The sequence below is a fragment of the Rhinolophus sinicus genome, chromosome 3 (genome assembly GCF_057876585.1).
Source record: "Rhinolophus sinicus isolate RSI-liver-muscle chromosome 3, RSI-T2T, whole genome shotgun sequence".
In the NCBI taxonomy this organism is placed as follows: domain Eukaryota; kingdom Metazoa; phylum Chordata; class Mammalia; order Chiroptera; family Rhinolophidae; genus Rhinolophus; species Rhinolophus sinicus.
Window position 1 is genome coordinate 158805896 of NC_142503.1, and position 216894 is coordinate 159022789.

The window sequence follows — 216894 nt, forward strand, 5'->3', positions numbered from 1 at the left end:
AATTACCAATTTATGCTTTCTAATCCCCTCCCCTTCTTCCCTATCCCCACCCCCCTCCCATCTAGGCATCTTACCCTTTGCAACGATATGGATGGACCTAGAGAACATTATGCTAAGTGAAATAAGTCGGATGGAGAAAGACAAATACCATATGATCTCACTTATATGTGGAATCTAAAGAATAGAATAAATGAGCAAAGTAAACAGAAATAGTCTCAGAGATATAGAGAAAAAAACTGATGTTATATAATTCTTAAAGTGGGAGATAGGCCCATGGATATTTATGCTTCATAACTTACATACACGTTACATATATTCTTTTATAAGTATCAAATACTTAAATATTAAATTAATATATTTAAAATATATTTAAGAATATATTTTAGTATATTTTTAAAAGAACATACGCCACTTTGTTTATAGTGGTGTGTCTGGGGACTGAGTTTATGGGAAACTTTCTCTTTCATATTTGATTTTTTTAAATCTTTCATGATGCATATGCAAATGTTTGTATTGGGAAGAAAACTGTAAAGAAAGAAACACAGAACAAATATATTAGAGTCCTTTCATTCACAAAAGCCATGTTTCAAAACTCAGGTATACCTAAATCCAACTACCACCATAAGTCATCAAATCTAAGATACCATCAATCATAAGACATGCCATCATTTTATGTGTCACTAAGAATGAAAAAAAATGCTGCCAAATAAACTCTGACACAATACTTTCTTATCACTTAGACTTTTTATATTATACTTATTGAAAGAGCTCTCTCAGACTCATTTAGACATATGCTTTTATTACATATCACTCATACGTAAAAAGGAAAATATAGATGAAAAATTGGGTAAGGTAGTCCTAAAGTATCTTTGCATTCCAACACCAGCTCACCTAGTAGATCACTCTTCAACTGAGAGTAATTGATGTCTGTGTTTTCCACTCAGCTGCCAAGAGCATTAAGCATGCAGCATTCTGTCAAAGAATGCTCTGTGACTGTCTCCGGGATTTTCCTCTCAAGCCCCACTGCCTCCCATTCTGTTAGTTGATCTTCCCAGAAGGTGTCAACAGAGGTTTTCAAACAACAAGTAGGATTCATGTTCCTACCTCAAATGGTTCTTAAATGGTTTGTTGATGGAAACATTGATGGTTTGCAGCAGTCTGGTGACACCACGGGAAATAATAACCGACTTCACACGTTCCCGAGCAACACCACCTGCACCATGACCATTACCTGGCTAATGATAATTATAAGAAGCCGCTGACTGCAATAGAGCTCTCAATTGCAGAGAGGTTATAAAGTGAAAGTGATGTACAATCAGAATTGATGAATTATGAAAAGAAGATATTATCTCCTCCAAATGCATTTGTTAATATAAGTAAAAAATAATCAAGTAAAAATGAGGTAAAGAGCAAATGATTGCAGACAGGTCACAGGACTTCCGGGTCTCTTAAAAACAGTGGTATACCAAGAACCAGTGTTGGGAGCAGTACCTGCTAGGTACGGGCAATAGAGGGGTGGATTATCTCTCAAGAATTTAAACACAAACAAACAAACAACTTTCTAAGAATCTCTTTGCTTTTTATTATCACAACGTGCTGACAGTTCTAAACAAGTTGGTAATAACACAGACCTCTCTGTAAAAATGTTTTGTTGGTCTAAGTTCTAAATAATCGCAGTAGTTTACTGTCAAGTTTTTGTTATAAATAAATAAGTACTTAAAATTGACATTATGATTACATATGCCTTAATAAACATTGTATTCTACACGGAAGCTAATTCAGAGAACTAGTTCTACAGTTGCCCCCATCGCACACATAAGCAGACATGGCTACATGTGTTCAGTTCAAAATCCATCTTGAGCCCACTCTGGACCCAATGCATGTCTCTAACTCTTGTGGTACTACATATTCCTGCATTTAAACAGTACATTTGCAATAAGTAATGATAGCACATGATCGTAAGAACTTGAGTTACTTCAGTTCTGTCATTCTACATGACCATGTGGAGTATTTTTATCTATGCTTAAAATTTTAAATATTGAAGCAAAGTAAGAACTTTGAGATGGAATATTTTTATTTAGTAAGTAGAAATTGAGTTCACACATGAAATATTTTAATGATTTTGAATGATATACAGCATTTGTAATTTATTCATCTTTTAAAATTGTTGATTGTTTAAAGACTAAAGAAAAATAAAGAAAACAGGAACAACAATGATATTATTCATCACTACAACCAATTAATAAGTAGATATGTTTTTCTTTTTAAAACAAGATATATTAATGTAATCAAGACGCATAATGTAATGCTCATTAGTTTTTCCTTTTTTGTATGGTAGTATTTATTTTTTCCTTGACAATATATATGAAGTTCAGTAAAAGAAAGTTTTTACTGACTGCCTTTTTTTCTGGCTATTAATATTTGTTTTATTTAATTATTGTTGAGAAGACTTTTGTCATGTAGAGGAAGGGAGTGTTAAAAAATGATCAGAATTGTCACAACTCAGAGGAGCCTAAGGAGACATGACAACTAAATGCAATGTGGTACCTTGGAACAGAAAAAAGATAGATGAAAACTAAGGAAATCTGAACTAAGTAGAGACTTTAATAATAATGGTCAATATTGATTCCTTTATTATACTAGTATAATAGTTTATTATTATACTAGTATAATAGTTATATTAGTATATCATACTAATGTATAATGTTAATAATAGGAAAAACTGGGTGTGGAGTACATTGGAACGCTCAATGTCTGTAGTTCGAAAATGAAAAGTTTAACAAAAAAATAAAAAGATCAGCTACTGGGTAAATATGCTGGGTACATCATTGCTTAAGAGAACCAAAACCTTAGTTTTGAAATGTGCTAACCCTAGGGGTCTTCTATAGTCCCTTCCTGTTTTCATGCCTCCCATGTAGTTCTCCACAATCCCTCCTCTAGGCCATCAGCCATTGAGTTATGACTTACTTTGTTTTCTCAATTTCTTTCCTCTAATCTAGCTGCAACAAAATGTGGTTCGTGGACCCCTGTTGATCCCCACTACCGTTCTAGGAGGTCATTCAAAGTAATTTTCATAATAATACCAGATGTTGTAATAGGATAAAATAATCAGTCTTTCTGACTCCATCTTGCTCGAGCCTGACCAGTTCCCATAACAAATTGGTTAGCAACTTTTGCTTAGTTTTGCACATACTAGATATGCTATCACTAAAGGAATGTAACCTGTAGCCTAGGGATTACTGAAGCAATCTCCCCAAGGAGATAAGGAAGGTATGTACAAAAATAATGATTGTTTATCAAAAGATTATAGGAATCTCATGACAGAGACCACAGCAGCCAGAGTTTGTTGACCAATAGCAAAGAAGTGTCACCAGCCCCCTTGGGCCCTTGCTGACATGCACATGACTGTGGTCATCAATCACCTACTGACCTCAAAGCCCTTCCATTCCCTCCTTCCCCCGACATAAAAGAAGCCTGAATTCTGTACTTTCTCAGGATGGTTCTGCAGGACACTGGTCCGCCATCTTCTCAGTTTGCTGGTTTTCAGAGGAAAGTTGATTTCCTTGCCCCAGCTCCTTGTCACTCACTTATTGGCTGTTGTGCAGTGAGCAGTTTGAGTTTTCACTCGATTACAATGTTATTTGCTTTTCCCCCAGGTTGACTTTTGCACTAATGGTGCAGTGAGGGGAAAAACTGCTGGCACATCAGCATGAGTTACGGCAGTGGCAGCGCGTCGTACTGGTAGTCTCTGCACTATTCACCACTAGGCACGCTCAGTCAAAAAACAAAACAAAAAAACAGCTAGATTCACTTAAGAATGTTCTTCAGAAGGCAGTAAAAGTATTAATTTTATTAAATCTTGACCTTTGAGTACATGTCTTTTTAATACTATTCTGTATGATGAAATGGAAAGTATGAGGAAAGCCCTTCTAAATGCTGAAGGACAATGGTTGCCTTGAGGGGAAGTATTTGTGCAATTGTTCTGAATTGCAAACTGAATTCCCTGCTTTTTTCCTGAAACAACATTTTTACATGAAAGAACTCAAGACTGACAAAGTGTGGTTATTTAGACTTGGGTGTTTGGCAGACATTCTCTTATACATAAACAAAGTAAGCCAGTCACTTTCAGGAAAACAACTGGTAGCATTGGTTGCCAATTATAAAACTTGAGTTTTTAATTGAAACCTAGAAGTTTGGAAAACCTGAATTTGCCATTGAAACTTTGAAAACTAAAGACTTTTCTGATGAGATTAGTGGTGATATTAACCAATGTGGTTTTTAAAATATTATATAATGAACTATGTCAGCATTTGGAAGATGTGTATAACTCAGTGAGCCAATATTTTCCAAATGACCAAAGCATCATGTTATAAAATCATGTGTGAGTAAGATGATCTATTCAAAGTACATGGAATTTAATGCAACAGAGTGGGAAAAGTCTATGCATGTGGTTTCATAATCCACATCGCAACTAACTTTTAAAAAACTATCACTTAATGAGTTTTAGAGTGATAGCAAAGAGAAAGATCCACAATTATCTGAAAAGGCTATTAAAATACTCCTCCCTTGCCCTCTACATATCTGTGTAAAGCTGGATTTTCCGCACGTACTTCAACCAAAACAGCATATCGCAACAGATTGAATGCAGAAGTAGATATGAGAACCTAGCTAACTTCTGTTAGCCAGACATCAAAGATATTTGAAAAAATCTAAAACAATGCCACTCCTCTCGCTACTTTTTCGTGTAGAAAATATAGTTATTTTTCACAAACTATGTTACTTATGTGAACATGTAACGTTTGTTGTTATTTTGAAATGATTAAATGTTTTTAAATGTTCTCAGTTTTAACTTGTAATACTGTATATGTCAATCAATTTAGCCCACATAACACAAGTTCTTAGGATTCTTGATGATGTTTAAGAGTGTAAAGGGCTCCTGAGACCAAACAGTTTGAGAACAGTTGCCCTCATCTAAGATAGATCTATTTCCTTAATCTCCTGGCCCCTTTTGGTCTCTGGAAGAGTTCCATTTATTGAGCACCTACTATGGGAAAACACTCAGTTCCTTCTCATTTATAAGCAGAATGAAACAGTTATGAAATTCCTGTGACTTGGCATTTCAGTCTTTGACTCCTGGTCTCTACTTTCAGCAAATGTCTGAGTGGATTTTCTCCAAGTTATTTTCTTCCTCCTCCTTTCTTTGTATCTACTCATCATTTAATAAACACTTTAGGACACCTCTTAATAATAAATAAAATTAGTTGACATTTATCAAATACTTTTCTGACCTAGACACTATATATGAGTTAGTTATCTCATTTAATCTCTTAACAACCCCATGAGGCAGGTATTATTCCACTTTACAAGTAAAAAAACTGAAGGTTAAGTGACTGAAGTGACTTGCTCAGGTCATGCAGGAAGGCAGTGATGGAGTCAAGATGTGACACTAGGCCTAATGGGCTACAGACCTGGTAATTTAGTCTGTATTTTGTACACACATACAATTTCGCTCGGAAGAGATATGAATAAATTGATAAGATATATTCTGTGTTGTTTACAAGCTTATAGGCTAGTAGAAAAGATTAAACAGTTTTGCAAATATTTGCTATTTTTAAATTTATTTCTATTCTGTCTTGCTCAAGAAAAAAATAATAATTAAGAGCTTTAGTTCTTTGTATTCACTGTCTGATTCTCCCAAGGGTTTGGGAACATTAATAATCATTCAGTGAGGATTGACCATGTACTGAGCAGAGCACTGGTGTGGGGGGAGGCAAGCTGGGGGGGAGCAGAAATAGGCCTTTCAGTCCAAGAGCTTACTGATTAATGTGTATGCATGGGGTCCAGGGAGAGTGGAAAGGCTCACAAATAGCTACAAAATTGTGGGGAATGAGGCTATTTCAATAAAAGAGGCACATCATCTAAGGTGGTGATAGAGATTACCAGATGGAGAAAACACAGCTAATTGGGGGCAAGTAGGAAAGGCTTCTTAGAAGAGGTGGCATCTGAAGGGTAAGATGAATGAGGCAGGAAGAGATGACAGGAGACAGAAAATCTAGGTGGGCAGAAGGATATGTGTAATTGCCGAAGCTTGGCTTCTGTGGAAGCAGACATTGAGACAGAGTGTATTAAAGATCAACATCTATGAAATAGAGGAAGCAGAGATGGACAGATGAAGAAGTGGAATAGCAATGCAGGCTTGACAAAGCCTCAGCCAACCAGGGAGGGAGTTCAGGGAGTAACGCTTGGCAGAGCTCTCTCCAGTCAGTCGCCAGGGCCAGGCCTTTATATCCCCATCTCACTTGGTCTCACTTTAGAGAACTATAGGCTGCCCTGGGGCAGAAGGACAGATGAGGTGACTGTATCTAAGGTCGAATTGCTAAATGAAAGTGACTTGATCACAGGTCTCCTTTGGGGAGGAGAACCTTGTGGTGTCTTGTGGAACAGATTCAAGGCCGAAGGTGTAAGTTCATTGATGGATTGTTTGTCCAACTGCTCTTTTCTGAGAATGGCCCTGCCCCTTCCATATAACAATGATGCTTGATCATGAACAATCTTGGGCAACAGTGGGACCCAGAACACAGTTGAGTGGTCCAAGAGTGGGGGCCTGACCTGGCTGGACCAGTCAGAGTCTCTCTTTTTTTTCTTTTTTCTTTTTAAGATTTTATTGGGGAAGGAGAACAGGACTTTATTGGGGAACAGTGTGTACTTCCAGGACTTTTTCTTTCCAAGTCAAGTTGTTGACCTTTTAATCTTAGTTCAGCTTCAAGTTGTTGTCCTTTCAGTCCTAGTTGTGGAGGGCGCACCTCAGCTCCAGGTCCAGTTGCCATTTTCTAGTTGCAGGGGGCGCAGCCCACCATCCCTTGCGGGAGTCGAATTGGCACTTGTGGTTGAGAGGACATGCTCCAACCAACTGAGCCATCCGGGAGCTCAGCGGCAGCTCAGCTCAAGGTGCCGTGTTCAATCTTAGTTGCAGGGAGCAGAGCCCACCATCCCTTGCGGGACTTGAGGAATCAAACTGGCAACCTTGTGGTTGAGAGCCCACTGGCCCATGTGGGAATCGAACTGGCAGCCTTCGGAGTTAACAGCATGGAGCTCTAACCGCCTGAGCCGCCGGGCTGGCCCCAGTCAGAGTCTCTTGCATGGGAATTTGGAACTGAGCCTGGGAGATTCTAATCAGATCTCGTGTAAAACTTCGGCGGTGGGTCAATGGCCATGATTTCCACCATGATGTCTGAGGAACAGGAGGGGAAAGATGAATAGACTAAAATCACCCAGAAGTGCATGGAAAGAAGCACCAAAAGAGCTTTGGTGACTTTTCTTGCCCCTGACTCTAGCATCTTTTTTGAGATTTCATAGGTCATTCCTGTAATCTCTCAATGAATCTTCCCTTCCAGCCCTTTTTCTTTTTAATAAGTTGGTTTGTTTCGTTATTGGCTCCATTTCCCAAAATGTCCTTACTAGGAGGAGACCAATTAGAGGAGACCAGCAATGGGAATGGAAAAAGGATTAATTTCAGAAACATTTAGTTTGGCAGTAAACTGAATGTGGATCGGGCAAAAAAGAGAGAAAAGAGGAAGACTTTTATGGTGTCTTTGTGACTCGGAGGACATTGGCCCCAGGAACCTGAGGAAAGAGTGAAGAACTAAAATGAAGATACCAAATTATTAATATCAAGTAGGCTGAGGCAGGAGGAAATGATCCAATTCTTGCTTTAACAAGGCTGAGAACTTAAACTTTTGAACTTTCCAGTCCTGTGTCAATACCTGGATACACATAAGACCTCCAGATAACCCTCCCATTACCCCCCGAAGGACTCACATATCCAGACTACCGGACTTGACCAGAACTCCTGGCACCCATCAGCCAGACCACCTGACATCTGACTGATAACCATCCTGGACCAATCCCAGGGCTAAGAATGTAGGACTGATTATTCTCAAGAATGCATTTTTCACTATAAGTACTCTTAACTGTTCTTTCTTCTTCAGAACACTTCTGGGGTTTTGCCTAGTTGTGTTTCCAGTTTGCAAACTCTTAAGACCCTTGAATAAATCTTTAATATTTATTTCTAGCCAAACCCTCCAGATTTTTTTTTTTTTTTTTTTTTTTTGAGTTCACTCAACACTGGGAGAACAGAAGCCCCAGAAACTACATCAGGGACGTCAAGAAGAAGAGTTGGCCTGGAAGTGGGCAGGGCATGGAGATTTCAGTGTGGCTTATGCTGCAGGCGCTCCACGAGCACCTCGTTTCAGTCTGGCCTTCCTCCTGTCTGAACATACTCCTAAATAACTTTCCTCCCTCTAGGACAAGCACATGCTCTCCCTCTCCCACCTCCCAATTTTCATAATTCTATTCTTGTACACCTAACCATCTAGCCCAAGGAAAGATCCTATAGCCCTTGCAACCTGAGTCTTCAATTCCATTCATTCATTTATTTAATCATTTACTCCTATAATATTCAAAAAGAATTTGTACAATAACCACTGTGTGCTAGATACTGGGATCCAAAGATGATGAAGAAAGTGTCCCTGGATCAGAATCTAACAGGACAAATATACCAGCTATGGTAGAGTAATGCACAAAGACAGAAAAGCATGCAAATCATAAATGCACAGCTGGATGGATTTTCATAAACTGAACACATCCATGTAACTAAAGACACAGAATAAGTTCAGAAGCCCCTTTTTGTCACCACCGCTTCCCAAAAACACAGAGGAATTTACAAAAGCCCACTCGAGCAGCAGCTGGAAAGATGGTTAGGAGGTGTTGAAACTAAAGACAGAGAAATTTGTTAGGAGGCAATAGCAATCAATGATCTGTTGAAGAGATAATGAGGCCGGATCCAAGGTGGTGATGGCAGAAAAGGAGAGGAAATGTTGGATTCAAAGATGGGATCAACTGACAATATCCCCTCTGTAGGAATTCACAATATGCATTTACTGCTCAAGGTAATTGTGATCTGACCCTAAGAATTTCCAGTGGTTTCCCTTATAATTTAAAAGTACCCCATATCTGATAAGTATAAGAAAATGTCCCCATCTTCAAAAGGACTTGTATCTCAATGCACTGTAGAAGGAAAGGAGTGCTTTGGTCAGCTTCCTGGATTACCTAAAAACAACAACAAAACCAAACTGGACCTTGTAATAAGAGACTACAGACACTTCCTGAGGATTTTCAGCTTGGAGGAGTCTTTTTGCAGCTCAAAATTGCTCACTGAGGCACACTGGCAGAGCTACGTAGCACCAACGCAAGTCTGTTAATTTCACAAACACCCACACAATATTATAGGGGAAAATTTTTTTAAAGCAATAAAAAAAAAGGCCTGGATAATTGCTATACATGTTGCTGCAATCCTGACACAGTAATAACTTGCCTGTAAACACTTTCCTTGAAGAATTGATTAATAGAATGTATAATACATGGCCAAAGAAATTGTTTATCCCACAAAGATTTTAAAAATGGTACTTCTAGTGAGCCTGTGATGATTTTAGAAGACTGGAGAGAATAAAGCGACAAGTTTCTAAAAATGTTGGGTGGAAGAGATTTTTGTGAAACATAAATTTCCTCTGGCCGTGGCTGTATCATTAGCCAAATGACGACTTGGGTGAGACTGTGGGTTTTCGAATTTGACCTGTGGAGGTGGGTCATTTGACCTCATTTGACACCTGCTTCAACTAGAGCTTCTCTGCTCTCACCATTTAAATATTGGGTTTTCATGTACAATTTGGTTTGAAAAAAGGGATTGCAGAACTAAAATAGAATTTGAAAACCACTGGATTAGATGACCTCCAAGATCCCTTATAGCTCTAAAATTCTAGAATCCGTCTAACATATGCCTGACTTGTGAAAGATGCTGAAGATACAAAGATTTTTAAGAACACAATTCCTATCCATAAGAAATTCACCACTGTGGTAGTCCCTGTCTTATCCACGGTTTTGCTTTCCGTGGTTTCAGTTATCCATGGTCAACCACAGTCTGGAAATACTAAATGGAAAATTCCAGAAACAATTCATAAGTTTTAAATTGCACACAGATGTGAGAAGTGTGATGAAATCTCAAGCAGCCCCACACTGTCCTGTGAATGCCCCCGACCCCCTTCCCCATAAGTCACTTAGTAGCCTCCTCGATTATCAGATTGACTATCACAGTATTGCAGCACTTGTGTTCAAGTAACCTTTAATTTACTTAATAATGGTCCCAAAGCAAAAGAGTGGTGATGCTGGCAATTCAGACACGCCAAAGATTAGCCGTAAACTTTATCATAGGTAGGTAGGTATAGGAAAAAAAACAGAGTATATATAGGGTTTAGTAGTATCCACAGTTTCAGACATCCACTGGGGGTTTAGTAGTATCCACAGTTTCAGACATCCACTGGGGGTCTTGAAATGTGACCCCACAGATAAGGAGTGCATGTGAATATGGGAGTGAATATGGGGGGTGCATGAAACAACATGTATCATGTTAATGATACTATAGTAACATGATACGGCCTAAAATGCAGGTAGGAATCAAGTATTTGGGAAATGATTTTGGAAGTGTTTTAGAGAAGGTGATATTTATATGAATATTAAATGAGAAAATGAGCTCTCCAGGTATAGAAAGGGGGAGGAGGTATTAGAAATAGAGATATTAGCATGAGCAAAGTTATGGAGGCCACAAGAGGGTATGTGGTTGGGGAACCACAGGTAGTTCATGTTCCCTGCATACCTAGGGAAAGTGGCTAGATGTGGCCAAGAGGGATGCTGAGGGACCAGCTGAGTAGACGAGAGACACTCTCCCAAACACCCACCCCTGGGAGCTCTTTTTGGGCTGATGCTGGATTTGGCAAGTATGTGACCAACTAACAATAATACAATGTTTAATCATTGACACACCACTCCTTCCTTCTGTTATTTTGCAACTCTGCAGGGTTAAGTAAAAGAGGAATGTGTTGATAAGACGGTGGGTGAGTCTACAACAAAAGCTAGAAAAGGGAGAATAATAGCTACCTGCATTGGCAGTGTGCGCCTCATGCTCTATCTGAGGAAAAGGGAGTCCCGGCCCAGGGATGTGACCTACTCAGACCAGGCCAGGGTCAGGATTCTCCTCCATGCCAAACAGATTGCTTCAGGCTGTCAGGGGCCCTTCAGGGAACAGGACTGGGTGTTGAACTCTGAAACTGGTTCCTCTGGGAGAAGGAAATCTTCCAGTATTGAGGAGGGAGTCATTTCCCCCATGACAGGGAAGGGACTGAGTGCTCAGGGGTAGGAGACCCATCAGTGGTGAACGCCTGGGCACCCACTGGCACACAGTGCCCCAGATTGAGGGTGGCTGTATGCTGGGCCCAGAGAAGCCAGACCCCAGACACTTTAGCATGGAAGTCTAGGTGAAAGACCTTTGTAACCTGCTTGAATCGGAGGGAATGGAGCTGCCTCACAAGTTGGGTAAAGAACACCTCAGTTGTGACAACGATGGACCCAAAAGGCGTTTCCTCATACTTTCTGGCCTTTTTACCCTCCTAGGATTCTTGTACCACTCTAAGAAAGAAAACCCTTGATCATAAGCCACTCTCCTGGAAATGGATGCTCAAAGTCAATTTAATTTGATTTAGAGAGATAATGAGATGCCGTATTTTTGGCATCCAAATACTGCGGTGCAAATGCTTGCCACTATAATGGCTTTTCAGTGGGTGTTAAGACATGACCAGACCTGTGTTTTGGAATGATCACTCTGGTAATTGTAAGAGGATGTACGAGACGAGGAGAGACTAATCAAGAAGCCATTATGGTATTCCAGGTGAGGGGGTGATGGAGCCAGGACAGGAGGAATGGAGGTCTGCAGTGAGTTTGAGAGAAGTCTTGGAGACAGAATTAACTGGTCTGTGGCAGCCAATTAAAAATAATAAATGTTAAGGATGACACTAAAGCAGTGGTTCGCAGCTTGGCTATACATCAGCATCACTTGAGAATCTTTTAAGTGTCCCCTCCTGCCATACCCAGGCCACACCTCAGACCAATTAAGTCTGAATCCTTGCTGTTGTACTCTACCCAAGCGCAGATATTTTTCAATGTAGCCAAAGTTGACAATCACTGCACTAAGAGTTCCAACTTGGTAAACAGCGTGAATTGGGGTGGTATTAAATGAGATAGGGAACAAATAGTTCTTTGTGGTTAGGCTGTAAAATAGGTGGAGGAGGGGAGGAAGAGCAAGTTCAGGCAGCAAATAATGAGTTTGGGTTGGGATGCGCTGACTGCAAGTAATGGCCTGATGTCCCGGAGGAAAAGGCTGAGAGCAGGATCCTGTGGGTGGGGTGGGTGAGCCTTGGAAAAGGTGGGGCATCACTTCTTCTGAAAGAAGGGTGGGTAAAGATTTAGAACAGCTTCCATGGGGAATGAGAAGTGTCTGAGTGAGGAAGAACAACCAAAAAATGTATGCGTCAAGCACTAGCACTGGGGGCTTAGATGAGATTATTCTGAATTAGCTATAATATTAATCTGGTATTAAACTTGTGTTTAAATTTGATCAACATTCACCTCCATCAGTGGTGTGCTGAAGCCATCTTGTACCAGTTTGCAAAAGCAAATGGTTGAATTTACAGGAAATTTACCAGTCAGTTATTAAACACAGCCAATATTAAAATTAAAACGCATAAATTTGAATATATTGAATGCACTATGCTTAAAACAAAAGTAATAAATACTTATTCAATAATCATCACTATCTAATTATTTTACTATGTAATTACTATTATTGGTGCCCTTAAGGTAATTTATGTCTATTGCATGTGGATGTATGTAGAAATATTATATGATAGTGTGTTACTTGTGCATCTTTTCCTAACTGCGTTTGCTGACTTCAGATGGAGTCTTTACACCTTGTGAATTGGCAGATGCTACATGTTAGGGTTCTTACCCCCAACACAGACACACAAAGCCAGTTGTTAAACACTTACCAGCATTTCATTGATCTTAATGCATTCCACACATACGTACTTCTTGGCAATGTCCTGGCATCATGGCATCCTCTGGATAAAAAAACAGAACAAAACAAAACAAAAAAGCAGTAAAAATTAAATGTAGAAATTAAATTGGAAAGTCACCAAGCTGCAAACCTTTAGGCCCAGCTCCACCTCGGCTCTGGCACTAACCAGCGCTGTCAGTAATGTCTCCTCTCCCCAACCCCATCTCAATTTAGATTTACCACAATATGGCCTGTGTGTTAGTTATGAATCTTTTGACAAACAAATTAAACCAAATTGGTAGTAGAATAAATGCAATTGGTAATTACAAGTTGGTAAGAGAAGCCAATTTGTGCTAACTTAAGCAAAAGGGGGAATTTATTATGCGGACACAGAGGCGTCTCATGGAATCGCAATAAGTAGCCAAGTCTCAGCAAAGAACTGGAATGTTGTCAGAACTTTCTTTCTTATTTTCCAGCCTCTCCATCTTTCCTTTTTTCTAACTGAACTCTGGATTTCTTTCCTCCACAGACCCTGGGGCAGAAATCACCACTCCCAGATCCCGAGTTTACAAATCCTGTCCTTAAACCAGTCACACTGACAATGGAGTCTCTTAGTCTTGGTTCTAGATTCCCAGGGAAGGAGCTTATTGGCTCAGGTTACTCCAGAGGCCCAGCCCTGGACCCACCAGTCAGTTTCTTCTTCCATAAAATAAAGCTGAGGGAGACATGGAAGCCAGGTAGAAAAAAATGTCTACATGTCTATGTCCCTTTTTTCCTTAGGGGGAAATGCGTCTTTTCTGAGTATTGTAAAAGATGACAGTTGTGTTCTGAGACCAGCAATCCAAAACTTCATAGAAGCCCTCATTGTTCTTATTCCCGCCTGAGATAAAATCAAGATATCACATATCTGTGTCACCTCTGGCAGAGAGATGAACAACTCCAGAGAGCATCAAGCAAATAAAATGCATCAGCCTAAGTGGCAATTTGTAATTTTAATGGCCCAACTGCTTGTCATGGTATTGTGGGAGATATTTTAATCTTGTACTGTTTGCTGTAAGACTGAATTTCCCGCCATTATTCATTGTGGAATGTCTGTGGCTGGTCAGTATAGTCCATGTCAAGGGCTTTGTTGACTTCTTAGTTCATTAATTTCTCATTGACCAGCTTGAGGTACATACAGAAGGAGAGCAGAGCACAAATCTGTGGACTTGAGTAGAAGCCAAAGTTAAGATTGGGGATGGTGCACTGTTTATTATCTTCCAGTATGAGACTATAAACAACGGACGGCAGGGCTGTCTAGAATCTAGACTCCAGATTATCTCAGCCATCCCATAGTTCCTGGCATCAGGCCTCATGTGAACTGGACCTTGAAATTTTTTTAAGAGGACAAGCTCTGTTCCAATTTCAATACTTTATGAAATACCCCTTAGTTCTGAGTCATGGTAAACAATAAGAAGTTTTGCAGTTAATTCTGTCCCACACTGGTCAAGGAAAGGTGTATTACGTTTACCAATTACTCAGCAAATGTTTCTCGAGATCTTTCTTAAGCACAATGAGGCAAGCCAAAGAATTATCAAGCCCTTTAAGGAGGAATTTGTGATCTGCTTGTGGGTGGTTGGTGACTAGATTTGTTATATCTAAGCTGTATTTGGATTCCCACTTTTCAGGAAATTCAATTATAATAAGACATACTTGGCACTGAAATTGTTGGGACCATGAATCTGCCTTTGATGACTCAGAGTGTCTATTTGTATCTACCTTCATTTAACAGATATTCAAATATTGAGTGTCTGTTATATATGTGAGGCCCTGTTCTAGGCCTCAGAAATACAATGATAAACAAGATACAGTCCCCACTCTCTAGGAGCTTGCTAGATTAGTTGGAGGGGGCGGGGGCTGTCTGGGAAGAGGAGTGGGGTAATGGGCTGGTGGATGGTGGGTTTCAGTGCTAAAAGGGCAGCGCATGCATGGTGGGTCTGCCCAGAGAAGGGGTGTGCCACCTAGAGGTTTGGGTGGGGTGTAGTCCAGCAAGTTCCTCCAGAGGAGGTGATGGACATCTTATATTGAGACCAGAAGATCAACAGGAGTTTGCAAAGGGAAAGTAGGGAGGGCAGAACAAGATGTTCCAGGAAAGGGGAGCAGGCTGTACACAACTGAAACACCAGAGCTCAGCCTCCAGGAACAGAACTGCTCTTAAAAGTCCATCAGAGCCTCGGGGCTGGTTATTACATGTGAAAGTCTAGTTGTTGTTGTTTCTGAGATTACTCATAAACCCAGACATGTGTATATTACTGTTTATTCTGTCTCCCTTCTCTTATCTCATACTCACCAGGAATTCTATGAGGTAAGTGTTGCAGCTCCATTTCACAGATGAGGAGCCTGAGGCCGCGCATTGTCACATAGCTCAGCTTAGGGAATCTAGGCAGTGCTAGCTCAGTTCCTTCACTCCCACGCTACCTCAGGAGAAGGGTCCCTTGAAAGGCTGTCTGATATACGTACCCTCACACCTATCAATTTCTTCTCAGGAAACTGATAGAGGTATTAGGCACTGAATTTCTGTAATCTTGCAGAGGAATTGAGCACGCAGGTGCTAAAGCTGACAGACCTGGCCCCAAATGCCAGCTCTGTCACGTGTTAGCAGCTGTACGTGAACCTGGACAAGTTACTTAACTGACTCCAAGGCCATCCTGCTGAGACTTGACCTGAGTTCCTCCAGCTTCCCTAGCAGGGGTGGTGCCTCACAGCTCAAGTCTCATCCAGTGCCAAGATGGGGGTGGGAAGCAGTGTCTCTTCATCAGACACATAGTACCGTGAGACAACCATTGGCCCTGCCCACCTGGTCCCTTTAGGCCCAACAATTCTCTACTACCTTGTATCACACTGAGGATTTGGGCATCTTTCTTGAGTCAGCTTATAGTCACCCAGCCTAGATTCAGCCAGCAGCCATTCCTCTCTGAGGATTTACTACCTCCCAGGAACTCTATATCTGCCCCTAAGCATTAGCTATACCTGAAAACAGATTCCTTCCCTTCTTTCTTTTGCAAACCCTCTAATTTTCCCTCAAACTTCTTGGGTTTTGGGGAAACAAAAGCCAGAAAGCTTTGCCAGCTTCTGCTTTCTGGTCTGCCTGAGACCTTTCTGAAGGTTTCGTAGTCTGAAGTAGCACTATGACCCAGGTCCATTAAACAATGTCATCAGTAGTTGTCATTGTATGTTGACCTTCAGCTACCTGCAAGTATATTAGTTGATTCATCATCCATAAATTGCATTCACTCAACTGAACACAGTAGAAATAAATATGTACATTTGAGATGGATTAGCCTGGATAATGGGTACATGAGGTTTCATCATATGATTTCTTTTGTGTATGTTTAAAATTTTGCATTTTGACATTTTTTAACAAATAAGTAAATCTATTTTAAAAGCAACTTTTATCAATCCATCAACTTTTATACTATAACAAGAAATATTTGAACTAATATTTCACACTCAATGTGAACACTTTTTCTACTAGTTAGATATACTCTGTAACCCTTAGTTCCGATGTCATACATTTGTGAAACTTGAGAAGGTCTCTTGTTAAAGAATAAAGTATAGAGACCAAGAGAACAAAAAATAACGGAGAAAAACCTAAAATTGTAAGGAGTCATGTCTGTGTTTTCTTAGAGGTGAAACTAAAGCCAAAAGGAAAAGGAGATTTTTAGAACTTGAGTGTACTTGGCTGTACCCTTCAGCATCATGGATTAATGGGGAGAGAAGAGGAGCCATAGCCTGAGGGGTTGGAGCTAGAGAAAATGACCCTGCCATCAGACTAGCCCCCAGGGGAGTGGCAGTAGTCTAGGACAATATCCAAAGGGACTTGCAGAACTCAGAGTCAGACAGGCGGAAGCATCTTTGTTCTGGGTCATCACTTGATTTAGAACAAGACTGCAGCCAGAACACTGGCCAGACTGACAAATGTGGGCAGAGTGTTCCGATCACCTGGTTCTAGGATCAAGGCAGGAAGTGGGAAGACAATAAAGACACCACAGGCAGTTGCCCACCTGAGGCTCTTTCTGGTTGGAAGAGGGCAGACAACTCAGGTTACTTCAACAGATTTTAAGGATGAATTGAGAAAGTGATTTGACCTCTCTCTGCTTTTCTTCAATTTAATTGTAACTCCTGACTTCTGAATGATTTCTGTGAGATGATGGGGGTCTGCTACCTCATACCGTTTGTTCACTGTCTTCTCTGACGGTCTCTAAGCTTCTGTCCCACTGTCTGCTTCTCTCTCTGTCTTAGAATGTCTTCCAGAGGAAAAAGACTCCCCAGTAATGCCAGCAGCAGGGCGAATGAGCACCTCAGTCCTGAAGGGAGATGTGGGGGGCACATCACAGCATCCACTACATCTTCTTTCTGTCCCTTAAAGAGCAGTTCTGGTGGGTCCACCGGTCACTCTGTAGTAGAGAAGGTGCCTGTCGGTCAGTGTTCTCGTGCCTGGAACCCCATAGACCTCCTCATTTGCAGTCTAAAATGATGGCTGCCACTGACTTGGGCCTGATCCTCCGCCTCATCTGTTGGGAGATGCGTTGCAGAGCTACCTGACTCAGAGCAAGACAGCTTTCTTAGAAGGGCCTGTAAGAATGTCGTCACATGCTACCAGTAAGACAGGTGTTGGGGAAATGTGTAACTCATGCCTAGAGGTCCCAAAAAGGTTGCAGAACCTCACTGAATCCTCCCAAACCCACCTGCTTGAAGGAACTGTGGTTGCTAATACTCTCAATACGGACCTAGAACCTGTGTGGCGTTGAGGCCACACACAGAGAGCTGGATGATCTGTAGGAGAGAGGGTCTTAGAAAGCATTCTAACTCCACAATTTACTCATTTTAGGCAGGTCATTTGCCCAAATTTAGCACCTTATGTGCCAGGAACTGTGCCTAGCGTTGATGAGTCCCTCTCTGGGCCTCATGTTCTTTTTTGTTAAATAAGAGTGTTAGAGTAGATGATGTAAATGGATTTAAATGGTGGCCATATTTTCAGAAACAAAAATCGAAGCTACACTGTCTGCCAATGTCAGAATATTTGATATTAAGCAGGACCCCAGAAAACCCAGGGTGTATGATCTCACTGCACACCTACAGATGGACTCCGTCTCCCCAGACCCCCATCTTTGTTTCCCCCAGACATGACATATAAGATTACTTGATTAGAACCAGGAATGGAGGCTATATAAATTACATAGTCTCCTATCTTGCTAATCTTTAAAATCATTTAAGTATTTAGCCTGACTTTTTGATTTTTGGGGAATTTTTTGGAAGTCTGAGTTAACATAGTCCTGAACACATTCTTTGAACACTCTTATTTAAACAAAGCCCCACCATGGTGATTGTACAGCCAGGTTTTTTCCAACCTCTGGAGACTTTATAACAATTTTATCTTAGGGCCAAGCCTCCCTACCTCCTAAGTGTTTTGCATTTGAATAGTTTGCAGAGATTGGCGCCAGAGCAAATTCTCAACAGAACTCTGTAGTCCCTGGCAGTTCAGGTAGCTCTGGTAAGGTGGGGCCACCAGCATCGCCTTAATCACCTGCACGGTCCCCCTGGTCACAGAGCAAGCCGTGCCGATTGTTGGGGGGGTGGAGAAGGATGAGGATCAGAGGCCCAGTATTTGGCTAACGGTTGTAAACAGTACTCCGAGTAATAATGGGGGGGCCGTATAGTACATGTAAGGCACTGTCATAAGTAAGAAATATAAAGGAAGGGAAGGAATATTAAAATTTATTAAGTGCATGTTTTACATTAGGCACTTGAATACATACTAACATTCAATTAATAATAATAATAATGATGATAATGTGCTTTCCAGCACTTACTGTGGGCTAGGCACTGTGCTTAATGCTTTATGTTTTCTTTTCTTTTATTTCATTCACTCATTCAACACATTTGTTTTAGCATCTACTAGGTAGTAAGTGCTAGGAGACATCAGTGGACAAAAATCCCTGCCCTAAAGGCAATTTCATTCTGACGGGAAAGACAGGCCCAGAGATATAATAAATAAGTCAATTATGTGGAGTGTTAGAAGATGACAATTACTGTGGAAAAGAATAGAGCTGGATGAAGTGGATCAGGGCGCCCACAGTAAGGAGGCACAAAGGGGGCTTAGATATTAAATAGGTGGTCCAGGTAGTTCTCCCTAGGAAGGTGACATCGGAGCCAAGATTCAGTTGAAGGAGGAGAAGGAGTGAGCTATACGGATAGATGGCAAAGAGCACTCTAGGGTGAAGGAACAGCTAGGGCAAAGGCTGAATGGCAGAAGGCTGTATCGATTACACTCACTCAGGAACCCAGGCTGATGGAGGCTATGTCTCAAGACGTGTTTCTGTCGTCACCAAGACCGGGGGGAGAAGAGGAAGAGAAAATGATGAGTAAGCACTGGCTCTTAAAGCTTCTCCCCAAAAGTGACTCACATGATTTCCTTTCACATTTTATTGACCAAATTCAGTTGCATGGTCAGGATTAATTTCAAATGGAACAAGGAAATATAATCCTAGCATGTGTTTAGGAGAAGAGAATCAACATATTGGTGAACAGCCATACGTCTACGACAAGCCACACTTCTGGTCACCAAATGCCTTTCCCTCAGCCAAAATACCCTCACTCACCCTTTCCCAAAGAAGTCGATCCCAAAGTCCCATTCTTGAACCTTTAATCCTCATGCCTTAATCCATCCAGAGATTTTAAAATGTGGATGTGAGAGCAAAGCCTTGATTATATCCTTGTAGAGTTTTCATTGTTTTATCTTTCACCTAATTTGTACTGAGCAGCAGTCTGTCTTCCAACTCTATAATTCTCTGAATTTCTGGACACCTGCTTTTTATTCCTACTTGCAAACCAGTTCTTTTCTGTCTCTCTCTGTTCTCATTCTCTCTCTCTCTTCCCTTTATCTCTCTCCATCTCTCTGTCTCTCTTTCTCTGTCTCTCTCTAATACCTTGTTAAATATCCCTAACATTATGTTTCCTTATTGCTCCTTGTAGGGCTGCAAATTCATTGTGTACATAATCTGCCTTCCAAGTAATTTCAAGCAACAGCTTTTCTAAATGTTTCACCGCTATGTAACATGGCTCACCATCCTCTTCACTGCCACCTCATCACAAAGCCAAAGACACTTTTTTTAGGTTTTTGTTCTGGCAGCATCTCATATTGGGGATTGGTCAAGATAAGATAGGTTATGCTACATAGCAAACCTCCAAATCTCAGCCACTTAAAACAATAAAAGTTTATTTCTTGCCTGTGCCAAGTGTTCCAGGTGGGGCAGCAGGAGCATCCGCTCATTGTAGTCACTCAAAACCCTTGACTGATGGAAGCTCCTCTTTAACATAGGCTTCCATACTCATCACAGCAAGGAGAGGGACATGGCACAGACACCTCGAAGAGATACAACTTCCTTCTCCTAATACTTTCTTATTCAAAGCAAATCACATGAATAGACCTCATTTCAAAAGGTGTGGGAAAATGTTCATCTTATCATGTTCACAGAAAAGGAACACGTGGGTGTTTGTGAACAAATTTAATGACTATCACAGGTTTTTTTGTTTTGAGGGTTTATTACAGTGAAACAGACTATAAGTAACAATAATAACTTTTCATTATCCATATCCCTGGGTCTAGATTTTTAATTCCAAGTAATGCTTCTGTTACTCTATTTTTATTGTTCTGAGGGTGAGTCGCCATATTCTGAGCCCATCTTCAAATAAAATTTAATTTTGCTTTAAAGCTGAATAAAAATACCGAATCTTTGAGATTGAGTTCCTTCCACTAAGTGCACTCCCCCAAAATATGTTAAAATTGGGATATTTCCTTATTCTGTCCTCCCTTACCTGATATTTCATTCTGCAATTCTATTAAAGACTGAAAATCACAGTCAATAATGTGTTTTTTCAAGGGGGTTGTTTTTATTAAAAATAAAAGTTTTCTTTTTGTTTTTTTCAAAATAAGGAATAGTTTAATTTAGTTCACTAAAAAAATGGCCATTCTTATAATTATGATTATCTACTTTGTTGAATGACAGTATGTTAGTGAGACAGAAAATTTGACTTTCTTTTCGGAACTAAAAGGTAATATAAATATCTGGGCATATTTGAAAACTAGCAACATGAGGCAGCTTTCTAATCTTTCATCCTTATATTAGATCCTAGGCCTATCCTGAAGCTAGGCTCACAAGTTAAATATTTAAGTGAAGACGGCTGCTTAAAAACCCTTTGTGAAGAAACAGACAAGACAGGAAGGTAGTAAGCAAAAGAGGTATTCATTCATTCATTCATTCATTCATTCATTCAACTAGTATTTATTGAGTTCCTATTATATGTCAGGCCCTGTTCTAAGTGCAGGGGAAAAAGTGGAAAACAAGACAGATGTGAACCCTGACCTCCTAGAGCTTATTCTTAGGTCTGGGTCAGCACCAAGTAGACAAACAATAAATGAATAAAATAATTGTACACTGTGTGATAAGTCCAATGAAAAAAAAATGAAGAAGAAAATGCTGCATAGTCTGGATTCTTGATTGCATGCGAAGAAATCCACTCAAGTAAAACAGAAAAGATAACTTATTGGAAGACAATTGGGGGTTTCTGAGGATCAAAGGGCGTTTGGAAGAGTGGACTTGGAAAGTGAACTAGAACCCTGAGAGAGCCAGAGACTGGAAAGCACGTCAAGCTGCAGAAAGCTGTGTTTGCTGGGTCAGCAGTGAGGTGTTACTTGACTGGGCTTGGTTCACACACCTGTCCCTTTAGTTGAACCACGAAGCTGTTTTCCTTCAGCTTCTGGCCTCCATGTTGGGTGGCTGGCTCTGGGCACTCCCCTCCCAGCAAAACTCCTACAATGGGGGCTTTCCTCTGTGAGGTCTATTACAATGGAGGTGGCTTAGATGTGAGTCAGCCAAAAACAGGGCAAATGTTGACTCTAGGTGAAATGAACTCTACCAGGTACTGTCTTTAGATAAGAAGGCATCTCAGAGAATTTTACATGTAAACTGAGCCAAGCTTGTTCCTTTCTTTCTTCCAAATTTGCCACCCTGTTGTTTTAATGAGTGTTTCCTCGATGACTAATGAAGTTGAGCATCTCTTCATACAGAAGTTGCCAAAAAAAAGTATACACATTTTAAGAAAGAAAAAACTGTATTAAAATTGTAATACTCAATATATACCAATTACAAAAGATGAATACAAGTCATGTGTATACATTTCTTTGGCACCCCCGGTATAGCTATTTGTCATTTAGAGTATGCTCTTTAGTAAAGTGTCAATTCAAGTCTTTTGTCTATTTATTCTATTGGGTTGTCTGCTTCTCATTTTGTTAAATTGATTTGAAAGAGTTTGAATAATATCTCATAATATTCTAGATGATCTCCTTTACTGGATATATGTACTTCAAATACCTTCCCCCACTATTGGCTTGCCTTTTCTCTTTTCTTAACAGTGTCTTATAATGAAGAAAAGTTTAAAATTTTAACATGCTCCAACTTACTAATGTTTTCCTTTGTGGTTGGCACTTTTTGTGTCCTAGTTAAGAAATTTCGATCTAACTTAATTAAGGTCATGAAAATATTCTTCTGTGTTAACTGACAGAAGATTGATTGATTGATTTTACATTTCATATTTAGATTTATGATCTATCTGGAATTGCTTTTATGGTTTGAAGAAGGGGTCCAGATTGATTTTTTTGCGAAATGATATCTGATTGACCTGTATCAGTTATTGAAAAGATCATGCATTTCCCAATTGTGTCTGAGCTATTTCTTGTGTTCCTTGGTCTATTTATCTATCTTTGTGCCAATATTACAATGACTTAATCACTCCAGATTTATAATGTCTTGATATCTGGTAGTGTGAGGCCTTCATTTAGGTTGTTCCCTTTGAGATTGCATTTGCTATTCCTGAATCATTGCATATCTATGAATATCACAATCAGATTATTAGTATTTACAGCAAATGTACAAAGATTTTCATTGCAATTACATTGAATGTGTTCCAACTAAATACAGAGGTTGCCAAAAAATGTATACACATTTTAAGAAAGAAAAAAACTGTGTTAAAATTGTAATACTCAATATATACCGATAACAAAAGATGAATACAAGTCACGTGTATACATTTTTTTTGGCACCCCCAGTACATATCAATTTAGGGAGAACTGACATCTTTACAATACTGAGTATTCAAATCTATAAAAAGAATATAATCCCTTTATCTAACTAGGTCTTCTCTAATTTCAGTGAAAGTTTAATAGTTTTCAGTGTAAAGACCACTTTTTTAAAGATGTGTCCTAAGATATTTTTTGTTATTTTAAAAATGTAATTGTAATTGGCATCTTTTTATGAATTACATTTTCTATTTGTTTACTGCTGATATATAGAAACACAATTGATTTTCTTATCTTACCTTGTATACAATGAACTTATTAATTCTAATATCTAATCATTTTTCTGAGAATTCTTTTAGGTTTTCTCCATGCACAATCATGTTTCCTGTGAATGACAATTTTATTACTTTCTTTCTAATACTGATATTTTCTTCAAATTACCTTATCATTTTTGGCTCATTGCCTTTATCAAAAGGAATACTTTCAATATTTTACTATTAACTACGTTTTCTGTGGGTTTTTGGTAGATGTTTGTGCTTATACAAAGGAGTTCCCTTCTATTACTAGTTCACTAAAGTTAATATCATGAGTAGGTATTAAATTTTCATTAAATGCTTTTTCTGCATCTATCAATACAGTCATATGATTTTTCCCTTTTTGTTTCTATTAATGTGATGAATTAGAATGGTTAATTTTCAAACATTAAACGATTTTTTATGTTCCTGGAATAAGTGCCTCTTGGTTATATTCTATTATACTTTTATATATTGCTGGATTCAAATTGCTAATATTTTGGTTAAGATTTTTGCCTTCATGGGAATGAGAGAGAATGTCTATACTTTTCCTTTCTTGTAATATCCTTGTCAGGTTTTGGTTTTAAGGTCCTGGCCTCATAAAGAGTTAAGTTATATCTTTTCTTATTCTTGGGAAGACTTTGCGTAAGATTGGTCATCATTTCTTCCTTCGTTATCTGGAAAATTCACTGGTGAAATCGTATGTGTCTGGAGTTTTCTTTGCAACAAGGTTTTAAATAATGGATTCAATTTCTTTAGTAGATGCAGGACTATTCTCATTTTTTGTTTCTTTTTTAGTACGTTTTGGTAAATTATATGATGTATACAATTTGTTCATTTCATTAAACCATCAGTTGTATTGGAATCAGGATGTTCACAGTACCTTTTATTAACTATTTTAATGTCTATAGGGTCTATAGTGATCCTTGGTTCATTCGTGATTATGATAATTTTTTTCTTTTTTTCTTGATCAGTTTATTAGAGGGTAACCAATTACATTAAAGTTTCAAAAACTTTTGGCTCTATTGGTCTTTTCTATTTTGTATTTGTTTCAAATTTTATTTCTCCTCTCGTTTTCACTATTTCCTTACTGCTAGTTTGAGTTTGATTTGCTGTTCTCCTAATATCTTCCTGAGATAGAAACTCGTATAATTGATTTTCAACCTTTTAATTTTCCAATATAGACATATATGGCTATAAATTTCCTTCTAAGTTTGTTTGTTTAACTATTTTTTTATTATGGTAAATTACATAATACAAAGGTTGCCACTTAAGAGTTAAACAAATTCAGCAAAGGTGTGAAATACAAAGTCAACACATGAAAATTAGTTGTATTTCTATACACTAGCAATGAACAATTAAAAGAAAATTAAGAAAATGATTTCATTTATAACAATATCAAAAAGAATGAATTTCTTAGGAATAAATTTAACCAAAGGATATTGGTCTGTAGTTTTCTTGAGTGTTTTTGTCTGGCTTCAGTATCAGGCTAATACTTGTCTTATAGAATGAGTTAGGAAATATTTTTTACTAGAGTTTGATGAGGATTTGTGTTAATTCTTATTTAAATGTTTGGTAGAAGTCACCAGTGAAGTCTTGTGGTCCTGAGATTTCTTTATTGGAGGATTTATATTTTTTACTACTGATTCAATCTCCTTACTTGTTATAGGTCTGTTCAGATTTTCTGTTTCTTCATGAGTCAGTTTGGTAGATTGTGTGTTTCTAGGAATTTGTTCCTTTTTTCTAGGTTATACAGTTTGTTGGAGTACCATTTTATTCTCTTTATAATCCTGCTTATTTCTGTGAACTTGATAGTAATGTCCACCCTTTCATTTCTGATTTTAGTAATTTGTGTCTTCTCTCCTTTTTTCCTTAGTCAGTCTAAATAAAGATTGGTCAATTCTATTGATCTTCTCAAGGAGCCCACTTTTGATTTTGTTGATTTTCTGTGTTGTTTTTCTACTCCCTATTTCATTTACCTCCACTCTAATCTTTATTATTTCCTTCCTTCAGCTATCTTTGGTTTACTTTTCTTTTTTTTTCCTAGTTCCTTAAGGTATAAAATTAGATTATTGATTTGAAATCTTTCTCCTTTTTAAATGTAGGACTTTACAACAATAAATTTCCATACGAACATTGCTTTCATTATACCCTGTAAGTTTTGGTATGTTGTGTTTTGTTTACATTTGTCACAAGGTATTTTCTAATGTCCCTAGTGGTTTCTTCTTTGATTCATTGGCTGTTTATGAGTGTGTTGGTTAATTTCCATATATTTGTGCATTTTTCAGTTTTCCTTCTGTTATTGATTTCTAGTTTCATTCCATTGCGGTTGGAAAAGATATTTTGTATGATTTTAGTATTTTTGAATTTATTAAGACTTATTTTGTGGCCTAATATATAATCTGTCCTGGAGAATATTTAATGTGCACTTGCTTCATATATCTTGGCTCATATATAGGTACATATATGTTTGTATATGTTATATCTTCTTTATGAATTAAACCTTTTATTAATATAAACGTAAATGAATTAAACTCTCCAATTAAAAGACAAAGATTGGCAGAATGGATTTTAAAAAACTTTTTATCAATATATGATATTCTTCTTTGTTTCTTATAGTCCTTTTTGTTTTAAATCTATTTTGTCTGATAATGATATAACCACCCAAATTTTGGTTACTATTTACATGGAATATATTCTCCATTCTTTTACTTTCAACCTCTTTGTGTCTTTTTATCTAATGAATGTCTCTTATAGATAGCATATAAATGGATCAGGTTTTTAAAATCCATTCTGATATTTCTGTCTTTTAATTGGAGAATTTAATCCATTACACTTAAAGGAATTACTGGTAAGAAAGGATTTTTTTTCTGCCACTTAACTATTTATCTATTTATTTTCTGTATGATTTATATACTTTTCATTCCTCACTTCCTCCACTATTGCCTTTTTTAAAAAATCCGGTTTATTTTTGTCTGTTTTCTTTTTGTAGTGTTCTCTTTTGATTACTTCCCGTCTTCTTTCCTTTTCTGTACATATTTCAGTGATTCTCCAACCCAATATGAATAATACCAACTAAATTTCAATAATATACACTCTGCTCTTATACATGTCTGTCCCTCCCCCTTTATACTGTTATTATCACAGATTGTATCCTTATACATTATGTGCCCAGTAACATAGATTTATAGTTAATATTTTGTGCATTTGTCTCATATAAGGGAAAAAAAGAAGAGTTACAAGCCAAAAGTACAATAATACTGACTTTTATGTTTACCTATGTAGCTACTTTTAACAGTGTTCTTTTTTTCTTCACATGACTTTGAGTTACTAGTTACTATCCTTTCATTTCAGTGGAAAAAATCCCCTTTAGTATTTTTTCTAGGGCAGGCTTATTAGTAACACACTCTCTTAGCTTTTATTTATCTTGTAATGTCTTATATTCGCCTTCATTTTTGAAGGATAATTTTGCTGGATATAGAATTCTTATTTGGCAGTATTTTTTCTTTTTGAACTTAAATATGTTATCCCATTACTTTCTAGCCTCTGTTTTCTGATGACAAATCAGCTGTTAGTCTGATTGAGGATACTTCTATGTGATAAGTTGTTTTTCTTTTGCTGCTTTCAAGATTCTGTCTTTAACTTTTGACAATTTGACTATACGTCTCATGGATCAATTTGAGTTTATCCTACTTGGAGTTTACTGAGCTCCTTAGATGTGTAGATTTGTATAGCTTATTAAATTTGGAAAGTTTCTGCCTATTATTTTTCAAGTATTCTCTTTTTCTCTTTTCCTTCTGGAATTCCCACAGTATGTATGTTGGTCTACTTGATGGTACACCTTCAGGATCTGTTCACTTTTCTTTATTCTTTCTGCTCCTCAGATTGGATCATTTCAATTGTCTTATTTTCATGTTTATTGATTCTTTCTTCTGACTGCTCAAATCTGCTCTTAAACCCCTCTAGTGAATTTTTCATTTTAGTTATCATACACTTTAGCTGCAGAATTTCTACTCGGTTCATTTTAATAATTTTGATCTCTTTATTGATATTCTCATTTTGTTCATGTATCTTTTTCCTTGTTTTCTTTAACTCTCTGAGACTATTTAAGACAGTGGCTCTAAAGTCTTTGTATAATAAGTCCAATGTCTGAACTTCCTTCTGTAGGGATAGTTTCTGTCAGTTATTGTTTCACTGAATGGGTCATATTTTCCAGTTTCTTATATCTTTTGTGATTTATTTTTTGTTGTCAAAAACTGACATTTGAACACTATAATGTGTTGTCTCTGGAAATCAAATTCTCTCCCTTCCTCAGGGTTTTCTGTTCTTGATTGTTGAAAACTTAGCTTGTGTTCACCCAGTGTTTTTACTGAGAGTTCCTTGAACATGGGGAACTTGAAAACAAAAAACGAAAAACAAAACAAAACTTTCCCATTTTTTCAGTTGGGCTCTGGGTAGGGATATTCCTTTAACACTTAGCTAGGCCATTTGAAATTCTTCTTCAGCCTTCTCTTCCTTGTTGCACTGAATGTATGTATCAGCCAGTGGTGTGATCTACAGATCTCAGATCTTTCCTGAGCAAGCATCTTGTCCCAGGCATGGAGTGGCTTTCTAAATGTCCCTGTGTTCATGAGTACTGTTGAATTTGAATGCCCTAATTTCCCAGTGAATTTCTGTCCCCAGCTTTAGAGGGTTTATTGTATGTACCAACTATAATCTTTGGCCTCAGGCAGTTGCAGGTTGTTTGTTTACCTTACCATGTTTTCAAGCAATGTCCACTTATTTTCTGTTGTGGATTCTAGGTTAGGAAAAGTAGAGATGAATGCCTTGAATTAGTCCTTCAGCTAACCCCAGACAGATTAGAACAAACACAATGATTGCCAGTGACCAGGGTTCCACCTTCAGAGGGTGAGCTGCTGTTTTCAAGTACAGGGGCAAGTAAAAATGTCATAGCATTTTCTTATAATTTTAAAGATGTTTTACCATTTGCCTTTTAAAAAAATTTTATTAAACATTTGCTTGGTTGCTGTAAACCTTTAACTGTTTTCTAAAGTTCTAACAAAGTTGGTCTGACTGTTTGGGTAGTTTTTTCAATGTTTCTGCGGAGGTATGGGAGTTTGGAACTGCCTACTCTGCCATTTTACTGATGTCCCTCTTTCCACAGATTTTGATATATTGCATCTTACACATACACACACACATTTTTCAGATATACATATATATCTAAAAACACATATGCACTTTTATATTGAAGTAATTGTAGATTCACAAGAGATTGGGAAGAAATGTAGGGAAGTCACATGCATCCTTCCGTCCAGTCTTGCCCAAAGTTAACATCTATTGAACTGTAGTACAATATCAAAACCAATAAATTGACATTGGTAAGAACCATCCTCTCCCTCCATTTCTAACCCCTTGGCAACCACTAGTGTGTTTTCATTTCTATAAGTATGTTATTTCATTAATGTTACATAAATAGAATTACGCAATAAGCCTCCTTTTGGGTTTGTTTTTTTTCCACTCAGCATAATTTCCATGAGGTTTATTAAAGTTGTTGTGTATATCAATAGTTTGTTCTTTTTTTAAATTGCTGAGTAATATTCCATGGTACAGATATATCATAGTTTGTTTAGCTATTTACCCATTAAAGGAGATTTAGATGGTTTCCAGTTCGGGGTACTTATGAAGCTGCTATGAACATTCTTGTACAACCACCTGCATGAAAATAAATCTTCAGTTCTCTGGGATAAATGCCCAAGGATGCAATTGTTGAGTTGTATGGTAAGTACATTTTTAGTTTTCAAAGGAACTGCCAAACTATTTTCCAAAGTGGCTATACCATTGCTACTAACAATGTATGTGTGATCCATATCTAAGAAAGCTATGCCTAATCCAAGTTCATAGAAATTTACTCCTAACTTTTCTTCTAAGAGTTTTATACTTTTAACTCATATTTAGGTCTATGATTCATTTTAAGTTAAGTTTTTGTGTTGTATGAGGACCACAAATAATTTTAGGGTCCCACAAAAATGTTTTAAATTTTTAAAATAAAATAAAAAAATAGTATACTTGGATTACATTAGTCTTTATACCAACGTAGTTGTAAAATATAATTTTTGATTTTTTTTTTTTTTTTTTTTTTTTTTAAGGAAGAAAGGGCCTCTGAGGTTTTCTGACACCAAATACTTGGTGTCTTTACACACCAGTTCTCCAACACCAACTGGGTATCCAACAATTCAATTTTGACACTTACTCCAGAAGTAAGCTCAGAGCCCACAGGTTAAGGCTGAGTTCCACAAGAGTGCCCCTACTTCAGATACCAGTCACCAGTCCTATGGGCCACTTGTACTTCTGATTGATCAAATTTGAGGATTCTTACAATCCCCTTCTCAAGTTTGATAATTCACTAAAACAATTCACAGAACTCAGGAAAACACTTTACTTAACATTTACCGGTTTATTATTAAGGAAATAACTCAGGAACAGCCAATGGAAGAGACGCATTGGGTGAGGTATTGGGGGAGGAGATACAGAGCTTCCATGCTCTCTCCTGGCGCCCTAACTCCCAGTGCTTCCACATATTCACTACCCTCCCTCTAATCATGTGTTTGGTCTTTCTAGTGACAACTCCCATCCAGAAGTGACCTACCATGTTTCCCCGAAAATAAGACCTAGCCAGACAATCAGCTCTAATGCATCTTTTGGAGCAAAAATTAATGTAAGACCTGGTCTTATTTTACTATAATATAAGACCGGGTCTTATATAGTATAATATAGTATAGTATAGTATAGTATAGTATAGTATAGTATAGTATAGTATAGTATAACATAATATAATACAATACAATATAATACCAGGTCTTATATTAATTTTTGCTCCAAAAGATGCATTAGAACTGATTGTCTGGCTAGTTCTTATTTTTGGGGAAACAGGATAGGAGACCCACTCTTAGTCACCTCATCAGCATACACTTAGGTGTGTTGGAAAGGGACTAATTATGAATAACAAAAGATGATCCTACCAGGAAATTTCAAGTGTTTTAGGAGTTCTGTGTCTGGAACCAGGAACAAAGTTGATTAGATTTTTTATTATGCCACAATCTCTAGAAGGCAAAAGGGCCTAAGGCCACAGAAATCTTAATGTGGTCCCGTCATTTGAGTAGCCTTCCCAGCAGTTCATTTGTGCAATTATGGCAGTTTGGAGTAGGTGGTGATAGTGGAGATCCAGTGAAGTGGAAAGGCTTGGAATGTATTTTAGAGGCACAGTCATCTGGACTGGCTAATGGATTGGATGTGAGAAGTGAATGAAAGAGAGGAACCAAGGATGATTTCCAGATTTTTGGTTTGAACAACTGGGTGAATGATGGTGCCATCAACTTAGAATACTGGGAAAGAAGCAGGGTTGGGGATAAAATCAAGGCTGTCTTTGACATGAGTTTGAGATGACTGTGAGTCATGAAGTAGATATATTAAGTAGCTAGTTGGATTTGTGAATCTGGGTTTTGTTGGCGAGGTCTGGGCTGGACAGCAATTTGAAAATCATTAGTTTATAGACTTAAAGTCAAGGAGTTGGATGACATCACCTGGGGAGAGTAAAATAGAGAAAAGAAGGACTGAGCCCTGGAACACAGCCTTAACATTTAAAGATTAATCTTAATCTTACCATTTAAAGATTAAGCCAAAGGGAAGAAATCAAAGGATTTTGGAAAGAAGTCCCATTGAGGTAACAGGAAAATCTCGATGGTGAGATATTGAGGGAAGTTCAGGGGAAAAGGTGTTTCAAAAGAAAGAAAGCTTAGTTTGTTTGTTTAGTCTATTCTTTAGATTCCACATGTAAGTGAAATCATGTGGTATTTGTCTTTCTCCTTCTGATTTATTTCACTTAGTAAAATGTTCTCTAGGTCCATGCATATCGTTGCAAATGGTAAAATTTCATTCTTATCACTTTGTGAGGGTGTAAATGTCTAATTATTACATTGTTTTGCATACCTGAAACTAATTAAATAAATATATAAATAATAAAAATAAAAATAAATAAACAAAAAAGAAACTTGTCACTTGTTTGCAATTCTGCTGAGAGGTCAATTTAGATAAGAATAGAGAATTGGCTGTTGGCTTTGGAAACATGGAGATCATTAGTAATCTAGATAAGTGATCTTGAGGGAAGTCAAAACTGGATCAGAGTAGGCTGAGGAGTGAATGTGAAGTGAGGAAGTGGAAACAGCACAGTAAAGAGAGCTTGAAAAACTTTTCTGAGAATTTATGCAGTGAAGAGAGCAGAGAAATAGGGCAGTTCTGGAGGCAACTTTGGAGTCGAGAGGTTTGTTTTAGATGGGAGGTACTTCAGTATGTTTATATACTGATAGGAGTAATCTAACAGAGAGGGGGGAAATAATGATGCTGGAGGGTGAGGTAATTGGAGGAATAAAATCTTTAGGAATGTGGGAGTGAAAGGAATCCAGGTCACTGGTAGATGGACTGGCCTTCACAGGCACAGGAACACTTCATTCATGGTAACCCAAATGTTACCAATGCCTATAAGAGTAGTTTCTATGGTGAAAAGATAAGGGAGTTTTTTTCTTTCTTTTTTTGCTGAGATGTGAGGCAAAGTTGAGCAGCAAAAAGTGAGGGTTGGGGAGGAGGTATAGGAAGTTTTCAGTAGAGAGGAAAAGGTGTGAAATATTCTTTCATCATGTCTACTTAAATGTTAATTTAGTGGGGGAAGCCCTTTCAGGATTAAATACAGCTCCTCCCGACCCCTTTTCCTCTCACTGGACCATTTACTCTTTTCTGGTACTCATCACCAGTCGTAATTGTATCTTTATTGGTTGTCTGTTCCCTGATTTGAAAACTACAGGGGGGCAGGGACTCTTGTATTTAATTTCCCAATGTATATATAGACTTTAGAAACTGGGCCGGAACATGGTCACTAATTAAGGACTTGCTGACACAAAGAAGTTAATGAATTAACATCTTCAGAATTTTGTCTTAGGCCACCCCAGTTAAGTGCTTGCTTGGGCAGGTCACTTTTCTTCTCTGAGCTCTCATTTCTGAATATGTATCACGGGAATTGTAAACTCTTCCCTGCCTACCTTACTGGATTGTCGTGAGGATCTGAGCTAATAAACCTGGAAATGCCTTCACCGAGTGATCTTTAAATGTAAGGGATTGTAATTTTTAGTCTACACGTAGTCTCGTAGGTAGCAGGTGCTGGAAAGGACTTGCTGATTGGGGGAGGGGGACATTATTGTTTCATGTGACAGTAGCCATCGAAGCTTTGCTGAAGGGATCCTCAGGCTGCGGAGGGGCGGGGCTCAGGCCAGCAGCCCTCTGGTTACGGCCTTTCTCTTGGAGGCGCTAGCCAGGCTAGGATGGGGGTTGGGGAAGCCGAGGGGGGAGTAACTGTCAAATCTCCCTGCTTGGCGCCATTATTTAAATAGTACGTGTCCGTTTCGCAGCTGTACGTGCCAGGGGCGGGGCTCTGAACTCCAGAAGCGAGGAGGAGACCGGGGGCGGGCCGGGGAGGTGGAGGGGCGAGAGGGGACGGGCCGAGGCGGGGCCAGGCTGGCTAGATGGGCGGGTCTAGCGACGGCCCCTGGCGAGGTTCAATGCGCTTGCGCTGACAGACGCAAGATGGCGGACAGTGCGGAACTAAAGGTAAAGCGCAGCTCGAATTCACTTCTAATATTTGGCCGCGGAGACGGCGCCGCTGGTGCCAGGGGGGATGGGTCCGACCCTGGGGGGCCGCTTGAGCCTGACTCCACCCGGGTCTGGAGTTGTAGGGAGGAGCGGCGCACCAGGCCTCAGCTGAGGGAGCCCGGCAGCGGCGGGCCGCGGGCCCCGGGTGCCTCGGGGGCGCTGACGGGTCGTCCCCGGCGTGTTATTGTTGTGGGCGCCTCTGGTGGGGGTGGCGAGGGAAGAGATCCGGAGTCGGGAGGTGGGGGCTGCGGCTACCGCTGGGGCTCGGCTTCCTCCGCGTCCAGTCAGCCTCCCCGCCCCCCATGGGGAGCGGGGGCTAGGACAGGGTGTACATGTAGGGGGGATTGGGAAAGCTCCCCGCCGCCGCTTCCTCTTCCTCCTTTGCACTCCCGGGCTCCTGTCAGGCGCTCTTCCTCAGACCCCCGGGAACTTGGCTCCGGCCGCCCCGCCCCTCCATTGCTCCCTGCCGCCCCCGCCCGGGACTTGGCTTTCCCCAGCTGCCCGCCTGTCAGGAGGCGCCCGAGGTGGCCCGCTGGTGGGCAGCGCGATCCTGGGGCGATGGGGTGGGGATGTGGGGAGAAGCTCCAGTAAAGTTTAGTGAGCTCCGGGCCGGTGTTGGGGTTCAGCTGAGGGATAGCGGGGGAGTCTGCCTGGGCGGGACGTTACTCTCTCTCTGATTTTGGGCAACCCGGGGGAGAAATCCCCTATTTGGAAGCAGTAGTGGGTGGTGGGAAGTACCTCTCTCTTCTTTATCCTCTCTTCCTTTGGCTGGTGTGGAGGGTGAGAGGGGCCTTTGGGGGTCTCTGCACACACCATGATGGCGATGCTATAGCTGATGGAGGTGAATGGTTCGTGTTTATATCCCCCCGTTGCCTTTTGTTTGTAGGGACATCTTGCTGGCCATATTGATTTGAACGAAATTCTTCCCTCATCCTACTTCAACCCCCAATAAATAGAACGTTCCTCCGTTCCTCTCAACTGTACCAATTACTCACGCCTCGCGAAATTGGATGAAAGGGTGCCCCCCTTTTCCCCGCTCTTTCTCCCACCCCAATCTTCTTTACCTGATGATGGCTTCTTTACCGAAGCAAGTATACCACTACACAAGCAGTTGGGGGAGGGGGTGGAACCCTTATGATTGGATTGTGACAAATGGGGCTCCGCTTGAATAATTTTGGTTTAGTAGCAAGCAGTTTTTAACTAACGTATTATTTCAAGGATCTGAACGCGATCTTCCTTCTCTGTGGCTTCCTTGTGTGTGAACCAAGCAGCTGGTTATACCCTGACCCAGAGAACTGACATTTCTATCAGTGGAGATTGGGATATACAGTTGTAAATCTTTGAGGGGTCCTCTTTTTATAATTAATAAAAATCATTTAAACAATTTTCTCCCGTTATAATGTAACGACAACTTCTAGAGCAACCAAACACCAGGCTTGTTTCTGCAGAGTTTTTCTGTGGAGAGCTTCGCTGAAAGATCGTTTCCCCCAATGTGAACATTTATGTTAACGTTCCAAAATTTGTATATTAAGGCATTATCTTTGGCTGCTATTCTTTTTTCATTTACTGCTAATTACAAATTAATTTGAGCGAGAGCAGATTTAGAATGGTTAGTTTTCGTTTTTTTCCATTTTCAAACTATTGGCTGAAGTGAAAAAGCCTCAGGAATTAGAATATTTGGAGGTAATTAACTCTTGAAATAAAGAGTACACAACTTTAAGATACATGTTTTCTATAGTTTTACTCTTAAAAAGAGTCACTGTGTGATCTTTGCCTGCTAATATTTATTTTGTTGAAATCCTTTCGAATTGTAGCTAATCAATTCTGGTATACATGGACCACACAGTAAAGCTGAAAAGCTTGTGCTGGCTATGTTGTCATTCTTGATGCTGTCCACAGAAACTGGTATGGAAAGCACATGCTGGGAGATTTCCTCCTTTGTTCTTTCTCATTTTAAGAAACTGCCTTTGGGGATAGATCAGATCCCTGGTGTGAGTCTTGTTAGGTAAAGTTTCTCTTTACAAAAATGAGCCTGTATCAGATAAACGCTAAACAGTTGGGGGAAACATTTTTCTAAAATTGTTCTCCTTTTTTGCTCTCTCCAAAATCTACTTGATTTTTTCCAGAGGAGTTGTTTTCTACTTTTATGTTCCCGTTGTACAGTTTTTTCAAATTATATAACTGTTTTGACGTCCTGGTCTGTCATTGCATGTGCCCAATTCTTTGAGGAGCTGTGATAAATTGCTTAGCTAGTGAGCTGTATTAAAATTTTTGTTACTACTTGATTGTGGATAGATTTGCTATTCTTATTTTTGTAGGGTGAGATGATCTTAAGAACGCCTACCATAGTTATTTTAGAATGTGTGTATATAATTTGCTGTACAGTAAGCTTTGGAAGATACTCTTTTTGGAAATTATATTTTCTGATGGTTTTTTATTAGTGGTTTTTGGAGGTGAATAGCATTTATTCCTACCGTGTTTCCCCGAAAATAAGACCTAGCCGGACAATCAGCTCTAATGCGTCTTTTGGAGCAAAAATTAATATAAGACCCAGTCTTGTTTTACTATTAGACCGAGTCTTTATAATATAATATAACATAATAAATACAATACCGGGTCTTGTATTAATTTTTGCTCCAAAAGACTCATTAGAGCTGATTGTCCAGCTAGGTCTTATTTTCAGGGAAACACAGTTAATAAGACAGGAGAAGTCAGAGTACGAGTTAAGAAAAATCCAGATTTTTCAAAGTTTCAGATGAAAATACAGTACTTCCAATGGATTTCCAACTAGAAGGCTTTGAATAAATGCAGTGACTTTTTTGTTACCTTAATTCACAACCTACGTTTCATTTCACTGTGGATTGTATTCGTAATTATTTTCCTTATGGTCCATTTTAGTGAGTTCCTTTTAAATCTATAACAAATCTGCAAAGATCAGATGGGAAAAGTGGATAGATCTGTATCTTCTGTAGGAATAGTGCAAGCTGCAACACTTAAAGATATTGTCAATAAAAATTAGATTGTGAATCACACATCAAAATGAGTTCTCTGTGCACATTTGTTTATGAAAGGTTTAATTTTTCATTAGGGGACTACCCATAAATGACATTTGTGAGAATGTAGAGTGAGCAATTTATTACCTTTAGGAACTTAAAAGCAGGAGGGTGTGATGGCCTGATGATCTTGGAAGTTAATAATCTGACAGTTTCAGGTAGATCCTCTTAAAATACTTTTTTCCCCCATTACAAATGTTGTTTGAATTACAACTCGTATCAAGTTATATTGCCATTTTAGCTAATGGGAGGAACAGTGGGAAGGAAGTTGTTCATCGTTTTAGTGGAGTAAATAATGGAATTCAATAGATAGAGAAACCATACTTTTAAAACCATACTTTTAAAAGTATCAATAAGCATACCAGTAAATTCTGTTGTCATATTCTGCCTCTTTATTTTCAAGAAATAGCCACTCAATTGTGATCTTTGGGGTATAATTTGTCTGTTATTTTATTTCAGATAGAAGCAAATAAATATGACAATTTATTCATGGATTTGATTTGAATCTCCGTAACTTGCTTTTGTCAAGTGCCGCCTTTAGAGGGCTTTTGTTTTAAGTCACCATTTTTATGAACATTTTAAAACAGTTGATAAAACACTTTAGTTTTTAAGGATTTCATATAATTGTTTTGAAATAGTGCCTTTTCCTGGGTGATTGTATTGTCTTTCTCTTCAGAGGCTCGTGTAATCCCTGTTGATTGCTGTAGTGCTTAGTCGTGAGTCCATAGCTGATTAACCTTGGGTGTCTTCTGGTGAACTCCATCAACATGCTGTTGCTGAGGCTTTTGCGTTTAGTATAATTCGTACCCTTTCTTGCTGGTAGGTAGGGATAAAAATATTAAATAGTTGTTGTGGTTGGAACTGGGAAGAAGTATCTAAGTTCCTGAAAAACTGGGAGTTTACAATGAGATGTAGCTTTTAAAAATAAACAAAATCTGTTTCATTATTTCATAGAATTAGTTGTTGTGTTTTCTGAAGTATTCTGCTCTGGTATTAAGCGCCCCCCCCCACCCCTTTTTTAACTATTTGAATACTGTCTTATATATAGTACTTCGCAGTTCATAATGTATCATATTGTCTCATTTGATCTTTCCAACAGTTCTTTGAGGTAGGAAAGGCAGGTAAATCTCCCTTTTATCTCTGAAGAGAGCCCAGAAAGGGTAAGCGACTAGCACAAGGTCATGCAAATAAAGGTGGCAGGAACTTCACCCCAGGTCTTGTGATTTCAAAGTCCTGTGGTACTGTATAGGCTGCCTTAGCGGTGCCCTGTTAGTTCTGGATCCTTTTCCAGCGCCTTACTCACTAAGAATTCTAGTGATATTGTTGCTAATATAACTTGGATTTTTTTACAAGGAAGATTTCGGAGTTTGTTGGGATCATAGACATTAATTCTGGCAAATATCATTTTGCTTGGGAAAAATTTCAAAATACTGAAAAGTATGTAGAAAAATAAACAGCACCTGTAATCTCAGCACTTAGAAATATCATGGTTAACATCTGGGTTTCTATCCATTTAGACTTTCTCTCTGTGAACATAAGGGTTTGTATATTCATCACAAAAAGAGATCACACTAGTCTTCATTTGTAATCTATTTTCATGGCTCTTTCCAGGTTAGTAAACATAGGTCTATACGATCATTTCAAAGGTAACATTATATTTTATTCCGCTAGTCCCTTATCATTGGACAATTAAGATTATTTCCACTTTTTTTGCTATTTTAAACAATGTCTTGACAACAGCCTGATCTAAAAGTTTTCAAATATTTAATTCTAACTAAATATATTAATATGACAGACCTTTTGGTATTTTAGGAAGCAATGCAGTGGTATTTTGGTTAGATGGAGTGTGAGTGAAATAAGTGATTCCTGATTTGATATCAAGTAATTCTTGATATCGTCTATACCTTTATTGTTTGTTTTCATAAACCTGTCAGTATTATTATTTTATGACAGAGATAGATTTTATAAAATGTAAGTAAACATTGCTTCTGAGTCAGAACATTTGATAAGTATGAAATAGATTATGAAATAGCATGTATAATTTATTTCAAGTGTTTGATTATGGAAATTATATCACAATCAAATATTGCAAGATTATGTACCTTGTTTAGATGCTCATCTGTTTTTAACTGGCATTAAAAAACAGCTCTGCTAAGCATTAATATAGAGAAAGTGGAAATGAAAATTTGCCTTACTTGTAATTTTAATCTCACAGAGAAGTGTTGTCATAGTATTAGATTGGTAAGTAGCATTGCTTCCAGGAGACTGTTACAGAAAGGATGTTATGTAGGCAATGAAAACATTTTTCTGTTTTAAAAAGGAAACTTTATAGGTTAAATCAATTAATAAATGCATATGTGAATTGAGTCAAGAATATTATTCGTGCAACATCTGAAAAATATTGCATTATAGAAGGGACAGTTGGTAAAATTAAAGGTGTGAAATTGATCATACTATAAATTGGATATGTCATATTTGGTCCCCACCTAAACCTGCATTTATGTAATAAATTGTATCATTAGAATTTTTTTTAAATAGGTGATAGAGAAATTTAAAGGTACTTAGTTATCCTTTACTATCAAATTTATCAGCAGTGCTAATTGCCATACACGTTGTGCTCCTCGAACTACAAAATATTTGTTATTATAATTCCCCTTCCATGTTAAAAAGTGTGGAACTCCCATTGCTTTTGATTCCCTCAACCCTTGGCTTCATTGGTATCCCATGAAAAGATAACTCCCCCAGTCCTTCCTCCCTCAGAATTTTCTGGTAAACATTTTTGCCATGCATTTCTAAAATTCATCAAAGTGAAGAAACCACCTTTTAAAATTTTCTGCTTCACCTTAGATCGAGCAAACAAAACAAACATAAACTCTGAACATTACTACGTAGTAACTTTGAAATATCACTAACACTCAGAGGACTGTTGCATATATTCCTATTTTTTAAAACTTCATCTCTTTCTTACCTTTCCTACTGTTCTCTGCTTTCAATTTCCTCCCTTTGGTTGCCAGGTTAATTTTCCCCAGCACTGCTTTCATCCTGTCACTCCAATGGCTTTCCATTGAAAACAGGATAAAGTTTTAACTCTTGGTTTGGTACTCAAGATTTTCTGTAGTCTGACCCCAGGCCCCTCTGTGTGTGTGTGTTTGTGTGTGTGTGTGTGTGTGTGTGTGTGTGTGTGTGTGTGTGTGTGTTTGTGTTGTCACCTCCATTATATTGCAAAAGTCCTTAACTTGAAGCCAGAGCTGTTAGGTTGCTTCTTTTCATTGACTAGTGTTCTGCTTTGTACACCACTCCATTCTCCCCCATCCCTTCCCTGTGGACACAATAGGTACTTAAGATTTGTCAAATGAACAAATTATGTTCCAGATTTCTGTTAGTGAGGGGCCTGATGCACACATCTGTTTGTCAGTCTAAATTGTAAATGTTCTGAGATAGGGTCATATCTTCACAATTTATTTTTTTTATGGCTACTTCTTAGAGGAACCTGAGCAACATTAAATCCGCAATAATTTATGAAAGACTGTTTTAGGTTTATTTACATTTCTTTACCTTATATAAATAATAAATACAGTTTTCATTGCAATGATATGGCAGTAAAATAGTGTGAAATTTTAACAGCCTTCATTATCTTCACCCCTCTCCTCCTGCAACTATTTTAGTATCCTTTTTTTTTTTTGTGGGGACAGCATAACAGCTTTATTGAAATATAATTTACATACTATGCAGTTCATCCATTTAAAGTGCACAATTAAATGGTTTTTAATATATTCACAAGTTGTGCAACCATCACCACAACCAATTTTAGAATATTTTTCTTATCCCCGAAAGAAATCGTGCACCCTTCAGCTATCACCCCTATTGCCCCCAACTCACCTCATCCTTAGGCAACCGCTAATCTACTTTCTGTCTGTAGATTTGCCTGTTTTGGAAGTTTCATATAAATGGAATCATATATATAGCCTTTTGTGTCTGAGCTATTAATTTTTCTTTGTGGGCATTTAATTATGTGTGTCTATAATATTTGTAATTTATTGTATGCGTATGTATCTAGATGCAGAACAAACTAGGCACATAGAAGGAACTCAGTATTTACTAAATGAATGTACATGTACATAAATATATTTTCTAAAAACCTAAATGGGATCATACTATATATAGTATCCTTTGACTTGCCTTTTTCACTTAACACATATTGAAGATCTTTTCTTGACATGTTCCAAAATGAGATAGGCTCATTATTCTTAGCAGTAAATATTTCATATGTATGTTTACATAGGTTTACCTCTTGAACTTATCAATGTATAGGTCTAAAAATTCTTGACTTATTTTGATGGTTTTGCTGCACTGTTCTTTTAAAAAATAATTGCCATATTTAATGTAACCTCTATAGTATTAATTTTGGGGTTCCACTCAAAAAAAGAAATGAAAACTATAACAGGTAATGCTTAAGGAAAAATGGAATGTAGGGTCTTATGGGGTTTTGACAAGACATAGCCAAAGCAGTTCATTTTTTTTTTAATTTTTTATTGGGGAATATTGGGGAACAGTGTGTTTTTTCCAGGACCTATCAGCTCCAGATCAAGTCATTGTTTTCAGTCTAGTTGTGGAGGGCACAGCTCAGCTCAATGGCCCATATGGGAATCGAACCGGCAACCTTGGTGTTAGGAGCAATGCACTCTAACCAACTGAGCCAACCAGCCGCCCCCAAAGCAGTTCATTTTGTTTTTGGGTTTCTGAATGTGAGCATGTCTGTTTTTAGCTTCATGCATGGCATAGTGCTTAAAATAGAATTTAACATGCAGTCTTGTGCTTTGGTGAATTTTAAGACTTTTTCTTGTAGTCATGTAGGTCTAACCTTAAAAAAAAAAAAAAGATCTGAAAGATTTCAGGATAAATATTTTTCTCACTTTAAAAATCATCATTCTGGTCTATGGGCTTCTGTAAGTTACCCAAGAAAGGCAATGTAGAGGCACCTAGCTCAGATTCTAGCTTATGATGGATACTTGGTAATTGTTATTTATTCAAGAAGTATCTATCATACTCTGTCATTCGCTATCTGTTTAAATTCTAACAGTATGTGTGGTACCAGGCTACCAGTGGTTTGAGTATATCACCAAGTATGTGTGTATTTAAGCACTCTTGTTATAATGGAATATTTACTAAAAATTATCTTTTGTTATCATACAAGTAATTCATCATCTATTACAGTGGCTCTCAAAGTCTATTTCCCAGTTCCATGGTGGTTCTCCAGACTCTTTCTGAGGGGTCCTCCAGGTCAAAGCTATTTTCCTAATAATAATAAGGCATTATTTGCACTTGCAAACTAAACAGTGGGTAAAATTGCTGTTGCTTTAGCAGGAATTAAGGCAGTGGCACTAAACTGTACAAGTTTAGTACATCACCTTGCACTTGAAATTAAAATATAAATGCCAGTTACACTTATTGTCCTTGATGAAACAATACAACTTAATAATTTTATTATGTCTCATTCCTTGAATACATTTAAAAATGTATTTTGTGTGATGAAATGAAAAGTACCTGTAAAGCACTTCACTGCATACCAAATCCAGTGGTTAACTCAAGGAAAAGAACTTGTGCACTTGTTGGAAATGTGCACTGAACTAGCTGCTTTTTAAATGGAATACCATTTTTATTTGACATTGTATATATGAAGTTCAATAAAAGAAAGTTTTTACTGACTGCCTTTTTTTCCTGGCCATATTTGTTTTATTTAGTTATTATTAGTGAAAAGAATTTTGTCACATGGAGGAGAGGAGTGTTGAAAAATGATCAGAACTGTCACAGCACAGAGGAGCCTAAGGAGACATGACCACTAAGTGCAATGTGGTACCTTGGATGGGATCTTGGAACAGAAAAAAAAAGATGTTAGATGAACACTAAGGAAATCTGAATAAAGTAGACTTTAATAATAATGTGTTAATATTGGTTCATCGTGTGTAACATGGATGCAATGCTAATAATGGGGAAACTGCGTGTGGCGTATAAGGGAACTCTCAATGTCTGTAAATCTAAAACAGTTTTAAAATGAAAAGTTTAAAAACAAAAAGATCAGCTACTGGGTAGATATGCTGGGTACATCATTGCTTAAGAGAACCAAAGCCTCTGTTTGGAAATGTGCTAATAACCCTAGGGGTCTTCTATAGTCCCTTCCTGTTTTCATGCCTCCCATGTAGTTCTCCACAATCCCTCCTCTAGGCCATCAGCCATTGAGTTATGACTGTCTTCTCAATTTCTTTCCTCTAATCCAGCTGTTACAAAGTTTGGTCTGTGGACCCCTGTTAATCACCAAAACCATTTCAGAGGGTCTGTCAAAACTGCTTTCAGCATAATACCAGGACATGATTTGCTTTTCCCCTAGGTTGACATTTGCACTGATGGTGCAGTGAGGGGGAAAACTGCTGGCACATCAGCATGAGTTACGGCAGTGGCAGCGCGTCGTACTGGTAGTCACTGCACTATTCACCACTAGGCATGCTCAAGTCAAAAAAAAAAAAAACAAAACACCAGCCAGATTCACTTAAGAATGTCCTTTATGAAGCAGTAAAAGTTTTAATTTTATTAAATCTTGACCCTTGAGTACATGTCTTTTTAATACTATTGTGTATGATGAAATGGAAAGTATGAGGAAAGCCCTTCTAAATGCTGAAGAACAGTCGTCTTGAGGAGAAGCATTTGTGCATTTGTTTTGGGTTGCAAACTGAAACCCCCACTTTTTTCATGAACATTTTTACATGAAAGAGCTCAATACTGACGAAGTGTGATTATTTAGACTTGGGTATTCAGCAGACATTTTCTCAAAAGTAAACAAAGTGATCCTGTCACTGCAAGAAAAACAACTGACTATTTTTGTTGCTAATGATAAAATTCAAGCCAAAATAGAATTTTGAAGACTTATATTTGCTACTGTGAGCTTGACAGTTTCTCAGTACTTGACGTTTTTAAAAAAATACAATCAGTGGTAGTTATGACTGTGATATATTGAAGTTGTGTAGTGCAAGTGTCAACATTTGAAAGAACCATGTAACTCAGTGAACCAGTATTTTCTAAATAACCAATGCTTAGTGTTACAAAATTATGCATGGGTGAAAAAGAGCCATTTGAAATGGAAGATAGACCAATGGATTTCAATATATCAGAGTAGGAAATGTTCATAGATAGGGTTTTAGATTCCATATTGTAACACCCTTTAAGAAACTGCCACTGTTTAGTTTTGGTGAGGGATCAAAGAATATCCACAGTTGTGTGAAAAGGCTATTGAAATACTTAATCTTTTTCCAGCTACATATCTGCGGGAGTCTGAATTTTCTTCATATAGTACTTTAGTCAAAACAACCTAATGTAGCAGATTGAATGTAAAAGCGGATATGAGAATCAGGCTCTCTTTATTAAGTCAAACATTTAAGAGATTTGCAAAAATGTAAAACACTGACAGTCTTCTCAATAAATTTTTGGTTGTTTTGGAATACAATTTTAAAAAATTTAATACATGATTTATGCTAACAAATAATGACTATTTTTAAGTGATACTAAATGTTTAAAAAATTTCTGTTTTAATTTCTAATGCAGTAAATATGAACAGATTTAATCAACGTTTTTTTGGGTAGTTACTCCATTTTCAAGACTATAAAAGAGTCCGAGAACCTGAACACTGTTGAGAACTGAACACTCTTTTTACAAGATTCATAGTACAGGAGTCTATTTTAAAATAGGAATATCTTTTTCACTTTTTCACCCATGATATTTCTTATAATTTAAAAGAAAAAATAGTTTGCTTATAGATAATAGTGATCCATTTACAAGGCAAGTTTGCTAAGCAGAAACTGCTTAATTGTATCTTTATAGAAAACACTAAGCAGTAATGGCTTGCATTGCATTCAATGAATGTGCTCCAAATACTTTAAATTAGTAACGGTGTGGGAATGGTATAACTTTTTATTTTCTCACTGTTATGCTTCAATCCTTGATTGCCGTTTTTTCTGAGGTAGGAGATGGAAATAGCTTGGATAAATGAAAACTCCGTACAGATGCCCCCTAACCTAATTTTAGCCAATGATTTCCTCTTCAGATCTTATTAGCTCTTACCAAATATCTAAGTTGATTGATTTGCATTGGACCTATTTTGTTTTCTTTCTTTCCCTCTTGTGGAATTAATGTAGGATATAGAAATTACAGGATCTAGCAATTATAAGACTGAATGCTTTTCAGTTTCTTTCTACCTTTCCTTAGAGTTGTATTTGAAAAACTTCAGCCTCTGTATTCCTCAAGCCTCTTTCCTTAGAGTGTCAAAGTAAGACTGGGAAAGGAAGATTTTTTGTTGCAAAAGTTATTCTAATATGTGATTTCAAAGTAAAGTAACATCTTAAAGGTGAAAGATCTTTTTTAAAAAAGTATGATATTTTGTGTCTAATTGAATCCTAATTAGGGAAGAGAACATAAATTTAAGATAGCCATTAGTTTTCACTCCTGAATTTAGGTAGTAATCCCAGGAATAGTTCAGACTAATAGGAAGGATGAACAGTGAAAATTAATAACCCTTAATTCCAGACTATTTTTAAAAAGTTACTTCTTGGTATATGTGGCAACTATTTAAAAAAAGTTTTTCCAAGTGGCAACTCTGCTGTGCCTAATAGAATGTTAGAGAAGATGCATTTGTAATTAGCAGCAGCATCTGCATGTAAACAAAATGTGCTTATAAGTATTGAATAGATTGTTCTATTCAGTAGGTTCAACTTTGCTACCTATAGTTTGGTTGATGATTGTTTAGAACATACTTGATTGTAGGTAAATACTTCATACTCCACTGAGTTATTAGTTTTCTGAATCTGCTGATCTTAACAGGTGATTCTATTGAATGTGGAGGATGGTAATGAACATTTTGTTTTGCAAATATTTCAGTTTTATTTGTAACTTTAGTAAAAGTGGCCCTTCTTTTGTTGTATAAACATCTGTCATCCTAACTGCATAATTCATTTGAAGGAATGGAGTCTGAGGATGATTATATTTGTGTCTGTATGGGGGGAGGGGAGAAGGGGAGGTGGTGGTGAGCGTGCTGTGAGTGCTGTTGGAATTCAGAGGGTTTGTCCTCCATCCAAGATGATTTTACAGATAAAGTTAACCAAGGGAAAAAGTGATATCTATGTGAAGTGCAAATAGTTCAACTCAAACTCTTAGTAATTAGCTGTGCATTTAGGGTATTTGATTGAAGAAGTAAATAATACCTTATGAATATGAAATAAATTTTTTCATTTGATTTAAAAATTATTTGATTCTTTAGTATTTTTCCTTTATGAGCTGTAGTCTTAGCTCATTAAAAATGTGGTATTAAAGGGAACTTGTTTTGGGGTGACCAGTTAGCTCAGTTGGAGCATGGTGCTAATAACACCAAGGTTGCCCGTTCGATCCCCCCTTGGGCCACTATGAGCTGCGCCCTCCTTAAAAATAAAAGAGAGAGAGAGAACTTGTTTTAATTTCTATATAGTTAGGCCTTCTCATGCACTTATTTATTCAGTAAATATTTGAGTGTATACTGTGTCTGGTACTGTGCTAGTCGTCAGTATACAAAGATAATTAAACCACAATTCCTGATGGAAAGCAATCCAATCTGGTAGACAGACAGATAGATACTATCTTTCATCATAATTATGTTGATTTGTATAATTTTTGCTTAACTTTGAATCTCTACATTCCTGAATTATTTAAGAAAATTAACTGTTTTTCCTCATCCACATATGAATGTTTTAGATTGCTAAAAATTAGTTACCATAACTCATTCTTTTGAAAAACTTATATAAAGTCTCTTGTTCTGAGATTCCTGTGTCTTTCCTGTCCAGCTACCTGCCCTCTGTACCCCATCCCCGCCCCATGGTTTTAAAGTGTTCATTTTTAGGTTAGTTATTTTGCCGAGCTAAATTAAAGTAACCAGAAAGTCTTAGGAGTAAAATAAGTTTAAATAGAGTCAACATTGAACTTTAATAATGGTCTTACTCAAAGTTACTCAGTTTTTGACAAATCTTAACTTTCAGAAAATTTTTCTAGTCATTTTATCTCTTGAGTGAAACTCTAGACAGTTTGAAATATGATATAATTTTGAACAGTTAGTATAGACATTTTCTTTACTCTTGCTTTTTTGTAACAAACTGAAGATGATTTCCACATTGTACAGGGTACATTTCAGATCCTTTTTTTTTATTAGTTTCAGGTGTACAAAACAATGTAATAGACATTTACACCCCTCTCAAAATGATAACCCCCCGCCCCCAATGTACTACCCTTCTGGCATAGCTGTTACAATTCCATTGACTCTACTTCCTATGCTGCACTCCACATCCCGTGACTATATATATATTCAATTATAGTTGACATTCAGTATTATTCAGCTTCAGCTTCAGGGGTGCATCTCAGTTTTTGAACCTTTGCATGTGACCTGTCTGGAGGATTTAGGAATCTATATTCATGGTGTGCTCAATCTTCATGATGAAATGCATTAATGTGGATATTTTTCGGTCACTATGCTAAGGTACTTGATTGGTGGCCCAGTCTAGAGACACATATCCTTCATTTCTTGGAAATTTCCCTGTATTAATCCTTTAGTAACTTAGTAATTTTCCCCCTTTCATTTTCTGTTTTGTTTGAGGACTGGACCTCTGCCTTTACCTTTTTTCTTTTAATCAATCAGTTTGTCTTTTGCTCTTTGTCCTTGTGAATTAACTTTCTCCCTTTACTGTCTTTTTGTTTCCTTTTAGGGAGGGAATGTGGTAGATATTTGTGTTTGGTCAGTTTATATGTAACTGGTGGACATTGTAAACTTTCTGTGAAGCTCATAATACAAACTATATTAATATATGATAACCATTCTTAAGTAGTTGCCAATGTTGAAGTAAGATTTATATTGAGTGATAATATAAATTGTGTTCTGAGACAAAGCTAGGTTGCTTTAAAAAAATAAATGTATAGTATATACAATATAATCTGTATAACTTTGTAGAAGAATGTGTAACTTATAGAAGACTAATAAAACAAACACCAAACTTAACAGAGTATCTCAAAACTTTGAGGCCTGTTTTTGTGCACCCTCCTCCTCTCTCTTCCCCACTTCTTCCCAGGTAACTGCTATTGATATGTTACTTGAAAAATCAAAACTGGTAGTGAAATACTAGGTTTGTATATTATTTACTTGTAAGGTTGTTTTAATGCCATTACTTCTAATTAAACCATTTAATTATATCATTGTCTTATAAATCACCAAATTTCATATAGTATTCTTTGAAGAGGAGGAATTTGTAGGTGGAGGTGGAGAGGAAAGTTTTGGAGACCTCATTTTGAAAATATGCATAACTATGGCAAATCTACATGCCCACAGAATCTAGCAATTATGCTTAATGATGTTTGGGGAATAAGAAGGGACTTACGTTAATTACCGCAGTGATCCACAGTTGCTTAAGTCTTGAAAAGTGCTTAGATTTATACACACATGTGTCCCTGCTGTAATCCAAGAAGTAGAATCAGAGTTAAGACAAAAGTCTAGCTTTTTGGTGGAAGCATAAACCATTAAAATCTGTTACACTTTATATATTTTTCTCCATTATTTTGTTTGATACATTTAAAAAAGTTTTATGTAAAGTAAAAAGAATTATTCCTTTACTGGGCTATATATATTCTGGGCTAAATCTTGAAAACATCCACTGGCTTCCCCGTTTGCCTATTTCATGTTTGGCTTTTCATATCACAATTGTTTAAAGTGGGGTTCTTAGTCATTCCAAAATTAGGACTGATTTATGTACTAGATACTGTTAGATACACAGTAGTCAGTTGGGAATGAAATAGATTGAGTCTATGCCCTTGTGAAACTTACATTCTAGTATTCTGATAGGTATATGAAAAATAGTTTGGTTCTCTTCACCCATCTGTATCTGAATAGTTTTAAAGAGCACATGTTTTTATGATTAGCAAAAAATGCTGTTTTTTTTTATTTTGGACTTTTTTTTGAATATCAAATTATAGTATTGAATGCATTGTTAAAGAAAGTTGAATAGTCATTTGTTTTATGCACGCTTTCTAAAGGTAGTTTTTGGAGGAAGCAAGGAAAAGATCTGAAATAATAATTGTGGGAATTGCTGGCTTATTGGAAAATCCAGTGGGATGCCTGTGCTCATTGAGATGAATGATTATGGATTTGTAGTAACATCTGTTTGCCTGTGTGCATTCATTCTTCTCTGTCCAGAGTTGTAAAGTTAGAACCATTTGAGTGTGCCAGGCATAGAAGGGGAAGGGAATTTTGCAAAGGAATGTTTAATGATGTACCATGGAATCTTACTAAGCTGAACCTGAGGGGCCTGATGGCTAGTGATAGCATCAATGAATTAGAGCTGTCTGTGAAGTTGAATTGTTGCAGTAGAGGTTCTTATGCAAGTAAAAATAGGAGGTGGTAGTTGGAGAATAGAGTGTATGAATTAGTGATTTTGGAGATGGTGCAGGTTCTGCTGGAAAGGTCCAAAATGTGGCCATGGAAGTGAGTGGCTGAGGATGGAGAGTAATAAGGAGTTAAGAAATACAGCCCAGGGTATGGGATTGGAGCCTGGGTAATTGAAGCAGGTGCTAAAACCTTCAGTGAATGACAGGAATATTTTTCAAGTCTGCACTGTTCAATACTGTAGCCACTAATTAGATGTAGGTATTGAGCTTTTGACATGTGGCTAGTTGGAATTGAGATTTGCTGTAAGTTTAAAATATACGCTGGATTTCAAAGACAGAGTATTAAAAAAATGGAAAGTATCTCAACAATTGTTTAATATTGATTATATGTTGGAATGGTAATATTTTGAATAGATTTGGTTAAGTAAAATATATTGTTAACTTATTTAAAAAATGTAGCTAGTAGAAAATTTGACATTACGTGTGTGGCTCGCATTTGCAGCTTACATTATATTTCTTTTGGACATTGGTTTTCTAGAAATAGTATCACCAGTAAGTCTTGTGAGGATTAGGACGGAAGACCTCTGTAGGTAGAACCCAGTATAAGAATTCTTTGGGAGAGGGCGTGGACATCTCTTAGACTTATTTCCATTGAGTTCTCTGGTACTTTATCTCCTACTGTTCTTTGTGCTTGGAATTCCCTTCTATTCACAACATTCACAACTTCTGTTCCCGCTGCCCCTTAGCTGACCTCGAGGAGTATGCATCATTCTTGTGGAGGAGAGAAATGTTTAGAGCAAGTATAATAGAAAGCATTATAAAAGGAATAACCATGTAAATAAAAGTATTCCTAAGAGAAAAAAAATAGTCACTTCTGGTTACTCTGATTTCAAACTGGCTCTTAAGAGAGAAGACTTTTGATACTGATTCCAGGGAGGTTATGTCAAGCAGAGGGAACAGCATGAACAAAGGTAATGAGGAAAGAAAACATTACAGTATGTTTATGGAACACCCAGTAGATCCATCTGTAGAGATCTACATAAGAGAGTGATGCAGATTCTGGAAAGTTGAGAACAGATTATTAGCAGAACGTTTCACATTGAAATTGTGAGTCTGAAACTGTGTTTAAGTTCTATAAAGGAAAAGGACAACATTCTGTAAGCACATATAACAAGGAGACTTCATTTAGTTTGGGCGCTTAAGGAAGGCTTCCCTATTTCTGAACCATTTGAACTACGAACTTTGTCCACATCCAAATCTTGTTAAATCTTTCTTAATGTTACGTCTCTCTGAACTACCACCCTCATTATTTCAGACTCCCATAGTTTCATATTGCTATTAACCAGCAACCTTTAAATTCATCTCGTCTTAATTTCCCTTTCCAATTTATTTATTCTTCAGTGAGATTGACTTTTTTTATGTCAGCCTCTTATCCATCCCTACATTTCCTGCAATTTGAAAAGTTTTTGTAACTTTCTATTCTTTGTAGGATTAAGAATAAAATTCTGTAATTTAGCTGTCCAAGCTAAGTAAATTATTGTTTGGATACTGGTAACATGCTGAGCTGGCACTGGGCTGAATTATATAATGTCTTTATTTGTGGGAGAGAATATGTATAATTCCTGCTAGGTTTGCCCTACCAGTATGGTTCATAACACTTAAAAGAGAAGCCATACCATCATTACTCAGATTCATTGATAGTGAATAAGACAGTCTGTATAGACAGAACTTATAGTTTGGTAGAAAACAAGGAAACAGGGCTTCTCTAACATATAGCATAAGGGCTTGGGTTAAACTGGGGAGCACATAAGTAAAATAAGACCGGGTCTTATATTAATTTTTGCTCCAAAAGACGCATTAGAGCTGATTGTCCGGTTAGATCTTATTTTCGGGGAAACACGGTATTTTCGAAAGCCCACTAGTATGGAGAATGACTTGGGTGGGCTAATACTGGTGACAAGGAGAACAGGTAGTTGAGTCTTGCAGACGTGGGGAAGAGGCCACGAGAGACTGCACGATGGTGGTGTGGGTGGGGACTGAGACATTGTCAGGCAGGAGGAGTGACATGGCTCGGTGGGAGTGAAGGAGAAAGTGGGGTAGGAGTTTCTGTCTCTGAAAACTGGTTAGGTAGATGGAAGATGTGAGATTTTTTTTGGGGGGGTTGAGAGAAATTTGATGTGTTGGTTTGGATATGTTGCAAACTTCTGGGACAAGTGCATTTGTAATTCAGGAGACAAAGGCACGGCTGGAAATAAAGATTTGGGAATCATTAACTTAGAAATGACATTTTGAAGTCATGAGATGGATCAGGTCACCCAGGAAGATTGGGGTAAGTGAAAAATGGCAAGAATTTGGGGGCACTCTCACAATTAAGGCCTGGAATAATTTTTTAAAATATGTTTTAACTTGAAACATCTTTTGTGGACTACTTGAATGGGTTTAAGAGTTGTCCTTTCCTTACAATGGGCTCTTTTAAATTATGCAATTACAGATACTTTTCGCTATCTACATCTGTTTCGTTCGTGAGTTTAGTCAGCAAGAATTCAGTAGTTCAGAGTATTTTGAAAATATATGTAGTATTGCTAGTGAAAAATTCTTTCAGAAGTTTGGGAAAACAGATGAAGATTAATCATCTACATAACATTTTAACTGTAGCAGTAACATGGCCGTGTTCATTTGACATTTGGTAAAGGTAGTTCACATGTTTCACAGCATGTGTTTTGTTAATTTATCATCCAAATTGGGACATGTAAGAGTGGAAGGAGGTGCTTTTAACAATTTTGTCAGAACAACAGGCATAAAATGGAACCCCTGGAAAACTTGAAGATCTTGGAGTTTTTTCCAGAATTCTTCTTTTATGAAGTGCTAAGAAATGAGATGATGATAGATTAAACAATGATAATAATAGAGAAGGGTTTTGTGGCCAAGTAAATTTGCAAAATATTAGATGTAAAATTAACATATTTCTTTCTGCTGGACTTCTTGGATCTTTAAGTGTGTTAATATGATTTGAGAAGGGAGGGCCTGGTGGCGAATTAAAGAATTTTGAATTTCCTGAACTTGTTTTGCCACAGAACCCTATTTCTCTGAGTATCTATTAACACTGTGAACCTAGTTTGGGAAATGCTGATTTAGAGTATCCGATCATTTAAATTGGAGCTCTTTAATGTGAAGTGCAGTCAGATTGCATCTTAGTTGTAAGTTTTATTTTGGGAGTTTGGTGTTATCTAGGCAGCTAACTGTATTAAAATAGGTAAAATTTGAAGTTTAAAAAATATAACTTCAATTACATTTTCCTGAAAAATACTGCATTTTTGTTATTAGAGGAACTTTGAGAATTGAATACTAATTTGTTGAACAGATTTTTAAAGGCATTTTCGGTGTTATTTCTTCCAAACTAGGCAATATGCTTGCATTTGTTTCTTTTTAGCATTTTAGACTTAGGATGCAGTGATAGATATTATTTCTCCTCTGTTACAGAGTCTGTCTTTATGTTTTGATCCTCAAATGGAAAAGTATGCCTTCTAGATTTAGGAAATAAAGAATTGAATTTCTACCTTAAAGAACATTGGATGCTTTGAGTATTTGGAGAAATGCCGTGGAATTTGATTAGTTATATATTTAAGAAAAGGCATTAAGCGTAGGTTTCTACTTATTGTTCTTTTTAAATGATTATGATAAGCTTATATTTCACTTTCTAATGGCAACAAAAGCTAAACTACTCTTTTAGCATAACCATAGTAATTTCTTTCTTTTGTTGGCTAGTTTATAAATTGTCCTTTACACATAATAGTTAAACATTTTTTTTCCTATTTCCCTGCTTTAAAAAATGAGTCCTTTCTTGTCAGTAATTTTGGCATTGCTTTTTTTGTTTGTTTGTTAGTATTCTGCATATGTTAAAATGGATGCTGTTAGAGTATCAGAGGTTTGTGAGTAGCTCATCTTCCCTCCTCCATAAATTTCAGGAAGAGTATTAGTATGTTTTCATGGTCCTCACCTTGAAATATATTTTTATGTACATTAATTGAATTTTTCCAAAGAGAATATGCATATATTCTTAAACTTGCTTTCACTACTATAAAAACTTTGCATGTAAATATTAATCATAACGATCTGTCCTGAAGATTATGATCTGTGTAAGTTTTGTAGTAGTTTAAAAATTTTACTTTATGTAGAATAAAGGACATTTTTGTTGTGAAGTTGTTTCTCTTATTTATAACTAGTCGAATAATTGGGTGAAAGTGTTCTGTTTTGTGTAGAAAAGGAAGGAGTATTTCATTAATAGATTTCTGATGGGATTTAAAAGAATACTTAGGCAAGCTGTCATTGCAAGACTTCAAGAACTTTCTCCTGCAGCCTCTTTTTGTCTTTTTAATATTTCTCTGTAGTTTGTGAGGAATCATTCCTAGGACTTTTTAGAACATTCGTGTACATCTTTTTCTAAACTTGTTTTTCTCTGAAATCCTCAAATCAAGACTGAAATGTGATAACTTTAATTATTTTTCTTGTGCACCCTGTACAGTGTTTATTGACTATCTTAAGATTGGGGAATCCTGGGGAAAAATAGTTATCCGAATCCTAAGTAATTGAATAATCTTATTTGTAACCTTAAATTTTATTGTTACCTGGAGGGAAATCGCTTACCGTGTTCCACAGGGCTGTATAGTATTGACCCTGTTATAGCCCGTTTTTTTTTTTTTTTTTTTTAAAGTTTTTATTGGGGAAGGGGAACAGGACTTTATTGGGGAACAGTATGTACTTCCACGACTTTTTCCAAGTCAAGTTGTTGTCTTTTCAGTATTAGTTGTGGAGGGCGCAGCTCAGCTCCAGGTCCAGTTGCCGTTGCTAGTTGCAGGGGGCACAGCCCACCATCCCTTGCGGGAGTCGAACTGGCAACCTTGTGGTTGAGAGGACGCGCTCCAACCAACTGAGCCATCTGGCAATGGCCCATGTGGGAATCGAACCGGCAGCCTTCAGCGTTAGGAGCACGGAGCTCCAACCGCCTGAGCCACCGGGCCGGCCCCCAAGTTTTAAGAATGACAAAATTGGCAGAATTCTCAGATTTTATAGATGGCACAAAACTGGGAAAAATGACTATGTTAGATGACAGAATCAAGGGGAGTTAGTTTGTCATCGTCATCTCTTGGGCATTTAGTAGGTGTCATGTACTGTACTTAGCATAAGTGATACAGAGATAAGCGCTTGTCCTTCAAACACTCACAGTCCAGGGGGAGGACATAGACTAGAAAATCAACAATTTACACTGTGTGACAAGTGCTGCAATAGAAGATGTAGGGTGCAGTTCTTCAAAAGAGTTATGAAAGGCTGGAATGAATGATGAATGAAAACTAAAAAGGTTTAACAGCACTAAATATAAAGTTCTACTTTTAAATTAAAAATAATTATATTAGAGGATGAGGAGGTTTAACTTAATAGCAGTGCATGTGTAAAAAGATTGAATAGAGGTTTTAGTTAACTTTAAGGTTATTATGAACAACAATGTGTGGATCATTACTTCCTCTCCGTGCTGAAACAAAAGCATAATACCACATCCTTCCCCTTGCCCAAATAAAATAAACCAATCACCCTAAAATGGGAATGCCTTATTAGTTACATAGATAGAAATAGTGGGTTCATAATAAGAGAGGTAGTAATACTGCTCTATGCAGGATTAGTCAGACCACTATCTGGATTATTTCCATTCACTTTGAGTAGGATGGATGGGAGAATGCTCAGAGGACAGTGATCATGGTGGGAAGGGTCTAGAATGCAGAGCATTGAAGGAAAAGAGCCCTCTTAACACATTTGAAAAATAGACTCTGTGCTATACCAACCAGGACAAACTTTTAGAATCATTGGGTAGAAATTAAAGGAAAATTTCGATTCATAGACTTTTCAGTAATGTAGACTGCTATAAAATTAGATGGTGAATTCTTAGAAGTGTTTAAGCAAAGGCTGGGAAACCATGAATTGAGGTTACAGATAGAGAGTTGGACATAATTTATAAAGTTCTATTTTATGTTATGATCCTATGATTCTCCTATTTCCAAAAAAATATTTCAAATTATCTAGTAGTAGTGTCCGTCATGGTCAGTACTCTGCAGCATTGCGTGGACTCGGACTTTTGAGTCTGAGCTCCGCTACTTGCTAGCTCTAACCTTGAGTAGGTACACCTGTTACTCTGAAATAGTTCTCTTGACGCTTTTCTCTCTATGCTTTTCCTTAAATATTTTTTTGGGACTCAGATTTGGGCTATGATTTAAGGAATGTTTAGTTACACAATGCATTTTTCCTCACACTTTTTGTTTTATTATTTGTCTCTTTCTCCTTGTAAGTTTCTTTCTCTAGTATACTATTTCTTTCATTGCTTCTTGTCTTGTCTGACACTTAAATTAGATGAGATGGTATCCTTAATTGCAAATGTAATGTTTTGTTTGTTTTTAGTTGGGGGATTTGGGAAAGAATGCTCAATCTTTTATAATTTGATAGAGTTAAAATTTCTTAAAGCCCTGCTCATTATTTTTTAATTCTAGATTTTATGTGAAAAGTGACCTATGGGTTTTCTTATCCATAGGTCAGTTTTGCTTTTTTTTTTTAAATCCATACAATGGGAATAATAATAATCTGTTTCTGGGGTTCATGTGAGGTTTAAATAAGATAATCATGTTTACCGTAATTAGTATGTAATTGGCATATTGTAAGCATGTAACATATATTAAGTTTATCATTATTTGTACTCTATCAGCCCAAGTAAATGACACTTAAATTTTTGATTGAAAACATTGCTAATCTAGAAAGATTTCATTATTTGGATTGTTTGTATTTTACAGAAGAGTAGAAAAATAAGAAGAAAGATTTCATTTTCAATAGAGTTAATAGCATTATAGAATTTAAAAATTTTAAGGAACTGTTGAGAATCTTTACTTAATCTCTCATTTTTTGAAGTAAGAAAACAGACCCTGAAAGATTGTTATTTAGTAAATTAATGGCTGTCAGTACTAAAATCCAAATTTTATGTATGCTAATGTATTGTACATGTGCCTAGCACATAGTAACTTTTGAGTGTTTAATTAATATAATTGTATGTGTCGTCTCTGAAGACTAGCGTATATCTCTGTTAATTGTTTGTTCCTATGTTCCATCTTTCTGCATATTCATTTAGGACCTATGCAATGGTCCATAAAACATTTATTGAACATCTGTTTGCAGAGCAGCTTTTTCCATAAATAAAAGTCATAGTTTTCTACCTCTGTGCAAGAAATTTGGCAATGTATTAGAATTTGAACTCTAAATTTTTAAGTTAAGGGTAAACTTTATTAGAAAAAACATTTTATCCAAATTTTAGAAAGTTAGTTGGGTTTGTTAATTTTAGCACTCAAATTATCTAGAAGGAGCTTTTTGAAGGCTATACCCATATGTTTCATCAGATGTGATAGTACATAAATGGGGATGATATTTAAGTTATCTATCAAAAATTGAAGCCATGGTGCACCATTTCAAGAGAGTGTTAGGTTTATACTCTGCTTGAGGGAGAATGGGATCTCTGTGTTGTGTCATTATGTGGGAGCTAAATGCAGCCAATAGGATGGACTAGAATAGGAGAGGAGGAAGATGACCAGCTAGAGGAGTAGGAACTACAGGTCATTTTTCAGTCATATTGAGAAAAAAATAAAAGAAGAAATTGGGTGGAACAAGATTATGGAGAAGTATATAACCAGCCTGATTTGCTGCTTTAGTAGAAACTGGCCAACTAGGTGTTTTGGTTGAACTGGGGCATTGTTGACAAATTGCTAATCTAACAGCTGCTTATTAACTGTTTCAAATGCAGAGGATTAGAAATGATCCAGAAGTCAGTTTCACTGAATGAAGAATCTGACTTTGAAAATTATGACTAAGATATTTTTGTTGTACTATAGTACACATTGTACTGAATGCAATTACAGAATTTTTTATGATTTCTTTGTGGATAGAAAAAGTATAAATGAAATATTATGACATTTTTAAAGGCCTGTTTTGTTTATCTTTAAATTAATTTGGTTTACAATTGATTATAAATTGATACCAGAAAAAGATTAAGAATATAGAGTCTACTTATGACTAATCTTTTAAACTATGGCAGCGGGATGTGTGAATGAGAATAATTATGTTGTGTAACAGGAAGTACCTAATTCTCATTCACAACTTAGATATGACCTTTAATGATGTGCGGTCATAGCTAATGAGACAATAAAACTGGCACTTTCTATTTAATCGCAAAAAGCTCCGTCTGCAATACTTATTGATATTGCTTGAATATTGACTTGTTCACATATTTATCTTTCTCAGAATGTGGTTTCTGCCTCTGTAGTTAGAATAGTGTTCTCGTGTGTGTGTGTGTATGTGTGTGTGTGTGTTTGTAAAATTTGACATAGCTGGAAAAGAGATTAAGTATCTTACTGAATTGTGAGCTCTTCCCCTTCCTGGCCCCATATTCCCCTACTCTGCCGTGAGAACACTGGAAGCCAACCTTATACTGCCAGAGAAGGAGATCGGAGGATTCTTCTCTATCAAAAGTGACCAGACAGGCGGCCGGATGGCTCAGTTAGTTAGAGCGCAAGCTCACAACAAGGTTGCCAGTTCAATTCCCGCATGGGATGGTGGGCTGCGCCCCCTACAACTAAGGTTGAAAACAGCGACTGGATTTAGAGCTGAGCTGTGCCCTCCACAACTAGATTAAAGGACAACGACTTGGAGCTGATGGGCCCTGGAGAAACACACTGTTCCCCAATATTCCCCAATTAAAAAAAACAATTATTAAATAAAAAAAGTGACCAGACAGAAGGAATCCTCAAAATAGCCAGGTTCTTGCCTGATTATTCTAGAATGAAGTACCCTGGTCTGCTCACTCACACAAATCTTCTAATCATTTTTTCAGTATCTTAGATATAAATGTACAGCCAAGGATTTTCTCTAATTTGAGGAAAATGTCAAGCATGAAAGGCAGAGACCAAAGCAAACAGCGAAAAAGAACTCAGGGTTACAGAGACAGTGCAAGGAGCAGAAGAAAACAACAACAATGTCAAACACCCAATTTATTTATATCCTCAAAGAGAAAAGAAGTTACTGCATTCATGGAAAAATAAGAACAAGATGTAGGGGAAAGAGAAAAAAAAGAAATATGCAGCAAACAGAAAAGAACTCATGGAAATTAAAATTTTAATAGAAGAGTTAGAAGATAAAGTTGAGATCTCCCAGAAAATAGAGCTGAAAGACAAGAGATATAAAATGCAAGAGGATAAAGAAAATAGAGTAAAGGAAATTTAGAGAATCAATCTAGGAAGACCAGTGTCTAAATACAGATGGTTCCTGACTTAGCATGGTTTGACTTATGATTTTTCAACTTATGATGGTGCCAAAGGTGTACACATTGATCTTTTCTCAGGCTGGTGACACGCAGTTAAGGTGCTTTCTCCTGATCCCGGGTGGCGGCTTGAGCTACAGCTCCCAGTCAGGCCTGTGGCCACCAGGTCAAATAGTCGACACTCTACAGGGCACTGTGTTGCCAGCCTTTTTTGGATGTTGTGTTCTGAGTATGTTTAAGGTAGGCTAGGCTGTGATGGCCAGCAGATTAGGCATATTAAATGCATATTCGACTTAGAATATTTTCAGTTTATGATGGGCTTATTGGGAGGTAAATCAAGGAGCATCTGTAATAGGCACCGGAGAAAGAGAACAGAAAAAAGTCTAAGGAAGCTTATTTTAAGAAAACTTCCCAGAACTGAAGGACATATATCTGAATTTTAAAAGACTCAGCAATTATCACTTCAAACCATTGAAAAGCAAAAACAACGACAAAAAAACCAACTCATTCCCAAGACACATTATAGAATTTCAGAGCACATAAAGAGAAGCTTCTATAAGCTTCCTGCAGGGAATATAAAAGTGACCATGAAAAATCGAGGCTCAGAATGGTGCCAGGCTTCTTAACAGCAACACTGCAACCCAGAAGACAATAGGAAAGGCCTTCAAAATTTGGACAGAACGTGTGTTTCTGTCTAGAATTATCTACTGAGTCAATTTCAGTTATTAAATATGGGTAAGTGAAGATATTTTTACACAGTGTAAGGAATAAAAAGTATACTTCATGCCCCATTCTCAGAAAACTGATGATGGAAATGCCCTACTAAAAAGAGAAGACCAATGAAGAGGAAAAAGTCCTTCTACAGAACATAAGGTTTTGGGATTTCATTTGCATTTATGTTACATTTATTTGTATAACTTATCATTCTAGATTCCACTCCCACTTTTTCTTCTTCTGGTGTGCCTTTCTTATTTGTTTGTCTCTGTCTCTCTGTCTCTGTCTGTCTCTCTCTCCAGTCATTTGAAGAGTGTCTGCCATTGTCAGGCCCTAGTGTTAGATGCTGAGCGCAACATGACCTTGTGCCCTAGAGGACCTCAGTCTGGTCATGGAATCACTTGTATAAACAGAAAAATTATAATACAGCAAGATAAATGCTAAAATAAAGATAGGAAAAATGGTCAGTAAAAGTAGTGAGGAAAGGCATAATGGGCAAAAGCTGCACTTTGAGGAAATAAAGCATTTTCCAGGCCAGAGAATTAGAAGGGCTCGTATTTCTTTGATTAACCAGCTTTATTGCCTATAAAGCTCGTTATATACCTTTTCCCCCCTCACTATTTTATTTTTTTCTTTAATTGTTTTGCAATCTGTAAAGAACTTCTAGAAGATTGGCTGGGGGAGGTTGTCATCTCAGGGAGTGGTGGGGAATTAGGGAAGGCAATTTAGCTTTTGTGTATTGGTATTTGGTATGAGGTGAGGGGAGAAAACAGTTGGGGAAATAGCAAATGGTAAGCTTACATGTGTCTTCTATTCTAACACCTCCCCTCATCACTGGTGGTAAGTCAGGATTCTGCTGTTAGTAGATGTATGATCTTGGTAAGCCATTTCTTCTCTATGGATTCCATTTTCCTCCACTTTAAAATGAGAAGATTGCTATAGATGGACATTGCCTATTGGTAGTCTCTTAATAGTTGCGTAAAAAGGCGAAACAGTGACCCAATAAGTTTGGGAACACAGGGTGAAACAAAGTTAAGTAGATTTCTTTACTATAGCCTTACGTACTTTATGGCATGTGGATTGAATTCCTACACTCTTAGCCTGGCTTTCCCAGTAATATGTTTCCAGCTCCGTCTTTTTCCTTATGCTTTCGTGGAAGGAAAGAGCCAGGGCTTCAGAATCATACATATCTGGGTTTGAATTCTGACTGCTACTTAGTAGCAGCTCTGTGGCCTTAGGTAAATTATTTAACTTAACTATTAGGTTGGTGCAAAAGTAATTGCAGTTTTTGCAATTTAACCTTTTAAACTGCAATTATTTTTGCACCAACCTAATAGTTTCTACATATGTAAAGCGAGGATAACACTTTGTGGAGTTGTAAAGATTTGGTGACAACTCATGTGAATGTATAGAATGTATCTGGCATATAATGGGTTAAAAAAGGTATAGTTTAAGTACAACAAATTCCAGAGTTAGTATAGAATGTAATACTTGATAATATGTTATTTATATTCTACATACATCTGGTATTTGAGGTGGGCTGTTTATGTGTTTCATATATACTTACATACTTTTACCCCAAGAAAACAAATGTTTTTGAGGGCTTATTATCTTTTGCCATCCACATATAGCACCCAGCATTCTCCTGGAGACTCAAGTAAGTGCTTGATAAATACCTGACAATTTCATCAAAACAGTGGAATGAGGTGAGATGTGGTTATCTTACATCTTTCATCACCCTGGGGAGAAGTCCGTGAATTTAGGAATATTAATTTTCTTTGATTACTTACGTTAAATGATTAAACTTTAAGTTTAAAAGAACTACAATTGACTGTAAATGAATTGTCCTTTAAGCAAACAATAAGGATTATAATAAAGTACTATTTAATATTATAAAGTATATTGTCGGAATACTAATGTTTTACATTTTGTTTTGTCTCTAAGCAAATGGTTATGAGCCTTAGAGTTTCTGAACTTCAAGTACTGTTGGGCTACGCTGGGAGAAACAAGCACGGACGCAAACACGAACTTCTCACAAAAGCCCTGCATTTGCTAAAGGCTGGCTGCAGTCCTGCTGTACAAATGAAAATTAAAGAACTCTATAGGCGGAGGTTCCCGCAGAAAATCATGACGCCCGCGGACTTGTCCATCCCCAACGTACATTCAGGTCCTATGCCAGCAGCTTTGTCTCCATCTACCATTCCACAGCTCACTTACGATGGTCACCCTGCATCCTCATCGTTACTCCCTGTTTCTCTTCTGGGACCTAAACATGAACTGGAACTCCCACATCTTACGTCAGCTCTTCACCCAGTCCATCCGGATATAAAACTTCAAAAATTACCATTTTATGATTTACTGGATGAACTGATAAAACCCACCAGTCTAGGTAAGATTATTCTATAATGGTTCTTTGGTTACTTTGCGGGGATACATTTTCATTTTAGAGTACTTGAACCAGTTTGTTGTTCATAATGAAATTTACATTTGGTAATAGCATCCAGATGATAATAATCTTTCAATTTTAGACAGAATCAGATATATGAAAGCAGCTATCTTTTAGACAAAAAGTATAGTCAAGTTTCCAGTGATGGTTGCTCACCCAGTAAATATTAAAAAGTTTCCAAGAATATAAACTTTTATACTTTAATATTTTAAATTATTGGTTAATATTTTATGATAACTTACAAATTAAAAAATTAAAACCCAGTAATTATTACCAGTCTCTGAATTCAGTTCTTAATTTCTAAGTGTTGATTATGTCTGAAACAAATGACTAACTAGTTTTGATTATTTAAATGAGTCAATGGTTTTATTATTATAAAAGGAGATTTGAACTTTGATGTGTGGTATTTCAATTTCAGCTGATTTTTTAAAGTGGATATGTGTGCTTTATAGGTGCACACATGATCATGGTTATATAATACGAATATTTGAAATTTCATTTACTGTGTTTTCCCATCATTTGATTAATGTCTAGCGTATTCATAGAATTTCATGTGCTATTCAACTTGTGATTTTAATTGCTATAGTGCAACCTTATTTAATGAAGAATAAAACTGACCTATTGTGATCTCTGATGCCTTTGGTGTAATTTATTTAAAATCTAAGAATTCCAGGTGCTGGTTTGTTGTTATAAATCAGTGGTTGGCAAACTATGGCCAGCAATGCAAATCTAGCCTGTGTCGTGTTTTTTGTGCTAAGAATTTTTAAAAGAAATATTTCTAAAGGGTTGTTAAAAGAGAAAAAAAAACAAAAAGAAAACCAAGAATATGCAACAGAGACCACATATGTCTGCAAAATCTAAAATATTTACTGTTTGGCCCTTACAAAAAATAGTTTGCCTACCCCTGTTACAAATAATTAAACATTTCAGTTTGGGGGATTGTTGAATGTTGAATTTTGAGACCATTTACTAAAATTCTTTGAACTGGTAAATGTTTGTTTTTGCAGAATTTACCTGAATAAATTAAGGTTATAGGAGTCATTTTCTTTTTTTAAATAACTGTTTTATTTATTTGAAGCACAGTTTAAAAAAAAGGTATACTTTGGATATTCAGTGGCATAGGAGTCATTTTCAAACAACATGAATTTTATTTTACATTATTTTATTTTTAAAATAACCATAACAAGAAAACTTAACACTTGTTGAGAACCCACTGTATACTTACGAAACATGCTCATTATAAAAAATGAAAGTGCCAAAGTTCCTTCCTCATTAGCAACTTAGTATGTATGTATCATATTATACATGTGTTCTGTGGCTTGGCTTTTCCCCTTACTCATACATTATAGGCATCTCTCCTTGTCTGATATAGATAGATAGATAGATAGATAGATAGATAGATAGATAGATAGATAGATACACACACTTTTAATTGAAGGCTGTATACATACACATACACACACATTTATATATGGTGTGTTATGTGTACACATGTCAGTATGTATATGTATATTCTAGCTCATTTCTTGTTAGACTGTATATTATTGCGTGATTTAGATAAGTCCTGTATTAAAAGACAAAATTTTCTAGTTTTCTGCAGAAAACATGCTGCAGTGAACATCATCTGAGATTTAAAAGGAAAAAATGTTTGTGGCTTTTATTTGATTTGATTCCCAGCTCTCAAATTTTCTTAGTGTTAATTAATATATCTTGTTGTTTTCATTTTCACTAATATGAATTTCAAGTACCAGTGTGAATAGATGTTGTTATATATGTATCTAAATTTTGTTATGAAGAGTAGAAATGCAGATTGGACACACATTATGGTTATGTTGGGTAATATTTTAAATTAAATTTAAATTGAAAAAAATTTAAAGTTTTTTACTAAGGTATTTTTGCTTGACTATATGTTTATTTCTAATGTCTACACGAATTGTCTTTTCATGCCTTTGTAGCTTAACTTAATATATCATAATTTATATCTTACATCTTGTTGCTTTAATACATCTATCCAAATGACCCTTTTAATGTGTAATAGTAATGGGTAAACAGCTGATTTATCCCTAAAAAGATATTAGAAGCAGATAGTTCATAAGAAATTATGGTGTTAAAGCTGCAGAGTTTTTGATATCTTTCTATAGTATTTTCCCCTAATGATTGTTTTTTTGTTTGTTTTTTTTTTAAAGATTTTATTGGGGAAGGGGAACAGGACTTTATTGGGGAACAATGTGCACTTTCAGGACTTTTCTCCAAGTCAAGTTGTTGTCCTTTTCAATCTTAGTTGTGGAGGGTTCTGTTCAGCTTCAAGTTGTTGTTCTTTCAGTCTTAGTTGTGGAGGGCGCAGCTCAGCTCCAGGTCCAGTTGCTGTTGCTAGTTGCAGGGGGCACAACCCACCATCCCTTGCGGGAGTCGAACCGGCAACCTTGTGGTTGAGAGGACACGCTCCAACCAACCGAGCCATCCGGGAGCTCAGCGGCAGCTCAGCTCAAGGTGCCATGTTCAATTTTAGTTGCAGGGGGCGCTGCCCACCATCCCTTCCGGGAGTCGAGGAATTGAACTGGCAACCTTGTGGTTGAGAGCCCGCGCTCCAACCAACATCTGAGCCATCCGGGAGGCAGCTCAGCTCAAGGTGCCGTGTTCAATCTTAGTTGCAGGGGGCAGTGCCCACCATCCCTTGCGGGACTCGAGGAATTGAACTGGCAACCTTGTGGTTGGGAGCCCACTGGCCCATGTGGGAATTGAACCGGCAACCTTTGGAGTTAGAAGCACGGAGCTCTAACCGCCTGAGCCACCGGGCCGGCCCCTAATGATTGTTTTTTAACACGTTGCGTACGGCGGGGTTTAAATCCCTCATACCCCTCTGTTCCGGCAGGTTTTTAAAGGAAACTACTTTAAAATGCACTCTTCTCTTTAAAGCGTAAATGCTTCTATGTCATTTATTATTTTTCTATAAATAATAGATTCTACAAATAAATTATTCTATAAATTATTCTATAAATAATTATTCTACAAATAATTCAATAAAATATGCAAAGTAAAAAGAGTCAACAGTAAAACGAGAATTCTCGTTATCCGTCCTTAACGCATGGCTCAGAAAAAAACGAAGATTCTCGTGATCCGTACACAACGTGTTAAAGAATAGGCAATAAATTTTAAATAATTTTCCATGTTTACTCTTCATCTGAAAATTTATAGAATGCTTCAGTGCAGTGTTTTAGTGTGACAATTTAAAAACAGTGTCATAAAGTTTTGCCCATTCTTGATATCCAATAAGTAAACCCTTGCACTTACAAAATTGACGGCTTGAAGTACTAAAATATTTCCCATGAGACATATTTAATTGGGCTTTCTTTGTACTGTCAGTCCTCATTATTTGCACATTCTGTATTTCTGAATATCTGCCATCTCAAATTTATTTGTAATTCCAAAATCAATACAACAATTTCACGGTCATTTAAATACATGCGCAAAGCAATGAAAAGTTTGTCAGCTGACAACTCCCATTTTCCCACCTGTGATTGAGCAAGGTCTTGACTTTTGCCTTCTTGTTTTCTTGCTACTTTAAACAAGTGTCCTCTTTGCATTCTATTTAATGCCACGTTTTTGTGCTTTCTGGTGTTTTCACAGTTTCAAAAGTCCCCCAAGCATAATGCTGGAGTTCGGTCTAGTGTTCATGAGTTCCAGAAGGCTGTGATGTGCTTTATGGAGAAAATACATGTGTTATATCAGTTTTGATTAGGCTGTTGGCTATGAGATCGATGGTAACAAATCATCAATATATATTAAATAAGGTGTCTTTAAACAGAAACACACATAAAACAAGGTTATGTATTGATCAATTGATGAAAATGTTGCGGCCAGATGCTTACCGGAACCTAACCCTATATTTCCTCTAGAAGCAGTGGTTCATTATTCACTAATTCATCGTTTGTGGTGACTTTATACAATACAACTACCACAAGTAATAAAAATTGACTATATATTTAAAGTATAATTTGATCTAATACCAGTTTTCATAAATAAATCCATTGTTTGTGGCACACATAAACGTGAATAGGTGGTATATAATTGCTTGGTGGCATGTAAATAGATTTCTAATTTCTCATTGTTATTATAGAATGAAAATAAAGCAAACATTATGGTTATGTATAAAAAGGTCTTACCAGAAAACAATTTATGGAAGGTCAGTGATTCAGTAAATATTTGGGGTAGGAGAATGCTCAATGAATCTGAAAAAGTTACTGAAAGAAGATTCTGAGTAATCTTTAGAGTTTAGGATGAATGTATTTTAAAGTCCTCTCTGCTTTATAAAAAACAATAAAGAACCTATAAGATTCTTGAATATTATTAAAAGACTATCTCTGTATTTTATTAATAGAAGTGACTACTTCATCACAGTATTCAGTTTTCTAACGGATTAGTTTTGCCAGTAGATTGTTTGTTTTGAATCTAGCAAACAATATTTTCTAAAAATATTAAATGGCTTCCAGCATCCTCTTTCTTTCTAAAACATGCATACATTTAAAATCATTACAAGCTCTTAAGAGTTCAGTTTTTCCTGTATAGTTCATCACAATTATCACTTGAGTCCAGAATGTGACAGTAAATTTAATTTTTCATTTTTTCCCCTTTTTGGCTTTAAACACTAGATTTAAATAGATTTTATGTTCTGATGTAAGCTGAATATTTTTATGTGTGGTTCATGTTTCTAAAAAATCAAAATAATTTTTCTGTGATTCCCTATTTTATTAGATAATCCTTATCCATTCTTAAAATCATTTTATTTCTTTAACAGTAAGTAATTTTAAGATCTTTATTCATTTTGGAACCATATATTAAAGAGAATTCTTTTCATTGTCCATAGTTAACTAGAAGAATTGGGAGATGAAATAAAGGTTGTTGTAAAATGCTTGATTTGTTGTATATTTTTGCCTGTTGGTATTAAAATCCTGTTTGTTCTGTGAGGCCTGTTTCAAATGCTTTTTAAAACCTTTTCCATTAATCTTTCCAAGATTCCCCACTAATACCTGTATATTCCTTCCCCATCCAGAGTCGATTTCGCCTTCCTGCATGCTCATACATTTTGTTGCTCGTTCCTCAAAATGTAGGAGCTCTGCTGTATTCACCTGTGTATTCCTATAATGGCTAGCTGTGAGCCTCTTACATGGCAGTTGTTCAGTAAACATTTATTACTTCTCCAATTCATTTAAATACAGTAGTCTTTCACTTTAATTCAATGAATGTTAACCATTTTATCATCCAAACACAATGGAGGCATGCCTCATATCATAAACAATGACTTATAATAGGGATGGGAAATAGAGTAGGGAGAAAAGGGGTATCCTTCCCTTTATTGTTCCCACCCCCATTCTGAGTAATTGATGACTTGGATATTTAATATACTCTCATTTAAAAAAAAATTCCCTAATTACAAAGATACCACATGTTTAATGTAGACTCCATAGACGATACTTTAGAGAGAAAAAATATTTCTGTTGTGTTCTTCTAGTTAGTCATCTGTGTGTGTGTGTGTGTGTGTGTGTGTGTGTGTGTGTGTGTTTCTGCTTTTGTTTTAATGAAGAGGAGAATCTCAAATACTGACAACCCAGCAGGATTAGCCACATGTATTATTGATCCATATAAATAAAGGGGCACAGAAAAATTTTAATCTTTTTTGGTATATTGAGTACCACGTGTAGAGTGTACTTCATTTTAAATCTTATTTACATAGTGTACCACTACTGGTGTTGATGAGCTATGGAATTTACATAATTAAAAAAGATAAAGGACAAATAATCTTGGATTAAAATGTTTTGTAATGTCCTTTGAGAGGAAAGATATTTCCCTTCTTTAATATTATTTTATTTAGAATCGTTGTTTAGAATATTATTTACATTTATTGTTTAAGTAGACTCGAGTTAGAGCATAATGGCAAAAGCAAAATATTTTCGTAGTGACTGAAAAAGTAATTCTTTAGGATGCAGTACTTGATTCAGAATTGAATAAACAGATCCATTAATACTCAGCTTTATATTTGTTACTAATTTAATTATTTTAGTCTAACATGTAGAGAACAGCTTTGCGTTCATTTGGAGTAGTCATGTGAAAGTTTGGTGAGTTATCTCAAAGTTTGCTTTATATCAAATTTAAACCAAATTATACCTTCTCAAGAGATATCTTACTTTTCAGATTTTTAAAGATCTTAGCTAGTACCTCTGAATAAGTTCACATCATGTGTCCATGGATTAGATAGTTCTCATAGACTGGTATGAGGAATAATAATTGTTGATGTTGAGTGTTACTTCTAATGTTCTAAAGTCAGTGTTCCTCTAGTGGATTACTGAAGGATACAGTATCCCCTCTTATCCCAATTGGAAGCAATAGTTAATTGATAAAAGTAATGAGTGATTAAAACAATACGTAATAAGTTACACATCTCTAAACCATATTAATCTATCTTTACTTGCCAATATTTTGATGTGGGTGAAGGACTTTCTTTTGAGACTGCTGAATTCCCAATTTTAGATTGTCAAGCAGAGAGAGAATTTAAAGACTTGTGAAGTAACTTGAGTCCAGAATGTGTTACAACTGGGGTAAAAAATCTTTTATACTTATGCCACTCACCTAATTCCGTTGTATTTTTTTTAAAGCAACTTGCTTTTATTGTGTCTTTGCAGAGCATTCAACTTAATTTTCATAAAAACTTTTCCTTTGTACTTCTGGTTCATTGATTTTGTAATTACAAGTGCAACTGGCATAACCAAGTTTGAGAATAAACACCTGTTGTTCTTTGTAAGCACATCAAGTGGTGTGAGCAGAAGTGCACAAAAGCACTGAGAGTTGCCTGCTGGCACAAGCAGTCAGCTTGCTAGAGCATCCGTTAGGATGTTTTATACAAGAGGCAGTGGAGAACACCAGTTAATCCAGTTAAGAGGAGGTCAGCTAAGAGGGCTTGTACTGATTTTCTTTTGCGCCATTCTTAACTCTCCAAAGACAATGGAATTAGAAGTTTATGTGTTGTCTTGCTTGAGAATAATTTAAATGGTTTTTTTCTCTGGAGGAACAATATGGATCATAATTTTTATGGTTGTGGTTTTTTTCTTTTAAGAAATTTACTTTTAGCTCCCTGTCACCCCTTTGGGAGAGTTGTAATGGCGGGAAGGATTGGAAGAAGTAGGGAAGTAAGCAAGTTAAATTTTTATTGTACAGTTTTATGTTTATAGTCTTTTAGAACTCATTGTAGTTTAATCCTTTTTTCATTGAGGACAGTGACAGTAAATAACAAAGATAAAATGAAACAATTCATAGGCATCAGTTAATTTTTTTTTACTAAAAATTATCATAACAAATTAAAAAGTATTAGTATGTGTGAAGGTGATCTCTCCTTGTTCCTCCTAATTCTAAATGTGTCCTAATATTTTTTGGGAAGTATTTGGATGCTACAGACTGAAGAATCTGAAGCACTGAAATATACTTTAAGTGATCATATGGGTGCCATTCTTCAATTTGTAATTAAACAAGTCACTTATTTTATCTTTCTCTTTTTTAAGTCTTGGAATGTGGCTTCTATTTAAGTTTAATGTTTCTCAAACAATCTTTTCCATAAAACACCATGAATATCTGTTGCCTGAGTTATTTATAGTATTTGGATTCCTGAGCTCTGTTACGAGTAGTTCTTTTTTATTTTATTTTATTTTTTTATTGGGGAAGGGAAACAGGACTTTATTAGGGAACAGAATGTACTTCCGGGACTTTTCCAAGTCAAATTGTTGTCCTTTCAGTCTTAGTTGTGGAGGGCGCAGCTCAGCTCCAGGTCCAGTTGCCTTTGTTAGTTGCAGGGGGCACAGCCCACCATCCCTTGCGGGACTTGAGGAGTCAAACCAGCAACCTTGTGATTGAGAGCCCGCACTCCAACCAACTGAGCCATCTGGCACTGGCCCATGTGGGAATCGAACCGGTAGCCTTTGGTGTTAGGAGCACGGAGCTCCAAGTGCCTGAGCCACTGGCCGGCCCACAGGTAGTTCTAACTTGATGTGGAACAATATAGCGATACTTCTAGGGAAAACCAACCAACAACCTAGGTGTACTGGGTTTATAGTCTCAGTAATTTAGAAAGTTAGGTTGATCACTTTCCTTTTTAGAGTATTTCTATGAAGAGAATTACAATTATTTTAGGCTTGGGAGATGTATGAATAATTTATAGGAAAGGTTTGAAATTTATATATATAAACATAAATTTATATATAAACTTGGGTTTTGCCTTACGGAAAAAAAGTGCAGATGCTTCAGCGCTCCTAAATAGTTAAAATGATCCATCTTGTTTTGTGCAGTATGTGTAGGGTTTCTGCTACATCTTAATAACATTGGTTCCCAGTGTTTTCTGCCAAGGGCTCCTTTAGCATTGGATTATATTTCACAGTTTCCTTCTCTCATTTTTTATAATTGAATTTGCCTTCCTCCACTTGCCTAATAGCTAGTGCTTAGAGATCAGGTGATGCAAATTCAAGGACGCAGGCTCTGATGAATATTGGTAAGGGCATTCAAAGGTTTTATGATTCACTCTACTCTACTTTTAGAAAATTTGCCTTCTAACAATTCAACACAAGCTGTGCTCTTCTGTACTTTAATTTTGGGAAGTCAAAAGCACTAATTTTTTCTGTAGGTGGGTTTCTTCCCTAGAAACTTTTCTTTCTAATTTGGCAGCACTGGTTTCTAACTTCAAAACAAAATCTAAGATATACATTTCTTTGTAGATAATATTCTTTTTATCTGGTGAATTTAATAATTTTATTACTATTTATATAGAGATTCCTTACAAAGTAATCTAGTGTGTTTTTAATAATGGATGTCTTTATTCTTATTATCTTGAGAACTAAGAATGATACGACATTTTGGTTGGAAAGGAATCTTGACAATCAGAATCAGTAAAAAACCCCTCTGTACACTTGTACATATGAAATTTAAAAAATTTAATTGTGAGATTAATGAGCCATCCGTTTAGGTTCAGAAGCAAGTAAGTACAGTTTAACAAAGAAATCCAACATATAAAATATTACTGGGATGGAATTTAAAGATCAAGTCTGTAGTATATATAGTGCTTGAAATACAGCATTTCAGAATTTGCCAGTAAGCTCTACATCACGTTGGCCCAGTCTCCGCATCAAAATTGAGTCACCATGCTAATTGCAGACCAGCCAGCTGCAGGATTTGGTTGTGGTAATCATGGGGCAGGTAGGATGGTGGAACAAAGGGAGAACTCAGTTTTTGCAATCCATTGCTTTCCTTTAAGAAATTTTCTTCGTAGATATCTGCGTAATTGGAAGAATATTTTAAGCCTTTCTCTTTTTTGAGCCATACTATTACAGTGCTGGCAGTACTTGCAGGTGACCCAATAGTTTTGTGCGAAGATTAGTCATTCTAATTCTTTGGTACTGCTGCCGATAAATTATTAAAGCTAAAATGTAAATAAGCTTTAGATATGCCAAAGATGGGGCTATTGCAGTGCCAAAGTAGCTGGATGTTGAATATAGTATTAGAATTAAATCACTTTACGGTAGGTAAAAATAAAAAGGCTGAGTTGCTTTTGAAAAAACAAATTCAATTTATCAGCTCTCCGTGTTCTCTGCAGTGCGTAGAATTTTGTTTCAATGTTTATTTTGGAGCTATATTTTTGAATGTTTTGTTTCTGCTCTTAAAGTTTATTTTAATTTTAAAATTAATGATTTTATTATATAAGATGTAGATTAGACGGGAAAATCACTTATGTATAATATAAATACTTCAAAGCATTTTGTGCTTTTCACCACCTCCCCATGTGAAGTTTAAATATAAAGTTAGCAATTTATATATAATTTAAGAAATCATAAAGGAAATGATGGATACAGTAGATTACATAAATATGTCAAATTTCTATGCATTAGGGTTTTTTTTTCACATCATTAAAAAAAAAAATCCCAAGTATAAAAGTAAAGTTGTACAGTGAAGAAGGCTGCTAGGAAAAAACTTGATTCATTTGACATCCGACGTTGGAGGAGGGTTCTACAGATAGCTTGGACTGCAAGAAAAGATGAACAAGTGGGGCCTAGAGCAAATTAAGCCTGAAATATTGTGGAGGAAAAATGACAAAACTGAAGCTGTCTGACTTCGGGCACATCATGAGAAGGCAGGGTTCTTTGGAAAAGACAATAATGGGAGAAACAGAAGGTAGCATGGAAAGAGGAAGACCAAATATGAGACGGATTGACTCCGTAAAAGAAGCGCTAGGCATGAGTCCACAGGAGCAGAGCAGGGCTGTTGACAGGACATTGTGGACGTGACACATTCACAGGGTCACCAGGAGTCCATGTAGACTCAATGGCATGTATACACATGTAACAGTATTTCAAATAGAAAAATACTTGAATCAAACATAAGACTAAACGAAAGGACTCACAAATCAGTATGGGGGAGAGTACTAAGACACGATTAGGCAAAATGTATAACTAGGTAAGTTACTAAAGGGGAAATGCAACTAGGAAATGTAAAAAGATACTTTTACTAGTTCTAAAAGACAATTCAAAGTAAGACAATGAGGTGTTAAATCTTGTCTTAACTATTAGATTTAAATAATATATATTTCTATTCAATATTGATGACATATTAAAGTGTATGTTTACTGCTGGTACCAATACAGTAGAGCTCTTTGAAAGAACAGTTTGGCAATAGGTAGCAAGAGCTTAGAAATACCTTTTGATTTATGGCACCTTTGGAAACCCAAAGCCTAAGAACATTCATTGCAACATTATGTCTGGTATAAAAATGAGAAAGAACCTAAATATCCAATATTAACAGAAGAATAATTAACCTGTGATCTATGTACTATGTGGAATAGTTTAAGGCTCAGTTAAAAGTGATTACCATGAAGTCTAATACATGAATTGGGGAAAGAATAGGAAGCATAACTAAAAATTATTGGGCATCTGTTCTGACAAGCAGTAAGTTAGGCGCTTTATAGATGATATCTCATTTAAACCTCTAAACTTTGAAATTTAAAAAATGTAATTGTAAATAGCCTAAAGGTTATGAAAGAGGTAGCTGAGACCTGAAGAAAGTAATTCACAAAACTTAAGTGAAGGGGTCAGGGTTTTAAACCCAAGTAAGTTTGCTTCCAAAGCCAGTGCTATTATATAACAAGATATCAAAAATAAATAAGGAGATTTAAAAATCATTCTTTAAAGTAGTTTATTTAGCTATTTATAACATTGTTTGCTTCTTTAAAATAGTTTAGCAATTTATAACATTGTTTGCTCTCATTTTTATTTAGAAAAATCTTGAATATTTTCAGTAGAATTTATTGCATCTACAAATGGGATGACTGTATTGAAATTTACTTTATAGAAAACTGCAAAGGTCTTTTGTATTCCATACATATATTGAAAGAGGGTTTGAGATTTTAATTTTACATGATAATCTTTACCAGTACATACTGTAAATAAAGAGTTTTATTTCAACAGATCAGTCTAGACCTGTGTGAGATTCACAGTACATATGAAGAATTCTGATGTGTTACTTCTAGATGTTAGTCTCTAGGTTTAAAAAAAGTGTGTTATGTTAAAATTATAGACCTTTCACAAAACAATACTTAAATATTTTAAAGAAAAACTCAGTTTTTTTCAGTCTAGTCTAGATTTCAGGTTTTTGCTAAGATTCATTCTGTTGAAATGACATATATATGTAGTTAATGTCAAAATCTCCCTGATGATTTTCTAATATTTGGGGGAAGCAAAACCATTTTTGCCTTAAAGAAAATAATTTATAGTACTTTCTAAGATGTAGAGAGACCTTAAAAATAAGGTGAAGATTATAAGCCTCCTCAAAAACAAGGGAAAAAATTAAGTAAAATTTTGAAGTTCTTCTAAAATTACTTGAATAAAAGAGAAACATAAAATGGGTTTATAGAGGATTCATCACTTATTGGTTATTTTCTTCCTTCATTTATTCCCTTTTTTGCTGATTTTTATCCTTTCCATATGGATCAAGCCACTATAAAACATTGCAAATGAACAAAAATCTTAATAAAGCATGTTTTCATTTTTACGTAAATACCCATGGTCATGGAAGTAGAATCTTCCTTATTCCTTCCTCCCAAGAGATTTGTGACTTTTTAAACAAATAAATATAAAAATAACTTGGTTTTTATATTCTAAAAGTTCATTCACCTAATATATATAAAGTGCCCTTTTGTGCCAAGCACCATTCTAGTTGCTGGGAAAGAGTAAGATACTCAAGGAGTTCATGATCTAGTGGAGGAGTCAAACATACATTAGTTCGTCTTAGAAAACACAAGGCAAAATAAACTAAAAGGTCATAACCTAGAGATAAAAATCGAAGAGACTGTATTTCCCAGATGAATTTAACATTTTTGTCTTGTGGAGTAGTCAAATCAGAATTACTGAGGGTGCTTATTAAAAATAGAGATTTTCCACACCCCAGATCTTCTGAATTGTATTTACATTGTAGAGTATTATGCACACCTTCCCACGCAGATCACTTCATTTCTTTGAACTCCTGCAGAATGTATCACAGTATGATCATAAACTTAAATTTTCTCCTTTCCATGAACATATAGGTTGTTTCTATTTTTTGCTACTATACCAGTGAGCATCCTTATATATAAAAATATATATTTTTGTACTTATCTATTTCTTTAAATCCAAAGTATTTTTGCTTGGTCAGAGGATGTGCATACTTCTAATTTGCTATTAAATTGCATCCCCCCCCCAACAAAGTTTACACTCCTACCAACATTTTTATGAGAGTGCCTATTAACCACAGTTTTATCAAAAATTTAAAACTTTTATAAACTGATAAAATGAAAATGTCTTATTTTCATTTACATACGTTTGCTTGCTGCTGAAGTTGAACATTTTTATGCTTATTAACCATTTGTAGTCGTTGAATTGCTTGTTCATATTCTTTGCTCATTTTTAGTCTGTTTTGTTTCTTCTTCGTGCTTTGTATGTGATGCATAATAGCCAACCCTCTATTATATGTTGTAAATGTTTTATCTTCGCCTGTCACTCATCTTACTATGTAATTTATTATATCTTTCATTGCACAGAAGTGGAAAACAATTAAGTTGTCAAATCTGTTCGTTTACATTTGGATTTTTTAAAACAACAGCTTCATTGAGCTGTAATTCACATACTTTAAAATTCATCCTGTTGAAGTGTACAGTTCAGTGGTTTTTTTAGTATATTCATGGAGTCGTGTATCCATCACCACTACATATTTAATTCACATATTTTCATCATCCCAAAAGGAAACACTGTACTGATTAGCATCACTCCCATTCCCCCCTCCCCCCAACCCCTAAAAACTACTAGTTATCTTTCTGTTTCTATGGACTTGCCTATTCTGGATGTTATAGAAATGGAATCATATAATATATGGCCTTTTGTAACTGGCTTTTTTCACTTAGCATAATGTTTTCAGGATTCAGTCATGTTATAGCATGCATCAGTGCTTCGTTCTTTTTGGGGGGGAATATATAATTATATTTAATGGGATGTGTCTAATTTCCTTACTTAAAGTTTTAAATTGTGTAAAAAAAAAATTTACCCTCTAAATCATTTGTAAGTGTACAGTTCAATAGTGTTAAGTATATTGACATTGTTGCGCAAACAACCTAGAACTTTTTTATCTTGTAAAACCGAAACTTAACAATTAAATAACTCCTTATTTCTTCATCCCCACCCCTCAGCCCCAACCCCTGGTAACCACCATTGCACTTTCTGTTTCTAACAATTTCACTATTTTAGGTATGTCATGTAAGTGGAATCATACAGTACTTATTTTGTGCCTGGCTCGTTTCTCTTAACACAGTGCCCTCAAGGTTTATCCATATTGTAGCCTGAGACAGGATTTCATTTTTTCCTAAGGCTAGTTGATATTCCATTATATGTATATACCACATTTGGTTAACCATTCATCTATAGATAGACTTTTAGGATTTTTACATTTCCCAGCTATTGTGAGATCCTGCTTTCAGTTCGTTTGGATATATATCCAAAAGTGGGAGTGCTGGGTCATGTGGTAATTTTATTCTTAATTTTTTGAGGAACCACTATACTGTTGTTTGCAAAGCGTCTACACCATTTTACATTCCCACTAACAGTGCACAGGGGTTCCAGCTTCTCTGCAGCCTCACACCACTTACTTTCTGGTGTTTCGATAGTGGCCATCCTAATGGGGCTGAGGTGTCATATCTCATTGTGGTACTGACTTGCATTTCTCTAGCGATTTGTGATGCTGAGCATCTATTTATGTGCTTGTGGGCCATTTGTATGTCTTCTTTGTGAAATGTCTCTTCAAATCCTTTGCCTATTTTTGTGTTATTTTTCATTGTTGAATTATAGGAGTTCTTTATTCTGAATGTTAACCCCTGATTAGATACATGATTTCCAAATATTTTCTGTCATTTGGTAGGTTTCACTCAGTTTCCTTTGATGCATAGAAATGTTTTAATTTGGTTTAGTCACAAGTGTCTATTTTTGCTTTGGTTACCTGTGCTGTTGATGTCATATCTAAGAAATCATTGCCAAATCCAGTATCATGATGCATCTACCCTATGTTTTCTTATGGAAGTTTTATAGTTTCAAGTCTTTAATCAGTTTTTGTACATGCTCTAAGGGAAGGGTCCAGCTTCACTGTTTTGTATGTGGATAACTTGTTTTCCCTGCCATTTGTTCAAACAACTGTTCTTTCCTCATTGTGTGGTCTTGGCACCCTGGTCAAAGATTATTTGACCTTATATGTGAGGGTTTATTTCTGGGCTCTTCTCTGTTCCATTGGTCTATATCTCTGTCTTTATGCAAATACCACCCTGTTTTGATTACTATAGCTTTTGTTATGTGTTTTGACATTAGGAAACAGGCCTCTGACTTTGTTCTTTTTCAAGCTTGTTTTGGCTCCTCCAAGTGCCTTGAAATTCCATATGAATTTTAAGATGATTTTTTAAAATTTTTGCAGAAAGTGATAGTGAGATTTTGTTAGGGATTGCATTGAATCTGTAGATCACTTTGGTTAATATGGACATTTTAACAATATTAAATCTTCTAATCAATGAGCACTAGATGTGTTTCCATTTATTTGTGTTAATTTCTTTCAGCAATGCTGTGTAATTTTCAGCAAATAAGTCTTTTGCCTCTTTCGTTAAGTATTCCTAAGTATTTCATCCTTTTTGATGTTACAGAAAATGAGACTGTTTTCTTAATTTCCTTTTCAGATTTGTCATTGTTAGTGTATAGAAATGTAACTGACTTTTGTGTATTGATTTTGTATCCTGCAACTTCCCTGAATTTCTTCTAATATATTTTTAATAGGGTTTTCTACATATAAGTCATGTGATCTGTGAACAGAGATAATTTTACATCCTTTCGAATTAAGATGTCTTATTTCTTTTTCTTAACTGATTGCTCTAGCTAGAATCTAGCATGATGTTGAATAGAAAGTTGCCTTGTTCCTGATCTTAGAGGAAAAGCTTTTAGTCTTTTACCATTGAGTATGATGTTAGCGGTGGGTTTTTCATATATGGCCTTTAGTATGTTGAGATAATTTCCTTCCAGGCCTAATTTACTGAGTGTTTTTTATCATGAAAGGATGTTGAATTTGTCTAATGCCTTTTCTGTATTAATTGGGTGATCATGTGGTTTTTTTTCTTTTCATTCTGTTAATGTGGTGTATTATTACATTGATTAATTTTCATATTTTTAACCATCCTTGCATTCCACAAATAAACCCTACTTGGTCATGTTGTATATAATCCTTTTCATGTGCTGTTGACCTTGAAGAGGGGGGACATTCTTTAGAGGGAAAGCATCTAGTCTTTTGCCATTGAGTATGATGTTAGCTGTGGATTTTTTTCATACCTTTTTGTAGAATTTTTTTAAATCATGAAAGTGTTTTAGAATTTAATTAAATGCTTTTTCTCCATCTATTGAGATGATACTGTGTTTTTTTTCTCTTTATTAATATGGTCTAGTGCATTGATTGCTTTTCATCTATTAAAGAGTGGCTTTTGGATTTTGTCTGAGTTTTGATGACCTCATCCTGTCTCCAAGATTAATAAATTAAAAGTCCCCTACATTTTCTATTTCTGACATTTGTAGGTTTTTAAACATCAATTTTGGATTTTACTTTTGTTTATCTGAGAGTAAGGCTCTTATTTCTCAATCTTTTTTTGGATGAACTTTTTTTGACCTTATTCTGTTTTGCTGATCTGTTTGTATATTTCTCCACTAACATGGAATTATTGTATTTAATTTTTGGTTATCTTAAAAATTTTTGAGTAAGCAGTACATTTATTTCGTTTGCTGAAAAGATCAAGTTGCAAAAGGGTTTATAATGGAAAGGAAGTTCTTTTTCTACCTTTATCTCTCCCACAGGTGTTGCTTTCAGTTCCTTTTTTGTCTTTCCAGAGAGTTCTCTGTACACACAAACTTCTGTCTCATTCTTTTTTTAGCATCTACTTAGTATGCAATTGATTGGACTGCGCTTTATTAAATATTCTCCTATTGGTTGACATTTAGGTACTTTCCTGCTATTGAAAACAGCACTACTGATAATGTTCTATGATATGTATCACTAGACACATGTCTAAATATATCCAATATTTTATAAGGTAAATTTCTAGAAGTAGAATGTGCATTTAAAATTTTGATAGATGTTCCCAAATTTCTCTCCAGAGAAGATTTGTGCTAATTTATAATCCTACTGGCTATACAGAGTGTTTTATTCCCTATGCCTTCAGCAATACTGTGTGTTATTAAACTTTTTGATCATTTCAAATTAATAGATGAATATTTATAGATCATTATAGTTTTAACTTGCATTTCCCTTAAGTGTGAGAGTTTGTTTTATATGTTTAAGATGACATTTGTTTTATATGTTTAAGATGATTGTGTTTATTTTTCTTTGAACCGTTCATGAACTGTGCCCATTTAAAAACTGAATTATTGGGCTTTTCCTTCTGATTTGTAGAATTAAGGAATTTAGCACTTTGTGATTTAAATTTCAACTATTTTTTCAAGTGTGATATCTTTTGACTTTATGATTGGTGTTGGAATTTGCCATCCATTTCTTTTTATTGCTAAGTAGTATTTCATGATATGGCTGTGTCACACTTTCTCTGTCTTTTTACCTATTGAAGTGTATTTTGGCTCTTTTGTCTATCACAAATAACGTTATTATAAGCATTTATGTACAGGTGTTTGTGTGGACATAAGTTTCCTTTTTTCTGGATACATACCCAGGAGTGAGATTGCTGAGTCATATAAATGTTTAGTTTCTTGAGGCAATACCAAACTATTTTCCAAGTGTCTGTATCATTTTGTATTTCCATTGGCAGTGTCTGAGAGATCCAGGTTTTCTGAATTCTTGCCAGCATATTTGTTTTCAATTTTTTATTTTAGGTGTTTAAATAGATATGTACGGATATCTCCTTGTGTTCTTAATTTACATTTCCCTGATGGCTGATGCTGTTGAATGTCTTTTCATGTGCTTATTGGCCATCTCTGTCGCCTTGGCGAAATGCCTGTGCACATCTTTCACATTTTTAAATTACGTTGTTTTTTTTTTCACTGTCAAATATTGAGAATTGCTTTCTACATTCTAGATACTAGTCCTTAGTCAGATATGTTGCTTGCAAATATTTTCTTCCAGCCCGTAGCTTGCTTCTTGTTTTTAAACTTTTGATTTTGAAATAATTACAGATTTATAGGAAGTTACAAAGAAGTATACAGGAAGGCATGACCTGTGTACTCTTCACCTAGTCTCCCCCATTGTTAGCATCTTTCCTAACTATAGGAAATACCAAAACTAGGAAATAGACTTTGGTACAATTCACAGAAATTATTTGAATGTTACCAGTTATTTATGCACTTATTTGTGTGTGTGTAGCTCTGCAATTTTATCACATCTGTAGCTTCATGTAACCACCACCACAATCAAGGTATTTAACTTGACTACCATTGACGAACTTGCTACCTTTTCATAGCCTCACTCACCCTCTTTTCCTATCCCTCGTTCCTGGCAACCACTAATCAGTTCTCTTGCTCTCAATTATGTTATTTCACCAGTGTTATATAAAAGTTAGCATGCTTTGAAGATTGGCTTTTTTCACTAGCATAATTTCTTTGAGGTTCATCCAAGTTGTGTATATCAGTAGTTTGTTCTTCTTTATTGCTGGAAAGTATTCCATTGCATGGTATGTACTACCATTTGTTTAACCATTGTACCCACTGAAGGACATTTGAATAGTTTTCAGTGTTTGGCTATTACGAGTGAAGTTGCTATGACCATTCATGTACAAGTTTCTGTGTGGAAACAAGTTTTCATTTCTCTGGGATAAATGCCCAAGAGTTCAATTGCTGGGTCATATAGTAAGTTCATTTTTAGTTTTAAAAGGAACTGCGAAATTATTTTTCCACCATGACTATGCCATTTTACATTCCTACCAGCCATGTATCAGTGGTCCAGTTATTCTGCATCATTGGCCAGCATTTGGTGTTATTACTACATTTTATTTTAGTCAACTGATAGATTTGTAGTAATATCTCGTTGTTTTAATGGCTAAATGATGTTGAACATCTTTTAATTTGCTTATTTTCCATCTGGATATCATCTTCAGTGAAATTTAATCTTTTGTCCATTTTCTAATTGGAGTGTTTGTTATTTTTACTATTGAGTTTTCAAAATTCTTTGTATATTTTAGATACTAGTCCTTTATTGAATTTGTTGTTTGCAAATATTTTCTCCTACATTGCAATTTTTTATCCTCTTAGTAGAGTCTTATGCAAAGACAAATTAAAACTTTTTTTATATAATAGATTGTGCTTTTGAAATAGATTGTGCTCTAAGAATAAGAATTTTTTGCCTAACCCTAGATCTGAAAGATTTTTCTCCTATGATTTTTTAAACGTTTTATATTTTTATGTTTTACATTTAAATTTATGGCCCATTTCTTGTTATTTTTTTAATATAAAATGAGTTTTAGGTTGAGGTTCATTTATGGATGTCTGATTGTTCAGTACCCGTTGTTTTATCCTTCCTCCATTGAATTGCTTTTGTACCTTTGTCAAAAACCATTTGTCCATACTTTTGTGGGTCTATTTCTAGGTCCTTTGTTTTGTACCACTGATCTGTGTGTCTGTCTCCTACCTATATCACATAATCTTGATTACTATAGCTATATAAGAAGTCATAAAATTGGGTAGAATAGTTTCTCTAACTTTATTCTTTTGTTTAAAAGGTTTTTTTGCTATTCTAGTTCCTTTGCCTTTCCACACAAATTTTGGAATTATCTTGTCTAATGTCTACAAAAAAGAAAAATCTTATTGGAATTTTGATAGGAATTGCATTAAATCTGCATATCAATTTAGGGATAATTAACAGTTTTGTATATTGAGTCTTCTAATATGTGAATATGTATGGTATGTCTCTCCAGGTATTTAGATCTTTGATTTTGTTCAGCATTTTGTAGTTTTCAGTATACAAGTCCTGCACTTGTTTATTGGAGCCATATACCTAAATATTTTATTTTTTGAATGATTACAGATGTATTGTATTTTAAATTTTGATTTTCATGTGTTCAATGCTAGTGTGTAGATGTATAATTGATTTTTGTTGTTGATTTTGTATTTTGTGACCTCAGTGAACTCACTTCTTAGTTCTAGGAAGTTTTTTGTAAAACTTGGGATTTTCTAAATAGGCTGCTATGTCATCTGCAACACATCGGGACAGTTTTATTTCTTCTTTTACTGTCTATATGCTTTTCATTTACGTAACCTTGTTTCATTGCAGTCGTTGGGATTCCAGTACAGTATTGAGTAATAGTGGTGAGAATGAACATCCTTTCTTTGTTTTCAATGTTACCGGGAATGCCTCAAGATAAACTGATTTCCTTTCCTGTTTTCTGACTTTCCCTTGAAGTCTCCCTTGTTGTTGTTGTTGTTGTTTTTAAGCTTCTTTTTTGTTAGCATTTGCCTGATAGAAAATTTGTTCTTTATTTTTTCAACCTTTTATGGCATTTTTAAAGAGCGTCCTTTGTGTTTTAAATAATAGCTTTATTGAGATATAATTCATATACCATAAAATTCACTCTTTTAGAGTATACAACTCACTGGTTTTAGTATATTCATGGAGTTGTGCAACCATCACCATTATCAATTTTAGAACATTTTCATCAGCCCAGAAAGAGACCCTGTACCCATTATCAATCACTCCCATTCCTACCTTCTCCAGCTGCTAGAACTACTAATGTAGTTTCTGTCTCTATGGAGTCGCCTATTCTGGACATTTCATATAAGTTGTGTCATACAATATGTGACCTTTTGTGACTGGCTTCTATGACTTAACATGTTTTCAAGGTTCATCCATGTATGGATATGCACATTTTATTTATCCATTCATCAATTGATACGTATTTGGGTTGTTTATACTTTTGGGCTACTATGAATAATACTATGACATTTGTGTACAGGGTTTTGCATGGATATATGTTTTTGTTTATGTTGGGTATATACATAGGAGTGGAATTGCTGGGTCATATGGTAACTCGGTATTTAACATTTGAGGAACTGCCAGCCTGTTTTCCACAGGAGCTGCACCATTTTCATTCTCATCAGTAATGTATGAGTGTTCCCCTTTCTCCACATTTGTTATTGTATGTCTTTTTTATTATAGCCAACCCAGTGGATGTGAAGTGGTATCTCATTGTGGCAGGTTTCTCTCTTATAAATAGCAACCACGTAGCTTTCTTTTAAAATACTCAGTCTAGAAATGTAATTTATTCTCCTTTTTATGTAATCACTGTTATATTTGGTCTTTGTTCTGCCATCTTTTTCTTTTGTCATTTATTTTTCTTTCCTGACCTCAGTGAGATTAATTATGCTTTCTTTGTTTCCCTTTCATTTTCTAGTGGTTTGGGAATTCTCCCTTCTATTTTTATTCAACAAGTATTAGGTTGGTGCAAAAGTAATTGCGGTTTTTGCAGTCTTTTTTTAACCTTTTAAACCACAATTACTTTTGCACCAATCTAATAGTTACTATTTAAAATTTACCAAACACTTTTAAACCTAAATATTCCTACCAACATCAATAACTTTTCAGTGTAATCAATGTGTCTTGCCTCTCTTTCCCCCTGATTAATTTATTCATTGATTTATTTTATCAGGAAAGTGTTGACGGCTAGTTCCTCAAAATTTATATTAATAAGTAATGTTTTCATAAGAGTCATTGACAGAGGAAGCAGTTACCCTCATTGCATGTTGAGGGTCAAAAATCTAAACAGATTAATAATTATGGTTATGAAAGAATTGCTGTCAAATGGAGAAATGGACATTCATCTTTAGCACTTCAGGATGTTTTGAGAAGACTCTAGTGAGTAGAATCCAAAAGCTTTTAAGACGCAATCATTCAACTCAAGGTGGGTGGGGTAGGGATAAGAAAGTCTGATGAATACATTGAGAATTTAGTTAAAGCTCAACTAGGAGAGTGGAGGTATAATATAACAATATTTAAAATGTCAAATTGCAGTTTTATCCATCTAGCAGATTAGGAAATTCAGATTTTCAAATTCACTCAGGATGTGAATTAACTTCCTCTTTAGTAGCTACACTATTGTTGAACCGATAGCCTTGATACTATAACTTATGTTTTTACTTAGGGTTGAAGTGTCTCTAGAATTCATCTCATGGTTACTTTTAGATAAAGAAAAATCAGGCCATATATTAATTCTCACCTCATCTTAAGATCTAGATTTGCTAAATCAGAAGAATATTTGGAGGAGAATGACACTTAGTGTGACCGGAATAAAAAGGCTGGAGCTTTTACCTGCAGCTTACTTTTACTTTGCTCTCCAGTGTAGCATTTTACCTCTCGTTTTGCCCCTGTAAGCTTTTAATGTAACTTTTGAAATGTGCTTTAATATTATATCAAATGAAATTACAGTTAGCAATGTTAGTAGTTTGTTATATACTCGTATCTTATTGCCTTACGTAAATTAGACTTTCTGTAAAACTGGAGGATAAGCACTACTTTTTTAATATATCTATGAAATCGCCTCACACTTTAACATTTTATCATTTAAAAATGATAATTACCAGTCTAATTCAGTTCTTCAACTGAGGGTCGTTACAGAGTATACTTCTTTTTCCATATGGCAAACTACCATTTAGATACTTAATCAATGAAAGGTGATATTTCCTTGTCCAGTTGATTTTTGTGTACTTTATAGTTTGTGTATACATGCATTTGCATTCATGAATATGTGTGTAAGACATAGAGTATATTCATTTTCACCTGAGTTGGACAAAGAGAAATGAGAGTGTATATGTTAGAACCACTCAACTATTTGTACTCCCCTTCCTTTCCTATCAAGGCTGAAAATGATGGTTAAACACCTGTCTCTCTGTTCATAAAGTAACTTTTGCTTCTAGACTTTCTAGATTCTTTGAATGGAGGGTTTTGTGATGCAGGAAAGTGAACTTTAGGAGCAGAAAGAAAATATTCTTTTACCTGTGTGCAAAACTGGCCCAGGCTAAATTTTACTGGGAAGTTGTCTTTGGCATCTTCCCATTTGTCTATCCATGCTTCTCCCACCGCTGGCCCCTTTCTTTGGCATCTAATGTCTTTAGTTCCTCATGTGGCCTTTTCCCCAGGCCTGCAGATGTACCTCTTATTAATCCCCACAAAACGCCTCCATTTTCCTTCTGATACTATCTATAAAATAGAAGAAAATAATCTTATCTATGCAGTGAGTGAAGGGAGTTGGTTCTGAAAGTCAATATATTAGCCTGACTGCTGAAAATTCCTGAAATTGTCCATCACAATAGTGTACCATATTAAATAGATAATACAACACAGTAAGCTTTCCTCCAGTATTGAGTCAGGTTGCTGTTTCATTGGCTGAACACAGAGGAAGTTGGCTTATATGCATGGGGCGTGTTGTGTGAAAAAATCATCACTGGCTCTTTAAAAGACTAGCATCATACTCAGTGTGGCGAGATTGCTCTTGTTAGGAAAGGTACAGAGAGGAACAGACCGGCTAAGGGAACTATACTCTTCTCACCTGAGGACTGTAGTCCAACAGAATGTCTGTCATTATTAATGGTTATTTGGCACCATAGATGAAAGATGGTTTTGAGCAATGAGCTAAATCTGAGCCCACATCTGTTTGTGCATTCTTCTGGTTCAGCTCCATGAAATTAATCTTGATAGTCATAACATTTCTACTTTTGAACCTACAGGTTCTCTACTTAGGGTTGGGAGTCCAGGATAGTAGTAGCTATTTATACATGTTTGCTTATTTGTAACTTAGGTGTTTGTCAAAGATTATCCATTAAATCCAGCTATTCTCTCTGATCACACTGTTCATAGCAGTCTACGTGGGCATGGGCTCACTTGCCACCACCTTCAGTCACCTCATAAATCCTCTTAATCCTTATCAGAAGGAAATTCCATTTCTTCCTGGGGGAGTGTAAACATACTAGTTTGTAAGGTTGAGTTCTCTTAACCAGTGTATCTTAGAAGTATAACTCAGTATTTACTCAAATGCCTGGAATGTCTAGTTTGTCTATTGTAAATATAAAATTAGTTACGGGCAAATGTTATTAAATGCCTAATATTTACACTAGATAATTATAGTCTTTGGAGCCTTCTCTGGGTTCATGATTTTAAGCAGCTACTCAAATTTTAATATTTTACCCTGATACTTGATTCAAGAAAGAAGGGACAGTGTAGAATGGATTTGAAAATGGCTATTAAATGATACCAAACAAAATGCAGTTATACAACTGGTAGTAATGTATGATGAAAGATAAAGTGGCCAACATTTGTAAACAAAAAAAATCGATGGTAAATGCATAATGTTTATACTTACAGCTACAGAAAATACAGAGTTAAGGAAAAACTAAGTGTACAGTTATTTCGTTGTATTCTGTACTGCTAGTTAGGTAGTGAAACATTTAAAATAACCTTTCCAGTCTAGAGTTGTAGTATAGCAAAAACTTCCAGCTGTTTTTATACTACAGCTCTTGTACAAGGAAACTAGAAAACTAACTCTGAGGAACTGGTTAGAACTAAGGCTTCAGCATGAGAGCTAATTAAAAGTTAATGTTGAAAAAATCAGTATTCTTTTTACTGCAAATGATAGAAAATCCACCTGAAACTGGCATAAACATAAAAGCTAATCCATTAGTTTATATAAGCGAAGAACGAAGGGCTTGACGCTGAGCAGCACAATGGGCATTATTACCAAGATCCTTTTTCTGACCCCTCACCCCCGACTTCCCTGCCAGCTGCTACCGCATTGCTTTGCTCCACATTGTGGTGAAATTCCATGAGCAAGTCTTATGTAGTCTCTGTCTCCCATTCCTCACCTTCCATTCTCCTGTAAGTGCCCTCCAGTCAGTCTTTTGCTCCGTTCACTGCACTGAAACCTCCCGTGTCAAGAAGATCTGTGATGCTGGAGCCAGTGGTTCCTGCTCAGTCGCCAGCTTACCCGACCTGTTAGCATTTGACACGGTTAATAATCAGGCTCTCCTGCTTGTGTCACGTCCAGGGCACTTCTCTCTCTCTCTCTCTCTCTCTGTCTCTCTGTCTCTCTCTCTCTGTCTCTCTGTCTCTCTCTCTCTGTCTCTCTCTCTCTCTCTCTCTCTGTCTCTCTCTCTCTCTCGATGATTGTCCTTCCATCTCACTGGTCATTTCTTCTTACACTTCTTTGCTTATTCCTCTTCATCTCCCAGGCCTCTTTTCTGTCTGTACTTCCTTGGTGATTTTATCCAGTCTCAAGGCTTTACATAGTAATTAAACATTGATGCCCCTAAATTTTTATCTGCAGCTAAGACCTCACTCATGAGTTCCAGAGTCTCATCCAACTGCCTATATAAAATCACCATTCAGATGTGCATCTCAAACTTAATATATCCAGAAGTGAAGATTGTTCTTTCTTCCAAAACAAAGTCTACCCACAGTCTTCTCTTGGCTTAAGCATCTCTTCATTTTTCTAGTTGGTCAGGCTAAAATCTTTAGTTATCCTGGATTTTTCTCTTTTATTATGTCCCAATCCAATTAATTAGGAAATCCTATTGGCTCTACCTTTAAAGTATATCCAGAATCTGACCACTTCTCATAACCTTCACAGTTGTTACTCTGACCTGAGCCACCATTATTTCTCACCTGGAGTATTACATTTATCTCTGCTTCTATCTTTGCCCCCTTCTACAATATTCTCAATTTAGCAGCCAGAGTGATTCTTTTAATAGTAAGCTAATTATGTTACTTCTCTGTTTAAAATTCAAATGGCCTTCCAGGTGACTCACAGTAAAATCCAAAATTCTTATGATCTAGCCCACTCTTCATTACCTGTCTGATACCATCATCTACCAGTATTCTCTTTCTTCACTTGGCGGTAACCACACTGGCTTTCTTGCTGTTCCTCAAATGCACTGTATGCTCTTAGGGCCTTGGCATGGGTATTTGCTTTACCTGGAATGTCCTTCCCACAGATAGTCACATGGCTGTCTCCTTTAATTCCTTTAACTCAAGATATTAATATTTTTTATGAGACTTACCCAGACTAGCCCGTTTAAAGTTCTGTCTCATTCTTTCGAGTCCCCATTACCCTGCCCTATTTTTTCTATAATGTTTATCACTTTCTAACATTATTTATTATGATATTGTTTATTATCTTTGTTTTCCCGTTAGAATGTAAGTGCCATAAGGGCAGAGGTTTTGATTTCTTATTCATTGACTATCCCAAGCACCTAGAATAATATCTTATACATACTAGATGCTCAGTAAATATTTGTTGAATGCATGTTTGTGTAACAAATTTGTTTATGTTCTCTATTTTATGGCTCTGCTTCCTTGATGTTGGTCCCAGTTTTTAGGCATTATGTAGTTCCCGGCAGTTCCTGGAATCCTTCCAGATTAAAATCTAGCCGAAAAGAGGAAAAGTCTTTGTCCCGACATTTCCAAGAAAAGTCCTGACATTCACTATGATTGAACTACTTTAAATGCCATGTCCAGCCCTTGACCAATCAATCCTGATGGGGGAATGCAGTGTACTTTTCAGCCTAGACTTTGGTCATATGTTCCATTCTGAGACTGGAAATAAAGCCAGAAACAACAATGTCTATTGGGGGAATAGAAACTACTGAATAAGTATACGAGAAATGTCTGCTAGCTTATAGACCACTGTTTTACAAAAGGTTATCCTTGGGTACTGGTTCTGTGGGATCCCAATAGGTGTTCTCCGACCGTGTCCCATTAAGTTAGGGTACTTAAATAAGTTTTGTTACTGCAGAATTTCTTAGGGTTTTAAATACGATGATGTGCTCTATGAATCTCTGAGTAAGAGATGGTTTGTGCAACAACTTCCCAAAATTCTTTGAGCATGGAATCCTTTTTCCTTTAGATCATCTCAAGGTATTTTCTCATGGACGCACTCTGAGAAATATTGGTATGTTTGCTAAGAATTAGTTAGAAAATTGAAGAAAAATCTCGTGTAACAATAACAAAAAAATACAAAAGAATACTCGTTAAGACTTATTTATAGAAAATAAATATTTACAGACCCCCAAAACTTTAATATATAGAAAGACATAGTCCTTTGAAAGATGTCTGTTTGCAATAAATTTAGTGTAGTTGTAATTAAAAACCCAATTAAATGGAGAGGGAAGTGAAGGGAAGAGTAGGAGAGCTTTATCAAATTCTAAAATTCTTGTGTTGTAGGCTTTTTTCATTGTAAGGAAGAGTAATACCTCAGCTCATCTAAGAAAAGTTTATTGTAAGAATACATGGAAATTAAGACCAGAATCAGAAAGCTATGATTCCATACTCTCTCTGGTTATGTGCATTCTCTCCCTCTGTGGCACCTGTGTGTCTTTCTAAGCATCTATTTTGTTTGTCTCTGGCTACGAAGAGCTCTTGAAGATACTCTGTGTTCCACACTCCAGATCCTGGAAGAAGCTAGTTTGAATTGATTTTAGTTAATGTGTTTCTAATGGATGGATCCCTTCAGGCCTAGTCACTTAATGGTTGCCCAGAAGTCAGTGGATAGGCCACCCTTGGGGAAATTATGCCCCTGGCCTTATTAATGGCTGTTCAGTGTTGAAAACAGCCTAAACCTGATAGGAGGTGTGGGCTGGAAAGGTTCAACTAGAGGGGAATTTGGATGTGGTGTGTACCATAACGAAAATGTCCAGTATAATCTAGAAGAAAAAATGAAGATAGACAGAGGAATTCTGAAAAAGGGTGTATGCCAGAACACATAAAATATACAATATATGGCAAAGGTATAGTAATTGAAACTGTGGACTTTTGGTGCCTGAATAAGCAGTTAATGAAGTAGAAATACTTCATTTGAAAATAACATAAAAGTGAAATTTCTAATTAGTGGCATGAATTGAGTATTAAATTGTTCAGGATTACCTAATTAACCATGATAAAATAAGATTCCTCCCTTGTAACTTATCAGAATAATATAAAAATTGTTTAAAGATTTCAATGCTTAAAATGAAACTATCAGGAAATACAGATTTCATTTATATAAATGCCTAAATAATCATCAAAGTGCATAAATAATATTGGTGAGGAAGGAATTTTCCCTAAGGAAGGAAAACAATACGATTTCATTGTGAGGACTCAAAAAACTTTATTACATTAAATGGCAAAATAACTAAACCAAGGGAAAATACTTACAATATATGACCATATTATATATCTTTAATACATGAAAGGCTGTGGGAGATTTGTGTGTGAGCTTAACCCTCCCGAGCCATCAGATAGTGTCACCCGGGTTCATTCCCACTCACTTTGCTAAAGGACCATTGCACATCTTATTGTCACTGGACACACTATTCCCTCACGGACAACTATTCTTTCACTCTCTTTGGTAATGACTTTGCTTCTTATTTCTTCTTCACCAAGAAAGTGGTACCAATCAAAAGTTAACTTCTAAAAGTTCCCACCGTCAAAAGTTCTTTATACCCATCGACTTACATCTCTGACAATACGCTATATTCGTTCTCTTCGTGACTCGGGATGAACTCTTTGGTCTCTGGGCTAAAGCCAATCCTTACACTCGTGCATCAGATCCTATTCATCTGCTTATTCAAGGACATTGCTTAGTAATTCTTTGCTCGCTCTCTCCTACGTCATCATTTTTTTTTTGCGTCTTTAATAGATATTTTCCATTAATACATATACAGCTTTATGTTAACTTTCTCATTTTAGCAAACTACTTTTCTCCTAATTTCCCTCCAGTTATACCTCCATTTTCTTTATATTCACCACAGAATTTCTTGCCAGGGGTGTGCTGATTCACTGTTTCTGATTTCTTTCCTTCCTTTCTCTTGTGAACCTTTTCCAGGTAGGTGTTCACCTACCCCATACCAAAGAAAGTGCTGTTATTTAGGTAGAAATTGTCACTAAAAAGCGGTAGTCACTTGTCAATTTTGAAGCATCAAAAGAAAAAAGTGATTCACAACACAAAGCCAATAAGGGTATGAAAAGTAGTCGGTTTATAAAGTAGCCAGAGAAATGCAAATGTAAGACGATGTTTTTTATCTATTGTCCAGCGTTGGCAAGGAAATCTAGAACTCTCATATACCACTTAGCTATGCAAGTGAACAACATTCTGGAAACAATTTGGCAACTTGTATAAAAGCTTTAAAAATATGTATATCTTTTGACCCACCCATTCCTTTTCTAAGGAGGATGTCCTAAGGAAGTAAAGATCATACAAAAATACACACCCACACCCACACACCCAGGGATGGAGGAAAAGATTCATTAAGGCATCGGTTCTAGAAGGAAAATTTGAAAATAACCTAAATGTCCAGCAACAGGAGATTGCTTAAATTGTAGCATATCTATATAATAGAACGCGCTGTAGCCACTTAAAATGGTGACAAAGATATGTTTATTGACCTGGAAAGATTTTTATTATATGTTTTTAAGTCAGAAAAATATTCAGTGCAATTTTTGTGGGAAGCAAGAGTATATTACACTCATGATGTATGCCTGTCTGTCTGTCTGTCTGTCTGTATATATGTATGTATGTATAGGAAAATGCCTGGAGAATAAATACCAAAATTTTGTTTAGCTGCTATCATTAAGTAGCAGAATTTTACATTTTTTTCTAACTTGAAGTAGTTGTATTACCAACCACAAAAAATGAAAATGAAAAGACATTTTTGCAGGAGAGAGAGAGAGAAAACTAACTTCCCAATTATAGTCTGCTTCCTTTTTCTATTTTTGCATTTAAACATTGATCATCTGACATGGTTCATAGATGGCTGGCTTGGTTTGACCCGGTCCTGTTTCTTAACCCCACTGGACTCAAAATAGCCTGATAGCCTGCCAGCTGTGAGAGAATAGATGGGCCAGATAAAATATTTACCATATTTTTAGCTTTAGAGTTGCCAAGGAGTCTATATTCGATTAAGTCTGTCAGGATATCAGCTAATTATTCAGTAAACAGAAATAATATAAAGACAAAGTAAATAGGACAGGTAGTTAAACTCCAGAGGAGAAAGATGACAAAAAGCAATAGGCAAGTTTACTGAAAATGAGTTTATTAAATAACCTGCAATTAAGTTGTGATGAAATGAAATCAAATGGTTTTATAGAGCTACAGTCTAATATTTCATGTGACAATTGTTTCCTGTTTCTTGGTGTTGGTAATTTTTATTCTGTATGAGTGGAAACATTCATGTATAACTTGTTGTACCTCAAAAACTGTAGCCAAGTTCTGTGAAATATTTGCCAACATGAAAATTCTTAAAATCTAGCAATAGAACATCACAGCTGTATATTTAATGTGTGTGTGATATTACATTGGTTTTTTATAAGATACATGAAACAAAGACTTATTATAATATAAAAGCAGTACATGCTCAATGTGAAGAATTTTAAAAGTTACAAGGAAATCAGTTTTTTGTTGCCTCTTATTGATCTTTTAATGCATATATAAATGTGCTTATGCTGTATATTTCAAGTTTATATCTTGCCCCTTTTCCCCTTACTATTTTATGACTATTCTCAAGTCATTAAATATTGTTTGCTTAAAAAAACTTCCCAATTTTACAGATAAAGTTGTTAGGTGCTGTGAATATGCTGATAATTCAAATTTTATTAAAGAAAACAAATTTTCTGTTGCCTTCTGTCTGACTGGTTTTTAGTAGTCTAATTGATCAAACTATATCATTTCAGCTGTGTTTTAAAAAATTCCATAGTTGTCCAGGTTTTTGTTTGTTTGTGTGAATAAACCAGAGAGCTCATTAAAGTTTTTAAAGCTGACATTTATAGATAGGTACTTTAGCTTCACTTTCTCTAAGACAGCAAGAAATATTCTATAACAGAAAGATGACTATTTTTAGCTTTTCTTTCTGCTGGTGAGGTGGAATAGCGAATATTTTTAGAGCAGTTGAAAGTACAGCCACTTAGATTAGCTCAGTATTTCTATCATCAGAATCTCAATAACTGTTTATTTTATGTATCTAGGTTTTACCTTCCAATGTTTTGAATTTATGTAAATTGTAACATGATTCCTCTTTCTCTTGTTAGTCTAGTTCATCTCTCTGGAACAATATGTAAAAAAAGATTTCTAAAACTGTATCTTTCTCTCTGCATATTATGATTTTTAATTATAATTATATCCTGACTATTATGGGCAATGCTTTTCTTTCTTACAAAGGAAACATTAGTAATTAATACTTATGAGGGGATGGTTGAAAATGTCCTCCCATGAGCAAAACAAGCCCTTAATATTCACAGGAGATTATCCCCCATGATCTTTGTAAGTATCCTTAATTGTGAACACCACTAGAACATTTTATCTTTTCTCTAAATTGGAGCAGAAAATGTGACATCTCTTTGGATCCTCAGTGAGAGACACTGACAAGTATACAACAATTCAGGTCCTATTGAGAGGCTGAGGTTCTGCCTGAGGGACATTCATCCTACGTCCCCAAAACAGCCAATATTCAAATTCCTCCTATCTTAGCAAAAATTTCAAATTACTGTACATTATAGAACTTTGGATACCTTCAAGATTGGTTACAGTGATACAAAATCGTATGGTAATTCAGAAATCTGAGATATTAGTATAATTTCTTATTGCAGGTAGGAAAACAAAGATCTCATATTTAAGTATTAAAATCAGTGACTTAATAAACTATTCATACCTGAACTCATCACAGTCTGGATTTTGCTCCTGCCGTGCCACTGAAACAGGTCCAGCTAAGATCGGCTGTGACTTGCTTGTTGTTAAATCCAGTTCTCAATTCTTATCTTAACTGACTTCTGAGCATTTAACACTGTCCACACTTGCTATGAAATTCTCTCTTCCCTTGGTATCAAGGATACCATTGCCCTCTTCTTTTCTTTATGAATTTTTAGCTATTTCTTCCTTGACTTGAGCCTTAAATTTTGGTACCAGTTCCCCAGCCTACTGTTGTTCATCCACCCGCCCCCTCTGCCTTTTTTTTTTTCCATTTTGCTTTAGTCAGCTATTTTTTTAAACATCTTTATCGAAATATCCTTGACATACCATAAACTGCACATGTTTAGAGTGTACAAATAATACATTTTGATGATGGGACCTCAGTACCACAATCAAGATAATGAACATCTGGATCACTCCCCAAAGTTTCCTCATCCCGTTGGTAATCCCTCCCTGCTACACTTTCCATTCCCACTCAGTCCCTAGATTGAATGTGCTTTCTGTCAATATAGATTAGTCTGTATTTTGTAAAATTTTATATATGGAATCATGGAGTGTATACTCTTTGAGGGTGGAGGGAGATCTAGTTTCTCGAGATTATAAGATTTATGTTGTGTATATCAGAAGTTCATTTCTTCTTACTGCTGAGTAGCATTTCATTGTATAAGATATAACACTATTGATTCATTCACCTATTGATAGACATTTGGGTTGTTTTCAGTTTGGGACTTTTGAAAACAAAGCTGCTGTGACAGTTTGGGCCCAAACCTTTGTATGGTTATATGCTTATGGTTTTCTTGGGTAAATTATTTAGAAATGGAATAAGTGCATCACATTATAGATGCAGTTATAACTTTTTAAGCAACTGCTAAAATGTTTTTGCCAGTGTTAAGCCATTTTACATTCCTACTACCAGTCTATGAGCTTTCCGGCAGCTCTCCATCCTTGTCAGCACTTGACACTGTTGCTTTAAAATGTTTAGACATTCTAAAAGATATGTATCTCATTGTGGATTTAATTTGCATAACCCAGACTAAGGATGTGGAACATCTTTTAATGTGCTTTCTGGCCATCCATGTATTTACGTTCTTTGGTGAGGTACCTGTTCAGCTCTGTTGTCCATTTTAAATATTGTTAGGTTGTTTGCTTTTTTGTTAGTGACTTGTAAGAGTTCTTTATATATTCTGGCTACAAGTCCTTTAATGGATATGTGATTTGTAAATATTTTCTCCCAGTCTGTGGCTTCTTTTCATTCTTTTAACAGTATATTTCCAAGAGCATAAGTTCTTAATTTTGTTGAAGTCCAATTTATCCATTTAAAAAATGGATTGTACTTTTGGTATCATATCTTAAGAAATCTTTGAGTAACCCAGTGTCACAAAGATATTTTTTATGTGTTCTTCTAGAAGTTTTATAGTTTTAGGTTTTACCTTTATTAATCTTTTTATTGTAGTTATATGTAATATAAACAAAATTTGCCATTTTATCATTTTAAGTGTCTAATTCAGTGTGTTAATTGCATTCACAATATGGTGCAACCATTACCACTATTTCTAAACAGTTTACTATTTCTGAAAAGTTAATCCCAAACAATAACTTTGTATTCATTGAGCAATAACTCCCCATTCCTGCTGCCCCCCGGCCCCTAGTAACCCCTACACTACTCTGTGTCTCTGTGAATTTGCCTATTGTAGAAATTTCGTGTGAGTGGAATTGTATAATATTTGCCCTTTTCTGTCTGTCTAATTTCATTAACATAATGTTTTCAAGGTTTATCCATGTTGCAGCACATATCAGAACTTAATTCCTTTTTATGGCTGACAAATATATTCCATTGTATGGATATACATTTTGTGTATCTATTCATATATTGATGGGCAGTTGGGTTTTTCCACCGTTTGACTATTGTGAATAAAGTTGCTGCGAACATTGGCATACAAGTACCTACTTGAGTTCCTGCTTTCAATTCTTTGGGGGAGGTAGGTACATAGGAGTGGAATGGCTGGGTCTTACAATTCTGTGTTTAACTTTTTGGGGAAATGCCAAATTGTTTTCCACGCCATCCGCACCATTTTTTAATATTCCCACCATCAAGATATGAGAAGGCGTTCCAATTTCTCCATATCTTCACTAACACTTGTTATTTTGTTTTGTTTTTAATTATAGCCATTCTAGTCCATGTGAAGTGGTATCTGGTTTTGGGTATGTGGTATATGATTCTGATTTGCGTTTCTGGAAAGACTAATAATGTTGATCATCTTTAATGTGCTTGTTGGCCTTTTGTGTCTATTCTTTAGGGAGATATCTATTCAGCTTTGCCTGTTTTTAAGTTGGGTTGTTTGTCTTTTTGCTGTTGAGTTGTAGGAGTTCTTTATATATTCTAGACATTAAACCCTTATCATATGATTTCAGGTGTTTTCTTCCGTTCTGTGAGTTGTCTTTTTCCTCTTTTTAGTTCGTGTCCTTTTTGGCACAGACGTTTTTAATTTTAGTAAAGTCTCGTTTACCTATTATTTCTTTTGCCTGTGCCTTTGGTGTCATTTTGAAGAAACCATTGCAAAATCCAATGTCATGAAGATTATTTCCTTCTAAGATTTTTATATTTTAGCTCTTAAATTAGTTTTTTGATCCATACTGAGTTAACTTTTGTATATGATATAAGGTAAGGGTCTAACTTCATTCTTTTGCTTGTGGATATCCAGTTTTTCTAGTATCATTTGTTGAAGGGACTCTGCTTTCTGAATAGAATGGTCTTACCATGCCTGTCGAAAATCAATTGACTGTAGATGTGAGGGTTTATTTTTGGGCTCTCACATGTTTTCCATTGGTCTGTATGTCTCTCCTTACAATTTTTTGTTGAGAACTGGCTGATTTGAGTATTTTACTCTGCTAACTGTGGAAATAAGAGTCTCCTCAAGGATTGCTTTTATTAATTGTTGAAGGTTGCAGGTATCCATTTGTACAATGACTTTTCCACACCTTTTTTCAGTATCTATTCCTTGTGTGTGGTCTGTGAAGTTTCTCTTCCAGTGTCTCTTCAGTCAGCCTTTGACTTGACCGATTTCCCCAAACTTCTGGATCCAAAAAAAAGTGTGTATTCCTTTTTAAATCTTTTGATAGCTGCTGTTGGGGAAGCTGCTGAAGGCAATCTTGAAACAAAGGGAAATAGTTGCTGTGGTCCCTCAGGGCACCACCACTCCAAACAAAATGCACAGCCCCCAAATTTTGGAGGACAAATCCTTACTGTCCATACTGGCACAGCCAGCCCCTCTAGGAACTCGGGCACGGTGAGGCTAAGGACTGGGGAATGGTTTGCTAGGTCACTCACACAGCTCTCTTAACAAATTTCAGCAGTCTCTCTTCATCAGGCCCTCCTTTGCTTGCTGTGTCTGATCAGGTCCCAGAGTTCTGAAATCATTGATTCTGATTGTTTTTTTCTAGCTTAATTGTAGTTTTGGAGGTGGGACTAACTCCTGGAGCTTCCTCTTCTACCACTTTCTATGATATCACTTATGAACTATTTTGAGTTAATTTTTGTGTATGATGTAGTATATGATTCGAAGCTCTTTTTTGTTTGTCTTTCATATAGGTATCCAGTTGTTCCAGCACCGTTCATTGAAAAGACTTCACTTGAAATATATATAATGTTATAAACCAATGTTACCTTAAAAAAACAAAGAAGAAAGAAAAGACTGTTCTTTTCAACTAAATTACCTTTGCACCTTTGTGAAAAATCAGTTATTCGTGTATGTGTGGGCATATTTCAAGACGTTCTGTTCTGTTCCATAGAGCTGTTTTTCTATCTCGACACCAACATTTCTATCTGTAATATCAAGATAGTCTGTCTTGTTGGTGTCTTATTTACTGTAGCTTTATTGTAAGTCTTGAAATCAACTAGTGTTAGCCCTACAGCTTTGTTCTTTTTCAAAGTTGTTTTGACTCTTCTAGGTTCTTTGCATTTTCACGTGACTTTTAGAAGCACCCTGTCTATTTCTAATCGCCCCCCACCCCAAAAAAAAACCTCGCTAGGATTTTTTTTTTTTTTTTTTAAGATTTTATTGGGGAAGGGGCACAGTGTGTACTTCCAGGATTTTTTACAAGTCAAGTTGTCCTTTCAATCGTAGTTGTGGAGGATGCAGTTCAGCTCCAGGTCCAGTCGTCACCATTAGTTACAGGGGGCACAGCCCACCATCCCTTGCGGGAGTTGAGTCCAACCGGCAACCTTGTGGTTGAGAGGACACGCTCCAACCAACTGAGCCATCCGGCAGCTCAGCGGCAGCTCAGCTCTTGGTGCCGTGTTCAATCTCAGCTGCAGGAGGTGGAACGGGCAACCCAAGAGCCCACTGGCCCATGTGGGAACCAAACCGGCAGCCTTCGGCTTTAGGAGCACGGAGCTCCAACCTCCTAAGCCATCGGCCCGGCCCCTCGCTAGGATTTTGATTGGATTACATTGAACCTGAAGATCAGTTTGGAAACAGCTGGTGTCTTCACAGCGTTGACTATTTTGATCCATGAATACTGTATATCTCTTCGTTTATTTGGGTTCTTAATTTCTCTGAGTAGTGTAGCATTTTTCAGTGTATAAGCCTTGCACCTCTTTTGTCAGATTTATCCCTAAGTATTTCATTTTGAGGGGACGCTATTGTGTTTTTTAAATTTCAATTTCTGATTTTTGTATGTCATCTTTACCTTGGTAAATTCGCTTTTTATAATAGCTTTTTGTATATTCTATTAGATATTCTACATAGATCGTATTGTCTGTGGATAGAGTTTTACTTGTTTTCTAATCCTAATGCTTTTTCTTTTTCTTGCCTTGTTGAACTGGTGAGAATGTCCAGTACATTCTTGTATAGAAGTGATGAGAGTGGCTGTCATTACCATGTTCTTATTTTTTAGGGAAAGCATTTAGTCTTTCACCTTTAAGTACAGTGTTGGCTGAAAGTTTTTCATAGCAATCCATTATTGGGTTGAGGAAGTTCACTTCTATTCCTGGTTTGCTGAGAGTACTTTTTAAAATCAGGAATGGATATTAAATTTTTGTTGTGTATTTTCTACACGTTGAAATGACAGTGTGGTTCTTTTTTAGTTTGTTACCTGGTGACTTGAATGTTGAAGCAACTCTGCATTCCTGCGATAAACCTCCCTCGGTTATGGTGTATTATCCTTTATATAGTTGGATCTAATTTGCTAAAGTTTTGTTACAAATACTTTTGTTTATGTTCATGAGAGGTAATGGTTGGTAATTTTCTTTTCTTAAAATGTTTTTGTCTTGTTTTTTGGTACTGGAGTAATACTGAATTCATAGAATGAGTTGAGTATTCCCTCCATTTAGATTTATTTTTGGAAGAGTTTGTCTAGAATTTATATTCTTTCTTATATGTTTGATGGAATACTTCAGTTTTTAAAACAATTTTTGTAGAATTGGTATTTGTTTTTTCTTAAATATTTGGTAGACTTCCCCTGAGAAGATATCTGGGCCTAGAGTTTTCTTTCTGGAAACATTTTAACTACAAATTAAATTTCTTTACTAGATATAGGACTATTCAGGTTATCTTATTTCTTCTTGAGTACACTTTGGTAGTTTTTGTTTTTTTAAGAAATTTGTTTTCTCTGAGTTGTCAAAAATTTTGGTATACAGGTATTCATAATATTTATTCTCTTATTTGCTTTTAATTATCTGTAGACTCTATAGTGATGTCTCCTCTTATTCCTGATATTGGTCATTTGTGTCTTTTCTTAGTCTTACTAGAGGTTTACCAATTTTATTGATCTTCAAAAAGAAACTAGCTTTTGGTGTAACTGATTTTTCTCTATTTTTTTTTGGTTGTAGTGTATTCCATTATATGAATATTTATTCAGTCATTTAATTGATTAATATTTGGCATAAGAATAGTCTTAATGGGAAATGTATAACTAATCTATATGATGAAAATGACAAAACCTTGACAATAGGAATGAATGGACACAGGTACAGTACTCTAAGATGGGAAGATTAAAGATATAAAGATGTCAGCTCGTAATAATTCATAGGTTTGCTATAATTGTACTCAAAATACCATTGGGCTTTAAAAATCGTAGCAAAAGAATTCAGAAGTTCATCTAGATGAATAAATGTTTGAGTCAATGTTAAAAGTTCTGAAAAAAGAAGAATGGATGGAGAGAAACCTAACTGTAAGATATTAAAACATAATGAAGCTCTAAGAATGAAAAAATAGAGTTCCAGCACCAGGATAAAAAGGCCAGTGGGAAAATAGCCCAGACACAGAACATGATGGATGGAAGGATCTAATATATGATAAAGGAAGCACATACATCCATCAATAGGGAAGGGAAGGATTATTTAACAAACAATGTGTTAGTATAGCTGTAAGCAATTTGTAATAGCAGAAATTTAGATTTTTAAAAATATCACATACTAAAATAAGTTCCGGATGACTTAATAATTACATAGAAACAACAGGAAAAACAAACAAAAACAAAACAAAACCAAAAAAGTGAATTGTGTATTGATTGAACCTGAGAAGGGGAACAACTAGAATTTACAAAGATGGTTGATAGATTAGACTATGTAAAAAGTTAACTTTTATATCACCCAAAAATGTAGCAAAAATGAAAAAATGTAGCAGCTGGGAAAATATTTTTAGCAAATTTCCAAGGGTTAATATATATGAAACACTTATACAAATATAAAAATGGGTGTAGGACAAGATAGAACAATTAACTGAAAAGGACATTAAACAAAAAACGGGAAATTTCTTAATGCAGATAAACTACTAAGGCGTTACCAGGATCCACCCATTAAATTAACAACAACTCCCATACAGGCCAGAGTAGGGTGCAATTAGTAGATGCATATATTGCTAATGGTATTATATAAAGTGTTACAACCATTTGAAAATAAGTTTCATGATGTGTCAAGATTTGTAAAAATCTCCATACTTTTTGACCCAGAAATTCCACATCTGGGAATTGACCCCAAGAAAATTGTAAGTAGCCCTGCCCCATTCCAAAAAACACACATATAAACCCAAAGATGTTAGAGTTGTTTCAAATAATGAAAAATTAGAAACAATGTAAAGGACTTTTCAAGGGAATAATTAAAATTTTAATATACCCTATAGATAGAATACAATACAATAATTAAAATATGGTAATAGAGATTGTAATTGAAACACTTAATTGTGATAAGGGTAATTTTTTACAAAGCAAGCTTTCAAATTGTACATACAATTTGATATAAAAATGACTGGAAGGAAATGTGTAAAAATGATAAGTAGTTATGATGAGGGGATAGTGGGTAATTCTTTTTCGATTTTCTGTGATCCAGTATAATGCGAGGCTACATTAATAGAAGTACAGCACCTACCTAGGTCAGGGGAGCTAATAGACCTATGTTATGAGAAGAGCATGGGCTTTGGAGATGTGTAGGCCTGAGGTCCAATTCTGGTTCTGCTTACCTAGTACGAGGCCTTGACAGTTACATAACTACTTGAACCTCAATTTCTAAATCTGAAAAAGGAGAGGATACCTTTTCTTCATGATTGTTGTGTGGATTAACTATTAGATGGTAGTTTTGATTAAAAAATACTGTTGTAGTCACATCATATCCAGAATTATGTATCAAGCAACCAAATCTCAATGGCAAACAACTGAGATTTACTTCTCACTTATGTTATGGCTGTGGGTCTGCTCTGTGTTTTCTTCACTCTAGAATCAAAGCAGACTGGAAAGAAAGATGGTTAATCCGAAAGATAGCTCTTGTAAAGGTCTGCATGGAGGTCGTACTCTTCTCATTTTTCATTTGCCAAGGCTAATGGCAGTGGCACTGGAGTTATAATCCTCCCGTGGGGACATAGAGGCCAATACAAAGGGGCCACAAATATTTCGAACAAACAATAAACGCTGTGACAGAGTGTTCAGTGTGGCTGTCACTTTAAGGGTGTGACCACCCAGGGTGTGTCCATAGGAGAAAGATCAGGATGGTGAGTAATTCTGAAATCTCGCCTGAGATACAGTGGGTAGAGTCAATAGAGAGAGAGAAGCACATTAATACTGTCTAAAATATTTGAAGAATGGCTGTCGCTGGATATGCTACGTGACCAGTGGGTAGCAGTTACAGCATTATGTATTTTGATTCAGTATAAGGGTGTAAGGAGGAAAGGGGACAGGGAAGGAAATTGTTGGTTTTTTTAAATACCTCACCTCACTTACATTCTTCGAAATAACCCTATTAGGATTTGTGTGTATGTGTGTGTTTATGTTTATATATTGAAGGAAACAGACTCAGAGGATCAGTACCTGAGGTCATAAGGCAAATATGTGGCAAAACCAGTTTGGAATCTAGGTCTGTGTGATCTCATCTCTTTCCACTAAACTTTGCTGCTCTCTATAGGGCTGTAAGCTTTCTTACAGTTAAACTGTTCATTACCAGCCATCTTCTGCCTGAAAAGGTAATGGCCGCTCTTTCCATCTCTAAAAGTGTTCCAAGTATGATTGGAGGGATTGAAAGGAAAGGAAGGTTGAGCCCTAGATCAACGGTCTACAAAGTTACTTGGTCACATGCACCTCTCCGCAAAATAATTTAGCATTTCATATATATATATATATATATATATATATATATAAACATATACATATATATATGAATCATATATATATGAATCATATATATGTGAAATGCTAAATTATTTAACTATATATATATATAGCTATGTAATATATATAAACAAACGTTATAAAACAAAAAAACAAGTTAAAAAAGTTAAGATTTTATATAAAATTTTAGATACTTTTATAATTTAGATTTCAGATTTTATGTAAAAATCTCAACTTTTTAAAGCTCCTTTTTTGCAGGCAAATAATTTTTTCCTGTATCCCTATGGATTGTCTTGTGTACTCACAGAGATGCATACCCCCAACATCGGAGGTGATTGTTTTAGATGATTTCTAAGACTCTTTTTTCAGTATGAATGTTCTATGATTATATTTGGCCTGAATTTTTCTTAAAAGGGTAATGATAGCTTAATTCACTGTTAGAAAAGTTTTTAGATAGTCTGTTATTCAAGACCTAAACTATAAATTCGTCACTGGCGTTCATAGTAGAAATTAAGCCTGAAAATCATGTAGTATAAAATGATGCTTTTGCAGATAAATAATAACTTTATGAGCATTATAACCTATATATAAAAGAGGTTGTAAAGAGTGGTTATTATAAAGTAATAAGCCTGATTCTGTATGGCACAAGAAACAGCCTTGCTATTTTAGTCATATCTTCTCTGTCTAAATCTGCGTGTGTCTCCAAAAGTTACAGTATTCATATATTCTAATATGAATCTGAAATTTTGCCTAGAGAATAATATGAATTTTTCTGCTTGGAACTTACTTTAGCACTGTTTTACAATGGAGCCAGAAATCTAAATTAGGCTAAGCCTACTGGACTAAGTTTAGTATTTATGGAGAGAGAAATATTCCTTAAGAAGCAAAGGAATTACTTACTTGCATTGCCTCACGGAGGAAACTGTCCTGAGGAAACTGTCTGCTTTTCTACATTCTGGTCCTTGATTATTGGCCATTTGTCAGGTTGATACTTCATAATTAAGATAACTTTCTAGTTAGTAACTATTTCTTGGGGATAGATTCTTTAAATCCTTCCCATATCATAGAAAGCAGAAACACAAATCTAGCCTTTAAAAGATACTCCTATATTGAGATGAAAGCAACGGTGCTCTTTTCCATTTTTTTTCTCAGAGTGATACACTTGTACAGCTCTTTCAGCATGACATACTGTAGTTTGGTGGTAATTGTAGCGGAAGTGTTACTTGGAAGTAGGATCAAACCCAGTTTAAGCAAGAGAAGACCAAGTTCAGTTATTGTTTCTTCACAGGTTTAAGTAGCCTACAGGCCAGGAATTCTTTGGTATTAACTTCTAGGGATCCTTTTGTTCTAGAAAACCACCCTGGAAAAGTACAGTTTAAATGGTTTAATCTGGTGTTTCTTGGTTTTCATATTCTTTTGCTCATTCAACAGTCATTCAGTGCTTCTTTGTGCCAAGCACTGAGGAAACATTAGTGAACAAGAGGGATATTTATTTTTATTTATTTATTTAGGCGGGCACAGCTCACAGTGGTCCATGCAGGGATCGAACTGGCAACCGCAGTGTTATTAGCACCATGTTCTTAACCAACTGAGCTAACCGGCCACCCCTATTTTTTTTTATTTATTGCAGTTGACATTCAGTATTATTTTATATTAGTTTCAGGTGTTCACAGCATAGTGGTTAGACATTTATATATTTTACGAAGTGATCCCCCCATAAGTCTAGACCCACCCGGCACTATACATAGTTATTACCATATCATTGACTATACTCCCTATGCTGTACTTCACATCACCGTGACTGTTGTATAACTGCCAATTTGTACTTCTTGATCCCTTTACCTTTTTCACCCAACCCCTTTGCCCCCCTCCCATCTGGCAACCATCAGTTTGTTCTCTGTATCTATGAATCTGTTTCTCTTTTATTTGTTCATTTATTTTGTTCTTTAGATTTCACATATAAGTGAAATCATATGGTATTTGTCTTTCTCTGACTTATTTCATTTAGCATAATACTCTCTACGTCCATCCATGTTGTTGCAAATGATAAGATTACATTCTTTTATTTTTGGCCGAGTAACATTCCATTGTATGTATATATACCACATCTTTTTTTTATTCATTTGTCTGTTGATGGACACTTAGGTTGCTTCTATATCTTGGCTATTGTAAATAAGGCTGCAGTGAATGTAGGAATGCATATGTATATCTTTTTGAATTAGTGTTTTGGATTTCTTTAGATGAATACCCAGAAGTGGAATTGCTGGGAGCAAGAGGGATATTGACCATGATTTTTTTCATGTATATAACGCGTATTAAAAGCTGATAGAACTGGTGTTGCTCACAGCAGCGTACTGTAGGAATCCCTGCTCTGCACTAACTAACCTACCTCTGCGTGCCTGCCTGCGCTCTTGTTCTTTTCTTCACCCTGCCTCCCTTCCCTTTCTCCCATTTTCTCTTTATTCCCTTCCTTCCTACATGTAACTTTCTATCTTTGAGGTAGTGTCCACAGGCAAATTCTGAAGTCATCTAAGCAGAGGAGAAATTATATACGATACTTATTGGATAAAACTTGCGTGGTGTAGTTAGACAAGTGATGATAAAATTCTTAATTTGCCTTAAATACTAAATGTCATCTCACCTGTGCAGATCTCAAGATGCGTATATTTGTTACTTAGCTCAGAAACCATGTACTGTATCTTTAAATGGGTTTATGTTCTATTTTAAGTAAAATTAATATCAGCATGTTTTTTTATGTGTGCTTTTTAGATGCAAGCATTTATATGATTAGCTGATTTTTTATTAGTGTTTCTTTGATTATGTTTTTTCTGAATCTAAATCCTGATCTATATCTTCTGGAATTAGCCATTTTTGTGCCTGTTTCTTTTATATTGCAACTGGCACTTATTTTTCAGTGTTTTAATTGCCTTGTTTTCTATACTCTAGAATACGTCCCAGTTAATTAAAGACATGTGATAATTCCCCAAGATGTGATTGTTTGGTTATCTGTCAGTCTATCATCTGTCTGTCTGTCTATCTAGCTAGCTAGCTAGCTATCAATGTTGTGTTCTCTATTGATGAATTTGAAGGTAATTAAAAGTATAATTCTTTTTTTCCCTTTAGCATCAGACAACAGCCAGCGCTTTCGAGAAACGTGTTTTGCATTTGCCTTGACACCACAGCAAGTACAGCAAATCAGTAGTTCAATGTAAGTTGTCTTCAAATGTAACTTGTAGTTGGCCGTTAAAACCAGCATCGTCTTTATTAAGTAATTTTTTAAAAAACAGTGTATTGGGTGAGTATTAGTGTCATGCAAATATTACTATTAAAAGTACTATTGTAGTGTTAGTTACCTTAAAAACAATTATATCTCTGATAATTTGAAAAACTTTCTGTAGTAACAACAGTATCTTTGTATCAGCTTTTATGTGCATATTTTAAAAATAATAGTAGTTCTTATTGTGTCTTTTCTAGGGATATTTCTGGGACCAAATGTGACTTCACAGTGCAGGTCCAGTTAAGGTACAGTGTTCACTACAGTACATATCCAAGTTTAAAAGTTAATATTTCTTGAAAGATTTTTAAAAATCCACCTTGATTTTCATTTAAGTATATTGAAAGTATTGGGTTTAGATGTTTGGGTGAGGGAAAATCTTCTCCTGTTATGAAATATCCTAATTTTTATCCACTTGAGATTTAACATATCAAGTCATGTACCATACATACATCTAACCACACCTCTTCATTTTGGTTGCCCTCAGTTGTTTGAGAAGCTCCAGCTAATGATATGTTTAAATACCAGAGTGGTCAGCTCTTTAGAAGTACCAAGTTTTATGAAAGCAAAGGCCTTATCTGCATGAGTAGCAAGCTACTGTAGATAAGGAACTAGTACTAAGGTTAAATCTACAGTGTCTCACGGGCTAACTAACAAAACCAAAATAGTCTAATTTGCTTTCCCTGTATTTTAAAGCATTAGTTTAAATGCTCTCAAATTTATATTTCATATGAAATATTTCTTGATAGTTTTGCAAAGACAAATGGAAACATTTCCAACATGGATTCATAGTTACCTTTTATTCAATTTCTTTTCTTAGCTCATTTTTTCTAAGAAATCTTTTATGTTAACATTTCTCTCTCTCTCTCTCTCTCATATAAACCATATTGTGCTGTTCTTTTTACTCAATGACTGACTATCCATGAATATTTCACAGTTCAGAGACAGGGTTCTTCTTAACATATAAGTCAAAGGTGCTGTGAACGTTCTTTTTTTTTTTCAAGAAATAAATTATTTTTTAATTAATGTATACACATTGTTTTCTTTTTTCAAATTGTTTTAAATTTTATTAGTTTCAGGTGCACAAGACAAAGCAATACTTAGACGTTTATCATTTATATATAACCCTCACACTGTGTGAACCCCCTCTCCCCCCATCCACTATCCCTCTGACATCGCACAGAGCCATTACATTTCCATGTGAACGTTCTTAAAGGTAGAAGGAACTCAGCTGTATATTGGGAATAAGGAAGTAATTAAGAGCAGATGTCATAAATAGCAAATTAATAATTTATTTCTTGATCTATATAAGAGTGAACAGAGTGAGAATTTACAAATTATGTAGCTATCCTTGGGTGTCCCAAAAGATTATGCATTTAATTCAGAAATAAATGTTTTCATGAGTTTCTAAAATAGTGTTCTCAATACATGCGAATATAATACAAGTAATATTATTATTCAGATCTTCAGATCTCAGGGAATAATGGAGTACCTTGTCTATTGGACAGAACTTGGTCTGGGGGATAGACTTACAGCATTTGGCTGAAAACCAAAAAAATATTTCATAGGCAAATAAGTTTGGGAAATACTGTATATTATCCCTCCCTCTTAAAAAGTTGCAGTGTATGTTAGCTTAGCTCTGAGAAGTTCTATATTAAGGAAACAGTTTCATTTGTTGATTCAGAATTACTTAAATTTATTCAATGACAGAGCCTGCCCACCCCCCAGAACATGCTTCAACAAATGATTGGACACGTTATGAAGCCAACTACAGGTGGATAGTTGTCATCACTGAAACTACACTGACAGTTATTTATTTTAGCATGTTTAAATATGCTTATTCATCGTAGAAAATGTCTAGTTCTAATAGTTTTTTGTTAAGTTTGGCCATCTTTTAGATTAGCTAATGAACAAAAATATTAATGAGGTCATCCTTTAATAAAGGAAATTAAACTTGTTCTTATTGTTTAGGTTTTGTTTATCTGAAACCAGTTGTCCACAAGAAGATCACTTCCCACCCAATCTTTGTGTGAAAGTGAATACAAAGCCTTGCAGCCTTCCAGTAAGTCCTAAAAGCTGTTTTTTAAATGCATTGCCAACGTTGCTATCAAATAAGTCATCACAGCTGTTGTTAATCGTAGTTATTCATTAAGAAATCATCTTATTTTGGATATATATTCATGTGACTGAGTGAAACACTTGTACTAACTATATGCAATTAACAGCTGTGACACTAGCTGTGGTGACAAAGTCTGGGACTTGGAGTTGGCGTGGAAGCCTTAGTGTTATACTGGATTTGGGGGAGAAGAAATTTGTTTCAGCAAAACCTCAACTGTATTCATGTGAATCTGGAAGCCTGCGGTAGAATAGAGATTTGAAGCGTTCTGTGCCTTAGGCAGAGGGTGAGAGTTGGGGCTGTTACCGGTCGACTTTCAAATATTCCTTATATACTTATCTGAGCTCTTTATGAATTCATCCTGATTCTTACATTTTAGAGATTTTTAAGTTCTATCACCAGTATTTTTCTCGGGCTTGCTATAATGAGACTGTAGGGTTTAGAGAAACACACAGGAAGAAACTCTTGTAAATGTTTGCTTCTCTACTTTTTAATGGAAACATTCATATTTTATAAGTACATAGTTTGTAGGGTGTTTTTTTTAAATGGAATTGAAATGATTGTGGAAATAATAAGTAAACAAATCATATTTCATCCTTAGGGTTATCTTCCACCTACTAAAAATGGTGTGGAACCAAAGCGACCCAGCCGACCAATTAATATCACCTCACTTGTCCGATTGTCCACAACAGTACCAAACACCATTGTTGTTTCTTGGACTGCAGAAATTGGAAGAGTAAGTAAATTTTTGTTTCTACCACGTTTTTCTTGTAGGAAGGGTTAATCTCCATGGATACCTGAGCTTATAGGTAAATGATAGTGTAAAATGAGTTACAAAAGGGATTTATTTTTGTCTTACAGTGAATTTTCCACATGTTCCCATTTAAAAAATGGGATCATAAAGTATCCAGTGTTTTATAACCTGATCCTTTCAATCACCAATTTGTCATAAATGTCTTCCTATGTCATTACATGTTCATCTACATGATTTTAAATGGCTACATCATATTACAGTATGAGTATGCCACAATTGAGCCTATTCCCTATTGGTGAGCACTTATTTAATTGATTGATTGATTCATTGATTGATTCATTCATTGCTATTTCAAAGAACATTTTGAAGACCATCCTAGTAGCTATAGTTTTGCACATGATAATTTCCTTAAATTCCCTGTGAATTGCTGAGTCAGAGAGCTTACAGAATTTTAAGAAATATTGTATACATTGACAGATTGCCTTATCAAAAGATGTTGTACAAATTTATTATCTGACTTACAGTGTTTATTCATGTGCCTGTTGACTCATACGCTGTCAACAGCTTTATCTACTTTAAAATCTTGACCACTTTTAATAGATAATGGCTCCACATTGCTTTAATTAGTACTCCTTTTATTATTGCTGAGATTTAACATATTTTGTTTGTGTTTATTTACATTTTAAAATCATGCTCATTCATCTATTTCTCTATCATGTTTTTCTTATTCTTACTGATTTATGAGTTCTTACTATATTAAGACTTCACTCTCCTTCACTTGTTGCAAATATTTGTTTCCAGTTTGTTTGCCTTTTATTATTTATGTGGTTATTTAACGTGTAGAAGATTTATTACAGAGCCAAATCTTTAACCAGTTTTTTCCTTTATAGTCTTTCCCCCTCAGTCTGCATCAATGTTCAATCTATCTGCTCTTTCCAAGATTACATAAATATTGTTTATATTTTCTTCTAGACTTTTGAGGTTTCTTGTTTTACTAAATATGTAACCAGCATAAATTTATGTGCAGTATAAAATAAAAATGTACTTTCATTTTTTAAATAGCCAGTTGTTCTAATACCATTAAATGCTGATTCAGAAGCCACCATTATTATATATTTGATTTTTATTTATCCTGGTGTATTTCTGAACTTTTAAAATATTATTTCTTAGTCTGGCTTTTTGGAAGGGGGACAGTTTCAGAATGTTTTTGATTATTACAGTTTTTTGATAGCTCTTATCTATTTACTAATTCATTTGAAATTTATTGAATGCTTACTGTATGCCTTGCACTATACTGATACCTGGTAGTACCATAGCAAGCAAAAAAATTCTTTTTTGGAGCCTGAGATCCAGAGGCCAGATGATCACATGGAAAAAAGTGAACTTACTTATCATAAGTACTATAAAGGAGAGATGTGTGTGACGATTTCAGAGTATGTTAAAGAGCACTTTGAACTAGAGAGAGATGAGGCAGGGCTTCCCTGATGAAGTACCTTCTTTCCCCGAAAATAAGACCTAACAGGAAAATCAGCTCTAATACGTCTTGGGGCAAAAATTGATACAAGACCCGGTCTTATTTTACTGTAAGACCGGGTATACATGTCATGGCATGACATGACATGACATGACATGAGCATAACACCCGGTCTTATATTAATTTTTGCTCCAAAAGACGCATTAGAGCTGATTATCTTATTTATTAGAGCTGATTGTCTTATTAAGGCTAGCTCTTATTTTCAGGGAAACATGGTGGTGACTGAGCCAAACGCTGAGAGAAGGGTAGAAGGAAACAACCTGCACAACCCCTGGATGGGTGAGCATAGCTCTTTTCAAGGAACTGAAAGAGAGCCAGTGTAGCAGGGAGCTGAGAATGGGGAAGAGCAATGTACAAGATGAGGCGGGAGAGGTAAGAAAGGGCCCGACTATGCAGGACCTTTGAGGGAATGTTCATATTAAAGATGTTCTCTTTTTAAGCAGAAAGTTTCCAGGGCCCTAGTTCTGTTTAGAAAAGGTCACTCTTCAGAGTGGTAAATAGCTTGAATGGAGACCAGAATTATGCAGAGAGGTCACCTCTTAGGAGCAAGCGATTGCTAAAATGTCAGTAAGAGAGAGAGTCCATTGGCCTAGAGTCGTGAGGGTGAGGAAGGAAGGAAGCAGGTGGATCTGTAGTACTCGGTGATAGATTAGATGTGGCGCTAAGAGAAGTGGGATGTCACAGGTGACTCCCTGGTGTCTGACTTGAGTAACAAGGTAAATGAAAATATTACCGAGATAGAAGAGACACTGAAAAAGGACTAAGTTGTGGTGTGTTTTGTTTTTTTTCTGCTTTGGGGGAGGGAGTGTTGGAGGACTAGATAGATGGAGGAAATCATGAGTTCATTTTTGAAGCTTTTGCATTGGAAATGGCTTTGAGACATTCTGAATAGGCAATTGGGCATATAGGCTCAGAGAATAAGTTTGTGCTGGAAAAAAGAAATGTGGGTTGTCTGCATATTGTTGGTGGTTATTGGGGCCACACAAGCAAGGGTGACATTACTTAGGGGGGAATGTGTTAAGTAGGAAGAGGACAGTGCTTAAGACTTATTCTTGAGGAACTATAACTTTACTGCTGGGTAGAAGAGAACAGGCCTGCAGAGGACATGGGAAATAATGCCAGAGAGGTAGGGCAGCATGGAGGGTGAGTATGAGAAGCCAAGGGAAGAGTTTCCAAAAGGAAGGAAATGATAAGTAATAGTGAACAGATGTTGAGAATTCAAGTATGTTGAAGTCTAAAAAATCCCCTTTGGATTAGGAACACGAAGGTGACTTTAGCATGAACTGTTTTGGTGGATGGTGGGAGGAGAAGCCAGGGGGTGACCAGGTGGAGGTGAGGCAGCAGAGATAGTGAGTTAGAGGAGTGTGGCTTTGGAAAGAGGTTGGGTGAGCTGGAGGGAAGTGTGCGAGTTATTTGTTTCTTTTAATGGGAGAGTCTTTAATATGTGTTAAAGATGGTGGCAGGTTTCTTCTTCAGAAGAAGAGGTTAAGTATACAAGAGAAAGAAAGGCTAAACAATAGTGAACTGCATATAACGCGGGATAGCTGGGAGGGACAACTTCTTTATTTAATGGAAGAATAAAAGGACTGGATAAGTGTATATGTTTGTGGAGAGATGAGTAAGTTCTGATCTGATGACTTATCTGTGAGATGGAAAGTGAGGTAAGTCTGCTGAGAGTGAGGGGATAAATAGGAGCTACGAGGAGAATGGACACGTTGGAAAAATAATTACAGAGAGTGAGACGTGTTCCCCTGCATAACTCCCCCAAATCTTTCTGGGAATTTGAATGAGATTACTTTAAATTTGTATATTAATGAGAATTAATTTACAATATTTAATGTCCCGTTTTCAGGAACTATGTATTTCTCCACTTATTCAAATTCTGTTACGTTCCTTAGTAACTTAATAGGTTTCTTCTTATAAATCTATGATTTTTATTTCCTATGTTGTTTATTATTACTGTTATTATAGATAGATCTTTTTTCTATTATATTTTCTAAAGAACTTATTTCTTGTTGATTTATTTAAAAGCCAGTTATTATTGAGTATTTTACTTAATACCTAAATTCATGTGTTGGTTCCAACAGCTCTTTAGTTGGTTTCTTTCTTGGTATTTCCAGATAGGCAGTTTAGAGTTTGACATGTATCATTATACAAGTAATGATAATCCTAATACTTACGCCATAATTTCTTACTCGTCTTCTGTTGTGCTGGCTAGAACCTTTAAAACAATGTGCTAGTGGACATACTTGACTTGCTCGTTGTGTTCATGAGAATACTACTGGTGTTACCACATTAAGTATTGTCATGACTGTTAATTTTTGATAAAACTCAATTATATCAATGATGAATTCCTGTATTCCTCTTTTACTGGGTATCTTTGTGAGAAATGGATTGAATGTTATCAAAATCCTTTTTGACATCTATCAAGGTTATATTTGTTTCCTTTGCCTAATTAACGTCATCGTTAGGTTTTCTGAATCCTTTTTATTAATGTTTCACTTCTAGTGTACGTTGGGGTTCCCGTTTTTGAAGAGGGTGTTGAAAATGTTCGGTTTTTGTCTTTGAAAAGTATAGCCTATCAGGGAAGTGTGATTAAACACCAGGCTGTTTACAATGAACTATGAACAAATCTGAAACTGTGGGGAGGGAGGGAAATGTGGTTCCTGATACATAGCTCTAGAGGAGGGGGAGATACTCTTCCCAGGGGAAGTTTTCCATACCTCAGAAAAAAGACAGTATCTTCAGTGATTTGAAGGTCTACCAGGTAAGGTCAGATCTTTGCGTAGACCCTTATCTATAAGTTGGAAACCTTTTTGAAGTGGAACATTGAAAGAAAATTATTCTCTTTCAAAACCCAAAAGATGATTTATTAGGTTGTTTTTCAATCATTAGTTTTAATTCAACTTGTGAAGATACTCTGAATAATTCGTGTAGGATCTCTTATTGTTTGGGGGATTAATTTGTATTGTTAGTTGCCACTGAGAATTGTTAGAAATATGTCTTCAAAGGAAGTAAATGGAAGAACTAGTATTAACTAAAGCTATTATGGTAATCATATTGCAATATACAAATGTATAAAATCAACACATTGTATATCTTAAACTTAATGTTATATGTCAATTATATCTCAATTAAAAAAAGAAAAAATAATGTGAAAGAGAAGAACCAGTACAGTGCTTGAAGGAAATAGGTGAGGTGAACGATGTTGTAACTTCTTATCCTACCTCAGGTAGTCAACTGCATTCAGATTTATTAAACACTCATTGTAGAGAAGTTAGTTAGATACTGTTGTGTAGGGCACTTAACAAGTAGATTGTATCTTAATCATGGAGAAAATGTCCTATGAACTTAGTTTTGAAGACATTCAAAGAAGCATTTGACAAAAGCATCAGTGTAATGCAATATCAATTGTTGGAGTTAGGTAGTATTTTGAAGGGCTAGTGGGAACAATATAATATCATCTACCTAAAAGAGATACAATACAATACTTCTGTTAAGTTTTGGAGTTTCTTGCTACTGCTTCTCTTTCATGTGATGTAAGATTTAATTTCGTATTATCAGTACAAATGGCATTTGTTAATACTTGACGTTCTTTTTGCTGCTGTTTTTTTTTGGGGGGGGAGTTACATGTTTCAACTGGAGTGAACATACCTTTTCACTGAACTTGGAGTTGTGGTTTCTACTTGATCTGTCTTTAAAATTATATAAAAGCTTTAGGGTAATTCCTAGTTCTGAACATTCAAGCTGTTAGTATATAATTTCACCGTGTTAATTAGCATTTCTCTAGTTTCTATCACACTTGAAACATGAATCAAATAAATAATAAAGGTGAATAAGGTGTTTTTTTCCCCCGAAAAGAAGGTTTTTAGCTTTATACTAGATTTGTATGCTGTATGCTCTAAAATGTAGGCAAGTTTTAAGGTTACTTGTTCTTCATGAATAAATTGTTAAATTTATTAATGAAAGTAAATTAGCTTTGACACTTCATTTTTTCCCCTCAGAAAATGTGTACCATGCGAACACAGATCTGTTTCTGAACTCTAAATGAAAAAATTGACCTTTCAGAGGTTATTGTAGGGTATTCTGTTGCCAAAAGAAGGGGATGCATTTTTAAAACAGAAAGTAACAAAATTGAAATGTAAGTTGAACTAGGGTAGGAGGGTCAAAGCAAACCGTGTGTGAAAGCAAGAACTGTGAAGAACTACACTGGCTTTGGCCATTAAGTCATTGTCCTGACATCCCTGTTTCCTCTTGGTTTCTAGTGCCAGCTCTGTTACCACGCCGACTCGTGATCATGAGCAGATTACATACGTATCATTTTGTGCCTCCGTTTCATCAACCTTTCACTTAGAAAAATACATATTTTACCTATCTTATAGGCCTTCTGGGGATTAAATGAAGTAGATAGTATATGTTGAGTGTTTTCAAAACTGTGTCACAGTAAGATAGAAGATGGCAGTACTTATTTTTCCTTTTGCTTCTTTCCAAACCTCTTGATCTTCCTCTTGATCCCCACACCAAATGGACAGTGGGCCTTCTCGTTTAGGCCTCTCTGACCCGTCATAACCCTCAGCTCTCATTTCTTCTTCTTACCAAATCACGTTCCCTTCACTCTGGCTTGGCTTGTTTATTTTCTTTGTCTCCCTTTCCTTCTACTGTCTCTGGGTAGTCCCTCTGCTGGTCATGGATATTCATCTATTCATTTGCCAAACTAGCAGCTTCTCTTTGAAAATCTTTAATATTTCCTTTCCTTGTTGTGATAATGGCCCAAGTAGGGTCTTTTCAAGAACTGATTAAAGGCATAGAGAGAGATTAAATAGTGTAGGTTAGGAAGCCAATCTAATTTATAATTTTTTAATAGCTACTATTTTACATATATCTATTACCTACTAAATATGGTTTATGGTGACTGTGACATCTTATTGGCCTTGGTTTATATTTAGTTGTAAGAGTATGCTTTTCTATGAGTGCTTTAAATTGATTAGCTTCTAGCATAGGTAGTCAGGTAATACAGAAGCATGGCAGACCGGGCTTTATTGCTTGAAAGTTGGAAAATTAGGACAAGTTCTTTTACTTCTCTACACTTCACTTTCCTCATCCATAAAAGTAGGTTTATGACTCCCTCAACAGCTTTTTGGTTAGGAGTAAATAAATCTATTCATGAAAACACCTAAGATAGTGCTTGGCACGCAGTAGGTGTTTTAACAAGTGTTAGTTTTCTTTCCCTATTGCTATGGGATTAAAATAGATGTACTATTTACTTACATATGTTGTTTGTTTTCTACATCTTTTTTTTTTCCAGAACTATTCCATGGCAGTATATCTTGTAAAACAGTTGTCCTCAACAGTTCTTCTTCAGAGGTTACGAGCAAAGGGAATAAGGAATCCGGATCATTCTAGAGCTTTAAGTACGTATGACAAACTTATTTCATTTGTGCAGCTGAACTACTTTGGTAAAAGGTTAGAGTAGTATTTTCTCAAGAATTTTTAGGGTTTTTTCACTAGAGCTTGTCATAGAGGATTTAAAAACACTGAAAACCTTGTTTTGTGAGCTAGAGTAAATCAAGACTTGCGTAATTTAATCTTTTTCATGACCTATGTTTTATACTCTGTATTTTAACTGATCTTAAAATTAACTTTGTAAAGTGAATATATGAACATGGAAGAATATTTTATTAAAATTTCATAAGATAAATAAGTGTTCAAGGAAGCCTAGGTGATAGGAAGGAAATCTTTGTATATATTTCACAAGAATTATTTTACACTTAAGGTTTATCTAGGAAAAATGTACATAGATATGTGGTGACTACATCCCTGCATTAACAAAGTAAAAAAAGAGTCAGTGGCGTGGTAGAAATAGTAATGAAATAGGTTCTGCTGTTAATTATGTGGCCTTGGACAAGTCACTCTATTCCTTTGAGTCTTACATTCCTTTTCTGGAACAAGAGGTTTGTACCACATGATTTCTGAAACCTTCTGAAGTCTGGGTTCATAGGTATAAATAACTAGATGGTTCATTTTGTCACGTTGAATTTGAGATGTAGTAAGGTCTGCAAATTGACTTCTCTGGCCTCAGTTTTTGGGGTTAAGATCAGCGTTTGGCTGCCTTTCCAAAGAGGTGAACTAAGGTTGTCCTTTATTCTCTTCTTTGTGAAAGATAGATTTTTTCATGGATGGATTTGGGAATAGGATTGGGTGCTTTTGAAACAAAACTTGTGCAGACAGGAGTTGGATAGCTACCCTTTAAGGATTCTTAATGTGATTTGATTAATGAAGTCCACTATCACATTTTAGTCAGGAATACTGGTGGGAAGAACTAAAGTCGTAAGGCCAGCTTTCCTCTCATTTCTCTTTGTGGCATAGCTTTTATCTCTTTTTTTAACCCGTTTCTATGCCGGAGTAAAAGATCCCACTACCTCTGAATATCAGTATATCCTCAATACTTCATTGAAGGATTTTTCTGTATTAAAAGGACTCTTTCTTTAAAAAGGCAAATATTTCCCATACTGTGGGAATATAGTCAATAATATGGTAATAACTATGTACAGTGTCAGTTGGGTAATAGACTTATTGGGGTTATCACTTTGTGAGATATATAAATGTCTAATCCCTATGTTGTTTTGTACACCTGAAACTAATAAAATATTGTGTCAACAGTAATTTAAAAATAAATTACTTAAAATGTTTTAAAAAGGCAAATAATCCTGAATCAAGAGGAGCACATTTTTGTCTAATGCCTTGACAGAGAGTGGAGAGCTAGATTGACAGCTCTGGCTTGGGGTCTAGGGGAGTGGAAGCACCATTTGTCAGGGACAAGGAGATAGTGGGGAATCCTGAAAGAAGAGAAGGAACAGACATCTATTTTGAAGGAGCGTGTAAGAGATTAACTTTTTGCATACGCTTGCTGAAGTCTATTCCTGATCATGCTACTGAAAATCTGTATTTGCCACGTAGTGCCAGAATGTCATCTAGTCACAAAGCATTAAGAATAACATGAGCCTGTGTGGAAAAGGTAATATCAGGAAATAAGACAGATGAAGCTATTATAAATAGTAATAATAATAATAATAATAATAATAAGGCAAGCTGTCTGCTCAAGTTGTTGACTCTTCACTTGTAGCTGTAGCACCATCTGGAGGGAGAGTGGAAGGTGAGCCTAGAATGACTGTATTTTCTGGAAGTAACCACTGTTAGCCACTATTAAGCAACAAAAACTTAATTCAAAAGCTGTTTATTTCATCTCTGATGCAATGCTGGAGGTGAAGAGTACTTGTAGATTGGGTAGGATTTTTGAGGCAGTTTATATCTTATTTATTGGCTTGGGGAATCAACAAAACATTAATTTGGATCCTACCGATAAGACATTTCGTTGTAATTGACTAAAGAACAAACAGATTGTTTCCCATGATGCTATCTGTAAAGAAATAACTTTCCTAACAAATTAATTGTGTAATTAAAAGGTAATTAAAAGATTATGTAAAACAACTTGACAGAAGAAAATGTTGGCCAGTTTCTCAGGTATTTCTGAAGAATCAAGTTGCTTATAAATGAGTCACTCTTAATCTTATCAATAAATACTACTGACAAAGTTTTAGTAGTCAAATCAGGTAGTATTATGTTCTTGAAAGAAAGAATAAAGTCAGTAGTATTTAGACTTTTCACAGAGAAATCCATCCTCTGATTCATTTGATTTAGTAGGTTTTTGTATTGTGGTTTTCACCTTTGTTTGGAGTTGTCCCCTCACAACTATCATAGAAACAGTCTTACTAATTCTTGGTCAAGTTCTTGTTTTTTCTCTCTTCCTTTCATCATTCGCTTTAAAACTTGGCCATACTTTAACACTATTCCTCCTCTCTCATCACATTGCCAATGCAAGAAAATTGGAGCTATAAGATGTGAATTCTCTAAACTGCCCATTTCTTCCTTAATTTATCTGCACCTATACCCATCCTTTATTCTCTTCAGTCTCAGGAGGAAATGTCCCTTTTCCTGCTCAAAGTTAACCTCCTATTCATTTATTTTTCTCATTCAAGAAATTATATTAAGAGTCTGTTGTGTTCCAGACACAGGAGAATATAGCATTAAACAAGACACACATGGTCTCTGTATCCCCCAGAAGTTTGCAGTCTGGTGGGAAAGACAAACAATTATACAAGTCATTAATGAGTTACAGTTGGGATATGTGCCTTAAAGAAGAAAGCGAACTGTGGAGGTAACAATAGGAGAATATAGTCCTCTCTGGTGCTGTGGTATTTAGGACAAGATTATAAGGAAGAGGAGGAGTCAAGCCCCAAGATGGGAGAGGGATGTGCCAAGAGACAGGGCCAGTGGAGCTGGAGTGGAAAGAACAAAGGAGAAGTGACCAGAGAGATGGCCATGGCGTGAGTTCATATAGGTGATTGAAAGATAGATGATAGAAAACCCTAAAAGGATTTTGAAGCAAAGTAACATGATCAGATTTGGGAATAAAAAGATCTCTTTGATGACTAAATTGAAGGGGGCTGAGGCTGATGCAGTGAGGCCAGTTAGGAACCTATCGTACAGATGAGAGATGATGTTATCTTGAACTAAGGTAACGATGATGGGAAAAGAAGTTGACAAGTTGAGAAATGTTGAAGGGTAGAAATGGTGATGGATTATATGTGGGGAGTAAAGAAAAAGGAGAGATCAAGGAGGAGTCCCAGGATTCATAGGCACCAGGTTACATGGTAGTGCCATTTACTGAAATGGAAAACAGTCTTGAGATGGTCAAGTTTCAGGGGAAAGATCAGAGACCATTCTTAGACTTGGGGTATTGGAGTGTCCATGAGACATCCAGGAGCAGATGCTCAGAAACAGAATTGTGGTTCCGTCATTTATCTCTGTCCTGTATTTTCACTTCCTCTACAGGCTCCTGTCCTTTTCATCCTTTCAAAAATATTAATATAAAAACAAGTTACTCTCTAGATAGAGCTCTATGTTCCTCCTATTGTTCTCATCCTCGTTTCTTGAAACAGTAGTCTACACTTGCTCTTTCTACTCACTGCAACCAACTGTGATATTTCAACTTCCATTGTTCCACTGAAAGTGTTTTCACAGGTGTTACAAAGCAACAATCTGATTGCCAAATTTAAAGTTTATCTTTTCAGTTTTCATCTTGAATATTTTTGCTGTGTTTCATACTAACCACGTTCTCTTTGAAATTCTCTTCTTGGACTACTACATCTCAATCACTTGCCTTTATTGGGGTCTGTTAAGGGAAGCATCCTAAATGTTTGTTTTCCCTGTGGTCTCATCCTTGGTCCACTTTTGTGCGTACTTTCCATAGAGATAGTCACATCCACTCTTGTGGTTTAAACTAGCACTAACTCCCAAATACATATCTTCACCACAGACCTTCCCCTGAATTTGAAATAATGATATGTATAATTACAACTGCCGCCACCAAAACATTCTACTAGTTCCTCAAATTCAAGTATTTAACACTGAACTCACCACATACTAGCAAACTTACACCTTAAAATATTTCTCAATTTGTCTTTTCTGTCTCTCTACCATCACTGTCGTTGGTTAAGCTCTCATATCCTGCCTTTATTTTATAAAACTTTATTGGTCCCCGTTCATCTCTCTTTTGGAGTAACCTAAGTGATCAGTACAGATCCAATTTATTATTCATTTGCAATTCATGTCTTCTCAACACCAGTGGAATAAAAACTCCAACTTCGTTAAGCATGACATGTGCAGCTTTCCATGATGTGGCACCTGCTTATTACTTTCCAGTGTAATCTTCTTCTCATAGTTTATATTCCAAAAATACTGAATTCTTTTCTTTTCATCAGTGTTTGCCAGTACTGTTTTCTGTGCCTCAACTTCCATGGTGCTTCCTTTGCCTCACTCCAGTTATCCTTCAAGGTTCACGTTTTCTACAAGGCGTCGTGGAGCCCCCAGAATACGTGATTTGACTTTCAGCTGGCTTCCTGAGCATACCTCCACCACTAGTGTCTTTACTCCCTGCTGGACTATGAGTTCCTTTGGGCAGAAATTGAATCACATTTTTCTTGGAATTCCTAGTGGCTTAGCACAATGTCTGGCACATAGTAGAACCTCAGGTTTTTGTTGAAGTTAACTATGAAAAGAGATCCGAAGCGAAAATCAGGTCTCTGTTCCTCACTTTCCTTGCCTTTAAAATGGAAGTATTGGACTAAATATGTTCAATTGTTTCTAACCTTAAAATTCTAAAAGGCTGAATGTAAAATAATCTGATACTAAGTAGGAAGGACATAAATTATTTTTAAAAACCAAACCCAGAACAGCACTGTTTAACAGAACAGTCTGTGACTCTGGAAATCTCCTACATTTGTACTGTCCCATATGGTCGCCACCAGCAACATGTGCTTATCGAGCACTTGCAAGGCGGCTAGTCCAACTGAGGAACTGAATTTTAAATTGTATTTAATTTAAATTTAAATATAGTCACATGTTAGTGGCTAGCTCTCATAGCTTGTGACAAGAATTTTTAAAAGATGAATTTTAAGTGTGGCTAGCTGTAACTTTATTATAGGTAATAAAATACTGTTACCACTGCAATTCACAATGACACAAGAAAACTTTACCTCCCAGAGACTTACCACGTTTTGGTTGATGCAGCAGGATGAATATTATATCTTGTTTTTATTTGTTTTGCTCCCTTGTCCACAAAGGATAAGTACTTTATTTTTCCTCCACACTTTCTTGTGATTAAATTTAACATAGTGGGTTTTTCCCCCTCTTCTGTCTTTTAGTTATATTTATTGAAGTATAGCTTACAAGTAGTAAAAAATCACCTTTTTGAAGTGTGCGGTGTGATGAATTTGACAGGTGTATGCAATCATGAACCACTGCCACAATCAAAATACAGAACATCCTTTATCCCAGAAAGTTCCCCTGTGGCCCTTAGTCCATCTCATCCCTTTACCTCCATTTCCTGTAACCATTGATGTGATTTCTGTCTGTAGTTTTTGTCTTTTCCAGAATGTCAAATATTGTACCCTTTTGTGTCTGGCTTCTTTCACTTAGTATAATACTTCTTGAGGTTCATCCATGTAGTTTGTTACACTTTATTGCCGAGTATTATTCCACTTATCTGTACAATAATCGGTACATCCATTTATCAGTTGGTGAATGTTTAGATTGTTTCCAGTTTTGCGCTGTCATAAATAAAGCTGCTAAAACATTTTGTATATGGATATCCCAGTTTTATAGACATACGTTTTCATTTCTTTTGGGTAAATATTTAGGATTGGAGTTGCTGGGTCACATAATAAGTGTATGCAAAACAGATTGGCAGTTTCTTACAAAGTGCATATACCATTTTTGCATTCCCACCAATAATACATGAGATTGTGAGTTGTCCCTCATCCTCACTAGCGCTTGGTATTATCAGACTACTTTGATTTTAGCCATTCTGGTCAGTGTGTAGTGGCATCTCATGGTTTTGATTTGCATTTTCCTAATGACTAATGATGTTAAACATATGTTCATGTGCTAATTTGCCATCCTTATAACTTCTTTGATGAAATGTCTGTTCAAACCTTTTCTCCATTTCTTTCTTTTTATAGTTTGTGCTTTTTAAGTTAATATTTTTATATGATGCATGGTAAGGTTAGAGGTTCATTTCTCTCCATATAGATACTCAATTGTTCCAACATCTGTTGAAAATAATATCTTTTCCTTCATTTAATTACCTTGGCACCTTTATCAAAAACCAGTTGACCGTACATGTATGATTCCGTTTCTGGATTGATTCTGCTATTTCCCATTGACCTGTAATGTCTGTCCTTATGCCAGTACTACAGTCCTGATTACTGTAGCTTACAGTAAGTCTTGCAATTAATCTTCCCACTTTGTTTTTCTTTTTCAGAATTGTTTTGACTAAGTCAAACAATTCTAAGTATATATAAAGGTAATACATAGTGATCAAATCGAGTTTATTCCAGGAATATAGGTTGATACAACATTCGAAAATCAATCAGTATAATTCACTTTTTCAATAAACTAAAAAAGAAAGATCATATGATCATCTCCATAGTGCAGAAAAAGCATTTGGTCAAGTTCAATATCCATTCATGGTAAAACTCTAAGCAAAATTTAAAGAGAAGGGAACTGCTTCAGTGTAATAAAGGGTATTTATAAAAAGCCTTTAGCTAATGTCATGGTTTATGGTGAAAAACTTGAATGCTTTACCTCTAAACTTGGGAACAAGGCAAGAATATCTGATCTTAATACATCTCTGTTCAGCATTGCCCTCAAGATCCTAGCCAGCACAATAAAGCAATAAGAAAGAAGCATACAGATTAGAAATGAATAAATGATTATTGTCTTTAGTTAAAGATGACCTCAGTGTCTATGTAGAAAAAATTCTTAAGCCACAAATGCTGCTAGAATTAAAGACGTGAATTTAGCAAGGTCGAATATACAAGGTAGTAGTGCACAGTTGGAAATTGGAATTCAAAAAACAAGAATTTACTGAAAAATCCAGAAATAATAAAATATTCAGGAATACATTGCACAAAATATGTGCAAGATTTGTATGCTGAAAACTATAAAACATTGCTGAAATTAAAATAAAACATGAATAATGGAGAGATACACCACGTTAATGGATCAGAACGCTCATTGTTATTGAAGAGATAATAGTCCTCTCCCAAATGATGTAATAGGTTCCATGTAATCCAATCAAGATCCTACCAATATCTTTAAAATCATCTTTACATGAAAAGATTAACTCAGATTGAGTCTATAATGGCAAAGGCAGAAGGGAAAAGCTTTTTAAAAAAATAGAAATTGAGAAGATGATTTGAAAATAATAGCAGAAAATTCTCCCACCTCTGAAAGTAAATATACAAATCACATTTTGTTTTAAGTAACAACACCTAGTTTTTATCAAGAATGACGTTAGGTTATTTAAAAGAATTTTATGTATGTTAAATCATTCAATCCATAAAACAGTGCCGTGAGGTACTATTATTATTCCCATTTACGAGATGGTGAAACTGAGGTATACAGAAGTTAAAAGACTTGACTAAGGCTGAATTCTAACCTAGACTAGCTTTAGAGCCTGTTTTCTTAACCACTACCTCAGGTTGCCTCTGCGGTTTTCAATTTCTTTTAGAAGTACTAAACACTGAACTTTGTTTTGCATAAGACTGATATTATGATCTATCGTCTTGCTTCATTAAATGGCAATTTAAATAGACAAAACCCCTAAGTCAGTTACTGTTCCTGTTGCTGTGTATATGGTGGGTGCTAGAGGGATGGTTGGTGAAGGCATTCAGAATGGTTGATAATATTAGAATTCTATTTGCACGTTTATTTTGTATGGCAATTATTTGTTACCTTTACAAAGATAATCTTTATTAAATGTATCTCTTTAAGAAAGGGTTGACTAAGATCGGGTCTATAATGGCAAAGGCATACTTTTACAATTTACATATGATACTAATTAGCCTAAGTGATGTGACAACTATGTTTCCCAAACTAAAACCCAGAGATTTTATGCCTTTTCAGGTGTGAGAGGCAGCCTATAAATTATATAGACTTTGAAAATTTGGAATTTCCAGGCCATGAAATGCCTTATTAGTCTGGCATCAGAATCACATCTGCAGCTTTTTAGAAACTACCCGTTAGTGTCTCTATTCCCCATTCTGATTCAGTGGGCAATTAAAGTTAGAAAGCTCTATGGGTCTTTCTGATGTACATCTTAATTGAGATCCACTAATTTATGGAGACAGTTGGATAGAATATTTTATGATTTGGACCATCTCAAATAATCCAGACTGTATGATGAGCATGTTTAATAAAAGCAGGATTCCTAATTCTCATAAATGGTTATCAGCACAACAGACAACTACTCTGAAATCATCTTCCTTATGTGAGTATTTTTTCCTCTCCCCATTTTCTTTATTATATGTTAACTATTTGGTCACAGTTAGTTGTGCTACAGCTCTAAAATTCTACGATTGGTTATGTATGTACACAGCCACTCCACTAGGGCCACCCCTTACACATAAAGACTTTAAAGGTATTGTGGAACAGTTCTAAAATTATTAGGCTTTTCCAGTGTCACGTCTATGTTGAAGTTCTAAGTAACAGATGCCTCAGGTTTCCAGATGAGAAGTATAAAAGTCCTTGTTACATTAGACTGATGAAGAATAACAGAATAGCCTTAAAAGAAAATTACTGGTATCTTCTCTATTAAGAACCATAAGAATTTTGAACTGAAAAGACTTAAGAGATTATCTAGTATGGGTTTTTATTTTACTAGAAATAAAATTAAGCTCAGAGAAGTACTGACCTACCTAAGGTAACAATTAGTTTATGGATAAATAAATGTACAACTCAAATAATTATGTGGTAAAAAAGCTGTTGAACTTTGTTCTTTTCGTAATTTGAAATTTAAATTACTGTGCTTTGTAATATTTTGTTATTTCTGAGCTTTGGGGAAATTTGTAAATATTAGTTTTATAGGTGGTATTTATTAATTTATTTTAAAATAATATTGTCCATAGTTTAAAAGAAAGAGCTATAAAAGAAAAAGGGTCTGCCATCAGTTGAATATGTCAACCTGCTATAGAAGTTTCCTTTATGTTACTGCAATGCAGTTTTTGCTCCATGGGTGAGAAACAGGAAACTTACAGGAAATGTAGTCAGGCTGCAGATACACAGTTGTTTTCCTTCCTTTGTATATTGTAGAAATTATAAACTATATATTGTTTTTATCTTTCCATTCAGTTGATTGGAAAATAATTGAGCAGATTATTTTTTAGTTCCTTTTTTTTTTAAGGTGTCTCATTTTAAGTTCCCTGTTCTTTTTCTTATGTTGCATTAGTGATGTATCTTTCATAAACTTGTTCTATTTGTTTGTTTGTATTCTCTTCAATGAATCAGTTAAAGAGAAATTGACTGCGGATCCAGACAGTGAGATAGCTACAACCAGCCTAAGGGTTTCTCTACTATGTCCAGTAAGTGTTAACTAATATTGCTTTCTAGAAGATTTAACATACATATTTTCTTTTTGTTAAGTATTTTTAGTATTTGAGAACTGTAGTTTACTTTTGAAATATGCCTACCTTTGTTACAGTTTATGAAACGTGGAAAGTCATTATTATTGTTTAGTCATAGGATTTGGAATCTGAACAAATTTATTAAGTCCATAAAAATTATCTACTCTTAGTAATATATATTTAAATATTGCTTGTGATTAATGACTCTCTCAGACTCAAATGTAAAATCTCCAAATAAGGAATGTTTATTTTCTCAGTGTATTTATAAAAATTTCATTTTTAAAAAATAGTATCCTTCTGAATAAAAATCTGGCCGTGATTACCCATTTAACCATTTTGCCAACAATGACTACATTATAAGACTCTACCAGTTAAAAACTATTCTATTTAGCCTGAATAATGGAATTGGTTATGCATATAAAAATAACCTAGATATGTTTCTAAACCTGAAAATGAGGTCAAAATCAATTATTTGTACAAAATAAATATAAGGCCCAAGACATGCCAAATAATTAAACTTGTGAAAAAGTTTCCCCAAAAAATGTGTTGTTAAGGTTTATTTTTTAACTAGCTTGATGCTAGGTTCACTAATGGTAGGAGTGGTAGTTGATGTGACTTTTATAGAAAAATAGGTGGAAAAGATAAATTACTTTGACATTTTGATTGTCTTTCATGTATAATTAATCAAATTAATCATACCTAAATTGGAGAGAAAGTATGAAGATTGAGAGGACGCAGCTGTTTTCTGATTTGCCTGGATTATTCAGGCAGGGCTGATATTGAAACCTTTCAATATTGAAATACTACTAATCTAAGATGAAGAAACAGAAATTAAATGTTATTTGTTCTACATCTTAGTCTTTTGTAATTTATAAAACCTCAAACACAATATGAAAAAGTCATTAGCACATGCATTTATTTATAACACTGTACTGTACATAACTCTTTAAAAAATTTTTTTTGTTTTATAATTACTATAGGAACTCCTGTTCATTATTAAACTTCTGTAAATTATAGAAGAAATACATTGAAGTTAATAAAAACCACCAAATCCTATCATTTTGTATATATCCTTCTATCTTTTTATCCCTTACTATAGGGAAAATATTCTTACTCCAGGCTTCATATTATTATTAAAAATTCTTTCCCGGAGGCCAGCCTGGTGGCTCAGGCGGTTAGAGCTCCATGCTCCTAACTCCGAAGGCTGCCGGTTCGATTCCCACATGGGCCAGTAGGCTCTCAACCACAAGGTTGCCAGTTTAATTCCTTGAGTCTCGCAATGGATGGTGGGCTGTGCCCCCTACAACTAGCAACAGCAACTGAATCTGGAGCTGAGCTACGTCCTCCACAAGTAAGACTAAAAGGACAACGACTTGGAAAAAAGTCCTGGAAGTACACACTGTTCCCCAATAAAGTCCTGTTCCCCTTCCCCAATTAAATCTTTTTTTTTTAAAAAAAAAAAATTGTTTCCCAAATATATGATAATAATCATCAACCGAACTGAAGGGAGAAATAGACAGTAACACAGCAATAGTAGAAGACTTGGACACCCTATTTAGTTATGGATATACCAACCAGACAGAAGGTCATTAAAGAAGCAGGAGACCTAAACAACACTATAGACCAATTGGACCTAACAAACTTACATAAAATATTCCACCCAGCAACAGCATATTGCACATTCTTCTCAAGTGCACTTGGAACATTACCCAAGATAAACCACACATTAGGCCACAAAACAAGTCTTAACAAATATAAGATTAAAAGCATACAAAGTATCTTCTCTGACCACAGTGGAATGAAACTAGAAATCAATAGCACAAGGAAAACAGGAAAATCCAAAATATGCGGAAATTAACACACTCTTAAACAACCAAGGGGTTAAAGAAGAAATCACAAGAGAATTTAGAAAATATCTGGAGATAAATGGAAACAAAATCCCAGTATACCAAAACTTACGGGATACAGCAAAAGCAGTAGGAAGAGAAAAGTTTGTAGTACCAAATGCTTACATTAAAAAAGAAGAAATATCTCAAATCAACTTCCTAACTTTACACCTCAAGAAACTAGGCAAAGAAAAATAAACTAAACCCAAAATCAGCAGAAGGAAGGAAATAATAGAGATTAGAGCAGAGATAAATGAAATAGGAATAGAAAAACAACAGGGAAAAAATCAATGAGACCAAGCGTTGATTTTTTTTTTTTTTTAAAGATCAACAAAATTGACAAACCCTTAACTAGACTAAGAAAAAAAGAGGGAAGACAAATTAGAAATGGAAGAGGAGACATTACAACTGACATCACAGAAATAAAAAGGATTATAAGAGACTACTATCAACAATTATATGGAATAAATGGGATAACTTAGAAGAAATGGATAAATTCCTAGACTGAATCATAAAGAAATAAGAAATCTGAGCAATCCTGTAACTAGTGAGGAGATTGAAGCATCTGTCAAAAACCTCCCAACAAAGAAAAGCCCAGCACCCCATGGCATTACTGGGGGATTATACCAAACATTTAAATTTAAAGAAGAATCAACACCAATTCTTTCCACTCTTCCAAAGAATTCAAGAGGAAGGAATATTGCCAAACTCATTCTATGAAGCCAGTATTACCCAATCCCAAAACCAAACGGAGACAATCAAGGGGGGGAAAAATGCATACCAACATCCCGATGAATATTGATGCAAAAACTCTAAACAAAATGCTAGCAAACTGAATTCACCAGCACACTAAAAGAATTATGCATCATGACCTAGAGGGATTTATAGCTGAAATGAAAAGATGGTTTAGTAAATACAAATCAATCAAAGTAATATACCACATTAACAAAATCAAGGACAAAAACCATATGATCATCTCAATTGATGTGGAAAAAGCATTTGATAAAATTCAACAACCTTTTCTGATAAAAACACTCAACAAACTAGAGTAGAAGGAAGCTTCCTCAATATAATAAAAGCCACATATGAAAAGCCCATAGCAAACATCATACTAAACATGGAAAGACTGAAAGTTCTTCCTTTAAGATTATGATTAAGGCAAGGAAACCTACTCTCACCACTACATTTCAACATAGTATTGGAAATTCTAGCCAGAACAGTTAGACCAGAAAAGAAAATACAGATTGGAAAGGAAGAAGTAAGATGATCTCTGTTCACAGATGACATGATCTTTTCATGTAGAAAGTCCTACAGAGTCCACAAAAATTGTTAGCACTAATAAACAAATTCAGCAAAGTTGCAGGATACAAATCAACAGTCAGAAATTAGTTGCATATCTATACATTAACAATGACCAATTTGAAAAAAAAATTAAGAAAATCCCATTTACTTTAGCATCAAAAAGGATAAAATATTTAGAAATAAATTTAACCAAGAAGATGAAAGACTTGTACATTGAAAACTACAAAACGTTACTAAAAAATTTTCAAAGAAAATACAAATAAATCGAAAGACATCCTGTACCCATGGACTAGAGGACTTAATATTGTTAAAATGTCCTTACTACCCAGAGTGATCTACAGATTCAGTGCAAACTTTATCAAAATCCCAATGGCATTCTTTTGCAAAAATAGGAGGGAAAAAAGTCTTAAAATGCCTATGGAATCTCAAGGGACTGCCAAATAGCCAAAACAATCTTTTAATGAGAACAAAGTTTGAGGCCTCACACTCCCTGATTTTAAAACATACTACAAAGCAACAGTAATTAAGATGTGGTACTGATGTAAAGATAGATAATATGGACCCATTAACTGAACAGAATAGAGAGCCTAGAAACAAACTCTTGTATGTATGTCCAAATGACTTTCAACAAGAGTGCCAAGACTACACAGTGGGGAAAAGACAGTCTGTTCAACAAATGGCTTGAGGAAAACTGTATGTTTATGTGCAAAATAATGAAGTTGTACCCTTATTTTACATTATATGCAAAAATTAACTCAAAATGGATTAAAGACTTACAACGTAAGACATTAAATTCCTAGAAAAAACATAGGAAAAAAGCTTCAATTGAATTTGGCAGTGATTTCTTGGCTGTGATACCAAAAGACAGGCAATAAAAGCAAAAATAAACAATGGGACTATACCAAACTTAAAATTTTTCTGTATGTCAAAGGAAATAATCAGCAGAGTGAAAAGACAACCTATGATATAGGAGAAAGTAATTGCAAATCATATCTGATAAGGGATTAATATCCAGAAGATAAAAGTAACTTCCACAGCTCAACAACAAAAACACCTCATTAAAAAATGGGCAAAGGACTTGAACAGACATTTCTCCAAAGAAGATGTACACATGGCCAACAAGCACACAAAAAGATGTTCAACATCACTAATCATTAAGGAAGTGCAAATCAAAACCACATGAGGTATCACTACACATCCCTCAGGATGGCCACTATCAAAAGAACAGAAGATAGCAAGTGTGGCAAGGAAGTGGAGACGCTGGAACCCTCATGTGTTGTTGGTGGGAAAGTAAAATGCTGCAGCCATTATGGAAAACAGTATGGTGATGTCTCAAAAAATTAAAACTAGAACTACCATATGACCTAGAAGTTCCCTCTTGTAGGTATATGTCCAACAGAATTCAAAGCAGGATCTCAAAGAGATAAGTTGCACGCCCATGTTTATCACAACATTATTCATAATAGCCAAGATGTGGAAGCAACCCAGCTGTCCATCGAGAGATGAATGGATAAAGAAAATGTGCTATATACATACAAGGGAATATCATGCAGCATTAAAAAGGAAGGAAATCTGTCATATGTTACAACATAGATGAACCTCAGGAACATTATGATAAGCAGAATAAACCAGCCACAAAAATATGACGGCTGTGATTCCATTCATAGGAAGTATCTGAAGTAGTCAAAACTCATAGAAACAGAGAGTAGAAAGGTGGTTACCAAGGACTGGGTAGCTCAGGTGCTCTCTATATTAGCAAACGTTAGTGTTTAGTGTTTAATGGTATAGAGTTTCAGTGTTGCAAGATGAAAAAGTTCTGAAGATCTTGCAAAACACTGTGAATATACTTAGCACTACTGAGCTGGACACTTAAAAATGGTTAAAGTGGTAAATTTATGTGTTTTTAACCACAATAATAAATACCAGCTGGGGGTGTGTGGGGTCAATTCCTAAGTAACCAGGTAAATGTTATAGCAGCCTATAGTGTAAAGGAATCTGGTATTTTTCAACATTTAGAAAGATGGTTCACAGACTAGGTAAATGGAGAGTGGGAAGAAAACAAAGATTTAAAGGGAAAAAAATATATATATACTTATCCTATCCTCTTTCCCCCAAATCCTGATTTATAATTCCTTGCCACCCCGTTCCATTATAAAACACCAACCAGTTCAGAGAACATGAGAAATTTAGAAAAGTGCATAAGCTTCATCTTCCATTTAAATCACTGGAAGAAGTTCTTTTTTTCTGTAATCTCATTGTAAGTGTTTATAGTTGTGCTAATATACATATGTTGTCATTTAGTATGTAGATGAAATGTTTATTCATATATTTAAGCTCTACAGTATAAATCTTGACATTTTTATTTGTAGAACTAGTTTTGAATTTTATAGTTCAGATGATCTCTATATTATTAGAAAATGTTAATCACATTTTGCTCCTTGCACCTCTTAATTTAGTGGGCCATCTTTTAATTTGCCTTTCTATATTTCCCCGTTCCTCCCTTTCTAGTTTCAACAGTTTTAGCAGTTCATTTTAAATTGACATCTGCTTTCAAAATTTAGATTATACAAAAAACTATATATAGTCCATAATTATAATGATTTTATGGATTTCTGTTTGGCTAACAGGACAATCCCTTTTACAATTATTCTGGAACAGTAAGGCAATATATTTTAGGTATGTTTTTACTCTAAAAAGTAAAACTTAGTAATGACAACTCATCTATATATCAAATTTATAGAATAATAAAAAAGATTTGTTTCCTTTGAAATATGTAAATATGATGTCTGACTGTGCATTTGAATTGCCCTTGTTTTGATATACACAGCTCAAAATTAATGAGTTTCTGTTGTTTATGTGCCATTTAGCTAAAGGCAATGAAAATAATTAAAAATGTTTTTGCTCTTTGGGAAGTTTTTAGTTCTGATTTATTAAAAATAGAGCTGGAAGAATGTGTGAGAACCTGCTTTGTGAGATACTCTTAAGACCTGTAAACTCAAATACAAATGACTTGGAGTTGATAGAAGAAAAAAAGTAAACTCCTTGGAAATTTATTTATGAAATTCTGATGACGATGATGAAGAAGAAAGAGTTGTGAAATTATTCTTAATATCACACTATTTCTTTTTACAAGGAAAATATACATATTTTATTGGCTTTTGAAGGTCCTTTTGATATAAACTGGTTTAAACTTATGTGTGGCTTGGGTAATTTGCCCAGCATCAGTTACTAATATAGCACCATTATGTTACAGTAACGTGACTGGCGTTAACAGATTCATTTGGGAGTTGTCTTCAGTGTTTGTTTGCAAATGATGCACATATACACCATATCTTATAAAAGAAAAAGGGGAATTTGTAGTTACAAGATGAAGATGTTCAGAGCTTAGCTTCTCTGCTCATACATGTTAGAGAAATCAGTGACCATTTGCAGATAAGTATTTAGAATTTAGTGATTGTTTTTAAAATTCAGGAACATGAGGAGGATTATCATATGATAATTTGTGATTCTTTGAAGCAAGGCATTTGTCCGACAACTAATAAACCATGCATTTGAAAGTGAACTTTTTCTTTCCTATACTTATTTATGAATGTCCTTCCTGGGCCCATTCATGTAGCAATGTTCCTTAAACACTGTAAGTAAACTTGTCAGTGTGGCTGCTCGTAAAGGCTTGAGAGTTGCTCTCTCATCAGAAAGATGAACTGACAGCTGGGGATTATAGGGATGAAGGTATGTGAGATGAAGAAGTAGCCTACTAGTTAAGCAGTACATGAACCTTGTCTACTATGACTGTTTGTCTAGGATTCTGAGTCCCTTATTTCTCTACTTAGTATTAAGTCATTAGGGAAAAATACCTACTCAGTAGGAATTTGCACTTCACAGGTAAGTTAAAGTCTGATTTAGGATATAAAATTTTAATTTAGCATCGCCAACCAGATTGTTATTTGGAAAATGTCTCCAGACTAATGAAGTGTGCCTTGGCTAATGGTATATAGATGCTTTTTCTGTTACAAGTGCTAGTTTGTTCTTTTTTGCCTCTTCACAGGTGCTTATGTAAATCAAATCATAAAAATTGAATAGAAGTATAGAAAGGGAGTAATGAGATTGTTAACTATTGTGTGATCATAGCTAGAATGGAAGAGTGATTGAGCTGAGGTTTGGGTGCGTTTCCTACTAGCTTACAAAATGACTTGAAGCAAATATGTTTCTGTACTTTAATAATGGGTACATATATTGAGTGCTTACTATGTTTCAAGTACTATACAATAAACAATTTTAACTCCACAATCTTATGATGTAGATGCTAATTTTTTCCACATTTTATGAAACTGAGGCTCAGAGACACTAAATAACATTCAGGATTCCCACCATAAGTGGTAGTGGGGCCAGCATTCAAACGAGGTAGTCTCACTCCAGAACTCTTACTGAGGGCTGCCTGGTAAAGTGCTGCCTACAGCCTGTGCACACTCCATGAATGGTGCCTCCTCAGCCTGCTCACCCCACACTGCCAAAGCCTTATCAGTACCCCAGACCACCTTCTTGCTGTCTGGAAGATACATACTTCCAAGTGCCAGGGGTAGGGAGATGAGTCCAATGTGCTCCTCGTAAGCAGGAGGAGACACACATAAATAAATTGTGTACTCACATGCAGGGAAGAGTGGGAACACAGAGAGAAGGGAGCTACCAGTTTTCTGTGTCCCTCCTGTCCATAATCTCATTCTGTAAACTGGCATTACTCCCTTCTCATAAAGTTATAGCACGTTCTGTGTCCTTTCTGTTCTTCATCCCCACATCCTGTTGAAGTAAGGAGGAAACAGTGTTACTTTAGAGATAGAAAAAAAGGCCCGGAAAGGTTAAGGGCCTTTCCTAGAGGCATAGTAAATCATTGGTATCAGAACAATAATTTAGGGCCCCAAATGACAGTTAATTTCCTTGGTAGACTAGGAAATTGCTCATTTCCCTGAAATTCTTCTAAGCCAAGAATCTTTTTCCTCTTTTTTTCCCTCATGTAACTCATGTCTTTTTCAAGCCTTTGTATTTTCTAAGCTAGCAAATATGTGGAAAATCTTTTCCTGGTATTTAGCAAATAATGTGGCTATTGAAAGTAGATAACTTGTAGACTACAGGCATACCTCAGCGATATTGTGTGTTTGGTTTCAAACCACTGCAATAAAGCAAGTTGTAATCTTTTTGCTGGTGGAGGGTCTTGTCTTCAATTTGTAAAAGACAACATCTGTGAAGCACAGTAAAATGAAATGCACTAAAACAAGTTATACCTCTATAGGGCCTTTGTGGCCTCCGGGGACTCCACCGGGGTAGTCCAGCTGCACTGGTGTTCTCCAGAGAAGTGGATCGTGATATAGCAGCTCTGTGGGCACCTCCTCTGCCTTGGGCCAAAGCTCAGGGACCAGATAAAGCAGATGTTACTGTTCATAGGACAGACTCAGCTATGTCAGCTTAAGCAACATTTGCAGGACAAGAAGATAAAGTCTCATACCATGCTAGAGGTGCTAGAGGTCCAGGAGTGTTTGCTGAATCACCTGTCATGGTGCCCAGTGAGGGAGGAAGTGCAGAGAGTGCGCACACTTGGTTTCCTTCTCAGAGCTGCCATCTGGCAATTAAGCCAAACATTGTGACCTGGAAACTGCTCTCATTCAGCTGTCAGGTTGATAGTAAATGTCATTGTGTCTGTATACTGTAATATGTGATAAAACATTCTCTTCACCTTTCCCAAATCCCTAGTTAAATGGTTCTTAATTGTTTTGGATCAGAGACTACTCAAAGAATTTGGTGTAAGCACTCTGGAAAAATGCACACACTTGACTTCCAAAGTTTTGCTTATTTCAAGGAGTTTGTGGCCCTTCCTCCTAAAAGCCAATCTGTGAGCTGTCGAGTGAGGGTAAACAACCCTTACTATAGACTTTCCATAGTCACCATGTCTAATATTTACAGAAATACTGTAATTTTTTAACCTGTAAATGTTTCCCAGAAAAGATGGTTAATGTTCTTCCATATTGATGAAAAGTAAACACAATATGTTTTAAATCAGAACACATACACATTGTGCTTCAGGAAATTTTTATCAAAACCTAACTTTTGAATAACAGTTGTCTAATTTAATTTACTTTTATCTCCCTCTTTTAAAGCTTGGCAAAATGCGTCTGACAATTCCATGTCGGGCCCTTACATGCTCTCATCTGCAGTGTTTTGATGCAACTCTTTATATTCAGATGAATGAGAAAAAACCAACATGGGTTTGTCCTGTCTGTGATAAGAAGGCTCCGTACGAACACCTCATTATTGATGGGTATGTCACTGGAAAGATTTTCCTTGCACCTTGAAATGAATGACATTATTTGGGTTTGTTTTCCATCAGGTATGGGATAAAAATTCTACAGGTAGTGTTTTCTGAGTCATATGTTAGGATTTTCATGATTTTAGAAATCAGTATTGTTCAAAGTAAGTAATATTGTGACATTTTTCCTCTTGTTGTTCCTCTTGTAACTTGGTGTCCTCTTGTTTTGGAAATGCATGCTTCACTGACCTTTACCATTTAAAGCACCAATAGTTCTAAGCAGGGTATGCTTACGCCTTCTCCTAACATGAGTCCATCTATCTGTAGGCGTGTAGACCGTATTTGAGAAAGAATGAAAGAATTATGAAACTGGTTAATTAAGCTTGCCAAAAATTGGGTGTTTTAATAGAAGTTAGCCTGTCTTTTGAGATTTTTCTCGTGCTTCAGTCATGGTCATTTGTACCTATTCTCTGCTGTAGGGCTCCTAAAGCTGATCAACACATTGAATGAATGGTGACTTAACTTTGTTTTTCTATTTCCTCTGCAACACTTGTCTTTGTCTTCCTTGTCCACCTACAACATCACAACAATCTATTTTTTTAACACTCATGTTTTATCTACCAGACATCTTGGAATGTTCCTCTAAATTTTCCCGTGTTCTCTAGCCTCATTTTCCCCACCTTTTTTGCCTGAACAAAGAGAAATTGTGAAAAGAAGGATCTTCTTGATATTTCCTGTACTCCCTAGCAAAACACTTAAAGCAACTTATCTATAGTATTTGAGAAAACATAGGCACCTGAAGGTACAACATAAGAAATGGAATACATTTAGCAATACAAGGGTAACCCAGACCTTAAAAGATGTTAGACCAATCATGCTGGAAAAAGGAAACGTAACTTAAATGTTTTATGTTTAATTTTTCAGAGATAACAATGATTACTAATAAATCTGAATTGAATAATATTATACCAACACTATATATTACTTTAGATCCCCTATCAATTGGGACTTTTCTTTCTTATAAAAGCCCTCCACACAGACACACACACACACAAACACATACATACACAGGCGTGCGTGTGCACACATGCAAATTTGAAGAACAGTTGGAAGACATAGGAAAATTAAAAGCTTTTGTGTTGTTTTCACATAATTGTGATTGTACAGTATTAATATTTTTATACTTTGTTTTAATTTAACATTAAAACTTAAGAATTTAACCATTAATTTTACACATTTTTTTGCAAATCTTTTTTTAATATCTGCATGATATTTATCAAGGAAAATTAACATTCAATACATATTTTATATGTATTGCTTCAGTTTATCAAATAAGATATGCTTATTGTAAGCAATTTGGATTATATTTAAAAAGTATAAAAAATAAAAATATCTATAATGTCACCACTCAGAGATAACTGCTGTTTATTACCATGTACACAAAGTTTTATTTTTTAAAAAAATCTTTGGAAACCTCATTTTTCATGGTTACGTAATATTTTCTTGCATAAAAGGTACCATACTTTAAGTAACTATTTTCCTATTTAGCCCTAAATTTTGAGAACAAATGTTACTTGTCTAATCTACTTTCTTCTTTCTCATTTATACTTGTACAAAACATAGGTCTGAATGTTTTTTGAACAGTAATAATTCTAATCTATCTCCATGTAGAATATGATATTCAAAGGACAAACTGTTTTTTATAGCTTGTTTATGGAAATCCTAAAGTACTGTACAGACTGTGATGAAATACAGTTTAAGGAGGACGGCTCTTGGGCACCTATGAGATCAAAAAAGGAAGTACAGGAAGTTCCTGCCTCTTACAATGGAGTTGACGGTAAGTGTTAGTTTTCTAAAAGAGGGGGGCAGTCTTCCTGCTTGTTGTAAAACCTTGGTTTTCAATATTAAAATGCCCAGATTTTATAGAAAACACTCAGCCGTTTATGGATTGCTCCGTAACTCTTATTAAATTATTGATTGAATGTTTAGAAGTAGTGAAACTCCTTTTAAACTCACATTTTTGCCAGTTTTTAAATTTTTGTGGTATAAGATTTCAAAGTAACATAATCTAATACGTCTCTGTAAAGTCATGCTTTTGAAATGGTATCCTTTTAAATGTTTAACAGATTTGGTGCAGATTTGTGAACGTTCTTTCATTTACCTTTTTTTCCTGGCTTTTAATATATTTTTGCTGGAAAGAGGCTATGACTTTTTTTAAATGTTACCATAAAATTTCTTAAGTATATCAGGTACTGTACAGGTAAACATGTGTAATATATAGTCTTTGCCCTCAAACTGCTTTTATTCTGAAGTGGACATATATTTTGATTGTTTGCCGTAATTCAGAATTGTTTTTCAAATAAATCCTTTAACAACCAATAATAAATAATAGGTTTAAGCTTAGGGGAACAGAGCCACTGTTGGTTTTCTACTCTCTGACACCAGCAATATTGTTAGTCTAAACTATAACTGATAAATTAATCCATAAGCACACTGAAAAAAAGAGAGAGGTGTCATAGGTCTTTTTTGCCTTGTGTTTTAATCATTCCCACACAGGATGCTTGAGCTCCACACTGGAGCATCAAGTGGCTTCTCACCACCAATCGTCAAATAAAAATAAGAAAGTCGAGGTGATTGACCTAACCGGAGACAGTTCATCTGATGAAGAGGAGGAAGAGCCATCTGCCAAGAGGACCTGTCCTTCCTTATCTCCCACATCACCACTAAATAATAAAGGGTAAGTGCTGAGACCTTAAAAAAAAAAGTCATTATGAAAGTTAATTTTGCAAACTTGATTAAAAGATCTACCAAATGAAATGATTTTGCCTAATTGTAAAATTTATCAATTGAAGAGTAAGTTGAATTTTCCTCTGGTATGTGATTATTCTTGAGGAGTCGGGATAATGGATTAAAGGGGTCACTTGAATATAGTGTTTATTATATCAAAGGATTGTTGTAAGACACTGGTTCTCAAAGTCTGATGTATATCAGAATAACCTGGAGGCCTTATTAGAGAACACATTGCTCCCATATCCACCCCATGTCTAATTCAGGAATAGAACTGAGAAAATTTGTATTTCTGGTAAGTTCCCAAGTGATCCTAATGCTGCTCCTAGGATTTAGAACACAAACTGGAAAACATATGCTGTAAAAATAACCCCAAGTATTTCAAGTAGAAAGCAGAGGAAGATCAGATAAATGTTTTAAACCTGCCTTGGATTGTGTAAAGCAGGCAATGAAAGAAGTCTAAGACTTCTTACAATATACATGACTTCTATTTTGCAGACTCATTTCCCGTTACTTTCATAATAATGTACCTTGGTTATGCTTCAGCTCAGTTCATGAAACACTGTTACCTATTTTATGTAAAACACCCTGTGCCAAACGTGGGTGATAGATAATAAGATGAGTAAGTACTGTCCGACCTTAAGAGTTTAATATTTTGTAGAAGATGATAAAACAAGTAGCTAGCCCTAGTTGTACTCTTAAACAGACCATTCCTCTCATGAAACACATTGGGGATTCTCAGCAAAAAGCCTTCATATTTTGCTGAGGCACAATTGTAGTGTACTAAAGGCTAGAAATAGATGTGCCCCTTGTAAGGTCTGTATCAGGAGAATTACCTGGCCAGTTGTAACCGAATGGGAGCTATTCAGAAAAACTCCTTCCTGCAAACAGTAGCACTTGGAGAAATTTCGAGTGTGAGAGAAGTCCACAGAAGGCATTGTTACAGATTTCAAGATTCAGGGGGGCAAGTTAATACCAGAACAAGAGCAGACATTTCTGTGCTTGGAATCAAATTATTTTCAGGTGTGATATTGGTTGATGAAATAAAAAGATCTTCTATTTGAATATATCTGTAGTTACTTGAAAGATAAAGTTGCAACAGTAAAAGAACATAAATCGTAATAAATGTAGTTCCTCATTCTTTAGAGGACTTTGATTCTTTCAGAAATACAGTCAAACACATTACACAGGTTGGTATTTTCACTCTAGAATAGCTTATCTCAGCATACAGAGACAAAAATAAAGACATTAAAAGCAGTATCATTATTCAAAACAAAATGATTCTAGAATCAGTTCAATTCTACTTTAAATCCTGCTTTATAAACATTTGCCTCTGATGAAAGCCTGCCTTAATGGCTATTACCCAGGAAGCCTGACCTTGTTATTACATCAACCTATGTTATAAATCTGAGTGGGAGAAAAAGAAAAATCAAATTACGAGAAGCTGGCATAGTTAGAACAAATATCTATAAAATTTTGATTGTAAGATATTTTATATCTAATATCAAGCCATAGTATGACCAAATGCATATTATCATATTATTTCTTTGAATGCCATAGTTGCAACATTAAAAGATATTTCTTACATCTCTAGATGTATAAATACTTTATGGATTAAATGCATCATTATGTGTGTTAATCCTATTCATCAGAATATTAATAGTAGTCATATTATATATAATAGTAATATGTATATAAACTTTGCAGTAATTTTACTGTCTGAATACACATTTTTCCTTAAAGTAAACTTTTTTGAATGTTTAGAAATCTGATTATTTCTTTGGATATTTACTTGGCTATTTCTCCAAAAATAGCTGTGTTTATTGTATTTGGAAAATGACATTAGATGCATTAACTACTTTCTAAGCTTCCCAGTGCGTAATTGAACCCAGACATAGTATTTGCAAATGCCAGATCTTTCTCTTATTTTCAGATAAAACAAGCAACTGAAAGTTTATGACATCTTTAGAAGAATAACACCATATTCAATACTAGTGGCCCTTTTACAGTAATGACTAGCCAATAAATAGAAGCCTAAATCCAGCATATTGTATTTGTTATTGTGTATTGTAAAGGTGGAAATGCGTTTCTGAATGTTGTCACAAAAATTGAAAGAAAAAGATCTAAGCAGGGATTAGAAAGAGGCAAATATTAATAAATGTAAAACACTTTGCTGTCTTCAGCTACTGAGAGCTTAGTATTCACCCAGAAATTTCCTTTGCTGTTTGGTATACCAAGATGTTTTCAAAGACTAGCATTTCAACTGCTTTCTTCTCTCTTGTAATCCCTCAGGCATTGTCAGAGACAGCTAATGGAAAATAGTGCTTTTTATAGATGTAAGAGGTTTAATTGTTTCCATTAGATGAAACATTTTTATGAAGCAGATGAGAGTGTATTTTATGCTTCATATCCCATTCATAAAATGTGGTAGATGGTCATAGCTAAAACTCCATTCCTGGAAATCCAATCTTAGCATCTTTTGAAATACTCTGTGCCATTGAAATTGTACCGCCACACCCCAGGTACTTCACATGAAGTTTTAAAAGCAAAAGACAGCCTCTTTATGCCTCACCCTCGCCCTTTATTTTCTATAATTTATATACATATTAGCTTCCTAATGGTTAGGGTAGCATATGTTCCTTATGTTTGCACTCAGGACTATTAGAATTCTTTTTCTTTTCAAAATCATTTCTTTTTCCCTCTTTTTTGCTTTTTGCCTAATTTCTGGTAATGAAAACAAGATTTGACTATTCAGCTACTTAAACATTTCATTCTATTCCAGAATCCACTCCCCCTTTTATTTCTTTTTCCAGTTATGCTGTTCTCCCTTTAAAAACTCCACACCTGTTCATTTTGGAGCATCTCTTTTCCTTGTCTTGCCATTTTTGTTCATTCAACAAGCCATTTATGTAAATAGTGTGCTGGTGACTGCTGGGCATTGCATATACCAAGATAAACAGCACCTAGTTTTTGTTCTCAAAGCTTATAAGTCTTGGGGCCAACTGCTAACTCCTCACTAACTCCTCACTGCTCTGATTGCTCCATTCCCCCAGTCTTATTTTCTTTGCAAGGACTTAACGTATACTTTTTACTAGCTGACACTCCAGTGCTTATTTTTAAAAGTTTTCAGAATCTCGTCTGCTGTAGATACTTTTCACTCATGTCCCACTGAAATGGCTTAGCCATGCCTTCCTGCTTTCTAAAAGTGTAGGTGATGGTGATCCTAAGACAGCGTACGATTTATGAATGTTGGATACCATTGCATCCATCCATTTCTCCCTATAGCTTCTGCAAAGTGCTATTAAGTACACAATTATTTCCTAATACAGTCAGCTCTTCATATCTGCAGGTTCTGCATCCACGGTCTGCGGTGGGTTGAATTCACGAATGTGGAACCCACAGACATGTAGGGCCGACTAAGGGACTTAAGCCTCTGTGGATTTTGGTATCCATGGGGGTTCCTGGGGCCAATCCCTTGCAGACACCAAGGAACTACAGTAATTGTGGTAGTCTAAATTATATATTGCTTTTCTTCTCTTTTGTTTTTAGTTTTTATTTCTAGCACAAAAGCTAGGACTCATTGTGAAATGCTACACCTTTTTTGTTAAAAGTTCAACTGACTCATGAAAATTATGCACACCTTTTCTTCTAGCATATTAAGTCTTCCACATCAAGCATCTCCAGTGTCCCGCACCCCAAGCCTCCCTGCTGTAGACACAAGCTACATTAACACATCCCTCATCCAAGACTATAGGCATCCTTTCCACATGACACCCATGCCTTATGACTTACAAGGTGAGTCACCGCTTTTCCTATATTGTTACATAGCATTATGAATGCCTTTGATTTATATAGTCTTCTGGGTGAGTCTAAGGAAGAATTGGAAGATTGGGAAAACAGGCTTGGACCTAGGGAACTGGGAGGAATATATACTGTGATCATCAATAAATACTGATCCAGTTTCTTATTTGTACCTTCATCAATAGCCAGTGTTTTACCGCCAGTGGTAAAACTAGTGCAATGATCTTCAGGTTTTGTGAACTTCAAAGTAGTCTACAAGTTGATTTTGGATGACTTCTTATATATTGATTTGAATTTTGATATTTATGAAAATTATTTTTTGTTCTCTGTACTCAGTGATAATGCAACAGACATTGTGGGTAACTATGTTATCTTTTAGATAATGCTGAATTGAGACAATGGAAAGTTTTAATTTTTGTTCCAGTGACGCTTACTCTTCTTTTTTAAAGTAGTTTGAAATGTCAGTATACTCATTTGTACAATGCATTTTGAGTTCATAATAATGATTTACATTATCAAAAAGAATTATTCATTGTTCTCATAATATCTTTGTAATTTAATAATTTTTATATTAGCCATATAATCTAAGAACATTTTTTTATTACAAAAAGCCATGTATGTTCATTATAGAAAATGTAATACAAAAGCACAAAAGTGGAAGTTTCCTTCCATCCATCCCCAGCAAAAAAAAAGAAATACCCAGGCCACTGGCAAGGATTCTTAGGAGCTGAGATAGTTGAGTGGATTCTTAGTGATTGTAATGAAAACCCTGTTTCAGCTCTGTTGAATAGAACCTTCTGCAATCAGGGAAATGTTGTCATCTATACTGACCAATGTAGTAGCCACTAGCCACTTACGGTTATTAAGCATTCGGAATGTGGCTAATGTGACTAAAGAACTGAATTTCTCATTTTATGTAACATTAGTAACTTGACATCGCCAAATCATGTGGTTAGTGGCCACTCTGTTGGACAGTGCAGCCCTATTTTTCACTTAGTCCACTGCCAAGTCTCACTATCAAGAACCACAGTGCCATACATTTTGCAGGTCCTCATGTTATAATCTGTTCTAGTGTAGACAGTGGATGGATCCCCAAAGTATTTGTGTTGCTTTCATATTTTTATTTATATCTGCTTGTACTTTTCCCCAAGTTTAGCGGCCCTAACGAGGTATTTTATTCATGTTGCTTTACTTGCTCTTCATTGCATTACACATTAGGCAATATGGACAAGAACGCACATTGGGAGGAGCGGGCCTGCAGTGACTCCCTGGCAGCCAGGGATCAGAGCTGGTCCTTCCATAATAGCCACCCCTCCAGCAGTCGGGCACCCCCTCCCATCTCTTCCTCCCTCGTGCCACTGGAGAGTCTCTGAATTAGGACCTGGTACAGATAGTGGCAAGTGAGCAAATTTGAGAAAGAGAAAAGAAACTCTGTGCTACAATTTGGTTAACTTCTTTCAACTTCACACTTTCTCATCCACAAAATGAGGCAAAAATAATTACAAACCTCATGAGGTGCTTGTGAGGAGTAAATTAGAATAGATTGAAAGGTTACTTAAGAGGAGTTAATGAGAGCATTTGGTGAAAAGTGCTATGTCTGTTTAAGGGGTCAGTATTTGATCTAACAAGGCCCAAGTCCCACAAGTGGAGTCACAGGAAGGGCAAATCATTGCTAAACTTGGCCTTCATTCAGCCTTAGTAATCTAAAGAAGGGAAGGATATAAAACATTCTGCTCAACTCTTCATGTTTCAATAAAGTTGTAAATGAATTAGAATTAGATTTAAGATTTACATTTAATTTTGAAGTATTGGGGCTTTTGGGAGGGTTTTTTTTTTTTTTTTAATCAAAACTGAAATAATTTTTTTGTCCCACAGGATTAGATTTCTTTCCTTTCTTATCAGGAGACAATCAGGTACGTATATGAAAAAAATTGCTGTTATTTTAATTGTATATTAAAAAATTTACAACTATAATGTAGAGCCAACAGAAAGAAATAAACTTCATAGAAAATTCAGAGTAGTCATACCCATTACTATTGTTATGGTTAAGAATTTAAGTAAATAGGGGCGGCCAGATGGCTCAGTTGGTTAGAGCGCCAGCTGGTTCAATTCCCACATGGGCCAGTGAGCTGCGCCCTCAACTAGATTGAAGGACAACAACTTGGAGCTGATGGGCCCTGGAGAAACACACTGTTCCCAATATTCCCCAATAAAATTAAAAAAAAAAAAAGAATTGAAATAAATATCCTTTTGTCAGCTGTGCCTGAGTATACAGTAAGAACAGTATCTACTTGTTAAGCTTCCAGTACTGATTTATAAAGAGGGCAGTGAATCATATTGACTGATAAATTTATTGGCCAAGTAGCCCCATAAGAGAAAGAGGGCAGACTGTCCTCTTTCCTGCCATATCTGAGGATACGCCCCTTTGAAAATAGAATTATGAGAATTGCTTGCAATCCAAGTTAAAATAAAAAATAATAAAAATTTTATTTTGTTTTTTTTCTCCTAGTTTCAGATACAAAAATGTCTCTCAGGATCAATGATGCGATCATTTCATAAGGCGATTTAATTTTGCAAAACATTTTATTAAATATTTTAGAAACACCAGATCCTCAGAATTATATTAAAGTTAGGACTTTGTTCTGCTGAGAAGAAAGCTTATTCATTGATAAGCTTAATTAACACTTGTTTTGTCTTTCTTACCCTCCCCAGCACTATAACACCTCCCTCCTTGCCGCTGCAGCAGCAGCAGTGTCAGATGATCAAGACCTCTTACACTCGTCTCGATTTTTTCCGTATACCTCCTCACAGATGTTTCTCGATCAGTTAAGTGCAGGAGGCAGTACTTCTCTGCCAACCACCAACGGAAGCAGTAGTGGCAGTAACAGCAGCCTTGTGTCCTCCAACAGCCTAAGGGAGAGCCATAGCCACACCGTCACCAACAGGAGCAGCACGGACACGGCGTCCATCTTTGGCATCATACCAGACATTATTTCATTGGACTGATGGCCTTGACCCTGCTGCTCCCATCCCCACCCCAGATTAAATGAACGTGGCAGAAAGAAGAGAACTTTGTGCTATGTTTTACCTTATTCTGTTTAGAAAAGTACACAAGCGTGTTTTTTTCCTTTTTTTTAGGGAAAAAATTAAAAGAAATGTACAGAGAACAAAACTATATTTTCAGTTTTACTTTTGTATATAAATCTAAGACTGCCTGTCTGATAAAACACTTGTAAAAAAGAAAAAAGAAAAAAAAAAAAAGAAAAGAAAAGAAAAGAAAAAAAACAAGTACCCACAAACCACCTTCAGTTCAATTTTTCTGGATTCTGAAGATTTTTTTCGTCATTTGTTCTATGGTTTTGGTTTTATTTTACTTCAATGGCATTATTTTATTTGCAATAACAGAAAAGGAATTGCATGTATGAAGTTTTAAATTGTGGGCTTTTCTTTGTTGTGGGGAGGGGGCTGCGGGGATAGTTTTAATTTCCATTTTCTAAAAATGACTGACTTGGATTCTGTTTGTGTGTGTGCATATTTTATCCAGCCTTAAATTATAAATCTCATCTGTCCCACTGCATTCCCTGTGTATTTTCAGGACATAGCTCGTGGGTGTGTGTGTTCAGTGTGTATGTCTGTGTATTTTTCTGTCGTTACTGTTCCTTCTTCTCCCGAGTTTGCATTCAGTTGATAAATCAGTTGCCTGCTTCTTTCAAAGTGCTTTGAAGGTCTTGAACTCACATATGAGCATCTTTATTGACTATCCCAATTGCATGTTCTCCATCACGTATTCTCTCTTATTTGCTAGATACCCCTAAAAACATACCCCATATATTTTTTAGAGATTGGAGTAAAGCTGTCTGGGTAAGGAGTAGGCTTAGCAGACCTGTGAATAATACACTTTAGTCTAGTTCTTTATTCTAAATTTGGATTGCCAGTATTATGTATTTAAACCAAGTCTGTGAACACCTGCTTTTTTGGCCACAGGGTAATAAGTTTTATGTAAGATCTTCATACCAAAGTAGGAGGTAAAACTAGCTTAGAAAGCTCTGTTGGGTGTCTTGTGCAGCTGACAGAGGTATAGTTACATCACCTCAAAAAAGAAAAAAAAAGTCAGTAATCTTAAAAGTAAATTTAAATTCTCTTCAGCAAACACAATGTACTACACATGTCAATCTATAAATCTGTCTGATAAACAGTCAAAATTCAAAATGGGCTTGATCCTTAGTCATTTTACTCTGGTTTTGAGTGTACTTATTTTCTTAGCTATTGTTTGTTTTATTTTTTTCTTCACCTTTTAAAGACAAGCATGACATAGGAAAGTCAATTTTCTTTAGAATTCATGGGTCAGTCTGATCTATTCTTACTAATGATGGAACATGTAAATATATTGAAAACTGTTTTTCAGGAGATGAGTGAGGGTTGAAGTGAAGGAAAAGTGGTTCTACTTGTGTTCCAAAATCCTCTTCAGAGGAGATATTACATTCTTCAGGTAATAACTGAAGGTATGGAAAATATTTTTTAGCTGATTAAGAGGTTTAGCAGGTTTAAAAGAAAAGATAAAGAAGGGCATGATAATTGCCAGTTTTCCAGACTGGATTTTTGTATCAACAGCTGTTAATGTTCTCAGAGTTGATGAAGGACCACCTTTGTGTATAAGATTGTCGTTTTAAACCTTGCAGTGGTAACAAAATGACCTACTTTAATACAGGTAGAATTCAAGATGGCTGTACCTTTGGTTGTATGATAAAATTAATGGTTCACATGACTATGTGGCATCTAAAAATAATATGTTTCTTACAGCATCTCTCTGCCACTAAATTGTTGACTTGAATTTTGAAAAACAAGTTGGTGTTGATATGTATATGTGTGTGTGTATATATGTATTTATAGACAAGTGTGTGTGAGTGACAAGTGAGTTATATAGTCTTCCCCTACGCATGTGTATTCTACACATACATGGCTAAACAATTCGTAATAAAAAAAATTCATTGTCGGTTAAAACAGGAAATAGTTAAGTTTTTAAATGAATCTGGTGTTATGGTGAGTAAATACTTTAAAAACTCTCATTGCCATGTTAACTTAGGCTATTGTCTAATAGTATCGTAATTTGTGTCTAAATTCGGATTGGGATAGAAATTACTTAAATTGTGGGGAGTTGCTTCTTATTTCACATTGCAGTAGGAAACATTTGTATTCAACTACGTAAGGTAAAATGAATAGTTTTCTGTATTTCTGTTTTATTTTCTTTTTTTGTCGTTGTTAGTGGCCTCAAAATTCTGATCAATAACTGTATGATGCTGAATTACAAACTCTTTGAATGATCCAGTTGAAAACCCATTCCTCTACTTTCTTGAGCCCATTTTGAGAGGGTTAATTTCCCCTCAGTGTCCTGCATTATACCAACCCAAAGGAAGAATGGATAATAAGGAGAAATAAATGTCTGTCTAGTGGCTTTGGTTATGTCTCCACAGGAAAAACTAACCATTCAGTTGTCCCTTTATTTTAGTTCATGCCACTCTAAGGAGTTTGTTCCCTTCGGTTGTTGACTTTCCGAAATGTTGGCATTAGTAGTAGCTATCACTCTGTTGGTCTCGTGGCTGATATCAGTCAATCAGACTTTCACGATCTGTAGTCATTATTGGTAGTCATGCACTGCATCTTTGTCTTCTAAGTTTAAAAAAGAAAAAAGCACATAGAATTTCATGTGTTTGTTCCTTAGCCCGCCCTCACTCCCAGACCCATGCCAACATGAACATGCTGTTTGTGGACAGATAACGATTAGGCAAGTGGCCACCATGGCCCTTCCTTGGTGTTTCGTCATCGGTGTGCATATGTTTGGGTCGCTGAACAGTACTGTGTGCGTTTCACATCTTCGGTAAAATAGCTGTGTGACTAGCAGGGTTGAAGTGGCTTTTAGTTACTTTGTGGGCATTATTGGACACATCTTTTTAAAACAATCTGAACTTTAACCATGCCACACTTGTTGACTAATTTATTTTGAGCATTGAAGTTTTTTCTACTTTATTAATTTAGACATTATCACAATTCTATATCATTACTGACTTAGGAAAGATTCACTTAAGCTTCTGAAAAATGTGATTTCGTGGCAGGTTTTCCTTTGAGTCAAATGTCTAAAATTGAATGAAAATATATCCCAATTTTAAATTGCTAACTGTGGAAAGAACACTTTTTAAATAATTCCAGTTTTAAATACATGAAACACTTCAATATCTTCAGGACTTTAAAGCACATTTGAAATTATTTTAGTAAGAATTTTGTTTTACCAATACATGTTGAATTGTTTTTTAATTTAAAAAAGCTTAGATTTCAGAAAGAGGGAGGGAGAGTAGCTGGTGGTCCCAGAATGTGCTGCTGTTAATTGTTTAATTAACAAAGGGGAAAATGTATATATACAGATATAAAAGTTACCATAAATTCCATGAACTTAAATCTGTGATTCATTGCCTTAAAACTTTCTCTCTTAGAATTTCCATACCGCATGCCAAACCAGTAAAATGGCTTTTAAAAATGTATAGTAGACCAATGTCGGTTTGTATAAAAGTACCAAGTGAAAATATTTATTACATGCATTGGAAAAAAAAATTGTTTACCTATTGAATGTTACCTGTTTATGTAGAGCTCTTTAGATGTAATAAAAGAAAAGCCTTCAGTTAATTTGTCTTCTGTAAAATATACTACTGGGTATACAAGGGGACAATCCCTATGAGAAAAGTGATATGCTTTGTGCTTCCAAAGCACCTTTCATCCAGAGATTTCAAAGCATGACAAGTAATTCTTTGGCCACATGCTTTGAGGTAAGTAGTGAATGCACAGCCATCATTCCCTTTTCTCAGTGAAATATGGCTAGCTGTGTAATGAACCACAGCATCTGTTTAGTTTTCATTCTGTTTAATAATCTGCAGTTTGAATGCTAAGAGCACTGTCACCTTTTTTTGTAAACAATACTAGGTGCTGGGTAAACCGACTGGAATTTTAGGAATGAGCATAAAACCCAGACACAAAGTAGTGTAAAAGCCTTTCGTGGGGTAGAGATTTAAATCAGAACATGTCACAGGAGTTTGGAATCCTAGCCTGAGCATCTTTAATTAGGGACACTGAGTCAGTGGAGATGAGCCCTAGGTTCTAATGACTACTCCACACCACTTAGTGTGGTTTGGGCAAGCTGTACTGCAGACTCCTGTGAAGCAAATCAGATTAATGCAGGTTGCTTTAAAACCATACTGGGGACACTCAGTAATGAAGACAAAAAGATTTGAGGGAAAGTACCCTCACTTATTATAGTCCAGAACTTCCTTACCCTATCCCATCTAAATCATAGGTGTCTACTGTCTGTAATCCATGGTGTTCCAGATTGGCTGTGCAGGATTTGCTTCCGAATGTCCATGATGAGTTAAAAAGAGATGTGGGGCTGGTACCCTTGATCTTGAAAGTGCAATGTAGCCGTTCTCTGTGGGTGCCAACATCTAACCAGCCCTGGGGATTCACTCTGAGGTGATGGAGTTTAAGCACCTGGGCCCTTCCTTTGCTCTGGCCTCTTCTAGCGTCCTGGGAGCAGTTCCAGGAAGCCTTTATTTTTATTTGTGTATTCTTAAAGAAGGTGCCGAATCAGAGCCCTTGGGGCCACAAAAGCTGGCTCTGCCCCTGCACAGTGTGAACCAGAGGATCCCAGCATCACCTGCTCGGTGCTGTGGGCCGTTGGTTGCCTGCCCTGCACAGTACCCTCTGCAGCTCCCAGCAATTCCTCCCTACTCCATTGGCAGTTACACTGTTGGGGAAATGAAAGAGTCTCCTTCCTCAGGACCTGGGTTTGGTCTGAAGCCACACAGCATTGTGAGATCGTTGTGCTAAGACTATGACTGTTTTGTGCCCTGCAGTTTCCCTTGCGCCTGGCCCTCAGATTTGTCTTGTATAACCTTCCAAAAGACACACCTCCCTCAATTTAGTTTTCTTTTGCTTTAGCAACTAAGCACCATTAGACAAAGCCACAGCTCAGGGATCCCAATTTTGATACATATAAGGATGAAAATCTCTGCACTTGGAGCTCTCCCTGCCCCCCACCGCCCAGCATGCCAGTGTGTGACTCCAGCCCTTTTTAGGGCTGTGCTGACATTACCAATGGGTCCACAGATTTGCTGAGCACATAGGCAGCCCCAGCCGGCGCCTGCTGGCTCCAGAACACTTAAGCTGCTTGAGCTGGAATTGCTTCCAGCAGGGCTAGTACCCCTGCTACAGTTTCCCCTAGTTCTTGCTGTATCGTGGCCGCAGCCTGTTACATCCCCTCTACCTTCCACTAGTTGGGGGAAATGGCTTGAAGCTATGATCACTTTGACCCACTTGAGCAGACCATCCTAATCTTGCAGTCCTCTCTGATTTCCAGTTAGGAGAAAGCTGGCAATTCTGACAGGAGCATCAGAAAGGGCCTCCCAAGCTCGACAAGGCCTCAAGAGTCACATCTGGTCTTTGGTTTCTTTATGGTGTGAGCTGTAAAGTCGGGTCACTTCCCGCTGTTTAGCTAATGCTGCCCTGGCTTTACCATGAGTGCTTTCACCCTAGACTCGGTGTTAATGGGGGAATATCCTCAGCTATGGCACTGTGTGTGGACACAGGAACGAGAATTTGGAAGTGGCCCCCCGCCGTGGTGCTTCAAGAAATGGTGCCATAGATATTTTGTTTGTTTGTTTGTTTGTTTGTTTGAGCTCTGCTTGCTGCTGTTTCTAAGTGCTGGGTTTGTCTTGGAAATGTGGAAGATGGTCCCAGTACCCAAATATAGAATATAGTCTTTTGGTAGGCCGCCCTTTTTAGGAAAGCACTACCATGGTAACTCAGTAATGCACAGCCGCATTCTACAGTTCGCAGAGACATTTTCAAGTCAGTATCTCAGACCATCCTCAACAGGCTCCAAGAGGCAAAAAATAGGGATCTACCTTTGGGAAGATTCTGAGGCTTCGAGGGGTGGAATGATTTGCCCAAAATCAGATAGCTGGGAAATGGCAGAGTCGGGACTGAAACCCAGGCCCAACTCCAAACCAATAGGCTCTTTCCATGGTGTTAAGGGATGGATTAATGGCACTTATTAATATCTATAAAAATCTTTTATTAAGGACATGCTCGTAACCATGGCTGAAGTCATTTATTTTCATTGCTAAGTTATCTTCTGCTACAGTCTGGTAATGCCTTGCCACTGTGTTTGCCATCTGCCTAGAGTGAAAGGGACACTTTTCTTTTTAAAAATTCATCCGTCTGAGTTTTCAGTCCCGGGGGAGGCTGTCTTGCATTCCCTTCACTCAGTATAATCCCGTGCAGGAATGGTGATCTTGCGGATAAATTCATCGTACTTCACTTTGCCATTTGGTTCGACATTTGCTTCCCTGAAAAGATCATCCACTGCAATAAATCACATTAATTTTTCAGTTTAACTTTAGTATTACGTTATAGGACATAGAGTTCTTGGAGGTGGGGGTTCCCCAGAAGTCTTCCCTGAGTGTCAAGTTGACTGTTCCCATAGACCAGGAAATAAACCACACAGCAGGACAACCCACCCCGCTACCCCTGCAGACCACTGATACAATTGTGAGTTCATCGGACTTTCTGCAGGAGCCAGGCTGGTGGGTAGGAAGGTGTATCAGTGAGGATTCAGTCACTTAAAGCCACCTTATGCTTTTTTTCCCTGTACCTATATTTCTAGACACCTTTGGCATAGATTTTACCTTCCACAGCCCAACCTCCCAACTGAACAGACACCCTTGGCAGCTGCATCCTGGGCCACCCTGGCATGCCTGCCTTCCCTTCTAGATTGATGTGCCCCCTCCCAAGAGGGGACATGGTGACAAGTGGTGTCTGCCACCATCACCTCTTTTTTTAAAAAGTGTGTGGGGGGTGGATAGTATAAGAAAAATTCAGCTGTCTAAAGCTGAAAGCATACAAAACTGCCATTGTTCTCTGACATTGCTCCAAAAAAAATCACTTCATTTACTTCTTTCTCTGGATTCCTCGGACAAAATACTAGCTTGTCCCGGATGTTGGCAGGAAGAGACATTTCAGATTACACTGCACAGTGGCCCCTCAGGGACAACCTACTTTTGGCTCTTTGAACCCCTAACTCTTGCAAAAACTGTTTAAACTGCCCTGTGTCAACTTCCTTGGCCTTAGATGTCCCCAGCATATAATTCTGGGCAGTTGGAAAATACCCTGTGATTCTCTACTTAACCAGCCTCCTCTAAAACCTAATTACTGTGCACTGTGCCTAAGCTGATAGTAGTGCTGAGTATTTTTAGAAGGTTGAGGAGACTCCAGTTTATGTTATTTCATGGAGAAGCTTCTGTCCTCCAGCCACTTGGTTCAGACCATCCCAGGGGACAGGTCCAGCATCATCCAGCACCAACCACTGAGCCTCCTCCTGGCCAAAAAAGGGGCCACACTTAGGGTCTGCTTGCTGGGTAGCGCGGTGGTTCACTCTTGAGCCCAGAAAGGACCAGGGGGCTGAGGTCATCCTGTCCCAGGCCTTAGAAGGGAGGCCTCCCTGGCAGCCTTCTTCAGCTGCTCCAAGGATGCTTCTTAATAAAATTGAAGGTTTTCTTTCAATCACCCAGGATTCCTACTTCTGCTATCATGTTTCCTGTCTCCCACAGCCAAAGGAAGGGAAATGGTTCTCCATTTGCCAGCTTCTTTGAAATGTTTCTTTACTGTTTAAACGGATGAAAAATGTGTCGAGTTTTGAGCCGGTGGTATTGCTTTAGACAGCATTAACCATAAGAATTAAGGCCCCAGCTGGCCCTCTCTGCTAACACTCCACCTGGTACATAAAAGGCCGAGTAGTGTCCTCAGAACTTGAGGGAGGACAACAGAGCCCATGTTCCCTCGTTCACATTAAAACAGCCATAATGAAAGACGAGATGGTGATAGCTGCCAGCCTGAAAAAGCGGGGGAAAGCTGAATCTGCCTTCTGTAGCACTATTTTTAAATGCGTTGCTCTGTGCCTTTGTGACTGCAGATAAAATCTAAGCAGACTGCTTTATAGAATGTTAGCTCTTGGAGGGACCTGAGGGATTGTCTATTGTAGCCTCATTTCCCAACGAGGAAACAGGAGGGTGAGAGAGGTTAAGAAACCCATCTGAGGTCCCCTAGAATGAGGGGGAACCAGGATTCAAATCTAATACAATCCACAACCTGCAACCCCTCCTCTGGTTTGTTACGATTTAACCAAAGGCTGACACTATTGAAGCTTTTTTCCTCCACCCACTTGTGTCCTAGCCCAGCCCACCCATCCCAACCATCGGCGAGCCTGGTGTCCTAAGTAGGAATCCCAGCCTCTGGGGTGGGTGGGTATACACTGCGGTGGTGACAAAATGGCTACTGTGGCAGGACGGGTGCTAGCCAGGCAGGCCCGGCATTGGGATCTCCCTTTACCACGTGCAAAGGGCTTTCCCGGAGGTCCTAGACCCCTTGTCCTGTTCTGAGGCAAAGGACACTCGTGGGGTTCTGTGACTAGCAGTCCCAGCAAAGGCCACCCCAGACAACCTTCTGGAATTGCTGTTAGAGCTGGCTAAGCCATGAGGAGAGGGAACAAGGTAGCATCTCAATTTGTAAACTTGGCATCAGCAGCAACTTCAAAAGACAGCTGTGGCGAGGGGACAGAGCCCTAGATGGGTTGGGGGGCGGGTACAAGTGTCTGACAGACCTGCGTGCAACTCTCAGCTCTGCTACTCACAAGCCACTCCACCTGTTTCTTCATCAGTATAAGGGGGCACTAGTGCTCCCAGGGGGGTCGTAAGCACTGAAAAGGTCCACAGTGAAAGCATAAACTCAGGGTGAGGCCCAAGTAGATCCTTGCTGGGCTTCCCCGGGCCGCCCCTCACCCTGTCTGACGACTGCCCCAGACTTCCCAGCTCTTCCCCTGGATGCCAGTCCAGGACTCACCAATCTTGACATCTAGTTGCAGTCATCTGGGGCATGCATAAAATGCAGTGTCTGCACAATCCTAGTGGCATGAACCAGGCTTTGATGTCCACCCCACCAACTCCCTAATCTGCTGCTGTGGGGAAAGAGGGACCCAGCCCATTACCTTCCTTGTGGGTGAGCTTCTCCCCCAGTTTCATGAGTTTTGACCGCAGCTCAGATGCCATGATGTAGCCTTTCTTCTCCTTGTCCGCCATCAACATGGCCAAAAGAATTTCTTTCTTTGGGTCCTCTTGTTTTATTTGCGTGTGCATAATGGTCAGGAAAGTGGAGAAATCCAGCTCTCCATTTCTGTCTAGGAAATCCCCAAACACAGCAGTGAGCGGGGAGGAAAAGGCTCTTGGTAGGGAAGCTAACATGCCTCCTGCCCAAGCCTGCGTGGCCAGCTCAACGGCAACCTAATTCAGGAAACGCCGTGGTGGCGGCCGTGGTCATGATAAAGAAGATGCAGCCCCTTCTGCTGAGCTCCCCCATAGATTTGCCTCATTTCATCCTCCCAACATTCCTCAGGGACTATGGTCTTCGTCATCCCATTTTGCCCACTTAGGAGACAGAAGCTCGTCACCTCACAGAGCAGTGCAGGACCAGGATGGAGTACCACCTCCTCTGCTGCCTTCCAGGTGCTTCTCTCCTGCCCTGAACTAGAGGGAAGTACATCTATGTGTCCATCCCCTGCTTAGCAGCCACTACTGCACATGCACAAAGGTGGACAAGTGACCACACCTGGCACCTCGAGCCCCAGTCCCACCAGGGCTGGTCACTTGCCTTTCCCTTCACTGCCGCCTCCCTCCCAGGTTCCCTAGCCCATGCCCCTCCTCCAAGCATGCCTGGGGACCTCAGCCCCGGCCCTGGCAGGAAAACAGAACTTCCCCTAACCACAACTTCCTGTTTGGAGGAGATAGAAACCAAAGGAAACCACCACCCCTTGGAGGTGGAAGCAGGTGATCTCAGTAACTGGGCTCCCCATCCCCAGGCTCTAAGCCTTTAGAGGGCCACGCCAGGCCCGGCCCACTCTGCCCCAGTGGGCTCCCAGTGCTGCCTCAGGCACGCTCTGAGGAGATCTCGGGTAACCCCAGCAGATGGTGGGACGCCCGTCTGAGAGATGAGGAAACAGGTCCAGACGGGCTGCAGATCAACTGGTCTTTCCTGACCATCCTCTCCCTCGGGGCCCCTCTTTCCTTCCTAATGTCCAGTACAAATACAATACAAATAGCCAACCCAGCCTCTGACACCTGTCATTTTTTCTTTCAAAAAAACAAACCTGTTTCTGGTTATAAAAGTCCCTATTGTCGAAAAAATAGGGAACAACAGAAAAGGGAATGAAAATCATCCATACTCCCATCACCAGAGAGAACCACTTGGCAATGTTTTGGGTGGGTTTCCTTCTGCCAGTATTGCATAGCTTTCAGGTCAGTCTTTGACATCAGAAGAACTGGGTCCCAATCCTAATTCCATCATTGGCTTAAGCACTTGGGCAAGTGACCCAATGGCTCTAAACCTTGATCTCTACCTGTAAAATAGCGCCTGCTTCATAGGGTTGTTTCAGTTAAGCACATGACAAATACTCAATAAAGGGAAATTGTCAAAACAACATTGGGATGACTATTCGCATTGTCTTGACCGCAGGGTTGTGATGACCTTGTTGGAAAGCTCAGATCTCAAGGTCCTCTGTGAGATGGGGGTGAGGATTCAAGGAAGCCAGAGTGATGCACAGCACACCTGGCTAGGTGCCTCCACAGCTCCCAGCGGATGACCTCTGACTACCATCTGCCCCTCAAACCTCTGAGCTGTTCACACCTTCAACATCTGCACGCACCTGTTGGGCCCCTCCCGAGACCACGGCTGCAGGGCTCAGGGCCCCCCCACCAGCCCAGACTGCTGCTTCCCCAGCCCTGGCCCGGCCCACTCACCTATCCCGTGTGTCCGCAGGTGCTGTTGCACCTCCCCAGGTGTGGGGCTGGCCCCCAGGCACCTCATCACCACTATGAGGTCAGGGGCTTTTATCTTCCCCCGCTGCTGCTTGTCATACAGGGAGAAGCATTCCTTGTACTCTGCGCACAGCCCAGAAGGGAGAGTCAGAAGAGCGCCCTCAGCCCCACGCCCTCTTTGTCCCCTCCCTCCGCGTTCTCTTCTCTCCCCTCCTTGTGCCCACTCCCTTTCCCACCTCCCCTCCCAAGGGTGCCAGATACAGCAAATAAAAATACCGCACTGGCAAGTTACAGTGAATTTCCAATAAACAATGACCACATTTTTAGTATAAGTATGTCCCAAATTTTTGCAGGGGATATACTTATACTATTAGGTTGGTGCAAAAGTAATTGAGGTTTAAAAGGTTAAAACTAATCTCAAAAACCTCAATTACTTTTGCACCAACCTAACAAAAAGTATTTGTTGCTTATCTGACATTGAAATTTAACGGAGTATCTTGTATTTTATCTGACAACTCTATCCTCTCCTCCTGACTCCCCTTCCACCTGCTCCTTCTCCTCCCTTCCTTCCCCTTCTCTGCTTCCGCCTTTCTCCCCGCCCACAGCTGACTAAAACCACAGGGACGCCCTCCTGCCCCTACCCCTGTCCAGGGAGACCAGGAGCCATTAGCAGGGCCTCCAGACACCTAGGGGACCATTGTAAAGACAACTGATGTGGGGAAGGGGGATAATACAGCCTCTGGCTTACTGAGAGGACCAGAAATCCCCTCTGGGAAGGCTTGGCAGACGATGCTCTCATATGTGGTAACAATTATTATTACAGTTGTGGGCACTTCTGAGCCCACGGATCTAACCCCCGGCCTCCAGGCTGCTGAACTCTCAAGATGCCCTCTGCCACAGGTCCGGGTCCTGTTCTTAGAGGTGTCAAGGGTACTGCTGGGCCTTCTCCTAGGCTCGGACTAGATCCGGCTTGCTGCTCTCTTCGAACCCCTTCTCCCCTGGTGGAGAGATCCATGGTCTCAGTTCAGTGGAGCAGGCCACCCATCTGCATCTCTGTCCCCAACGCTTAACCCTGGAGGCACAGAGAGGCCACCTGGGAGCTTAGGAGGATCCCTGCTCCTCCACCCCAGCCCCAAATTCAGATTCAGGGACTGGGGGTGGGGCTGCCAGGCTGTCATTCATTCATTAAGCATTAGCAGCCACTTTCTTGATGTCAGGCCCTGGGATACAACGGGGAAGCTTCCCTTTTCCCTTCTGGGAGCTTCAGAGACCCCCGAGGGAGGGTCCGTGAGCCTCAGAACCATGGGTGGGAGGACACAGGCAGTTGGCTACACGCCAGTCCTAAGACCTGTTCGGTCTCGCCTGGAGACCAGCGTGAGGGAGGCCCTGCCCTGGCCTTGTGTTCTTAAAGTTCCTGCTCTGGACCTCCTCTTGGGGTGAGGATGCCCAGGGGTCTCTAAGGTGGTGCCCACCTGGAGCCTACAACCCTCCACCCACTCTTGTAGACCAAGGTCTGTGTACCCATAACTCTGAATCCCTGCCCAGGTAAACTTAAGCCCACAGCCCGGGCCTGCAGGACCCTACCTGGCCTACACTGGGTCTCCCTTAATCCAGGTCTGGGCCCCTGAGTTCTGGGTAACCGCCGTCTTCCCCTTGGCCTTGTGGAAACAGAACTGCATGCTGTGTGGAACTGAAGGCTGCTTGGGGAACAGCAGGGTCGGGGATTCAGGGAATAAAGTACTCTCAACACCAAAACTAGGCTTGACGTCAGGCAGAGAGGACCTCAGAGACCACCTTAGCTGACCCGCCCCATTACAGAGGGGGAGACTGAGGCCCACTGAGCATTCTGCCCAAACGTGAACATCTGGGCTCTTTTCTCTGTCTCTGCCAATTACAAAGGCCCCCTCTCTGTTGGGCCCTCAGCCCTAGCCAGTTAATGGTGTCTCTCTTTCTTCCTCCCCTATTATCCAACTGCCCCTCAGGTTCTGGAGGAAAACCTACTGAGCTCTCTCCTATCACCCCCATTTGTAAATCACACTGACAAATGTAACACCAGCGTTTCTACCTCTGAGCCTTACTTTTACCTCCACCCAGCAGCAGCCTCCCCTGTAGCTCAGGGCCTCTTCCCTGTGGGTGGGCCCAGAGCCGCCTTCTTCCCACCAACAGAAACTGAGCAGAGCAAATTGCCTAATGAGACCCATATTTTGCTGTGAATTGCTGATTAAAGAGCAAACCCAACCTACCATTAATTTGGTCCTGGGAAAGAAACTTGGCCTGCAGCAGACAGAGGAAAACAGTCAGGGAGGGACTCCAAGAAAGCACCCCCCTTCCCCACCCCAGTCAGCCCGACAGGTGACACAGACCCTTGCTTACCATCGCGGGGGACCTAGGGCGGCACTGGTGGGCTCACTGCTTCCAGGATTGACCTCTTGGTTTCCTGTCTCCCACTTCAAGTCGAAAGTCCGCCAAGCTGGGTGGAGGCCCCTGTAATAAATCCGCGGTTGCCATGGAGACCAGGCCCAGCGCCAGGGGTCAGATTCCAGCTTCCCTGCACAGCTGATGCCCGTCTCAGCCTGGGCAGAGCAGCAGGTTGGGTTTGGAGAACACAGGACTGCAGCAGAGCTCCCCGGGGCCTCCTGTCCTCGGTCCTGCATCAGGAAGCTGATGGGCTGGTGCAAATGGACAAATGTTCCTTTCTGGGAGCCCTCCCTGGACACAGAGAAGGGGTCAGTGACACACAGAGAGGGGTACAGGTGGGGCTGCCCCTGGGGGTCTCCTCTCTCTCTCTCTCTCTCTCTCTCTCTCTCTCTCTCTCTCTCTCTCTCTCTCTCTCTCCTGTGCCTAAGCTGAAAGCTGACAAGGTACCAGGCACTTTCCATGCTCTTATAAGGGGTCATCACACACCATCTTGTGGGCAGGGAGGAAACTCGGCCAGGATGGCACAGCCCAGTGATGGCCTCTGTCACCACCCAAGCCTTGGGGTGCAGTATGAGAAAGGGACACAGGTTTTGGTGCTCTCAGGTTGGATTCCAATCCTTTTGCACATGCCCATTTGCTGAGTGACCGTCGCGCATCATTTCACTGCTCTGTGCCTCAGTTTCCTTGTTGGGCCTCGTCACAGGACTGTTGAGAGAATCAAGTGGCCAGTGCATAGCCAGTCCTTAATGTGTCAGTTCCCCTCCCTCCTTCCAGGGGCCCTGGGGATGGGGAAGGGGCCTGCTCTGCTGTGTAGGTCCCACAGTGGGCTCCCAAGGGGCTCAGTGGGCGTCCTCTGAGGTGACTTTCCAGGGCAGGAAGCTCCTCCTTTTCTTCCTTTCCTTTCTCTGCCCTCCACAGCCCCCACTCCTTCCTGCAGAAGCTGCTGACTCCCCATTTCCTCAGTGGTTTGTGTTCCTCCCCACTCCCCACCGCGTGTGTACACACACACACACACACACACACACACACACACGCGCGCACGCGCGCAGGAAGTGAGGGTAGGGTGGGGTATTCCCTAGAGCTGCTGAGCGGGGCACAACTGGGTTTTCACCCTGCAGCTCCGTGTCCACAGTTTGTGGCTGCCATATCTGTCGAGCTCCAACTCCAGGGTTCTGCCCACTTTGTCAGAACCGGCCTGTATGGCCGCACAGGTTGTGTCCTGCACAAGGGCACTGGGCCCAGGGGACAAGTGAATCCAGTGAGGGGCTGTGAGGAAGTGGGGCCTCTGGCTAATTTGTACAAGGCACAAGGACGGGTGCGCCCACCTTTGGTCCATTCCTCTCCCTCCTTTTCTGACCACCTCCATGTAGAAAGTTTCCCTTTTCCCCCAAACTGTGTCTTGAGTCATCTCTGCACGCCTGTTTCTAGGCCCAGACGATTTCAGCTGGAGGATTCTGACTCCTCCCTGTTGGGACTGAGAAGAGAGGCTGGCTGGGGTTCAGGAGGCAGGAGAGGGGAGCTTCTTACTAACAGCCTTGCAAGGAAGAGGCGGTGAAGGAAAGTCAGGTCGGGCCTTGGAAGGGCAAGGGGCACAGGACTGAGGCTTTTGGGGAAGTCTGGAGGGGCCAGGCCAAAGCACACACTTGGGATCACCCTGCATTTTAGAAGGGGCTCATGGGGGGGAGACAAGACATTTCCTTGGGTTTAGGTTAGTGTATACTGGGGTTTGGGCCTGTGTGCCCCCCCAAAGGCATCCCCACTGACACACCCTTCCTTAGGTTTTTAGGTGTCTCCAAGGGGTGTCTCTCATATGATCGAAACACCTGCATGAGGGTGGTGGCTACACGAGGGTTCGTCGGGTTGTGTGTTGTACTGTGTTGTATGTTATATTTCAACTCATCAGGAAAAGAACAGAGCCCCCTCCATACCTCCTGGGGTGAGCTTTTGTTCACCTGAAGGGCCCACCACCAGGTTCTGATTCAGCAGGTGGAAAGGGGCAAGGATTTGCCTATTCCTCTGCCATCCTGATGCTTCCAGCCAGGACCACATGTTGAGAACCACTGGCCTGGAGTTTTCCAGGTGGAGTGAAGCCAGGTTGCAATTCAGAAGTATTTGTAGGGAAACATTTCCAGTAAACTTCCCAGAGAGATCTCTATCAAAAGGAATCTCCAAGCCTCCAGTAATTGGCTGCAATTTCTTTTCCAGTCTAAATACATTGACCCTTGAACCACACAGGTTTGAACAGTGTGGGCCCACTTGGAATTTTTTCTGATAAATAGAGTAAATGTATTTTATCTTCCTTATGATTTTCTCAATAACATTTTCTCTAGCTTACTTTATTGTAAGAATAAAGCATATATATATATATCATATAATAAAGCATATATATATATATATATATATATATATATATATATATATATATTTATATATGTGCACACACACATACACACACACACACACACAAATATTTATAAATTTTGGGGACAGAGCCAGGAGAGCAGTTTCCAGACTCTTGCCCTCATGTGGAAAGGTGCTCACTCAGGTAGTAAATGGCCATCAACTATGACTGGAAGGCCATCAGCTGTGGCTAGTTGGCCATCAGCTGTAACCAGTGGGCCATTGGCCACTAATATAACTGCGTGGCTACGCTAGCAGCAAATGGGGGCTAGCAAGAAGATGGTGGCTGAGCTAGCAAGAGCGGATTGCAGTTAGCACGATGGACTGCAGTTAGTTGGTGGGGTTGGTTGGCAGAGAAGCGGAAGGCAGATTGTGGATCGTGTGGCTCCTGCTTCCTGTGTCGCCAACCCAGCCACCAGCGAGAATATAGTGGAATGACTCCACTACCTATGGCTCCGTGGGTGTTCCTTTTTGGCCTCACCATATCCTGCGTTCTTATGTGGGGAGCGGGACAGAGACCCTGCATGACACCCTGCATGATAAAATATGTGTTAATTATGTTATTGGTAAGGCTTCCGGACAACAGTGGGCTATTAGTACAGCTGGCCCTCACATCTGTGGATTTTCAATCACGGATTGAAAATACTGTTTGGATCCACAGTTGGTTGAATCTGTAGATGTGAAACCCGAGGACACGAAGGGCCTACTGTAGTTGCTTTCGGTGATTGAAAAGTTCTACATGAATTTTCGACTTTGCGTGGGGTTGGTATCCCTAACCCCTATATTGTTCCAGTATCAACTGTATTCACTTTCATACCTAATTTTTTATTCACTTTAAAAGAAGATGTTTTCTTATCAAAGGCCCCCCGAATCGTATAAACTTCAGGCCCCACACAGCAGGCCTGTGCTTGCTCATAGGATATCTATTAAGTCCTCCTGTGAGTAGGCCTCGGACAGGGGTTTGAGGTCGGGTAGGAATCACATGAGGTTGCTGGGCAGGTGGGGGCACAGGGTGTATGATGGTGTGAACGCCCCTGCCCATCTCCTGCCAGTGGCCCCTCTGTATTGTCTGATACAGTAGCCCAGTCAGCTCCCAGTGACCGTCTGCGTGGAGGCTGAGACCTTTGAAGATCGAGAACTGAGGCCCCAAAAGATGAAGTGACTTGCCCAAGACTAAGGACCAACCCACCACAAACCAGCCTCCCCACCTTCCCCCAAAGGGCACCCTCTTCGCTTCAGCCTCTGGAATGGGCTGGTAGCGCAGCTGGGAGGCTCCTTGTGACATCTCTGAGGGATAGGTCTGGAGATGCCCTGACTTAGCCCCCCAGCCACACAGCCCCCAGACTCCTCTGAAGAGGGCTGGGACTGACTGAGGTTCTTGTTGCCCACCCCCCTTCCCAACCCCGGGATCCTACGAAGTGATATGGAGGGCCAGTGAGCAGCAGCCACACTAAGCCAGATGGGGCTGAGTGGGCCTTTGGGGTCTGCCCAGCACTCTGGGACGCAGACCAGCCACACTCTCTCCTCCTCTAGGGACTTCTCTCCTGCCTCCCCAGTTCACACCGAAATTAAGTAGCAGCCACCAGCCAGGCTTGACTTCACACCACCTTTATTCACACCTCACCACCTGATGCTGCCAGCAGACAGGAACTGACCAAGGGTTGGGGGACCCTTCAGAGGGCTGCAGAGGGTCCCCAACATGAAAAGAGAATCTGAGGCCTGGGGCTCCCTGAGAACACAGGAGAGGAGGCAGTGCCCAGGGAAGGCAAGGCAGGCCCGAGACCCACGAGCACAGGTGGGGGGGCCAGTGCTGGCTGAAAATGAGGCTGTGGTGTCCGCAGCTGTGTGAGGAGACCTGGCCCCAGTGCCTGGTAGAAGGCAGGGGGTGCAGGGTTGGGGTGGACATGCTGCTGGGAACAAGGCCTCCCTTTTCTGGGAGCAGGGGCCCGGCAGAAGGCATGAGATTCAGACTGAGAGAAGGCCAACTGGAGAGGCCCTCAGCACTCCTCCCTGAACCCAAAGGGGCTCAGGGAATAGTGCAAGTGTTTGAAAACTCTGTCTTCAGCAGCAGCTCCAAAACCTGCAGTCAGGATGACAGGAAGAGGGTGCAACAATTCTCCTGGAGGGAGCGGTGGGAGACAGAGCCTCCGGCAGAGGGAGATGGTTGGAGAGCTACTGAAGCCAGCCCTCTAAGGTCAGGCTGGTGGTTGGGGGAAGGGGCTGGCCTCTGGGTCCTTGGGGTCGGGTGGCTCAACACCTCATGCAACCTGAGGTGAGGGTGAGGGTCTGGGGTGCACATACCCCTCCCAGGGTAGGAGAGCACTGACAGGATAGAATTACTCGTCCACCCCCAGGCTGCCCCAAGAGAAGACCTCAGAGCGCTTCTGAGAGGTTATCTGGTCCACCCCACTGACCTACTTTGGGACTCTGGACACATCTAGTACAAATGAGGCCCAGAGAAGGGACATGATACACAGAAGGTTCATGTAACCTATGTAATCAGGGTGGGTCTGAGGAGTAGGCCAGGTTGTGGCCAAGTCCCCTCCTGACTCTGCCCACCCAGGCCTCTCCTGCATGGCTCCCGGAAGACTTCCCAGGAAGAAGGGATGAGCCCTGCCCTGAGCAGTGTGAGTAAGAGGGGCCCCGACTCCAGTCAGGTGCACAGGAAGGCAGTGCCCGTAACTTGACCTGGACACACTGCCTAAAACTAACCCCCAGCCTGAAAAGATCCAAACCAAACAAACTTGACCAGAAAAAGTCTCCTGGTGATGCACGCATGCGCACATGTACACACACTCACGCACGCACATCTGTGCACAATGCATATTCTCACCCATGTTCTCAGTCACTGGTTGCACACACATGGGTGGAAACGCATGCACACATGTGCACACACACGTGCACACAGTGCATACACACACACCCCTCTGCTCAGATAGCCCATCTCCCACCCAACAGAGCCAGGAACTCAGTGTTGGCTGCTGACGTGGAGGGTGTAGAATGCCCAGGGCTCAGGGACGTAGATGACGCCGGGGTATTTCTTCCTGAGCACAGGGTCATTCCATAGCCAGGCGACCCAGAGGGCCACGAGCAGGAGGGTGAGGGCAAAGGAGTAGAAGAGGAAGAGGCCGTTACTGTCCAGGAAGAGGCGCTTGCGCTTCTGGTGCAGGACGAGGGCCAGCATGGCGAAGAAGGTGAAGATGAAGAGGATGAAGATCTGGCCCTCCGTGACCAGGTACCTGAAGAGGCCAGTAGGTGAGGTGAGGCGGATGCCATGACAGCCCCGTGCTGCCCAGCATCCCTCCCTCCACCCAGGCACCAGTCAGTCAGAGGGGCTCATCCAATGAGAGGGCTCAGGGAACCACACCCCTCGGAGCCACAGGCCACAGGCAGCGCATTGGTTAAGCTTGGAGAGCAGCTCACAGTTTTCTTTTTTAAATGTGAGTTTGTTGCCAATATTTAAATAACAAAGGACCTGAAAATGTGGATTTCTGGTTTCTCTGATCACATTAGACTTGTATTCCCACACGACAACTGACTAGAGGAAAACGCAGCTGTCCCCTTTAGAGAGCTCTGTCCTGCAGCAGTCCCACCATTCCGTGGCCTCACTTGATATCTGCTTGATGCATCTGTTACCAGCTCGGTTCCTACAGGCATCTGAGTTTGGGGATGCAGTTACAGCTTATGAGAGCTGTCATTATTGTCTCCTTGAAGGCAGGGACACAGTCGCAGATCTCCCAGGGTTCCCTGCAGCTCCTAAGGCAACACCTAGCACTGAGCCAGGGCTCTACAGGGCTGTGTTGGAGATGGATTCTATTGGCCCCAAGGTAGCACTGGGGTTCTGGAAGGTGGGGCACAGGGTAGAGGGGCATGAGGATAGAGAGAGGCCACACTCAGGCCTAGCTTACTGGTAACAGACAGGCCACCACTAGAAGGGTTTAGCGTCCATGTTTAGGGGCACATGTTGTGTTTAGGGTCCATGCATGAGACAGGGGCCCCAAAAGGGAGGTTTTTCACGTGGGGGTCACATAATAGCTGTGGTCAGGAGCACATTTTTATTGCCTGGCTCACACTAAGTGCCTCCTCCCATTCTCCACGGCAGGTCCAATGTCTACTCACCAGTAGTACAGGCCACTGGGCACCACCAGGAGCAGGGCTGCCCCCGGCATCGAGCTCTTGGCTTGGGTGGGGGTGAAACAGCCGCTGAAGTACATGAAGAGGATGAGGAAGAAGGGGAAGTACCTGCAACAGGGAAACCAACGCCTTCGAGGCCTGCCCAGCTGCGCTGCCCTCTTCCCCACCAGTCCTTGTACTGGTTCCTTGCACCATCCATGCAGTGTCACTTCATGGTTTATCAAACGCCTGGTTTGAGGGAGAGCATTCAGAGTCCCTGCCAGCCTTTCCTGCGTTGGGGGTCCAGGATGGGACAGGAAGGAAGCAGGAAGATGAGGCCTGCTCCCCAGGCACATGCAAACGGGAGGCCCACAGGCTGGCTGAGTGTGTGTGTGTGTGTGTGGGGGGGCGTCTCACACTGCTCTGGCCACCTCACTCCCTCCATGTGTGTGTGATGGGCGTGCCTCTCCCTCAGGCACAGACTAAACACCAGCAGCACCTCACTGGCCTGGAAACAGGTGTGTGCAACAGGGCTTAGGAAGGAGAGGCCTGAGGTCCAGGTAAATAAAAAAGAGGACAACACCTGCTGGGGGCCTCCAAAGAGCTCTGTGATGCTCCTACATTCACACTGCGCCCACAGCCTCATCCTCTTCCCACACACACCTCACCTGAGAGGACCACCCTCTCCCCCCCCACACACAGGCTGCTTCTCCCACGCATGCATGCTGTCTCTTACATGCACATGTACCCCTTTTTTCACATCCCATCTTGTCTCCTTAATCACCCTCCTCACCCCCTTCATATGCCCCCCATACACTCCCACGCCCTCTCCTCCTATTCACGTCTCAGAAGAGGTCTCTGTGCCTCTCTCCGCCTTCTTTCCACAGCCTTCCATAGGAAGGGTCTTCTGGCAAAGGTCACGGAGAGCTGGCAAAAGGACCCTCTGAGCCAGGCAGATCCACTTTCCATGCCCCCACATAGACTCTGGAAACACAAGTGTAGGGCACCTGTGACACGAGTGAGCTCACCCACTGTGGGGACAGAGTCCCAGAGAGCAGTTTCCGGGCTCTCGGCCTCATGTGGAAAGGTGCTGGCTCAGGTAGTAGATGGCCCTCAGCTGTTACCGGTTAGCCATTACCACTGCTATAACTGCCATGACTGAACTAGCAAGCACAGATTGCAGCTAGTAAGGGAGTTGGTTGGTTGGCAGAGAAGCAGACGGCAGATCGTGTGAAGCCTGCTTCCTGTATCTCCAACCCAGCAGCCAGCGAGACTATAGTGGTATGAATCCCCCATCCATGGCTCCGTGGGTGTTCCTTTTTGGCCTCACCATATCCTGTGTTCTTGTACAGGGAGCGGGAGCTGAGACCCTGCATTACAGCCACCCAGCTCCAGGGCTGGCTCTGTCATTAACTAGCTGTCAACCCATGGTCAAACCTCCTCCCACTGCCTCCCAGTTCATCCTGTGTAAAGTGGGGTTTGGAACTGATGATTGTTCCCTCCTGGGGCCTTGAATCTCCCGGGTCTGAGTCCCTCCTTTGTGAGGGGTGAAGGGGTGGGGGTAGCTCTCTTGAGAGTTTTGAGGAAGGGGGAGGGCACGAACTGCACCCCCCCACACACACACACACACCTGGTCTAGATGGCCCTCCTCAGCTTCCTCCCCTTTTCCATTCCCAAAGACCAAGGACTGACACTGGGGGGTCTTCACCCACCATCACCATTGGGGGGTTGTTTATCAGCACAACGGCCTGCGCCTCCCCCACCAGCCTCAGGCTCCCAGGGACCGGGAGAGCGCGGGACGGCCGCTCGCTGCCCTCTAGTGGCCGCCGCTGGCACCGCCGGGCTGGAAGGAGGCGGAGGGAAGCTGGCCCCCCGCGCGTCACCCAAGCCGAGATCACGGCCTCCGCTCTGGCGAAGAGAACGCCATTTCAGCCACTGCATTTGACACCTGGAGGCCCGAGACCCAGAGTTTTTTCCAGTGTCCCCCGAGGCCGGTGGCAGAGCTGGCGGGGGGCCAGGGCCCCTGTGTAGACAGACTGGCCCCATCACTCACCACATGGAGTGGCCCAGGTACTCGTCGTAGTAGTAGAGCAGCTCGAAGGAGTCGATCTGAGGACACAGGGGCGACAGGGTTAGAGGGGGGTGCTCCAGAAGGGTGCTGGCCCACGCAGCCCTCTGGCCGCCCTCTGGCCACCCTCCTGCCCCAACGCTGGGGCCTGCCTCCAACTGCTATCATTCCCTGCCTGCCAGTAGCAGGGGGCCCAGGTGGGAACCAGTTAATATGCCACTTACTAATAACACGAGTGTCCTAGCTTGGCGGGGGACACTGTCCTCACTAGCCTATTGCCTTCAGCGGGTCACACAAAGTGCTAGGTTGGGGTATCGCTTCCGCCTTCAGGACAGGCTGTGCCTGCAGCCTTTACATGGGGTGGGGGAGGCAGACTCACCAGCGTCTCTGGTTTGAGATTCTTGATGATGGGGTTCTCACGGACAGACAGGTGGTGCTGGTAGCCACTGAAGAGCAGGCGGTGGTTCACTGAGTCGCCCACCAAGTGGATGCTGGCGCCCATGATGAAGGTGATGATGCTGACGTAGATCACGGAGCGCGGCAGGGTGCGGGGCGACCGCTCGATGAGCTGAGGTCAGAGGGAGGCCCGGCAGCATGACCCGGCCTCCCTCACAACACAAGACGCCCTCTGCATCCCTCCCTTGCACCTGGGCTGGGGTGGCTGCCACCAGCTGGAAAGTCACTCACAAACTGGTGAGTCCCTAGAGTGGGCCAGCCCAGCCTTCAGAGTCTCACAGCAGGGCCAGGGGAACAGCACCCCTTTTTCCCAGAAAGGAAACAGACTCAGAGGGTCTGGCTCATTGCCCAAGGTCACACACAGGCCTCCTGTTGGAGGTGATGCCAGGCATTCAACACAGGTGCTGGGGCCCCAGGCTCAGCCCTCCCACTGCCAGTTGTGCCCCTGGGAGGCTGGGCTGACCTGCTGAAGAGATCATCCAATTTCTGAGTGATTGGTTCATAGCAAACATGAAGAAAATGACTGGGATAGGGCTGAAACTAAATTATTTAACTAAAAAGACTCCTCTGAATTCTGAGATTATACATTTCCAACTTTTAGAGATTTGAAATATCTTTCTAAGAACAACATGATGGGGATAGTAGACAGTAATAGTTATTTTAAGAGCCCTTATTTGGCAAACTGCAAAGCTGGCAGCCCTGGCTAACTGTGTGTTCCTGGTGGCATGTTAAAGTCAGGGATCTCTGGGCCAGAGGGTAGAGTTCACCCTCCGTTGCTGCCATTTCTGTCACCTGGCCCCCATCTGCCTTCCCAGCTGGTCCCTGACCTTTTCTGGGAGCAACCCGGCCACTCCTGCCTCAGCCTCCCCAAATGTATTATGGTTCCCAAGCATGGCCTTGTCTTCAGGTTCTTCTTCCTGAATGCTTCTCCCACTTTGCCCCCTGGCACAACAGGCTGAGACCCAAAACAAACTCCTCTCCTTGGGGAGGCCTTCTCCATCCCTCCCAGCCAGAGGCAGCCCTGCCTCTCCTAGGTCCCTAGGCTCCTGATGTGTCCCTCTATCACAGCCTTCATGTCCCAGACTCAGGCAGCAAAGCCTGACTCAGGGCACTCCAAGAGCTTGGCACTAGCTCCCTGCTGGCTGGAGGAGGGAATGAGGGTTGGAAGGGACAGCAGGGAGCCTGGGCTGTACCTTGAGCAGGAGAAAGGGCGTGATGATGTTGTAGGCCATGTGGAAGTAGTCCCCCACGCTGGGCTTGTTGAGCGGAAACCATTCGAGAGGGAACACCAGCTGGGGAGCAAGGAGAGGAATGGGGTTCAGCAGGCACAGCCCCCCCAAGGCCCTCAGGGGGTCAGCCCCCACCTCTTTCACACATTTTTAATTCTTTCTGTGATCTCTCAGGATCCTCTCGGCAGTCCCAGGGTGAAGATGTTTCTGGACAGAGAAACTGAGTCCCAGAGAAGGTAAACGGACTTGTCCCCAGGCACACAGTAGATGCAAATCCAGGCCTGACCCTGTGGCCCTCTCCCAGTGGGTCCTAAATAAATGTTCCTGGGTACTGGCCTGGTAGTTGGAGGCTCCTTTGGGACTCAGTTGTGCCAACAACTGTCTTGCTGAGCCTGGGCAAATCCTTCCCCTCTCTAGGCCTTGGTTTCCCCATCTGTAACACAAGAAATGTGGCCCATGTGGTCTACATGGACCCTTAGGGATCTGGCACTCCAGGTCTTAAGATGATGACAAGCTCTCCTGGCCACTCGGCCCAGGTGTGGGAAAATGCTCTGTCCACTGAGCAGATGCGCTGCTTCCAAATCAGGTCAAAAGTATACATTAGGAAATAAAGGAGGAAATAAATGAGGGCTACAAAGTAGCTTCCGTTTTTCCTTTCCTACCTTCCCTGAGAGAGGAGGCAGGCCAGGGGCAGTTCTTATGTCTGGAATGCCCTCACTCCTACTGGTCTATTCCAGTGAGTCCTGGCCTTGTTGGGGTCAGTGTGAAAACCCCTATTCATGGTCAAACATTTCTCTCTCTCTCTCTCTCTGTTTCTCACTCTCTCTCTCTCTCTCTCTCTCTGTTTCTCACTCTCTCACTCTCTCACTCTCTCTCCTCTCTCTCTCTCTCTCTCTCTCTCTCTCTCTCTCTCTCTCTCACACACACACACACACACACACACAGCCAAACTATACTTCCAGTATCCATTGATTGAAAATATGTGTAATAACCCAAAATTTCAATCAAAAATTTAAAATTTTCTCTCTTTTAATTAGAAAATGTCGCATTGGATAAAACTAATCTGCAGAAACACGACTTTTAGGATACAGGAATCTCAGTCTCTCTGTTTCCCTTTCTTATATGTGTGTATTTCTGTATCTTTATCCATAGCAAGATATATATGGTGGCTGAAACACTCTTTGTGATAGCAAAATACCAGATATAGGCCAACTTTTCAACCAAACAGGACTCGCTGAATACACTGTGGTACATATTTACTATAGAGGTTAAGTAGCCATTAACAGATATGACACCTTATATGTATTGGCATGAAGAGATATCCATGATAAAGTAAAACAAGCATGTTACAGAATAAGGTATAAAGTAAAACCTCATTTTGGCTAAAGATGCAAGATGTGTCTGTACGTTTGTGCGAGTAGAGAAAGGAGTGAAGGATGTGCCCTAACTGTCAGGGGTGGGCCTGGAAAGGGACGTCTCACTTCTTTATATGCCTGGGTATGAACTGACTCGTTACAACTACTACAGATTACTTTGCTAACTGTAAAGGTTTTATTTTGTAGTTATTAGTAGTTTGGGACAATCATGTATATATTTGAAAAGCCCAGTGTATACACAAGCTTTTCAACTATATATTCTCCCGATGAGCCCACTTGGGGTTAGAATGGATCCAGCAATATAGGCAGGATGGGGGAAATGATTTGCCCAACAGAAAACCCCCATTAGGCCAGTTGAGTCTGAGTCCTAGTGAGTGAGCAGAGCCACCAGCCAGCTCCTGGCCTCTTCTCCCCCTCCCCAGAGCACCAGGTTGATGGGCAGCTCCTTTATCTACCAATGTGCGGGACCTTCACATTGGAAGGGGGCTCAGAGCAGTTAGTTCACAGTCTTCTTACAGGTGAGAGAACTCAAGCCCAGGTGACAGTGACTTGCCCATAGTCACCCAAACCTGACCAGGTGCACTGACTCTTGGCTCAGTCCCTTTTCTTTCTCCTACATTAAAAAACAAACAAACATGTAAACCTTACAGAATGTCTGCAGAAGGGAGAACCAGCATCCACCGTAACTCCTCCCTGACACACTACCAGGAAAGCTTTTCTTCATCCCTTCGTCTTTGATCCATGTATACAAGATTAGGATTGTTACTGACTTGCAATCAGTCAGTATGCATACACCCCTCAGGCGCTTTTCTCCTTAAACATTCCAGGTTGCTCTATAGTATCCATAATTGCTGCTTAATGGCCAGGTAACGTTCCCTACTGGATACAGCGAAGTTGATTTACCCAGTTCCTACTGCTGGACACTGAGCTCACTTCCAAGTTTTAGCTCCTGTAAACAACGCTACAATGAACATCTTTGGGTAGAGAGTCTGTTGTCTTATTGCTGATTGAGTCTTCAGGGCAGATTCTTGGAAGGGGTCTTACTGGGTCAGGAGGGATGAACATATCAGGGTTCTGGATATACATGCTAGGCAGGGGGTGGGGCTCTGGGCCCGACTGCCTGGGTGCAGAGGCTGGCTACTGCACTTGCTAGCTGGGTAAGCTTGAGCCAGTTACTTACTCTCTGTATTCGCAAGTGTTTCTCATGTATAAAGTTGAGATTAATAATAGTGTTGATGTGAGAACTAAATAAGTTTAAACATATAAAGAGCTTAGAACAGAGTAAGCACTCACTGTATATTAACTGCTATTTCTATCTTACTGTTGTTATTATTCATTCAATAAAAGTGTATTGAGTACTTATTATGCCAGACACTATTCTAGGTACGAGTTACCACCTTGACAAACCGCTTTCCAAAAGGGCTGCTTTGCTAATTTGCATTATCACTAGCATGTACAGGTGTCAGTTTCAGCGGTGGATATTGTTATTTTTACCACTCCCACACAAAAATTAACAACTTGGTACATGGTGGTAACTCGCTCAATTTTTTTCACATTCTGTCATCTACCTACTTACCTACATACCTACCTACCTGCCTATCTAGTACACATGAGAGGTTTTGCTGCTCTTCTGGTATTACTCTCCTCCATGTAGGCCATCACTGTAACTGATGCATGAAGTAGCCTTAGAGGGAAGGGGACGGTTTCACCAGATGGCACTAAAAATTACCTGAGGTCCAGTGTCATACATAATATCTAAAATTAGCCTATACACTTTGTCTCCAGAAATAAATACTATCCCAAGGCTTTGGGGAAGGCGGGTGGGGAGGCCCTGCTTTCTTTCCCACATCCCTCTGGCTTGGTGATTTGGTTAAACCTGGATGCAGGATATAGGCAGGGCACAGTACGACTGTTCAGAGCTACCAATTCCCCTGTGAGTCAGGGCATAATAAGACTATTCAGATCCCCCAGCGCCCCACCTCCCCCACCCACCACTTACTGGCAGTTGCCTCATTGGCCATAGTCACAGAGTCAAAGGACATGAAAGCATCCAGGCCTATTCTCACAGCTTACCAGAAGGGGAAGTGACTTGTCTAAGGTCACTCAGCTAACTGAACTCACACTGTCTCCTCCCTGCTGCCCAGGCTTTACACTCACCATGGCGATTGGGCGGCCAAAGTCCAGAACCCAGTTCTGCAGGGTAAAGTAGAACCAGAGGTCAAGGTGGAAGGGAGCCGTGCCCGCGGCCTCATCAGCCTTGACAGAGCTGTGCCTGTGAAGGAACCAGACGAGAGGGGTCAGCGCTTCTTCTCTCCAACCATGGGAATCTCTCCCCCTCCCCCAGTGAACCGCAAACATGTCTGGGGATTTGGGGGCAGGAGGAAACACATGATTAAGTTTTAGGAAAAGGATTTTGCAGGAAATACTGGGGTCTGGGCCTGCGGCCAAGGGTAAGGTGTCCTGGGAGTGGATTCCAGCTGCCCTGACCTTAGCTTCGCTGTGATTCAGGAAGGAAGCTGCCAAACATGTATAACAACTGTTTTCTCACCTATAAAATGATGAGAAAATCAAATGGGGCAAAGGATGTAAATGCGGCTGAAAAACCTGAAACACAATGATGGAGGAGAGCCGCTAAACTTTATTGAACTTAATACATCCAGGTACCATTATGGCTGTTTGCATATATTATCTCATTTAACTCAGAAACCATTTGAGGTTCAAATATCACCCCCATTTTATAGGTGAAAAAACACGCCCAAGGTATTAAGTAACTTGCCAGGATAGCTAAATATGTGAACCTAAATGATGAAGCTTGAGCTTGTATTTTTAACCTGTCTCATAGTTGTGTCCACAGTGATTGGTCTGTGGGATGGGTATGTGACCTGAGCTGGACCAATGAGCCCTCTACTGAGATTTGCCTTCTAGACTACAGACTAGAATGAATAGGGCCTCCCTCCCCCTTGGTTCCTGAAGAATGAGGAGGGAAGAATTGGGCTGCTGGTATCCCTCTGCTCACCAATCCATAACGAAACTTAAGAAGGAAGCCAGCAGGGGCGAGTTGATGTGAGAGCTATGGCATAAGTGGAACATCATCTGACAACACATCTTTGGATGGCTGTTCCTCCTGCAAAGCAGTTGGCCTTCTGCTCTTCACAGATGAGCTGAAGTTCAAGGGCCAGTGCATATGCCATCTCCTCCGGAAAGGCTCCCCGAGGAAGCTTTTCCCAAAGTCCCACCAGTCCCACTATAGGCATTGCTTCACCTCTAACTGCCAGCCTGGCCGTGCCATTAAGGGGCTGGAGTTTTCTTCTTATCTAGACCCTCAAGAGCAGTGACATTTAAGTTTCTCTCAATTCACCCACCTCCCAATCAGAGTCCGAATCCTCTTCACAGCATCCCTGTCGCTACTTGCACACCTCCAGTGACAAGCAACTCACTACTTCCTAAGATAATTGAGGCGTGTTTTATTGTCCCATTTGTGCCAAGAACAGGACTGTGTGACACACATTCATATTTTCCACAGTTCTCAGCTCAGATCTGGTTTATGTTCCGTGATTTATTGGCTGATTCGAAACAACCCCAATTACCAGTTACTCATTGTTTTTAGTGGCAAACATTAGCTTAGAGGCACCACAGAGGTTTTCCTCTGTCAAGCCTGCTATTGCTTCCATGACTTTCCCGGATCCTTTTCAGCCAATTTCAAGAATGGTCTACACTGGGCTAGTAGAGCAACCCTAAGACCCAGAAGGCAAGCTTCTGGGGGATCTCATCATCCTCCAGTTGCTGGCAAGACAGATGGAGTGGGCCTTTCCCAGGTCAGCTAAGTCTTCGTGTCCCCTCATCACTGATCGAGTCTGACGTGTGCTATATTAAACATCACCTGTTCCATCTCCTCTCATCCTCATAGCAATACCAGAAAGCAGTGCTTTTACCCTCCTGTTTTACAGATGAGAAGACTGAGGCCTACAGGGGATACGTGCTTAGCCAAGGTCACCCCTGTAGTAAGGAGCTGCAGCAACTATTCCTTTGGTGAGCCTATTTCCCACTCCTGCTGCTTCTGGTAAGAAATGATGTTTCCTTACCCACAGGGAGGGCCGGTGACCCAGGCCGGCCCAAGTGGGACTTTTCTAATTTGAGTTGGTGGAAAGAACTCCTTCCTTTCTGGTGCTGGGGCACAAAGCATAGAAACCTAGAGCTGCCTGTGGCCAAGGTTCCAGCTTCAAGGGACAGCCAGGTGAGAATGAAGCCGTAGCCCTGCTTAAACGAATCAAGGAAAAAGCGGAGAAAAATTCCCAGTCCCAGGCATCTCAAAGGCCAGTGGTCTGGCTACAAGAGTGAATACATCCCCCTTTGCCATAGCTGCTGCAGTTCACACTGGCTTTCTGTCACTTGCAAACCAGGAGTCCTGAATAGCATACAATTTAAGCCTGGGTCTATATGAATTTAAGACTTGTGTTGTTGATCACTTGCTAGTCTGTTTCTGATCATTATAACAAGCTATGCAGCATATTAGGAGATCAAGTTAGAGAGGGATCAGTGCAGCCTGGAGCAGTATGAAAAATGCAGAAGGAAGGGCGCCTCAAAGCATGGATGGGTGGGTTTAACCAGACAGGAAAGCAGGATCAAAGGTTTGGAGGTGGAAATGAGAAAGGCACTGCATGGAGTTGAGAGGCCTGGCTTATGGTGGAGGAAGAGAAAGGAGGGGCTGGCTGGGCCTTCAGATTGGGTAGATATTCAGAAACTAACTGTGAGGCCTGCTCAGGGATCTGAGCCCAGTGACTGGCATGAAGGCCCCACCCTGGCCCTTTCCTATTGTGACCATCAGGGCAAGGCCGCAAAAAGCAGACATTGATAACCTCCAAGCCTGAAGAACTTGGATGGAGGAAGATAAGAGCCCTCAGTGTTTTGCTCCGGAAACCTCCAAACTGGGCAAAGAGAAAGATGTTTGGTACAGGGAATAAAGGCATTTTGAAAGCCTGGAAAAGCAATTAGGGGTGGGTCTCTAGAAGCTGTGACAATACTAGGGCTCAGTAACTATTTCCTCTTCCACCTCAGGAGGCACCTCAGTCAGTGGGAATCCCTGTCATTAGTCCAGCCTGGCTTCGTTGAGCAGGAAAACAAGGGCAGGTATAGGACAGACGCCCAACTTGGGAATCAAGGTTGATCAGCATCTGACTGGTTTTCTTCTATTGGGTCTCTGACCACAGGAGGCAGATCGTGGAGGGTGAAGGCATCCTCTCCCCCAGCCCATCCTGGGAATGAACAACCTCAAGCTTGTGCCAACTTGCTGACTCCACAGCCTATGCCAGCTCTAGGTCTCAATCATCAGAAACTACTGCTACAAGCAATGGTGAAAGTACAACAGTAGGTAACCGAAAACAAGGCTGGCCTTTTCTCTCCTCCACAGCTTTACAAGTCTACCATATGGGGCAACTGATACTACAACAGTTGGGGAGTGCGCGCTCAACAGCTGAAATATTCAAAGCAATCAGCAGCATATGTGAGACTGCTTAGCAGGAAAGGAAGGGGTCTCAGCCATGGTGGAGTCAAGCAGGGACCATGAATGCGGACTATACAAGGGCTGATTTTGGTCCTATATAAGGAATGGTGAGATCCCCATTTCACCATGACACAATGCAAAGTTTGAACAGAAAAATGAGGAAATGAAGGCAAATAATAAGAGAAAAAAAGAAAGCAATTAGAAACTCCATGCATAACAAAAGCAGCATAAGATAGCAAATGTAATTGTTAAAACATTACTTGGCTCTGTAGAGAACAATAACTACATGGCTTAACTAGTGTATATATGTATATTGATTTGCAAAGTTTAGAATCAATCCACAGATAAAACATTGAAGCCAATTATGGATAAAAAACAGTAGGTAAATATTGTCAACCTTGACAACATGAAGGTAAACGGTTAGGGCAGGGGACTAATATTCGCCTTTTAAAAAGTAATCAAAGGAAACTGCATACAGTGGATCAAAAAAGAAATAATGATATATGCATATTCCCTAAAGCTACAAAAACTAAAAATAGTGATAAAAACACCATCTTGTGAAGAAGATGAGTGAGCCAAATCATAACAGGGAATAACCAGTTGGTAAACATTAGCTTAGAGGGTAAAATTGATAAACCAAAAAATAGCAGTTGAGCATAGGTTTTAAGAGTGTAGACTTTGGAGACCACCTAGGTTCATATCCCAGAGCTCTGCCACTAACCAGATCTTGAATAAGTTACTTAACCTCCTGTACCTCAATGTTCTTATTGGTAAAACAGGGGATAATAGTAGATCCTACCTCAAGAGTTGTGGTTGAATTAACATGTGCAAAAACTTAGAGCAGGGCCTGCTCCACAGAAACTGCTATACAGTGTTAGTTATTATTTGGAAATGTGAATTTAACTTGGGTAGAAACAGCTAAAAGATGCTAACATGTTGTCTCTGGTGCCAGAAAGAGATAGAACAGGGGCCATTGCTTTTTACTCTAAGCCCTTCTGTGCTATTCCATTTAATCATGGGCATGTATTACTTTAACACACACACACACACACACACACACACACACAGAGTCAATACAGCAGGAATGGATTACCTTGAAAGGTAATGAGCATCTTGTTATTAGAGGTATGTAAGCAAAGCATAGATGCAGCAGAGGAAATTCAAGCATCCTAGGTAACAGAATGATTCTACCTACTGTCAAGAGCAGCAATGACACTGAGAATGGGCCCAGACGCACCCAGTGATCGGGGCAGAGACACGCCGGGAGAGAGCCAGCTCCTCACACCATCCCCAGGAAGTATCCTAGCTGGTCTCCTAACTGGGACACTGAACTTCGCTGGACCCAGGATGCCCCCAGGAAAAGAAGGGAATGGGAGGTGGGGGCTCATGCAGAAGCAAAGAGGGACATTGCTCCTTAGCAGCCAAGTGTAGTAAGAGCAGAAACCAGAAGTTAGAAGCCCTGGGTTTAGGCCCTGGTTCTTGCCAGCAAATGATGAAACCTCTCGGGACCTCAGTTTGCCCATATACAAAACACACACACACAAAAACGAGTAAGATGCTGGACATAGAAGCCCCACACATGAGATAAAGTGGTGACCATATCTGATACCCACAGTTTTAACTGGGCTACTACAGTTCAGGGCAGTCAGATTCCTAACTTGAAAGGGATGATGATCAGAGATGTCCCTCAGTAGCAGGAGAGCTACCTTCAATCAAGACTCGGACTTCTCCCTGCATCCCAAATCATACTACAAACTTCCTAGAATTTCCTCTGAGCACACTAGTGCTCAAAAACCTTCCATGGCTCTCCTGTACCTACAGAAGAAAGGCTGCATCCTTACCCTGCCATTTAGAGTAGGCACTAGGGGTGAGGCAAGTAAGGCACATAGGGTCCAACATTTAAGTAGGCACTCTGAGGGTTGTACCCTGTCCTGAAAGTGTCTCCTTAAATTTTGCACTCTAGTCCCAGCCCTGCTGCCATGAAATGTCCTTCACAATTATTCTCCATCCTCCTGCCACTATACACCCAGAAATCATTGCACTTCTTGCCTTTCCCCAAACTCTCCTCGCTGGAACAGCCTTTCTTCCCTTTGTCACCTACCGAGTCCTTTGAGACTCGGCTCAAGTGCCACTTCCCCCACGAAGCCCTCCAAGATGACCTCCCAGCTCCTTCTGGACTGCGAGCTCCTCCCGGTTCACCTTGCCCACCCCTTTAGTGCCAGGCAGAGCTCTAGGCACACTAGACATGCTTAATGAATGCCTGCAGAACGCAATGATGTGTCTAAACAGGATGAAAGCAGAATGGAGGGAAAGATTAAAAGGCGGCTTCCATGTCTCTTCCTCTGCCCCGCCTGGCACCAACTACAACAACCAATAACGTCTTCCTCTCGGAGAGAGACGGGAGCAGCGGCGGTGTGAGGAAAGCCCTTCCTCATTCTTTGGAGGGGGGCGTCCGCACTTCTGCTGCTGTTTCTGCCATTTACATTCTCACATTCTTGGGTTCCTGGGGGCAAGGAGTGAGCCTCCTGTTTAATACCAGAATCCAAGTCCTATTCAGGGTTGGAGGGACTCCAAGAACTTGGGAGGTGGCGTCCGGGCTTGCGGGTGCGTTGGGGGCCCGAGTGAGCCCCCTGGTGTGTCCTCTGGTCCCGCAGCCCCCACCTCGAGTTTTTTAAGGCCCCTGGAGAGGTCTTCCCAGCTGAGCGACTGTCCTACAGCCGGCCCCATCGTGGGGGAACGCTGAACTTCACTGGGCCCATGGGGCCCCCAGGAAGAGAACGGAACGGGAGGCGGGGCTCAGGCGAGGGAGCAGCTGTAAGGGTAGCGCAGGGAAGCCGGACCCCACAGGCAGCATCCCGCCCACCCCGGCCCAGCAGCACCAAGGTCTGCCCCAGGCCGATCGCAACGGTCACGTGGGGATGGGGGACGCGGTGCCGCTGCGCCTTGCCGGCGCGCTCCCACCTGGCCTGCAGGAAGGAGGCGCCCGGCTGCGCGCCCTGGCCGCCCGCTGCTCCCGGGTGCTGCCGCCTCCGCACCGCTGCCTCCATGGCTGCCCCGCCGTCAGCTGGCCCCTCCGCCTTGCTTTCCCGAGTCAGAGAAGCGCTCAACTGGCCTGGCGGCGGCGACAAATACCCCGCGCGGGGGCGGCCTAGGGCGGGCGGGCAGGAGAGCGCACGGCCGGAGGCGCGGGCGGAGACGGGGCCCGGGGGCGGAGCCGACGATGGAGGGCAGAGGAGGGAGGGACAGAGAGGAACCGAGGCAGCAAGGGAGGCGGGGCCAGCTCAGAGGAAGGAGGGACGCGGTGATCTTACGGTCCCCGGGGAGGAGCGGGGCGGAGGCCTGCGCGCGCAGCGCGTGTGGCCTGTGGGGAATGGCATTTGCTGGGGTCACCTCCATTTGGGGGGGCGGGAAGCTTTGCCTCAGCTGGCAGAAGCTGAGATAATGGTCTAGGGTCGGGTAGGGACCTGGGGAATGACTAACCTGACCCAAATGCTCCCCTGGGCAGGAGGTGAGGCGGGGTTCCTTTGTTCTTGGGGACAGGAAGGCTTGGGGGTTCACGTCCTAACTTCCGACTATGGAAGATGTCGCTTCCTATTATGTCAACTCTGTGGCCCTCGACACTAGGAATTACATGATCGGTGGGATAAGAGGGTAGCGAGGTGCGAATTCTTTCCAAATTGGGTGGGGTGGGAGGGGACGCAGATTGCAATTCTGGCATTATCACTGTCTTGGATTTTGTGGCTTTCGAAAAGTCACTTTCCCTCTCTTCCGTTCGAACATGTAATAACTCCTGGCTGTGAGCAGCACACTGTGTGGGCAGGAACGGATACACTCCGCTCTAGCAGGGCTCACGCAGGGGTGGAGGGGGGTAGATTGGTGAGTGGTGGTGGAGACCAAGTTCTGAGTATTGTGCGGGCTGAGGCCGGAGGGGGTGGGGTCAGACAAGGCTTCTGGAAGATGGACGTCCTAGCTGTGACTTTGGACCTAGGAGCTGACATGAAGTCTGAGCAGGAGTCAACAGGACACACACATCGGTGGGAAAGAGTGTTCCAAGCAGTGGGAACAGGCAGGCAGGAGGCCTGGCATCCAGAGAGACGCAGGAGTTTGGAGGAACAGAAACAATTTCAGGGAGAGAGCCGCAGAGTGAGGGAGAAAGCAACAGAGCCGACCCGGGAAGGAATCCTTGCGGAGGAGGGCCTTCATCCCGAGAACAGTGGGAAGCAGTTCAAGGGTATAGCAGGGCCTGGCTCCATCCTATTGCATTTTAGATCCTTTGTTCTACAGCGAGGGTGGATGAGAAGAGGCAGGACTGGAGACTGGGAGCTGGGGCGTGAGGAGCACAGTTCCAGCGAGGGGTCTGGACGACTGACACTGCCTGGGAAGGAGAGGTGATGACATGGAGTTGTGTGGGAGGTACTGTGGCTGTGACTTGAATGTAAGCAGTGAGGAGAGAAGAGTCCTGGTGGTGGCCAGGTTCTGCAGCTGGATGGAGGGTGGAGGCTCCCCTGGAGAAGTGAGGACGTGGGAAGCAGGTTTCGTGTAAAGGAGAACTCATCTGTGGCCACATTAATCTTGAGGTGGGTCAGGAAGGCTGTTGGATCCAGGAGCTGGACCTGGTACATTAAAGCTTAGGCCAGACCTGGGACCTGGGCAGACAGACTTGTGTGTCAGGGGAATAGAGATGACAACCAAAATCTAAGAGGCTGCCTGGGAAGACAGCGTCCCTGTGAGAAGAGAGGCAAATGGCAAAGCCCGAAAACAGTCTGAAAGGCAGATTGCCTGGCTTTCAGTCCTGGTACCACTCCTAACTAGCTGTGACATTTGGGCAAATTGCTCAATCCCTCTCAGCCTCAATGTACTCACCTGTGACAAGGAGAAAGCTGTGGCATCGACTGCACTGGGGTTGTGATGATGACATGAAGTAACGCACAGGAAGCACTTAGCACAGAGCCTGGCACTGGTGGGTGTGTTGTTTACAATAGTCTGTCCCCAGATCCGCTGTTCCCCCTGTGAGGTGAGGGATTTAAGCTATGCCTATTTCCATTCTATTTTCTTTCCTGTCTTTCCTCTTGGGACACTATTAGGTTTATTCCTTCTCCTTTTAATCAGAACCCACTTGTCCTCTCTCAGTTGTGGAAGGTGCCTGCATCTAGTTATTTCCCATCAGCCTCATCCTGGGCTCCAGCAACCCACAAGCCACACCCCAGTGCCCATAGGTAGCTGTCCAGGGCCCTCGCTAGAACAATTGCGCCCCCCAAACTCCACTGAAGGGCATGTTTGCTTTATAGGTTTGTTTCATTTGCTTCTCACCATGCCATAAACAGAGCTCGTGATGTCCCTGTTTTGCAGCAGAGAAAATCAATGTCCTGAGCAGAAGTTGTATGCCCAAGGTCAGCCAATGACAATGCTCAGACTGGATTCTAGGTTTAATTTAGGTGAATCTGATCTTCCATCTGCAGATTGATCTATGTATACACCAGAGAAGAATTGACGCTTCTCTCGCTGACCCCAATCTCTCATTCTCTGCTGGCTTGCAAGCCTGCTGGGCTCCAAAGGAAGGGGCCTGAAGTACGCATGATGTAATCATGGGTTTAATAACACCCGCTGGGCTTCCAGCCATTAGAGGATGAGGCTATGTGGAGGGGGCCTCTCTGGCCCATTTAATCCTCCAATCCTTTAAATACCAACAAATCTGTGTCCTGTCTGGAGCCAGCAGCTGGCCCTTGAGTGGAGGGGCGTCCAGGCTGGCAGGGAGCCAGGCTATCCTGAAAGAAGTTGAAAAGTCCCCCCAGCCTAGTGGGATATGAGTCCTTCTCTTTCCCGTCCCATCAGGACTCTTAAAAACACCATCTGTATTAGGTCTCACATTGCACAGAAACTCTGGGGGGTGGGAGGTTAAGCAAAGTTGGCACCAACTCTTGGCTACTGAGAGGTACACATTTCCAGGGATATTGCTTGCAACTCTCTGGAGACATGGTGCCTGCATACCAGAAGGACAGATGCTCTCAGCTCTGAGCTGCCATTTTAATGAACAGCATCAAGGAACTTTTCAACGGTAAAAGTCCTTTGGGATTATCCAGCCCAGTGGTTTCAACTTTTTTTTAGCAGACGTTCTTACTCTTTTTCAATTACAACTGTATCAGATACTTTTTAATGTACCACCTTTTAGCTCCTCTCAGCCACACCTGTCTTCCAGGTCCTTGCCACTTGTTTCATTCCAGCACAAGCCAACTGCACCCCCACCCCTTCTGAAATTCTGGCCTCAGAAGTGCAGGAGTGTTGGACACTCCATGGGGTGAACCTTTGACCAACAAGAGACAGGAGTTGGCAGATAAATTATTTTCTCTTCCTCTTTCTGGATGAACAGCCCTCAGCTTCGCACAGCCTCTTTCAAGAAGGTCCCACAAGACCCAGAATCAGCTGACGCTCATGGTGGCCAGCTCAGTAATGCACTCTTGTGTGCTCTTCCCCCTTCTCTGTCTCACCCCCACTTTCCTCACTTCAACTTTTTTAGCAATGCACTTCCTCATAAAATGTTAGCGCAAACGCTTCTGCCTCAAACTCTGCCTCTTAGGGAACCTGGGCTAAAACGGCATCTTACAAGGATGCTCAGTGTATAAAACAGATACAAGGAGGTCTGCTCTGAGTGAAGAGAAACAGGGCCCCAGGTGCCATCTCTTTTTCTCCTATGGTTTCTAAGATGATGACCTCAATAGGGCTCCCTGGAAAGCCTTTGCTTTTATCCAATTCTGTCAGCTAAAGAAACTGAATCCTAAAGTCACACAAATTAGAAACAAAGCCAGGACCAGAATCCAGACTCCTTACATGTAATCCAGCACTCTTTCTATCAAGTCAACTGAAGAACTTAAAACATGTTTTTCTTTTCGTAAAACATCTTCCTGCACTGATCTGCTCCCCAAAGGCTTAGAAGGCTCCTGTTAGATTGCAGCCACCACCAAGGAGGCATGACACACTGACCCCTGAACTCACACGCTGCGAGCCAAGAGGGCAAAGGAAATGGAACAAGGAAAAGCTAGTTATGTCAGAGAAAAGGCCTGATTTAGGTACCTCTGCACATGGAAATGGATGATGCATGGCTAGAAGGCTGCACAAGAACAGACCTCAAGGGACTGGGGGAAGCATGAGGGCACACAGAAAGAGATGGAGACTGGCTTTTCCTGTCAGCTGGTATCACCTGTAGGACACCCTTCTCCATGCTGAAGTCGCCCTTTAGGAAACTGGAGGGTGCCCAGGAGTCACGCTGTGGGGGAAGAGACAGAAGGAGGCTTTCGCCTCACGTTGCTTTTAATAAGATTCTTGTGGTTGTGACTGCTGGAAACAACTGGGGACAGGTTGATGACAAAATGGGATTTTCTAGCATAAGGTTACAGGGGCATCTTAAGGATGCCCCTGTAACCTTATGCTAGCTGGGCTTTGGGTACAGACAAGAACTAGTGGGACTTAGAGAACCCCAAAACTCACCTCTCTCCAACTCTGTTTCTGTTTCGTCTTCTCTTTCTGAAGACTGGCTTTCCATGTGTCCTAGGGAGCATGGCAGCAAATGGCCACGGCCAGCAGCTTCCAAGTTTATCTGTTTTCCTTCCAAGAGATAAGCAAAATGAGCCTGGACTCTTCTGGGCCCAATTCTGAATTCCCATGGGGGATTCTAGTTGGCCCAGCTTGAGGCAGGTTCACCCTGGGCCTGTCAGTAGGGCCAGGAGGTGTACAGTCAGGGCTGCTCCCTCTTCACCAGACAGACAAGGGAGGGAGACGAGAGCAGCTCACTGCCTTGGGCTTGCACCTGTAACAAAAGTCCCAAAAGAGATTCTGTTCTCTTTCCCCTTTCCTTATTGGAAGAGATCGCTGTCTTCTACATGTAGTTATAAATTCAAACCTTGTCCAAATCCTGCCTCCCGCATTGCAGCCCAGAGCAGAATTGCTCCCAGGTAGCGCCTTCCCTCACATTGGCTGCTGAAAGCTGGGAGAAGCTGACAGGGTCCCAGGGCCTGCCACTGTCCTAATGTCTCATCCTTAACACTCACGTGAACACTAGCAAAGTTTACTTCAGTCTGGTCTTAGACTCATTTTTTAGGCAGGTCAGTGGGCCTCAAAAGAATTCCTGAGGACCTGCCTCTGAGCCTATGGTGGGAAAGCCTGATGCAGGATTCTAAAACCAGAATTTACATGTTGTTTTCTGTTTCAGGAGTTTATATGTTCAAAGCCCAGAAAAGAATTCAGGGTATTTTTCTTTCACTCCTATCAACTAACAATGACCACACAATTGCTATGTGCTATGCCCTGGTCTCAAGGCTTTACGTGTATTATCTCCTTTAATCCTTACAACAGCGTAGGAATTACTTTTATCGTGCTTACAGACAAGGAAACTCAGGCATAGAGAGGCTGAATCATCCACGCAAGGCCACATGGCCTGTCTGTGGCATAGTGAACCAGGGCAGCCTGCCTCTGGGGCCTGCACTTTCAGAAACTACTACACAAATGGCCTGAACAGACAAGCCATACAGGCTTGAGGGAGATTTTTTCCACGGCCATAGCAAATAATGAATAGTATCTGCTTTTAAAAACAGTTTAAGAATTATCAACTCTGAAATCTGAGTGGTTGGACTTTGCAAGTTAACCATCTATTGGAGTGTCACAGAGACCCAGAGCTGTTACTTTTTAGAAAAGCTTGGCTTTTCCTGGAGGCATCTTCATAGGCCTAATCTTTTAAAAGTAGGAGAGCCATTCATTTGAGTGGACAGCCATGTTGCTGAAAGCGAGGGCTTTGAAGAGGAAAGCTTTAGGTAGGATCTGGCCCCAGCTAGGTTGATTCAGGGCTGTGTAATCCTAGAAAAGCTACTCAAGCTCGCTGAGTCTTGGTTTCTTTACCTATAGAATGGGGATGATCTCAACAGCCCCATCCAAGGTTACTGGGAGGCTCTGAGAAGGCGGTAGAAGCTTGACGATTGATCGTTGTCCTCATGGCAAGAAATGTGTTTCCCGGAGGGAAGCTCAGGGAAGGCAATGCTTAATCCAAAGGAGGCACTAAGACTGGAAGTTTAGCAGCAACGTGGGGTCATCTGAGGAAGAAGTTCCTGGGTCCCCTTCAGATCCCACCAGATGGTTCAATATCCACCTGCCCCACATCAGAGGAGTGACCCTGAATTCCGTTTAGGGTTTTGAACCTATGGGCTCTCCAAGCAGAAAATAGCACATAAGTTCTGGTTGTAGAGCCTGTATCAGCCTTTCCCACCACGGGCTCAGAAGCAGGTCCGAAGGAATTCTTTTGAGGCCCGCTGACTGCCTGAAAATTGAGTCTAAGATCAACCGTAAGTAAACTTCACTAGTCTCAGGTTTATTGAGAGAGAAACATGATAGCTTCAAGTCACTGTTTTTGTAAAAATCAGCTTTATTGAAGTATAATTTACATGTAATAAAATTATTTAATTTTAAGTATCATTCAATGAGTTTAGACAAAGGTATACTCTCATATAACTACCACCACAGTTATGACACAAAATTCTATAATTCCATCACCTCCAAAAATTTTTCTTTTGCCCCTTTGCAATCACTTCTACCACCCTCAACCCTTGATAACCACTGTTCTTCTTTATGTCATTATAGTTTTGTCTTTTCTTAAATTTCATATAAATGGAATCATCTAGCTTTTTCTGTCTGGGTTCCTTCACTTTATATTATGCTTTCGAAATTCGTTTGTGTTGTTGAATGTATCAAGAGTTCAGTTCTTTTTATTACTGAGTAGAATTCTATTGTCCAGATATACCAGCATTTGTTAATCCATGCACCAGTAGGAGGGCATTTGAGGTGTTTCCAGTTTGGGGATATTAGATAAAGCTGCTAGCAATGTTCATGTACAAGTCTCTGTGTGACAGATGTTTCATTTCTCAAGGGAAATACCTCTCAGGTAAATGGGATTGCTAGATCACATGGTAAGTATACATATAACTCTATAAGGAACTGCAGACTGTCTTCCAAAGTAGTGAACCATGTCAAGTGATCTTTAATTTTAAAAACTTCCAATGTTCTGTGTCTCAGTAGGAGTCAAGAAAGATTACCTTCTGGACTATAGCAGAGGCAACCCCAGCAATATCACCCTAATGACGAATTAACTCCTATGGCCCTGGAGGTCCCTTATCCCTGCAATTTGAGAATGAAGCTCTAAACCGGGTCATTCACCCCTACCCCATATCTCATCTTCCTCTGCGCTTCCGTGATCTTCCTGTACTGGGCTCAGGTCATGGCAGTCTATACATAATGTATGGACTGTCTGGGAATTAAGTTTCCACCCAAAGCAAAAAGTCCTAGTTGCCTGACTTTAACTATTCATTTGTTTGGCTATAGGATCCTTCATTGAACAATGGGCAAGTGATAATTATAAATGGACCCAGCAGACAAAGCTGGATCCCTTTTCCTAGTTAGACGATTAACCAGAGCCAGTTCTCAGTTACCCAATCAGTCAATAAGCATTTGTTGAGCTGCACCACAGAGCCAATATTTCTTGCAACCTTACTGTCCTTGCCTGACCACTTCGTGGATATTGTTATTGCTCCTTGACAGATGATTAAATGGAAACTTGGAGATGTGAACCAACCTGCCCAAGGCGACCCTGCTGAAGCCAGAATGGAGTCCCAGGTCTTTCTGCTGTGCCAGTCCTTTCTTGGGGAACTTGTTAGGTAGCCAGGAGGTGGGGCAAGTTTAACACGTATAAAATAAGACAATCCATTTTCACTCACGGCTTTCCTGAAAACAGTTGAAAACACTGATCCTTGCATAAAACTCTGTTTTCCCCAGATGAACATTGTTTGAGTTGGGATTTTCTTCTTGATTAAGGTCTTGACATAAATGAGTGACGAAAATCTCATATAAGTAAAGTTATTACAAATATAAACCTTTTAAATAACTTATTAGTGAAACTGTCCTGTCTTTATGAAATAGGCACGAAGGTATTGTAGACATTAATCACACAAGGGGCCCTGGATTTTTTTATTACAACATGAAAAACTTTAGTATGTGTTTAATATAATACAAAACGAATATGCGAGATGTAGTGAGAAGTAAACAATTAGAAATGTTTTTATTTATGTCGAGAAAAGCATTGGGAGAAAAATTCTGATGGCTTTGGCCTCTTCATAAAAACTGGACTGAGATTTTGTATATGACCTTATTTCTCTTTGATCACGTTCTTACTCTCCATAGACAGGGTCCACAAATGGGCACCGGGGGTCTTTGAACCACCTGAAATTGTATGTAACATGTTTTGAGGATATTATTTTTCGTGGAATTTCTAGCTTTCATCAATCAGATCCTCAAAGGTCTCTGTGAATCAGTTATTTCTTAGGTTTTTTTCTGTTGCAAGCAGTGGCATTAAAATTATTTTGTTGACTTTAGAGGAGTGTTCAGAGTTAGAATCATTCTTTTAAAAAGTATCCTGAATCTTCTGCTTTTGGCAGTGTGATGGACTAGATTCTCTGAAGGGCTCTCTCCTTATTAAACAACTGGATCCTGGAAAAAAATACTTTTAATGTATTGTTTGGTTGCAGGAAGTAGGGGGAATCTCCAAGGTCCCACAAAAAGATCATGGATCTGATACTGCAGTAGGAAGCCCTGATTGGAAAACAAAGGGAAGGCTGAGCGGCATAAGGGCCAATGCCCATTTCAGCTGCTACTGTGAAGCCTGCCCTTGGGCCAATGGTAACATGAGGGATCTGATTCAAGACTCCATCTTAGCTCAGGTCTCTAAAGGATTATGTGTTGTCACTGCCCACTCCCGTTTTCTGAAGTCTCCTCTGCTGATCACAAAGAAGCTGAAACTACATTTCCCAGAATCCCCTGCCCCACAGCCTTCCTCTAGGCTAGGCCCCAAGCCACCTGGAAACTTCTCTGCCATCCAGTGGGTTGCAACCACATCTTCTCCAGTGCGGTCTGAACCTCAGCTTTGGGGTAGGAGTCCCCCTTCAAACTCTGTCTTCCTTTGGTACTTTATCTCAGCCCTATAGTTATTTATACATCTTATAGTTCTTTTATCATAGCTTAATAATTCCTACCAAATGCCCATTGATAAGAGAATGGATAAATAGCTATTCATGCAGTGAATGAACTACAGCTGCACACATACCCTGGTCAATATAATGTATGAAAAGGCAAGTTGTGGAAAACTACATAAAGTCACAATACCACTTTTATGAAGTTCAAATAAGTATACTACATTATATTTTGTTTAGAGATTCATACACATGTGATAAAACCACATATTTTTAAAAGTCAAGAAATGGTGTCAACATAAAATTCAAGCTAGTATTACCTCTGGTGAAGAGGCAGGGTAAGATAGGAAAGAAGTATACAGGCAGACGCATCAATAGGTAACGGTCTAGTTCTTAAGTTGGATGGTGGGTTTACAGGAGTTTATTTTATGTTGTATTTATTCTTTTGATGTGTGGGAGCACGAGGCATTAAAATTTAAGTGGCCTGTAGTTCCCTTATTCCACCACTACGTGGCAGGCTAGTCCGTCAGTAAAGTAACTCCTAGACGGAAAAGACTGGTGAAAATGGAAATGTATCTAATGGCTGCATTCTAGCAGCATTCACTCTCTCCCATAAAACACATATAAAACAGGGCTTTGTGTTCTCAGAGTGCTTACATGCACAACCAGGGCAGCTCAGGTGCACATGACGCTGGCATGGATTTTGAAGCCACGTGGCCAGGTTTTGTTGTCTTTCTGCTTGGTTATGTAACCGTTTTTGCAAACCTAGTGTTATCTGCTTCAATGTTGATTTTTATTTCTCAGAATTTCCCAAGGTGTTCATTCCTTAAATTAACAAATGGAGCATGAGGTTGGTTACTTAGCCTCCCTCATGGCAATTGACACATCAAACTTCCCATTCTACGTTTATTGATTTGTGGCTCCGTTTTTCAGCATCAGAACCACAGTTTAATGAATGTCTGGATGACACTATTATAATACATAAAGAGTCTAAATTTAGTAACAATGTTAAAATAGCAACACAATAGTTATCAAAATCACTCACAGTAATTCTGGTGCCAAATTGTGACTGACAAGTGTTGGTAGGTATTTCTGTTTTAGCGGCCAATGTTAAGCCACCAAGCGGCAATAGCACAAACAGTACTCCAGCCACCCACTTCCGTTTCCATTCTCCAGACCTGCCCTGTCCACTGTATTAGCCACTGGCCACATGCATCAATTGAATTGGAATAAGATGTGCTGTAAGTGTAAAATACACACTGGATTTTGAAGTCTTAGTAGAACAAAAAGGTAAAATGTCTCTTAATAATTGTTAATATTGATAACATGTTGAAATAATATTTTAGGTATGTTAAGTGAAATAAAATATATTGTTAAAATTAATATCACCTATTTCTTTTTATCTTTTTTTTTAACTAGATAATTTAAAATGACATACTTGGCTCGCATGTGTGGCTCATATTTTATTTCTATCGGACAGCACTGCTCTCTAGATGTTATCACCAATACTTGTGATCCCTACTTACGAGAAGGGCTCATGGGTGTAGGGCCACCATGTTCACAAGGGCCTCGTATTTGGTTTGATGCTCTGCTGTCATTGGCTTGACATCGTTAGTTGTATCTTTGAATTTGAGTTTTAGGGACACTGGAGCTTCCGCCAGGGGCTAGAAACCTTGGCTCAAACTCTGTCCCACCTCCCGCCGCCTCCGGGGGAGGGCGCCCGAGCCTCTCAGTATCCGTGGCCCCGCCCCGCGACTCCTGCCACTTTTCGTCACCCGGCGGAGTGCTGGGTGCGGTTGCGGGAAGGGTGAAGGCGGGGTGTGGAGGTGGCCATCCCTTCCTTGGGCTGGCAGCGCAGGGTCTCTCGCTCAAACGGATCCAGGTGCGGAGCGCGACCAGCGCGGAGCTGGCAATACCCTCGGGGGTTGCCTGTCTGCCCCGTTTTGCGCGGCAGACCCTTGGGAAGGAGAGACACCTGGCCTCATTTCTCCATACTGCGCTGGGCCAAGGCGCGGCACCGCGGTCAGCCGGGACCCAGAAGCGCGCAGGCCTGAGCGCGCTGGCGCAAACCTAGGATAGAGGCATCCGCGGTTGGGGTAGGATGGAAAACGACTGCACTCGCCTTCAGAGTGTCGGCGTACACCCGGGAGCGCGCCCTAGTCTGGCTCCGAACTTGGGGCCGGGGTGTGGGGGAATCTACTCTTCTTCCTTCCAACCTGTGTCAGTCTTTCTTGTGTTGGCCTCTTCTGGACAGCTCAAGGCACCCTCTGGAAACAAGTCATAATGCACAAATGGTGATTCCACATGCGTGTTAAATACTATGATATTTGCATTTAAAAGCGGGGATTGCACAAGACAAAGATGAATGGTAAAATTCATGATAATTAAAATTTTTTAATTTTATTTATTTATTATTTATTTATTTATTTATTTTTACTTAGACATTAAGTAGCAAGTAGAAAGACCATGACAAGTCAAGAGAGATCACTGGAAGAAAGGAAAACTCTTTGTCCTGCTTTTTGAACAAGGGGCCCCGCATCTTCATTTTGCATCAGTCCCATAAATTATGTGGCCCGTCCTGTTCCCATAATCTCAATTTCAAGCATCCCAGGCGGTGACCATTCCTTCTAGTTGTCCAGCTCTCTCCCTTTGGCACCTCAGGTTCAACAACTGATCCCAGAGGGACTTATGATTGATTGATTATTCGCTGCCTACCTTCCTGCCTCCCCTCCTTACCCAGTTTTAATATCATTTTTCACTATTACAGTCACTCCCGTGAATACACCCTGAACTCCCTTGTCTCCCTTCATGATGCTCATCTGATAAAAGCAAATTCCAGTACAACTCAACTCTGCTCTGTGCGAGCTCTCATTCTCCACTTGGCAGCCCTGGGTTCTTGGCTTGGCATTCTCCAGATTTCAGAGCAATCAGAGAGTGGCACCCAGGGTGCAAGCATTTTTCACACCTCTATATTTGCTTTAGTCTTATTTGCTAAGGTGCCATTGGCCAGAGCAAGTCACATGCCCAAGACCAGACTCCAAGGGTGGAGAAAGACTGCACCTCTTGACGGAATGAGCGGCAAAATCACATTGCATAGGAGCTTTTGTACAGGGATGGGAAAAATTTGTGGCCATTTTTTCCAATTTATCACAGACCTTAAAGGAAAGAAAGTGGATCTTAATCTTTCTCTTTCCAGGAGGCATGTAAGTTTCTGCAAATATGACTATTTTCCCAGCAACCTGGGTTATTAAGACAATGGGAAGAAGAGAGGCAACTTTGTCAAGTCATTAAATTTTCCAGAGTTATGATTATCTGATCACCATACATAACTAAAAGGGACTAGTCAAAAAAACAAACAAATACCAAATATCTATTGAGTACAATGTTTTACATGGATTATAATACTTGTTTTACATAACAGTACGAGGTAGGTAGTATAAAGCCCATTTAATAGATGAGGAAATACATAGGGGCACAAAATAATTTAAAAATCTTTATAACATCACACAGCTACAAAGTGGCAGAATTCACATTTGAACTCAGGTCTGTCTAAAGCCTGAACATGGCTCTTTCCTTAGCATAATATATATGCTATACTGTCTCCTAACTTAAGTGGTTCTTTCTAAAATAAGGAAGGCTTGCTTCAGGTGACATACGCATGGCTGATAACTACTATTTCGCAAGAAATTTGCATTCTCTAACTTTATTACATATCAACTACATACTAATTTTGAGGAAGCCATTTGTGGGGACAGAGTACCAGAGAGCAGTTTCCAGGCTCTCTGCCTCACATGGAAAGGTACTGGCTCGGGTAGTAGCTAGCTATCAACTGTGACTAGTTGGCCATCAGCTGTAACCAGTTAGCCAATTAGCCACTGATATAACTGCTGTGGTTGGGTGGTTGGTTGGTTGGCAGTCAGAGAAGCTGATGGCGGATTGCGGATCATGTGGATCCTGCTTCCTGTGTCTCCCCCAGCCGCCAGAGAGTCTGGGGTGCAGGAAGACCCCTTGTTGGGGTACTGGCGGATGTTTGCTTTTGTATCTCCAACCCAGATGCCAGAGAGAATATAGTGGTATGATTCCCTATCTATGGCTCTGTGGGTGCTCCTTTTTGGCCTCACCATATCCTGTGTTCTTATGTGGGGAGCGGGACCAGAGACGCTGCATGACACCGTTGTACCAACCTGTGAGGACAATCAACTATGGCCTGAGGGGTGTGATTTATTAATTCTTTGCACCTGAGAACCTGAGTTCCAGTTAGAAAACAAATAATTTCAAAAATTAAATAGAACTAGGAAACAAATACATTAAAAATCCTAACATTTTTAGGAATCGATACAAACCCATATAAAAATGAGATAAAAGTTATTAATCAAATTAGTAAATATTTTAAAAGTATTAATAGCCAGTGTTATGGAGAGTTTGGTGAACTAGGGTTCATTATATATGGCTGGGAGCTGTGTAAGTTATGTAAATTATTTAGGAAAGAAATTGGTAATGTTTATTAAAGTCTTAAAAAGTTTATACCTTTTGTTTCAGTAATTCAATTTCTTGGAGTCTAGCTAAGGATATATTCCCAACAACCCAATGTTCAGTAATAGTTTTTATAAAGATTGTATAATATGATGGGAAAATGTTTATGATGCAGTATTAAGTTTTTCTAAAAGCAGGAAATTAAAAAATTATAAATAGTGTATATTATACATTTTGAATACAAATATATAGGGAGAAAAAACAAACCCCACATCTAGGAGTTTGAGATTTAGGCCCTCCCCAGAGTAAATGCACAGTATGGGAAGGACAGACACCAAAAATAGGCAAAAATAAGTAGGCTTCCGCTTTTGTGAGAAAGGGGACGCAGGCTAACCTGGTCTCGTGGAGTAAGAACTGAGACTACCCATATCAACATGACACAACTGTTCCAGGAAATTCTTGCCCAGGAAGATGAGTAGATTAACTATGTCCTCAAGAAATGAATTTATCTGGACAAGTAGTTTGCTCGCCTGGGACAGGACAGGTGACTGATTTCCTATCAGGACTACAGACTGCTCACATAGGTAAAGACATCGTTTCTGTGACTAAGTTTCTTTCTCAAGATTTTCTTTAAGACCCTCACTTTCCTGTGTCTATAAATCCTAAACTCTTACATGTCAAAAACTGTGCCCAGTCCCCATCAATTTCTTGCTTTGAAAAACCACTTAAGCCCAGACCCCAAATCCTATAAATACCCTTTCTTGAAATCTCCCTTCTGAGATATTACCAAATCTCTTATCAAGCTAGTACTCTCCCTCACTGCAGTAAATACCTAACAGATGGAGACTGACTTTGCTTGATCAACAGGTTTTTCTGGTGTTCTTTTGGGGAGTTGGCAGTAGACAAGAGTTCTCACAAAATCTGCGGACTCAAATAAGAAAACATCCGACATTTATTTTTATAATCCTTTAACTGAAATTTAGCATTTCCCTCAATTATGAATGTAAGCAACTAATCGTGGTGACTTTGTCACCAGTAAAAATTACAGGTATTTTCAGTCTGCATTACAGCTGCTGCATATTCTCAAAATACCATGTATGCTTACCACCACTTTGAAATTTATAGGGTCAGTGCTGTGAAGACTCTGAGATTTTATCCTACTTGCAGGCTAACAAGTCAGCTTGCCACAGTTTCATTGATAATGACAGAGACACGAAACTCTTGGGTCTTAGACTCTTGGATCTTACCCATAGCAAAAGCAGTGGCCAGAGTGTCACTGTATTTGTGCTGTTTCCCTGATCTCTCATTCCCACAGGGCAACATGGAGGACCGGGTGACATGAGCACATGTAGTACTGTGTGTTACAAGAGAGGAATTTAGGGCGAAGGGTCCAGCATTTTTTGAGCAAGCAGCAAATGGGCTAGTCTGTTTGTCTAAGTGACTAGCTACCGAAACTGCTCAGTATCAAGCAATGGGTAAGTCTTGCAGTCTGGCACACTCAGTAAGAACATGCAGGGACATTCAGGACCTATGGTGGACTGCCTCTCCAACATAGAGTACTGGACCTTGTTATTAATGCATTTACAAAGGAGCAAGATGTATTACTGTATTATGATTTTGCTTTCATATTTTAATATGACTGGTTTCCTTTATAATCCTATGTATTTATTATATGCATATAAATACATTATTCTGAGAAGGGGTTGGTAGGCTTAACCAGGCTGCCAAAGGGGTCCATGGCAACAAGCTGAAGATTTTCAAAAATGTATTTACCAACAAATGTTTATTGACATAAAAATAAATTTTTATACAACTCCATTACTCAGGAAAACCTCTGCAGAACTCACCTTGTCTGGAAGGCAGAGTGGGGAGTGGTATCAACCCCAGGAGAATAGAGTTTGGCTTCCAGTTGTAGGAACCCCAGCTAGTCACTTAAACTCTTTGTGCCCAGTTTTCTTCCTCTGTAACATGAGACGCCTGTTACCTAACTCACTGGCTTCCAGGCTCAAAACACTGGAGAGTGTAAGGTACATCCTCACAGGTTGCAGGTGGGAGTGTAAACTGACTATATCGGGGGTGCCAAATAAAATGTACATATTTTAAGAGATGTTATCTGTGTATTACTTTTCTAAGTTGAATTGAATTACAGTAGCAATGTGTAGTATGAGTTTGCTCAAAAGATGGCTTTAATCAAATGAATGGTAGCATCATTCATTGTATTACAATTTTAATACAGTTTTTTCCTTTCTTAAAATGTGTATACATTTTTTTGGCACCCTCTGAATTTTTCTGGAGAGTAATTTGGCTATATGTACTCAAAAATATTCAAATCCTTCAAGCTAGTAATTCTATTACTAGAAATTTATTAGATCATAATTAGATATAGAGACAAAAATGTAAGCAAACAGATATTCATGGGAGTATTTTTTTATAATAGTAACATTTATGTAAACATCTTGAATGTCCAACAATTAGGGCATAGCTACAGAAATTGTGGCACATCTATGCTGATAAATGCAATCATTATGAATTATAGTAGAAGGATTGGTAACATTAGAAAATGCCCATGATTACACTTGTTTTATTAGGGAGACCACTTCATGGATGGTGTAGATGCCTGACCACTGCACTGTACATCTGAAGCTGAAGCTGAATAATACTGAATGTCAACTATAATTTAATATATATATATATATATACACAGTCACAGGCTGTGGAGTACAGCATAGGGAATAGAGTCAATGGAATCGTGACAGCTATATATGATGTCAGAGGGGCAGTAGATTGGGGGGGTATCACTTTGTGTGTAAGTGAGGGGTGTAAATGTCTAGTGCATAGTTTTGTACACCTGAAACTAATAAAAAAGAAAAGAAAATGCCCATGATTTTATGCTAAGTGACAAAAAAGGATACAAAACTCTTTGTTGTAAGCCTCCACTTTTGTTTAACGAACCATATATGTCTGTGAGCTTAGAAAAAAGACTAGTTGGAAATTTACTGAAAATGTTATTGCTAGTGGGATAATATATTTGAAAATTTTAAATTGACATTTGAAAAATTTCCCAGTATTCCTCAACAAGCATGTGCTGCTTTGAAATAATAGAATCAAATTATTTTAAAAAGCAACTCAACATTAAGGTTATTTGCGTGAAAGTCCTTTGAAAATCATATTGTGCTACAAAAATGTGAAAAGTTATTAACAGGGCTTTAGAAACATAGTTGGATTAATGTGTAAATCAATAAATTTGACTACTAGAAAGATAAATTGGTCAGTGGGCAGCTGTGTTTGGGGCAGCGCCTGCAGCAGGCTCACTCCCTCTGCTGGCTCCTGCTCCCCTCCCGATGCAGCCCAGCAGCCCTGAGACCCACCCAGCAATAACCTCTGTTTGTTTTTCTTCCCTTCCCTCCACCACCCAGCCCTCCCTCCTCTGGTATGTGCCTGTCTGGTCTTGTCTCCTTGGATGAATCATGTCTCACAAATGGAAAACGACTCAAGACCATGGTCTGTGTTGAAAGGCTGAGGCCCAGCTTTCAGTGTTACATCAATGTGGGTAATGAGGGTTTTGCTGCAGATTCCAGGCTAGAGGGCAGGCATGGGTGGTGCTATGTTTATGGGCTTCTGGACTGTGGCCCTGATAGAATGCTAAAGCCAAATGGTCAGACACAGGTGAGGAAAAAGCCACTTCTTTGGTATGATTTGAGGGCATACTGTGGTTTCCCTCACCCCAGTGATCTCTGGTGATAACTCATTCTCCTCCACTCCTGAGAAGGCTCCTGTTAAAATGTATATGGATCACCTGGGGCAGCAACATATCCTAATCTTACGACTGAAGCTCCGGAATCAGTCGGGAACGTAGTTAGATTTGGGTTCCAACTCTACTGCTACTTGGAGACTCACTTGATGTCTCTGAGCCCAGGGCCCCTTATCAGTACATGATGACAAAAGGCCCTTTACATCAAGCATACAACTGGCATAGTTTTAGGTGCCTGTCTCATTACCTCATTTGAATTACACGACAACCCTATCAGGCACGTGCTATAATCATCAATCATGTCCATCTTACAGATGAGGAAACTGAGACCCAGGGTGGTTAATTCACTTGCTCAAGGTCTCACGGGGTCAGCACTAGGATGAACCCAGACACTGTGGCTCCAGAATCTATTTCTTTAACAACCATGTTGGAGATGGAACAATATGGGACATTGTCCCATGTAAAATGGGACAATACGAACTATGTTTTATTAGGAGCTTAGTTAGTGCCAAGCATTGTACTAAATGCTATACAGGAATTTCTTGTTTGTTCATCCCAATGCCTGGAATGAGGAAGGGACTATTGTCAGCCTGGCAGGATAGCCTACTGTCCGTCTATTGTAGCCTAGAAAAGCTAAGATGTGCCCATAAATAACTGTGACTCATGGTAGAATTGGAGCTGGAAGAAAGCTTAGAGATTATCTGGTTTAAACTTATTTTTACTGATGACAGAACTGATTTGCTTTGTTTATTCCCACAGGGGTTGGTGGGAGATCTAGTGAGATAATAATGGTAGCCAACACTTACTGAATTGGTTGCTCTGTGTGTGTGTGTGTGTGTGTGTGTGTGTGTATGTATCTTATTCAACCCTCACAGCAAGCAGATTGGAGATGCACTATTATTATCCCCATTTCACAGATAAGGAGACAGATGTGAAGTTAAATAAGCAACTTGTCCTGAGTCAGTCACGTAGCTAGCAAGCAAGTGGTATAGCTGGAATGCTGGCAGAGGGGATTCCAGAGCTTGGGTGCTGAGCCACTCTGCTCGTGCCTCTGCAGTTAGAAGAAACCTAGGAGGAGGGGGCTGGAATAGGTGGATCAGAAAGTGCTTTGTAGACTATATAAAGTGCTGCACAGACATGAGTTAATATTAGAAGGAGGTAAGGATCCCGTGAGAGGTATAAAGTGGTAGAGAGCTCAGGGCAAAATCAAGGAAGATCTCTAGGCTGAGGAATGAAAGTATTTATTAACTCCTTATACAGATTAAGGAACTTGCCCAAGGCCACAGCTAGCCCATGGAGAAGGGAGTCCAACCCCAATCTGTTCAACACCAAGGGTCATCCTCTTCCATTAAAGTATTGAGAGGGTTATAAGACTAAAACAAGTATCTTTACTAGTGCTCCAAAATGACATCTTGCATGCACTTTGTATAAATCTGAGAAACTCCACTGACTCAGAGCTGGAAGGCTGGGCTCACCTGGCTTGGAAAAAGGAAAGCTCCATGGAAGGTACAGCTAATTCTGCCGGACCTCCCAATCTCTAGGAAACAAAGAGCTGGAGGTTGGTTCTGTCTTTGGTCCAGGTGGAAGGCTGAAGTTTTTTGTCATCAGCAAACCAATCCCCATCAGGATATAACTACTTGCAGTTATATTTTACTATTGCTCATTTGCTCAGAGGCTTTCTGTGAAGGGGAATATTTCAGAAGCACAAGGAATTATTTCTGGGTTTCGGCCTTTGGGAAAGCAGCCTTGTCCTGTTTACACATTGTCTCCTCAGGTTTGTGCAGACAAGTCACCTGTTTACACATTGTCTCCTCAGGTTTGTACAGCCACAGATAAGTCACCGCAAAGTCCAGGTAAATAGAGGCAAGCAAATAGTCTTCAGTCAGCCAATGGCTATTGAGCAACCAAAGGATCCCATAACCCTATACTAGGCAACTGTGATAACTATAGAAGAAAAGAGCAGCTCAAGGCTCCTGACCTTGGGCTGCTGGAGCAGAAGTGTGTTCCAATCTGGGGGAGGAGGACAAGCAGTGCAAGTTCTGAGTTCTTCTCTAGCATGACCCTTGGTCCAGGAGCCCCCCCAGCACCCACCCAGTTACACCACTGAATTGAGGTGTCAGCACTAGGATGAGCCCTAGTTTATCGAACAAGGACAAGAGGAGAAAGAAGGAAGTCTCTTATTCAGCAATGAATAGCTGGATGAATTGGGTCTCCTTCCGAAAACAAAACTGAAGGGAAGAAGGGGCCCGTGTCTAGATCACCTTCTTCAAAAAGTGAAAGTGAGATGGAAAAAGAATAATACAGGGCAAAGGCTACGAGAAGGGGGGTGGGGAGGGAGAGAGATGGAGAGGAAGGCAGAGGGAGAGGGGGAGGGAGAGGGAGAGAGAGCACAGAAAGCCTGGGTCAGCCTGACCAGAGGTTCTAACACTGAAGCCCTAGAATGAAACCAACGAGCTTCCACCTCTTTTCCACCAGCTATTTCAGACACTCTACCAGTAGAAACGCATCTTCAGCTCCAATGTTGTTTTTAATATGGTAAGGGGATGGGGATAATGTTTGTGTAGGGATCCGCAAATAGGTCAAGTCATGTTGCAGAATGGAAGAGAGAATAGCTCTGCAAGTGAGGTGAGGCTTTCACTAACTAGGATTGGAATAGTGGGGTTCAAATGAAATAATTTATATACATCTTTTGAGCCTAGCCTGGTCCCTGGGGACCAAATAAATGCATTTCTTCTTTATGGTAGATATTATCCTTTGGGTGGGGGTGGGGGTGAAAAGGGTGGAGGTGAGTGGGGGAGGAAGTAACTTCCATATTGAGCTTGTATTTTTTGTGACTGCCCCAGGAGCTTCATCACCTCCATTCCTACAATCCTAGTCCAAGACCTTTTCTCCCTAATGGCTTTCCTGTGTGTACTCTTGCCTCGTAGAGTTTATTCTCTACACAGCAGCCAGAGTGATCTTTTTAAAAACATAAATTATATCTTGTCATGCTCCTGTTTAAAACTCTTAAAATGCCCCCATCACACTCTTAAGAGCAGAATTTAACTACTTTACCATGGTTACTACGCCCCAACATGGCCTGCACCCTGCTCACTTCGTCTCCTACGGCCCACTCTGCTACAGCCACGCTAACCTTTGCTTCTAAGATCATCAGGACTGTTCCCTCCTTAGGGCTTTTGTATTAGCTATTCCCTCTGCCTAGAATAGCCTCTGTTCTTGTTACTGGTCATGGAGGTCTTGACTGACAACCCACACTAAATTAATCCGCCTCCCCATCACTTCATTTCATTTGCTTCATAGCAGATGGTAATAATATCACTAATTTTGTCTGTCATTTGTTTACGTGTTTTTTTTGTTTGTTTTTGTGTGTGTCTGTTTTCCCACCACACAAGACCCTGAAGGGAAGGCACTGTATCTTTTTGGTCTATCATTGAATCCCTGGCACCAAGCAGAGCCAGGCACATAGTAGATCTCTAGCATTCGTTAGATAAATGATCTTTTCAAATCCTAACAACTTTGTGAGGTATGGAGAAAATGGAGGTTCTGTCAGGCTCAGGATTATGTAGTCCTGGTGTGTCTGAATACAGACATCACCTTCCTTCCCAGGACACCTTGCCCCTTTCCCCATGAGCAGTTCCCCTTCTCCCCAGACCTTTCTCACACACTTAATTCCCCTCTCCAGGGAGGACTGGCCGGGGTTCCAGTCTCTTTTCAGAGCCTGGTTCGGTGGCCCTCAAAGTCATCCCACATTTCCGGGGTTCAGAGAAGCCGCCCTTTTCCAAATACGGACCCCTGCCTGATGCACAAAGTTCCCTCCCTGGGCCCCCAATCAGGGGGCGAGGGGGAGGTCACCGCACCGTCTATAGTAAAATGGGGAGGGCCTTCAAGCCCACCGATAGTAACGGTTCAGTGCCCTCATTTTGTTCCTGTTCCTGGCTTGGGACCCCCCAGGGCCGTGTGGGGAGAGGGGGAGGCTCCAGGCGTCAAGGGCATTGAGGACATCCAGGCCCGAATTGGGGATGGGCCAGTTTTGCGCAGCAGAACCTTTCTTCACGAAGGTCTCGTTTTCTAGCCGGTCGGCTTTGGAAGAGACACCTCGCTTAACCATCTCTCCGGCTCGCACCCTCCCCCTCCCCGGCCCTGTCGGCTGAAGCTCGCCTTCCTCCCCGCCCGAGGTCGGGGGCTGCTGCTGTGGGAGCGTTCCGCGTCGCTCCGGCCCACCTCCCTAACCCTGCCTAACCCCACAGGCGTGGAGCTCGAAGCCGGCAACAGCGCTTGGCACTTCTGAGCTCCGGAGGGTGAGGGCCTGCGGGTTTCCTCCAGGCGGGGAGGTCGGAGAGCAGAGGCGGAGGCAGTTTCAGGCCTGAGGCCCTGCTGGCCGGGTCGGGTGAGACGTGCCCATCATTCGCCCTCCGGGCCGCGCGCGGCCCTCTTGGGACCTCACCGGCGACCCGTAGCTCGGGCACGCGCTTGTCGCAGCCCGCAGGAAGGAGGGGTCCTGCCTGAGGCCCGGGACAGCGGCCGCCATGGAGGTCCCCGCGGCCCAGGGCCCGCGCCTGGGGCCTTGGGGACAGCCCTGACCGCCCTCCTCCCTGCCGGCGCTGGGTCGCGGGCGTGCTGCGGGCGGCAGTCCGTCATCTCTGCCTCTCCGCCCTCCCCGGGCCGCGCAGCTGCTTGGGCGCGGCGGCGACGGCGCCCTGTTGAATGGGCTGTGAGGGCCCAGGTTTGAAGCGCTGGCGAACGCGGCCTCCGGGGGCGCAAGGCAGCAGCAGCGGTGGCGACCAAACGGGTGTTGGAGTTGGCGGCGGCCATGGAGGGCCTGGCTGGCTATGTATACAAGGCAGCCAGCGAGGGCAAGGTGCTGACCCTGGCCGCCTTGCTTCTCAACCGGTCTGAAAGCGACATCCGCTATCTGCTTGGCTATGTCAGTCAGCAGGGAGGGCAACGCTCCACGCCCCTCATCATCGCAGCCCGCAATGGCCACGCCAAGGTGGTGCGCTTGCTGTTAGAACATTACCGGGTGCAGACTCAGCAGACTGGCACCGTCCGCTTCGACGGGTAGGTACATCCCTACTCCACACACCTCTCCCACGCGCGCGAACCTACCACTCCACGAATCCTACCCTCCCTCACACTCTTCACCGAGGTATCACTTCTCCCTTGTACGTCCTCCTGCCCCATTCATGCCCACTTCATCGTCCAGGGCTAACACTCCATCCCAGGTTCTGGTGTTCATCCTACAGCTTATTCCCTCTCTAGGTAAATAGCCACACCCTCTATCTTGATGTCTAATCGGTATTCTTTGGTCTGTGGATGAGCATTATAGAGGAGGTGGCTGCCTTTTCAAGTGTTACCTTTATCAGTACTGAGGTTGTAACCGAGATCAGAAATTAATGAGGTCAGCAATTAACATTGAAGACTTCTGAAGAGTTACTTGGCCAACCAGTTTTTACCCCTTCAAGTGAGTGGTTCCATAAAGCCCTCAGTGGATGGCTGGGGCCTTAATGTCAAAATAGGCCCTGAGAACCAGCAGCAGTTCCAGCTTCTTGAGGGATTGTTAGTTACACAGTCAGACATCCCCAGACATGATTCTGACTCTTCCACATTGCTGGGGAGTAGATATGTTGACTGCAAAAATGGCACTGGACCGGGTGTAGGAGATGATGCCATTGTTAAATTACATGTTATCCTGTGATATTGTGGGGAAGATTGAAATTCATATTACCATAGTTAAAATTTGCCCTTTGGGTTTAATTGTGCATATTTTTGAGTATGCTGATGTCGAACTAGATTTGTAGGCTTGATGTCTTTTTATGTGCTGAACGATTATAAGTGTTTTACAGATTACAGTGGCATAAAGATTTTGCTTCATTGATTGCATTTGCTTTTGTAGACTTGTTCCAGTACATAAGCTATTCTGACATTTTCTTTTGAGGTCCAAGCATAAAAATATGTATCTCTAGTTTTGGTGATTGAAAACTCCTTGATTAAAACCTGATTTAAAAATCACTTCTTGAGGATGACTAAGGCATTGTTGAAATTTGATTGATTCTTTTTTAGGTTTAAAGAATAAAGGCTTTTTCTTTGTTTTAGATGAGAGGTAAATGTTTTAGAATATTACATTTTAATGAAATGGTAGCCCACAGGTGATGGTTAATCTCTGGTACCACCTCTTTAGACATTAAGGAGCCGGTCTTTTTCGTGTTGACCAAAGATGGCAACCTGATTCATGTTTACTTTCCCCTACTGGCTTCTGTGTCCTTTCTGTAGCTCCCTGCATTCCCACAGCCTTTCCTATACCCAGAGGAGGAAAGAAGCGGAATGACCCCTGAACTTCCAGCACGATTCCAGTGTGTAGGCACCTGCATCCATTGAGAGATGAATCTCTGCAAAAACAGCTGCTGGGAACAGTGCTGTAAGGGGCTTGCTAAGGCCTAGTTGGATAAGGGGAGAATAGTGGTGAGAAAAGAGTTTTCTAAAGCATTTGGAAAAGCCATACTTATTGCCATATTTCTTAACCATCAAAGAGAAAGGTATTTTGAGGTGGTAATTAAAAAAATCTGAAATGATTAGAAATGTAGCATTGAGCCTATATACTGGCTCTCCTTGCCTAGTAATCTGTACTGGCCAGTGAAATTAAGGGGTTCAGTGAGCAAACATTTATTGAACACCTACTGTGTGCCAGGCTCTAAGGTAGGTATTGGGTATACAGAGATGAATAACATACTGTTTGCACTGTAGAGGAAGACAGCCTAGTTGGCGTGGGGAGTGGAGAAGTAGCTATATCAATGATTAATTGCAGATTCTGTGCCATTTAGGATTCTAGAAGTCTTTTGGACCACTGAGGAGGCAGAGGAAAAGGAAGTGCTTAGCTTTGCCTGGGGGAATCAGGGAAGGTTTCACAAAAGATGTGCCAGGCATCTTTAAAGGATGGTAGGAATTGAAGAAGAGGGGCAGCAAGATGGTGCACTTGGAATGACAACTGTTTCACGGCCATTGCAGGAAGGGATTCAAGATGGGGAAATTAAGGAGATGGTGGGAGACTGGAGAGAGGTGGAGGCCAGATTTTGATGATCGTTGTGTAAAATATCACGAGTCAGACTGGTCAGACTGCAGTCAAAAACATTTCTATCATTCGCAATTTTGTCTGAGCCTTTTTGAATCTATTTTGTTTATGGATTAGTACAATTATGAGCCTATTAGCTGCTATGTTAAAGTATTTTAGTATTTGTTTATTAAATGTCTAGAATGGGCCTAGCCCTGTGCCATATTGTGTGGAAGACACAGCAAAACATTTCTACTTTTGAGGAGCTTACCAATTAATTAACAAAAGAATTAAAATTTATGGCCACCTTTCTGCCCATTCACACCACTCTGTGAGATTATTTTTGCAGTTTATCCCAGTCATCTTGGCATTTCAGAACTAGATAGACTGTTATTTGCAAATGTCACGATTTCACTTTGTATTCATTCCAGATATTGTGAAAATGTTAGCCTGAGTGAGGTGTTCACAATATGAAGCTTACTCATCCCTTAGGCGCTGGTTTTGAGGTATTTAGCTGAAACACCTCCATCTTTCGATTCCACTGACACTTGCGACCCATGGCCAGGTGGGGACAAACAGGTTCTCTGTGCATGCTGAAGTAGATTATTAGGGTTTTTAAAGTCTCACTCCTTAGCTTTATCCTAAGTAACAGTAATTATGGGTTTGATATGGTACGAGAGAGAGAGAGAGAGAGAGAGAGAGAGAGAGAGAGAGAGAGAGAGAGAGAGAGAGAGAGACACATTAAAATACCATTAAAAATTTTTAAAGTCTGTTCTGCCCGAAAACTTTCATAACACCTTAAGACACAAAAGTGGATTCATAATAGAGCTTCAAGGAGTAAGGAACCACCCACCTAGATTAAATGATGCTACTTGAGTCCTTGTTCATATTTTTAGGAGTAGCATTTAATATTATTTTAGTTATGGCTTAATACATGAAGGCCAAAACTGACACAGATGAGTGGACAAGAAGACAAGTTACATGAGTGGGCATGCAGGTAGAACCTTTAGTTAGTTGGAGAATGGAAAGATGTTAAGAATGTTATAGAAATGGAACAGAACAAAGGGGAGGTGTCATGTGACTGTGGAATATAGTGCTGCCTTGAGTTCTGAGGGCCTGACTGCTCTGTGCAGAACTTGTAGGAACCCCTGTACTAAAAGAGGTTTGCTGACGTGGATGGGAAAGGGAACAGGACCTCTGGGAATTCTGAGGCTTTTTGTTGAGTGTTCTTACTTTTAAAGTCAGAGCTAGCACTAAGACTTTTAATGAATGTCCAGGTAGAGGAAAGGCATGAGGGGCACATCGTCATTGGACTTCATTTAGAAAGTCATTGCCAGTATATTTCCAGGAACTGCATTTGATCTAATAAGTTATTTTAAGGACTTTGGTTAAAATAAAGTGCTGATTATTTACATGTAATGAATTTTTATTTCTCTTTCAAATGCTTGAATCATACTTTTATTTCAAATTGAACCAGGAAATAGTTGAGCTTAGTTTTGTGATCAGAACTGTTATCTTTTATTGTGAAATGTTTCCATCATCTGATGCATACATGTTGTTTAAAAAGATGAATGTAAGATTATAGTTTCTTGACTTTTAAGACGAAATACATAATAGAGTGTTTGCATTGCAATTTTGGATTGAGTCTAGAAAGATCATTGTTTTACAGTGCTCCTGTAGGCAGGCACTAAGTAAATATTGCATTAATTTTATTATATTTTTATTTTCTGTTATAAATGTTTTTGGTGTTTTGTTTAAAGCAGTATATACTTATAATTTTAGCTGAATTTTGTGGACAAAGGAATGTCATAGATGTTAAGCTTATAACTGCCTTTATTCTGTTTAATGTTTTTGTTTAGATATAGACATTAAAAATTCACTATGGCTAATGTTTCTAGTCATTTTATAATACATTCTGCTGTGAATATTTTGTCATAAACTAAAGAATTTTCATTGCTTCAGTGAAAATTGATAACTGAAATTTTTTTGAGGCTCCTCTCACGAAAATAGCGAAAAATGGAAATTATTAGGCTATACTAGAAAAAGTATTAAACTATTACAAAAACCCAGTGAAGTATATACTTGGAATTTAATTTTTATTCTTACATCGTTCTTGGAAATTTGAGGTTAGAAAAGTATTTTAATCACTTTTTGTGTTTTTTTCCATCTTTAAAATGGAGTCATATTTACTTGTACTGTTATTTCCAGAGTTAAAGATAATGTATGGGAATGCCTATGTAATGTAACATTTCTTGAGTTTTGGATAGTTTGGGTTCATGTTTGTTCCTGGCATATAATAATTTTATATTTTTAAAGAGGGCAAGAAAATATTGTAACTATGTAAGTGTAAGTATATATTAATAATGTATTAACTTTTGCATAGGTTATATTAATAATCGGTTTGAAATAATGCTTTTTAAATGGAAACAAATGTTTGAATAATGATATGGACTATGATTCCTTACATTTGATGCATTTTATAGTTTCCGAAGTACGATTGTATTTTTAATCTCATATAAACTTTTAGTTATGTATCTGTAAAATGGGCATGTTAATAATATCTACTTCTAATTGGGAGGAGGTTATCGTGAGAATTGAATGAGATATTTTGCATATTAAGTACGTAAATACAGTGCTAGGCACATTGAAACTACTTATTAACTATTTGTGTTAATTTAAGCTGTTTCTCTTTAAATTGATTTGTGCCTCTTTTTTTGTTTCTAATTATACCTATTTTTAGTTAAGGCATAACATTTATTAAGGTGCTTAAGTCTTAAGTGTACAGTGTGATAACATTTAATATGTTTACTTCCATGTAGTCACCTTCTAGATCAATATATAGAACATTTTTATCATTCTGCATTTCCCTTATGCTCTTTCTTAGTCAATTACCCTTCTTTCCCCTCAGAAGTAATGCTTATTCAGCTTTCCATCACCATAAATTAGTTTTGCTTATACTTGAACTTCCTATAAATGCAATCATAACAGTATACTTTTTTGGTCTGGCTTTTTTTGCTTAACACTTTGAGATTCATCCATGTAGTTGCATGTATCAATATTGTTCATTTGTTCGTTTATTTATCTATTTATTTATTTATTTAATGCTGTGATTCCATTGTATGAATATGTGAGCTTACACCGTTGATGGATATTTTGTTGATTCTAGTGTTTGACCATTATAAATAAAACTGCTATAAACATTTTTGTATAGGTTTTCTGGCATTTGCATTCATTTCTCTTCAGTATATACCAAGGAGTGGAATAACTGGGTCATAGGGTTGGTGTATGTTTAACTTTAATAGTTACTGCCAAACAGTTTTCCTAAAGTGGTTGAACTGAGTTACATTCCTACCTGCAATGAGAGTTTGCGTTGCTCCACATCTTGGCCAACACTTAGTGTTCTCATGTCAGTCTTACTAATTTTAGCTATTCTGGTAGATGTATATTGGTAATTCCTGGTTTTAATTTGCATTCCCCTGGTGAGTAATTATCGTGAACATCGTTTCATATGTTTATTGGTCATTCGGATATCTCCTTTTGTGAAATATACTTGTTCAGTCTTTTCACCTATTTTTTAATTGGGTTGTTTGCCTTTTTCTTATTGATTTGTCAAATATATCTAATGCAAATGTCTTCTCCTAGTGAATGGGTTGCCTATTCACTTTCTTCACAATGTCTTTTGATGAATAGAAGTTTTTAACTTTAATGAAGTCCAATAAAACCAATTTGTTTTCTTTTATGGTTAGTGCTATTTTTGCATTCTGTTTAAGAAATTGTCATCAATCCTGAGGTCATGAAGATAGTCTTATTTTTTAGAAGCTCTTATTGTTTGCTTTTCATATTATAGGTCTGTGCTGCATCTCTAACTTTTGTGTATTGTGTGAGATAAGAGTCAAGGTTAATTTTTTTCCTTACAGACATCTAGTTGCTTTAGCACCATTTGTTAAAAAAGACCATACTATCTACTTAAATTTCAGTGGAGCTTCGGTCATAAATCAAGTAACTATATGTGTGAATCTGTTTCTGGAGGTTTTTTGTTTGTTTGTTTGTTTGTTTGTTCTATTCATCTACCCTTGTGCTAGTGACACACTATTTTAATTACTGTAGTTTGTCCTCCAGCTTTTTTTTCCTCAAGATTATCTTCATTGTTCTAAGTACTTTGCATTTCTGTATGCATTTTAGAATTGTTTTGTAGCATCTTAGTTTCTACACATATGTGTGCATGCATGTGTGTGTACACTGACACATCTCACACACACACACACCTCTGCTGGGATTTTGATATAGATTGCATTGACTCTATAGATCATTTAGGGGAGAATTGACATCTTAACACTATTGAGTCTTCTAAACTATGAACGGGTCAATATTTCTCCATTTATTAGGTCTTTTAATTTTTCTCAGGAATGTGTTATAGTTTTCAATGTAGAGGTCTTACACATTTTTCATGAGATTTATTATACTGATATTTTCTGATGCTGTTCTCTGGCATTTTTTGACAGTGAATTAAAAAATTTTTGAACTTTGTATATATAATTATGACAAAAATATAAGTGAATTGTAATTAAACTGAATTGTTTACAAAAGGTACAGTTTGCAACCACTAAAACATGGGTGTAATATCTTATTTTCTTGATTCATTCTTTAGTTTAAAAAATTAAGTTAAATGCCATTTTAAAAATAAAAACTTCAGAAGAAGCTTAACAAGGCTTCCAGTTTTATTTATTTATTTTGGAGGTATGTCTTCCATACAGTAAAATGCACAAATCTTAAATGTGCAGTTTGATGAGGTTTTTCCCCTCTAAATATCCACCTGTGAAGCCACTACCTAGATCAAGATATAGGATGTTTCCAGGAGCTTTAAGCCTCTTTCTAGTAGATCCCACACCCTCCCCAGTAGGTAACCTACTGAGAAGGCTTTGCTTATAAACATTTTGTCATTATATGAAATTGAAGAAGTAAATGCTTTTGAATTATTATAAAGTGGGTTTTTTATTTTCAGCAGAAATGATAGACAGTGTTGTTTTTGGGGGTGTTGTTAATTGGGGTTAAACTATGATATTTATATTATCCCAGAGGAATTGTACTCTTACTTCATGGGAGGTATAATTTGGCCTGTGTTATAAGGTTGTATAGTGAGAAGCTTAGCAGTGAGGTGTTTGGTAATTAATTGCTCTAGTGAATATTGCTTTTAATTGACTTTTTTCTTAACACTTTTAAGTATGTATACTTATTTTAGTCATTCTAGCACCGTAAATCTAAATATCTCCAGCAAAAATCTACTTTTAGGTCTGATGGTCAGGAATAGTATGAAAAGTTGGGATACTGAGGTTGGGGAAACATGAAATAGTAGGAAAGACTCGCCTCCTAGCAAGCTAGTTTTATATAAGTAGTGAACCTAGAACATATTGGACACTCAGTAAGTTAGTGGTGACTGTGAAGCCACAAAGTCCAACCATGGACTGAAGGTCAGAGAAGATGCCTACTTGGTTTTCAGAAAGTGCTAGTTGTTTCCTGCTGTTACTAGTATTTTCCCCCAATGAGGAACACACATAGACCCACAATACACACACATATACATAATATATTTTTTAAACTTTTAAATTGGAATATCACATACGAGTATGGAGAGAAATGCACAAATTAAAAGTGTATATATATATATATATATATATATATATATATACACACACACATATACACACACACACTTTATATATATATATATGTTTCACAAGAACATGTTTGTTTAATAAAGTCCCCTTTGTGCTTCCTGCCATTCACTAACTCCCCCCAAAGGTAACTAGTATCCTGACTTCTAACACTACAGATAGGTATGTAAATGTAATAATATAACAGGTACTATGTGTGGTTGACTTCTTTTGCTCAGCATCATGTGTATGTGATCCATCCATATTGTTGTAGGAGCAGTAATTTCATTCTTTTTACTGTAGTAGAGTAAGTATAATATTTGATTAGCTTAGACAATCGTAGGGCGAAGTGATCTGCTTAAATGCTTTCCTTCCTAAAGCAGTTTCTAACACAGTGCTAATGTAGGGACTGGGATGGCTTTATTACCGACTTGCTGAGACAAACTGTGGTACCTGGTACCTGGGGAACCCTGGGAAGGAGGAGCGTGCTGTACTCTTAAGAGCCAGTGCATCAGCTTGACGGTAAAGAAGTTACAAACCACCATACATTTCCTCTGTTTTCTGAAATTTATTTACTTTTGCTAGTAGAAAGTTGATGTTTTTTATGTTTATGTACTTTAGTAATAACAGTAATCGCTAATAATAGCTAGTATATATTGAGCTTATACTAGGTACAGGTCCTATGCAAAGTGCTTTACTTAAATTACTTGATTTTACTTTCACCCAAACTAATGTTTTATTACTACCGTGTTTCCCCGAAAATAAGACCTAGCCAGACCATCAGCTCTAATGCGTCTTTTGGAGTAAAAATTAATAATACCCAGTCTTATATTAATTTTTGCTCCAAAAGACGCATTAGAGCTGATGGTCCGGCTAGGTCTTATTTTCGGGGAAACATGGTATTCTGTAGATTGAGGTTTTGGTCAGTGCAAATGAATACATTCTCTAAAGTTACATTTAGGATTTGTGGCCTCCATTTTCTTAACTTTTGTTCTTTCTGTGAATAGGTATGTCATTGATGGTGCCACTGCTCTTTGGTGTGCGGCAGGAGCAGGACATTTTGAAGTTGTTAAACTTCTAGTCAGCCATGGAGCCAACGTGAACCATACGACAGTGACTAACTCGACCCCCCTGCGGGCAGCATGCTTTGATGGCCGACTGGACATTGTGAAATACTTAGTTGAAAATAATGCCAACATCAGCATTGCCAACAAGTATGACAACACCTGCCTAATGATTGCAGCATATAAGGGGCACACTGACGTGGTCAGGTACCTTTTAGAACAGCGTGCGGACCCCAATGCTAAAGCGCACTGTGGGGCCACCGCACTGCACTTTGCAGCGGAAGCTGGCCACATAGACATTGTGAAAGAGCTGATAAAATGGCGTGCTGCGATAGTCGTGAACGGCCACGGCATGACGCCGTTAAAAGTAGCTGCCGAAAGCTGTAAAGCCGATGTCGTGGAGCTGTTGCTCTCACATGCCGATTGTGACCGAAGGAGTCGTATTGAGGCTTTGGAACTCTTGGGCGCCTCCTTTGCAAATGACCGTGAGAACTATGACATCATGAAGACATACCACTACTTATACTTAGCCATGTTGGAGAGGTTTCAAGATGGTGATAACATTCTTGAGAAAGAGGTTCTCCCACCAATCCATGCATATGGGAATAGAACTGAATGTAGAAATCCTCAGGAACTGGAATCCATTCGGCAAGACAGAGATGCTCTTCATATGGAAGGCCTGATAGTTCGGGAACGGATTTTAGGTGCCGACAATATTGATGTTTCCCATCCCATCATTTACAGGGGAGCTGTGTATGCAGATAACATGGAATTTGAACAGTGTATCAAGTTGTGGCTTCATGCCCTGCACCTCAGACAGAAAGGTAACCGGAATACCCACAAAGATCTTCTTCGATTTGCTCAAGTTTTCTCACAGATGATACATCTGAATGAAACTGTGAAGGCCCCAGACATAGAATGTGTTTTGCGATGCAGTGTTTTGGAAATAGAACAGAGTATGAACAGAGTAAGAAGCATTTCAGATGCTGATGTCCACAGTGCTATGGACAATTATGAATGTAACCTCTATACCTTTTTGTATTTAGTGTGCATCTCCACCAAAACACAGTGCAGTGAAGAAGACCAGTGCAGAATTAACAAGCAGATCTACAACCTGATCCACCTGGATCCCAGGACTCGGGAAGGCTTCACCTTGCTGCATCTCGCTGTCAACTCCAATACTCCAGTTGATGATTTCCACACCAACGATGTCTGCAGCTTCCCAAATGCACTTGTCACCAAGCTCCTGCTGGACTGTGGAGCCGAGGTGAACGCTGTGGACAACGAGGGGAACAGCGCCCTGCATATCATTGTTCAGTACAACAGGCCCATCAGCGATTTTCTGACCTTGCACTCGATCATCATTAGCCTCGTGGAAGCTGGCGCTCATACTGACATGACAAACAAACAGAATAAGACGCCGCTGGACAAGAGTACAACTGGGGTGTCTGAAATACTACTTAAAACTCAGATGAAGATGAGTCTCAAGTGCCTGGCTGCCCGAGCAGTTCGGGCTAATGACATTAACTACCAAGACCAGATCCCCAGGACTCTTGAAGAGTTTGTGGGGTTTCATTAAGTGACTGGAGATGTAAAATCATTTAATGTGGTGCTAAAAAGTAAAGAACTTTAATCACAGACGATAGAATTATGTGTTCATAAATTCTACTTTTCTTTCCATTACCCTTTCTTCCTATCCATCCTTCGTTCTGTATTTGGTCTTCTTGCCTCATACAGTAATTGATTTCAAATACACTTTAAACAAAGCCACACTGTGTAGGTGTAACTAATCTAAGGTATTTGAATATTTGGTCACTTAACTGTTTTTCTTTTTAAGGAATGAATATGAAATATTTTGTTTATGTAACAAGGAACATTTATGATTTGAAGTTGATACTGCCAACAAAAGTATTTCTGTTAAGCCTTTGTCAGCGTGTTATCCTTGCAGCAGTTTTGAGGATTTCATGAAGGGAAACAACTAAAACAGAACATTAAAAGTAATGGGATACCCAGGTGTTCTGCACATGCCAAACTGCTGTAGGTAGTTTTCACTCTTCCATTATTTATGTGGAGTGACACAACACATTATAACATCAGGAGGATTAAAAAAATATATAGCTGCGGATTAATCTGAAAAATATGCCAGTTTAATAATAGTTACAAATTTCTAAAGTTAAGTCCAAATTGTTGCATTATTGCTGGGTGGTATATACAAAGTAATAATCTTAAAGCAACTTTTCAAAGAATATCAAAGGACTATTTGCCTTTAGGCTTTGAATTCTAAAATTCTTTGAAGTCTCTGTTTTAATGTAGTTTATCTAAATTGCAGCAGTCTGCATTTGACTGAGCTCAGACATGTATAAATTATGAATGATGTGTTTTCTTATGAAACAAATTGTCACATATTGTTACACATTTTATTTTTGTTTCTTTCTCCCTTTCCTCCTATGTGGTATCTTTTAAAATTTGGAAACTACTTTTCCAGAGGGCATTATTTATACTTCCCTAATATGGTGTGTATGACAGATGAAAAGGAACTAGGATATTTTTAATTTTTTCACTTTCTTTACTTAGTCTTTGATGAGAAGTAGAAAAAATCAGTAGTGTGGTATAGGAAATGTTTTTGATGATGAAAATAATTTGAATGCCACTTTAAAAGGTATTTCTGTCTGAGAGCTGCAAACTTTTCAGTCACAAAATGTCACTTATTTCAACAGGATTTGATGTTTCTTTTGTTTTGTTTTAAGGCAACATTTTAAGTGTCAGACTACGAGTATTCTGTGATTATCTATTAAGCTTCAGAAATTCAAGTAAAGGGTACACCTATTTTTATTCATATTAAAAATGATAAAGTAAAATTAGCTATATCTGTATTTTTCTCTCGTGCCAAATGAATGCCTTAGCTACTCATAGTGCATGGTACTGTAAGTAAAGATCTACAGCTTTTTTTTCTTTAATGAAAAACATTATAATGATGTAGCAACATCAGTTAGAACTTAAAAAAAACCTGTAAGGTTTCAATTAACATTTTATCTATGGATATTACTTTGTGAAGTATAAGGGAAAGGCTGCAGTTGGATCAGTATAAAACATAACGACCAAGCCAAAATCAGCACCTAGGGCCTTAAATAAAATAGAGATACCCCACAAAATGAAATACTTTGAAGGGAGGGATTGGAAGGGGGAAATTTAAAAACTTGCCCCTCATGAATGCAAGACACTTTTACAGCTACTGTAGTTATACTTCGTTTGTCTTCTTGCTTCAGTTAGGAATGTTTTGATAGTAAATTCTGTCATGGTAATATATTTCTGTTTTTCTAACCTGAGATTTTTACAAGGAAGGTTTTTAGGATGTTTAAAGGGAGGTATTTAAATGAGCCCTAATTTGAAAATTACTGGCCTTGATCCTCCTGGTGTAAATCAAGGAAATACTGTACCTAGCTCTTGGCAACTCTCATGGACTGAAAGAGAAAATGCGTCCTCAAGGTGAGTGAATCATGCCTTTCCACAACTCAGATCGGACCCTGTATTTTTCAGACTTCAAGGCCTGCTTATTTGACAGTTTGAGGAATGGCTATGATACTTGGTATTCAGTTGGTTTCATTATTAATGTATATGATTTTTAAATACCAAAACTTAAAATTATCAGCTAATGTTGCATGTTTTAAAAACCGTTTCATCCCTTGGCTACCCAGGACCAGCACTATTTTAGATATTGCTTCTTTATAAAATGAGGATAATGATTATATATACATATTTAGACATCAAAATTAATGACCCAGTGTCTTTGAGAAGGGAGGACTGAATATTGGAGAAAGTAAAACTGCTGATTGAAATACTGACAAAGTGGGAGAGATAATTTGAAGACAGTGGAATAAACTATGGACTCTGCTAATGGTAACTGAGATTTTTTTTTTTTTCATTGTAGCATCGTAGCACATGTGCACTATATTCCTAAGGATCTAATTCTGTCTTGTAAAATAAATCCAAATATATATTGTGAAACACCTGTATAAAACCATTCTTGAAACAAGTAATCTATATGCCTGTTTTTTATTTGTTTTTGATAGAATTATTTTAAAATTTGTTTAGCCAAACCCTTCCCAAGCTTAATTTTTTTTTTTTTTTTTAAGGGAATAAATAGGTAAGAAAGATTATAGTTTTGTATCTCAGCTCTCTGAGAACTCTAGGCTGTCTCCATTTTCCAGCCACTTTTGTCATTTTATGTTTCTTGGTAGGATTAAGCTTTGGATTGTAAGTCTTCCTTGGTAACATTACAAATTCAATCAAAACTTCTTCGTCTTGCTCAATAATTGTCATATAAATTTGGCTGAACTAGAAGCCCAGGTGGATGAATGCCTGAGCAAACCATGTGAAATTTAGCTTGGTTTTGTGCTTTTTGTAGAGTTGGTGAAATTGAATTCCTAATTTTAGGTAACTATTTCACTCAAGGAACAGGCAAGAAATCCATCCCCTCAATTATAAAGAAGGGGGACATTTTTGACATAAGAACTCTGACACAACATCGTTTTTTTTCAGTCTACCCTGGATTGCTCTGGTAGGCCACAGCCTAATGGCCTTAAGATTCTTTGCTGTGGGCACTTCCAATCGACAAACAAGCCTTGGTCTTGCTTCTTTCTGGGAAGGGTTTTATTTCATGATACTAATTATTGATTAATAAGTGGTAATTATGAGAAACGTAGGGGTGATAGCACTGTGTGAAATATATGATTTGGGGGAAGGAGCTCCCTGAGTATCAACTGCATTTGGCAAGTGTTTTTGCAAATGAAAATCCCAAGGGAACGGAACAACAAACACCCTGTCACCAGTCTCCACCGCAGTCGAGACAGCTCCTTTATGAATAAGACCATGTTGGATTATTCAAGCAGAAACATTTTTTCATTTATTTATTTTTTTGGAATGGGGCAGGGTGAGGAGTGAGTTGCTGGACCTTGGATTACAGTTTGCTGGGTTTAGAAGCCGTCAGTGACTGAACTAGTGAGTAGATGGATGAACGTATAAAGGACTTGTTTTTATGGTAGATTTTCTGTAAAAATCTTAAATGTTCCTTTTCAGGCTAGCCAGATGTATCAATGTACAGATGATATTCTGTTTTCCTCACTGACTATAACATTAAAGTGGTTTAAAGAAATCTGAACTCTGCCTTTTGCTCTATGAAAAGTTACTAGTTCATAAGATTTTAAGCTGTGTGTTCATTCCTACTGTGAAAATGCACAGCTCTGCTCTGCATATCCTCTGGAAAATAGAACGTTCCTAATTATGTATGGCACATGGTGGGGCTTTCTCATACATTTCTGGCAGACTTGCCCAAATCTTCAGATGGGCTGAGTTGTATAGCATTCCCCTCCCCCAACTGGGATCTGAAATAAATGTTACATTGATAGTGGTGATAGATATATTAATTTTTAAAACTATAAAGCAAATGTCTCTAGTCCTAGGTTCGTGGTGTGTTCATTTGTGTTAATGTGTAGGGAAGGGACATTGATTTGATGGTTATGGGGAGTATATCTTGATGTGTGTGCAGGGGTGAGTATTGCTAAATTATTAACAGCTTTTCATTTAGGGATGAGTCACGTGATGAATGGCCAAATCAGAAAAATGAAGGAGTGAAGATGCAAGCTTTGCCAAGTGATGAAGTGAACAAGGTTTTGTATCTGTTTTTTTATCAGGTGTAAAATTTATGCATGGCTTTTTTTGTTGTTGCTTAGTAATTGGTAGAGGAGAAAACATGAGGGAAAAAAAAAACCTCAGCTTTGCTAACCAATCTTTTCAGAGGTGCATAGTTGAGGAGTAAAATCTGACTGGCCTAACGTGTTGAAAGAGCCTATTCTTTATAATATTCACCCCATCCTGCAGTCCTCCATGTAAAGGAACTAAATGGTTGTATTCTAGTAATTCACTGTGATTTATAACAAACCAGTGATGTCATTCTATTGTGCACTTTTGTCAAACCATTTACGTGACTTTAATAAACTTAGTAAACTTGCTGACTGCACCAGAGGTCTATTAGTGATTTATATATTGCATGACATTTTCTATTTGAGTTTGACATGTAGAATTATTTTTAATTTCATGGCAATTGACAGTCCTAATAGCCCAGCTAATTTGAAACTAACAATATTGCTGTGTAAAAGGAAAAAATGGTGTTTGTGTTCAGTAAATGTTTGGAAAAAAAAAACTACCTTGAAGTTTGTGTCTTTATTGTTCAGTGTGCCGTAGTTGAGATGATCTTTTGTTGAATTCATTTGAAAAAAGTTGTTGACGTTATACATGTGCGTGGGGGAAAATTCAGATAGTAAAGAAAAATTCAAATAGTGAAAAAAAAGGAAATTCCCTTCCCATCTCTCTCTGCTTTCCATGTGAACTCTTCAGAGGGCAGTCGCCATTAGTAGTTTTTTTTTTTTTTTTTAGATTTTATTGGGGAAGGGGTACAGAACTTTATTGGGGAAGAGTGTGTACTTCCAGGACTTTTTTCCAAGTCAAGTTGTTGTCCTTTCAGTCTTAGTTGTGGAGGGCACAGCTCAGCTCCAGGTCCAGTTGCCATTGCTAGTTGCAGGGGGCGCAGCCCACCATCCCTTGCGGGACTCGAGGAATTGAACTGGCAACCTTGTGGTTGAGAGCCCACTGGCCCATGTGGGAATCCAACCGGCAACCTTTGGAGTTAGGAGCACGGAGGTCTAACCGCCTGAGCCACCGGGCCGTCCCCCATTAGTAGTTTTTTTGAGTAGCTTCCCAGAATTTCTCTGTGCATATATATATTTATTCTCCTTTATATTTTTTAAAAGTACAAATGGACTTTTACCTTTCCTCCATTTTTCTGCATCTTGTTTTTCATTTAATATATGTTCGGCATTTTTTTCATTTTGGTATATATAGGTTTTTTTCTTTTTTTTCAAAAACAACTTCATTGCAATTCTATGGGTAGACCTGAAATTTATTTAATCAGACCTTATTGTTGAACATTTAGGTTTTCAGGTTATTGATATTCCAAATAATGCTTCAGTGAACTTCATAATATACTATATTCATAGAACAAATTCATTCCTAGCACTGGAACTTCTGGTTTACTGACTTTAAAATCTTGATAGAGATTATCAAATTGCCTTCCACCTCCCTACACCCTTATTTCCATCATAGATTACCTAAGCATTTAGTTTTTTCAAGGTGATTGGTGAAAAATAGTGTTTCATAGTTTTGATTTGTGTCCATTTATTATGAGTGAGATTTACACTTTCATATATTTACTGACTTTCTAATTCTTTTGTTTGCTTTCGGATTGTGGTCTTTTTCTTCTTGTTAGAAATTCTTTGGAAGTTTAAGGAAATTTTCTCTGTCATATGTCACAGTTTGTAGTTTGTTTTTTTACTTTAAACATAGTATTTATAACAGAAGTTTGCATTTTTATGTAGCCAAATTTATCTTTCTTAAATGGATTCTGAGTTTTGTGTCTTGCTTATTGTAAGGTTGTCTCCATTCCAAGATCATGAATCTTTTTTACCCACGTTTTCTTCTAGTCCTTCTCTGGCTTCCCCCTCCCACCTGTGCCCTCCCTTCTACTTGTCCTCCTCTTCCTGCTCAGGTGGTTCACAAAGCTCGTTGGCAAGCTTAGACAAAATTGTATTTTCTAATTTGCCTGTGCTTTGTAAATTTGGTGTGCTTAGTCCATCCCAAGAGCAGGACTGAGGTTTGCTCCTGCCTCAACCAGTGGGAACAGACAGAGGGAATTAGCACTTATTAATGACTGTGTCAGGCACTATTCCAGGGATGTGCATACAGAAAGAAGAAAGGTGGTCCCTGTCCTTGATAAGTGTGTTGTCCAGCTAAATGTCACTATTTGAAATCTGATTTTCTATCTTTCCTCAAATTTGAATTTCCCAAATAAAATTTTATGATGTTGCTTTTTGATTCTCACTTGGGCTACCTTCTGAAACATTTCAGAAAAATATCATTCGAGTTACTGCTCATTGTTTTTTTTTTGGTTTTTTGTTTTTTAATGTAGTACCAGGGAGAACAAAGAAGACGCAAGGCTAATAAAAAAGGATGAGTCCATTAAGGTATGGTACCCCGTCCTTCAAAACAAATATTTTGCTGCTCATACCCTACTGTAAGCCTCATGAGTTTGCTAGGTACATTTTAGCCTGTATCTTATTGAAAAGTTCTGGAGCCCAGGTGCCAGCTTCTCAATCTCTTCACACTAAACCGGCAAAGCTCCCCTGTGCTGTTTCAGTTTCAGTTTTGGAACGTGCTGTCCTGCTTCAGTGTGATGTCAAAGCTAGAGGAACAGACAGTGACACAGAAGCGCTCCGCAGATTTGAATGTGGTCGGTTGAGCTTTACTGCCCCTTGAGAAGAGTCTAGTTGATGTTAATACACATATAAGGATAATTTGGGGATTTTTTTTTTTAATAGTAAGAAGTAGTTCAAAATAAAGGGCTGGCATGACATTAGGAGGTAAACACAAAGGCCAGTGTGTTGTTGAATGAAAACAGGATCATTGACTACTCATGTCTGTATTAATAAGTCACCAAAGGCACATCTAGTGGTGGAAAGACCTGGCTTCTCGTTTGGGGTGCGGTGTGGTTGCAGTGAGTCATTATACCAGAAAAGGAGCATACAGAATTCAGCTGTTTCTATTATCGGCTGTTTGGCGTCTTGGGGCTTGGAGCCCGAGGGACTGACTCAAGTCTAGTATCTTATTCTGGGAGAGTGTTGACACTAAAAGCTCCTGAGTACTGATGAGGAAGCAACTTGTCTCTTAAAGACCTCTAGGAAAGGCGAGCTCCACTCCATCTCCCAGAAGCTCTTCCACATGTCCCCGGCAGAGTTATTCCCCCGGTTGTGTTCAAGTCAACACTTTGCCCTTTCCATGTGATACCTGTCCTGTTAAGAAATACCACCTTCCTTAGCAAAAAGAAAACCTAGAAACTCCACTGTTTGCACTGGAAGGGCACCCCTTGGGGTTTTTTGCTGGGGATTTTGCTGTAGCTGCCACCAAGATAGTCCGAAGGGCAGCTGAGAAAGGCTGCATTGTGTAAGAAACTGACATTGAAGTTTAGAGAATAACAGAATGTTATAGCTCTGGATTGCTGGTTCTCAATGTGCTTGAAATTACCTCATAGAAGTCAACCCTGGGACGTCTAGTGGAACTTTGGGGCTCTGATGAGGTGGCTCTGGGACCCCAGTTGGAGAAGCTCAGCTCTGGATACATAACCTACGTTAAGAGGCATAATTTGCCCTACGAGCTTGCATACCCACACCATCTAACACCAACGAGAAGTAGCACTCTTGCCTGGGTTTCTCCTTTCCAGCTCTCAGCTGGCTGGAATTGATGGACACCTTAATTGATGTCCATTTGCCTACAGAACACTGGATGTAGCACAGGGCTTGAGGCATCTTGAATCTAGCCAAGGTCTTCCTCTCAGCTTCTGTATCTTCTCTGAGGGCCTGCCCCATCCCACATGGGGTCTCACCATGTCAGAATCAACAGTGAAACCACCCAGAACATCTTGCACATTTCACTTCATAACTTCTTGTTGGAGGTCTTTCTCCTCTACTAGACAGTAAGCCTAGAACTTAAGAAATCCCCACAATCTGCACCAAATTCTAAAGCTATCTGCTGTTGGGAATTTGGTTTACAAGAGTCAGACCTTGTCCCTGGCATGTTTTTCTCCTGTGTACTTTTTTGCTGCAGACTTGCTTAAGTGTCACATGGCCACCTGGAAGTCAAAACTTGTTGAAAATAGTGTCTAGGAT

The 216894-nt window shown here is 39.0% G+C and overlaps 4 protein-coding genes across 4 annotated transcripts; 2 read left to right on the forward strand and 2 right to left on the reverse strand.

Moving 5' to 3' along the window:
• The first annotated feature begins 32909 nt into the window (after positions 1 to 32909).
• On the forward strand, positions 32910 to 146349 carry PIAS1 (protein inhibitor of activated STAT 1). Its single transcript, XM_074327512.2, has 14 exons — positions 32910 to 33007; positions 60539 to 60983; positions 104026 to 104110; positions 104377 to 104424; positions 106148 to 106238; positions 106894 to 107028; positions 113886 to 113991; positions 123488 to 123561; positions 132938 to 133098; positions 134793 to 134923; positions 135643 to 135823; positions 139526 to 139668; positions 141550 to 141587; positions 142387 to 146349. The coding sequence occupies exons 1-14, from the start codon at positions 32984 to 32986 to the stop codon at positions 142678 to 142680; spliced, it is 1956 nt and encodes a 651-aa protein (XP_074183613.1). The 5' UTR covers positions 32910 to 32983; the 3' UTR covers positions 142681 to 146349.
• A 2416-nt stretch (positions 146350 to 148765) lies between these two features.
• On the reverse strand, positions 148766 to 156242 carry CALML4 (calmodulin like 4). The gene is made up of 5 exons (XM_019725626.3): positions 155952 to 156242; positions 155822 to 155852; positions 153561 to 153701; positions 151757 to 151945; positions 148766 to 149079 (listed from the first exon to the last, which is right to left on the reverse strand). Exons 1-5 carry the CDS (start codon positions 155952 to 155954, stop codon positions 148976 to 148978), a joined length of 468 nt encoding a protein of 155 aa, XP_019581185.3. The 5' UTR covers positions 155955 to 156242; the 3' UTR covers positions 148766 to 148975.
• Positions 156243 to 159988: 3746 nt separating this feature from the next.
• CLN6 (CLN6 transmembrane ER protein) lies at positions 159989 to 176335 on the reverse strand. Its single transcript, XM_019725627.3, has 7 exons — positions 176100 to 176335; positions 169796 to 169910; positions 166227 to 166325; positions 164957 to 165145; positions 164563 to 164618; positions 162516 to 162638; positions 159989 to 161635 (listed from the first exon to the last, which is right to left on the reverse strand). The coding sequence occupies exons 1-7, from the start codon at positions 176183 to 176185 to the stop codon at positions 161365 to 161367; spliced, it is 939 nt and encodes a 312-aa protein (XP_019581186.2). The 5' UTR covers positions 176186 to 176335; the 3' UTR covers positions 159989 to 161364.
• A 21109-nt stretch (positions 176336 to 197444) lies between these two features.
• FEM1B (fem-1 homolog B) lies at positions 197445 to 213323 on the forward strand. The gene is made up of 2 exons (XM_019725628.3): positions 197445 to 198419; positions 207065 to 213323. Exons 1-2 carry the CDS (start codon positions 198172 to 198174, stop codon positions 208698 to 208700), a joined length of 1884 nt encoding a protein of 627 aa, XP_019581187.1. The 5' UTR covers positions 197445 to 198171; the 3' UTR covers positions 208701 to 213323.
• Positions 213324 to 216894: the final 3571 nt, after the last annotated feature.

Bases quoted from the DNA above. Each gene is read 5' to 3' on its own strand.
- PIAS1 (XM_074327512.2), top strand. From the start codon at position 32,984: ATGGCGGACAGTGCGGAACTAAAG. The intron at 106,239-106,893 runs GTAAGTCCTAAA...TTTCATCCTTAG, and splicing joins CAAAGCCTTGCAGCCTTCCA to GGTTATCTTCCACCTACTAA. The intron at 139,669-141,549 runs GTGAGTCACCGC...TTTGTCCCACAG, and splicing joins CATGCCTTATGACTTACAAG to GATTAGATTTCTTTCCTTTC.
- CALML4 (XM_019725626.3), bottom strand. The intron at 151,946-153,560 runs GTGAGTGGGCCG...GGGATTTCCTAG, and splicing joins CCTGCGGACACACGGGATAG to ACAGAAATGGAGAGCTGGAT. The intron at 149,080-151,756 runs GTAATGGGCTGG...GATTTATTGCAG, and splicing joins GAAGCTCACCCACAAGGAAG to TGGATGATCTTTTCAGGGAA.
- CLN6 (XM_019725627.3), bottom strand. From the start codon at position 176,185: ATGGAGGCAGCGGTGCGGAGGCGGCAGCACCCGGGAGCAGCGGGCGGC. The intron at 166,326-169,795 runs GTGAGTGTAAAG...CTTGCTCCCCAG, and splicing joins TTGGCCGCCCAATCGCCATG to CTGGTGTTCCCTCTCGAATG. The intron at 165,146-166,226 runs GTACAGCCCAGG...CTCTGACCTCAG, and splicing joins CGCCCTTTCTCCTGCTCAAG to CTCATCGAGCGGTCGCCCCG.
- FEM1B (XM_019725628.3), top strand. From the start codon at position 198,172: ATGGAGGGCCTGGCTGGCTATGTATACAAGGCAGCCAGCGAGGGCAAG. The intron at 198,420-207,064 runs GTAGGTACATCC...TTCTGTGAATAG, and splicing joins GGCACCGTCCGCTTCGACGG to GTATGTCATTGATGGTGCCA.